Raw genomic sequence first — 271,811 nt, 5'->3', positions numbered from 1 at the left:
GAGACTGAAGTGTCTGGCGTCAAGGCGAGTAAAGGCCATTGTTCTTATGCTGAGATCTCCCCACATGGAGCTGGTAGGCTGGTGCCATATCTGAGACTCCATCAGCCTGGCTAACACTGTGAAGCCTACTTTAGAGACCACTAGAGTCTCTACCGCACCCAACTTATGGGCCCACTATAAACTGCCTTTCCATAAGAATGGCTGGTCTTGGCTCCTAAATCCTATCAAAAAAGCAGCAGCTGGCTTTTGTGAGCCCTAGCAGTAGCCAGATTAGATTCACAGCTTGGGCCTGGGAATCTCCAAGCCCAGTGCAAGTATCAGCCACCTCAGACTGCTTTACAGCTCAGGCAGGGTGGCCCTGGGCAAAATACAGGTGGGGGCTGACCTTGGTCTGCAACCACCCAGGAAACCCCAGGGCCAACCCACCCAGTGGACAGCTACAGACAACATAGGAGCACCACCATCCTGTCCCTGCACACCTGATCCTCCACAGGGGCAGAGAGTGGTGGTAAGTGGTCACAGCCAGTCCTTGCAGGTGACTGGCCTGGATAAATCCCTCCCATCGATATGTCAACAGCAACCAACTCAGCTACAGAGGAGGATGTACTGACTCCACACAAAGGGCACACCTTGTGTACACAGCTTGGGTGATAGGGGAGGCTGTGCCACTGGATCCTATAGGACACCTACTATATTAGGCCACACTACTGAGACAAGGAGTCAGAGCAGCTCTACCTAGTACATAGAAACAAACACAGGGAGGCTGCCAAAATGAGGACACAAACATGGCCCAAATAAAACAACAGATAAAAACTCCAGAAAAAGAACTAAATGAAATGGAGAGAAACAATCTATCAGATGCAGAGTTCAAAACACTGGTTATAAGGATGCTCAAGGAACTTAGTGAGGACCTCAGTAACATAAAAAAGACCCAGTCAAAAATAAAGGATATGCTAATAGAAATAAAGGACAATTTACAAGGAAACAAGAGTAGAGTGGATGAAGCTGAGAATCATATCAATGGTTTGGAACATAAGGAAGCAAAAAACAACCACGCAGAACAACAAGAAGAAAAAAGAATTAAAAAAATGAGAACAGTGTAAACAGCATGTGGGACAACTAAAAGCATTCCAACATTCACATCATGGGGTGCCAGAAGCAGAAGAGAGAGAGCAAGAAATTGGAACTCTATCTGAAAAAATAGTGAAAGAAAACTTCCCTAATCTGGTGAAGGAAATAGACATGCAAGTCCAGGAAGCAGAGAGAGTCCCATTTGTGCTGGATGCAAAGAGGCCCACTCCAAGACACATCATTATTAAAAGGCCAAAGATTAACAGTAAAGAGAGACTGTCAAAAGCAAGTTAATTACCGGAAGGTTGCCAGCTGAGAGGGATGAGGGGGAGAATGGGTGAAAAGGTGAGGGGATTAAGAAGGACAAATGGGTAGTTACAGAATAGCCATGGGGATGTACAGTATAGGAAATGGAGTAGCCAAAGAACTTATTTGCATGACCCAAGGACATGAACAATGGTGGGGGTATTGCCTGAGGGAGTAAGGGGAAAAAAATCAGGACAATGGTAATAGCATAATGAATAAAATATAATTAAAAAAAGAATTTTTACAATTCAACAAAACCCCACAAATAACCCAATGTAAAAATGACCAAATGATTTGAATAGACATGTCTCTAAGGAAAATAAAAGAATAGTCAGTAGCACTTGAAAACATGCTCAACATTATTACTTACTAGGGAAATGCAAATCACAAACACAATGAGATATTATTCATATCAACTTGTATGGCTGTAATCAATAAAAAATCAACAGATAATAAGTGTTGGTGAGGATGCGGAGAAACTGGAACTCATGCATTGCTGTGGGAATGTAAAATGTATAGCTGGACCTTTACAAAAAGCAAATGCAAGCAGCAGCTGCCCTCGGTTGAGGATGGCTAGTCGTTTGGCTTTCTATGTCACACAGTTGTGTGTCAGAAATCCCCAGCTATTCATTATGTGTTTGTAGCATCTTAGGCCAAAGTGCACTAATGCTGTCACCATTTCCTCTGTATTCTACACCGCCTGATCTGAAGACTTGACCATTCTGTGAGAGTTTTTTTTTTCCCCCAAGAAGGAAAAAAATCCCATGAAATAAAGACTTTTTATTGCACACACACAAAATAAAATAAAATGGTATAGCTGTTTTGCAAAACTGGTAGTTTCTCAAAAAGTGAAATATAAAGCTATTTTGTGAACAAACATTTCCACTCCTATGTATATATACCCAAGAAAAATATGTCCACATCACACTTCCACTCAAAATTTGTCCATGAATGTTCATAGCATCATTATTCATTAGTAGACAAAAAGTGGAAACAACACAAACGTCCATCAATTGATGAATGGATAAATAGAATGTGCCATATGCAAACAATGGAATTTTATTTGGCCATAAAATAGGATAAAGTACTGGTACACGCTACAATATGGGTGAACCTTGAAAATATTAATCCAAGTGAAAGAAGCCTGTCACAAAAGACTATATATATTGTGACAGACCTAGGTAGGCCTAGCAGGAATGGGAAATGACCAGGTGGGAAAACTGTACTGTGGGAAACTTTTTGTATAGCCTGGGAGAAATGTCTGCCTGGGAAACTGCCTGCCGACCCTACCCCAAACAAACAGATGCCTGGCTGAGACTGGGGTCTGGGTCGGCCTATCCGGCATAACAGGATGCAGCTTTAACTTGAGCCTGACAAGATGTATCAAGAACAATGGTTAGCAGAAATGGCACCCAGCAACCAGCTCTAGCCAATCAGACTCTGACACCCCAACCAGTTACCCTTTGCAGGTTTTTGAGCTTAAAAACCCTGCCCTAAGAACAACCGAGCGAGTCCTAACCTCACTTGGTTGGCTCTCCAACCCCCCTTGGTTGGCCTCACTTTCCCCCATGAGTCTTAACCTCTCTAGGCTGGCTCCACTTTCCCTCTTATTCCCCACTAATAAACCGTGCTCCTTAGCTCACTGGCGCGGTCAGTTTCTTGAGTGACTCCCATCTAACATATTGTATCGTTCCATTTATATGCAACGTCCAGAATAGTTCAATCTGCAGAGACAGAAAGTAGATTAGTAGTAGTTGCTTAGGGCTGTGGGGGTGGGGGTTGGAAATGTGGAACGACTGCTTTGGGGTGATGAAAATGTTCTAAAGTTGATTGTGGTGCTGGCTGCATAAATCTGACTACACTACTAATACAATGAATTGTACACTTTAAATGTATACATTTTAAATTGTAAGGGAAATGCAAATCAAATACAAATCGATCGATTGTATCTTAAAGTATTTTTTAAAATGCAGCTGAAGTTGTTAAAATTTAGTGTTTCCTGAAATTCAAGAAATCCTTTTGATTAAGCTAGAGAGTATGCAGAGAAAACGGAATCTTGACTGAAGACTCAAATAATTACAACTCAAATCTAGAAAGACTTCAGTATATTAAAATCCGAAGGGCTGGGTGAGAAGGGCTGTCTTTGTGATATGTATCGGTGATGTAGTCATTCTAAATTTACAACTGACAGAGTAAATTGTATTAGTCACAGAACCAGAAAATGTCTGTGCTAATTCAGATAAATCTGACTCGGCGCGGTGTTCTTTCTCCATCTCCAGAATGGTTGTAGAAAGTAAGGAATTAAGAAGGGCAAAGGAAGGCAATGAGTGTGAATCTAGTTGCTAGAATGTTTTCTGAGTGAACACTCGTAAAGAGAGAAGGGGACAAAACTTTCAAGTTATCAGCTCCGTACTTGGGCAGAAACACTATTTTTTTTTATGAAGAAATGATTCCATGTCATTTTAGGATGCTACTAAAACTAAAAAGAGAAAATATAACCAACTTTGGAAATTGGTACCCCACACCAGTAACTGATTTCAATCTTGGATCTCATTTTCTGCCTCTGTGTTCCCTGACCGGGCCGGAGACGTTCACAACCACCGGTTTTGACTACCTTCCCAAAGAAGAATTCTTGCGACACTTGGACGCGAAACAGAGTCTGCGCGCAAGCGAAACTCGAGCCACAGCCTCTGAGCGTGCGCACCCCCACACCGCTTCCGCCTCCACTTCCGCAAGTTTCCTCCCAGGCGGTCCTAGGAGGCCTTTCTTCGCCGGTGGTTGAGTCAGTTTTCCTCGCCACCTGTGACAGCTCTTCGCAGACGCCCGCGGCTTAGCGCCTGCGCGGACTGCGGGCGTCCGTCACCATGGCAACGACAGCTGGGGGCCCTGGTAAGCGACGATTTCTGCTCCGCAGAATTGGCTCCACGACCTGCACTTTCTCTGGCCTCGTGCGGGGTTGTTAGGGGCGCTTTAAGAGACTCCTCTGGCAGCACCCCTTCCTTTTTTAGATCCTCGCGATGCGTATTCTCAGCGCGCAGCCACAGTCCACTGGCCTGAACCTTGGTTTCCGCCGTGGATGTTAAGAGAATAAAGCGTCTGGGGCGACCTGAATGGCAAGAATATTACGCCCTTTTTAAAAAGATTTTTTTTTTAAAGAGAAGTTTTAGGTTCGCAGGAAAATTGAACGGGAGGAACCGATTCTCCGTATTTCTCCTAACTGGGTGCATGTGTAGCCTCCGCATTATCAACATTCCCTCGGGGAGTGACAATTGTGAACCTGCATTGACACATCATAATCACCTCATAATCACTTAAGTCCACAGTTGACCAGGGTTTTCTCTTGGTGCTGTACATTCTGTGGTTTTAAAGAAATGTATAATGACATGTATTCATCATTATGGTATCATACAAAATGGTTTCTCTGCACCCAAATACTCTGTGCTCCACCTACTCATCCCTTACTTCACCGCAATCCCTGACAGCCATTGATCTTTTTCCTGTCTCCATAGTTTTGCCTTTTCCAGAATGTCATACAGTTGGAATCATGTGTTATGTCACCTTTTCATATTGACTACTTTCACTTGTTAATATGCATTTAAGTTTCCTCCTGTCCTTTTTTTTTTTTTTTTTTTTTTTTTTGCTAGATAGCTCATTTCTTTTTAGCATCAAACGATATTTCATTGTTTGGATGTGCCACAGTTTATCTGTTCGCACACTGAAGGACATCTTGGTTGCCTCCAAGTTTTGGTAATTATGAAAAAAGCTGTTGTAAACATCCATGCACAGGTTTTTGTGTGGACAGAAGTTTTCAGCTCCTTTGGGTAAATAGCAGGGAGTTAACTGGATCATATGGTAAAAGTATGCTTAGTTTTATAAGAAACTGCCAAACTGTCTTCCAACGTGCCTGTGTCATTTTGCATCCCCACCCACAATACTGTTGCTTCGCATCCTCACCAGCATTTGGTGTTATTGGTGTTCTGGGTTTTGGCCACTCCAATAGGTATGTAGTTGTACTTGCTTGTTTTGTGTTTTTCTTAGGATACGTCCTGTGGAACACCAGGCATATGATTGCCATATGTTTTATGATTGCCATATGTTTATCTTCTTTGGTGAATTGTTTGTTCACCAAAGGTCTTTGGCCCATTTTTTAAATTGGATTGCTTTCTTATTGTTGAGTTTTAAGAGTTCTTTTTATATTTTTGGATAACAGTCCTTAACAGCTCTAGAGGAAAATCGGCCTTCTTGCCTTTCTCATCCTCCAGAGCAGGGGTGTCAAACTCATTTTCACCAGGGGGCCACATCAGTGTCTTTTGCAAATATTTTCTCCCAGTCTGTAGCTTGTCTTATTCTCTTGACATTGTCTTTCCCAGAGCAGAAGTTTTTCTTTTAATTAAGTCCAGCTAATCTGTTATTTCATGAACCGTGCCTTTGGTATATATGTAAAAAATCACTGACACACTCAAGGTTGTCTATATTTTCTCCTATATTCTAGTAGTGTTATAGTTTTGCATTCTACATTAGGTCTATGATCCATTTTGAGTTAATTTTTGTGAAAGGTGTAAGTTCTGTGTCTAGATTTATTTTTTGTATGTGGATGTCCAGTTCGAGAACCATGTATGGGAAAGACTTTCTTTTCTTCATTGTATAGCCTTCGTTCCTTTGTCAAAAATCATTTGATTCTATTATGGAGGTCTATTTGGGAGATCTCCAGTTGTTCCATTGATCTGTTTGTTCTTTCACTAATATTGCACTTCCCTGATTACTGTAATTTTATAGTAAGTCTTAATGTTGGGTAATATCATTACTTTGTTCTCCTTCAATATGGTGTTGGCTCTTCTGTGTTTTTTGGCCTCCATATAAACTTTGGAATCAGTTTGTCAGTAGCCAGAAAATAACTTGGGGGGATTTTGGTTAGGATTGCTTGAATCTCTAGATCAAGTTGGGAAGAACCGACATCTTGACAATATTGAGTCTTTCTATTCATGAACATGGAACATCTCTCTTTGTAGTTCTTTGATTTCATTCATCAGAGATTTGCAGTTTTTCTCATATAGATCTTGTACATATTTTGTTAGATTTATACTTAAATATTTCAAGTTTTGGGGATGCTAATGTAAATGGTGTTATTTTTCATTTTAAATTCCACTTGTTCATTACTCATGTATAGAAAGTCAATTGAGTTCAGAGTATTAACATTGTATCCTTCATCCTTTTCTCAGTTTAAATTTTTTCCTGACTGTAAACATAATGCATGCTTATTGCAGACCATGTGGGAAAGAAATCCATGTAAGGACAATACTCAGAGGCACCAGTAGTAAGTTTATGGTATGCTCCTATTTTATAACAATTCTAACTTTTAAGAAAATATAGTTAAGGTCATAGTATACTTGCCATCATATACTATATATCTCCTTTTAAAATTTCTCTTACTGTTTAAAAAACAAACTTTTTCACAGCATTAGTTTTTAGTGGCTTAGAACAACACAGATATATATTACAGTTCTGGAGGTCGGAAATTGAAATGGGTCTCACCGAGCTAAAACCTAAGTGTCAGTATGACCGAACTCCCTCTGGAGGGCTCTGGGGGAAAATTAGCCTTTTTGCTTTTCTCATCCTCTAGAGCGGGGATGTCAAACTCATTTTCACCAGGGGGCCACATCAGTTTTGTGGTTGCTTTCAAAAGGCCAAAATAATTTTAGAATTGTATAAATGTAACTACTTTTTAATTGTTAAGGAGTTGATATTACATTTGGCCCGTTGAAGGCAACCATGAGGCTGATGTGGGCCCCCAGTGAAAATGAGTTTGACACCCCTAATCTAGCGATTGCTTGGGTTCTTGCTTCACTGTCTCTTCCTGCATTTTCAAAGCCTGCAATGGCTGGTTGAGTCTTTTTCATATTGCATTACTCTGACACTGATTCTTGTGCCTCCCTCTTGCACTTGTAACGGCCTTGTGATTAAATTGGGCCCACCCGGGTGATTTATACTACTATCTTTGTTGACTGGAGAGACCTGGTTCTTCTTGCTGACACATGTAAAGAATTACATATCAGCAAATCTATTAGCATGTAATCAGTTTATTAGTGGCCCATTCCCATGGAAGAGAGCAGGATTGGGTAGAGTAGGGGGTGAAAGGCAAAGTTTCAGGGCAAAGCAGGGCAACAAAGAAAGAGCGGCTGAAGACCAGGGTGGCAAGCCCCCAGGCAGCCTGAGGTTGGGTGGCCAGAGGCCCTGTGGCCCCGGAGCCAAGAGCATCAAGAGCGCCCTGAGCCCCTGAGAGAAAGAGAGAGTCCTTTGTTCTGAGGACTTAAGTGGTTGGTGGGATAGGAGGAAAAAAGTTACATATTGATTAACAGGTAAATGTGGTGCCAGCTTTCCTGGGGGAATGTGACTACCCAAACTTAGGGATGTGTGGGGGTCTGTTAGCCTGAATCCTCATCTTGCTCCAGACCCCATTTGTTCATCTTGTAAAGCAAATACGTGACAGGAGGCACTTAATTAAAATTGGGGCACTTTCCGAAGTTATTTATGGGCTCTTTCTATAAGCATCAGGGACTCCCTCCTAAGACAGGTAGTGACCAGAGGTAGGCAATTAACCAAAGTTGTTTTATGGGCTCTTTCTTTGGGCACCGGGAACCCTCTCCCACATTCAGGCCCTGGGGTGAAAGCACAGTTTCAAGGCCTTCTTTCCCAGATAGTGGAAATGCTACATAGAATTTCAAGGACTTTCCTTCTTTCTTGCTAACATAGTGTTTCTTGTGATGTTGGAGCACCTGGTGATATTATCAGATCAGATAATTGGTAAAAGGCGTTTCCTGGCAACCAGGGTGCTAGGTGCTGGCCAGTAACAGTATTGCAGTCTCAGAGTTCCTCCTGTGCTATCTCCTGCCTCATCTTCACCTCAAAGTCAGCTGAATAGCAAACTTAATTCCACCTATAACCTTAATTCCTTCTTGCTATGTAATATAACATATTCACAGGTTCCAGGGATTAGGACATAGATATCTTTGGAGGTCAGGTATCATTATTCTTCCTATTAGAATGAATAAATAAATATATATATTAGTCTCTACCTTGCCTTTTTTTTGCTTAATGTGTCTTGAGGTTACACTATATCTGCACATATAGATTTGCTTCATTCTTTTCAATGGCTGAATAATGTTCTATTGCATAGATATACCATATTTATTTACTGAATTTACTGTTGGTGGATATTTAGGTTATTTTCTCTTTTTTGCCATTGTAAACAATGCTGCAATAAATATTTTGTATGAAATGTGTCATTTCCCACATGTGACCTTATCTGTTTATAGGATAAATTTATGAAAGTGGAATTTTTGGGCCAAAGTTGTATTTTTCTTTATTAAGAACTTTTTTCTTTTTTACTTCTTTTTGAGATAATTTGCATACCTTACAATTTATTCATTCAAAGCATGTAATTTATTGGCTTTTTTAGGGTATTCAGAGTTGTGTAACTGTCACTACAATCAATTTTTACAAATTTTCATCACCACAAAAAGATGTAAGAATAGGGGGAGGATCATATGTGAACTCGCTGTACCTTTCACTCAGTTTTTTTCTGTAGAGCTAAACCTGTTCGCCCAAAAGTCTTAATTTTAAAAGTTGCAGGACAACAGTGTGGTGATTACAGTGGGTGGGGTGGGAGGTATAAGGTGACTAAATGGTGATGGAAAGAAAAAAGAAACACACACACACAAAAATAAAAATAAAAATTGCAACTAATTTTGTCTTTCTCCTGGCCTAATTTTCAGAATTACAGCCTACTTAAATAGCACTAAATATCCTAGATCATAGATAATTGGAGTCTTCTTAAATTCTATGATATATACAGCTGTGACTAAGTATCAGGTGGCAGTTTTATCCATTAACAGGGCAAGGAGAACTTTTTACCTAAAATTTTTTAATTTTGGAGTCATAGTATTTTATCATTAATCTATAAGTTGCCCTTATAAAAATTTTGACTGTAATGTGTTTAGTTGAATGGTGCTGTGGAGACGTCTGATACCTACCATTAACTAATATTTAGTTGTTTCTGGTGACATGCATGATTACCCTTTTCGTGAATCTTCTGGTGTATCTCAAAAACTTCATTTTTAACATCTACATTAATCACATACTTTATCTTGAAATTATACTAAGATTTAATTATTTGTGCATTGTTATACATGTCTGTTGTAAATAATGTACCTTCTAAAAATGCACAACTTAAATATTTAATAAATGATGGCCTAGTATTTTCATCTTAAAATCTCAGACTCAGGCTACATAGGGCCACGTGTTTATGGTAGGAAGCTGCCTGGAGGGTAGTAGATGCTGCAGCTAATTTTCTCCTGCATTCTGTAGCCCAACATACAGAGTGGTTGTGAAGTCCATGCACGTTAGTTTGAAGTTATATGCTTCTCCATTCTCTAATCAAATTTTACTTTTTCTCAGTGCCTCAGCAGTTCATGATGGCCATTTTTAGTTTTTTAACTGTTGTTAGGCAGAGTTAATAAGCAAATAATTAACATAAGACAAAATCTCATGCATAGGGAATTTGCAGCCACTTGGTAGATACTTAAATGTTTAAATAAATGAACAAGAATTAGAAAGGTAAGATTTACAGATGACTGTTTTCATTGTTTTTTACCTTTTTAATTCTTTTTTACTTTTTTCTCACTGTTATAGGATATAGCATCATTTGGAGTAGATGTGGGTTCAAGTGTGTTAGTCTCAGTTAACTCATATTTTAATGTTTAATTAAGAGAAAATCTGTGTGCCAAAAAGTAGTTGATAAATAAGGGAATTATGTATATTTGTACAAGATAGATAAATCTGTGAATATTAACTCAAGAATTTACTTAGTCACTCAGATAAATGATGCTGAGACTCATACTCTGAAGGTAAAAATGCTTAAATATGTAATTTAAACTGATAAGAACAGATGTTACACCTGATCTTAGCCAAAAGGCCGAGAGTAATTCAATATGTAATTTAAGATTCTAAATTGTTAATATAAATATAGAGCAGGGCTTCAGATGGAGAAAACAATTAAATTGTACAAAATTTAGAAGTTTTTATTATAGCTATGGCTTTATATATATATTTTACTTATTCAGGATTGGAGATGACAAAATGTGAAAATTTCTGCTTTAAAATATGTGTTTCTTACCACTTTTTTTATGTTTCTTGCCAGTTTTTTCATGCTTCAAAGGTCCAGACTACCTTCTGTTTACTAATCATTACTTACCTCATATATAGCATGTTTATATATTTATATATGTTAACCTGCCACAGCATAATACTCTATCTTTTTTAACATCTCATGTTTTTCTCAGTTTAATTACTTTATTATTCTCTCTCATTATAGGCTGTGACCTTTTTATTAAAATTTTTTTACTTCATGTAAAACAATCTGTTCTTTTTTGTGTAAATGCTGTTGTTTTAGGATCTTGGAGTGAAAATATACTGCAGTATTTTCTGAGAAATAACCAGATCACTACAGAAGACGGTGCCCAGATCACTTGGTATCATGCAGCCAACCACAAGGCACAGCTGAAGGAGGCGCTGAAAAGTAAGTCAGTGTGATTGCTCATATTCACACTGGATAACAGATGAATTCAACTCCCTTTTTTTGACATCTGAGCATATTTACAGGTACCAGAGACTTAGATGATCCAAGTGTAAATTATAGGCTGATATAAACATTTTTCCCTTTAATCCTCACCTGAGGATGTGTTTATTGATTTTATTTGTGTTAGAGAGAGAGGAACAGAGAGAGAGAGAGAGAAACATCCATGTGAGAGAGAAACATCAATTGGTTGCCTCGCACACGCACTCTGACTGAAATCGAGCCCACAGCCTAGACATGTGCCCTGACCAGGAATGGAACCTACAACCTTTTGGTGTATGGGACAGTGCTCCAACCAGCTGAGCCGCCTGACCAGGGTGATAAAGTGACATGAACATTTTTATAAAAGATCTCATTTTGCCTGGCTGGCATAGCTCAGTGGATTGAGCTCGGGCTGTGAACCAAAGCATTGCAGGTTCAATTCCCAGTCAGGGCACATGCTTGGGCTGCAGACCATGGCCCCCAGCAACTGCACATTAATGTTTCTCTCTCTCTCTCTTTCTCCCTCCCTTCCCTCTCTAAAAATAAATAAATAAAATAAATAAAAATAAACAACTCCTTTTAAAAAAAAAAGGATCTCATTTTGTTTACAAAATGAACAAATTTCCATAGTGGAAGAATTTTTTTTATTTTCTAGAAGTGATTTGCCTCTTGTATGTCTTATGTGAAACTCTTCTGTATTATTGTACTTCCTTATATTATACTGTAGTGATTTGAGCAAAAACTTTAAGACCAGGATCATGTGTTTTACATATTTTTGTGTTTCATGGTGTACTAAGGAGAGGCTCAATAATTCTTTGTTGAATGGATGGATGAAGCCATTGCATACTAATTTATAATTCATTGCTGTGGACAGTATTTGTGCCTCAGCTAGAAACTAAGACTTCTGGCTTGCTAATTCCATCTATAATCATATCTATCTATATCTATATCTATCTATAGTCTATAATCTCTGTCTGTGTATATCTCCCTGTATTATATAGATGAACACTGTAACGTTCTCTTAGCCTTTTCCTATGAAGTACCCCCTTTGCCTGTAGCAGCAGAGGATAGTAAACATCTATCACTAGATGGCTTTTGAATAGCTTGAAGTGACCTGGTCCAGCAAGGAAAATTCCTTGGAATCTCATGTTTTATTGTAAAATGCATGCATTTTTTTTTTGCATTTTACTCTATCACGTATCTAGATAATGTATCTCAATATGCATTTCTTGCATTGTAAAGATATTGTTTTACGTTGTTTTTCTTTGTTTCTCAAAGGGAGGTGCTTTGTCTTAATATGAATCCCTAATACCCAAAAGAGTATCTGGCACATAATAATGGCAGAGTGATTATTAATAAATGGATTTTAGCAAAAGCAATGCTTTGGGAAAAATGTTGACTCATGGTTGCCAGGAGCTGGCAGGATAGGGAATAGGGCATGAATGCTAATGGGCACAGGGTTTCTTTTCAGGATGATGAAATTTTTTGGAATTACATAGTGGTGATGGTTGCGCAACCTTCTGAATATTCTGAAAACCACTGGATGGTATACTTTAAAAGAGTGATTTTTATAGTATGTGAATTATATGTCAATTTAAAAAATTGGAAAAAGGTAGAAAAAATAAAACTTATAGAAATAAATTTATTTCTTGTTATATGAAATATCAAAAATATTCTACAGATAAATTATTGTAATTCATAGGTAAATTTAGAAATGTCAAGACAAAGTCAAAATGGAAAATAAATTGTATTTCTATGTAACAGCATCTAAAAATTTGGGAAAAAATCTTAAAAATTTGTGCTTCATAATAGGGTATATAGACATTTCACACCTAGAAATAATCTAGTTAAATATGAATACTTTCCTTTTAACTTTGTTTTAAAAATTACTAACGGTAAGTTATCTCCAGTTGCTGGCAGTCTGGTGTTTATGTTGGAAGTTTTCATAGGTTACTTAATCTTCAGATAGTGTCCTCCTTTCTTCACGTTAGGCAACTGGAGCCCCAAGTTTTATAGTTTGGGGAATCCTTACAACCACATGGAAGCTGATTCCATTCCTAGGCCCAGGGTGAATGATGGATTAGAATAAATTAATCAGCGCTTGGAGTTCCCTTGATGATTCATATTGTTCGGAACAGAAAGAGTTAGTCCACCCGGTGCCAGCAGAACCAAGTACTGAACACTGAGAACTGCAGTAGAGAAATGAGGGTTGTTTTACTGCTAGCATTCCTCAAGATGAAGCAGAATGCTGTTGCTCAAAACTGTTCCTGATGGCTTAAAATTGGAGAGTTTGAAGGAGGTACTGGGAAGAGATATGCAGAAGCGCTGGCAGAGCAGTTTGGGGAGGTTTGGAACTTGGCCATTTATGGTAAGAGGCTTAGCATCAGAGCTTACTGGACAACAGACCTTTTGCTTCTGAAAGAGTTCCAATGTTCAAGTTCTGGTCAGATCCCAATCCTTTGGTTCTGGGGACACATGTGCAGTGCTGTCTCTGTAAAACAATTCAAGAATGTATTAATCATCGATCTGCTTTAAGGAAGTAGTACTGGTTTAAGCTGGCCAGTGTGGTTTGTGTGCTGTTTCAATATTGTTCCCGTGGTGGGCAAGTGATCTAACCTGGCTCAAAAGGAGATTTCCACCTTAACACTGAAGTACATGAACACTGAAGTATGTAGCCCCAGTGGTAGAGTCAGCCATCTTACCATCATAGGAGAAATCAGCCTGAAGACACACCAAGGATAGCAAAGAATTGAGACATGAAGACACTAGTAACATCATCCAGCTGCTGATTATACCACACCTGGAGCCTGCCCTACCTTTGGACTTCTATCTATGTGAGCTAATAAGTTACTTTATTAGCTCCAATCTGAATTTCTGTGACCTTGCCCCCAGAAACAACCAGTAGATAGATGAGTCAGCCCTAATTTGGTAAGTCATTTTCCTGCTGCCACTTTTGCTCTTGTTGCATTCGTTTTCTACCTAGCATCCTAAGTGGTGTTTTTCAACATGAATCAAGCCTTTTTAATTTAAAACTCTTTAATGATTTTCCATTAAAAATCCTTACTGTACCTGTGGGAAGGGGCTTCATTTAGTTCTACCATTCTGGTTACCAGGAGGAGAGCTGTTTCCCTAAGTGCTTTGGAGTCTGCCTTACTGATTATTCTCATAGAGGTAAAGGTAATTTTTCGGTGTGTGGTTTTTGACTGGATAGAGCTGATGTATCAAAGCTTCCAGACAAAGGAGTGTGCTTTTCTCCTCTTCCACCTGGACAATGGGAAGCAGCAGTGTACATATTTGTATTTGCTGGAACTTGTCTTGAAAGAGGCTGTTCCAAAGTTTGAACTGGGAGGTATAGAACTTAGGGGTTGTAAGGCTCATTTAGCTCTCAACTAAGCTGCGTCTTCTGACCTAGCTTTGTAGGTGATAAAGGTAATACCGTGAACCCCATCAAGCCAACTTGGCTGTTTTATTTCTCCATGAATCCATATGGAGAAGGGGTTGCTATTTATTGGAGTCTTCAAACCACTACAATAAACCTATAAAGCCCCGCATAAACTGGCCTGTTTCTCCAACTGCACCTGTTACAGGGTTCTTACATTCTAGCATGCCGTCCTTATAGTTCTTCACATGACTAAGCTCTCTTCCTCCTTAGGCTGTCATGAGTATGCTTTCCGGGAATGCTCTTTCCTCACCCTTTGCTTGGCTACTCTCTTATGCACCCTTGGGTATCAGTTATGAATTGCCACTTCCTCAGAGACTTCTGACCCCAGAATCAAAATTCAGGGTAGCAGCTTGTACTTCACTTTCATATGTGGCCTTTTATGACTGGCTGATTTCACTTAACATACTTTCAACATCCATCTATGTTGTAACATGTGTCAGTATTTCATTCCTTTTTGTGGCTGAATAATATTTAACTGTATATTATATCATGTCTTGCTGACCTATTTAGGTGTTTTTCCATTTCTTAGCTAATATAAATAATGCTACTATGAACAATTGTATACAAATTTATTTTTTATTTTTTTATTCTTTATTTTTTAAGATTTTATTTTATTTTATTTTTATTTTTTAGAGACAAAAGGGAGGGAGAAAGAGAGAGAGAGAGAAGCATCAGTGTGGGGTTGCTGGGGGTCATGGCCTGCAACCCAGGCATGTACCCTGACTGGGAATCGAACCTGCGTCACTTGTATACAAATTTTGAGTGGACATGTTTTTACTTCCCTTGTCTATGTGCCTGTGAGTACAATTGCTAGGTCACATGGTAACACTGTGTTTAAGTTTTTAAGAAAATACCAAACTGTTCTAAAGCAGCTGCACCTTTTTATATTCCTACCAGCAGAGTGAATGAGGATTCTGATTTCTCCACATCCTTGGCAACTTGTTACTGTCTTTTTCATTATAGCCATCCTGGTGTGTATGAATTACTATCTCATTATTGTTTATATTTGCATTTCTCTAAAGCCCAGTGCTGCTGATCACCTCTTATATGTTTATGGGAGAATAGCTTAGATTTGCAGCCCAGTAGCCTTTCAGCCTGTTTCCTGCTTGTGGAAGTTTGAGAGCCCACAGACCCTTCCCTTTCTGAACTACCTTTGCTCTTTGGGTCCAAGTGGGTATAGTACAATTAAAAGTGTAATGCGCTTTCTGTATATCAAGTTATAAACCATTCCTCTAATCAAAAACCTTAGCTCCAAACCTCTTGGAGGTAGACCTCTCTCTACCTCAGTCCGCTATTTAGGATGCTGTGAGACAACGCCCTTCAATTCTAGAATTTCTTTGTCCAGTTGTATGGGTGCATGAGGCACCATCTTTCTCTTAACAAATGGTCTTATAATTTCACCCTTCACTTCATCTTAACCCAGAGGTCATAGTTTACAGGCAGCATTCTGGATTTGACTTTTTCCTGAGGCTGTCTCTCACTTTGAGAATCTTTTGCCAACTGAAGAGAATAGATTTCATTTTCTAACTCAGCACAAGTCCTGAATTGGAAATATTTCCATATGCTAAAATCTGAGTGGCTAATTATTTAACTCACTCTCTCTTCCCATTCTTTATCTAGGCAGCTAAAAGAAGCCAGTGGCATGTTCAATATTCTGTGGGGAAAACTCATTAGCCAAATCTGCAAATTTGTTAGGTACCCTTTCTGTCTTTCACCAGTTGCTGCAAGTGGCAATGTTGCCAACAGTTAGTTCCATTCCTATATAAAACTGGTGGTCTGTTCTCAAGCCTCCAATAAGAATTTCCTCATTGCTCCTCTAACTCCCCGCCCTACTAGAATTCCACCAGGTCCCAACGCCAGTGCCATATTCAGGCTTTTATGGCAATGTTCCACTTCCAGATAACTGTTTTTTTTTGTCTACTGCTGTATAATAAACTAACCTCAAAATTAGTGGCTTAAAATAACAGTCATTTATAATTCCTCATGACTTTGTGGGTCAGCTGGTGGTTCTTCTGTTCTGTGTGGTGGAGGCTGGGGCCCCTGATGGTGCTGTCCTCAGTAGTCTTGCCTGAACGCTTTGCCTGGCAGCTGCCTTACAAGAGGATGAAAGTAGGAGCTGCCAGTCATTTTAAGGGCTAGGACTAGAGCTGACAGTTTTTCTTCCCTTATCTTCCATTGGGTTAAGCAAGTCACAAGGTCAGCCCACACTCGAGGGGAGAAAAACGAGAAGAGAGGTATATATATGTGTAGGAGGAATTGTCAGCCATCTATGGAGTCAGTCCACCACAGCATGCTAAACACATTCATGCTAAGTGACTGATGAAGCTTATCACCTATTCCAGGGATGTGTGCTTTGTCGATGGAAGAGATGTCCAAACCTGTACAGAAATTTTATGTGTTTATGTGAACCAAACTGACAACAATTGCTGGGAAGCAAATCCCAACAGACTGAGAAACTGCTCCAGAGAATGGCAGGTTTTTCTAATTGTATACATTAGATTCAAAGGAGATATAAGCGAGGTGAAATGCATTGATTAGGGAGGCAGGCGAAAGCAAAGTGGAGAAATCTCTGAGATTGGATAAAGAGTTAAATGGAGATACACATACGTTTTTTACATTTTTGGGTAAGGGAGAGTTAATAACATTTACGGCACAGAGAGATGGTATTCGAGGAACAAGATAACAATGAGGAGATCTGTGGTCTCGTGCTCTGAGGGGTCCAGAAAAAGGGACTTGCTCTAACATTTTAGGGTATGTTATCTTAGATGCAAAAAGATGGTTGACAGGCTCAGTTAAGGTAAAGACTGACCTGTGTTAAGGAAGCTAAAGGCCTAGCATGTGGCTACCTGCAGTGACTCACGTTTAGTTAGAAATTTTTATGTTCAGACTGTTATGGAAAAGACGATTCAGACCACCTTGGAGTTTGTGAAGTGGGGTTTATTCACGCATGCAGACCCAGAGGAGATAAAAAATCCAAATTCTGGGCATTGAGCTCAAGCTGGAGTTTCCTTATATGCTTGTTACACAGGCAGAAGGAGGAGGGGGAGGAGTGCAGCTGCTAAAATGGGGGTTAGTGTACGACCTGAGATAACTGTTTATCTGGGAAAGGCTGCTGTCTGGGAACGGCTGCTGGTCAGCTCCTACCTAAGAATGGCTACTGCTCAGCTATGTCCTGTCACAATCTTCCCTTTGATGCTATAAGGTGTTTTTATCCCTTTAGCATCACTATATAGCATGGCTATATGGCTGAGGTCCTTGGGAAGGTTGCAACTGCTGATATTGGTGTTGGTACCACTGGAGGGCTAACACTTTGGCGGCTGTCTTATGAGCCACTGTGGCCTCAGGTGCTGGACCAAGGTCCAGAGGATGCAGGATCCCATATGCCTGACATCTCCGGGTCTGGTATCCTATGGTCCTGGATATCACTCTAGTCCGGTATACTTTCCCTCCCCAAGTGTAGAGGGATTGTTGTGGCTGAACGTAACCCGATGACATGGCAGTGGAGGAGCTGAAAGCTGACCCTGGGAGATAGTAAGAGACCACTCTATCGCTGAGCATAATCCTATGCCCGGGGGTATTATATTTGCAGGCTGGGACTGAGACATGGGCCACATTTGTTAAGTGAAGCATACAATAAACCCAAATGCAGAGACCAAACAGAGATAAACTATTCCTAGGGTGATCTGCTCCTTGGGATTCCATTCTGCAGGGGTCACAGTCGCTAGTCCAATTTCCAATGCTTCTGCGAAGGTGTCAATTAGAGTCAGGTACCCTGCGGAACAATGGTCCATTCCTTGGTGTCTTCTTTACTGGTTGGCATCCTCTGGTGCCTCTGTGTGGGTATTCTAGGTACAGGCCTAGTTTTCAGGTCCTCAGGATCTGCCGCTGTTTTGGCCTGGCTGTAGTGGATCCAAGGGGTGATTCCTGCAACCTAGGCAATGCTAGTGGCAGCAAGCCTGTCCAGGGCAGTCTAGTTTCCTGGTAGAATTTAGCTAAGGTTCCATTTTCTGTCCGCGTCTCTGATCATACCGTGAGTACTTCTGACAAGCCTGGTTGCTGAGCACTGCGCTGGGTGATGCACCGGAACCCCGAGGGAGCTTGTAGGCCTCTGGGGCAGGTGAACCCGACAGAGCACTGTGAAGGGCCATGATAGAGGACTGCGAGGACGGCTGTGGGGGCACTTCAGATATACAGCACAGCACGTGCCCTCTGCAACTTGACGTGAAGGGTAGGAGTGTGTTCAGGATGTGCTTCTGGTGTTCTTTCTTTAATTTAGCCAGGCACTTCAGCAGCGTGTGGGTTCCCTCCCAGCACTGTTCCTGGGATGGGGCTGCCAGGAGGAGGTCGTCCATGTACTGCAGAATCGTCAGGTCTGGACGCCCTTAGCGAGGGGCTTCAGGTCTCCTGCTAGGGCTTTCCCAAATAAGGTTGGGGAGTTCTTAAACCCCTGGGGCAGTCTGGTCCAAGTTAATTGAGTCTTGACTGCTGTGTGCAGATTTTTCCATTCGAAGGCAAAAATGGGTTCTCTGGAAGGTGCCACAGGAATGCAGGAGAAGGCATCCTTCAGATCAAGGCAGGTAAACCACGTTGCTGTTGGGGGAAGCTGGCTTAGGAGGGTGTATGGGTTCGGGACGACTGGGTAGAGGGTGACGGCTGCTTCGGTGACAAGCCCGCAGATCCTGGATGGGCCGGTACCCACTCCCGTCCAGCTGCCATCATAGGTCTGGGCAGGTGTGGCCCCATGTTATGGAGCTAATTTTCTCTGAGCTCCCACGCAGGTGCTGTAACTCGGGGGACTTCCCTCCCAGTCACATCTTGGGCAGGGGGAATCTTTCTTTATTTCCTTGACCCAGAGTATGGCCACAGCTATTGAGCATATCTAAGTGACCAGCCAAAGGCTATAGGTATGTCAAATGACTATGCCATGGATTAGCTGTAAAGCTGTTGCTGTACAAAACAGCCCTGCATGTTCTTGCTCTGTGTGTCCCTCCCCCAACTCACACCTGTGGGGGAAGGGGTGAAGACATCTTAAAATCTGGATGCCTTGAGTTCTGGACCCCATTTTAAATGCCCATTTGGGGTCCCCTCTCTTGGCTGCACCCTGTAACAATCTCTCATTTCAGATATGCACTCACTTTAAATTCTTTTAAAGGACAATAGACGAAGGTCTTATCGTCTTGTAACTACTTCTGGCTGGAAATGGACGTTGTCCTACCTATCCGTGGGTCAGGGATGCCCTGAGGGGGGGGGGTGCAGCACAGAGGGAGTCTTTCCTGTAAGCAGAAGGACCTTACAGAATCCTGGTGAGTTGGCTGTCCCCAGAAAGTTGCAGGCTTGGTGTCCAAAGACTGGCATTACTGGACCGTTGACATCCTGGTGATATTCTGGAGATGACAGATTTGGAAAGAGTTGGAAGGCCCAATTAAATCATAACCACTAAATGACAAAGGCAGGAACTTAAGTAAAGAATGGCTTATCTGGAGGAAGGTGTACAAGGCATGCTACACCTATCCAAAACTCTTGTGGCCCATTATACTTTACTGGGGCTGAGGGGAATATATTAGGATTTCCCTCCTTCCAGATATCTGAACCCTTCCTGTCCAAGCCATCAAGACAGAAAAGGGAAAATCAGTTCTAAAGTGAAGTCCACAGATCTCCCAAACTGCTCACCAACCCAACCACTCAGTTCAGCCAAACCACTGAGTTTCAGGGGGCGATGATGAAGAATTGGCTCCTTAAGTGAGGCCTATATTGCAACCAATCACTCAAGTAATGAAGTCATAGGCATATGTCCTATGAAAACAGAAGAACACACAGGTTAATTTGCACAATAGTCCCCAAACCAGTCTCTGTGCCTGTGAGACTGTCTTTTGGGAAGACATTCAGTTACGAGGTCTTTCCTGCAATGACATTTAGCAATGGCAATTTGACAGGTCTTTCATACCTGTAAATTGTACATCTTTGATGATATTACAAAACCAGTTTCAACTTTCAAACGAAAAGACATTTTCAAGACAGCTGCGTCATTCTGATGTCCAATACTGAGCATTGTGGTTTTCCTTGAACCACAATTTTTCTCCTTAAGATCACCCTCACTGCTATTAAAGGGACTACTTTGAGTTCTGTTTTTTATTTTGACTGTTCGTTTGCATAAACACACCAAGAGCAGCCTGAATTACTTATGATTCTTGATTCTGCTTTGCTGGAATTCACACAGGGAACCTTCAGATTGACTTACCACTCTGCGCCTCGGGGCACAGAAGCAGGGCCACACATCCGCCATCTGGCTTCGTCTGTCCTAGTTGTTTCACTCAGATCCTTGAGGCTTCCATTGTGCCCACAGGTTTCTTTTTGGCCATCTTTCATGAAAGCAACCTCTGTTCCTTCCCTGGAAAGACTGCCATGAACTGCACAACCAACTGAAGTACCAGGCTTTTCTCGTGGGCTTACACTAGCTTTGCAAGTCAATCCCAGTTCCTCAGGGCTTTCTGGTGACAACCAGAGCCCACACATGCCTCCTTCAGACGTGACATTCCAGTCAAAGTCTTGGTTAACAAAACTACTATCAATGACTGGTCTTATTGGTTTTATGCAAAGAAACCTTATGCCTTTACTCACTCCTTCAGAATGTCAAATTCTGGAGGGATCAGGTAGGGAGAAAAATACAAAGCGTGAAGGAAAATCCTTTCCCTTCTGATATCTACTGGGCTTCTCAAAACCTTCACTTCCAGACATTCTGGAACACTCACAAACCCTCTATTCTTTCTTTCATACAGCTTCTGATATCCACCAAGATTGCATCTCCATGTCTTATACTTTCTATTATTAACTAACACAACATAACTCCTTCTTAAAACTTTTACTTTCCCATTTATTTTTGCAGTTTTCTACAGACCTTCTTCATTTATATATATTATATTTTTTATTTACTTTCCTACAGAGTGTGAAGTTTCAACCTTCCCTGGAATCTTCAATTTCCTTTTTAGAGCAGATACAGAGCAAAATCCAAAACACAGAGTTCCAGAACAATACACAGGTAGGGGCATTCTCTTGCACCAGTGTATCCATCGGTGCCTTGCAGAGACATGCTCCTTCAGGCCCGGTCTTTTGGCAGAGACATGCTGCTTTGCCTCTGGCTGAAGCACTCATCAGCCCCAAATGACCTTTCCTGGGTCCCGAATGGCAAAGGCATTCTCCCCAACCGGTTACAGGCGACCTTTCTTAGGTCTTACAGGTGACCTTAAACAGGTCTTCAAGTATAGAGGGTTTCTGATCAGAAACAATACCAATGTTAGAAATTTGCTCTTTTCCCACAGAACCAGAAAACAAATAGTTGAGGTTTCCTTTACTCCAGGTTTAAAACTTTACATTCTTTATACATAATTTTACTCATTCAGATTTAACCATCATTCTCTTTTAATCCTGGTTCCTTTCCCATTCTGGGAAGGACTATACTTAAATTCAGCATGTGGCAGCCCAAAGTCCCTGGCACTGCAGGTACCTTCCACTAAAATTCCCTAGATTTGCAGGGACATCCTGCAGTTTTCTGAAGCTCAGACCCTGCAAACACCCTATAGGTCAGATGTTCACCCTTGGACCTCAGTTCATGTCCTTCAGAACCAGAGCCATTCTTATCAGAACCAGTTACACAGAGAACCAGACTGATGCAATGCCAACACAGCAGCAGCATACAGCCCATAATCCGAAGAGAGCCCTTAGCCTGGCACCTTGCCCAGTTCTAAGATGGAGAGGCTCTCACGTGACTCATCATCCAAGATGACTACAACCATGCACGCTCCACCCTCCACGGTGGGGCAGTCACATGGTTCATCCTCCATTTTACCCAAAGTGGCGGCGTACTCACATGGCTTGCTGTCCGATCTCCAACATACATACAATATAGTACTGTGGCAGGACCCCCCGCCCCATGATGAATTCTCCCGATCAGCGCTGACAGACAAGGGAAGGGACTCTCAGGTCGCCCGCCTGGCCTCGCCCCTCTCGGGGCACTTAGGTTCCGTCTTAGCTAAGGCTGCCCGTATAGAATTCGGGTTAAACTCCCAGCCGTTATGCCGTATGACAGACCGAGGAACCGCGGGTTGGGCTCACTCACGCTCTGTAGGCTTCCACCCGTGGAGCAACCAACACAGTCCTTCACACAAACACACCGAGTTTATTACATTCCCACCTGCCCGAACTGTGGGAGCCCTGCCTGGGCCTTCCAGCCTGAGGGGTGATCGGTCCCTCCTTCCACTCCAAGAGTGGGCCTGGTTTTCGGGCTCCTGGTCCCTGTGGGGCACTTACCAGATTCCAGATTGGCGCCTTCCCAGATACCACCAGTTTGCACCCTGCCAGCCTGGGTCAAAGAGCATTCCGAGGGCTGAGCCTGCGAAGCCTGGGATGTTCAGGACCCGAAATCACCAGGGTGCTCATGCCTCCTTATCACCACTGGGCCCCACCAGCCGCCCCGCAGCCACCTTCACTGGCGGCAACAGCCTGCTCGTGTGAGTTGCTTCCCTGTCAGGGAACCAAAGTGTTATGGAAAAGACGACTCAGGTGGCCTCGGAGTTTGTGAAGTGGGGTTTATTCACGCATGCAGACCCAGAGGAGATAAAAAATCCAAATTCTGAGCATTGAGCTCAAGCTGAAGTTTCCTTATATGCTTGTTACACAGGCAGAAGGAGGAGGGGAAGGAGTGCAGCTGCTAAAATGGGGGTTAGTGTACGACCTGAGATAACTGTTTATCTGGGAAAGGCTGCTGTCTGGGAACAGCTGCTGGTCAGCTCCTACCTAAGAATGGCTACTGCTCAGCTATGTCCTGTCACAAGACCACCCTATGTGGTTACTTCTGGTCTCTAAGTTTGTAATACCTGCCTCGAGGGCCTTCCCTGACCTTGTCAGGTTTAGTAAGTAGCTCCTTTTTGTCCACAGCTTTTAAACAGTAGCTAAAGCTTTAAGTCAAAGAAAGGAATCTGAAACATAAGCAATAAATATTTCCAGTTTCTAATTTGAGTAAGAAGATAAAAGTAATACTTTTATTCTCAGAAACTGAAATAAATAGTTATTAAGCCTTCTTTTGTATACTCACTTTGGTATATACTGGGAAGAAATTAAATAATATGAAAACAGCTTAAACACTGTGTGGGAATGATATTTATCTCCTCACCAAATGGCTACTCATTTGTAAAAAAACAAAAGCAATGTGTAAAGACCTAGCACAGTACCTGGTACTTGGTAGTTACTCAGTAAATGGTAGTTTTCCATTATTCTTTTTATCTTCCTCAGAAGGATACCGGACATGGAATCTTCTGCAGTCCCTATTTTGTTAGCATTAACTTAAGTTCTTTTATTTGGACAGGTACTGCTCACATGATAGAGGCTGATGTCCTCCTTGCAAGTAATGGGTCAGACCATGGCCAGCCAATCATGGCTCATCCTCCTGAATCAAGCAGTGATAATACTCTACAGGAGTGGCTGACTGAAGTTGTGAAAAGCAATAAAGGTATCAAGCTGGATTTCAAGAGGTATTTGTACAAATATGTTCAATCTTCTGGTTGTTACAGAATAACTTTGGTGGTGGGACAAAGTTAATATCCTCTTATGTCTAAACTTAACTTTGCGCTTTTATCTAAACTGAAATGGGGCCCTGGCCAGGCAGCTTAGTTCGTTAGGGCATCATCTGAATGTGCCAAGGTTGTGGGTTCGATATCTGATATCTGGTTAGGGTTTATGGAGGCAACCAATGAATGCATAAACAAGTGGAACAACAAATCCGCGTCTCTCTCTCAAATCAATAAATTAAACAACAACAAAACTGTCTCTGATGATAATTATTTCTTTTAAATGTATTTTTAAATGGTTTATTACAATTTTGAGTATGTTTTTTATTGTTACGCCCATTTCTAAATGAAATTAATAGGAAAATAGGATGTGATACTCAGAAGTTTGACATACAAGTAACTATTTAGAAAAATAACCTATTCTATAAAAAGTAAGTTTGTGGTTCTTTCTAGGGATTTAGGAAAGTACTAAGCAAAGAGAAATTTTAGGCAGTATTCTGCTCAAGACTTCCCTCTTCGAATGATCAGCATGGCAAACCCTTCGGCAGTTCTTCACAGGAAACCTAATACTGATACAGGGAACGAGTGAGAATGTTGGCCACTGGTATTTTCAATCAGAGTTACATGGAATTTATAGATTATCTAGGAGTGATGGGTCATTCTGCAATATTTACAATGTTGATTCTTTCAGGCTTTTCCTCCATATTTACTCTTCTAGAATTATTTTGTCAAGTTCTAGAAAAACTAAGAAGTATAACAACAAAAGTTTAATTTTTTCTTAGTAAGGCTTTATGTTTTTCTTAATATAGGTTTTGTTTTTCTTATTTAAGTTTCTGGTAAGGGAAAGAATCATTACTTTTTGCATTTGTATTCTACATTAGTGGTAATTAAAATATTTACATATAAAATGGAATATGTGTATTAAATTCTTACTTCATCATGTTCTGTGTCATAGCTTCTTACAGCACAGTGCTTTACATTTGGTAGACACTTATGTATGCTGGTGGAATTTCAGGTTGGGGGAGAAAATGCTATTTGACACTAGATATTGTCAAATGGAAAAACCAATGTTAAATAGCCCCATGTCAGCTTATTGAATTGAGAAAGCCTAAAAAGTTCCCACAGCCTCTACGGACACCAGATTTCCTAAGAAATCAGAGTCTTTTCCGGAAGAGAGTTTCAGGGTTTCCCCCTACTGCACCCAGGAAGAGCATACCCCCGTTGGACTTGCAGACAGGTAAGCTTTGGAGTTACAAGTACAAGTTACTTGCTACTAAAAATGGGAAAATTTGTAGGAAGTACAATGTCAGATTCTTAGAATTGTGGTTTTTAACATGGTATGGATACCCTTCAAGGCAGAGAGCATTTGAGACAGAGAAATGACAGCATCTAAATTAGAGTCTGCAAGATCCGAGTTTATTACTCTACTAAAGTCTAGGGCATCTAATAAAAAAGAATGAAATCTTACCATTTGTGACAACAAGGACGGGCCTAGAGGGTATTATGCTAAGTGATATAAGTCAGTCAGAGAAACACAAATAAAATATGATTTCACTTATGTGTGGAACCTAAAGAACAATATAAATGGACAACAAAATGGAAACAGACTCATAGATGCGGAGAACAGGCTGATGGTTGCCAGAGGAGAGAAGGGTTGGGGGACTGGGTGAAAAAGGTGAAGGGATTGAGAAGTACAAATTGGTAGTTACAGAATAGTCATGGGGATGCAAAGTACAGCATAGGGAATATAGTCAATGATATTATAACAACATGTATGGTGCCAGTTGGGTACTGGAAATATCGGGGGGACACTGGGTAAAGTATATGATTGTCTGACCTCTATGCTGTATACCTAAAACCAATACCAACTAATATTGAAGGTAAACTGTAATTGAAAAAATTTTTTAAACACACACACACACACACACACCACACACACCTAGGGTCTCCATTCCAGGGGCAGAAGAAGGAGAAAAAAGAGCTTACTATATGGGAGCAGAGTGAAAGGCTGCAGGCTGGTTCCCTCTGGTTTTACTGCACAGTATCCTTGCTCACTAATAAACAAGACCCAAGAAATCATGGGATTATCAGTTTCTCTTCTTAAAGTAGAGGGCCCAACAGCAATGGAGTGAAAAGCAGTAGAAGCATAGGCCGAAGGATTTCAGTCCCTGAGGTAGAAAGAGGAATGTGAGAAGAGGGTGCTGAATGTTTTTCCCTCTAACACCCATCTCCAAAATTCTTCACTTCCCATTGCAGTTTTCATTAAAAGCTAATTTTCCTGGAACTCAACATAGGCCTTAAATGTTTAGAAGTAGTTCAGAATTATAACTATAAAGTTTTTGTATATATTTTTTAAAAGGAAAAATTATGTAAGCTGACTGAAATATTATTGTTGCCCTGGCCAGCGTGGCTCACTTCATTAAAGTGTAATCCTGTAACTGGAAGGTTGTGAGTTTGATTCCTGGTCTGAGCACATGCCTAGGTTGCAGATTCAATCCCAGATCTGGGCAGAAGGCAACCCATCCATGTTTCTCTCCTTTCCTCTCTCCTTCCCTTTCTCTCTAAAGGCAGTGAAAAAATGTCCTTGTATGAGTATAAATAAAATTAAAAAACAACTAAATCTTATTGTTTCCAAATCTCTATTTGTCAGAATCGATGTTGGGAAATAAAAAAAGTGAATTTGCTTTTTTATTTAAAAGTAACTAAAATATACTTGTCTCTACTTTCCAGAAAATGTATTTAAAATAAAGGGAAAAAATGAAGTTTATAAAAGCCTTAAGGAAATTTTATAATTTTGCACTTTGCAATCATTTTCAGAAATGTGTTTGTTGTCCAGATTCACACAAGAATACATGAAGGAAAAAAGGTTCCTTTCTCCAAGGTCACGAGCCACTACTAGGGATGTGGTGCCTGTGTGCACTTTGAGTATTTTCATCAGTGTGAATTTGTAGGTTATGAGTTTCTCTGATTTTAAAACCTTATTTATATATTCTCTGATGAGTGACTGTATCTTTTTTTAAATTGTTTTTATACTGGGTTATCCTAATATTCAGTTTTGAAACCTCCATCTGTCCACAATTGCCATTATTTATACATTTATAGAATCTTTAAGGTGCCTTCATGAATAATAAGTGGACATATTGCAAATGGCATATGTTAACTTTCCTCTCTGGTGCTATGTGATCTTTGATTTTATTTAATTCAGGTGCTGTTGTATTAAACTTTTTAAAAAGAAAATCCTCACCTGAGGATATATTTATTAATTTTTAGAGATGGGAAGGGGGAGAGAGGAAGGAAGGAAGGAAGGAAGGAAGGAAGGAAGGAAGGAAGGAGGGAAGGAAGGAAGGAGGGAAGGGAGGGAGGGAGGGAGGGGGGAAGGGAGGGAGGGGGGAAGGGAGGGAGGGAGGTCAGTTACCTCCTGTATGCACCCCAACTTGGGATCAAACCTGCAACCCAGGTTTGTGTCATGACAGGGAATTAAACCTGCAACCCTTTGGTGCATGGGATGATGTTTCAACCAACTGAGCCTTCTGGCCAGGACTGTTGTATTATACTTTTATTATGAATTTGAGAACATTAAAACCACCAGTCTAAAAGAACTTTTTTTTACTCTTTATGAATATCTCTCATTGACAACAAACTATTTTCAGTCTGGCAGCTGTAGAACTGTCCATGGTGCTCTTGGAAAATGTGAAGAGGCATCTGAGGCGTCCTGTGTGGATTAATGCTGATATTCTTCCTGGTCCGAATGGGAATAGCAGAGTAGTGGATGCAAAACCTTTTATAGACACTGTGACATCCTTCTTTCCAGACTTGACATTTTCCCTGGGTTGGACAACAGGATGGCATCCTGAGAAAGTCAATGAAGGTAATAATTTCAAAAATGTATTTCTTCTTGGTCAAATTAAAATATACTCCTAATATAAAAATACCTTTAATACAAAACAAAAAACACATTCCATAAAATATAAGAGTATAGTGGAGAGAAAGGTCTGGCCCTAAAGATGTGTGTATGGTTCTTCTTTCTATTATTTCAGATAGACACTGCATTCACTGGTGACATTCTGTCACCAAGCTCCCAAGAGAAATATTCATTTGCAAAGTCTAGAGTAATGAAAGCTGCCTCATTAAACAAATCCTGAGTTGGTTTCTTTGAACTTGTAAAATATTCTACAGTCTTTGTTATCTTTGGACTGTGGAGCAAACTCCCTGTGTCAGATGAAAGATAAAGAAGTGGTTAGAAGAGCTCTTCAGTGGTGTGAGGCCGGAGGTAGTGGGGGTGTGGTTGAAGAGCACTTACTCCCTAGACATTGGAGGGGGCTCCAGCTGAGGTGCTGGGACCTTGGTGCCATCACGCTCTCTCTGGCCGGACAGGGGAGTGGGAGGCCCCGTGACTCTCCTCTAGGCTCGATCTCTTCTTCACATAGACCTACAGATGCATCTGATACTTTCAGCTTCATTTTCCTGGCTGACACTTATCACACTAATTCATCTTCCTATTTCTTCATATGTCCCTAGGTAGTGATTTCCAGGTAAACAGCCAGTGAGCAATCAGACACTCTGGGACATCTGTCCATATGGTAAAAATTATAAACTAGGAAGGTATTCAGAACCTGTGGAGATGTTAGCCTTTATCCTGTGTTCAGGGCATTTTTAAAATTACTTATTTGCTATTATTGTTTTTAGATACAAAGTTTTTAAGTCTAACATAGTATTAGAATAACTGCTATCTAGTGAGTAGTGATGTTTAGTTTATAACCCCCTGGACAACAATTGATATGATTGAGAGAAAAAAAATAATGTTTTAACTTAATTCTAGTTTAATGTTCTAATCATTTAATTTTTTATTAGTTTCATTTAAAAATGTAGCATTAAAATTTAAGGCGTTTAAAGAAGGTAAACTAGAAGTGATTTAGTAACTTCCTTACTGATCCTGAATGCCTTTAGTCACTGTTGAACTCAGGCTTTACCCTCAGGCTTGGGCGGGGTTCAACCAGCTCTGTAAGTCACGTTGGCGGTGAGGGTTTTAAGGCTGCTTTTCCCCAGCAGCCACTTGTTACCAGCATGTGTTTTATCCTCTCTTACTTCTTAGGCTAGAAATTTGAGAAAAAACAGTTTATAAGTTTATAGTAATGTATCTATCTTCTGTTAGCAATTTTTTCTAATTATAATATATAATTTTTCAGATTTTAAAGGAAATCAGATATTCTTCTTTCATAAGAAATTTAGCTGCTAAACTAATATGTTCATGTAGGCTTTCTGTAAAATGTTCTCTCACTGACCAATACCTTTTACAACCTGCTTTTAGTAGAGTTTAGGGTTATTTTAAAAATACAATTTTTTTCTGAAATTGTTTATAAAACAGGTAAGTGTTTTCCACAATGTCCTAATATAATTCAAAACACACATATATAAAAGACAATTTCACCACTATTTCTATTTTAGGTAAAATGTATTTGAAATCTAGACTAGCCAGAAATTTAAAAATTGAAGTTAAATGTTACTTAATAAATTCAATAAAAAAGTATATGTAAATAAATTTTTTAAAATTGAAGTTAATTATTACTTAAACAGCTATTAAACACATAGTGCCCATCTTCTCTTGGTAAAGAAAGCTTAATTAACACAAATGGAAAATCTTAGCTTACTGAGAGTATTAATGATGAGCAAGTACCTAAGAATCTTACAATCTTTAAAGGGGCCACTGTGTCAAAATTTGCTTTCTTTACATTTGTCATATTAATCAATTCTTTTTAATATTTAATGTTTAATTAAATTTTCTGTAGATCACTTGTGGCACCATATTAAATTTAATTTTTATCTACATTTTCCACCCAAAATATTTTCTTGCATTAAGTGGTATTTTAATTCACTTTGAATTCAAATGGAAATTTATATGAATTACCTATGAATTTGCATATGTAATTTAGCTTTTATTTAATTGACTTTAGTATTACAAAAAAAGTTAAATTTCTTCCTTTTCATTTCAGGCTACACTTGGACAATGGTGAAGGAAATGGAATGCATCTGTAGTGAACTCAGTCAGCCTGTAACATTTCCTGTCAGAGCAGCATTAGTCAGGCAGTCTTGTTCTCAGTTACTCTGGCTGTTAAAGAAATCAAACAGGTGTGTATAAGTTTAACCATACTGTGTGTGTATGTGAGTGTGTATGTGAGTGTGTATGTGAGACGGAGGCAGAGGATGAAACTGATTATGTCAAGACAGTGTGTGTGAGAGAGAATGAACACTGACTCTGTAAGCGCACAGATGCCCCCATTCGAAGGAAGCTTCTTAATGAACCTTAACATCTATTTCTGTTTTTTCACACAGTAGGTGGCCAGTGAATGTTACTTTTTCATTGTTATACATTCACAAAAAGGTAAAAATGGATAAAATAGTTTCCCTCTGAATGATATATTATAATTTCAGAAGTCTGTTCCATAAAAACTTTTGTCATTTTACTATGTAATAAAAACTAGTTGGACCATCTATTAAATGTTAAAATATATTATAAAGGTACAGATATTGAAACAGTTTTGATACTATTATTTTCAATAGATTAGTCAGTAGAAGAGCAGGGAAAGTCCAGAAATAAACCCAAATTATTATGGAACTTAGTATAGAAAATAGCTGGCATTTTAAGGCATTGGTGCAAAAGTTTAATTAATATTTCATGTTGGGTCAAGAGGCCAACTATGTAGGAAAAACAAAGCACCTTTCCTTAATACTTCTTCCAAAATAATTTCCAGAAGAATTAAAGATTTAAACATCAAATATTAAATGCATAAAGAAAAAAATAGATAATTTTTATATAGTTTTAGAATAACGAAGACCTTTCTTAGTATGGCACAAACCCTAGTGCTATAAAAGGAAAGTTGGATATATTTGAATACATAAAAATGGAAAGATTCTGGTAAAACTATCCTCAATACATTTGTCAGATGTAAAGAATTTTAACAAATAATGAATTTGCACAAATCATCCAGTAAAAGACCCAGTTTGATAATTTACCATATTGGAGAGAGTAAGGGAAGCAGACACTCATACATTAAAGAAGTACCCATATTCCTGTGGACATTGAAATTTTACCAAATGCCTTGTCAATTTTTAATAAAATAACTATTTCCTCCCTATATCTATTAATAAAATAAATCTTATTAATCTCTATAGTACCATCCTCACATTCCCAGAACAAATCCCACTTGATCACAAATTATGACTTTTAAGGTGCTGCTTCATTTTTATTGCTAATATTTTACCTAGGATTTCTGCATTTGAAAATGAGATTGCCCGGCCCTGATTGGTGTAGCTCAGTTGGTTGGGCATTGTCCAGCAAAGCAAAAGATCACTGGTTCCATTAACTGTTAGGGCACATGCCTGGGTTGTCTGCCATCCCTGATTGGGGCACATGGGAGAGGCGGCTGATCCATGTTTTGATGTTTCTCTGCCTCTCTTTCTCCCTCCTTTCCCCCATCTCTAAGAACAAATAAATAAAATCCACTAAAAAGAAGAGAAAGAAAGGGAAGGAAGGAAGGAAGGAAAGAAGGAAGGGAGGGAGGGAGGGAGAGAGGGAGGGAGGGAGGGAGGGAGGGAGGGAGGAAGGAAGGAAGGAAGGAAGGGAGGGCGGGTGGAGAGAGATTTCCCTGGCCAGGTAGCTCAGTTAGTTAGAGTTTTGTCCTTAGTGCCAAGGTTGCAGGTTCAATCCCTGGTCAGGGCACTTACAAGAAACAATCAATGAATGCATTAAATAAGTAGAACAACGGATCCATATTCTCTCTCTCTCTTTCTCTCTAAAATCAAAAAAGAAAGAAAGAAAGTGACATCGATCTGTAGCTTTTGTTTCTTTTCAGTTTTTAGGTAGTGACATTTCATTCTTTTTATGTGTTCTGAAATGTTAAAAGTAACGTTGAAATGGCCTGTACTTGACTTGGTAAACCCAACTGTGAAGCCAAGGTTTCTGTTCCCCAAACCTTATGCTTTGGGGAAAGCCTAACTCATAAAAATCTTTCCTATTATTTATATGGTAAATGGTCTACTTGGATTTTCTGTTTCTTTGGGAGTGAGTTTTGATATATTTATTGTATTTTCCTAGAAAATTGTTCCTCTCATCCAGGTTTTAAAATTTATTTATACATAGACACTTAAAATGGTTTCTTATTCTTTTAGTTTCTTCTGTGTCATTAAAATAATTTTCTATGTTTTTTTTTTGAGCTTTTCTTCTTGCTTCTTGATTGAACTAGATAATGATTTCTCTCTCTTTTTTTTTTTAAGAGCTAGATCTTGGATTTATTTATTTTTCGGTTTATGACTTACTAATTTCTGCCTTTTATCTTTTAAAACCATGTTATGTAGTAGTTTATAATTTCTTGAGTTGGATACTGAAATTATTTATTTTCCATGTATATACATTAGTATATATGTTAATATAAGCATTTAAGACAATTACTTTTTTTCTGTGACCACTGCTTTAGCTGTATTTCATTGTTTCTTATGTGTAGGTTGTCATCACTGTTAAAAATATTCTGCAGCTGTGGCTTATTTCCTTTGCCTCAAAAGTTGTTTTAAGATAAATTTGTTTAGGCATTTAGGTTGTAGAATTATTTTTTATTTTGGCTTTGTTAATACTTTTTTAGGTTTATTGCAATCAGATAATTTCTATATTATTTTTACTTTGTAAACTTTATTAATGTTTTCTTAATGGCTTAATATATGGATATTTGTATGAATTAATGTATTTTATGAGGATATTATATGGCTGTTACAAACAGAAACCTAAATTAACAATAACTTAAATAAGTCTGTTTTACAGTGATAGGGCCCAGAATCCTCTTATCTTGGTGCTCCACTTTCCTTAGGTCGTTGATTTCATTTATACTTGGTCAGATTGATTATTGCCACATCTGAGGTTCAGTTGGTATGGAGGAGGGGAGAAAGAGAAGCTCAGGGCATGTTACTCTCCTTTAAGAACATGACTTAGAAATTGCACACACTCATTGGCCATAACTTAGTCGTGTGCCTATACCTAGCTGTAGGTGAAGCTGGGAGATGTAGCTGTTATTCTGTCAAGTCTTGTATCTAGATAGGACTCGGGACTGTTATGTAAGAAAGAAAGGAGTAAACTACAACTTTTGGTGACACATTAGCATACACTATTGGTTATGTTATATAAGTCTTTTATACCTTTTTGTTTGCTTTAAAAATATTTTTAATTTAGGCCTTTGAATAAGTAATACATTTATGAAGCTCAAAACCCAAAGAATGGAGTTACACTGTGGAAAGCCTCTTCCCATTCACCCAGCTCTGCCCAACCTCTCTAACCACATTTGTTAGTTTCTTATACAACCACAGTTAGTAGTTTTTTTATGCATATGAGTGAATGCAAAGAAGGAGTCTTACTTTCTCTTCCTTTTAAAAACAAAAGGTAGCATATTACACACCTTGCTTCAGTTTTGTTTTTTTTTTAACTTAGCAGTATGTCTTGGATCTCTTTAAATGTTCCTTGTTTTTCCTTTCTAGGTGCATCATGTTTATGTATTATGTACTAGAATTTAACCAGCCTCATGCTAATGGGCGAAAAGGATGTTTCTAATCTTAGATATTACAGATAATGCAATAATGCACAACCTTTTGAATGTGTCATTTTGCATATGTGCAAATATATGGCATCTTTAATATTTTGGCCACTTGCTCTCTTACCAACTAAGAGAGTTAAAGTTGACAACTAGTAAAATGTTTTTTCCTGTTTTCTCTTCTACCTTTATAGTTTTTTCTTATTAAATGATCATGATATGAACACTTGGTGCATATTCATATCAATTTTATCTTTTTCTGTGAAGAAAAGATTTAAATTCTACAGAAGGATACGAAAAAGACTTGAGTAAATATAAACATAAGCATTGTTCTTGGTTAGCAAGACTCTGCATCATTAAGATAAACATTTGATGAGATCACAATAAAAACACAAACAGGATTTTGTTTTGGAATCAGATGAACCATGTCTAAAATTCTTTTTTTTTTTTTTTTACTTTATTTCTCCACATAGCTTTTCATCTGTTTTTTCAGCTTAGAAGTAGAAATGCAACCTGATTTATTTATTTGTTTAGCCTCACCCTAGGACATGCTTATTGACTTTATTTTTTTCTTTTAATTATATGTTATTGATTATGCTATTACAGTTGTCCAAATTTTTCCTCCTATGCCCATCTCCACGTAGCAACCCCCACTCCCTCAGGCAATCCTCACACCATTGTTCATGTCCATGGATCACAGGTAGGTTCTTTGACTACTCCATTTCCTAAATTGTACTTTTATCCCCATGGCTATTCTGTAACTACCTATTTGTACTTCTTAATCCCCTCACCTCTTCATCCATTCCCCCAAAACCCCCTCCCATCTGGCAACCATCAAAATGTACTCCATATCCATAATTCTGTCTCTGTTCTTATTTGCTTAGTTTGTTTTTTTAGATTCAATTTTTGATAGATTTGTGTATTTTGCTGTTTTATTGGTCATAGCTTTCATTTTCTTTTTCTTAAATAAGTCCCTTTAACATTTCATATGATAACATATAATTGGTCTGGTGATGATAGAACTCCTTTAGTTTTTTCTTGTCTGGGAAGCTCTTTATCTGCCCTTCAATTCTAAATGATGTATTTCCTGGGTAGAGCAATCTTGACTGTAAGTCCCTGCTCTTCATGGCTTTGAATATTTCTTGCCAGTCCCTTCGAGCCTGCAAAGTTTCTTTTGAGAAATCAGCTGACAGTCTTATGAGAACTCCCTCATATGAGAACTCCCTCATAGGTAACTAATTGCTTTTCTCCTGCTGCTTTTAAGATTCTCCCTTTATCTTTTACCTTTGGCATTTTGATCATGATGTGTCTTGGGGTGGGCATCTTTGCATCCATCTTGTTTGGACTCTCTGTGCTTCCTGGACTTTCATGTCTATTTTTTTCATCAAATTAGGAAACTTTTCTTTCATTATTTTTTCAAATTGATTTCCAATTTCTTGCTCTTTCTCTCTTCTCTGGCACCCCTGTGATGGGAATGTTGGACCTCTTGAAGTTGTCCCAGAGGCTGCTTACACTGTTTTTGTTTTTCTGGATTCTTTTTTCTTGTTGTTGTTCTGAGTGGTTGTTTTTTGCTTCCTTATGTTCCAAATCATTGATTTCATGCTCTGCTTCATCTACTCTACTGTTGTTCCCCTACAGATTGTTCTTTATTTCAATTAGTGTATCCTTCGTTTCTGACTGCATCTTTATTACGCTGTTGAGGTTCTCACTAAGTTCCTTGAGCATCCTTGTAACCAGTGTTTTGAACTCTGCATCAAATAGATTGCTTCTGTCCATTTTGTTTAGCTCTTTTTCTGGAGTTTTGACCTTTCATTTTTCTGGAGTTCTTTCACTTGGGCTATGGTTCCTTGTCTCCTCATTTTGACAGCCTCCCTGTCTTTCTTTCTATGCATTAGGTAGAGCTGCTATGACTCCCTTTCTTGGTAGCTTGGCCTAATGTAGTAGGTGTCCTGTAGGGTCCAGTGGCATAGCCTTCCCTACCCCCCAAGCTGAATTCTCAATGTGTGCCCTCCATGTGAGCTGAGTACACCCTCTTCTTGTAGTTGAAACTTGATTGCTGTTGGCATATCAATGGGAGGGATTTACCCAGGCCAGTCAGCTGCAAGGACTGGCTATGACTACTGACCACCAATCTCCACCATCTATGGAGGATCAGCTGTGCAGAGATGGGTGGTGGTATTCTGAAGCTGGGTAGGACAGAGTCTCAAGGGATTTCCAGAGAAGGGCAAACAGTGTTATCCAGGTTAATAGAGACTCAGATATACCACCTGCCTGCTGGTTCTGTGGCTCTGTGTGGGGAGGGCTCAGAAAATGGTCAGTGGCTTTGCCCACCTTTATCTCTGGAAGAAAACTGTCCCTCAGCTCTAATCTTATTGCTGGAAAACTTCAGTCCCTCCCTGTATGCCACTGGTGCCCCTCAAGCTGCTACCCCAGTCTGAGTAAGTCCATGTGTGGGTTCTTTAAGGGGAACTGCTTGGGATTCCAGAAGTTTCTTCTACCGACTCAATCCCCACTTGATTTTGCAGCCAGAAGTTATGGTGACTTATCTTCTTGGCACTGGAACCCTAGGCTAAGGGAATGGTGTGGGTCTGGGACTCCTCACTCTCAAGTTATCCCTCCTGAATTTTTATCCTCCACACATAGATGTGGGACCAGCCCATTCCATGTCTCTGCCCTTCCTACCAGCCTGGATGGATATGGTTTCTTTAATTCCATGGTTGTCAGACCTCCATTCAAATCGATTTCTGAGTGATTTGTCTTCCATATTTTTGTGTAACTTTGATGTGGTTGTATGAGAGGCAAGCTATGATTACCTGTGCTGCCATCTTGACCGGTAGTCTCTCTTTAAACCTTCTCACCCCTTGTACACTCCAACGTTTCCATTGCTTTCTGAGCACCAAGACAATGACATTTCTTTGACCTGTTTTATCTTCATGAAGAATTATGCCTTTATCATTAAAAGGTCTCTTTCTTGGTCTTAATGATTTTTTAAAATCTAAATTTATATTGTCTTTTTTGTTCGTCTTGAATAACTTTGCTTTATCCTTTGTTTGAAAAATAAATTTATAGTTTTATTTTTATTGACTTTTTAAAGGATGTTTCAGTCATTAAAAATAGTTTTAGAAAAGTTGCAAAAAACTACATCTTCTTTCCCCAGAAAATTGTTAACATTTTCGTATATTTACCCATTCTCTCTTTCTTTCATTTCCTTCCCCTCTCCCTCTTTCTCATTTTATATTTTTTTCTGGCATGATCCCCATTAGCTGTTAGTACTCCAGTGGGTACCACCCAAAACAAGGACACTCTTCTATGTTACTATTATGAAACCCCCCCAATGAGGAAATCAGTGTTAAAGCAACACCGCCATATACTCTACAACCAGCCACTCCAACAATGCTTCTTACTTCTTTGTAGTCCAGGAAACTCTCCAAGGAAATGTATTGCACATTGTTGTCATGTCACATCAGTCATCTTCAATCTAGAATAGTCCTCAGCTTTCCCCTCTCTCATATACTTGACAGTCTTAAAGACTACAGGCTTTTTGTTATGAAAGATGTTCTCAATCTGGGTCAGTCTAATATTTCCTCATGATAGATCTCAGTTCTTGCATTCTTGGCCGTGTCATCATGTACTTTCCTTGCCCCAATTCTCAAATCATCCACTTCTTCAAGGATCCCTGATTATATATATATAATCTCCATTTCTTTACCCATCTGTGTGTGAATATGGTTTTGAACAACCCGTGAGTTCACAATGACAATTCCAATTTCAACCCAGCCCCTCAGGGTTCTTTCTAGCCTCCCTTTCTGTGTTGTTAAATTCCTTATCATATACTTAGCTACCTGGCTCCCATTCATCTAATCTTACTGTCGTCTTCTTTTAAATTAAGAATTTAACTTATTAGCCCTGGCTGGCGTAGCTCAGTGGATTGAGCGAGGGCTGTGAACCAAAGTGTTGCAGGTTCGATTCCCAGCCAGGGTACATACCTGGGTTGCAGGACATAACCCCCAGCAACCGCACATTGATGTTTCTCTCTCTCTCTCTATCTCCCTCCCTTCCCTCTCTAAAAATAAATAAATAAAATCTTTAAAAAAAATTTAACTTATTTATTTGTAATACAGATGTTTGGTCTTGCTTCTGTTATTTTTAAAACTAGTATACTTGCTATATGTATAGCTTTAAAAAAATTTCAGTATAGTTATTTTCTTTTTTGTTTTTAATTCTGATAATTTGGGAAGTTAGTTTTTTTCTATTGGCTATGTATCACTGCTACTTCATAAAATATACTTAGTCTACTTCTTTATAGATACCTGTTAATTTCTATGAGCAATAATAAAATTAGTGTATTTCTTCACTGCCTCTTGCCTAATTTTAGTTGACTGCACTCTTTTCCTTAATGTCCACCTTTGTACTTCATACTTAATGATAGATTGGCTGGCTACAGAATTCTTGGCTCACAGCGCTTTTCCTTGAGGACTTTGAAAGGATTGCTCCTCTGCTTTCCAGTGTGCAGGGAATAAGATTATTTCCACCTTGATGTGGAAAAGTGGAAGCCAGCCTGATTATTTTTTTGCCCTTATAAGTGACTTGATTTGGTGGGGAAGTATGGGAGGCTGAACGTAGAAAGGGTTCCTTAGACTGTGTCTTGATATGGACCATTCTGTACCAGTTTTTTCAGGATATGATCTCCTTTTCAATATGTAGATTCAAATGTTCTTTTCTGTAATATTTCTGTGAATTACATTTTTATATACTTGTTCTATTGCATTTGTAACACTATGATTTCTCTTTTAGGGACTTTAGTTATGAATATTTAGATCTCCTTTGTTTATCTTTGTCATCATTTTCTCTTTGGTCTCTCTTTTCATTTAACTTATTTGCATCTTTATTTTACTTGCTTTTATAATTTGTCTCTCTTTTCCTTACAGTATTTTCAACAATGTCTGTTCTCCTTGTATACCTTCAGATTTCACCTTGTTTCTGTAATATTAACTTTCCACTTCTTTCCTAAGTTCTGCCAATTAATATTCCATCTCTTGTCTGTTGTCTTGTAAACCTCTTCCATGTGCTAATATCTGTACTTTATGTTCTTTCTTCAAAGAGGCAATTGCACCATTTAAAAAATATTTGGTTGTGGTTTTCATCTGCTTTGTGGCATTCTTTTTGTTTGTTTTATATCTGTGTCAACTATTTGGTAATTGTTTAAAGATGAGGTTTCTATTACTCCATCTGCCATTTGTTTTTTTCTTGTATTTTTTTTATTCTCTTGTATTAAACTTCTGCCAAATTTATTTTGATTACTCTGCTTTAAATACAGTGACTTTTTCCTGGACCAGCAACTTGTTTGAAGTTCATATTCTAGGGGAACCAGGACTGTGGTTCTTATGACCCAGACAGTCTTACGTGTGAGTTTGTTTAACCTTTAACTTCTTTCTAGCCAGTGAAGATAGGCAGCTGTGGCATCTTTAAGTAAAATCTTTCATCTGTCTCTTAAATATAAAGTTTTGGATTGCTGCAGGGAGTAGTCTTATTCCCTTTGGCTTTCCTGTGTAAACTCTTTCCTTGTCTCCACTGCTTCATGGGACCAAATGTAATCCAGGGAAAGTCCCACTTGGAGCCCTGCAGAGTATTCAGGTGGAATATGCCCCTCATCTGTAAGCGTCTTTTGTGGGCTTCCTCTGTAAACTGTGTACTCGGGCAAACTCCGCCTCCTTCTATACCCACCTGGCCATCCGTAGTCTATTGCTACTGGCGACCTTTCACCTGTTTTGTGATTTTCAATCTCAACTCTTTCTTAATTTCATTGAATATCATGTTTCTATTTTAATTCTTTTGTTCTTTTTGCTGCTTTGGGATGATTCTCAGAAGAAAAGGAGGCAGTGCTGACATTAGCCTGCCATGTTCAAATAGGATGTTCCCACCATCCCATTTCTTTCTCTATATTCTGTCTCAGTTTTCTTATCTTCCATTTCTTATGTAGCCAGTCACTCTCTGAAATTTCTCATTTGAAGATCACACTTTGTGCAAGCCAAATGTTTAACCTCTGCAACATTTATTTAAGTACTGTGGTCATCCCCTTCATGTGAAACTTCCTTGTCTTTTCCCTCCGTGGAATTGCACTAAGTGGGTTCTTTTAGTCTCTCCCTGGTTCTTCTTCTTGGTTGTTGTTGTTGATTTGTTTTCCTCTATCCTTAACTTTGGGTTTCTCTTAACTTCACCTCTTTCAAAGTTTTTTTTTTTAATATGAAAAGTAAAACAACAAAGCTTTCATGGAATATATCACTAGAGAGTATCTTCATAACATTAGGGATGGGAAAGAATTCTTAACAAGATATAAAAATCACTAGCCATAAAGGGTATGCTTGAATAATTTGAATACATTACAATTCAGAAATTCTTTGCATCAGAATGAAGATACCATGAAGAGCATGAACAGGTTAGGCACAGATTCAGGAAGATTTTTGTAAGTCTGAAGGGCTCTAATATGACATTTATAAAGAACTATAATTCTGTTACTTGTATATAACAATTTATTTATTTCTTCTAATATTGAAGACCCATGGTTTGACTGTTACAGAGAGTGCTGCTAGGAACACTTACACACACACACACACACACTTGCGCCTGCATTTGGAAAGGTCCTACAGGAGGGAGTTCTAGGAATAGAATTCCTACGTCATAGAGTATTGATGTTTTCAGCTTTAGTAGATAATGCTAAACTGTTTGCCAAAGAAAGTGAATAAATTATAGCTACATGTTTCAACTTGGATAAATTTCACAAACAATATTCAACAAAAGAAGCAAGACCAACAACAATATTATATAACATGATTCCATTTATATTAAATCCATTAACAGGCAAAAATTAAACATATTGTTTAGGGATGGACATATAGCTGGTCAGTTAAAAAGAGCAAGGAGGTGGCTGTATAACAGCCACGGCTGTGAGGACCCCAGGGGAGAGGCAAGCTTGTGATGGGGCGGCTACAGAAAGACACCCCTCCAGGTATGGGTGATATTCTGGGTCTTGATTTGTTTTGGTTACACTGGAGTCCATTTTGTAATTGTTAAAATGTGCATTTACGTTTTATGCATTTTTCTATATATCTTACTGCATAATGCAAAGGGCTTTAAAAATAAAACCTGAGAATTAATTTGAAGAAATACAATTTAAGATACACTTAGGCAATTTTATTTTTCCTCTGTCAGTTTAAATACAGCAGAGGGAAGATTAAAAGGCACGAAATCACTTGGAAAGCTCTTCATTGAACCTCAGCTCATATCTGTGCCTTCTTACCAGCTTTGTCACCATGGTGCTCAAATAACAGTAGTAAAGATGTCATTTTAGCAAAAATACAGGTTTTCAGAGTAATTCTCATTTTTTCTTTTCTGTGTTCTCAGCCATGGTTTAAAAATTCTTTTTGATTTGTCATATAACACTGCTGTGGAAGAAAATCCAAAGTACTTTCCTCAGTTACATTTCCAGAGTGCTGTCACCATTAAGGACAGAGATGTGTCAATATAACAAGAATGTACACCTTGGTTAGACTATTTTTTATCATTACCAGAAAAAATGCTTTGGAGATTTCCCCTGGATTCTGACATGTTTATGGGGAAAATAAATATGAAACTACTTAACAGCTTTGCATTTCTCTAGACTCTGGTGCAATAAGGGTAATGTAATAGTAATGTCACTGGAAGAAATGAAAATATTACAATTTAAATAACATTAAAATTCTGAGCATAGTCTTATAGCCATAATAAATCTGCAGATATATAAATATGTATATATATGCATATATATATAGTTATTGTTTTTTAACTCCAGAAATGGATCTAAATATACTCCATTTGGCATTCTTAAAGACATCTCTTGGCATTCTGTGTCTCATACAAAACCCCCCAGAAGGAACAGTGGGGCCACTTATAAGTGAATGTGAATGTTGGGGTCATCAGTAACATTTGGGTCTCTTCACAGTCCCTTCCAGTGGTGCTTTTGACTCTGGTCAGGCTACTGAAGAAACCCAGGGTAGAGCTATGGTTTTTATGGAGACAACCGATTCCTTCATGCACAGTACAGCTTCCTCAGTTCTTTTGTCCAAAATGTGGCCCATTTTCAGTGCTATCAGTCTGGGTTTCTAAAGCCATTTAACATTCCTATAATTCAGATACAGCAGGTAGCTAATTTTGCAATAGTAAGGTGATTTTTTTTCTCTCTAGTTCCTTCAATATTGATGAAGGAATGAAAAGAAAGTATAATCCCACCATTGCTAACTGATTTTTTTCATATGTGCGCATTTGGATTAGAGATAGATGAGAGTAACTATTTTTAGACTTATTGGAATTCCTCATTAATGTTTTTTATCTTTTACTTTTAACTATATAATTCTGGTGTGTGTGTGTGTGTGTGTGTGTGTGTGTTTTAATGCAGGTACAGCCTGACTATTTGGACTGGAAAAAATGATAACTATTCCATTGAAGATTTGCTTTGTATAAGAGACCATTTTGATAAAAAACGAGTTTTCTATGATATCTTGGAACCACAAAATAATGAATTTAAACAAGCCATTGGAATCAATGTCTAAGAAGAAGATTCTTCTAAATTATTCATGGTTTGGTTTCATAATCCTTCTCTGCTTTGGTCTGAATTAATTACCAATAAATTATGATGATTGAGTTATGCTCCAATTCATCCAGTCAAGAAACACTTATTGAGTACTTACTATGATTTAGGTACATGCCCTTTTAATACTGTACTTAACTAAAAGATTGGGAAGAAGAGATTTCAGTGGGCCTAGTCTAATAGTAATTTAGGAAAATGATATTTTAAAACCCTTTATAAAAATAATTTTAATATACTGAAGATAACTGAAAGAATCCTTGTGCCGTAATATAGGTATGAGTCACATTTTGTTGGCATTTACATTCCAGAGATTCCAAAAATCTGTGGCACCCTCTTCCCATTTTCCTGGAGAACCAGCCTTTCAAAGACTACAAAAGAGTAAGAAGGCTTCAAAAATGTTTTTAACTATCACAGGGTTGAACAGCTTTTTCATAGCAAAATCAAATCTACTTACTGAAAACAATGTAAATTAAATGATATGGATCTAGAATTTCCATATTGTTGGGAGCATGCTGAGTGCTATGTATGTCTTTGTTTTCTTTGTTTCAGTCATTTTATTTTTTCGATAGTGAGAAGCATAGTTAGCAAAATACCACTGAAGAGCAGAATTTTAACCATGTAATATATCATAGGATTTTCAAGTTTCTCACCAATACCACCTTAGTTCAGGCCTGTGTTCTGCTCCTAGAATTTCAAAAACTGGCTCTTCATGACCTCATCCTTCACACTCAGAGATACCCTGAACATTTCTGCTGAAATAAAAATTTTAAAACACCTCTTTGTTTATGCCAAACCAAAAAACTCCAGAGGCTTCTTAAATTCAACTGTATGGACTTTACTCTTTCAAGGCCCTCCCTAATGTACTCTCACTGTAAGAGTCACACAGTGTCCTCCAGCCCAGTCCTTCACTTCAGAAGTGCCTACATCACTGGTCTCTAGATCTTCCTTTAACAGCTAACTTTAACTATTTAGTGTTGTTCACTAATCGTGTTGTACAAGTTGTCTCCTCAATTAGATTATAAAGTCCTGAATGGTAAGGGAGCACTCTTACCTGTCCTTCACAGTGCCTGGCATAGGCCTCAGCAAGGTATTTGGAGAAACCTTGCTTCTAACAGAATTTGACTTTTTGTTTATCAACCATTTTCTACCAGGGAATAAAGTAGTTCTATTTAGAGAAAAGAGCTTGGGTTTTGAATTCAGACAGACTTCCCTTATAGACAGCTGCCCTCTATCCCTTACTAGCCATAGATTTGGGAAAATATTTAACCTCATTGAGTCTTGGTTTCCATATTGATGAAATGGGGGTAGAGGGAAGGAGACTTCTCTTATAGGTTGTTGTGAAGTTCGAGGGAGACTCATGTGATGGAGGCGTCTAGATCAGTGCTTACCACACAGCAAGGCTTGGATCCATTGCAGGTGGGCAGCAGCAGTAAGACATATAATACGAAACACTGTAGATATATAAACACTTAAAAGTCATGTTTCCACTTTAAATTTTAGCTCCAACATTTAGTACTATTTGTAAAATAACACCTAAAACTTCACTTTCTATCATTTTTTGCCAAAAGCAAAGGGCACAATTTCATAATTATAAAATTTAACAACTGCAAGAGAGAATTGCTCTTAAAATGACAGTAAATATATTTAATTTATAATTTTTATTAAATGACCATGCTTTTATAAAGGGAGTTGAATTTATAAATGAACTGCATTTTGATAAAGATTGAAATAAAAGTCTTTTGTCCAGAGGATTTTTACTACTTGATTATTTTACCCTTGGTAATACTTTAAAAAATATTAGTCTTAAGTAAAATTCTTTTATATTGAGAAATATATCAATTGAGTGTCAGATTAAGATCTAAAGGTATGTTTTAAAGTGTTCTCAGGAACAAAAATATGTAAAAGAATTAGAAAACTACTCAGTTGAAAAGGATAATTTTAATGGCTATTCATGTGGAAAAATGTGATCCTGACTTCATACACAAATAATAATTCCAGTTGGATCCTGGGCCTAAATGTGAAAACTAAAACTACAAAGCATTTAGAAGAGAATAAGGGGGAATTTTTTCATTACTTTGGAGTAGGCAATGGTTTTTGTTTTAAATTTTATTTATTTATTTTTAGAGAGGGAAGGGAGGGAGAAAGAGAGAGAGAGAGAAACATCAGTGTGCGGTTGCTGGGGGCCGTGGCCTGCAACCCAGGCATGTGCCCTGACTGGGAATCGAACATGCGACACTTTGGTTCGCAGCCCGTGCTCAATCCACTGAGCTACGCCAGCCAGGGCTTAGGCAATGGTTTTTTATATCACAACAATAACCGTGAAAGAAAATGATTAATGCGCTTTATCAAAATCTAAAATTGCTCATCAAAAGACATCATTAACACATTCTGACAAAGGGCTCATACTCCAAATTTGCGAAGAACTCCTACTAATTGATTTTTAAAAAGAAGCTGCAAAATATGTATATTATACTACTTATGTAAAATTTTATGTCTTTATCAGCATTTATATATAGGAAATATTTGAGAAGTTTACAGGCACAAAGTAAGTAAAAGATTAAGTACCACCCATTTTCTCCCTTCAAGTTCTTGACTCTAATGTATTGATTTTGGGATCCCATAACATTTGAGCCTTATTTCTGAAGCCTGGCAGAGTAGTCCTATCCCCAAAGAGACTTTGGTTTGAGATCTAGTAGTTTAAAAAAAAAATCAGAGCTTTTAAAAGGACAGTAGTTTATGGTTCTGTAAGAGTGATATAATTGCTAATAACGAGATATATGCTCATCTATCCAGGGGAAATTGCTAAAAGTTATTTAGAACAGTTTATTTGCTTGTTTGTTGGAGCTAGGGTCTTCGATTTTTTTCCTTGTAATGAAAAAAATTAAGTACCTAATGAACATACAGAAAAACAATGCTCTTTCACCTTGAAATTTAAGATGTGAGCTTATCTTGGAGCATACCACGTGTTTACAATCTTACATTCATGAATCAATGCAAGGAAAATAGTTGAGTGTTAAGAACTTCTTTATCTAGAAAATGTTAGTATTATATAATGAATAAGTAAAACCAAGAAGAGCTGATAACCAGGTCTTGGAAGAAGCAGGGCAGGATCCAGGAGCTCTTGGGACCTCAGTAGCGGGAGCTTGGGCCTTTGCTGTAGTGTTCCACATCACTCTTTTACTCTTCACTGTGACTGCTTGTTTTCTTTGTATCCACCATCCTTTGGTGCAAAGACCATAATTTTGTTTAGTCATTGTGTCTTTTGTGACGGAGCACATGATTTTAGGACTCAATAGGAACTCTGTGGGGAAGGAGGGGGACAGGCCTCTATCTAACTGATGTTTTTGTGCTATAGCTGTGCCAATAATTTGGAAATGATTCCTGCCCCAAGGATCCACAGTCTAGTAGAGAAAGAGAGACCTGTAACAATAAGTTGGATATTTGCTATAACTCCTATGATAGAACTATACACCAGGCTTTGGTGTGGAGACAGCAGTCTGTTCTTGATAGAAACACCTAAGATGTGACTTGAATGATGAATATTCACCAGGTAGACTTAAGGAGGGAAGGGTCTTTCAGGCAGAGGCACAGAAGCAAAGGAACTCTACGTGGGAAAAAAACCTGATCTGACCTGTTAAAAAAATAAACAAAAAAAAGCCTGTAGCCTTGGACAGGTAGCTCAGTTGTCTGGAACATTGCATTGATAGATCAAGATTGCGGGTTCAATCCCTGGTCAGGGCACATACAAGAATCAACCAATGAATGCATAAATAAGTGGAACAACAAATCAATGTTTCTCTCTCTCCCCCTTCCTCTATCAATAAATAAAAATTTAAATAAATTTTTGGAGGCATCACACTGAGGCAGGACATTTAGGCCAGGGCCAGATTCATTTTCCATGTTAAGGAGTATGGTCCTTCTCTTAGGCCATGGGAGTCTTCACACCGTTTTGTTTTGTTTTTTTTTTTTAAGTGGGAAAGCGTGAGAAAGGTGGTTATCATGGCAAGAGAAGGCAACTTGGAATTATCGAAGTGCAAGGAGATGAAGCCCTGAGTTAAGGTGGTAGTAAAAGTGGATGGGAAGGCTGCAGAGATAGAGGGAAAGTTAAGAAGAAAGAACTTAAGAGTTTTTTTAACTACTTGGATGGAGAAGATGGGGGAGAGGGAAGAACCTAACATATGTATTTCTGGCTTGAGGAACAGGTCAGGTGGTGCCACTGACCCAAACAGCATAGGACAAAAGCCAGGTGTAGCTTCATTTCCCAGTGATGAGTTGATATTGCTAATTTATACCAACTTGGAAAGAAAAGGGAAAACCCCATCTGCCTGTCCCTGAACTCACTCACCTCCCATTCCAACTTTAGGAAGGATGTTCCTTTCATATTTAATTTTACATTTCTTAAAGGGCCCTCTCACATAATTGCTATTAATACTTTACTACATATTTTTAAATAATTTTAAATAATTAAATAATCCCCACAGTCCCACCAGCAGAGTAAACAGCCAGGTCTTGAAAGGTGCTCACCCAGCCTCCTGTCTGATGAGGAGGTTCTTTTGTTTCTATGCATCTGTGTGCTTGAGGGACCAGCCTGGCTAAATCTGGTGGCTGCGCTGTTCTGGGTTTGGTTGGTGCTGTTCATCCTCATCAAGACGGGTCATTGTCCCTTCTATATCCTTTCCTTGGGGTGAAAGAATGTAATAAGAGTTCAAAAAATGTAATTGAAACATTGGCTGTTGAAGCAGAGCCTGTTGCTACTTTGTGAATTAAGAGCTAAAAACAAAACAAAACAAAAAAACCTCTGGACCTGCGTACATATCTGATTCCTGTTGTAAACATCTGTGACTTAACATGGGGAGGCCAGTGATATATCCTACTTAACATAACCGGCTCAAGCCACCTCAGCCCCCAGTGTCCTTAGGATTAATAGATGACTGCAACCTCTCCTTCCAATAAAGTTTTAATCCTATTATATTTATTTTTTCATGTTAGGATGAGAATAGCAACAAAAGTTATTCTTAGTTTTCTGTTTGCTCCAAGTAACATATGTGGCACAAATTCTCTTGAGAGTATGTTGAAATATTTATCATTAGTATTTGAGATAAATAAAAGCCAGTGATAATCAAAATGGAAATTTTAAATCTTTATTGATACCATTTTATGAACTAATCTATTAACATATTCTTCCAACCTGTATCCTTACAACTTAAAGCCAAGCACTTTTCTCAATATTAGAGCTTGCAAAAAGGGTTTAATTACCTATAAACATCAGGTGCAATTCTAAGTTCTGAATCGAAAAATATTTTTAATATAATTAATATTCATGTTCTTCAAAACATTAAATGGAACACCTCCAGTTTTTTTCAAATAAAAGCCACAAGAAATTAAATAATTACTATCTACATTACAACTTGCTTATACCCAATTACTAAGAAAAGCATCATCCCAATTGCTAAGATCTCCGCTTACTGACAGAAGCAAAGAAGTTGTATATGATATCACATACACTCAGGTTTTGTACAGTTTGATTTATTCTTTATTGTAAACTGCTAGACTGAAATAAGGATTCTTTGCATGAACACTATATTTTGAAATTGTATAGCTAAGTAATTTTATAATATTTTATAATAGCAGCATAGTATTCTTTTATTTTGTTAAAAATTATTCACAGGTCCTAAAATACTACATGATTGGATTATCACACTAAGGAAATTATCCTTATATATCCTCATTATAGAAATGTCTAATAATTATGTATCAGAAATAAAAAGATATTGTTTAATATTGGCTGAATATTTGGTACATTTTGTAATTAAGTTTCTACTGGCTTTCTTAGTTTTAGCTAACCTAAGCTAATCTAATAATCAGTTTTTCTTTTCTAAAATGAAGCAGGCATTTAGTTTCTAGTTGTGAGTAAATCTCAAACTTTTGGTTGTCTTTAGAAAGACAAGGATAATTTGATGTAAGTAAAGAATGCTTTTTAACTTTAAAATGTCTTTCTATTGGGAACCTATGGATAGGCTTCAAAAAGAGTAACAGGAATTAAAGGATATGGAGAAAGAAGAACACCATAAGATAACATTTTTGTTTCAATGTTTAAAAAACAAAACAGAGCAAAAACAGCACACACTGGGCACAGAGCATCACTAGCGTGTATAACTCTAACTTGCCGTTGCACACAAATTAAGCTGACAACAGGAGTATTAGCTATTCCAGTCTACTATAATGGTTGACAATTGAAATTTTAATTATATTTTCATCTACCTGCAGTCAACATTTTAAAGAATTAGTTCATTCTTTCTTTGTAGCTTAAACTTGTAGATCATAGAACACTTTATAGCTGTTAGTGGTTTTTTTTAATGCTTTTGGCATGATGGAAAACTACAATCTTATTTACTGACTTGAAATGTTAAAAACAAGGGACTTGAAGATACTGTTTCCTACTAAAATATTTGGCAAATCTGAAAAAAGTTAGTCATCTCCAACACATGTGACCTTCTTTCTTTGTTGATTTTGTTTAAATTAAAAACTTGGACTTGGAGGTTTTGAGAAAAACAGCTTTAATTTTGAGAGAATTCCCTTACCAGAAACTATATATTACTAGTGTCCACAGTGCCTACTAGGAATCACAGTGCATGTCAATCCCCTTAACCATTGTCGTTTAGCCAATTACAAGATTTTAAAAAATGAACATTTGAGATTCCTTTTCTATTTCTATGTCTCTTTGATGTCAACATTTGAACAAAATGTGTTTTCTAGCTATATCTTAAAAATTTACTAATTGCTTAATTTGCTCTGTTTGCAATGACTGTCTCCTTAACAGCATTTTTTTACTTTTAGGGAAAATAGGAACTGTTGGCATAAGCACTTTCTGACCACAAGAAAGAAGGCTGGAAATCTTGTTAACACTGACATCTGAGATGGGAGGGTGAGGATTCACATTCAAGGGTGGCAGAAACCCTGGTCTGGTCTGGGTGGTGCTGTGATCCAAAGGGAAAGCTCCTGAGCCACGCCTTTCTAAAACTGCATGGTTTCTCCTGCTCAGGGGGCCTGGGGGGATATTCTCCACCAATTCTTTGGAACCTGATAACAGGGATGGAGACGGTGAGAGGATCTTTTTCTTTGCTGTAAGACCTTTGCCATCTTCTGAAGTTGTAGGGATCAGACCAGCCGAGAGCTGGGAGTCAGAGCTGTAGTGATTGGCCCCCGAGTTTCTTTTCTGAACTATACTTTTTAAGGTGGAAGCAAATATTGTCTGGTTAGAGTCTGGGTCCTGGTCAATGGGGATTTCAACACAGTGCTGACTTCCTTCTGAAGAAAATGACTGATAATTTATTTCTTCATATGATGTCTTCCTTGAGCTGGCCTGATCAAAGGCTCTTAGCAAATGTGCTGTGTCTTTTATGTCAATACTTTGATGCCTGGTAATGAATCGCTTGGAAAGTGCCAGCCCATTGGTTTTGTAGGATAATTCTTCCTCGGGAGTAATATCCTGGAGCTCCTCTTGCAAAGAGGCTACTCTCTTCTGGTGCATTAACAAAGGTGGGGGTTTGACCCAGGGTGGAGCCTGGGGTGGCTTGGGCCCATTAAGGGCCACAGCAGGCTTCCTTCCGGGGGAGCCTGGGTCCCAGGTATCATCACGGCTTCCTGAAGGCTCCAGATCTTTAAAGCCAAAAAGTGTCGTTTCAGTTTCAGAAGAATATGAAAGTGGCGATGAGGCTGTTTTTATATCTATTTCTGAAGGAGTGGCACAGGTAGATGGGGAATGATACCCATCTATATCAGAAGGAGGCATATTTAAGTACTGTTGGGTGGTATGCCTGCCAGAGGGCGATTTTGCTGTTGTTATGATAATGACCTCTTTTCCCTTTGCCTTGCAAGCACTGAGTAGAACTTTCAGGGTTTCCCTATCTTCCGAATTGAGAGCATAGACAAGGGCTGAGTAACTCGAATGGTCTTGCAGGCTGAGGTCGGCCCCACTCTCCAGGAGCAAAGAAACAACTTCAGGACCAGCTTTTTCTAAGCAAGCATGCATCAAGGCAGTTTTCCCAGATTTGTCCTGTATGTTGGGATCAGCATTGTTTTCTAACAGGTATTTAACCATTTTGGCTTTACTGACGCTCTGATGATCAACATGTTTAGTCTTACAAGCAATCATTAAAGGTGTTTCCCCACGGTCATTGCTCTCGTTGATGTAGGCGCCACCTTCTAGCAAAAGTCTTGTGAGGCGAAGCCGGCTCTGGTGGACTGCTTTGATCAGGGAATTCCCATCACTTGAAATTTCTGCACCTTCCTCCATCTTCAGAAGTCAGAAATCAATACCTGTTTATCAAAGAAGATGAAGACCAAAAGATTAGCCAGAATCAATAACCCGATTTACATTCATGCTGTTACTGGCAGTGTCTGAAATGTGTATAGAGAAAGAGGAAATAAATGAGACAGTTATTAATAAATACAGGGCAAAATAGTGAATTGAAGAATAAAAAATTTTAGAGTAGTAACAAGTTTTTGGAAATCATAAACTAAAATTTACTTTCAGAATCTTCACTGAATATTTATGCTTTAACACCAAGCTTGTACTTCCCTAAATGCCACAGTAATTAAACAGTAATCTACTTATTTTACAGTTGTGAAAAATGTTTTTAAAATAATACTAAAATGCAAATTGAAGCAAAAAGCCAAGATTCTGTGTCATTTCAACTGAGTCAAATAGAGTACAGCATGTTTATGGTAGCATACCATAAAAATGTCCTAGTTTTAAATTACTACTTAAACGTGCTCTTTAGTTAAATAATGCAACTATTTCTAGATTTTAAATTTGAGGGGCATTTCAATATTTTTAATTGATTTTTTAATTATTGTTTATTCTATTACAGTTGTCCCAATTTCTTTCAATGTTTCTTTCAAAGGATGAAAAATTACTTGGGCTACGAGATGTTGAAATAACTGACACAATGTCTGGAATTCACACTGAGAGAGAAACGGCGAGAATGTGACTCACTGTTTTTCTTGAATCCATTATTAAAATCAGACACTGACTATATTATGGGGTTAGCGACACACTGCTGAGTTAAATTTTGACAGCAGTACATTTGCTCTGAAAAAGGAGTTTTCTGGGCTGGACACATGAATGAAGACAGACTTTATAAACATTTTACTTTTTTAATAGGCAAACTGAAAAACATTTGTTTATTTAGATAATTTAGGTTCAAACCCCTTCAACAGATAATTCTATTAGTTGATAAAAATTATATCTTTATCTAGAGCTGAGGAAATGTGTGTCATTTAACAGTCCTTAGAACTAGGGAGAAAAATCAAATGGAATTTATATAATATTTAAATCTATTTCATTTAGGTAGTTTCTTAAATTGAGAAGTATTATTATTCTACTAACTTATACTTTTAAAATTGAGAATACGGGACATGAAATTCTACTGGATAACAGAACAGATAAAAAATACAAGGGCCTCTTGACAGACAGAAGAAGAGATGAAGAGAACAGAAAGAAAATGAAGACAAAGGAGAAAGACAGACATGACACAGAAATTAATTCACTTGTTAAACAGCTACGCATTTCTCATACACGCTGGGCACTGCGCTACAGAAGTGCAAGCCCAGCCCTGAAGACCTTACACAGTTGTTGGGAAGAGATCTTGTAAAAGCAGATGGTTATGAGTCAAAGCTGTGAGAACACACAGGCTGGGGTGGCTTGGGGAATCGAGGGACTGCACAGAGCCCAGTTATCTGAGATGGGTCATGAGGACTGTGTTAAGAGTTTGACAAGCAGACAAAGAAGTAAAAAAGAAGTAAAGAATACTCCTTGTTAAAAAAAAAAAAAACCCTAGAGGCTTAAAGTAGCACAGTTATTTATCATAAATCAGGCTCTATTTACCTTCATATAATTGAACTTTAGGAAAATATTTTAGCAGGTGGTTATAGTTAGGGTAAATATGGCAGAACACACACGTGTCTAATTTTGCCCCTTCATGAAACTCCCTAAAACTAAAGAATTTTTTAAAAAGACACAGGGATAGCAGGGAGAGGAAAGAAGAAGGAGGAGAGAAGACCACAACATTATGGAAGCCAGAAGCAGAGGGGCCAGTGGTAACTGACTCAGCCAACCCGAAAAGCTGCGCTTCAAGTCATCGGTGGTAGAGCTGTGAACTAGTAGGCCCCTGCACACTGCAGAATCCTTGAAAGAGGCAGTGCAGAAAGCTCTAGAACTGGGGTGGGAGGGTGGAGAGCACAGCTACAATAAGAAGGACTAGGTGAAAAGCTATTGAAACAGCAGTGAGATCCCTACGCCCTTGCTACCCCAAGAGTGATCCCATCCTGGACCAGCACCAGCAGCATCCCCTGAAGCTTGTTAGATGCTCAGCATCTCAGGCTCCACCCCACATCTGTTGGATCAGAGCCTACAGTATCCTGAGACCATTAAAATTTAAGAAGTACTGTCTCAAGTTGTTCCTCCACTCCAAACCACTGGGAGGTAAGGAGACTGCCCCTCCTACCTGAGGAGACGTCCAGAGGTTTATTTTCATCAGAAGTGGTGAAACAGAGGCTCTGCGGACTGGCAGACACCGGCTGTGTTGGAGGGCAAGAAAACAGGGAAGTAAGTCTGCTTTCTCACAACTGAATGAAGGGACTTCTATCCCAACATGGCTCCAAGAAAACTGGCAGCCATACACTTATCCTTCAGGCAAAAATTGCTATAGTCTCATCTCAAGAATCCGACCTGATGAAGAGCAGATGCTTAAGAGCACCGACTATGGGTTCTTCCCAACATGCCACCCGAGTCATCCTACAGTGAAGCTTCCAGGTGACAAGTCTCACCGATGGGCTTGAGACTTCTTATTGGCTTTTAATGCAAGCCTTTTAATCGTGAGCAAGTCAAAACAAAAAACAAACCAAAAAGCCTCTTACGTTAAAAACACAGAACACACAGAACAAATAGAAAGAAAAAGCAACCTCGGGGAGATAGATATTAGGAAAACGAAAATTGCCAAAGCTCATTATCTTCAAAGGGAGAAGATGTTGCAACCAAGAAAGAAGAATAAGATTCTATGAAACAAAAAAGACTATTCAGAGACTATAAAAAGAACTTCAAAAGATAAAAACATGATACAAACTATAAGACTAAATAGAATGGTTGGATGATAACATTGATAAAATCTCCAGCACAGTTCAGCAAAAGGAACAGAAGGGGAAAAAACAAGAGAATTAGAGGACTAGATCAGGACATCCAACATCCAACTAACAGAAGTCCCAGCAAGAGGAAATAGTGGGTGTGGGGAGGGCAGGAGAGCAGGAGAGGAAATGGTCAATGAGGTCAGGAAAATTTTCTAGGTTTGAGGGGCATGAGTCACCAAATTGAAAGGACCCAATTAGAACATAGCATACCGAATGGAAACAGACCCTGAGCATGACACATGGTTATACATTTCTAGAACAGCGAAAACAGAAAAGATTCCAGAAACTTGTGGGTGGGAGATGGGGAGTGATGAAAGACAATGGAGGACTGTTTTTTAAAATCTGAAGGAAAAATGATTCCCAGCTTAGAATTCTGTATCTACCCAAACCGTCAGGAATTAGAATCTACTGATGGAAGTAATCTACCAAGGTGAAATAGTAGAACAAGAAAGAAGAAATGAGATACCAGAGGCTAGAGATTGTTAGAGAGGAGAGACACTGAAAATCCCCGGGAAGCTGGTGAGAGTAGCTGTCAGGGTGACGGATACGCAGACGTCACCTCCAAGAGCACACTGCCACGTTACCATCTTGTTAATTGAGGACCACATGCCCAGGTGAGCCTGCCCTCAGCTCTTTCAGTTATTTGCTTTGTCCCAACCACATCTCTGCTCTCTCTTCGATGCCCTGCTTTCTGGGGCAACCCAAGGAACTCATCTCAGCCCTGCTCAATGGTTCTGCTTTTACCCGCTCTGAAACCTGGGGATAAGCCATGGTGAGTTTCGGAGGAGAAAGAGTAAACACCCATTCCCTTTGGATACCCAGCACTACACTAGAGCTCTGCCAGCAGCCCTGCAAGGGCGAGTCCCAGGTTTCCCAAGACTCGCTTTTGACCTTGCCCAGAATGGGCTGTTGTAAACCCTCAGGTATGCTGAGGTGAACTAAGATCCAGGGACTCTTCACCTTATCTTTTCCTGAGCTTTCATCATATACAGGGTGGAGCAGAAGTAGGTTTATAGTTGTTTGCATGGAAAATAATACAATGACGGATAATTAATAACACAAGAACAAACTGTGTTTTGCGTACTCACTGCTGTAAACCTACTTTTGCCCCACCCTGAATTAGCAACATTGACCTTCCTTTATTCATTCAATTTTGTGCTCACTACTCAGTTTTTCAAAAATAAACAATTTATTTACCTAAAAGTCATACATAAATGGGACACTAAAGAGGAAAAAAGCAAAGGGAATGATTAGTATGAAAATTATGAGAATGTCATCTCTTGGGGGCAGGTGTTGTAGAAAGAACAACACAATTTGGGAGGGAGACACCAGGGGCTTTTAAGGTTCAGGAAATGTTCTGTTTCTCAACTGTGTGGCATGGATATAGGTGTCCATTTTATTATAATTTTTTAAACAGTACATATTTCATATACTCTTTTGTATGATACTGCTCATCTATTTATTGTAAAGTGGAACATGTATACAGAAAAGAGCATAGCGTTTCTGTAGGATATGTTTCATAATTTAGTTTTATAAATGGTCATATTAGATCTTCGATTTTACAACTTAGCTCAGTTTTTGTGGTTTTATCAATAGTATGTATGCCTAGGCTTTCGAGGAGCTTCAGCTACTAAGCTCCTGAAAAGCGGTATTCAAAAGAATATCGTTACTCATTTCCATGTCAGTGTCATTCCTGATGCTAAGTAAAAATACCTCATATACACATACATAAATACGATGAAAGTGAATGCTGTGATTTTATGTTATGTAAAAGCTATTCCAGAGGCTGACATACCTGCAACTCTGGAACTTAGGAATTTTAGGGTTGGTTGGTGGATCCCAACTCAGAAGTCTGTTCTGAATGCAAAGCATCTGAAAAGAGCTTACGTGAGACAGTGGTTCAAAAGAAACCTTCTTTTAGCATTTTTCATACACAAATGTGTCTGGTAAAGCAACGGGGAATTAGAGAAATGAGCTGGAACACAACATCAAGTATAGAAACCACTTAGTAACTGCAGTTCATCAAGAGGACAGTATCAATGTAAAAACACCTTTGACCAAAAGTAGCATTTTAGAAACATATTCAAATGAGAGTAGGTTCTGAAATACCACATTTCAATATTGTACTCTCACTTAGTTTTTAATATTTGGGCCAATCTTGTTTAAAAAAATTTTTTTTGCTTACATCACATTCTAGTCTATAATTCTTCTCCCCTCACCCCCCGCCCCACCATCCCTTCCTTTCATAAAGTCTTACAAGAAACTTTAGGAGACTTTCAAACCTTTTCACCTATTCTCATTAAAAGCCTTTCTCTACAACTCTAAACCTGACTACTTTCTGTTGTAACTTTCCTCAAGTTTGGCAACAGGAGGTTCTGGGTGATGAAGGGGGGCTGGCCATGTGCTGCCCGCTGGGGTCCCTGCCTGAGGGGAGCAGCACCATGCCAGTCCTGTGGATGGGGGTGCTGTGGGCCCCGGGGCCTCAGAGAAGCTGAGCCGTGGCACCACTAGCTCCAGGCAACTAGTGAATCGCTGCCAGCGGCTGTAGGCAGACCCCCTGCCCCAAGAACTGGAGGATGCTCCAGCAAAAACAATTCCTTCAGGCTTACTCTTTGTTCATTATAAAGCCCCATGGACTGCTCACTTTTTAAGCTGTTCACATTCAGTAGAGCAATTCTAAATTCTTTTGTCTTTAATTTTTTTAATTGAATTTATTGATGTGACATTGGTTAATAAAATTATATAGGGTTCAAGTGTGCACTTCTGCATTATCTGTATATTGTACTGTGTGTTCACTGCCCCAAGTCAAGATTCCTTCCATCACCATTTATCTCCCTTTTTCCCTCCTCTGCCTCCCCGCACCCACCTTTCCCTCTGGTAATCACCATACTGTTGTCTTATGAGGTCTATTTTTTTGTTCTGTTTTTGCTTAATCCCTTCATTGAAATTCTTTAAACATTAAATTTTTTAGAGAAAAACGTTATCAGATACTTCATTCTCCACATGTGTACACGGTTGGTTTCCTAGTGTCTCGTCTGTAATCAGTACATTTTTGGAATAACCCCCTTGACTCATTTTTGCCTTCATCCTCTTTCACTTGGTTCTTTTGCCTCAGCCATTTGCACAGCAAAAACGCTGGCAATGAAGTTTGACCTGTTTATTCTGCCTCAAGGTAAGTCCTACCTGTGATGAGACCACTTCTCTCACCTACAACTATCTTAGTCTGGAAACATCTTTGCCTCCTGTCTCCTCCTGTGAAACCCTCGTGGGGCATCCAGCACTGACACCGTCTTCCCAGTCAGTCAGACCCTTTGTTGTAATTGAGCTTATAAATGATCCCAGAGTTGAGTCACAACTTCCAAATAGATTACAGTTCAACTGGAGAAAGTCTGGGGGTCAGACAGATCCAGATTTTTATCCCAACCTTCCTACTTACTAGCTGAATGCCCTTATCAAGTCTCTCAGCCTCTGAAGAATTCCTCATCTGTGGAAGGATGATCACGTGACATTCATGCCCTGGTCAGTGGTAATGAAATCAGACAAGTCTACAAAAAGTCTTTCTTCTGCCTTCTTGCTCACTACACTCTCCTTTTTAAAAATTTTATCTCAGAATTTAGCCTTCTTTCATTTTTATCACGTCCCTAATCCAAAGCCTATTTAAGTAACAGATAAAATATTTTAAATGTTTTTTATGATCTGCAAATGATGTTTTGTAAACATGAATGGTGCCTACTAAGTGAAATATGGAACAAAGATATCCTTTAGGTACAACTGCAGTAATTTCAATATTATCCTTATAAATTATCCTTATAATTTCCAACTGCAGTAATTTCAATATTATTATAAGATATCCATTATTAAGCAGCTGAAAATTTGTTTTTTATTTTAAAATTTGAATGTCTATAATGTCATTTGCAATTCATGACGTATTACTGTACTCATTTGGTTCCTCTCTCTACTCCCAAGATGCCGCTAAAATTACAATTTAGTTGCTTAAAAAATGAATAAGACATATATTCTGAAGAACAAAGAAAACTGGAGGAGAGATAGCAGAGGAGCAATTTCAAACAAGCTTTGGAGACAGAGCAGGGATGGTGGCGTGGCAAGCTGTCTTCACACAGTGGGGGCTGCAACAGGAGTCACCAGGGAGATGAGCAGGGTGCCAGCTTACCCACAGGGCCCATGAACTTTAGGATGAAGAGGTCCTCAGTGACACCACAAGTGGCCATGAGGCACAGGGCAGCAAGTGAGAGGATGGCTCAAAGTCTGTGGACAGAACAACTATACCCTCGGTACTTTACCCGACTCCAAGTGGTGGATAGCCACTCTTTTAGGCAAGAAAACAAAGATGTATTCTCTGAACAGATCGATCCAAAACGCTCCAAACCTAGAGGCAGCATGCTGAGGACAGGGGCATACAGTGAGAGTCTACAGGCTGAATGGTGCCCCCAGTCCCTCCAGCTCTCTGCCCTGCTGCCAGGATGCTGGAAGCCAGGGAAAAGCACTGGATCTTAGAATTATAAGCCCTATTAAAAATATCTGTAGATAAATGAAGCAATTCAAACCATAACTATATTCACCCCTCCAGACACCCACTCTAAATGGAAATAGAAAGTTACCTGAAAATATTACTCAAAATTTCATACTCCACTTATGTCTTTTCTCTCCCTGGATATGTTTTCTGTCAGCCAGCTGTCAGTTCCTATGCAGGAAATCAACACTATTCAGAGTTACATAAATACCAATAATTTGTTGCACACATCTCTCCCATTTGGAGTGGAGTTTTTTTCATTTCTTGTTAAGACATTTCCTACAATGTTTGTTCAGTTAATCATATTTCGCTGATTACGAGTCTGTAAAAGTGTCTGGTGTGGATCCCATGCGTGGATGCAGCCTGTAAGCACTGCTGGCATTGGAAGGCACTCTGCCCACAGACCAGGCCCCCAGTCTAGACAGATGAGGGGGCTGCTAAAGGAAAGGTGAAAGAACTCTCCCAAAGTCCCTCCTCTTATTTGCCTGTTCCCCAGGGCTTATTTAGAAGCTCCTGTGTCTTTTACCTTTCATCTCCTTGCTTCTTGGATGGCCAGCTTCCAGCACCGAGGGTTTTGTTGTATGTACCTGATTCGTGTGGTACCTAACTCTGTGGTGCAACATGGGCTGAAGTGCTTTGAAAGCCACCTTGGAAATGACAGGTTTGGCCTTTCCTATGGTGATTTCTCCCCATGCCACCTCCAGTTTTCCTTTCATTCTGAGAGAAATGTAATTTTCCTGTGAGCCTCTTACTGTACCTCCTAAAAGGATCCCTGCTCCTTCTCAGAATGTCAGCTGTCTGGCCATGGTGGAGGAGGGCATCAAGGGGGTGGAAATTAACAAATGGGTTTTAGGCTCTAAATTCAGCCCCTCCTGTTTATCTCATTCCCTGCTTTTGTGCTGCCCACAAAAGGACAAGCCTTGCTCAGAGGAGGCGGCAGGCTGTGTGTGTACCAGAGATCTGGACTTTGTCCTCTTCCAAGGTTACCAACCTTTGTGTAGCCATTCCTCTGAACTTCAGTGTCCTCATCCCTAAAGTGGGGCTAAAATCTACTTCACAGTTGACGATTGGGAGGGTGTAAAAAAAATCCTAAAATACTTGCCTCTTAAGGATTCAGTAAATGTCAATTTCTAAACAATCATCACTAATTGAGAATCTTCTGGGCTGGTGGAGTCTGACAAGGAGAGGCCAGGGTCCCTATACCAACGGGCTCTCACCTTCTGTGGACATAAACTTCATATGAAGAGTTTGTTAAAAATAAGATTCCAGGCTCTACGTCCCGATATTCAATACAAAGTGCTTCCTATGCACACTTGGAGAAAACCTGTGGCAAACTCTTCAATCCTCATTTAATACTCACTTCTTATTTGCTATCATCCCCTGGCTCAGGATGGCCCCAGGCTGTCTCTCTCATCATCTCCAGGTGGTCTGATGCTTAACTCCCCTGCAGGAGGAGTGTAGGGCAGAGATGGCTGCCACAGCCTAGAGAGGCGGAGAGGTAGCCCACAGGCCCAGAGGAGAGTACAGCCTTGAGTTAGATGGACCAGGGACTGGAGGTGTGCTGCCTTGCCCTTCCCAGGCAGAGCTGCAAAAAGCCTGGAGTCCCAGGATGCAGAGGCCAGCTGCACTTGGAATGAGGCAAGTCTGCCTGCCACCCGCAAAATATGTCTCCTCCCCAGGCAAGGCAAGCGTCAGTGCCAGAACAAAAAATGCATCGGAGACTGTCCCAGGAAATGTAGTGACTTGCCAGGAAAAGTGCTCTTCCCTGGAACGGGCTCGTTAAGAAATACTTAGAAATTGCTCAAGGGAAGGAGTAACGGATAAGGTTTGCCGTATTTCCCACACATACCCGAAATGGACTGGTGTCTTCTAGTAACTTCGCTGTCCCTGAAGCCTCTGGGGCAGCTCCACCTCCCCTCCTTCATAGACCCCCATCCCAAAACATACACATACACGCAAAACTATACCTCCAACTCTCAGGGAACCAAGGCGATGTCCAAGCTGTTGAGGGTTTTCGCGGCGTCTCCACAGTCCCCGCTGGCTCCGGGAACCAAGCTCGTTTCCTCAGTTTTTCCGGAGCGCGGAGGGAGCGAGCCCGAGGTGCTGTTGGAGAAGGGCAAAGGAAGGTGACTGGGGTGACAGCGCCGGGGCACGGATGGGGGCGGGGTGCGCGTTTTGTCGCCTCGTCTCTGAGCTAAGCAGGCAGGCTGAGGCCATCGCCATCCACAAAAAGGGGTTCAGCCCAGAGCCTCTGCAGTTTGGTCCCCACGGCGCCCTCCGGGAGGACGCGGCCCTCCCTTAGGAAATAGCACGCTCGAGGGGAGCAGCCATTGCCCCCATCCCGTGATAGGCGCATCTATGGACCCCAGCTGTCTGATGAGTTCCAGGGTTTTGGTGCCAAAGCTGTGCGCTCCTGAGAGGCGACGAGTCCCACCTACCCGCCCCTGTGGGGCTCCCATTTCGAGTCAGAGGCTGCAAACCGCTCCGTAGCCCCTAGCTGGCCCTTCGCACTCAGCCTACACCCCCCACCGCCCCGCCGCCCGAGGCACCTGGGGAGACGCGCCCCAGTCCGACCCTCGGACCCGCGCGCTCCTGCAGAGGAGCGCGCAACGCTCCAGCCGTGGCGCCGACCCTCGCCCGCAAGGCCCCTGCCCGCCTCCTCCCAGACTTCCCGCGGCCACGGGCGGCCTCATCCATTCCTCTGCGCGGCGAGGTGGAGGAGGTGAAACCCGCATCTCGGTGGAGTCCAAGCCGGAGCCGCCGCAAAGCCCAGGATGGCGGGGCTGAGTCTCTGGACAGGCCCCTGAAGCTCGCGGGTCCTCGATTGGAGCCGACTCCCGCTCGCCGCTCGAGGCACTGCAGTGTCAGGGTGCGCGGGTGGTGCGGGCTCCCAGGGCCTGAACGCACCCGGCGCCGTGCACAGAGGCCGCGGGGACCCGGAGCTGCGCCCTGGTTGCCCTCTTCTTGGCGGCCCGTACAGTAAAGCAAAGTTTCCCCAAGTGCAGCCTGCAGAGACAGCGCCGCACACTGACCTGGGACGCGCTGTCGAGACTGTGGCGGCGCCTCCTGCCTCCCAGGCTCCGCTAGGACCCTCCGCGCCAGTGACCCCAAGGCTCCGTCCCGGCTGGATTGTAGTCTCTGGAGGCTCTTCGGCGGCTCGAGTCGCAGATTCTGGTAGGTGCCACCGTGTCCCCGCCCCCGTTCGTCTGAGAGAGGCTGGCGGCGGGCTCGGAGCCGCGAAGCGTCGGAGCGGGGGCCGGGAGGCGCGCACCTCGCCAGACACCCGGCGGCGCGGCGCTTCCGTTGAGAGTGACGCGCGGGCTGCGCTGCAGGTGGGGGCCGCGTGGCCAAAGCTGGCTTGGGCCACTAGGGCCAAAGTCTAGGCTCCCAAGCTCCACCTCTGTCCCCAGAAGTACCCCTCTCCTCACCCAAGCCTGTCCCCGCACTTTGGCCTGTGGGATTTTGTCCGAAGCGGAGACTGCACGGTCTTTCCCCCTCCAAGGAGATGGCCACCCCTACATCCTAGCCCCTGATTCCTGGTGTTCTTCTGTGCGTCCCTCCTCCCAGTTCATATCCACCGGGCTGATCCACGTGTCTGTCCCCACCGCTCCCTCTTCCCACTTCCTGTCCTTGTACCCCTTTAGGTAAAGCCAAAAGCCTCGTTGCAGGTTGGGGTGTTGGTGGGAGCAAACGTTCTTGTTTTTATGAGTTTATTATAACTTTATTAAAGCATTAGTATAATACTTTCACAAAATTGCACAAAGTACATTCTATGTTAAACTTCACCGAGGGAAAAAAGAGAAGAAATCAAGTAGAAACAACACTTTTAAAATCCCATTTATCAGGGATAGGCTGGTGGATAAAAAAAAGATCATGGCCAGTTTTTGTTGTTCAGAAAATGCCAGTCAAAATTAGTTTGTAATTTGGAGTCCTCGAAGGGGGAAAGCAGCCTTGTCTCTGAGTAGGCTTCCTTTATTTAGGAAAATAGCTCCCTGAAATAGGCCCTTCGGTGAGTATACGTAAAGTTCATAGGACATTTTAACCCAGAGTTGGGCTCTTGGGAACTGGAATCCTGGATGTGTGCCCTGTGCCCACACACGTTTACTGGGGAGACTGGAGGTTCCGGAGGAGGGACTGGGCAGACCTGCCTGAGGGTACAGGTGTCCTTTCCCCCATTAAAACAAACAAAAAGAATTCTATTAATGTATAGCACATATTAAAAGATGCACACTTCACAAGGTCAATGATTTTGTGCAACTGAAACATCATTAAAATCAAGAGACGGAATGCTACCAGCTTCCCAGAAGACTCCCTCATATCCCTCCTTTGGGGGTTAGGGGGCAGAGTAGTGGCTCTAACCAGCCTATATTACTTTTACTTGAATTTGCACTTTATAGCAGTTGGATCATACAGAATTCCTCTGTTGCCTGGCTTTCACTAGACATGTTTAAGAGCTGCATACTGTCTGTGATCACAGTCGGTTCATTCTTGTTGCTGCACAGTACTCCACTGTGTGAATGTACCTCAGTTTATTCATTTTATTACTGATTGACGTTTACTAATCCTCAGGTTTGGGACATTACAAATAATGCTGTTTAGGGGCATTATAGTAGACATCTTTGATGAACATATGTACACACCTCAGTTGGGTAGTTGAACTGTGAGTCATGAAATAGGTGTATGTCCAGCTGCTGTAGATATTGCCACTTTTTCAAAGCGGATGATCTAATTGTCATTCCTATTTTATTAGTGTTCTATTGCTGATTGTACAAATTACCACAAACTCAGTGGCTTAAAACAACATAAGTTTGTTTTCATAATTCTGAAGGTCAGATGTCCACGTTGGGTTTTACGAGACTAAAATGTAAGTGTTGACAAGGCTGAGTGGCTTCTCGGGTCTCTTGGGGCTAATCCATTCCCTGGCCCTTTCCACTTCCCACAGGCTGCCTAAATTTTTGGACTCATGGCCTCTTACTCTGTCTTCAAATCTCAATTTCTCTCTCAACTGTGCTTCTGTTGTCGCATGTCTTTCTCTCCCTCTGACCCTCCTGTGTCACTCTTCCAGCAACCATTGTGATTATACTGCTCCCACTCAGATAATCCAGAATAATCTCCCATTTCAAGATTCTTAGTTTAATCACGCTTGCAAAGTTTCTTTTACTACGTAAGATAACATATTCATATGTCAGGAATTAGGTCATAAACCTCTTTGCAAGGTAGGGGAGGATGCCTATTTAGCCTACTATACCTGTTAGCAGGGTATTGGAACACGTTGGGTGGTTGGAGACAGGCGGGACTGAAAAAAAAAAGACAATGAAGCTCTGAGATCCAATTCACCTGGAGAATGGGGGCTGGTAGGCAGGAGAGGGAGACTAGTGCCTCTGCTAATCATCTCTGGCCACCACCATCCCTGCACCACGATGCATCTGGGGCCAGGGGCTTCCATTTAGAGGACAAAGTGAGGAAGGGGGCCTGGGGGTCAGAGTTGTGGGGTTGGGGGTTGCACTCTGCTACTGGTATATGGCCACACCACAGCGCTCTCTCCTTGTTGCCTTGACTGTCCATGTCCTTGATCTTCTCATCAATACGGGAAAACATTTAGTTTCAGCTCTTGAGATGCAAAATACATTTTTCAAGGCCTTTCTTATTTAAAAAAAGATTTAAATACACTGACTTATCTTTTGGAGGAGAGGTTCTCATTAGGAATGGAAAAGCTGTCAGAAGACATTGAACACTAAGCTTCTTGTCACACTGAGCAAAACAGGTGATTTGCTTCTTATATTCATAGTTTTCTTCTGTCTGGTTCCTTTCTACTCATTCTCATGTCTCCTCCTTTCTCCATGTTGTCCTGGTAAGGGGAAGCCCCCCGGCTGAGCCTGCCCCCAACATTTTCCAAACCTTCACTTCTTAGTGGGAGTGGGTTGCTCTTTCCAAGCAGCCGGCAGTTTTCTGATTCATCTTTGAGAGAAGCTTGTTTTCTTGTTCTGGGAAGAAAAAATATTCTCATGTGCTAGAAAGATTGGAAGTGAGGGCAAACACCTCCATTTAAGAGTATATGCTTAAAATCCATGAGTTTTAAAATCCATGGACGTGCCCAGTCTTTCCCACATCCCCACTGTCCACAGATAGGTACACCCTTCCTGATGGGAGGAATGAAAAGTTGAAAAGTTGCCATAAAAAGAAGAGCTTCAAAATAGCCTTTGAACATTACCAGATAACAATGGAATATGTTTTATGCCCAACGCTTGGTCCTTAGACTAAGACATCTGTTTCCTGAGGTGGGAGCTGGGCCTCTGTCTGCTCTGTGTTTGAGCAGGTGAACATGTCTTGTGGCTTTTTGGGTTCGAAGACTGAGTCCTCCAGAGTCGAGAGGCCCGTTTTGTTAGTCCCTCTACACACTGGATTCCCATGCGTTGTAAAAAGGCTGAGGTGTTCCAAAATTTAGAAAATGCCTATGATTCTTTTTTAGGACTTTTAAAAAAATTTATTTTTATTTTTTATTTGGGTAAATGGCTTAGCAAATATAACTCCAGGGGCCAGCAATGAAATGGGGTTACCCAGTTTCAGGAGTGCTTCCTCAGGACCTAAGTGGGTCCATTCAAAATCCTCTTCTGGAATCCGGAAATCTAAGACCATGAGATCTAGATAGCTGTGCATTTTGACAAGAAAGGGTGACTTCAGTGGGGATAGAGTTGGCGTTGGGGCCTGATGCAGAGAGAGTGAACATTAGACTCTGAGAAGAGGACCCAGGGCCTCATGAAGGAGAGGCCAGCAGGGGTGCCCCAAAGAGGGATGACTGACATGTGAACTCTGGGTGAGTCAGGACCAGGATCTAGATTTAAATATCAGTGATGGTGGCTTTGGGCCCAACTCTAGTGCATTAACCAAATGGGAATATATATGTATACGTATTTCAACCCCCCGCCACCACATACTAAAAGTCTAGGGTGGGTACAGCTGGGCTTTTCTGTCTTCCTGTTCAAACGTCTTCAGCTTTCATCTCATGATCACAGAATGTGTCAAAGGGCAAACGATATGTGCCATTGGTATCCTTTCCTTTTTTTTCAGTAAAACAATAGTCTTCCTTGGTACCTGACCCACTAGTTTCCACTTATATTCACTGGCCTAAACAGGGTCACATGGCTACCTCTACCTGTAAGGGAAACAAGAATGTTTTTACTGAGTTCACTGAAATTAAAATATAATCAGAGTTCTGTGGATAAAAAGGGGAGCTTACCGTAGGTTTCTTTCTGTGACCCTGGACAGACTGGGCACTGGACTACCATTGCTTTCCTCAGAGGGTTATTATGAAGATTGAGTGAGTTAATTTATGTGAAGCACACAGAACACAGCACTATAAAAGTGCTGTTAAATACATTAATAAAGGAGAGCGTAGTCACTGGGTGGGCAGTTAGCAGGTCCTATTATTAAGCATGGCTATCCTGTGTAGTAATTCTCTTCTGCAGTAACAGTCTGTTGAACATTACATCCTGATATTAGCTGTACTCAGGGCATTAATGGAAAGGCTGCTGCCCTCACTTGGCAAGGGCACTTGACTACTACCTGGAAAAGCATTATAAGGTGATCTGTAGAGAGTGAGTTGGGGGGAACTAAGCTCCTTAACATGATGAGGCCCAACCACAAGAGTGGCAGAAGAGCTGTAGCTGGGACATAGCAACGTTTCCTGGCTTCCCTTGCAGCTAATGTGACTTCTTCACAATGCTTTTGCCAACAGAGAGTCAGAGAAGTGAAGTGTGCATAAGGGAAAACCTCTGGCCTTTTTCCTTTTGCTCCTTCCCCATCCCATGGCAGGAATGAGAATGACTGGAGCTCCTTTGTGAAGATGGTACTGCTCCCAGGAAGCCTGGGTCCCTGAATGACTGCATGGTGCAGAGCCACCCATGGACCTGGGACTCTACTGTGGACTGTTTTATGAGAAAGAAAGACATTTCTACTTTGTTTGAGCCATTGCATCATGGGCCACAAGTCATTCCAGCCTTTTACCTCAACTAATATAATTACTTTCATAATCAGATAATTTTAAAATAGTATCTTTTCAAATTAAAACACATTTGCTCATAGTATGCATAAAATATTTTTGGAAAGATATTTAGGAAATTATAATAACATAGCTGTAGAGTGGTGGGAGGGTATTTTCTTTTGTTTTTACTTAATATCTGTTTATAATGGTTGAAATTTTGAGCTATGTATGTATACTTATTTGAAAATTTAAAACAGTTAATTTTTAAATTAGAAATGTTAATATTGCACCATTGTAGTTTGTGGAAATTCATTACTGATTGCTACTCAGCCTGCACTTGAGCCCCTTACCCACTAATCCCATGACCAGGGAAAAGAGGAAGGCGATGGGGAAAGCCGGCAGAAAATGCAGCGGGTGAAATCCTGGGTGGAAGACAGAGCTGCAGTGCCCTGCCTGACCCTCCGGCCAAGCCAGCTCACCCGGGCGCCAGCGGTTGGACCCCTCATCTCCCATCATGCTGTGTCAGCACGAAGGGGGTGATCAGTGCCCGCAGATTATTGTCACTTCCATTTCCCGAGCATGCTATGTCTCAAGATGATATCTTTTAATAGGACTTGTCCTGAATTTTTGGCTGGATGAACAACGTGACATTTTATAACCAACGGAAGTTTCTATCCAGTTTCTGTCCTTGTATACTGAGTTCAGTTTTCCTGCCGCCTATATTTTATGTTGGTGTGAAAGGGGGATTTATTGTTCTCTTATTCGTGGTTTCCAACAAGATTCTCATTTCAAAGCCAAAAGGAAAGTGGCGGTTTAATACTGAGTAATTTTCTCCTTAGGGACAAAATGGGGATTTCTTATTTAACATGGAGCCAGGGAGGGCATTGTGAGATTGATAGTTCAGTTTTCCCAAAATCTAATGACTATTTGAAATTATCATTTTATTTTTGCTTTATGTTTTCTTTTTCATCCAGTGACTCTTTTTATAAACTCCAGCCCCTGGGGAAGCACTAACCCTCTTTGCTGGAGTATGCTGATGGCATTTTCCCCTCTGGGCTTCCTGGAACTCCATGAGGTCTTCCCAGGAGAGTTTGTCAGGTGGAATACTTGGCAAATTAGTAAGAGAAAGAGGATTCAAAGAGCTTCAGAAACCACCTTTTAATAGTTTTAAAGTTAGAACATTAACAGACTGATGTATTGTTGGTACCAGTTTAATCATCCCCATTGGTTCTCACATGCCCACTAAACTAAGCTTTACGCTGGCCCCCCGAGGGTCCCACACACAGTCTGGTGCAGCCCTCTCCCCCTGGCCTTAATGCCCAGGACTCCTGGTGGGATTCATCCAGGGCCCCAGCCAGACCTAGTGCTGCTGGCTCCTGGGTACACATTGCCTGTGGCTCGCCTCTCAGATGCCACGTTGTCCTGAAGTACTTGCCCCCTCCACCAAAGGCTGCAACCTCAGTTTGTGGATTCTCTAGGACACAACACAGCCAGCCTGATTTTTTGGCGAGGGGTGTGGTCCATGTCACACGGCTTTGGAGACAGAGAGCATGTCTTAACTGTCTTTGCCTCTTGGCAGCCTCCGGCCCAATGCTGGGCTCGGAGCAGGTGCTTGTGAATGTGTATTGCCTGCGCATGCAGAGGCGCTGAAGGAACGAACCAAAGCTGGAGACTCTTCTCTGTCAAAAACATCTCTCTGACAGGGGCTGGTAAATTACAGCCTGTTGGCCAAGTTCAGCTGCTGCTTGTTTTGGCAAGCACCATGAGCTAAGAATTCTTTCACATTTTAAATGGTTGAGAACAAAAGAAGAAAAATATTTCATGACATAAAAAAGTGATACAAATTCAAACTTCGGCATTCAGAGAGTGTTGTTGGAGCCCAGCCACCCCCACTATTTACATACTGCGTGTACACGGTGCAGCTTCCTCACGCCCACGGCAGAGCTCAGTAGCCCCGACAATGATCACGTGGCCCCCCCAGATCTAAAATACTTACTGACACTTTGCAGAAAAAGTGTGCTGACCCATGCTGTATAAACTGAGGTCTTTCAAATGGATATATCTGTTCTTGCTCTTCTTGAAATCTGCAATTGTGCTAAGGGTAGAAATGGTTACTACTTCACTGATTTGTTTTTTTACACTATTTACTATTTTGAAATTTCTTGAGCAATGGCCCTATGTATGGTAAGCTAGAAGTATTCAATTTCTGCCATCCTCAAGAACATTCGACAAAGGTACTTTAAGTTCATGAGTACCTGTAATGGACAGGTGGGAGGAGTTCTCTGGAGACTTGGTGATGAGCGAGATCAACAGTCCCTACCCTTGTGTTGTTAATTCCAGTGTTTGGGAAAATTGAACAAGTTATGACACAAAGTATGATAATTGTTTTGATTGAGAAGTAAGAAGGTGCTCTGAGAATAGTGAGAATACCTTAGCTTATCTAGGTGGCATCAGGGAAGGCTACTCAGAGGAAGTGGCATTTCCAATGACAAAGGACAAATAGGTATATCAGTGAAGAATGGGGAGACTTCTACATGAGAAACATAAAGTTCTATCTTTTGTAAGCCATTGCTATTTGAACGTTTATGTAACATACACACAAACCTGTATCATAATGAATACATTCTTTTACCAGAGTAGCTACTTCCTTAAGCAGCTGGCATGACCTGCCTCTCCTGTGAGCTGGAAGTCAGAGCTACTGGACAGGCAAGTGTTGGGAGGAGCTTTGAGCTCCTGGATAAAGGGCTCTGGGTTGCTGGCTGTTTATTTCTCTGTAGGGAGGCTATTTTTGGGGGGGGGGTGGCCCCTGAAAATCTTAAAAACATATAAAAACAAAAGGCCTGTTATACGCTCATATCCCTGCAGTTTCTCAGACAGGTTCCTCTCCGTGAGCTTACTGTTAATTCTGGAAGGCAGTTTCGATCTTGGAGCTCCTTGACAGAACTCTCTTCTAGTGCCTCATCTTTGGGAGCGTTCCTCCTAACAGCAGCAATTGTGGGGGCCATCTTACCACTTTTGTTTTCAGGGTGAAGGATTATTTCTGAGGTTTAGTGAGTTTGTTCTGGAAAGAGGCTGAGGAGACTTAGCTTTCATGTCTCTTCTGACATCTGTCACCTAAATTCCAGGTAAGTCAGATAAAACCAGAACCATGCAACACCTTAGGGAAATTAACATCAGCTCTATGAAGAACTTAGACCAGGATGAATATCAGGCATATTTTCACTTTAAAAATCAATGACAGCCTGTGCTAACTATGATGTGTTTTTTTTCTTCTGGTGATAAATTCTTCCTTCCAAATACTCATTTTGTGCAGCGGAGCCATGTAAATATGAAACGCCAGCCCAGTAAATTAGTCAGTACGCTGATGAGTATGTGTTCATTAACTGGACCCACTATTGACTCAGGTACATCACTGAAGAGATTAAGAAATGCTGGAATAGTGGATACCTCTCCATAATGTGATTAACTTCTTACTCACGTCTCTAGGATGCATTAAATTTGTAATAAGTGAGAGAACTGTGTAGCTGTCATTGTTGGTTGTCTAGCATCCAAACACCATTTCTGTTTTGGTGAATCCAAGATGAGTGGAGGTCAAGATCTGGCTTTCCCCTCTAGAAGCTGAAGAGGAGGAGACAAGCCCCCTCTGGATTCCTCGGACCTGCCTGTGGACATTTCGCCAAGGCTCAGCCAGTCAGAGGCTCTTTGCGGAGAGTTTGGTTCTGCAGGGAGTGAAAACCAGGCCAGCGGTCGTTCAGAATGAATGGGCGGAATTGAGCCTCGAGCAGGTGGTGCTAAGTATCCGGGGCTGATGATGCCAGGGCCGGCACCTGCCCACTGAACCTCTGGTGCCATCTCGACTTGGCATGTGCCCCTGAGTTCCTGTATCCAAGGCTGTCTCTCCAGTCTTCCTGAAATTCTTTGAGACACCTGGTATCCTCCCAATAATTTTTTTCTGAAAAGTTAGCTGGTGTTGGTTTTATGACTTACGAAAACACTGGCTGTTTCATAGTCTATGTGAGAGAAAGATACATGATATTATTCTGTACCTGGCTCAATTCTAGACTAGAAAGAATTAATGTAAAAACCATAGTTTCCTCAAGGGTCCAATGGACAAGAAAGCATGTACTCTGTGCAGAGTGTTGTGCTGTGATGTGTTTGTTCAGTGCACCTGCCTGCTGCTCACCCTTTTGTGGACATAGGGCTGGTCAGGGACAGGCTGCAGCCTCCGAGAGCCCAGCGGAAAGGCAGTGGTGTGTTAGAATTCAAAGAGACCTTTGAAACCATCTCATCCATAGCCCTCATTCTACAAATGAGAAAATTTAAATGCAGGCTAGCTGAGTGGCTTACCCTAAATTGCACAGCCAATTAGAGGAAGAGAAGGGATTGTCCTCAGACATCACTCCTGGAGAATTGTGTTATTTGGCAGGAAAGACAGGTGGGGTGGGGAAAGGAGTGGCGCAGAGAGGTATCTGGTTTGCAGAACTGACATCAAAAAGTCTGTTTGGTTATGAGGCCCAGGCAGTCGCACAATCAGGTCATGAGGGCAAAGCATTGCCACAAAGAAGGTCTGAGCAGGTGTGGAGATGCTGCAGGAATGCAGGGTTGGCTAAGAATAGGGTAGTCTGAGAGCCAGGGCCAGACCTGAATTCCTCCTCTTGTCCTCAGCATCTGTGGACAAGGAGCTTGCATGTTTAAGCACCTTTAAAAAACCCTCTTCGTACTTGCCACCTTTTTAAAACTTACATGAATTCAAGCTTAACTTCTGGAATATTGGTTCTCCCTTCCTTTGCTGTAAATACTGACATGTCTGAAAGAATCTAATGGCAATTGGACTTCTTACCCATGAATGGCACTATCTGGTAATTAGGTAAAATTATTCCTTCAGTTTGAGGTGTTTGCTTTATACTTTGGGCAGGTATTAGTTATATGCCCCCTCACACCCAAAGAACTAGTAAGTCATTTGGAAAGATGGAATTTGACTCATTTAGGCTTGAAAGTAGGTATTTAAACTCAAATTGTTCTCTGGGCATCACCACTATGTAGTATGCTTTAAGGTTATGTTATTGACAGATGGAATGTGTCAAAAGCACTGATGTGCTTCAGGATAACTCCTCTCTCCTGCACGCCTTTGCCATTTAGAGTTGCCTTTTATCATTTGATTTATGCCCAATATAGATCTTCTTAGTATTTTTAAAGTTATGATGCTGGGTGGGCAAAAGGTCTACAGTAAAGAAAACAAGTAAACAAAAAACCCTCCAAAAAACTGTCTCCAAACTGGGCTGGTGACCATGCAGGTATGGGCAAGTGGGGTGCCAGCACAGAGAAGACTAGAAAATCCAGGCAAAACTGAGATAAGCCTTGATGAGAAAAGTCCAGCATATGTTACTCCAGGAAAAAGGAGCTTTTAAATAAGAACAAGGCTGAGGTTGTAGCTCCTACATAACAAATATGTAGAAAAAAGAAAGAAAACTAAGAAGTGATCACCTGGTTAAGATACAACATTAAAAATATATATTTTTTGCATTTTAACTTATTGATTAGAGGGGAGAGAGAGAGAGAGAGAGAGAGAGAAACATCACTTTGTTATTCCACTTATTTATACATTCAATGGTTGTTTCTTATATGTGCCCTGACTGGAGATCAAACCCACAACCTTGGTATATCGGGATAACATTCTAACCAACTGAGCAAGCTTGCCAGGGCAAAAATATTTTTAATACTTGAAAATATTTGGTGAGTGTTTTCACATAGCAGTATAATGAAAATAACTAATTATTATATTCTATATTAAAGTAATGTTTAGGTGATAACTAACCATTGTATAATAGGATAATATGGTTTATGGATTTAAGTTGAGGATGTTCTATTTCATAAAAAATGGGAAGGTTGAGAACTGGAAAACTAAGACTTAATGTCATTTTCAGTTTTGGTTCCAATACAAAGGAAATAATTTTAAGCATGAAATGTTAAAATGGATTATGAGGCCTTCATACTAAATATAATAAAATCCATATCTCTAAGTTCTGTGGAAAAATACCTATGTGTCAAGGCTTCTTGGAAAAGAAAACCACTTTTTGGGGAGTGTTGTTTAGAAACTCTTTCTTGTGGCTGAATTTTAAGTGTTCCTTGATGTCTGATAAGACCCATCATGCTTTTGACCATGTAAGAGAGTTCACCCAGGATATTACCAAAGCCACATTCTGTGCAGACAGTTTTCAAAATCTCAGGCAAGTTGGCAAAGGAAATGTGTGAAAAGAACAGGAAGACATTTTCAATGTCCTAATGGATTCTTCCTGGTTTGCCTTCCTGACCAGGATTCAGAGGGAGTTCATCTGAGTGGGTGGAGTCACTGCTGCCCCTGGCCAAGGCAGTTCTTGGAGGGAGACTGGGTACACTCCTTCCTCTGAACCCTTGCTCACTCATAACGTTCTTTCCTGCCCCATCCTCTCCTCTTTGCTTTTCTAAATCTTGCACCTCCGTGGAAACCCAGCTCATTTCTTCCACATGGAGCCTTTATGGACCATCCCAACTACTATGGTGTGGTCCTGTTGTGGGTTTCTATAAATGTATCCATGGAAGCAATAATTTGGTCCTTATTTGTATGTGGACTTTTAAAAATTATCCCCTGCCTTCTTAGCTCAATTCTAAACTCTTTAAGGTCCAGGTCTCTGATCTCTGAATTGCTGGCAGCGCCACCTCAGCACAGGCAGTGAACGCTGGATGACCAGTCACCAGTTCTACTCAGCACGATGGCTCTCTTTCAGCTCTGCAGCGGGAAGAAACCAGCATGTGGAGAATAAAGCCACCATCAGATTTCCAAGTCCAGACTCAGTCTGAGGCTCATGTTGGCATTTCTGAGGTAACCCCATAGCCTCATAATAAATACCCACTTAGTTTCAGCTAACACTAGAATGCTTCTGTTACTTGATGCAAAGACCTGTGGGCTTGGCAAAATGAAATGAGATCCTGGAATGTAGTTGTTAAAGGGAACATGCAACTTCTCAGATGATCTTGGACGATATCAACTAATTGAAGCAGGAAGCCTCAGGGGCCACCGGAATGGACTAAATGAGTCTGAAAGCTTTTACTGAGAGCTTTATGAGTGTGGGGCTTGATTTTAGGTGTGTGAACATGGCAGATGTTTTCGATGTCTCATATCCCATCCTCTTGGACCACCTCTAATTTCAGCCAGGCCCCCATTACCTGAGAGTGACTGTGAGAACATACCCTTTAACAACTTTTTCTCCGTTCTTCCTTTAATCTTCTAATTCTGCTTTCCAGGATCACATCGGAAATAAATTGTTTCTGTAACAGTGAGGAATTGTAACCCACCCCACCATTCTTTTGACATTGTTTCTGTCAGCACTGAGTCTGACTAAGATGTAGCTTGCAGATAAACAGTATGTTTGTATAAGAGTCCTAGAAACTGAAGAAGATGCAGACTCTGACCCTCAGTCTTCCCAGCTCTAGGAGATTTGCTGACCTTCAACAGTAAAACCAGGATGATGTAAAGTCAGGATGATGAAAACCAGGATGACACACACTGGACCATGACTTGACCAGTTTCCAGGTTCTTATCAGAATGGATTGTGCTGATTTTACACATACAGAACTTTCCAACCTCTTCCCCTATATCTCTTTAGTCTGCTTTCCCTCCCTCCCCATAAAAGCCTCTGCCTGCAATGAGATGTAGAGATGGCCTTTGAGACACTGAGTCCCCCATCTTCAAGGATTACTGGTGTCTAAATAAATCGCCTTTCTTGTTATCAGCACCTGTCACACAAGTTTGGCTTTCATGGTGGCAGGCAGCCAGACCTGCATTGGGTTACATTCCCAGACCTTGTCTAGGAACTTGAACTAAGACAGAGAGATACACAGGATATGGTATTTGCCCATAAGTGTCATATAAGTTTAGAGAGAATATTTGTACATGGCATTCTTTTTAAAAAATATTTTATTTATTTATTTTTTAGCAGTGGGGAAGGGAGAGAGAGAGGGAGAAAAATATCAATGTGTGGTTGCCTCTCATGCTTCTCCTTCTGGGGACCTGGCCTGCAACCCAGGCATGTGACCTAACTGGGAATCAAACCAGCGACCCTTTGGTTTGCAGGCTGGTGCTCAATCCACTGAGCCACACTAGCCAGGGCTGCACATGAATTCTTAAAACACAATAAAATGAAATTAAAAGACAGATTTTAATTAAATGACCCACAAGTATAAATAGTATAGATTCTAGTCCATTATGGTTAATATAGATTTTGTTAAACTTTAGTAATTATTCTCTGAGCTCTGATAGCTCCAACTGGATGATATGGTTCTTCTAAAATTATTTATTTTTTGATATTTTATTAATCTCATATCTCACTGAAGCATCATTCAGTTCTCAGCTAAGTATGAAGAGGTAAGATTGGTATATTTTGTAACCATATTCTTAGTGATCTGTAATTATATCTCGTTATTTAAATGATATTCTATTCAACTTTATAGAGCTTAAGCATCCCTTAACTTTTTACTTTTCCTAACACTAAATGAAACTCTTAGGTCTTGACAAAATTATTCTGAAACATGTCATGAGAGTAAACACAAATAATTAAAGTTATCATTTTGTACTGGGGGCCAATATTTTAAAGGAAAAAGTAAAGGAACTTAATATTTTAATTCCGAACTAATATTACAATATTAAGAAAATTATGAGTGAATAAAAATACCATTGATAGAAGCATACCATCAAAACTTCTTATTTTAATTTTTAATTTTTTTTCTGATGGGCCATATAGAAATATTTTAAAATAGTTGTAGCATTCATAAAATTTTGTATTCAATCCTTGATTGAGGGAATTTTGGAGAGCTTTGAGAAGTCATCTTGAGACATTAGCTACTCACGTGAGACATTCTGGGATCATAAGCAAGAGACCTTCCCCACCCACTGGACGGAGTTCTCAAGGAAGGCATTTCTTTTGGTTCCCCTTTCTCAAGTCAGCTACCTTGTCTTCTAGCCTTGTTCTGATTGGGAGATCTGGTCTGTGGCATAGTTACGAAAGAGGTCACTATAGAATTCCTTAAAATACCAAGTTTTTTTTTGTTTTTTTTAAGATTATATTTATTTATTTTTAGAGAGGGAAGGGAGGGAGATAGAGAGAGAGAGAGAGAGACATCAATGTGTGGTTGCTGGGGGTTATGGCCTGCAACCCAGGAATGTACCCTGGCTGGGAATTGAACCTGCGACACTTCGGTTCACAGCCCGCGCTCAATCCACTGAACTATGCCAGCCAGGGCTAAAATACCAAGTTTTAAATATATTTGTATGATTTTCAAAGCCTTTTAAAATATGTCTTATGATAACAGGGCATTGTTTGGGTTTGCACTTCAGAATCTGGGAAATACCTTTCTTTAATGCTACGCTACATTTTGGTTTGTGCTTTCTCTCAAGCCCTGTGCCAGCTATAGAGTTTGCCTTCGGAGACGATGATGGTGTGCCTCACGGTGGGTTTTTACGTTTGTTTTTTTGCCGGGCCTTTAGTGGTGGAACCTTCTACTCTGAACGCTCCCTTTCTTCAGTTCTAGGAACTTTTCTTTCATTATTTCTTTGATTATTTGTTTCTATTTCCTGTCTTCTGTTTTTCTGGGTCTTCTGTTTTTAGCATGTTAATTCTCTTGGATTAATTCTATAGGTAATTTCTCTCCTATTTTCATCTCTTTTGCCTTTTTGTTCTACCTTTGGTAATATTTTTTCAACTTTATCTCTCAACTTCGTGATTTTTTTCAATACTAACATCCTAGTTTAACAACTGAGACTTACGAGAAATATCACGGGGACTTCAGACACACAGCTGTCCGCAGAATCTAGGCGCGCCGGCAGTGTGCGAGACGGTGTGTTGGCAGCCTGCTGAGCGGAGCCCGCCGCTAAGGACGCCGAGCGTGGCCACTGTGCATCCAGAATTGATTTGTTTTTTAATGTTTTCGGTGAGAACCAGCATCATATTTTTTAATTTCCAAGAACTCCTTTTTTTGGCATCTAAACATTCTCTTTCTATAGCTGCCTTCTTTCATTACACAGACTTATTGTCTTCTTTATTCTCTCTGAGGTTATTATGAAGATCATTTTGAAGTTTTCTTCTTTTCATTGTCTCTGAGTTTATATTGTCACATCACATGCTTACAGTGTTAAATCTAGTGGAAGAGAGTCTTCAAAAATGTAAGCAGAAATTCCAGAGTTTAATCTCACCGGCTGTGACTGGCTGCACTCCAGTATTTGTTCATTCTTGAACCAGGCCTGTGTGGGGAGAGCACACTTCTCCAGTGGAATAGATTGGGAATAGATTGGTGTTCTTTCCCTAGAGCTAGAACTGAGGGTGGGAGAAGAGAGGACCTTCAAAACAAAACAAAACAAAACAAAACAAAACAAAACAAAAGAGACTGTCTCTAGGAAAAGAGCAAAGGGATATTGGGTGCCAAAAAATAACAAATACACTTAGCATAGCACCTGGGTCAGGAGTTTCCCCTGAAACAGCCTGGCCTGGGGTCACAAAGCAGATGGCTGAGTTTCTGCAGTGACCAGTTACTCACAATTTCCAGGCCACCCAGTCTGTCTCCAGACAGTACTGCTTTGTAAGAAAAGCAGTACTGTCTGCTTTTCTCCAGACACCAAAGTCTGGCTTCCTTTAGCCGTCATCCATGACCCCAGCTCTGCCCTTGAGTGTACCCTGGAGGTACGTGAAGGCAGCTCTCACGTTACCAGATCTTTCTTTTCAGACTCAGTATCACCTGTTGCTGCAGGTATTTCTAATCTAATAGAATTTTGAATCCTTTCTCCGTCTTAGACCCTCTCTTTTTCCATCTTGGTTTGTGCATTTTGGTATAGCACAAGCAGCCGAGATTACAGGGTACCATTGTTCAATACTTTCAAGTAGATTCACATTAATTTTGGAATAAGTAGTGTTCATTTATTCACTCGGTATGTATTGAGCTTCCACTACCATAGTTCCTAAACCTTTGTCACACATTAGAATCACAAGGAAAGCTTAAAGATTCTAATACCTGGCCATAGCCCAGATTAAAATTGGACCCTCTGGGATGAGGGGTTGAGAATTCTGGCACCAGTATTTTTTTTTAAGCTTCCCAGGTGATTTTGATGTGCAGCCAGAGTGGAGAATGACTGCTCTACTACGTGACAGATTTCCTTAAAATATGATTATAGGTTCCCTCAAGGTATGTTTTTTAAAAAATGAATTGGAGGCATATCTCCATCATTTGCCTCTGGCTAACCTTGTCCACTTTCTGTATGGGACAATTCATCAGGCCACAGCAGAGAGAGCAACCTGGGGTAAAACAGCTATGTGGCCATGTGTTATTATGGAGGTTTCTGATAAAAGTGATTATATTAATTCTAGGTAAAACCTTTTTATATAAATTCTTTTCCAGTTTGACTGATTACTCCTGGAGGTCAGTTAAGTAAACTGACCTCATGCAGAATCAAGAGAAGCATTATGTTCTTGTGGGAACTTAAGAAGAGCTTTTGAAATTATTTTCAACCAAAAATGTAGTCTAGGTTCAATTCCCGGTTGGGCCACAAGCCTGGGTTGCAGATTTAGTCCCTGGTTGGGGCACGTATGGAAGGCAAAGATCCATGTTTCTCTCTTGCATCAGTGTTTCTCTCTCTCCCTTCTCCTCTCTCTAGAATCTAAAATAAAATAAAATTAAAAAGAATTATCCATATTGAAAAAAAATGTAGCCTTATCTTTTATGACTATGAATTAAAGGCCATCTGTGAAGCTGCTGAGTTTTATAGAAAAGCTTTCATTTACATTGACATTTATCTTGTAACTAGGTGGTAGGAAAAATTCTGGAACATTTGCAGAACAAAGGTTAAGGCCAGACTTTCTCTGTGTAATGTTTGTATAGCATAAATCTGCACAAAAGATGGGTAGATTTATTATTTATGTTTAACTACAGTGTCTATTGTGTGTCATAAAATCTCATGCTAAGTAAAGTAGGTTCGCTGAGTAGCAAAGGGAAAGCAGAGAGGTTGAGAATAAGGGAGAGAGAAAGCTTGGTGACTCTTCATAGGAGCTTCTTTGAATTGTTTCCTGACACTTCATGACTTCAGAACATTTTCCCCAATTTTTACTTTGAATATTTTCAAACATGTAGAGGAGTTGAAAGAATATTGCAGTGACATCTGTCTATCCTTTTGTACCCTGATGGCCTAAGAACCAGGAGAACTGATGGTGTAGCTTTTGTTCAAAGGCTGGTAGGCTTGAGACCCAGGAAGAACTGATGTTTCAGTTCAAGTCTGAAGGTAGGGAATACAGTTGATGTCCCAGTTTGAAGACAGGCAGGGAGAATTTTTTCTTACTTTGGGAAAGGTCAGCCTTCTTTTTTTGTATTCAGGCCTTCAACTGATTAGATGAGGCCCACCCACATTAGGGAGGACAATCTGCTTTACTCAGGTCTACCTATTTGAACGTTAATCTCATCCAAAACACCCTTACTGAAGTATCCAGAATGATGTTTGAGCAAATATCTGAGCACCCTGTGGCCCAGTTAAGTTGACAAGTAAAATTAAACATTACACCTTCTATTAGTTTTCTATTGCACAAAAATATTATCACAAACTTAGCATCTTAAAACAACACATTTTTTTATTTCAGTTTCTGTGCGTGAGCATCCTGAGCATGGCTTAGCTGGGTTCTGTTCTGCAAGTCTCACAAGGCTGCACAATGTGTCAACCAGCACATGGTCTCACCTGGGGTGTGGTCTCCTCTGAGGAGTGACTGGGGAAGGATCTGCTTCTAAGCTCACTCAGGTTGTTGGCAGAATTCAGCTCTTTGAGGGCTTCTGTTTTTTTGCTGGCTGTCAGCTGAAAGCCATTCTCAGCTTCTAGAGGCCACGACAGTCCCTTGCCATGTACTTGCTTGCCTAAACCTCAATCCCTGTGTTTTCTGTTAGTATTCCCTATAAACTAGTTTGGGTATATCAAAGGAAATGTGATGACTTTTCCTGGGTCCTTTTGCACTAAAAAGCTGGAAAATATCAGATGTCTACTTTCATCTCCAAATACATAAAACTTTGACAGATACTATGTACAATATATTGTAAACACGTGTTGGCTCCTACTTTATACATCTCTGGTCCCTCACCAGCTCCATCATGCCTTGCTGCCTGTTCTGAAGCCCACATTGTGCGCGTACACGCTCCCTCTTCTCAAAAAGACTTGCTCCAAGTGTCTCCATGCTCTCAGGGATTTCAGCTCCATGTGTGAAATCCACCCCCCCTTTCACATGGGACTTCCTTCCTCTTCCTTTATCTGGTGAGCTGGGTCACTCTCCTGACTCCTTGCTTCTTCCTACCTCCTCTCCAAGGCCAGTCCAGTGCCTTTCCCCTCTGCTCTGTATCACTTGTGTCTCTGTATTTGTATCTGCATCTGTATCACTTGTGCCTCTCGATTCTGTTAATCTTCAGTCTCTGCTTCATTAACATTTTTCCTTTCAGCTAACCTAAAGGTACATGTTCTCTCCATCTAAATCTCCTCTAGAACCAATGTTTCCCACTGCAGTTTCTTGTATTCAGAATTGGGATAGAGAAACACAGCAGTAGGCAGAGCAGTAGGAGTTCTGGACTGGGCCCGAGCCTCAGGGGGCATAAGACAGACTGCCCATTTCTGAGCCTTTCAGAGAACATCAGCCCCTAAGACCCTGCCCCCTCCCCACGTACACCTTCCTGATATTACGGCTTATCCTTATCCTGGGCCAGATCAAATTCTTTGTTAAGGCAAGCACCACTAATCTTTGTCACGGAATAATGATTTATTCTTTGTCTGTCCAGAGCACACTCCTAAGTGGCAGGATGGACGTGAGCAGCTAGTTTTAGGGATGGTGGGTTTTTCTCCAGTGACCATGAGTCTCCCTTCACTGGCCTCAAGCCTGCAGACAAGTGTCCATCCACGCTCCCCACCATGGACCCCTTCACTCTCACACTGCACCCTGTCTTGACCCTTAGTCTCAGATGCTTCCACATTTTGATGCTGCCACATCTACACCTTCATCCCGGCCCCCTGCGTCTGGCAGCAGACCTGCAAACCCGGCTGCAGAGCCACTCAACATTTTCGCATGTTCCCAAGGCCCTTCCCATACCACCTGCCCACGTGGGAGTTAGCACCTCCCTGTCCGCTGCCTTCCTGAACTCCCTCTCCAGGTCCAGGGTCCCTCTCCTGCCTGATCTCCCTGGCTAGAAACCCGAGAGTCATCTTCTGGTCTTTCTCCTTCTCTACTTCCAAACAATCACCAAGTTACGTAAATTCTACCTTCTAAAGCTCTATGGAGATGTTCACCCCCTCTCCTACCCACTGCTGCTTTGTCAGTTCAGGTCCTCATCATCTCTCCTTGAGACTGTTACAGTTGTCTCTTTACTTCCTCTCTGCCTCTGGTCTTGCCTCGCTCCAATGTAGTCTTGCTCTATCCCCCAGAATGCTCGTTGTGAAAAATAAATCTGAGATGGTTCGTTCAGGTCAGTTACTGAGACTAATCCAGTAGTCAGAATTCTTTCACGACTTCCCTTGGAGCATGGGAAAAAACTGAAAATGCTTAGCAGAGCATTTAAGGTTCTACATGATAATTTGGCCTCTATCACTTTTATAGCCACATTTTTTTTTGGCCATACTTCTTTAATTTTAAGTTACAGCAATCGTAGAGTGCTTCTATATCTTGGAACTCCCCACAATATCTACAACTTCTATGCTTTGTATGTTATTTTCTTTGCTAGGAATGTCTATAGCTCTTTCCCTATGTCCCTCTTCTGCTTGAACACCTAACAAACTCCTCCCCATCCTTCAAATCTCAGCTCAGGTGTTGCCTCCTCCAGGAAGCCTTCTTTGACTTGTTTAGCTAAGCTGAGGTTTCCTTTTCCATATCTCATAGTCTACCTGCTAACTTGTGCTTTGGCATCATCACTGTTTGCTTGCATGTTTGTTTCTAAAATAGACAGTGAGCATGTTGAGATCAGGACCCATGTCTTATTTATCTTTGGATCCCTACTGCTGGTGTGACTTAGAGTAGATGCTCAAGAAATTCGTGAATGAAAGAATGAATGAAGGAGATGGGGGCTGTGTTTTCACAGCTGTGATCTTGTTTGTTACTGGGCAGTCAACTTGTTGAGGGTCAATATGCTTCAGTTTTGTTCACCCTGTGTCGCTGTGGCTGAGCACAGTGCCCAGAAAGCTCCCAAAGGAGGTGCTTTGCGTAGAAGCTCAATAAATGAATTTTGAGTGCATGAGTGATATAACTCTGTGGGCTGGGTCAAGTGCCACTGTCATCATACAGTTGAGGGAATGGGGTCTGAGAGAGATTAAAAACCTGCCCAAGTGTTTCGGACAAGCAAAGTTTCAGAATTTCTGGTCTGCCACACATCTTGGAGAGAAGGAAGTAGGCTGCTCAGGCTTCTTTGGATCAGGGAGTTGATCGACCTTGTTTTACAAGCAGCTAACCCTTACTGGGCTATTGTAGGGTCTGACTTTAAAAGATGAGCTGGGCCCTGGCTGGTGTGGCTCAGTGGACTGAGTACTGGCCTATGAACCAAGGGTTCACCAGTTCGATTTCCAGTCAGGACACATGCCTGGATTGCAGGCCAGGTCCCCAGCAGGGGGTGCACGAGAGGCAACCACACAATGATGTTTCTCTCCCTCTCTTTCTCCTTCCCTTCCCCTCTCTAAAAATAAATAAATAAATAAAATCTCTTTAAAAATCATATTAAGGTTGAGAATTTGAATTAAGAAACAGAAAAGAAGTTAGTAGTTGTTATCCCAAACAAGAATCTTGGTGGAGGTAGGCTGGAGTTAGAAGAGGTGCATGAAGTGAATCAGACACAGGAGGTGAATCAGACGCAGCGGAAAGAAACCATAGCTGACAGTCAGCCAAGCCCTCAGCTCCCAGTCCCATCCCATTCCTGTTTCTATGTGTGTGTATGTCTTTACAGTCAACACCCTGTCCCACCCCACTCCCTGTGAGGTGATCGTAGTGAGGGTTTGTTCCTTGCAACTGAGGTTTTTGAAGAACATTCCCAGGTGGACCCAGGATTGAAACCCAGGCCTTCTCTCCCCACGTCTAATGCTCTTTCCTGCAGTTCAGGGCTAGGCACAGTATCCTTGTGCAGATTTTGGCAGAGGAGCATATAAGCATGGTGCACATTACATGTGCTTTGTGGCAATGAACAAGGTTGTGATTGTGATGTGAGTGGGAGGAAGCAGCCAGTGAGGCAAACCAAATCCCCTCTCAATTTGAGGTAGGCCAGTAGGAGGTTCCCAAGAAACAGAAAATAGGCTGAAAATAGGCCCTTAACGGAGTGCTTATTGGTACATAGCATCCGCCTTCTCTGCTTTCTTTTGACCCAAATCCTGGGGAGTTCCGGCTGCCCCCTCCCACCCCCTCCACCTGCTGCCCCAGCTTGCCAGGTGGGCGAGGCTTGGAAAGGGGTACAGGCTGGTAACCTGGACATGTGGTCTTCTTGCTCTTCAGCTCTCAAGGCTGCAGAGTGCAAAGAATGCCAAGATCATGATTGCTTTCCATGTGTGGCCTTTTGATTCACAAGCTAGTGAATGTATTTCAGGTACAAATCATTCTTTTCCACCAGCTCTTTCTGCCGGTCTCCAACGAGACAATTACACGGTTCCACTTAACAGTGACTCAAGGATGGATCTGAGGGCCGACTCGTGTTGAAGCCTTGCTGTTTTTCTGCCCTTGTCCCTGGCTTTAGAATTTGTGTTGAAAAGTTAAAATACAAAATGCCAAAGCTCCCCAGATCACACCCCACGCAGCTGTCTGTGGGGGCAGCAAGCTCTCCGATGTACCTGGCGGGGGCTCAGCACTGTTTTTCAAGTGCTGAATGGTCAGGGACAATAGCTGCTCAGAGGGTTTTGCTCACCCCCTCATTTCTCTGAAAAGATGCCTCTACTTGACGATTACCTATCTGGGGGTCACCTTTTGAATCCGACTGAAAGAGCTTATCTTATAATCAACATTTCCCAGAAATTGCTCAAGAGCCACAGGCTATGAAAAGAAACAGATTTTAACAAATTGTGTCCCATGGATATTATTGTCTAAAGTTTGCAGAGCTGCAGGCCAGCCCTTTGAAAATATTTCAGATTTGATTTTCCAAAGGAATTCTTTTAGAAGCAGCAAATACCTGAAGGTAGTGATAAACAGCAAGAGTGAGGTGTCCTATCTGAACTGGATTTTCAGGGATGTAGGGGAGACAGTCTTAAAAGTTAGAGTTCACTTTTAATTTTTAATCTAAGCATGAAAAATTACTGAACTATGGTGGAGACAAAACAACTAAGATCCAACCATAAAGACCTCCAGTGTGGTCAACATTCTGTTTAGACCAAACCACAAGCTCTTGCCCTGGCTGGTGTGGCTCAGCGGATTGAGTGCCAGCCTGCAAACTGAAAGGTCGTTGGTTCGAGTCTCCGTCAGGGTACATGCCTGGATTGTGGGCTGGGTCCCTAGTTGGGGGCGTGTGAGAGGTAACCGATTGATGTATCTGTCACATAACTGATGTTTCTCTCTTTCCCTCCCCCTCTCTCTAAAAGTAAATAAATAAAATCTTTACCCCCCACCCCCGACACACACAAACTCTTTAGGAGAAAACATCCCAGGGAACCCACAAATGTGACATTAGTGGTTAAGAGAGTGTTGTCTTTTTTTCAAAAAGCTTTCTGACGTGAAAAGGAAATAACTCCAAGGAGGCATATAGCACAGTCACATTTTCAGCTGCTTTGATTAGTTTTCTGTTAACTTGGCCAGGTTGTAGTTCTTGGTGACTTAATCAAACATGAATATAGGTGGTTTTATGAAGGTATTTTGTAGATATAGTTAACACCTAGAGTTAGTTGGCCTTAAGTAAAAGAGATTATACTCAACAACCAGGGTGGTCCTGATCTAATCAGTTGAATGCCTTAAGAGCAAAAACAGGTTTTTCCAGAGAAGAAATTCTGTCTTAAGATTGCAGCATCAGCTCTTAGCTAAATTTCCAGCCTGCTGGTCTGCCCTGCAGATTGCAGACTGGCCACTCCTCATGATTGTATGAATCAATTCCTTAGCATAAATCAATATATCTACACAATAGGATATACATATATGTAAGGGTATGTATGTACATATGTAGGTGTGTACCCGTTGATTCTATTTCTATGGAAAACCCTGACCGATATCATCACATTTATGTACCCAAGTAATAGCTGAAGTTCTTAGATGGGAATTCAGAACCGTTCATCCTGGGTGAGCCTGCTGCTGACCCTCCAATTTGTACTAGGCGAATCGACGACTTTCTTAACTTCAACCCAAATGCCACACGGTGCTGTAAAGGTGGGGAGGGATAAGGTGTGTGGGTGTCAGGCTGCCTGGGGACGTTCACAGGAGAACTCTGGGTGGGGAGAGGACCAGAGGGGAGCATTCACTGCTCGAGGGGCTACAGGGTTCAGACCTGCTTCCCACGCGCAGCTTGAAACGAAGAGCTTCCAGGAGTAACTTCTGAGGACAGAATGTGGAGAAAAGTCTTTGTGCCAATGGCATACTGGGGAACGGCAGGGCTCCTGGTCTAGATGGAAAAGACAAGCAGGAACATATCTCACAACAGAAAAACACTCTTTAGCAATTATTATAACATAGACCATGAGAATATAAGTAATATAGAACTAAAATTAATGTGTAACTTTAATAAAGGCTCTAAATAATAAAATTACCACATGCAAAGAATGGTGTTACTTGTTACATTCTATACAGGAGAGATCTAGTCTCTGGCCGTCAGTGAGTCACTTTCCTAAAATAAGGAGCTGTTTTCTAAGACGTGAATTCTGCTTATATTTCCTCACAACCATTAAAGAACAATTGTTGTTAGTTCCTTTTAGTCTTCTGGTTTCAAATACCTCAAGTCCCCTCACCAGAAGCAAGGTGCATTTCCAAACCATCCATCCAAATCTCAATCCCAGAACAAAGATTCAGAAAATAGAAAAGTAAGGGTAGGGGGGAGCGTAGCAAAAGTCTAGTTACAAGCCCTTGATGGGTGAGGCAGAGCCTGGCTGGCTGTTCACACCCATTTCCTCTTCCTTCTGGCCCACAGCTAGACTGCATTTCCGTCTCCTGGCATTTGGGTGTGGTTTTCGACAAAATTTTGACCAGTAGGGAAAGGTAGGAAAAGTGGTGCATGCCGCTTCCCAGCCTGTTCTCCCCTCCCCACTCCACTCCCACACCTGATCCTCCACGCTCTTTCCCTTTGGCAGTACCCTTGGAAATCCCTGGTTGAGGATGGAAGCCACAAGGGGGGAGGAGCCTGGATTTCTGCATCACCACCTGGAGAGCTGCCTGCGGATTAGAATGACTTGTGTTGGACTTCATTCTAGCAGGAAGTAAACATCTATTGTGTTAAGTTATTGAGATTGGGGTTTATCTGCTAAGGCAGTGACTCTTCAACCAACACAGTATGTGAAGAGCATTGCTTTTCGCTTTTAATGTACTGCAGGGAAAACTCATATTAAATTTGTTTTAATCTATTGATTGGGAATGTAATTTATAGCAATGTGGTGAATGTAATAAAATGCCAAATGAAGCCCAAATGTGGATGCCGCATAAAATTTCATATGATGAGACTGAATATATGATAGAAATTAAATATGACATTTGAATTCTAGATTGCAGGATTTCTGTCTGACAACTTCTCCCCCAACACTGCGGTGTGTATTAGGAGCCTTCCTGGGTCACATGGTCTGAAACTTTTTATCAGCTGTAGAGAGTGGGGTCACTAGAAACCCGGGCAGGAAGTGCATGGAGGGTGCCTGGGGATCATGGGAAGCTAATCATTTCCTCTAGGTATTCTGCCTACCCAGGTTTTCATGTAGGGCACACAGCCACCAGAGACACACAGCAAATAAGAGATAAGTTAGCATGGTTTCTGTTCAGTTTTCATAGAATAAAACCAGCTAAGAACACTTCATTAAAAGAGCTGAATATTGATTGTCTCCTACTTGCATTTTTTTGGCTAATAGTTCATTTGTAAATTGGTTGTTAAAACTTGAAGCTCATTTTCCTGAAGAATGTTAAATTACACAGGTTTCAAGGTTCCAAAGATGATACATATGCAAAATTCTCTTTAACTCATTTTGTTATCTTTTTCTCAGTGTTGGGAAAGGTAGTCTCATATGTCCCTTTGATCCCAAACAGCTATAAGGCACATATTTCAACCCCAGCTCTGGCACAAAGAACGGGCGTTGGGTCTGGAACCCTTCCTTACCCAGAGGTAAAGGAGTCCACACAGCCTGTACTGGGCTCATTGCTGTCTGTGGAAATACCTTTCCATCTCAGGCTCAGCCTATGTGAGCTTCTTTGATCCGCTTGAACCTGTGCATCGGTGGTTTCAGGCATGCCCCAGCTTTCGGTATTTCAGACTCCACTGGAGAGAGGTTGGGGTCCTTCCACTGTGACACAAGAGGGGTGTGTGTAGGCCAATCATCCTTTGTCGGCTGCAGGGGGTGGGGACCCATTTGGAACTGATAGTGCTCTGTCCTCTATGTGGGCACAGTGTTGTTCTGCCCACTGTTTGTGTTGTGTATTCCCTGGCAACTCCGGTGCCAAGAAGCAGTGGGCAGGAGTGTTCAGACTTCCATTCTGGTGGTTGGCAGTGTGGTGATTTTTGCTCTCTCCTCCATGTCGTTGGAGTCCCCTTCTCCCCAGGTTTTGACAACTGGTGCATGGTGTTCGGCTCATTTATCACCCATCATCAAAATTCTTGAGATGCTACACATCTTGAGGAGAGGGAGACAAAGGAAAGTGCAACAGTTTTTCTGCCTTGAAACAGTTGGCAGTCCAGTGGTGTTCATGTAGCACACACTTACTTGTATTCTCATATCTGTCCTCCTTGCCAAGAGACCTCTGATTCTGTTGGGGAGGAATATATGAGCCCCAGAGAGTAAATCAAGATCAGTTAGTTTTAAGCCAGTGGTGGTAAATTCTGATGTGCATTAATTAGAATTAGACTCCGATGGTAGGAGTGTTTGGGACAAGCGTTGCTTTTCTGATGAAAGTGAAACTTGTGCCTGCCATTGCTCCCTTTGTTTCTTCTTCCTGCTGTGAACGTGAACTTGATTTCTGAAGCAGTAGTAGCCATCCTGCAGCCTTGAGGGAAAAACCTAGAGGTAGAGTCAGATAATCCCAATCTGCCACTGTCAATTGGATTTTCTGGCACTGGCAGCTGAAAACATTCCTGATAAAGGAGAGGAGACGAGAAGGTTGTGGGCAGACAGCATGTCCGAGCTGTAACAGGGGTAGGTGATGCTGGGCGATGCAGAGGAGGGTTCTTCGTGAAGGAGGGGACATTTTGGATTTGGGCAGGGCTCTGAGAAAAGGTGTGGTTTAGACTGTAGGATAGAGGGAGGGAGGAATTATAGTCAGAAGTGCTTATGAAGGGGCACATGTGTGGCAAAGCTTAGGGCCATTGGGGGATTTGTGAGGAGCTGAGGGTCGCTTGGACATATCATGTAGAGTGTAAAATTGTAGACAGTAACTCTGGAGAGGTCGGTCAATGCCATCTGTAGAGGACCTTAAAGACCAAGGTGGAATTTGGCCTCAGCCGGATGAGAGCATTAAGGAGGTGAGACAGTGACCTAATTGGGGGTGCAGTTCAGAAAGATTGTCTTGGTGGCCATGTTTATGATAGATTGTTGGGGAGGGAGATCAGAGATGGAAAAAGCACCCGTTTAGGTTACTCCAGTAGTCCAAGTGAGAGAAAATAAAGTTCTGACACAGATGTGGTTATGAAAAAAAGAGAGCTAACTGAGAGACACCTCAAAGGTGGAGTAGGGACTTGGCACTCAACAAGGTGGGGCCCGACAACACCCACCCTTCCTTGTCCTGAGTTTTGGCACCTGGAGAGGAAGTTTCTCCATGGCTTTTCCTTTTCCTGGAGCATATATATGTATGCTCCTCTCCGCCCTCAGCCAGCACCTCTCTGGATCCTTCACAACCAGGCTCAAATCCCACTTTAAATAGCCCACATAGGAGAATGGATGAAACGAGGTATGGCCGGCCATACAACACACCACTTATGGAAAAGAACAAAGCAGTGATACATGCAACAACATGGACGAATCACAAATAAATTATATTGAGTAAAATAAGCCAGGCTAAGAGTGCATCCTGTGATTCTAGTCATATGAAGTTTAGAAGTGGGCAAAACAAAAATCTCTAATGAAGAAAAAATCAGAATAGTGGTTGCCTTTGGGGGTTGGGGACTGACCAGGAAGCAGTATGAGGGAGTTTTCTGGAATGAGGGACAGAGGTTTGGGTCACAAAAGCATATACTTTCATTGAAACCTATAGAATGTTACAGTTATGACCTGCATTTCATTATGTAAGCTTTACTCAGAAAAGTAAACAAATATTGAACTATAGTTGATAATATGCAAGCAGAAAAGTCTAGGGATGAAGCATACTGATATTTACAATTTGGAAATGCATCAAAATATTAAGTATATGGCTGGCTGGCTGGCTAAATATGTGCTCGGTGGTGGGTAAATGAGTGTTTAGTGTATAATTCTTTTAACTTTTCTGTGTTTGAAATGGTTCATAATAAAATGTTTGGGGGCAGAATCTGAGTTTAAGCTTGCTGATTCACCGGTCAAAGAGAGCTGGCAGTGGAACACCCACCTGCTGGCAGACTCTGGCCCTTGGAAAGAGGCTATGACCAGGGGCCGGAAAAGGGGCCATCTCATTCAGGGTGCCGGGAAGGTGCAGAAAATCTCACTTCCTGAGTTCCAGAGTCATCAGGTCTCCTCCACCTGGCAGACTAGCCCTTTATTCCTTCAGGGTTTGGCTTGTCTGTGTCCCTATGGCCCAGGGGTGAAGAAGTAGAGATGACCTAAAATTTGTCTCCCCCCAAATAAGTTTCATATTTACTTTATTGACTGCAAAGTTATTTGAAATACCACACAACAATGTGATTTGTTCTTTTTTTCTCCAAGAACAAAGAGGTTTGACAGAAATGACATGTAATACAGAAACACTTTCTGGTCCATGCGCCACGTGTCTGCTGGTCCTGGGAAACAGAAGGGGCAGGAGCAGATGAGTAGAAGTGGCCACTGATGTGATTTCACCTTTTGTCACAGGAACAGCACAGCGTCAGGCTGATTTTTAGGGCTTCTTTTCTGTTTGGCCAGAGGTTCCATCCCCTTCACGAGTGGTATCTTTCATCGAGTCTCTAATTCTATTCTGGGCACTCATTTAATTATGGATTTCTTTTTATCTCCCAGATGGAACATCCTTTGATCACATGGTTCAGTCTTCCAAAAATCATTATTCTTCTGAACTCTTTCAGAAAAAGAGCTGGCCTGCCAACCTTTCCCTCATCAAGTTATGTTGCTTAATTAGGTCATTGCTGTATAGTTTTTAGTTTTATTAACTTAAAAAACAATCTTGTCATAGGACATGTGTTACCAAGTTTGCTTACTGTGTATTTCTTGAGCTACTGATAATTTCATATGTATTTTATTACATATTTAATAAGCCTTCAGTTCTTAAAATAGATCAACATGTAGATCTAATATTTGTAATTTTATTTTCTCCAGTTTCATACAGATTGACTTCTTATAATTTGCTGGTTTTTGTTTTGCTTTATTTAGATTCCCTAGAGCCCGCAAATAAAATTTCAATTGTTTTTCTTCCTTACAAGCACTCTAACTCAGTGATTTTCAACCCAGTCTTCAGGATCATCGGGGCTGTTTGTTACAAATGCCTTACACAGGTACCAGGGGTGACATTTTGAGAAATATGGCTGTTTGGATGTGGCCATTGTTACATAATTTCAATCCCACAAAACTGTGCTAACCTGAATGTTTAGCACATGTTCGTGTTTTACTTAGATTTTTGCCTCAAATTATCATCACCTTATTGTTTCATAAATCAGTCTGGAAAAAGTAAGACTTTGACTCTCTCTTGAAAGATGAATAAACCAGGCACCATGAGAGAAAGGCTGATGGTTTCCCAGTAACTGGTCTTTGGAATTTTGTGGGACCCTTAGCTGATTTAATGTTTTTCTTTCTACATTTTTAGGCTGACTGTGGAGATGAATTGCCATAAGTCTTTGAAATTTCATGTGAGGTCCAAAGAATAACAGGAGGCTACCACTTATGAACTAGTACCACTTAATAAGAAATAACTGTATTTACTAAATAAATATAAAAAAAAATGGTTCCAAAAGTCTAAGTAAAAACTAAAAAGTCCCCTGCTCTGTCTTGCCCTAACCTCAACTGTACTTGATTACTTGGCTAAGTATTGTTTTATCAGTTGGAAATAACTTTCTTCTCAGAATTTAAGGCATGACCTTATTGTTTTGTTTTTCTTTTATTCCCTCTCTCCTTCCTTCTAAGCATCTCAAATTTGGTGGGTCCAAAACCAAAATCAAACTCCATCAGAAAATTGTATTACCTCTAACTTCAAAATGTATCCTGAGTCAGTTTTTTACTATATTCAACCCTCAGATCCAAGTTACCATCATCCTGTACCTGAACTTCTAATTGGCCTTTCTGCTTCTGTACTTTTTTAAATTCTAAAATAATTTAACAAACCTTTTTACTTCTGGTTTTATCCTTTTTACTACAGAAGAATGAAGATCTTACACACATAATCATAAACATGGAATTGCTTTAAATGTTTAGCATTGACCAGCCCTCTGCAGTCCAGCGCCTTCTCAATGCAAACACCCGGGGAGCTCTAACAGCTGAAGTATGTTCAGCCCATACACAGGCCAGGGCGCTGGTGACCCTGGGAATAGCTTCCAAGGATCAGTAGGGGATAAATACTCGTTTTCTTCCCCTCCACTTCTCAGAAGGTATCTCAGTAGTATTGAGCTTGTTACCCAATGGGAACCTGCTCACGGACCTTGAACTGGCTTACCTTCCAAGTTTCCCTTTTCTACATACCAACTGGTGCTTTATTTAAATTTTAGTCCTGGGATCTGCTTTTGGGGAAACCCAATCTAAGACACTAATGTATGCATTTTCCTGTTGCTGGCCTTCCAGGTTGTTTTTAGTTTTTCAACTAAGACAAGACTGCAACGTATTTCTACAGTTCTCTTCATATATATATGTAGGTTTTCTCTTGGTATTTACCTGTGGGTGGAATTGCTGGCTCAAGAGGTGTGTGCGTCTTCATCCTTAATAGTCAACATTTAAAAAGGCTGAGTGTCAAGTATTGGTGAGAATGCCACACCTGGAATGGTACCTTACTGCAGTTTTAATTTGCATGTCCCAGTTACTAAAGGGAATGTATGTCTGTGCATGTATTTATGGCACTTGAGGTTCCTCTTCTCCAAACAGCTTACTTCTTTTTCTTATTAATATCTTGAGTTCTAAAAATTCTGGATACTAATAGTTTTCTGATTATGTTCTTTGCAGAGAGCGCATGTTTTTTTGTGGTTTGTAAATCTTATGCACTATTGATTTTTAATCTTCTGTGTGATACTTTTCCCCTCTATGAAAGGTATTTAGGAAATTCCTTTTTACTTCTGATGTTCTGTGTCTAATCTTACTGCTGAATGTAAAAGGCTCAACTTACCAGCTTAATTTTTCATGAAAATAAGCACATATTTCAAAGAATCTGATCACAATAGACGTACCTAATACATAAAATAACACATCCAACTGTGATACTCTCAGCAGTTTAGTGTATAATTTTTCCTACATTAAAAATTTTGGCTACTATTCCAAATCAAGAAAATGGTCCAACAAACACTCTTGGGCCCATCTCTTTGTTCAGGATTAATTTCTGGAAGTTCTGGGTCCAAGATTAGGTTGTTTTGAATTTTAATTGATATTGTCTAAAAAGGCTGTACCAATTTACAAGGCAGAAAATTCTATTTCTTTGGACACCTAAAAATCCAAGTATTTGCAAACATGATGGGTAAAACAGGTTTTATTATTCATTTTTTAATTATATGAAGTTTATTTTCTTACTAATTTTGGTTTCTAGGAATATCCATTCTCTTTAAATATTTAATTTTAGCCATATGCTTGTTATTGGATTACTTTTTTGCATGAAAAGCAGCCCATTCTTGTTTCATTGTGTCATCCCATGGAATCTCACTCAAGATCAGAAAAAGAGATTGTAAAGGTCTCAGACACCTCTTTTAATCGTCACAAAGGTAGTCTTCTACTTGCCTCTTTACTATCCCTACGAAATATACTGCAGTTCTCAACTTACTGATTCCCTGAGTGAATAGAACATTTTTTGGAAGTGTGATATGCACAGAGTAATTCATGGTCCCCATTTTGACCTAGTTTTCTTTTAATAGTTGAGTTGTAACTATTCTGTTTATAATTCATTTCTGATATTTGGACAAGGTCCTATCTCTATAGGCCAGGGTTTCAACTCACCCTACCGGCAGACTCTCCCACTGTGGTGCCTGGGTACTATGTTACCCTGGGCAGGTGCTAGGGACCTAATGCTGGCCCTCGATGGACATTCAGACAGTTACAGCAAGAAATGTTTCACAAATGGTATCTGATATAGAGCACAGTTAAGATTAATCTTAACCAAATCTAGTTAAGATGGACTAATAAAAACACATTGCTTATAAATAATTATCCATAGATCTAGAGTCAACAAAAGTCTGTTTTTCTATTTAAAAAAAAAAAAGATTTATTTATTTACTTATTTTTAGAGAGAGAGAGGAAGGGAGAGAGACAGGGAGGGAGAGAAACATCAACATACGGCTGAAAACCCTATTGGGGACCTGGCCCGCAACCCAGGCATGTGCCCCGACTGGGAATCGAACCGGCGATCCTTTGGTTCACAGGCTGGTGCTCTATCCATTCAGCCACACCAGCCAGGGCAGAACTGTCTTTTTCTAATGTTAAATACATTAATTGTTTGGAGGGGTTGGGAAACAACTTGAAATGAATCAGAGAACATCTTCATATTAATCATTCCTTTCATATACTTCAAATTTGAATTTAATGCCTTTCTCCTCTTGGACATCAGAAAGAACACCTGGGTATCTGTTAAAGAAATATATATATAATTAAATAATATATCAATCAAAAAGATAACTTCCCTGATTCTCAGCCAAAAGGCACAAAATCCACAGTTAAGCTTGGTGGTTATGCAAATATACTACATAAATAAACGGAAGACAAATTTCAAACTGTACAGAAAGTTGAAAAACAAAAAGTATAATTTCTCCTTTCCTTCTGATTCCTAATTCTTCTCCCAAACACTAACTGCTGTTAGCTGTTTCTCTTTTATCTTTCCGCTCTATAACCCAGTTAATATAACATTTCCTAATAACATTTTGTAAGTCTTTGACTTGGTATCAGCTTTCCTATGTGAGGAAAAGAAAAATAAAATACAACCACCAACAAAAAAACCCAAACCCAGGTCTCTCACTGAAGGCTGTTCTGACCCCTCTAGTCTCCAACACAAATCCTGCCGCACTTCCTTTGTGCTGTGTGGGCTCATCCCACTCCGGTCCAGGTCGGGCAGGAACCTGCTTTACTCTGTTTGTTTTACTCGGTTTGACTCTGGTTCTGCTGTGTGATACTTGGCTGTCAATAAAAAGTCTTCATCTTTATAAAGAGTTTAGTATTGTGAGCACATTACATTAAGTGCTCTACAAGTGATATCTATTAATATTAGGAGTTTGTTTTGTTCCCCTATTTCCTAAAGTCACTGCCAGCAGGGATAATACAGGAAAAAAATTTAAGTCTCTTATGACATCCAGCACAATACTGACTAATAAGCAATATTGAGAATTCCGGCAAGATGGAGGCATAGGTAGATGCACCGTACCTCCACGCACAACCAAGATTAGAACAACAACAATTTAGAGGCAGAATAACACCCAGAACTGACAGAGAATTTATCTGAATCGAAGTCAGACAGCCAAGAAGTTGAAGTAGACCCGTTCATCCAGACAGGTAGGAGGGACTGAGAGGAGGAGCGGGTGCGCGGAAATCGGGGAGAACTGGGTGCATAAGGCAACCGGGAGCGTGTAAGCCTTACAGGAAGCAGTAAGTGCCTTGCAACCAGGATGCAGCGGGTGGACCCTGAGTACGCAAGCGGTGGCTGGTGGACCCATTGAGGCAGCATTGTGGACCAGGGCAGAGCACGCAACCCAGGATCCCAGAGAAGGGACTGAGATCCCAGGAGAACGGAGCTACCACCATTGTTCCCTCCCGTCCCCACCCCCATATACAACATCACAATCTAGCGACTGGGGTGCCCAGCTCAGGTAACTACCTAAGGCTCCGCACCTCACTGTAACAAGGGTGACCAGACCGGAAGAGAGAGAAAGAGAGAGAGAGAGAAAAGAGAGACAGAGACATGTCTCCAACAGAAGAACAGATCAGTGTCCCAGGACTCATCCTTTTGAGCGACCAAGAAATAGCCAATCTATCAGATGCACAGTTCAAAACACTGGTGATCAGGAAGCTCACGGAATTGGTTGATTTTGGGCATAAATTACATGAAAAAAAATGCAGGTTACCATAAAAGAAATGAAGGAAGATGCACGGAGAGCCAATAGTGAAGGGAAGGAAACTGGGACTCAAAACAATAGAGTGGACCAGAAGGAACAAAAAAACAACCAAGCAGGAAAGAAGGAAGAAATAAGAATTCAAAAAAAACGAGGAGAAGCTTAGGAACCTCCAGGACATCTTTAAACGTTCCAACATCCGAATTATAGGGGTACCAGAAGGGGAAGAGGAAAAGCAACAGATTGAACACGTATTTGAACAAATAATAAAAGAGAACTTCCCCACTCTGGCAAAGGAAATAGACTTCCAAGAAATCCAGGAAGCTCAGAGAGCCCCAAAGAAGTTGGACCCAAGGAGAAACACACCAAAGCACATCATAATTACATTAGCCAAGGTAAAAATGAAGGAGAGAATCCTAGAAGCAGCAAGAGATAAGGGGACAGTAACCTACAAAGGAGTTCCTATCAGACTGTCAGCTGATTTCTCCAAAGAGACCTTACAGGCAAGAAGGGGCTGGAAAGAAATATTCCAAGTCATGAAAGACAAGGACCTACATCCCAGATTGCTCTATCCAGCAAAGCTCTCATTTAGAATGGAAGGGCAGATAAAGTGCTTCTCAGATAAGGTCAAGTTAAAGGAGTTCATCATCACCAAGCCCTTATTTTATGAAATGTTAAAGGGACTTATCTAAGAAAAGAAGATAAAGAAAAAACATGTATAGTAAAAGGACAGCAAACTCACAATTATTAACAACCACACCTAAAGCAAAATCAAAAGAAACTAAGCAAAAAAGAGATATCAAACTTTTGTTGACTAATTATGACATTCTAATAAAAACAATTATATACATGAAATAACAGCATAATAAGGAAAAGAAAGATTTTTTTCTTGAATAATTTATATTTCAGAGAAAGAGGCTATGTTTCTATTTACTAAGCATTTTCTGAGCTGTTTGTTTTAGTAACTGAATAGTTTTTCATTTTCTAAAGAAATGATTTTAGTAGGCCAAGTTTTAACCATAATTTTAACATATCTGGAATAAGTCACCAAAAACAACATGTATATTTTTGTGTGTATATCAAGACTGTCTAGATTGTCAGTTAATAAGATAAAAGTAAAGTATCAAAGTTATTTCTAAAACCACGAATAAGAATTTAGAAATAGCTACTGGCTGGAGAGGCTCACTACTCATAGTATTAATGATAATCTTCTCTGTAAAACTAAAATTTAATTCTGCTTAAGATTAATTTTACTTTCCATAATATTCACACATTCAGTCTGTTTTCATGATTATAACCACCTCATAACTATAATTCTTAATTTTTCTGAAGAGCAAATTGCCTAAGATCTACATTTGAACTGAGTTTAAGTCTAACAGGATTTGAAGGAAAAGCCTCCTATTTGTTATGAATCACCGAGATAGAGATTCCCCTCTAGAACCTTCAAGCATTTCAGAAGCCAGTGAATAAAAGAAACATAAGATCTGAACTGACAAAGCATTGTGAGAATAATACAGAGGTGATTTGATGGAAAGTCTAAGAAATAGGTGAATATAGCTCTTGCAACAGTTATCTATAGGAGACAAAGCACAACTAAAACAAAATGAAGATGCCATAGACACCATAGCCTCAGGAGGAGAGAAGTGTACAAACAAGTGGACAGATATGCCAGGGTCCTGTTGGACAGTCTCAGGAAGTAATGAGGACAGAAGAGGAAACATCAGTGCTGGCTGGTGTGGCTTAATGGATTGAGTGCCAGCCTGTGAACCAGAGTCATGGGTTCCATTCCCGGTCAAGGGCACATGCTGGGTTGTGGGCCAGGCACCAGTAGGGGGTGCTCGAGAGGCAACCACATGTTGATGTTTCTTTCCTTCTCTTTCTCCTTCCCTTCCCTTCTCTCCAAAAATAAATAAGTAAAAATCTTAAAAAAAAAAAAAAAGAGAATGTAAGAAGAGGAAACATCAGTCTGTCTGAAACCTACTTGAGGTTGTCCATAAGGGGCATCTGTCCCAACTCTGGAGCCAACTACTGCCTCCAAGGCCTAGGTCTTTTATCCTCTTTTATGGAATGGTCACACGAAAGGTGAGTAACTAGAAAAAGAAGCCTCTTTGAGACTCATTAAACAAAAAGCCGCTGGCATAAAATATTGGGGTCTGGTGGTTTGGTTGGAGCCTAGCGTGAAACAGTCTGAGATATATAGGCAGATTTCTTCTGGCAGGATGGATGAGGGCAGAGCTTAGAGGGCAGGCTGGCATGGTGCTGTCAAATGAACAACTACACAGACAATGGCCCCCAGTGGTGATGGTGGTGGGGAGGCAGATACAAGGTAAACACATGTTACTTTGTTAAAATTAACTTCTGCTCTGGCTGGTGTGGCTCAGTAGATTGAGTGCAGACCTGCAAACCAAAGGGTCACTGGTTCAATTCCCGGTCAGGACACATGCCTGGGTTGCAGGCCAGGTCTCCATAGGGGGCATGTGAGAGGAAACCACACATTGATGTTTCTGTTCCTCTCTGTTTCCCTCCCTTCCCTCCTCTCTAAAAATAAATAAAATCTTGCTTTTAGGTTTCCACCATTTGTGGCTTCATCTATACTCTAATTTTATTCTCTTCATTCTTTACAAATGTCCTGCTTCTTCATCTTGATTTCATTATACTAGTGCTTTCATTACCAGGAAGTATGGTGTTAATAAAAGACTGTTTGAACTGAAACCTATGAATCCACGAGAAGCCTACTGATTGGGAAAATGAGGGGATACATTAAGTGATTGCTATGGGGAACAAAAAAGAATGCAGAGTTCATTTCTGGACAGTATGGAGCAATTCTAAGTTCCCAAAGGTACAGATATTTGGAGAGAAAACATCTTAAGAATTGAGCAATGTTACAGACTTCCAGGGATAAAGTATATTCCCTTTGTCTTCAGAGATTTCCTCCTTCTCTACTTGGAGAAAGATGGCCTACTCCAGACCTCTGCTTAGGGGATTCTCTCCACCCCGAGTTAAAGAGGCTGTCGTTATCATGTTGGCACAGGCTTGAAAGCAAGAGGACAGTCAAACTGTGCAATGGAAACAAGGACTTTTTATTTTCTTTTAATAGTTCTGTTTAGAAGGTCCATTTTGAATGCATTTTTTTTGGATTTTGGATTTATACGGCAATCTCCTATCTGAATCTACACACCATTACATTTTTCTAAGACATCTAAAGAAGAATTAATACCAATTCTTCACCATTCCTTGAAAAAAAATAGGAGAGAGAGAGCATTTCTCAACTCACTCTATGAGGCCAGTATTATCCTGACACCAAAACCAGGTGAAGACATTACCAAAACCCAAAAACAACAACAAAAACTAAAGTGCAATATCCCTTATGAATATAAATGAAAAAATCCTCAACAACATACTAGCAAACTGAATCTACGAATACACAGAAAGGGCTACCACATATTACTTCCAGGTGGATTTATCCTAGAGACAAGATTATTTTAACACAAAACCAAGCAATGTAATAGTGTATTAAGTATTGGTGTATTTTGTCTTATTAAAAACAAAAACCAAATAATCTTAATAGACTCAGGAAAAAAGCATTTAATAAAGTCCAATGCCATTTCATGATTAAAAATCACTCAGTGAAGTATAAATAGAAGAGATCTACAATGCGATAAAGGGCATCAGTGAAGAACCCACAGCTAACATCATACTCAGTAGTAAAAGACTGAATGCTTTCCCTCTATGTCTTGCCCTTGCCATTTCTACTCAGCTTTGTGCTGGAGGTCCTAGCCACGGTAATTTGGCAAGAAAAAGAAATTAAAAACATCCAGATTGCAATGGAAGAAGTAAAACCATCTCTGTTTGCAAATGATATTAATATATCCTGTATATAGAAACTTAAGGAATCTACTAACAGTTCAAACTAATTAGTTGAGCAAGGTTGCAGGATATAAGACTAATCCTTCACAAAAACCAACTGTATTTCTATGTGAACAGTTTGAAAATAAAATATTTGTACACTGAAAGCTACAAAATGTTTCTGAAATAAATGAAAGAAGTCCTAAACAAGCAGAAAGACATGTGTTCATGGTTTGGCAGTACCCTCCAAAGCGATGCAAAGATACAGTACAATCCCTATCAAAATCCTAGCTTGCTTTTTGTAAGAAGTTGACAAGCTGGTCATACAATTCATACAGAAATGCAAAGGACCCAGAATAGCCAAAACAATTTTGAAAAAGAACAAACCTGGAGGACTGGCAGTTTCTGATTTCAGAAGTTATTACACAGTGGCATTAATCAAGACAGTGTGGTACTGGCATAAGGACAGACATTTAATGGAAGAGAACTGAGAGTTTAGATATGAACCCTCAGATTTACGGTCTACTGATTTTTGATGAGGGTGTCAAAACAATTCAGTGGGGGAGAGTATAGTTTTTTTCGGCAAATGGTGCTAGGGCAACTAGATAGCCCTTATAAAAGGACGAACTTAGATCCATTCCTTACACCATACATAAATTACCTATAACGGACCATAGATAGACTTAAAGTAAGAGTTAAAACTATAAAACTTTTAAGTAGAAAACATAGGCGTAAATCCCTGTGAGCTCAGATTAGGTCATGGTTTCTTGGGTGTAACACCAAAAGGACAAATGACCAAAGAAAAAATAGAAATAATGTACGTCAAAATTAAAAACCTTTGAGTTACAAATGGTATTATTAAGAAAGTGAAAAGAAAAAAAAGTACAAATTAAAAAAACGTTTTAAAAAAAGTGTAATGGGAGTATAAAGAAAGTATATAACAATTCATATAATGGGAGAAAATCTATGAGGCAAACATTGATATATACAGGGATGGGCAAAAGTAGGTTTACAGTTGTTCATATGGAAAATAACACAATAATAAAGAATAATACAGGAATAAACTGTGTTTCATATACTCACAACTGTAAACCTACTTTTGTCCACCCCTGTATTACAGCATGGATGAACTTAAAGGTGGTATGCAAGTGAAAGAAGCCCATTCCCCATGCGTCTCTATAGAGATGGAAAATGGACTAATAGTTTCTGGGGCTAGGAGGGTAGGGGATGGAGAATGACCACTAACTGGTACATGTTTTTTTATGGTGGATGATGAAAATGTTCTAAACTTAGATTGTGGTGATAATGGCACAATCCTGTGAGTATACTAAAACCACTGAATTATATACCTTCAATGGTGAATTTGTGATGTGTGAATCACTTTTCAGTAAACATGTTAAATATTTCATTTCTAAGAGTCAGAGAGCCAGAATGGTGTTTAAGTTATCAGGGATGTAAAGGGTCAGAGCTTTGGAAGAGGTCTGATTGAGAATAGGATTTGGGAGGGTATTTAGTATGATGCCGATTCACACAGTAATCTACTCTTTTGTTAGTTAGCAAAGAGAAAGGAAATATATACAGTGCGGCAAAGAAACACACACACACTTTTACATAAGTATATATGAAATTAGTAAGAGTGACTTTTCTAAGCAGTCACCTTTGGAAACTGTAAGCAAAAGCCTGAACTTGAGCTGTTCAGAGCTAGTTAAGAGCTCCAGAAAATCTGTCACATGTTTCATTTGATTCAAAACTACTACCTATTACTCTATAAACTGTTATTTTAAAGCTAAGCCATTCATTTATTCACACTTGGCTCTGAATGTTTTTAGGAGGTATTTATAAAAACACACTCAAAGAATAATGACTGAGTTCAACTGAAGATATTTAAAAGAATGTTAAAAGCTAGTTGAAAGTGTTGATACAATTAATCTTAAAGCTGAAAGTGTTTTTAGCAAAAATGCTATTTGTTTTCAAAATCAGGCAGTTTCATGCTAAAATCACAACTACATAGTAAAGCAAGTATTAAGTCTTCTTTCCATCTCTACCACTGCTACCTAAGTCCCTTCATCCTTCACTTGAACTACTGTACCTAACTGGTTTCCCAGCTTCACTCCTGTCCCCGCTGGCCCGTTCTCCATAAACAGCTACAACAACATCACTCAATTCAGGACCCTCTACACCTGCATTTGGTCTGATCCCTTTGGGCGTTCCCCTTGCTCACAATGCCCTCAGTGGCTTTCAAGCCTCGGGGAACATGCCAAGCTTGTTCTTGCCATTGGGTCTCTGCACTGGCTATTTCTGGTGTCTGGAATGTTCTTCCCCACTCTTTGCATGGCTGGCTTCTTGTCATTTAGATCCTAGTGGAGACGTCACTCTTCAGAAAGAACTTCTCAGACTATGGAGTTATTTATCGTATCACAGCATTTCAATTCTCCACACGGCAACTCTTTCGATGTTTATCTATTATTTGCCACTCTACCTGTCTGCTACAAAATATGACCTCCTGGAGAAGAGTGAACGGCATCTGTTTGGGTAAATACTCTCCCCAATGCCCAGCTCAGTGTTTGAGGCTAAGCACAGATCCCACAGGATGAACTAAGTACTACTTTAGATTTCAGTAAAATCATTAAAACTTGAACATTCCCAAGTCTGTTAAAGCAGATTTCCAAAAATTTCTATAGTATTTGTATATAAAATATATTGCTACCCCCAATTCAATGTGTAGACATACTCTTTCCTATAGTCTGTAAGCTGGAAATCTAAAAGTGCTTCAGATACTTACTCTGGGAGAAGTTTGTATCTCTCCAAATCAATTTCTGGCAAAAATGTGTCACTTTCAAATTCCTGCATGATCCTCGTCACAAACAGTCTAACATGGCCTGACTTGTTCATGGCTTCCTTTGAAATAAAACAAAAGTCATCAATTTCCTTATTTATCTGTATCAAGAAAAATAGAAATGCAAGATTTTTGTTTGTTTTAATAATGTAGTCAAGTTTGTAATGTAGTCAATACATGCTACATAACCTGTTACCCCCAAAGAATGCTATTTAAATACCCTCTTCTTTACTTTGGAGCGCTGCAAAGTATGCCCTAGTTGTGTTGAGAATGGCACTAATCGTTATTGATAACTATGAGAGTGAGTTAAACTATATTCTGGCCTCTGTTTGCTTACATGAACTCTTTTTTCATTTAAGCATTCAGTTTTGTCTTTCCTCACTGGTGGTTTAAGAAATAAGAACCCTGAATGATTAAGTTACTGGCTATAGAAAAATTTACATATGCATATATGGGTAAGATAGTATAATTTCATGAGACCTTGACTAATGAAAATCCCAAGGGCATACATAGTACATTTACACAAAATTTAATAATGCTTCCATTTCTCAGGAGATAGTTACAATGCTTGTAGGTAATTTATTCTGCCTCTTGTTGCTAATGATTGTGTTTTGCTTCATATTGTTAATGACTTTTCTAACTACTGCCTGCAGTACTGTCGACACAAAATCATGAGTCCTAAGTGCAGCTCCGAGGAAGCAGTAACTCTTGACTGAAAAAGCAACAATATATACACACATAGAAATATAATTTCAAATGTTGTTTGTTATCTTTAAATTTTCAAATAAGGGCATAAAATAAATGACTTTTTATTTTCAACTCTACGGCTTGTAGTATTATATCATTTATTCTCTTGCCCCAAACAAATAAATGTTCTACCAATTCTCAATGCACCCAAAATTAGGAAAATTGAATAGGACTAACCACAGCAGCATCTGAAAGTCTATGTCAAAGTTAGTGATGCAAAAGGTCAGATGGTACCCTTTGCATCACTATAGCACCCTATATTTTAGGCTTTGTGGGTCATATGGTTTCTTTTACCTTTTAGGCAAAAGCAGCCACAGACAATACTAAACCAATGGCCGTAGCTGTGTTCCAATGCAACTTTGTTTACAAAAACAGGCTAGTAGTCCCAGTTTGGCCCGTGAGAAGAGCAGCCTAAATGTTCTACAAGCTATTGTGATAGCTATTGTGATGTGAGGTGGGCGGATAATGCAAAATTATAACCTGGAGGTTCTACTTTCTTATCATTTACAACATATAGATATATCAAATTATATAAGTGAATTTCAGTATTTATATTGTTTAAAAGGTTGTAGAAACAGGAACCTAAAAAACAGTATTTTTGTAACCCCATCTAAGATCCTGGTATGCCTTTTTTCTCAAATGATTTCAGTGTACCTACCACAAGCCCACAAAGGGTAGGGACTGATTTTTCCCCTCCCTGTAAATGTTAATCTCTCATGAGTGTTTTAAAAGAGTAAGAAAATTCCTTTTATTATCCTCAAAATTTTTGAAAGCTACAGGTCAAGAATGAGGAACATTTTCTCCTTTATCTGTTTTCCCTTATGATATAAAATAATACTTTTCCCATCCCTTCACATTACGTGAAAATTGTCGAGGCACTATTGTCTGCTTTTAACAAACTCAGACACATCTGGCCAGTACGTATCAACCGAGAGCTCATCACTTTCTCAGGAAGAGACACACTAACCCTGAAGAGAAGGGATAACTCAGTGTATCAGGGCACATCGGGGGGAGAAGGCAGCACAGTCCAAGCACGATTCTAAGGGAAGGGTTTAGAATGTACCGGACACATAAATTACTTCGTATTGGAAATAAACTGGGAAAGACTTAAAAACTTATTTAAGTATTTTTATTTATAGTATCATAGTATCATTTCTGACAGTGTCAGAAAACAAATAATTCTAATTGACAATACGTTTGATTTAGAGTAGGGATAATATGCTTCCTCATGACTTACAATGTGCAGATGGCAGGGAAGCTGAAAGACCGGAGAGTAGAACACTGCTTTGTACAATGTTTACAGATAACTTGACTTACCTTATACACAGAACTGCCTCCTATTATCCAAACCATGTCCACTTTATTTTTTAATTCTGGTTCCTCAATAAGGTTTAAGGCATCATCCAGACTTCTGGCAAGAAAATGAGCTCCTTTTGGAAGTTCCCTGAGGTTAATCAAAAGAATTATACATAGTTTCTACAAAAGCCATTCATACTAGTCAGATAGTTTGTATATAGGATGCAATAGTTGTAAAACAAAAATCACCATAAATGTGAATTCTTTCAACAAAAAAGTTAACATCAGTATGGCCTATGGCAAATAAATAATTTAACCCACATCTGTATATGTATGGTCCACCATCAATCAAAAAACAAAACATTTCTGATATCTTGAGATACTTATGGTAGGAAGAAATTAGAATAGTAGTTACCACTGGAGGGATGGAGCAAAGAATCACTGGGAAGGGGCATACGGAAGCGTCCTAGGGGTTATGGGAATGTTTCATATCGTTGATACAGGGTTCTACAGGTGCAGACGTTTGTCATAACCTAGCAAACGTACACTGAATACTTGTATAGTTCATTGTATGTGATAATTATCTCAAAAGGAAAACACTAAAAAGAAATACTGGACTCTAGTTACTGATGTATATGCTGAAGTATTTAGGGGAAAACAGACTAATGACTGCAATTTACTTTGAAATGCATAACAAGAGCAAGTCTAACTGAAGGGATGGATGAATGACAAAATAAATGCAGTAAAATGTTAATGGTAGAATCTGTGAGGTGGCTACACAAGTGTTTACTGTCAAGGTTTTTACATTTGAAAGTTTCATGACAAAATATTGGAAAAAGTAGTATGATTGAATGACTACTTTCAAATGGTCAAACTTAATACAGCATGAGTGGGGAAAGAAATTTTGTTTCAAATAATACAGAAATGGTTGAAGTATTAAAAAATGAGCATGTCATTACTTTTGTAATTAAAAATCCAAAAAGGAAAAGGCTAATTAATTTCACGGTGTACACTGAGTAGCTCTATCTTTCCCAAACTCCACAACTATTTTTTTTGGGTAGACGATTGCAATTTGCTTTCTAAATGAGAGACATGCAGAATTAAGCTTTCATTCTTTTGGTTCCCTCACCTCCTTGATACATAGTGTACTTCCCTCTTTATCATCTCTAAAGGAGTTAAGATGGCACAAAGAGTACATTTTGAGTAAAGGTTGGAAAAAGACATGGACACCAGGGAGAGGTTAAATGAGCCACGGGATGCTCTAAGGTCCCAGGGCAGCTGCAGTGATGAGGTTGGAGCATGCTGCTCAGGGGGAGAACTGAATCCAGAAGAAACAGATCTGGAGTTGGGGGAGAAGAGAGTTCAGTTAATAAACAATGCCTAGAGTAACTGAAACAGAATCGGGGTGGTTTCAGTAACTGAGGGTGTTGAAGTCAGGACTAATGACAGGAGATAGAGTATAAAGAAAGATGGTGGACTGAGTTACAAGGTGGTATAAAAGGGTGTGGACTTTAAAGAAAGAGGACAATCATTTTGTGCAGAAGATGGAACAATGGCTTCAAAATGGTTAGGGGATTAAAGACTACTACTTTGCTCTTTTGTAGTGAGTCTGGAAAAGGAAAACAAAGAACAGGTTAAGGGATTTATTGAAGACTTTAGTTATAACAAAGGCATGGGAGGAGGACGAAATGCTGCAAATGTTGCTACTTAGGTATTTAGAAATAAGTTTCACAGGAAACATTGGACTCCCAGATGGAGAGAAAAGAAGAGGCAAAGCTGAGCTCACGAACTTCCTTACAGCCCAATTCCTAGGAACTAACACAGTAAATAACAGAGCAAGCACGTAATATTGTCACTTATTTCATTGCTAAATTTCCTTCAATTATTTCAAATCAATAGAGATTGGATTCCCTGACAATGGGGAGTTGGTATGTAGTAGCATACAAATTCTGTGTCAAGAAGCGTGTGGACACGCTTGGTACCGTTTCGAAAGTAGAGCCCTGAATTACCTCAGAGGGGTGGCATAAAAAGTTACAGCGCACATAGCAGGCACTCCCATCATACTATTCTTCATACCTTTCTTTAAAAGCACTATTTAGGGGAGGCTGCTTTTTACCTGATGGATAGTTGTATTAGGAAGAAAACATCTAGCATTTATTGAAGTGCCCATTTGCTCTCTCAAGTAGTGGGGTCAGGCAGCACTTTACACGCATACCATCTCATGTTACTAGTAGCCCTGTGTAGGTCCACAGGACACAGGCTTATTTTTACATAGGATGATACTGAGGCAGATGGGTTAGGTAATCAATGGCCACAGAGCTACGAAATGGTGATCCTGGCATTGGGATTCCAGCAGTCTGATGTTGGAGCCTGAGCTGCAACTTCTCACACTGACAATATGTTCTCAGCTGGTGGTCATAGGGGACAAGGATGCCAGTTTCTGGTTTCCTCAGATCTCAAGGACAGCATGGCCTCATTTAGGCAGAGCCCTCACACCTGTGTCTTATGGCCTTTCGCAGCTTCACCTGATTATCCCCCAGGTACCCTATAAACATTATTTTTTCCCACTGTGCCTGATGTCAAAGAAGATGACATGGCAGATGGAATCCTGGCCCAGTTTCCCTGGGGACTATTGGGAAAGCATTAAAAAAAAAAAAAAAGCCCTAGGCTAGAATCACATTTAATCAGAATGCAAACTCTGATTAAATGTTTAATTTAACATCTTTCATACCCAGTCTTTAGAAATGTGATATTCAACTATTTAAAATTCATTCAAGTACATTCTATCTCATAATTGAATACTATGGCCACTAAAAATATTTATAGAAATTAGCCCTGGCTCCTGTGGCTCAGTGGATTGAGTGCTGGCCTGTGAACCAAAGGGTCGCTGGTTCAATTCCCAGTTAAGGCACATGCCTGGGTGGTAGGCCAGGTCCCTAGGAAGGGGCATGCAAGAGGTGACCACACATTGGTTTTTCCCTCCCTGTGTTTTTCTCTCTCTAAAAATAATAAAATGTTTTTTTTAAAAAAAGCACTTCCTGTGCCAAAAAGGTGGCAACGGCAGGTGCAGAAATGTCTCAGCAGTGGCCATTAAGTGAAAAGAACATGTCATGGAGGTATGTGGAGGATGCTAGATGGGCGAAGAGATGGTGCAGCATCTGGGTGGCTTAATGAGGCAGAATACTCCTTGGAGTGTGATCCCTTAGCTGAGTCTCGAAGGAGATAAAAACATGAGCAAAATACAGAAGTGACAGACCACCAAAGACATTATTGAGGCTTATACTAAAGTTACTAAACTTATTTAACACAAGAAAGCTCCAAGGAAGTTGAGGGTAGAAGAAAAACAATCTGTGGTAAGATTTAAAATAGAAAAGGGTAAGATGAGAGAGCAAGGTCTGAAAGACAGAAAAAAATAGGATCTAGAATAAAGCAATGGGAGTGAGGAGAGGGCTGATTTTAATACAAGGGGATTTTTTTTGTCTGAAGATCAAGGGACATAAGAACAAAGTGGTATGGTAAGGTGAAAATGATGATGTCATGAGGCTGTTCACTGTGCTCTCATTAATATTTTCTATAAGCTATAAAGCAAGGCTATTTTGCTGAAACAGCAAAGGTCAGGGGAGTAGGACCTAACATCTGTAGGGTACCTTCTGTGTGCCAGAAATTTATAACATAAAATTTCAATCAGTCCTTAAAATTGCCCTAAGATGCTGTCATTATTAATCCCATTTAGCTGATAAGGAAAGTGAGGTTCAGCAAGGCTTGAAGTTAATAAAGCCTAAAACCAAAGTTAATAGTGCCAGGGCGGAAGCCAGCACAGGAAGTCTTTGCTGTATCAAGCACGTGAGCAGTGGAGAGGGAATTGCAGCTTTGAGAAGAGGGGAAAGTTTTAATCACTGGAAAATATGATAGTGAGACCACAAAAAAAAAGTTATCTAACATTTCATGTTAGGTAGTTTTTGGATTGAAGACAATTTATAACAACTTATTTCATGGAGACAATTTTGGATTTCCTAAAGATGCTGTCAAAGCTACAGCATTGCAGTAAAGTTTCTTAATTTAACTTTTGATTCCAAGGACCTTGAGAAATGCTTTATTGAGAAAGAAATCACATACTCTACAATTAACCTTGTAAGTGTACGATTCAGTTAACGTTTTTGTGTGTTCATGGAGCTGTGCAACCATCACCACGGTCCATTTTCAGAACATTGCCATCACTGTGGAAAGAAACCCTGTACCCACTATCAGTTACTCTCCTCTCCCACCCGCCGTCTCTATGGATTTGCCGATTCTGGATATTTCATAGGAATGGAATTACGTGGTCTGTTGTCTCTGGCTTTTTTAAATTAGCATATCGTTTTCAAGGTTCATCTGTGTTGTAGCAGATACCCTTTGTTATTGTTGAATAATAAATATTCCATTGTATGGATACAGCATATTTTGTTTGTTGTTCATCAGCTGATGAACATTTGGGATGTTTCCAATTTTTGGATGTTATTTATAATGCTACTATGAACATCTGTGTACAAGTTTTTGTGTGGTTATATTAATGTTTTCATTTCTCTACGACGGAGAATTGCTGGGACCTACAACTCTGTGCTTAACCTTTTGAGAAAGTGCCAATCTGTTTTCCAAACGTGGCTGTACAGCGTTTCTTTTAGAGCCATAACTTGATAGTGTAGAAAGGCATGGAAAAGCTTTTTTTTCCCTTAGAACTTATTAAGGAAATAGTTACCTAAAATAACTAGGATGGGGCAGCAAATTTTGGGATTCTCTTGAGGATTTAGTTTCTTCCTCCATGGGGGTGAGGGTGGTGGTGAGAGGTTGTCTCTAAAAACTTACAGGAACAATAATGATTTACATGTGCAAATCTCTCCTTTTGTTCCAGACCCAGTTGTGCCTGGGAGACAGCACGTGCTCGGGATATGTGTGGAGCTCACTGGCAACTGACCAGGGAAACAGACGGAAGGATAAAAAATAAACTAATTTTTCCCCAACTGATATCCCCTTTTCCTTGCCATGCTTGATAATAAAGACTTTAAAGTTTCTCTCTGCGTATAAATAAAAAGTGAAATACGCCAATAAATGTTATATAAAAATATACAGGGTCTGTCCGGAAACAGCCCAGCCATGGTTAATATGAGACTGGTTTGTACTACACTGGTATAACCTGGCAGCTACGAGAGTGGACTGGAATGTACATGTGTGAACAACAAGGACTTCACTGTACTAGTCAGTGGGGGTGGTAGATGCCAATGAGTAAGCAAGCATGTGTGCTGTGTGGCTGTCACATCTGCAATGACTGAGTGAGTAGAGCAACAAATCTGCATCAAATTTTGCATTAAGCTTAAACATTCCTCCATGGAAACTATTGGAATATTCAGAACTGGTGATTGGCAGCTTCATCACAACAACACACCTGCTCAAGCATCATGTGTCCAGCAGAGTTTTTTTGAAAAATATCAAATCACTCAGGTGACTCTGTCACCCTATAGCCCAGATCTGGTGCCCTGTGACTTCTGGCTTTTCCCCAAACTAAAATCACCTTTGAAAGGGAAGAGGTTTCAGACCATCAGTGAGATTCAGGACAACATGACGCGGCAGCCAATGGTGATTGGGAGAACTGTGTGAGGTCCCAAGGTGCCTATTTTGAAGGGGACCGAGGCGTTATTGTCCTATGTGCAATGTCTCTTGTATCTTCTTCAATAAATGTCTCAATTCTTCATATTACATGGCTGGATGCCTTCTGGATAGACCTTGTATAATAAACAACCAAACCCAATTACACATACCACAGAAGGGTCATAAAGAAGAAATGAGACTCATCATTTGAGGAGATTTGCTGGCTTAAGCGAACATCTCTCCCACTGAGATTTCTTTATGTTTGTTTCAGCTCAAGCTAGCCATAAATAAACTTGAGTAGTATTCAAGAATATGTTATTAAAGAATCTCTGAAAATGGCAATACAGTCTGTTATTTGGATTCTACAAAGTAAAAAGATAATCAGAATATCCTAGCAACCGGGAGAAAGAGAAGAGTATGAAGATTGAGGCAGATGGTAAGATGCACATCAACATATTGCTTATCCCTGAGAGACAATCAATGCAAGTATTCCGGCACACTTTCTTCCAGGTTTTTACCTATGCCATTCTCGGAGGGATCTGGGAGAAAAATCTATAGAAGCCTGAACTCCCTTAGCCTATAGTTATGCAATGTTATTTTCTTCCCATGGTGTGATGGTCTCTGATGTATTCGCTTGGCTAGGCTATAGTCCTCAGATATTCAGACACTATGAAGTTGCTATTTGGATGACCTTACTCTAGGTGAGCCAGATTCAATCCATTGAAAGGCCTTAAAAACATGCCTGAGGCTTCCCTGAAGAAATTTTACCTGTAGACATCAGCTCTAGCCTTTGAAGAGTTCTAGCCTCCCCTTCCCAGTGGCCTGCCCTACAAATTTTGGGCCTTCCTAGCCAGCCCCCACAACTATATAACTCAATTCCTTGTAAGATATTTCTTATGACTGCATTCTTTTTATTGATTACATTAGTAGTTTAAGAAACAATGATTACCATGCCAATTCTAAACTTTTCCTTAAGATCTAATTGAGGCCAACCACCCCCCAAACAAACAGACACATGAGGTTCAGAAAATTATTTTAGTGGGTTAGGATCAATATAAACAACAACAAAAAAATATAGAAAATCAGCATAAGTCACATGTGGAATAAATGACATGAAAGCCATGGTTAAGGTAAAAGGACTGGGGCTGACTTCATGGGTAGTTTTTTTTTTTCTTTTTAGATTTTATTTATTTTTAGAGAGAGGGGAAGGAGGAAGAGGGGGAGTGAAACATCAGTGTGTGGTTGCATCTAGCACACCCCCTACTGGGGACATGGCCTGCGACCCAGGCATGTGCCCTGACTGGGAATCAAACTGGTGACCCTTTTGTTTGCAGGCCCAAGCTCAGCCCACCTAGCTACACCAGCCAGAGCCTCATGGGTAGTTTCAATGTTATTGACTCCCCCCAACCCTCCAACTTTCCTGTTCATTTCCAGGTATCAGGAACTAACTAGGTCAGCTTGGAGGGCAGAAAAATTCCTAGTAGAGGCCAATGGACATACTCCCTTCTTCTAGGATCTCTAGGACCATTTCAATATGCTGAAATTTTTAATCTACAGGCACAAAGTAAAGAACAGAAGTACTAAATACTATTTGGGTATTTTGGTAAACTAGGAATAATATGGCACAAGATTATGACCAATTTTTTTGCCCATATTAAAATTTATATCTTATTGCATTTAGGGCTGGGTCCAGAGATAGCAACTAAATTTTGTGAAGTCCCCAAACAGATGTATTTTGATTTTATGTGCAACTAAAAAGAATTATTAATTTATATTATATAACTGATATTTGACCCTACTGAGAATTGATTAATGGTTCAAGGAAACCTGCGATTCTGTCACTACAATGAGATTTAAGGAGATAAAATCAGTGACTTAAATAGCAGAGTAAGTTATTATGTGGCATAGATATCTATTTATTCCTTTTCTGTAATCACCTACATGATATTAAGCAGCTTTATCAATAGTTACATTCATAGTATTTTATTTTGACATTTACTGACCTGTAACATAAGAAATGGAACACGATTTTTTGGGGGGTGAATTTATTTTATAGTACTTACTTGAGTTCTCTACTGAGGACTACATTAATCCTGTCCTGTAAAGGTCGATTCTTCTCAGGAATGGAGAACCAGGTCTTCCTACCCATAATCACCAAATTCTGTTTACCTATAAAGTCACATACACAGAATAGATATATTTTAGAAATAGAATTTCACATATTTGTATATATGCATACATATAATTGTCCTGTTGACATCTAGTGGATCGGCTTCAAAAAAATTAAAATTTTTAACAGCTTTACCAAAATTTACTATTTATTACCTAAACACAATAATTATTTCCCCTTTTGGCTTTATCTAACTTATATGCAATACAGTTTTAATCAACTGTAGTCATGTATAATATAGTAGTGAAAAGCAAAGACTCTGAGTCAGTGTTCAAATTGAACGTATTGTATTATCTACTGAGCAAGTCATGTTAATCTTCTGTGTGTTACCCATAGCTGTAAAATAGAGATAATATACAGAGTGGGGAAAAAGTAGGTTTACAATTGTTTACATATGGAAAATAATAATTAATAAATAATACAAGAATAAACTGTGTACTGCGTTCTGTGTACTCACAACTGTAAACCCACTTTTGCCCCACCCTGTAGTTTCTGTGTCTAGTATGGTGGGGACTGAAGACTTAGAGCAATGCCTGACATCTAAAAAGTACTATTTAACTGTTTGATATAATAGTATTCACATTTGTGTACTTTGTAGATTTATAGTCATACCTGCTTAATAGTCCACTCAATTTGCTTAAAATACTTTCAATTTGGGCTTCTTTACTTAAAAACTTTATACAGATGGCTTCCATTTTTGGTTTAATTATTTAGGAGAAAAAAGCTTGTGAGTCAGATATCTGGATCAAAGCAACACAGTTCTGATTCTTAGTATGTTGTGACAGACTACTACCAAAAGGAGTGCATTTTTCTGTTTTCTTAATGAATCATTATTAGCTTGATTTTTTAAAAACAGAAAACACTAGTATTTACAAACTACAAGTACTAAGACTAGGTATCTTTCCATACTTTGTTTCCTATTACCAGATTATTTAGGATACTAGAGGGTGGTTCATGACAATTCTTTAGCTTTGAGCTCTTGCCATCTCGTCTCTATCAGTGATCTAAGTGCCAAGTTTGCACCTGTTCTGTTAAACTTATGTTGCACCTGCTCCTTTCTGACTATTTCCCTGTTGTTCTGCTCCTCCTCCTCCTATGACCAAATATACATCTTAGGTTTTAAATGGGTATTCTCCAATCCCACATTCTTTTCCTTGGTTATCCTCTTCTTCTTAGTGTCTCAATTCACCCAGTACCGTATGCCTGAATTCCCTACAAGCACCTCAAAATCATCACGATTGCACACTACTCTCCATACCACCCATACTCTTAAACTGAGAATATGAGAGTTCATCCTTTATGCCTTCCTGGCATTACCTTTACCTTGTTGGTTTCCAAATCCGGTATCATGTAACCGTTCTTTGGACTTTTATCCTTTCCACTGCCTTCCTTTATGCTTCATCATCTCTTCTGGCTGCTATTCCAAAGGCCTCCTCTGGTGTCCAGAGCCAACTTACCTAGCTGCCAATTCTGCGCAATACCTCAATCGTACTCGTGCCCACAGAAAAGAACTTAAAAGTTTAATAAACACCGGGAACTTCATGAAGATAAATCTTAAGACAAAAGGTCCCAGTTTAACATGGAAAACTTTACAATTAAGTAAAATCTGCACTGGTAAGCTTATTTAAGCAAGACTCTTCGGAAATCTCAATCACTTAAAAACCCCCCATTACCTTTTGCTGAAGTGGTTGTGGTCATTCTTTGGAAATATTTGAGTTCATTCCTACAAGTTAGAGAAACTCACTGTTACTAAGAACGTTTACCCCGTGAACTCCATCCAGCTCTAACGCGCCCAACAAACGGGACGGTGGTGGTCTCCAGGACCGGGACTTTGCAAGGGGACAGGGCGCAGCGGAGAAAATGCCTCGCCGGGCAGCAGAAACGGGACGGTAATCAGTAACTTGGCCTCCCGGCTCCTGATGCAGAAGGAAGACCAGGCCCAGCTCCTGGCAGCTTAGTTCAACCCCATCTCCCGCGGCTTGTCCGCCCAGTGCCACCAGGCCGAGCTGCCTCAATCAAGGGCAGCTTGCGCCAGCCTTTGCCCTCTCACACCAACCCATCCGCGGTCTGCGAGGCACCTGATCCGAGGCCAAGGTAGGTCTCCGTTCTTCCCAATGCCCATGTTCTGGGATACAGCGACGATGCAGTTTAGGGAACGAACCATAACGGCGGCACAAAAACCCTCTGAGCTTGCGAGCTACAACGGTACGCTACAAAGTTTGGCGCGAAATTGTAGCCACCCCGCCCCGTCGGCTTCATTGGTGCACCCAAGACCCCGCCCCCGTCCCGCCCCCCGCCCCGGCGCAAGGCTGGGTCCTGACGTGCTCGTCCCCGCTGACGCCCGGGAACTGGGTCGCGCGCTCGCGCTCCTTCTCGGCCCAGTCCCCGGGCTCTTACTCCCTGACCCACGATGTCGCGCCGAAAGCCAGCCTCTGGCGGCGCGGCTGCCTCTGGCTCATCCCCTGCAAGCCAAGCGGTTTTGAGCAGATTCTTCCAGTCCACGGGAAGCCTGAAATCCACTTCCTCCTCTAGGTGTGCAGCGGTGAACGCTGAACCTGACTTTGACTCGGCAGCGCCTCCAGCGTCCACTTTCCAACCTCAGTTGCCGCACGTGGTGGGTTTGGTCCAGGACGGGGCGGGGTTTTCGGGGAGAGGGGGCCGGGCGGTGCTTTAAGTTAGAGCGGGAGGAAACGGGGCGCGTGCGCGAGAATTAGGGAGGGGGCGGTGCCGGAAGAGAAAGGGGCGGGATTCGGGCAGGTGAAAGCGTGGAAAGCTAGGCCATTCTCCATTCTAAGTGCACTCAAAAATTACAGTTTCCCCTTGGGGTGATAGGCTTGAGGCTGAGAATCACGCAGATTCTTAATGGCAGACCAGAGTCAGGAACTCAGGTCTAATGACTTCCATTCTGATGAGGGAAGGGGTGTGTGGGCAAAGGATACTTCTTTTACCCTCCAACCTCCCTCTTTTTTTTTTATACCTGGATTGAAGGTTGAAGAGAAGCTTTATTTATCTTATTTATATGGGTTTTGTTAGGTGCCACTCTTCAACTGAGTAAAATGAGTAGTTGTGTTTTTGTTATTTTTTTACTGGGCACTGCCACAGGGATGAACCCTCACTGGGTCCCTGGTACAGTATTTCTCAAACTGAGGATGTCAAAGGTGATTGCAGATTGGCTTTCCACCACTCTCTAAGTTTTAATGAGGGTGACAGCTTGGCTACTTTAAAATCTTGTTTTCTTAATTTATATATCTTTTCTATAGAGTGATTTGTTCTTTCCTGTTTTTGTTTTAATGATAGTTTACATTTTTATGAATTCATCAGGTTTTTATTGTATACTCACCATTTAGAGCAGGGGTGTCAAACTCATTTTCACGGGGGCAGGGGTGGGGAGCTACATCAGCCTCCTGGTTGCCTTCAAAGGGCTGAGAGTGATTTTAGGACTGTAGAAATGTAACCACTCTTTACTTAACAGTTAAACCAGAGCTCGGCGCTGCCACTGGGCAGAAACAAGGTGCTGGCCAGATTTAGCTCGTGGGCCTTGTGTTTGCCACCTGTGATTTGGAGGGCATTTGGTGAAGGATGTAAGTTTTTTTGACAGGCTGCCTACCAACAAATGTTCATGATCTTGTGGCATCTTCAGTGATGAACATAAAATGTAAATTACAGTTAATATTTTAGAAATGATACTGTTCTTTCATTGTCTATCTGATTTCACCTCTAAATAAATATTTTTCTTTTGAAGGTATTTTATTAATATGTGTAGGTACAGTAATCCAAGTTATGTAATTTGAGATAATGAACACTGACTGAGCAAAGTAAGGTGGCAGCTTGGTTCTAATATAATTGTAGCAGGGCTTGAGATGCTGAGACTCATGACCTGTCAGTGTTTACCTTGTCTTTGATGATGGTAAAAGCATTGACCGATAGGTCTTTTCTGAACTCAAAGTAGATAATTCTAGGAAAGAGGATGGCAAGGACCTTGCTGTCATTCAGAGGTAAGGCTTAAATTAGTTTGAATATATCATGTTTTGAGTTTAGAGATAACACATCGTTTTCTAATTCTCCTGTATAGGTTGCAGAAATTGACAGAAGTAAAAAGAGACCACTACAGAATGATGGGCCTGTTAAAAAGAAAGCAAAGAGAGTCAAAGAAAAGGAAGGACAAAGTGATTCAGTAATGTCTGGGAACCCTGGTGAGTTCTGTGGTAATAATTTTTCATTCTCACTGTCATACTCTGATATTTTTGCATTAGCCAGAGGGCAGAGGAGGCTATTTGCAGAGTTGTGCCATTTTCTTTTCTTTTGTGGAGAAAGGTCTCCATTGTGCCATGGAGTGGCTCCTTCATGAGCGGCAGTGGTGTGTGTAGGAAGTTGGGAAAGTGGAGGTAAGAGCTGGAGTTCTGCACTTTGGCTGTAGTTTCCTCTAGCTAATTTTTGTCCTAATTATGAAAGTAAAACATGTTTGTTTAAAAAAAGCAATGCAGAAATGTGAAAGGTAGACAGTGGAAGACCCTATAACCCCTCTCTTTCAGTGAGGCCTACTGCTAATTTTGGATTTTCAGGTTTTTCTACTTATACAGATGTACACACATAGGCCCACAAATTAATTAATAATATTTGTGAGTTGTTTTATACTATATGTGCTAATTTGCAACTATCTTTTTCCCCTTAGCAGAACATTTTGAATGATTTTCAATATCAAGACATGTAGATCTCCCCTGTTGTTATTTAGAGTAAAGCTACTTTTTTCTCTATGGGAAAAGGTTATGGATAAAACCACCATTCCTTAGGTCCCAGATTTCTATAGGTTGTGTTGGATATATAGGTGGTTGAGCAGATTTTCCTCTGGTTTTTGGCCTCAATTTGTGGTAGGGAAAGACGGCAAATGCTTCTATCTTCATTATCCCCATACCTGAACCAACATAAGCCTTTCTGAACTGACAACAGCTCAAGAATGAAGCTTTGTGGAGGAACCTTCCTTGTCAGTGGTGGGGGTAGTGTAGGATAGGATGGTAAGGAGGAGGGGATGAAATTAAGCCATTAAGGGGTTGCACAACACACAAAGTCTTTGTCCCTATGTCCACATTATCCAGATCCAGCCAAGTGAACTCTGAAAGTTGTGGAAATAAGGCCATAGACATGGAAGTTTTTGAAATATGAACTTGACAGTTTATTTAAAAAAAAATTATGGGCAGAAAAGAGAAGTGTCCACTAACCAGAGAGTTGCTGGCCAGTTCACCTCAAATTTTGTTTTTCTTTTTCAATCCCAGTTGACATTTAATGTTATTTTATATTAGTTTCATGTGTACAGTATAGTGGTTAGACAATTATATAATTTACAAAGTGATCACCTGATAAGTCTAGTACACACCTGGTACCATACATAATTATTACAATATTCTTGACTATGTTCTCTATTCTTTACTTTACATCCCCATCACCTCAAGTTTTTATAACAGGTTAGTTTTAGATATTCTTTCTTTTGCAAGATTTGCACCCCACCTCCATCCTGAGAAAGTTTTTTTGTATTCTTAGGAAGGAAGCCCTTGTATAATATACAAAGTTATACTTTTGAATAGTGATTCAAGTACATATTTTGAGAGTAATAGTAAATAGGATGAATATATAAAATTGAAGAGACTCAAATAGACATTTTTCTAGCTATGAGATTAGTAAGAGGTAAGATATACTTCTAAAAAGACGTTTATCTCTTTTTTAAGATTTCATTTATTTATTTTTAGAGACAAGGGAAGGTAGGGAGAAACAGGGAGAGAAACATCAATGTGCAAGAGATATATTGATCAGTTACCTCTCGTACACCCCCAAGTGGGGACCTGGCCTGCAACCCAGCCATGTGCCCTGACTGGGAATTGAACCAGCAACCTCCTGGTTTGCAGGCTAGCACCCAGTCTACTGAGCTATACCAGCCAGGGCTAAAAAGAGGTTTAAGTAGAAGTAAGAAAAGTTTTACCTTGGCTGGTATGGCTCCAGTGGATTGAATACCGGCCTGCAAATGGAAAGGTTGACAGTTCAATTCCCAGTCAGGGCACATGCCTAGGTTGTGGGCCTATGAGAGGCAACTGTTTCTCTCTCATACAACAATGTTTCTCTCCCTCTCTGTCTTCTTTCCTAACCCCTCTCTAAAAATAAATGAATAAAATCTTTAAAAAATGAGAAAAGTTTTAAACTTTTACAAATGAACAAAACATAGCTCTTGCCCTCAGGGTGTTTTTGCTTTAAAAGAGAAGGTAAGAGATGGGTGATGAGTGCAGTCCCAGTTCCCTTATATATAATAGTAGCTACCTAAATAGTATTGCTCTAAAGGGTAAAATAATCTTTTCTGGCATACAGCAGATAACCAGTGATCATTTCCCTTTTATGAATAGATTGCATATGAATAACTGCCAGTTGGCAGGCTGTGGTAAATGTTGTAGAGCATCAGTCCCCAACCTTTTTGGCACCAGGGACGGGTTGTTGGAAGACAATTTTTTTCATGGATGGAGGTGGGGAAGGGGGATGGTTTTGGGATGATTCAAGCTCATTATATTCAAACTCAATTCTTGCTGTGCGGCCTGATTCCTAATAGGCCTGGACTGACCCGTCCATAGCCTGCAGGTTGGGGAACCCTGCTGTAGAGAGAGATGATCTTGTCACAGGAACACAGAGAAAGAAAAGATGATTTTTAATTAAGTTGAGGATTTAGCAGAGCATTTCATGGGAAAGGTAGCTTCGTGATGGCTCTTGATGAATGAGTGTAATTTTGACATATGGAGGTTGCCGGCAAGGCCATATCATGGAGAAAGAACGGCACAAGCACAGCTGTGGATGCAGGACAGCAGGTGTGTCTGCAGTAGTGATTTCGTTGCCTCAGTGCACTCTTGGTGTCAGTATCTTTAGGTCTTTCCCCTTGAGCTGGTGAGATTTCCCAGTCCAGATTCTCCCCAGCTTCTACCTTAGTGGAGGGCTCTGTTCTGAGAAGAGACTCTCAGAAGAGGCTGTGTTTCTCAGCACACAGTGAAACTGTATTCCATTAATATTCTTTTGGTTTAAGCATAGTACTGGCATAGGCAAAAATGTTGCTTAATGCTCAAGAATTCAGTATCTCAGCTGTGCCTGTGTTTGCCTTTTCCAGAGAACTCTCCAGACCTCTGGTCATGTGAGAAAGGACAGCTGCCCTTGGACTTAGAGTATAATAGGACAGTCTAGAGATCAGATTACTTTGAACCAATCCTCTTTATTTTAGAACCTCCCTTTATTTCACTTTCAGTGCCACTGGTGCCCTAATTCCTGAGCCTTTTAAGCATTTTGTGTGGTAAATATAGGATTGGTTCTTGGTTTACTTCACTACTGATTTAGGATTTAGCTTTCAGTTATGCTAAATTGGTTGTTGCTTATTCATTTTTCCTTCTAGCTTCAGATATTACATTTGCAAGTCTCATCTCTCCTTTTCTTTCTGTACTTAGAAGCTTATGGCTTAAAAAAAAAGCAAAACCATGTAGTTTCTAATGGGGGTTTTAGGACCAAGTGATATTAGAAATTAGATGTGTGTTTCAAGTATGCCATCTTTACCTTGAACCCAAGTTTCTTCATTTTCTTATACTATAGCTTATATTACATTGCTTTAGTACAAAACTCCTTCCTTAAAAACCGTATGCTGGTTATGAATTGATATAATGAGACAAAATACTATTGTTCTATTTTCTTCTGATTTGCTAAGAGCCAAGGAAATGTCTGAAGACCAGGACTGTTTTAAAGTCTTTGGAAAAATTGAAAGAATTCTGCTGCGATTCCGCCCTTCCTCAAAGTAGAGTCCAGAGAGAAGCTCTTCAGGAGAGATTTGCAGTTCTGCCAAAATGTACTGATTTTGATGATATCGATCTTCTGCGTGCAAAGAATGCAGTTTCTTCCGAAGATTCCAAATCTCAAAGTAGTCAAAAGGTATGTAACAGTTATATGGATGGATACCCAACTACCATGAATAGTAGGTTCTGAAGTGCCGTTAGTTTTTGTGGGTCCACTCGGCATGGGTCCCTCACCTAGATGATCATCTGAATTAGTTAAGGGAGCTTTTACATTTCATTTCGTTTCATTTTAATTTTTATTTTATTGGCATTTCTGATTCATAGAAAATTAGAAGTAACCACTTAGAAGTAGTAGATGGATGTCATTACAGGTGATAGCTGAGTATTTGATGGCATAGAAGGACACAGACAAATGGCAAAAAGCTACTGAATAAACTTAAATGCCCAGTGCCTTGGACCATTAGTGTGGATTCAACAACCCTGTAAGTCTTGATAGATTCTGAAATTTCCATTTATTAATCTGATTACCCTGAGTTGTCAAGACAAAGTTAAATTGAGTGCAGAGTGCCATCTGTGGGAATATGAAAGAGTACAATATATCTAAGAAGTATTTTTCCCCAAGTGGTAAAAAAAAAAATGTTGCTTAATGCTCAAGTATTCAGGCTGAACTTGCATATATGCATAAAACTTTTTCCTGGGTGCCTACTCTTGTTCCAAATGTGAATAAGGACTTTATAGTAAGGACTTTTTTTTCCTCCTAGGAAACATATTTGTTGAAGTATTAAGTTTTTCAGTATGTAGTATTTCTGGAGTTTACATAAAAGTCATGGAAATGAAGAAGAAAATCCACATCAGTATTGAAAGCAAATACTTTGTCCAGTGTGATATGTTGACCCACTTTTCTCTTGCCACACCTCTCTATACCTAACTGTTGTGTTATTGCTCATCTTCAGAAGTTCGCTGGGCTACACTTTCAGATAAATTGCATCTATACCTGCTGTCCCAGCCAAGCTGAATTTCTAAAACATTCAGCAAATATAAAGCACATGTTTTCTGGGTTTTCTCTTGGATTAGAGTTCCCCTCTCTGGGTTATAGAGGACATTTCTCTTTCTCTTTTTTTCTTCCCCTGTTGGTCGCTAGTTTTTTAGGCTATATTTTTAATTCCAGGGGTAGTTGGTAAATTTTTTTACAGGCTAGCAGTGACACAGTGACAATTAATTAGAAATTAAGTTTATCCTACAAATTTGTCTCATTTTATCTTTTATATAAATAAATTATAAGTAAGGAATTTGCTCTAAGCTGTGAATTGGAATTAATTATGGTTTTCATACAGGAAAAATAAGGATAGCTGGAATACTAATGTTGAAAATGTAACCTTGTGGTTTATGCTTTCCAAAAGTTCTTTGTTTTATTTTTATTCCATGAAGTATACTAGTAATTAAATCAACTATAAGTCATTAAATTACACATGGACCTCTTTTGTTTTTTTAAAATATTTTATTTATTTATTTTTAGGGGGAGGGGAAAGGAGGGTGAGAAACCTGATTGGTTGCCTCTCAGATGCCCCCAACTGTGGACTGGCCTGCACCCTAGGCATGTGACTTGTTTGGCTGGGAACCAAACTGGTGACCCTTTGGTTCGCAGGCCACTGAGCCACACCAGCCAGGGCGGGCCTGTTTTTTATTAAAAATGTGGAGAAGAACTAAAATCTTTAAATTACTGTCACCTCAATAAATTTAGTAAAAAAAATAAAATCTGTAAATGACAACACTACTTTTCCAAAAGTTCTAATCATGGTTTTTCTTAGAGTATTTATGGAATACCATATTTTGCTGTGTATAATGCACACACTCTTTTGCCCAAATTTTTAAGGGAAAAATAAGGAGGTACATTACACATGGGTAGGACTAGTTCCTTATTTATATACATATTTTTATAAATTCTTTTATTTATGCTTATCTATTAAAAGTGTAACTCTAGAAAGCAATAACGATGTCTGCATGCAAAATAATACCCTAGAATACAATAATCTGTTTTTTCCCTAAATATAAATAAATACATAATTGAATTAAAGAATTAAAATGAAAGGTTTTCTTCCTGAAAGTTTGGGTAAAAAACATGGGTGCACATCATACGCTGGAGCGCATTATACATGGCAAAATATGGTTTACTATCTTTTAGACAGTGCTTGGAGATGTAAAACATTGCAGCTTTAGCTGTCCTCATGCTTGTGGAAAGTGGTTCTGCCTCACAACTAGCAAGAGAAGGTTCATGCCTGCTGACTGTGCCTTACACACCCAAAATGAATAATGAAAAGAAAAATGTTAATTACAATAGGTTTAATGAAATTAAATGAAGCCCTGGCTGGTGTAGCTCAGTGGATTGAGCGCAGGCTGCGAACCAAAGTGTCACAGGTTCGATTCCCAGTCAGGGTACATGCCTGGGTTGCAGGCCATGACCCCCACCAACCACACATTGATGTTTCTCTCTCTCTTTCTCCCTCCCTTCCCTCTCTAAAAAATAAATAAATAAAATCTTAAAAAAAAGAAATTAAATGTAAAAAGAAGTGCACAAAACATTAAAATGTTTAGACTTCTAAAATGTGCTTTAATAATTATACAGTAGTTTGGCCCATTTATTTTTGTCTTTCATTTTGAAAATATTGTAGACCTACAAAAAAATTTGCCTTGTACTCCTCAGATTCACTAATGGTTAGCTTTGTGTCAAATTTGCCTCTCTGTTTCTGGGAACTAATGTTATGGTTAGTACCTTTTCAACTATAAAAATCTCTTGGTTGTCAGGACACTACACTTTCTGATCTCAGTCCTTTTGGATCATCACATGGGAGTTATGAAAACTTACAGAAAATTTCTGATTCTAAACCGTCTAACAAAAGGACCAAAAGCATCTACACGCCGTTAGAATTACAGTACATAGAACTGAAGGAGCAGCAGAAAGATGCAATTTTGTGTGTGGAATGTGGATACAAGTACAGATTCTTTGGGGAAGATGCAGAGGTAAGTTGTTTTTTCAAACCTGTGTTCATGGTTTTCTTGTCCAGCCTTAAATATGTTCGAGTGTTTTTGTTTTGTTTTCTGACCTTTTGAAGAAGTGAATATAATCAATTTAAAAATGCTGGTTTAAAGTAAAAACTAAAAATAAATGCAAACTTGGTGAGCACCAGACTTGTCGGGAAGGAAGTGATGTTGGGAACCGCCCTGACTGGTATCAGAGGCTGAAACCCCTGCCTAGCTAAGGCTAAGGGAACGCTCTTAGAACCGTAAGCCAGCAAGGAGACAAAAGCTTATCTCCCTGGCAGGAATGCTGCTTCTGCTGCTTTATTCATGACTGAACCCCCAAAAGGCTTGGTCGGTTAGCCAAAGACGGGTAAGATTCCCCATGGGGGAACGACCCTAAGCCAGGCACGATCACTTTGGGAGGCCCCCCAAAAGAAGGACTTGGGGGGGCTGCAGCAAAAGGGGGGTGATGGACCCTCGCTCCTCGGCTTTGACATAGCCTGAGTTCTCAGCGTCTGGAAGAAAATCTCCTTATCTCTCGGTTGCCTTAGTTCCCTTGCTCCACCTAAGCCTGAAACAATGACAGGGTGGTACAGCTCGGTACTGAGAAGTGCGGATTTCCCGGGGGTGATCAGGCCTAAGAAAGAACATGTAAATTACTGTGAAACCTTCTTTGTTTAGAATGCTCTCAGTTGAATGAGAAGGGTCTTAGGAGGAAGTTAGTTTGTTCCTCAGTCTTACAGCTCTTTGACCCCCAACTCAATAGACCGGCAGAGTTCTTTGTTTTCTATAGTTCCTTACTTCCCCTAATGAGTACTGTACTTTACCTGAATTATTATGCAGCATGAGCCTAATAAAAGCAAGTATGGACGGTAAATCAGCGCGCTCCCCACTAGGGGGGGTGGCCATTTTGTCCCTAATTCCCCACAGAAACTAGTTTGTCTCTGTGCATGTGGTGTTTTTTCTCGCGTGTTTATCGTCGAGCCATCCACAGTGTTCCGTGGTCACTGCTGGCCGGTGACCCACGCGCAACAAAGTGAGGGGTTCCTACTGGTATGTTGGTGCTTATTCTCCATGGCGTTAGCTTGGTGCCGTTTATCCATCAGAAGTTGATTGGATGAATCAGTTAATGTGTGTACTGTAATCATGTATCTGTTTCCTAATGAAGACTCAAGCAAGAAAAAGTTTTTGAGATGTAAGTTCCTCTGTTTACCCTTAATTTATGAATTTTCACAGCCATTAACTGCCAGACACCAACAGATGATTGAAGTCATTCAGGTCTCTGTATATTAGTCATCTTGCTATATTTGTCTAAGCTGGGTTTGCATTTTATTTTGGATATTTGATGTAGGCTAAGTTAAGAAGGTTAGAAGTGAATTTGAGCATTTGAGGGCGAGCTTAGGGAAATGCTTTTGTTGCAGTCCTGGGCGATTTTGATGATTCCATAGTTTTAGGCTGGTTGGGTTGTCTACCCTCAGAGAATGACAAGGGGGCACTTCTGCTGCTGTATGGGTGGGAAGTAAAGACTTGGCCAACTTTTTTTTCTTCCAGTTTTCTAGTCCTGCCATGGCAGGAAAGTTCAGATGGCATTATGCCATGCTCTGCATTATGAAGTTAGACTTTGAAACAGAGTCAGCATATTTCCTGCAGACAAGAACAAATATGTACTTGGCATCCTGTACCTGAAGGGGTAAAAGAAAATGCTGTTCACTCCCCTTCTTTCTAGATCAGACGACATATCTAGCCTTAACTACAGTAAAGGCTGATGTTTCCCTGCCCTGTCCTGCAGTGATGAACTAATACACTTCAGAAATGGGTGGGTTAGGGGAGTGAGGATGTTGGAGTGAGAGTTCTGTGGCTCTTGTGGGCAGTCTCAGGGCCATGGTGCTGTCTGGAAGAGCAGGGAGGCAGGTGGTGGTGCCCGCTTCTGCATTTCTATCATGCATGCATCGTTAATTAGCTAACCAGACCAGGGGGTTCTCTCCTCACTTCCTCAAGATACCCTCTGTCCCAGTAGTTTACAATTTATGTATCCATACCCTTAATATCTCCTAATTTTTAATTATTCCCATGTGCTATGGTATTAAATTCTTATTCCATTACAGTTTCTTATTCTAACTCCATTACAGGGAAAGCCCAGCACATTAAAGTTTTGATAGAGCTAAGGACATAGAAGAAGACCTGTCATATTCTTCCGAGTCATTTGTAGATACAGATGTTGACCCTGAGGTTAGGCCATGGGAACTGCCGAAAATACCAGCTTAAATTGTAGGCTTCTACACAGGGAACGACTTTGAAACTTTTTATTGAAATGCCACACGGACAGAGAAGGGCACAAATCCTACGTTGTATACCTTGATGGGCTTTTAACAAAGTGAACGAATACCACGCAGGGGATCTTGAAATAGAAATTTATTGATATTCTCTTTTTCATTTTTTTAGATTGCAGCCCGGGAGCTCAATATTTATTGCCATTTAGATCACAACTTTATGACAGCGAGCATACCTACTCACAGACTGTTTGTTCACGTACGCCGCCTTGTGGCAAAGGGCTATAAGGTCAGCTTTGGCTTCACCTTGTGAGATTAGGGGATCTGACCCAGAGTGAAAACATATTTTGTAAGGTGGTAGCTTGGATTGGTTTTGGAGTTTGGCATTTTGGGGAAATGAAATTATGTCATAATTATTAGCATTATATCTTCATGAGTTTTAACATAATAGATATTTAGGTAAAATTTTTAAAAACTGTGGTGTTTCAGAATTGACCTTTTAATATCTCCAAACATATTTTGAAACAGTATTTATCGCATTTGATATTTAATATTTCTTGTTTGTGTCGAAGGTGGGAGTTGTGAAGCAAACTGAAACAGCAGCGTTAAAGGCCATTGGGGACAACAAAAGTTCACTCTTTTCCCGGAAATTGACTGCTCTGTATACAAAATCTACACTTATTGGAGAAGATATCCTTTTTGAATAGGAAATTTCCTCTTAAATTTCAGAAATCTTTGTTTTAAGTAGCATTTTTAAAAAAACTGTCCTTTGGGTATGTTTTTGATGAAATGAGTTACTTTGACCTTTTATTAGTGTGCTCCTGAAGGGCTGTGGGTTGGTAATGGCAGGAAACAAGCATTTTTTTCCCCAAATGCCATAGTAAAAGGAGAGTTTATCACACTTTAAGAGCAAGAGAAAGGACAGCCTGATAATAGATAAAGGCAGGTTAGCAACTGATTAGAAATCACGTCTTTCCTAGACCCGTGTGGGTGGGCAGTGGTGAGGAGCCGAGGCTTATAAGCTCCTCCACATCTTCCTGAGGCAAGACCGGAAAAATAGGTTACTGACTTCAAAATGAGAAAAGAAAACTAAAAAGTCAACACACAGTAAATTACCTATAAAACGTAGGCCATCTTCATTAATTGTTAGCTTTATAAAAACCATATTATTTTTTAGAATAGATTATAGGTGAAGCTTTCTCACTTTGTAAGAGCCCTTAGTTTGCAGAATGATCGCTCCCAAATTTATGGTCGTTTATAAATTCAATGAGATACTTGAAGCACAGTGATTTTCATAGCAGAGTCATAAATTTATTTTAATTTTTAAAAACCAAATGATTATGTATGACATGAGATAAGGGTGTATTTTAAAGTTTGTGCTGTGGGGTGGAGTCAGGTGTCTCAGAATAAAAGAATACGAGGGGGAGGATGGGGTGAAAGACGGAGAAGGGATCAACCAGAGAACATCGTGCACAACCCGTGGACACAGACAATGTGGGGACGGGCTTGGGGTGGGGAGAAGGCGGGGCTGGTGGAGGTGGGGAAAGGGAGGAAAAGCTGGAACAACTATAATAGCATAAACAATAAAAACCTTAAGGAATAGAAATACGGGGAAGGTCTTAATGATACTGTATGAAAGTAATATTTCTGTTTCAGTTTATCACATATCTGCTTATTTAGAGACCTGCTTAGGTCCTACCCAAATTAGGAAGACTGTTTTGTTCTATCAATATTATGAATAGGGAATGGCTGTCACTTAAAAATGGACCCTAAACCATCAATAGCTCTGCGTTATTCTAAGCTGATCAGTCTGTAAGACTCTGGTAATTTTATTGTTCCTTTTTCTTGAACTTGAGCCTCTTAATTGAAGCCTGCTCCTAAAACAGTACCCCTCCCTGCTTCTCTTTTGCTACTACCATAGCTTTTATCAGCTGGTGCCCAAATTGGATGTTCCCAAACTGACCTCCTCTAAAATCAGTATTTATCCCTGAGAATTTAATTAATGGACTCAACACACACATGCACACACACAAGTGTGTGTTTCTGTTTTCTGTTTTGGTTTTCTCCTGTCTTTAAAAATTGTCTTGCTATTTCTGAGAGTTATTAGGCACTTTAAAGGAGGAAGGTAATTTATGCTATTTTAGTGAGTTCATGCTTTGACTTACAGGACTAAACATTAGGGAACTGTTAAGGATTCAAGTCTAAAGAAGAGGGTTAACATTTGGAGTTCCACAAGGTCTGAGGGGCTCTCCTAGGCCCTTTGGAAGTCATAAGATAATAGTTGTCTGCCCTCATGACCCGTATGTCTTAGAGAACAGAAGGCCTAGAACTGCGATCAGAGTAGATCAGCAAAATGAATGCTGTGTGGAAGATTTTTTTGTTTATTTATTTTTTAATGTTATTTTTCCATCACCATTTATCCCCTCTATTCCCTTAAGATTTTTACAGAGTAAAAATGCCTGGAAAAATGAACTTATAATTTAAAGGAGAAAATAGTTAATATTAATGGAAAGTAGCATATATTTTTCTTTAATAATTATTACATGTGAATCCTTTAGTCCAGCTGGATGATGCTATAAATATTGATGAGATGATGACGGATACTTCAACCAGCTATCTTCTGTGCATCTGTGAAAATGAGGAAAATGCTAAGGTTAAAAAAAAGGGGAACGTTTTCATTGGAATCGTGGTAAGTACTTGGTAGGTGAAGAGTAAATGGTAGATGTTCATGGTATCTCGAAGTGAGTAGTCACGTATGGTTTATAATGAGGATGTCTGATGAAGTATTCTCTCAAGTAATTTTACTTTTAAAAAAGCTTTTCTCATAGTTTTATATGTTAAATCACTAGTTATAGTTTTCTCATATGGCTACTTGGCACTCTATGCCATGAGAGATCTAGATAGTTTCTGTCTGTATGCATTAGGAGTTTGGGGTTGAAGACAGACACAGTGGTGGGCATGAATAAGAACAATATACAGACGGCAGAAGGCAGCATAAAACACTAAACCAACACATACACGGAGAGCAAAGGGTTTTATAGATTTCCTCTAGAGCTGGGGTGTCAGACTTATTTTCACTGGGGGCCACATTGGCCTCAAGGTTGCCTTCAAAGGGAGGAATGTGATTTTATCTTCTTCTTAACAGTTAAGGAATAGTTACATTTATACAGTCCTAAAATTATTTCGGCCCTTCAAAGGCAACTGCAAGGCTGTTGTGGCCCCTGGTGGAAATGAGTTTGACACCCCTGCTCTACAGGTTTGAAATTTAACACATGATTATGGGATTGCTGTGTATAGATTTGGAGAGAAGGACAGAAGGAAGGGGAAATGATAGTTGGACAATATAAAACTTCATATTTAATTAGTATTATGAATATTTACAACCAGTCTTCCAGACAACTGTGACTTGTGAATAGTAGTTCTGTCGATCTTGTCTCCAGGCAGTTTGTGAGTGAGTTTGCCTGTTCACAGACCGACTGGACTCTGTGCAAAACTGTGGCCTTTGTAGGGCCCTCAGGACTGTTAGACTCCTTTGATCTGTGGAAGGTCAAGCAAAAGTAGGACTCCTTGCCCAAGTAATAACTAATTTTCTCTGTTTTTTTCTTTGAAATTAGCTGCAATATCAACAAAAATTCTTATAGCCCAAGTATCTCCAAAGGACCTTTTAATACTTTGTTTCTGGCTGTTTAACTCTGTTGACTTGATGTTTGCTTAACCAGTAAGCCTTTCTAACCAATAGCATTACTATTTGGTGGCTCTCAATGATTTTTTATCCTTAAGAAGCACTTTCTTCTAGCCACGGGCAGTTGGATTTATTTACGAATAGTAAGGTTATTTGCTTTTAGGAGTTAGCATTGGTAATGTGTTATTTTATATTTACCTGACACTGAAGAACAGAGTTGATAGTATATAACTGAGTGCTTTTAGAAACACTCTCTGGCCCACTGCCAAAGCTGACCTTAGTGTATGAACTGGGATGGGAGAAAAATGAGAATCGGTAGTTTGCATCTTAGGTGTTTTCTTGGGACTTGGTCTTGATCTCAGCAACCCCATTTGGGTTGATGAGATCCAGAGCTCTGGGCCCAGGCTGCACCTGTCTTCTGAGCTTCAGGCTCCTGCATCCAACTCTTTATTGGACAAGGCACTCAGAATTTGCCCCAGCTTCTGCAGCTCAGTGTGGCTGCTGTGGAACTCTCCTGCCTTTATTCTCAGTACTCTCATTGCTGGATTTGTTCTTGTAACGAGTGTCACATACTCCCCAGTCACCACCTAGGCATCATCTCGGTTGTTGACAATCTGAAGTCAAAGGCTTTACTGTGGTCGTGCCGCTGTGGTCAGTCCCTGTGCCGTCTGTCTGGGCAGTGCCGTTGCATACAGGCTGACTTTGGGTTTCTCAGGGTCACGCACACAGGGTGACAGATGTTGCAGGTGTTACAATAGAAACCATTTCTCTGATTTAAAAAAGCAAAGGGGTGTTTGTGTGATACATTGTGACTTGAAATTCTATAAATGGCTTTTGTAAATGTTTGGTTGGTAGATTGGGAGGTAAACTTACGTATGTATACTTATGTACTTTAGTCCAGCTACCTGGGCACTGGAGGAAGGCCTTTGGGCTAGAATTCAGGAGGTTGCTTAAACCAAAAATGAAGAATTTTTAAAAATTATAAAATATTCAAGAGGGGAAAATGCATGAAACAATGTATAATCACAGTGTAACGTGAGGTGAGCACCCAGGTCCGGAAGTACAACCCTGCCTGCAGGAGGGCCCCTCGCTGCAGAGGCAGCCGTGGTCCAGATCTGTGTGACGGTGATTTCCTTGCTTTTAGTTTCAGCGTTACTACCTTCAACTATCAGCAGATGTAAACATATGGCATGTATTTGGGGAGGGGTTTGCTGCTTTTGTTTACAAAGTACTAGTGGTATACAAGATTTATTTACATGTTTTACGGTAGTAGTTCTTCCATGATCAGTTACTATGTTGTGTTTCACTGTATGTTCTACAGTTTATTCATTATTTTGGTGATGTATATGTGGGTTCTTTGCAGTTTTGGTACAAAGAATGCTGCTATAAACCCTTTTTGTACATGTGTCTGAGTTTCTCAAGAGTACATGTCTAGGGCAGGAATTGCTGAGTGATGGAGTGTGGATGTTTTCAACTTTCCTAGAAAATGTCAGACTGTTTTCAGAAGAGGCTGCATCAGTTGACTTTCCTTCAGCCACATGTGAGTGTAGGGACTGGCTATATTTTTTGCTGTGAGCTAATGCAGTATGTAACTAGTTCCCTGCATTTTTTAAGTGTTCGTAGTGGATAAGAGTGTGGCCTTGGAGTCAGACTACATAACTCTTGGCTCTGCTATTTTATTGCCCTGTGACCTTGGGTAAATTGCTTAAGAATTTTTTTCACCTCTTTTAAACCATGATCTTTTCCAGTTTATCTTTGCTATTACTGGCTTGGGGTATTAAGGGGTGGCTTTTAGTTATCATGGTTATTCCCTGGATAGATAATCTACCTGGGGTGCTTTCAGAGTTGGTTATATTTGATTTTTTTTCAGAAGTTATACTTTTTAGGAAAGATTTTATTATTTATCTTTAGAGTGAGGGGAAGGGAGGGAGAAAGAGAGGGAGAGAAACATTGATGTGCAAGAGAAATATCAATTGGTTGCCTCTCGCATGCCCCCAACTTGGTACCTGGCCCGTAACCCAAGCACGTACCCTGGCTGGGAAATGAACCAGCGACCTTTTGGCTTGCAGGATGACATTCGACCCATTGAGCCACACAAGCCAGGGCCAAATGTTACACTGTTTATTTATTAATTTTATAGAATTGAATAGTAATTTACTACTACTACTTTGGCCAGGTTACTAGGAACATATTACTTCATTATTTTTAGTGATGACAACTACTGTTTGTACAGTGTTTTATAGTTTACAAATTGTTTATGTTTTCTGACTTGGACCTTTCAGTAACCGTAAGAGGGAAGTAGGCTGGTTTAGTCCCATTTAGAGGGGAGGAAACTGAGGGTTTGGTAACTTGTCACAGTGACTCTGTTGGGTTTGTTAGGTCAGGAGGACTTGGACTCGGTACTGCTATACAATCCCATCTAGCGTAGTTTGCGTATTGGTGAACCTGACTTCTCATTAAGAGTCTTGGAAAGCAGGCAGATTTCAAACTCTTTAAAAATGGAGTACATACTAGCAAGTGTGTCATTTTTGGTATTTCCATACTTATTTATGATGTGTCATAGTTATAATTGGGAAAAATATGTTTTCCATGACATTACATTTTATCGTTTTCAGGGAGTGCAGCCTGCCACGGGTGAGGTCGTGTTTGATAGTTTCCAGGACTCTGCTTCACGCTCGGAGCTAGAAACTCGGATACTGGGCCTGCAGCCGGTGGAGCTGCTGCTTCCGGCACGCCTGTCAGAGCAAACAGAGGCGCTCATCCATCACGCCACAGCTGTCAGGTATGTTGGCACAGCCCTGGAGAGTAATGCAGATTCTGAAACTCAGATTTAAAGTTGTTAAAAATTTTTTACTTCTAAAAATATTTCAACAGGAGTAGTAGTAGAAATGTCAAAAAAAGAAAAACAGAACTACCTATAATATCAATAGGACTTTAGAAACTGATTGTTAAGGGAGTTTAATGATATTATTTGGTCATTAATCTTCAGTTTCTGGAGATAACTTAGAGTTCATTTCTTAGAAAGTTTGTATAACTTTGAAAATACATTATCTGTGCTATAAGTTTCAATTTGTGGCTCTGTCCATGAGTTTTATTTATTAGCTCTAAGGCCACACCTTTTATTTGTAAGGCCACACCTTTTATTTGTAAGACAGCATGCTAGGCATTGTGGCTTGCAGAGGAAGAAGATGTGGTTGTGGCCTATGCCTGGCAGAGTTTATAATTAAACAGGAGAGGCAGATGTGTACCTGCCTAACTAGACTCACAAAACATGGCGTGTTCAGTGACCACCGTGAAGGTGCCCGCTTGGGAAGACTCTATACTGCCACCTGGAGGAGTGTGGTAGGAGAAGAGCCTGGAGCCGGCTGGGGCTTCAGTGCACAGGGCTTCATATATTGAGGAATTTGGACTTCAGACTAAGCAGGAGAGCCCATAAAGATTTTCAGTTAGTCAGTTGACAAGTCAGTCAGAAAATCAGACTAATTGATTAGGTAAAGTTCCATATGTTTCTTTGTTCTTAGAGGTAAAAATGTGCCTTTTTTATTTGGCTTGAATGTCTTTCAAAGATGTTTTATAATATATTTTTCTGATTATAACACTAATCCATGTTTACTTAGGAAAAGTTGGGAGTTAAAAAAAAGATAAAAATACTGTAGCCCATAGATAATTACTGTTAAATATTTTAATGTATTATTTCCATGTATGTACATTGCTTTTTTTGTTTATGAACTTGGGTTTATGTTTTGAATCAATTTTCTATCCTGTTATTTTTTTTCTTGAAAATTCCCATATATGGGAAATTTCAAACATATACAAAATTATGCAGAGTAGTGTAGTGAACCTCCATGAATCAAACTAGCAGCTTCAGTGTTTCTCAACTCAGCCAATCCCACTTCATCCCTACCCCTACTCCTTTCTTTCTTGGATGATTTATTTGAAGCAAATCCTAGAGAACATTGTTTTATCTGCCAGTATCTCAGTGGGTACTCATGAAAAACAACTCAGGGACTGGGGGCACTGATGCCCCCACCCCTGCTGTGCAGTCGAAAAATCTGTGTATTATTTTCGACTCCCCCCAAACTTAACAAGTCAGTTAAGTTTTTGTATCTGTAAATGGTTGGTTCCAGGACCCCATGCATTTACCAAGAACTGTACATGCTCAAGCCCCTTAAATAAAATGGTACAGAATAATGCATACAGTCGGCCCTCCTCATTCTTAGATTTCAGCCTTGGATCGAAAATACTCTTTTTGACCCTCAGTTGATTGAATCTGTGAATGTGGAACCTACAGATATGGAGGCTGACTCTATTTATTGAAAAAAAAAATTACGTATAAGGGGACCTGTGAAGTTCAAACCCCAGTTGTTTAGGGGTCAACTGTAATTGAGACTAAAGTCGATCACTTGAATCAGCACTTACATTTCTGGTTTCTGCTTATTTTTATAAACAATAATGTTAAAATTTAATAAAATATCTAAACATTGCACAAAGACATTGCCAAAACTGAATTATTTGGCTGGCAGACAGCATTGCCTGGTCGTATTCCTAAATGTTTATTCATTAGATGAGATGGAAAAGCCATTTGGCCTACCAAAGACAGCTTGGGTGTCCTGTGTAGGGTTTCCAGATTCCATGGCTGCCTCTGCCTTTGTCTTGTTTTAATTTGTGTTTCTCTGATTATCATTGAGAATATGTAATTTTTCCTGAGTTTAGTGTCCACATGTAATTTTTATTTTGTTTGCATATCAGACTAAGCGAAGTCAAAAGTCCCATTTCTGTGGAGTGTCTAAAACTAATCTGTTTATAGACAGAATGGAGTAGTGGAGATTCTGCAGTCCAGTGGTCCAGTAGGGGGCTCCTGTCACCTGGGCTTTGGGTTGGAGGTTTGGCTCTTCCCCTTAGTGATATTGGTTGAATTACTCAACTGTGTTGTCCTTCGATATCCTTTTCTTTAAAATAGGGGAAATAAGAGTGCTTACATTATAAGATTGTGTGAAGATTAAGTAAATTAATATAGTGTAGAAAGCTCTCTATAGTGGAAGCTATTCTTTTTTTGTTCCCCTTCCCTCCTCTCTCACTCCCCCTTCATTATTATTTCTTTTAATATTACTTCTCCCCAATTCTCTTCTGGAATTCTTATCAGAAGAAATCAAGTATGTTGGACCTTCTGTTCTCTCTGTGTATAGCCTTTATGGTGTCTTCTCCCATCTACAGCTGGTTCTCATATTGTTTGGCTTTTGGGGATTTCTTCTTCTTCTTCTTCTTTTTTTTTACTCTAAGAAAGATTTTTGATTCTATTTTAATTCACTATTTCTTTGTGTTTTTAGTAGACTGGACCAGTTAAGTCCTCCATGCTTATGGTAGCATTCTTTTATTTTTAAACTGAGACCTCTTGGCATTCTGAAAATAATGTCTATAATTAATAATTGTAATTAATTAATTATATTTTGCTTTAGTCAATTAATTTTAAAAAATTAATTTAATTTTAGCATTTAGCTTTTAATTCACTTTTTCTTTATTTTGCTTTACTCTACGAGATGTGGTCCTTTTTTAATTTCCCCCCTAAATGCTAGTGAGTCTATTTTGGCAGCCGTGAAATTTAGCTTTTATCAACCTGAGATAAAAATTGCAGCCATATTAAAAAAAGAAAAGAAAATCAGCAGCTGGGATAGGGTTGCTTTTAATTAGTAGGTATGAAAAACATCTCTTGCCAAAGTTGTGCTCCATTTTTACTATCAGTAAACAAGATAGCATTGAATTTTTGAGGAGAAAATTTGTTTCTGTTGGTATATTCTTGTCCATTTTAAATAGTGATAGGTAGATTCTTATGTCTCAGACTTAAAATCTTCTCTTTTTCTTTTACTGTAAACTTGAATGTAAAGATAGCACTTTTTATCAGTTATTGGTTGATATCTTACTAATACTGAAGAAATAATAAAGCTGTGTGGGAAAAGGCAGAAGAATGGCTTGGGATTATAGAATACACATTTTAAAGTACGTATTTGGTTTCTTTGGTATTCTTAACTTCAACCACAAGAGGTCTCTAAAGGATTTTGTATATTCTGTGAATTACAGTTTAAAGGCTACTGAAAGCTCTCACTTATTTTTATTTCTCAAAGTATAGACTTATTTACTTTGTGTCATATGGTAATTTAGAATGACTATTATTCAAAGATTGTACTAAGATAAATGCTTTATTTTTAAATAATGATAAGCTATCAATTTTTCTTAGGTTAATTATCTTCATTTATTTAAATATGTTTATAAGATTTCAGCTTAAATCATAGGAAATCAGTGTTATTATCCTGATTGTTACCCTTTCTGTTTGTCTTGAGAATATTTATAGAGAAACATTACAGAAAAAATGGTGCCCAGCCCCCCACCCATGCTAGCGAAGGCCCCCTTTAAAAAGACCATTAAGGTGATATTACAGGTAATTCTAGTTTTCTTTTTTGAAATATCCACTACTACTGTTGAAATATTTTTGTAAGTAAAAACTTTTTAACTACTTTAAGAAGTAGTTTTGGAATTTAATAAGTAGCTTTAGAATTTAGTAGTAAGTAGTTTTATAATTTATTAAAGTTTAATCAGAATGCTTTCATGTTGATTAAGTTATACCACCTTCTTATAAAGTTTCTCCTTTCCGACTTATTAAAAAAATTGTTTTAAAGTTAAAAGTCAAAATCACTTGAAGAAATACCAACAGCAAGTGAATTCAGAGAGCCCACAGAGGGCGTACATCACGTCGAGTCCCAGCTTGAGAGAGGAATGCCCTGGAGCAGGGTGGTTCGTCAGTGGGCCTTACCGCTAGAGCCGAGTCACACCTGTTTTACTTACCTGGCAGAATTCTAAGTAGTTCACAAATAAACATTTTTTACTTTCATATGTAAATAGTTACTTAAGGTGTACTAAAAACATGTAATTAGTGAATCAGATCTGTGATTTCGTGAATTTGTATGGTGTAGAAAGAATGAAGTTGATAAAATGTGGGTTGATTTAACAGAAACCAACAGGGTGTAGTAACAATGTGCTCATGGATGTGGCAGCATTTTGAAGGCGGGGGCAGTGACTTCAGTTGGGGAAATGGGTTGGAACACGCTGTAGGGGCAACGTATGTCACTTTTGTCTTGCCATTTCGATTCTGTGTGCGTGTTTGAGATAAATTCAGCATAAGTGGGACCATTGCTGTAGTGAAAAAATAAATCTAAACCAGAGTTTTAGAGAAATACAAACGAATTTGAGGCTGAGAAATGGCCTGAAGATGGGTCACTTTCCATTTTTTTCATAATAGCTCACCTTTCGAATTAAGGTATTTTATTCTTTCTTCAGATTTATTTTATTAATTTAAATAGCTAGTGGTAAATTTTGATTATTTTTTTATCCCTAAAAATATCTGTATTGATAGATGTTTCCAGCAGACTCTCAAGTTAGTGGTACATCTTCTGAGTTCCCCATCATTATACATTCATTCATTTATTCTTAAAAACATTTATGGGGTGTGTACTATACCCCAAGATCATTACTAGATGGTGAAGATATAAAAATGAATAAGATCCCTACCTTCCATATTCTTACAGAGGAGGGGGTGGTAGTCATGGCAATATATCATTACAATGAAAGTGCCAGTTATTAAGGTCTTCTGGAGTAACTGGTAGCATTTGAACATCAACCTTTGCCTGGAGGAGTCAGGCCAGACTTCCTAAAAGAGTATGTCAGAACCGAGACTTGAAGAATAAGAGCAAGGTGGATGGAGGTGCATGAGAGAGTGGTTTTCTTGGCCAGTAGAAACTAGTTTGGTTGGCTGCTCTGCCAGAGTGAGCGTGGTAGCCCGAGGCAGGGCAGATGTGGGGATTGGAGAGAAAGGTAATGTAACGTGAAAGTGAAGGGGAATCAAAGGTGAGACAGTGGAGAGAAAGCAATATTAAGGAAGGGTTGGGTAAAACGTTTCCTGTGAGAAAGACTGAGAAGGGGGTGGCTGGTGGTAGGAGGTGTATCAATGATCTTCTGTGTTCCCAGCACCTATCGTAGTAGCCTGCATATAGTAGGTACTTAATAACTACGTGGTAAAGAGTGATTAAACAAGTGACTTTTGGAATGGGGAGAATAATGGCTATTTTCTATTTGTTTTTCTTAGGAAAAATGATTTGGGTTTTATAAACATAGAAATTATTTTAGTAGCTGGAAGTTCATACATATAATATATACGATGATAAGTGTATATTTAAATGGTACGGACATAGCTAACTTAGCTAACCTGACTCACTTCTTTTGGGAAGACTATATTCGCTTTCATTTTCCTCATTGTTTTTATTCTTCAAAAATTAAAAAAACAATGCCACTTTAAATTAGTTTGTTTAAACATCCTAATGTATATATGAAAATTCAGATTTTAAAACATGATAAATTAATAGTTTATAGTTACTCTTCAAAAATATTTGCTACAGGGCTTATCTAAATAAGGAGCCTCCTTGTGCATTTCATTGAGTGTAACTCTGCAAGAAGATCTCTCCTTGAAAAGCGTAAATGGCTGATTGATAGTAGTGGAACAGGAAGAAACAGCATTTGAGGAGTCTGGAGGACTGATCTTACTGATTGTTACAGAGCACTCCCAAGGCAGGGCGAGCCTGAACAGAAAATTGGGAAGCAGTTGTGTAAGACGTGCAGAATTGTTTTCATTATTATTATTAAGTATATTTTATTGATTATGCTATTACAGTTGTCCCATTTTTTCTCCCCTTTATCCCTGTCTGCCCTGCACACCCCCTTCCTCCGCCATCCCCCTGGCCTTAGTTCATGTCCAGGGGTTGTACATATAAGTTCTTTGGTTTCTCCATTTCCTATACTATGCTTAACCTCCCTCTGTCTATTTTGTACCTACCAGTTATGCTTCTTATTCCCTGTACCTTTTCTCCCATTCTCCCCTCCATCCTCCCCTCTGACAATCCTCCATTTGATCTCCATTTCTGTGAATTTGTTCCTGTTCTAGTTGATTGCATAGCTTGTTTCTGTTTTTGTTTTTTTAGGTTCAGTTGTTGATAGTTGTGTTTGTTGTCATTTTACTCTTCATAGTTTTGATCATCTTCTATTTCTTAGATAAGTCCCTTTAACATTTCATATAATAAGGGCTTGGTGATGATTAACTCCTTTAGCTTGACCTTATCTGGGAAGTACTTTATCTGCCCTCCCATTCTAAATGGTAGCTCTGCTCCATAGAGTAATCTTGGATGTAGGTCCTTGCCTTTCATGACTTGGAATATTTCTTTCCAGCCCTTTCTTGCCTGCAAGGTTTCTTTTGAGAAACCAGGGGAGAGTCTTATGGGAACTCCTTTGTAGGTAACTGTCTCCTTTTTTCTTGCCCTTAAGATTCTCTCCTTATCTTTAATCTTGGGTAATATAATGATGATGTGCCTTGGTATGTGCTTCCTTGGGTCCATCTTCTTTAGGACTCTCTGAGCTTCCTGGACTTTCTGGAAGTCTATTTCCTTTGCCAGATTGGGGAAGTTCTCCTTCATTATGTTTTTAAATAAGTTTTCCATTTTTTGCTCTTCCTCTCCTTCTGGCACCCCTATGATTCGGATGTTGGAACATTTCAAGTTGTCCCTGAGGTTCAGAAGCCTCATCTCATTTTTTTGAAATCTTGTTTCTTCATTGTGTTCTGGTTGAGTGTTTATTTCTTCCTTCTGCTCCAAATTGTTGATTTAAGTCCCAGTTTCCTTCCCTTCACTCTTAGTTCCCTGTATATTTTTCTTTATTTCACTTTGCATAGCCTTCACTTTTTCCTGTGTTTTCTGACCATACTTAGCCATTTCTGTGAGCATCCTGATTACCAGTGTTTTTGAAGTCTGCATCTAATAGGTTGGCTATCTCTTCATTTCTTAGTTCTGTTTTTGGAATTTTAATGCTTTCTTCCGTTTGGGCCATAGTTTTTTTGTTTTGGTGTACTTCTTATATAGTAAGGTGTGGAGCCTTAGGTATTTGCCAGGGCGGGGCAACCCAGTCACTGTGTTGTGGCACTGTACGTGGGGGAGGGATCCCAGAGGGAGCAATGCTGCTTATGTGGTTCTTGGCCAGCTTTCAGTCACTTCCTCCACTATCCACAAGCAAATTGGGTCCTTCTGGTGCTGATTCCTGAGTGGGTGGGTTTGTATACATTCTAGGATCCGGTGGGTCTTTCCAGAGAACTCTCCTGTGAGGCTGAGAGTTTCTCCCACCACTGCAATCTCCACAGGTTTTTATAGCCAGAAGTTTTGAGGCTTTATTACCCCAAGCTGGAACCCTGGGTTGCGTGGTCTGTGTCACTCCCCAGTTGTTCCTCCTGGTTTATCCACACACAAATTGGGACCACCCGCTGCTGCCTCTCCCTACTGGTCTTCCAGATGCAGCCTTGCTGCTCATCATCCTCTCTACTCTGGCTGCCCATCTCTGCCCCTCCTACCGGTGTGGATGAATGTTTCTTCTTTAACTCCTTGGTTGTCAGACTTCCATACAGTTTGATTTTTCTGACAGTTCTGATTATTTTTGTTTTTAAATTTGTTGTCCTTTTAGTTGTACAAGGAGGCAAAGTGTATCTACCTATGCCTCCAACTTGGCCTGAAGTCCAGAATTGTTTTACTACTTCTACTTTTGTAAATATACCTGTTTATTTGGGGTTGAAAATTTAATTGTGTGAAATGTCCCATTAAAAAGCTTTTTATTCCAAAGTTAAAAGATCCCAAGGTAGTAAGTGCCAAAACCCACTAGTCCTTTCTGATGCTGGTATGTCTGCCTTCTATTATTAAGATATAAGCTAATAAAATAAAATACGAAAAATTTCCTCAATTGAAATCTTAATATAGGTAGCCTCTGTCCTTAGGATCTTGTCAATTATGTATTTTTTCCCTTTTCCTCTTCATAGTTCAAAGAGAGAATCCTTTCACTCTTCTTCCTTTCTAGTGAAGTTTCTTTCACTGTTCACCTTCTATCACAGACTTGAGGCTAGTTTGGTTCAGAACCCCTCTGAACTTGCTTATCTCTGAACATTTGTGGACTTAGGCTTATCCATTCATATTTTCTTTTCTTTTTTAATATATTTTTCATTTTTTAATTATAGTTATATTAGTTTCAGCTGTACAGCATAGTGATTAGACATTTATATAATTTATAAAATGATCACTCCAGGAAGCCTAGTCCCTGTCTGATACCATACTTTGTTATTACAGTGTTACTGCATTAGTTTTGTTCAACGACTTCTTCTTGTCAAATGTCCTGCTGAAGGGACATTTCTTACTAGTTTCTATTAGTTTTCTTGATTACTCTGATATTATTCTCTTACCTTTTGTTTTCTGGCTAAGAATTTCTCCTCTCTCCCATCCTCTTTTTGTGGGTTCTTTGTAGCCACTAGCCCCACTCTTCATCCATAGAGCAATAAGAGTGTGTGAAGTCCTGGCATGTTTTTTCCCCTCTGCCATTTCCCCCCCCACCTCTCATACTTCCTCTTTCCCTTATTTCTTCTCCCCTTGTTTTCTTTAAGAAAAATACCTGTCTAGTATGTGATTTAATATATTTTTTTGATTTAATACACATAGTACTGAGTTAACGACATTTCTCCACATTTGCTTCCCACATCTGAGCAATTCAAAACTTGGGCCAGTTCCTGGTACTCTTTCCCTCACTGCCTGGTACTCTTTCCTGTGCTTTGTGCCTTCAGCTCTGACCAGCTCTTCTTGGCCAGGCTGAGCTGGAGTCTTCACCTCAGGGGAATGGACCCTGAACACACCATTTGTTGCCCCCAGCACTAATAGGAAGGCTGGTAGAAGAAGTAATGGTAAGTGGAGCTGCGTGTCTTCCCTGCTGGCTGTGTGGGAGCATGGCCATGCCACAGGATTAACTCCTCACCTGGTGAAGCCATTGAGGTCAGGGGAGTGCTGTTGTGTGATGCCTTTAAGATGCTTTGTGTTTATCTAGGAGGGTCTGCACCTGACTCATCAAGGCAGTGCTTTTTGAAATGTGGTCACCAATCATTAGCGGATCGTGAAATAGTTTTATGGGTTGCAGGGACCACTTTTAAAACAATGAATAGAATAGTATGGAGTTGAGATAGATGAGTGTATTGCATGTAATAAGCTACGTATTATTTTATGAAACTTTGTTTTTCCATTTGCTCTACATCTTAATCCTATCTTTAACCCAAGAAAAACTTGTTTTAAAGAGTGGCAAATTGAATTCTGGGCATTCCTGCTAATAATAAATCAAGTGGTGTATACAAGTCACATATTAGTTGAATAATGTTTCCTTTTCCATTCAGCTTCACAAGCACTTATTGTGCAATTACCATGGATTTTGTTGAGATGAAAAGATCCGTGAGCTTTACCCATTAAGGGCTACCAATCTATTGGAGAGCCAGCACATATACAAATCACTTCAATGCAAGGCAGATTGATATAATGTGTGAAAGAAAAGTGAACTAAATACTGAAAGTACAGGAGAGGGAGAGATTAATATTCTGTCTAGAGCAGCCCTACTCAGTACAACTGCAATGTGACCCACAATTGTGAGTCAGGTATGTAATTTAACATTTTCTGGTGGCCACATTAAACAGGTAAAAAGGGCCCTGGTCATGTGGCTCAGTTTGTTGGAGCATCGTGTCTTACACCAAAAGGTTGTGGGTTTGATCCTTGGTCAGGGCACATACCTAGGTTGTGGTTTGATCCTTGGTTAGAAGCATACTGGAGGCAACCAATTGATGTTTCTCTCTCACATCAATGTTTTTCTCCCCCTCCCTTCCTCTCTCTCTCTCCCCCCTCTCCTTTCTTGTCTAAAATCAGTAAATATATCCTCAGGTGAGGATTAAAAAAGGTAAAAAGATAGGAAGTTAATTTTAATAATACTTTTTATATGTAAATTTTTTATATATATTTTTTTGTATACTGAGTTTTTGGCCCTGGCTGGGTAGCTCAGTTGGATAGAACATTGTCCCAGTACACCAAGGCAGCGGCTTCGATTCCCGGTCAGGGAACATACAAGAAGCAACCAATGAATGCATCAGTGAATGGAACAACAAATCAATGTCTGTCTGTCTGTCTGTCTCTCTCCCTCTCCCCCTCTCCCTCTCTCCACCCTCCTTCCCTCCCCCCTTTCTTGTCTAAAAATCAATAAATATAAATGAAAAAAATTTATATACTGAGTTTTTAAAATTCATTGTGTTTTTAACACCTGTAACATCTCTTAATTGTTTAAAAAAATCAGCACAGGACTTTAATAGGCATTTTACAGAAGAGGAATGACCAATAAACTTTTTTTTTAAAGCTCAACCTTAATTAGGGAAACATAAATTAAAACCAAAATGAGATTCCATTTCATATTCATCTACTAGATTGGCCTAAAGTTAAAATTCTGACAATTTCAAATGTTAATAAAGAGGATAAATAGGAAAACCTTTGGGAAATATTGCACATTGTCTAGTAAAGTTGAAGATGTTTGCATGCTCTCAATACCTTATATTCAGTGATACCGTAATCCTCATATGTAGCCTAAACAGAGGTGGGCACCCTGGCTAAATCCTGCCATTCCCTGCCTTTGTGAATAAAGTTGCACTGGAACTAGCCTCGCCCATTGTTTTACCAATTGTCCATAGTGGCTTTCATGCTATGGTGGCCGAGATGAGTAGTTGTGACAGAGATCATACGGCCTTCGGAGCTTGTTTCCTCTAGCCTTTGCCCTAGAGCAACCTGTGCATAACCATCAGTAAAAATATATAAGACTGTTTATAACAGTACTATGATACCAACTTTCAAACAATCTACACTCTGTCAGTAGAGAATGAATTAAAAACTGTGATGTAGTCATGCAGTGGAATAACACACAGAAGAGAAAATCAGTTATAACTGTATGGCTAAATCTCAGGATCATATGTAGACAAAAAGTCATAGAATATGTAAGATATTTATATAAAACTAAAATATGCATAGTTAAATAGTTGAAACCTTATAGAAAATCAACAGAATTATAAACACAAAATTCAGCATAATTGTTACATGTGGGTAGAAAGAAAGGGAAACAGAGTGGTTATAGATATCTAGGGATCTTTAAAATTAATAGTTATATTCTTTTCTTAAAATAGGTAGGTGGTACACAGGTTCTTGTTATATGATGAATTGTCATACATATGTTCATAAATTTTCTTTTGTATTTACTCACTATTTAATAGAAACTTTTTAAAAATCTTCACTGAAGGATATGCTTATTGGTTTTAGAGGGGGGGGTGGGGCAGAGAGAGAGAGAGAGAGAGAGAGAGATCAGTTGCCTCCCGTACACTCCCCAACTGGGGTTAAAACCTGCACCTAGGTATATGCCCTAACCAGGAATCAAGCCTGCAATTTTTGGTGTACGGATGGCACTCTGACCAATTGAGCCACCCAACCAGGACTAAAAACTATCTTTTAAAGTTATGAGTTAAAAGAGTAACTCAATATTTAAAAGAAGCTATCTCTGAAAGCAGTGATGTAAAAGGAAGAGGTAAACTCTTTTGGTTGGTCTTACGAAAGAGACTAGATTTTCCCATTGTGCTTGGAGCCTCTCAGGCAACTGCTCAAATAACATTGTGAAGTATGATTCCTGTTATTTGAAAAACTTGGCTTTATTAGGCAGTGGTTTCACACTGGATTTTCCTTACTCACCTACACTCTTGTCACTTGTCCTTCACCCATGTCTATTCATGATCCAATAAGAAAATCATAGGGAAAGATGAGGAATTGGTCATATTCTGGCTGTTAATAATTAAGGGCCATTTCCATGGTTATCAGGGAACCAAGGCCATCCCAGAAACGGCTAGAGAAAGGCATGAAATATGGAAAAATAAAGTTACCAGCAGAGTTGTCTCTATACAACCCTGCAGCACTCTAAGCATTTTCTGAGAACATGGAGCAAGGTTTCCCCGATTCACAAAGTAAGGAACGAGGTGTTCCAGATGGTAGATTTAAAATTTGGGGAAGAAGATGTCCTTCTCTAGTCAGATGAGATCCCTGTGGTTTCCAACATAAAATCTGTAGATAAATTCTTCCGAGTTCAGTGACCTCTGCTCCTGTTAGAAGTCCTAAAGGTCCCTGGTCCCAGTGTGGTTCACAGGCAGCCACTGCCACAGGGCTGAATCCCCCTGCTGGGCTGAAAAGGTAACTACTCCGAGGTCTGCAAGGTCAAAATGGGTCATAAGGACTTAAATCTGAAACTGCCAGTTGATAAACAAGGTGTCTGAGGCCTGTGAAAAGTTATCACCTGAATATTATTTTTTCTCTGCAGTCTTCGTAAGGGGTGTGTTTTTCTGGATTTTGTTTGCTTCTACAGAGTGTAGGTCCCTTGGCTCACTTTCTTGCGTCAGTAGTTTCAAGGTCTCCAGTTTCCTTTGAGTTTTTAAGATGTAAACTTAAATAAATGAGTAATATGTTATTTTCTGTCTGACAATCCCCCCCCCACCACACACACACACAGAATCACACACAGGTGGAAATACAACCGGCCACTGGGGGACTCAGTCCGCTTGACATCTTGTGTTCAACATGCTCAGTAGGCACACAAGATTTGTAGCCATTCTGTTAGACAATGCACTTTCATACCACTTAGGGACGCTTAGTTTAAGGGAGAGCCTAGAGGGATAGGTAACAGGTAACTGGACAGGTGTTGGGAAAACATTCCATAATGAGGGAAACATTTAAACAAAGATGAAATGAGAATTTGTAAAAAAAAATAGTTAATGAAACTCTTACTATATACCAGGTATAGTCTATGACTGTTACATGTATTAACTCAGGTAGTCTTCATATCAACTCTTTGAAGTGGTTACTATTATTATATAGGAACTACTATGTAATTTATAATGATAACTTTTTATAAATGAGGAAACAGGCACAGATGGTCAAGTAGCATGTATTTGTGCGTGTATCTATCAATCTATTATTTGTCTGTCTTTCTCTCTGTATCTCCCGTAGGCAGAGTGGTGGCCCTCCAAAGATATCCATGTCTCAGTCCCTGGAGCCAGTAAATAGGTTAAGTGGCAAAGGAATTACAGTTGCTACTCAGATGACTTTAAGATAGGGAGAGTACCCTGATTAATTCAGGTGGGTCTCATTAATCATAAGAGTCTTTTAGACATGAAAGATGAGAAGGAGGAAGAGGAGGTCATAATGATGCAATGATGTGGTGTCTGACCCACCAACACTGCCTCTGAAGGTGGAGGGAGGAGCCACGAGCCGAGGAGTATAGACTGCCTCTAGCAGCGGGAAAGGCAGGGAACCGGATTGTCCCCAAGGTCCTCTAGAAAGGAACACACCCCGGCTGACACCTGGAGTTAGCCTGGTGAGACCTGTGTTGGAGTTCTGACCTACAGAGCTGTAAGATAATACATGTGTGCTGTTTTTAAACCATTAAGTTTATAGTAATTTGTGATGTTAATGAAGAGTAGTGCACTATCAATATGTGTTGGTATGGGTGATGATGTAAAATCGTTTTCTTAAGGTGGATGGTGGCTTCAAAGAACTTTTTGTTAATCAATGACTATTTACTGGAATTAGGTCAGACACTGCCTCTCTTCCTTGGATGTTCAGTTTCTTCTGCCTTATTTTTTATACTAGCTGAAAACTGACAGGTGTTTAATACTATGTAAGTAGACATTACTTTTGTTGCAAATAGGAAATAAAATACTAGTTTTGGTTTTGACTGAAATGTTGGAGATTTGAAAGTAGTTCATGAAGTGGTTATTGCCCCTTTTAAGTCTGAGCAATTTCTAGTTGCTAAGTCAGGGTATCATTTATATATGAATTACCATCTAGGTAAGTATACTTTATAGTCTTTTATGTAACTCTTAACTGTCAGCCCCCACATATCGAGAAGTTTACTTGTGGGTGATAAAATTAAGACAAGAGATTGCCCACCCATGCAGAACAAAATCTATTTTTTGTACTTGCCAGAGAACAGTGGGAACAGCCTGGCCTGCAGGTTGATTGTCATATTCTGCCTCCTTCCCACCTACTTATTGCTACAAAGAGACACAGAGCTTAGCCTCATCACATGCTGTCACTTTCCCTGTGCTGCCGAGAAAAGGGCTTCCTTAGATTATTTCTAAGCCCCCGTGCTTCTAGGAGAGAAGCTGCTGTCTTGCTTCCGGGTTGCATATTTACTTCCACTTTATCTTTTCTTTTGTACTAACAATGCATAGATTTTCCTTCAGGGACATGCTTTATTCACTCCTGCCATCATCTTAGTAAAATACTACCTTTGTCAAAGTGCTGATATAATACAATGCTCTGCAAACACATAGATATAAAGAATGATTTTTAGAAAACTACAATTCCAAGTTAAATATTGGCTTAGTGTAGAAAACAGTGCTGAAATTCAGTGGTTCCCTGGGGCTGTGGTGATGTGAGGTGTTTATTGGGTGTCTTTCTTCTAACCTCAAAAGTGGAAAACTTAAAATTCGGTGCTGCCTGTTCTCCAGGTGCTTAGTGAGTGCATCTTCACCTTCCGGAATTCTCTTTGTGGCTTAGGGAATCTGTATGATCTTGCTGCTTTTGTTCTTAGAGGTTCATAGCAGTGCTATTTACAATAGCTAAGTGCTGGAAACAGCTTAAGTGCCTGTCAGCAAATGAATGGATCAAAAAATTGTGGTACATTTACACAGTGGAATACTACATTGTGTAAATAAAGGAATAAAGGAATTTCTACCTTTTGTCACAACATGGAACTGGAGAATATTATGCCAAGTTAAATAAGTCAGTTGGTGAAAGACAAATACCATATGATCTCACTTATAAGAGGAATCGAATGAACAAAGTAAACTAATGAGCAAAATAGAACCAGAGGCATGGAAACATGGAACAGACTGACAGTGATTAGAGGGGAGGGGTGAGGGGGATGATGGTGGGAAGAAGGGGAAGGGACTAGTCAGAGAACAAGTGTGAATGACCCATGGACATGTACATAGTGTGGGGATTGACTGTGGGAGTGGGGGGTGAGCTGGGCAGAGGAGGGCAAAACGAGGAAAGTTGAGACAACTGTAACAGAATAACAATAAACAAAAGACAAAAAATAAAATCAGCCATGATCAGAATGTTTACACTCTTGAAATTGGCAGATATTATCCTATCTCAGCATTTTCCCCAGTCCTCTTGGTATTCTAGTAATTTGTTTATAAACATCTCCAAATAGCTGTTGAGTGTTTTAGTACATGGTGCATTAGTTTGCTAGGATTGCTGTAACAAAGTACCATAGATAGAGTGGCTTAAAAACAGGTGTTTATTGTTTCATAGTTGTGGACACCAGAAGTCCAAAGTTAAGGTGTCAGCAGAGCTGGTTCCTTCTATGGGCTGTGTGGGAAGGGCCTTTCTCCTTGACTCATAGATAACCACCATCTTCTTTGTGTGTATGTGTCCAAATTCCACCTCAAGGGCACCAGTGAGCTTGGACTAGGGCTCACCCTAATCACCCCACTTTAACTTGATTACCTCTCTAAAGACCTTATCCTAATATACAGGGGGTTGGGACTTCCACATATGAATTTTAGGAGGACATAATTCAACCCTTTTCAACACCATTCAGTTTCCTTTTTTTTCATTCATCCTTATGCTACTTGAACAGTGAAGATTTGTTGACTTGAATTGTGGAGGAAACACCAGTTAGTTGGTGTATTATTTTTAATTTATTGTACTGTGAATTCAAGCTAGTCAATTTGTTGATTTTTTTTTTGAAGCAGCTCTTTCTTAGGATAATATTAGAGTTAGCATTCACAGAGAAAAACATTAGGAAGAGTAGTCTTTTTAAGGTTGTCTGAGGTGGGCCTGAGCTTGTTAATGAACTCAAAAGGCACATGATTTGAGTGAAATGGTCTTGATTTTGTGTCTATTGCCAAGAAAATGCTTTTAATCATGCATGAGAAAAATGTCTGAGGTGCATTTCCACTGACCTGAGAATATTTTAATGCTGATTGGGGTCTTCAGGATTATGTAAGTTTCTGGCATTCTCAGAAAACTAGGGTTTCTTTCTTTTTTTTTTTTTCCTCAAAGGCATATATAATGGTAGGTAATACTTTTGTGGTTGTACAATTGAAAAAAAATTATCTATAGGAAGCATAAATTATTTTTAAAAATTTACCTTGTATTAGGGTAACTGTATAAATTATATGGCAAATATCCAAAGCTTTATTTTTATTAACTTTAATCAAGTACGATTTATATGCAGTAAAATTTATACATTATCTGTGGATGAGTTAATTAATTTTGACAAATATATATGTTGATGAACCCTCCCCCCTGCAATTAAGAAGAACATGTCTGTCTTCCAAGAAAGTTCCTTGTGCCTCTTTGCAAATAGTGATTTGATTTTTCACTATAGGGTGACATACTATAGGGTATTTTTGACTATTTTAGAATTTTACATACATGGAATCATTATAGTAGGTACTGTTTGGGGACCAGCTCCTTTCAGCATAGTGCCTGTGAAGTTCATCCCTGTTGCTGAGTGTATCTGTACTTTATTCCTTTCTGTTGTTCAGCAAAATCTCATTCTATGAGTATACCAAAACTTGTTCATCCATTCACTTGCTGAACATTTGGGTTTTTGGCTATTCTCAGTATAGTTACTAAGAACATTTGTGTACTAGTCTTTTTATGGACATATGTTTTTATTTTGGGTAAACAAGAGTCAATTTTGGGGCTGTATGGATAAGTATATATTTAACTGGATAAGAATGGGCCAAACTAACTTTGTCAAAAGCAGTGCCTCAATTACAAGCTCCCACCAGCAGGCTAGGAGAGTTGCAGTTGCTCACATCTTTGCTGACTCTTGGTATTGCCAGTCTTTTAAATTTAGCCATTATAGTGTGAAGTGGTGTCTTGTTTTGGTTTTAACTTGGTTTTCCTGATAACCAGTGATATTTTCATGTGCTTATTGGTTATTCCTATATATTTTTTTGCCCATTTAAAAAAATTGGGTTGCTTATGTGATTATTAAACTGTAAGAATTCCTTCTAGATTCTAAATAAAAATCCACTGTCAGATATATGTATTGTGAATATTTTCCTCCATGCTGTGGCTTGACTTTTAATGTTCTTGATGACCTTGGAAGGACAGAAGGTTTTAGTTTTCATGGAAGTCAGATTTATTGGTTTCTTCTTTTTCTGTTAGTGCTTTTTTATGTTCTAAGAAATTTTTGCCTACCTCAAGGTCATGAAGATTTTCTTTCATGTTTTCTTCTGGAAGTTTATTAGTTTGAACTTTTAGTTTTAACTCTGTTAAATGTTTTGATTTCATTTTGGGGCAAAGTGTGAGAGTCGGGGTTGAAGTTCATTTTTTTCCTTTGTGTAGTATTAGCTTTTCTAAATATTTTCTCATCTTTGAAGACTACTATTTAAGTGATCATTGAGTAACTCCTTTTGTTTCTGCTCACGAAATGAAAATACTTTGTGTCTATTTAAAGTTATTTCAAGCATCAGAGGTAGGTGAGGTGGTATTTTGGGGAGGAACTGCGGTTTCTGAAATCACACATTAGATTTTCCCCATCTTCGTCCTGTTATCCTGGAGCGAAAAAGGTGCTGTTAGAGACGTGCCTTGGTGGCTGCTGAGACGATTCATCACTGCTGACATTTTATCTGTGCACGTCCCACCCAGCTACTTTCATTCTGAAGCTCTCTTCCCTTTGTCTCTTGCCCTGTGAGCACACAAATCCTCTCATCTCTCATTCTGCAGTAGCAGTAATAATAATAGTAATAATAACAGCAAAGCTAATGCTATATATATATATATATATATTAGGCACTGTTCTGAGGTTTTGGTAATTATTGACTAATTTAATCTTTACCAACGCCCTGTGAGGGATCTGCTATTCTTTTGACACAGATTTATAGATGAGGAAACTGAAGTACAGAGAAGCTGAGTCTAGGGTTAGACAGCGAGTAAGTGGCAGAATTGGGATTTGGCCCAAACTTCCTGGCTCCGAAGCACATGCTGTTAACCACTACGTTACACAGTCTGTCAGGAAAAACACACAGGAAGCAACCATTCCCTTCCCTCCCCTCACTTCTGCTTCTGGATATCAAAAGGAGTAATGTTTTACAGCATCATTAATGTTTGGTAAATATTTCATAAAATTTTCATTCCTTTATAATGCATATTACAGTTTGTGTTTCTGTCTCTGGCAGTAAGGTTTCTGACAAAAAAATGTGTGCTTAAAACAAAGTAGCTTTATTTCTGAAGGTATTACTTTACAAACCACAGTCCCACGTGTCCAGCAGAAAGCACAGGCTGTCCCAGCATGTGGTCATTCTTCTGGGAAAGTGTCTTAGAGGAGGTGAGTCGTGGCCCACTTGTTAAATAAGAATGTGCACACAGAGCTAGGGGTGTGTTATGTGCAGATGGGTGGTAATAAGAACCAGGATTGCGTTGGGCTGAAACATTAAAAAGGATGGAAGATGGAAGTTTTAAAATATTGTCACAAGGGAACTTTACCTTAGAGAAGATTTACAGGATTAAGGAAGAAGAGCCGGCAGGCCATGGCTGCAGACAGACATGATGTCCTGTTCAGGTCCTAGGGCTTTGTGCCCCCATTTCCTCCCCTCTGTGCTTTCCCTTTCGTTTCCCAAGTTTGAGTGCTCTCAGTATTCCTGACCTCCTTGCAGATGGAAGTATTTTTCTGTCCAATTTGCAAGACAGATTAGAAATTTTTTTGATTAGCTTAACCTTAAAAGGGTAACAACTACTGTAGAAAAAAAAAGTAAAATCAACATTTAGGAAAAGCTGGAGAAAGGTTTAGAAAGACATGAATTTACCTAGTACAGACTTTTTTTTCCCCCTCTAAGAGAGAGAGTAGAAAGGAGAGAGAACAAAGGAGAGAAAGAAACATTGACTTATTGTTCCACTTGCTGATGCTGTCATTGGTTGATTCTTGTATGTGCCCTGACCTGGGATTGAACCCACGACCTTGGCATATTGGGAAGACACTCTAACCAGTGGAGCTACCCAGCCAAGGCCAGACTTCTTATATTAAGATAATAGGTCCCATCTCTCATAGGCTTTTGAACAACACAATTGTCATGTATTCTTGATTACTTCCTGGGCTTTGGGGCCCTGCCCGAGGCCCCATGGAGTTCACACAGTGAAGGAATTGTTCACTGAGTGAAGAAAGTCTCAGTCTTTCCTGTTGCTCCCCAACAGGCCTGCCCTCTGGGGGTAGGTCCTGGTGTGTTTCTTTACCTCAGCTCATTTTAATTCTGCAGGGGCCTGGCCCTAAATTTGCTTTTAATTTCTCCTCCGCAGTGGTAACTTGACTAAGGTCCCCTTCCAGCTCTGCTTGGTGGCGAGGGCTGGAAGGGGCTTCCTCCTGGTCCCCAAAATCTCTGACTTGTATTTTTACTGCCTGTTGCTTTGGTTTGGAGCAGATTGACTCTCTGAAATCCGACTTTGGGTTTTCCTCACCTTAGTTCACTGTTGGCCACATGGACTTCCGTAGAGGTTACCATGTCTCTAAGTGATTATGTCCACTTCTTTCTTTGGGCATCAGAAGACTCCTTTTTCTTTTTTAAAACCCCATAGTTTCTAGTTGACTGTCTTAAAGGTGAAGATGAACATACTGGCTCAGCTAAGTGAAAAGCTAGAAGGTAGGTTAGTATCAGGCACAGCTGGATTTCGGGGCTCTTCTTTGTCTCTCCTCCTTGGGTTTGTCTTCCTCTTTTGCTCCACAAGGTGGCAGGATGACTCCAGTCATTCCCTCCCCAGACTTCAGTGTCTCCTGAGAACTCCTGCACAAGTCCTGTGATCCATTCTTCCTTTTTCTTTCTCTTGTTCTTTTTAATGAAAGATTTTAATTTTTGACTAAGTACTATATTCCAGTGGTTCAAAAATCTAAAAGTAGTTTAAAAGGACAGTGAAAGTTTCTCATCTATTGTGCCCTGTTTGTCATAAAAGGCCTTGTCTTGCCAGTGCTTTTTGTACTCAACTCTATCTTGCCTGATAATAAAATCTTTTCCTGTGTTTTCTTTTTATGTATTTGCCTTTTCCTATTGTATCCACCTGAGCAATTTTTTTTCAGCCAAACTTTTGTTGTATTTTTAACCTTTCGGAATTTAAGTAGTGCTACTATTTGCAGTATAGAGGTCCCCCCCTTTATAATCCAATCTGAGATTAATTTTCTTTTAATAGGCAAGTTTAGCAAATTTACATTTGTCAATATAGCAGATACATTTGATATTAGCATACCCATATCAGTTTATTTTATTTTCTATTTTCATATCTTTTGAAGAATCTGCCCTGGCTGGTGTGGCTCAGTGGATTAAGCACTCGACTGTGAACCAAACGGTCATGGTTTGATTCCTAGCCAGGGCACATGCCTGTGTTGCAGGCCAGGTCCCCAGTAGGGGGTGCATGAGAGACAACCCCACACTGATGTTTCTCTCCCTCTCCTTCTCCCTCCCTTCCCCTCTCTCTAAAAAAATACATAAATAAAATCTAAAAAAAGAAAAAAGAATCTTGTACTATGTGGCCTGTTTTCCTTGCTACTTTTATGGTGTTATTCTGATACTTTTGTTCTGGTGGTTGTCTTTGATAATTATAATTTCACATAAGGCCTTTAGTCTTCTAAGAAAGTAGTGAGAGTTCACTAATATAAGCAGTGATAAGACTAATTTCATACTGATTCTAAAATAGAGACACTGTAACTATGTTATATAGTTTCTTTTATTCAATCTAAACCTCTATTTAAGTCCATCCTCAAAGGAGAGAATTAATCGTTCATCCAGGAAGGTTGGATCTCAAACAGTATTATTATTATCAGTAAGTATACTGTCAGAAGAGGTCTTGTGAGTTTTCCTAGAGTAGATTGTCAGTCTTTAACAAGGCTCTTTTTGTCTATAAAAATTACAGTTTCTAAGGTCAACATAGATCATAAAATTGGTAAGTTGCCATTTGTTTGGTCACAGTTGAATGTTAGTTCACAATCTTTGTAGGTGGTCTGTTACTCAATGCCAGAGAGCCATCAAGTTGACATTAAAAGATATTATTGGGTCTGCAGTCCTTCCCCCAACCTTTATTTTTTTAGTGTGGGCTGCACATGTGTTGAGAGTTTTATCACCATTTCATTTTCAAAAACAATCTATTTGGCAACAGAGAGGCATGTTACATATAAAAATAATTTTTAAAAATTAGAAATCTTATTTTAAAACAGTCTGGCTTGGCATACTTCATGTAATGACTGAAACCCACATCCTGATGTTCGTCCCCCCGTCCCAGAAAGGGGTTCGCCGCCGTGGCACAGGGAGGAGCAGACAGCCTCTGTAGAGGGTGGGAAACGGAAGGTGTGTCCATAATATTGCAGACCAGGTCAAGTACAGGAGCATCCATAGATGACTTTAAAAAATCATCTTTTTTTGATGAGAACATATTTACTGCCTCTGTAATATAGCAGCCGAAACATACACTATTATCGGAGAGGATTTACATTTCTACTTTGTATTCTGTCCTCGGGTGGCTGCTAGTATTGTTGATGTAGACTAGTGTTTTCAGTCTGCAGTTCGCCTGGGAATCGCCCTGCAAGCCCCTGGCTTCCTGCTGAGTCCAGATTCAACACATTTGCAGTGTGGAACCTGCGCTTTTATTGTGTGTTGCACACGATTCTGATGTGGATATTTTATAGACTCCAGTTTGAAGAAATCAAATGGACAGTTCTGTGTTGTATTTTTTTTGTAATTGACTTTTGCTTTTTAGTTTTTTTAAGTATATTTTATTGATTGTGCTATTACAGATGTCCCAGTTTTTCCCTCCTCTTTATTCCCCTCCGCCATGTACCCCCTCCTCCTCCCACAATCCCCCCCTTTAGTACATGTCCGTGGGTCGTACATATAAGTTCTTTAGCTTCTCCATTTCCTATACTATTCTTAACCTCCCCCTGTCCATTTTTTACCTACCATTTATGCTTCTTATTCCCTGTACCTTTTACCCCATTCTCCCTCCTTGTCCCTGCTGTTAACTCTCCCTGTGATCTCCATTTCTGTGAATCTGTTCTAGTTGTTTGCTTAGTTTTTGTTTTTGTTTTTTAGGTCATTTGTTAATAGTTGTGAGTTTGTTGTCGTTTTACTGTTCATATTTTTGATCATTTTCTTATCTAAGAAAAAGAAGAAATGTCCCTTTAACGTTTCATATAATAAGGGCTTGGTGATGATGAACTCCTGTAACTTAACCTTATCTGGGAAGCATTTTATCTGCTCTTCCATTCTAAATGAAAGCTTTGCTGGATAGAGTCATCTTGGATGTAGGTCCTTGCCTTTCATGATTTTGAATACTTCTTTCCAGCACCTTCTTGCCTGCAAGGTTTCTTTTGAGAAATCAGCTGATAATCTTTGGGAACTCCTCTGTAGATAACTCTCCTTTTGTTACTTTTAAAACTTCTCTCCTTATCTTTAATCTTGGGTAGTATAATTAGGATGTGCTGTGGTGTGTGCTTCCTTGAGTCCAACTTCTTTGGGAATCTCTGAGCTTCCTGGACTTCCTGGAATTCTGTTTCCTTTGCCAGATTGGGGAAATTCTTCTTCATTTTTTCAAATAAATTTTCAATTTCTTGCTGTTGTTGTTCTCCTTCTGGCCCCCCTATGATTCGAATGTTGGAATGTTTAAGTTATCCTGGAGGTTCCTCAGCATCTCCTCATTTTTTTGAATTCTTGTTTCTTCATTTTGTTCTGATTGAATTTTTATTTCTTCCTTCTCCAAATTATTGATTTTAGTTCCAGTTTCCTTCCCTTCACTCTTGGTTTCCTATATATTATTCTTTATTTCACTTTGCATAGCCTTCACTTTGTCCTCTAGTTTGAGACCATACTCAGCCATTTCTGTGAGCATCCTGATTACCAGTGTTTTGAATTCTGCATCTGATAGGTTGGCTATCTCTTCTTTGCTTAGTTCTATTTTTGGGCTTTTGATGTGTTTTTTCCTTTGGGCTGTATTTCTTTGTCTCATCGTGCCTCTTACTTAGTAAGAAATGGAGCCTTAGGTATTTCCTGGGGTAGGGCAACCTACGTTGCAGTGTTGAGGTGCTGTCTGTGGGGGAGGGGCCCAAGAGGGAACAAGACTGCATGCTCAAGTCTCTGCTGGCTTTCAGTCACTTCCCCTGCTACCCACAAGCAAATTGGGCCCTTCTGGTGCTTATTCCTGGGTGGGTGGGTGGGTTTGTGTACATTCTAGGACCCTGTGGGTCTCTCCAATGAACTCCCTTGTAAGGCTGGGAATTTCTCTTGTCCCTGCAACCCCCACAGCTTTTTATAGCCAGAGGTTTTGAGGCTTTCTTTTCCTGAGCTGGAATCCTGTGTTGCATGGTCTGTTTGGGTCCCTGGCTCCCCAGTTGTTCCTCCCAGTTTGTCCGCATGCAAGTGTGGAACCACTGGTCCTCCAGCAGCTGCCTTGCTGTGTATCCTCTCCATCCCGGCTGCCTATCTCTGCCCCTCCTATTGGCCTTGATGAATGTTTCTTCTTTAACTCCTTGGTTGTCGGACTTCCATGCAGTTTGATTTTTTGGCAGTTCTGTTTGTATTTTGTTTTTAAATTTGTTGTTGTCTTTTTTTTGGTTATGTGAGGAGGCAAAGTGTATCTACCTAAGCCTCCATCTTGTCCGGAAGTCATGGACAGTCTGTGTTTAATGTAGAAATTTACTAAGATCTAGTTTGACAAAAATCTGGTTGGATATGACTCATTATGCATACAAGTATTTCAGCTTGACTGAATTTGAGAAATCCAGGAAAACACAGATCTGAGATTTTAACTACAGCTGGTTTGTGAAAAAAATTTTGCATGAGAATGTTTAATGTACAAATTGCAGAATGATGAATTTAACACTATTGTAATACTGCCATGAAAGCTTCAAGGATAACTGACAAATCCATTTTTATTTAATGGGTTTCTAAATCCTTATCTGCTTATCAAACAAAACGTTAATTAGAACAGTAATTGAGTTACCAGCTGCCTCTTATGTTCACTCTTGGAACTTGTACAAAAACACTGTAGAGCACATGTAAGGTCATTCATTGCTTCTTGGTTTGCTAAATAATAACTTTGCTGTAGGCTTCGTAAAATCCAGGTATTAAGGGAGTCTACAGGAAGATAAACATTGATAAGAGATTTGCAGTAGTTGGGCTCACACTCTCTCTCCAGTGGATTAAGGTGGAAAAATCCTTCCTCAGCACCACAGATGGGAGAAAATCCTCCCTCTTAGGTTTCTTCTTGAATCCACTTATGTCTGCTTAGTGTTGTAATAGAACAGAAAAAGCTTTTGGAGCTAAGTATGCTAGCACAGATTTCCTGGAAAAAAATTAAAACACAAAGAAATCAATTTATAACTTTATTTGAGCAACACAGAACATCATGACAAGGATATTATATCCTGGGAAAGCAAGCAAGAATTGTTCAGCATCAGAAAATATGAAGAATATGTTAAGAAATAAAGTGAGAGGAACCACATCATCATTTTAACACATGTAGACAGAACATTAGGTAAGATTCAGTAATCCTTTATGCTAAAATTTTATTTTTTGCCGAAACTGGGAAGCTTTACCAAACCTTAGACTAATAAGTCATTCCAAAACCTGCAGCAAACGTTATATTTAGGAGTTGAAACTTTAGAAGCATTCCTGTTAGTGTCAGTAAGAAGACAAAGGATTCCTGTTAGTGTTACGTTTGTCCAACACAGCCCTGAATGTCCGAGCCAGCAGTGTAATGAGGAAGGGAAAAGAAATGAAGAATAGAATTTGTAAAGGAGAGACAAAACAATTTTTTAAACAAATGATGCCAAAAAATCAATTAGTGTTGAGCACTGTTGCTACATATAAAAATTGATAGGCCCATGCACACCAATGGTAATACTTTAGTAACTATAAGTAAAAGTTTCCATTACAGTAGTATTAATCTTTGGTACAGGAATGGGAAAAAGCAGGTTTACAGCTGTGAGTACATGGAACAGTTTATTCTTATATTATTACTTATTTGTTAATTATTGTTCTATTTATTATTATCATTAACCTACTTTTGTCCACCCTTGTATATCTAAGAGTGAGTACAACCAGTTAAAAGTGATAGAACATTATTGCTAGATAGAAAAGACACTAATAAATAAGTCATGTTTTCTTTTTTTATTGTTAAGTACAATTTTCTGCCTTTTCCCTCCACCCCTCCCCAGCACCCCAGCCCTCCCTGCCTCCTTCCCCCATTTCCACCCCTCCTTGTTGTTGTCTATATGTCCTTTATAAATTATGCTTTCCTTAACAGTGGGGTGTTATACATCTGTAATGTTTTATTTTTATTTTTAGATGTTTTAAAGCAACATGTGACAGACTGTTAACACCAAGTGAATATCCGATAGTAAAGAAATGGTTGTAATAGCATGTAAAAGTTAGGGCTTTTACATACGAAGAGGTATTTTTCAGCTATTAAAAAATGAACTGTAGTTAGGTTACTTTATGTGGAGGAATTTCCAAGAGTTACTGCTTAGTGAAGGAAACAAGATGCAGAAAAGTTTGTAAAACGTGATCCTATTTTTATAAAACAATGACATGTATGAGAATGTTCATACATAAGAAAAAACACATTTTATATATATTTATGTAAAATTTTAAAAAGATGACTGAACCATTTTAAATAAAGAGTGAGAGCTGACCTAAGGGGAATTGGCTGTATTTGACTGGAGGCCACGGTGTGAGTGGAGTTAGCAAATGCACGCCGGACGTGGACTTCACCCCTGCTTCCGGGAAAGAATCACTGGTGGTGGATCCTGGAGCTGGAGTAGTTAAACAAATGATGCAATTAAATTGCACTGATGCTTCCCCATTTTTCTCTCTTTTGTATTTATTAAAATAATTGACCTTAATTTTAGTGACTTCTTGATGATAATATATGTAAAGTACTCACAATGTGCCAGGTGGTATAAAATACCAGTTGTAAAAGTAATAGTTATAATTTGTGAAATGGAACTTTTCAATAGGGAAACTTTAAATTTTTTTTTTTAACTTCAGAGGGAATAAAGAATGACTATTTTTTTTTCAGTTACACCAAGGCCTAAATACAGACAGTTCAAGAGTATGGAGAATTATTTTTGAAATTTTCATTTTTTTTCTTTCAGTGTGCGGGATGACAGAATTCGAGTGGAAAGGATGGATAACATGTATTTTGAATACAGCCATGCTTTCCAGGTGGTCACAGAGTTTTATGCAAAAGATGTTGACATCAAAGGTAAATATTATATATGTGTTAGCATAAGTCCTCAAATTTAACCAAATGGAGGTTTGGATAAAGGTGCAAGCTTGACTTTCAATTTAATAAAAATTAAATAGTTACCAATGCATAACTGGAAGAAATAGAGGGAAGAGTTTATTGTTCTTGCACTCATGAAAAACACCACTGTAGTTCTTCCTTTGTGGTTATGACCGCTTAGTAATTTGATATTTTTGACATATTCATTGGAGTGTAAGGAGATACTGACTGACCAGTTTTTCTTCTTGTTTATCCTGAAAGATGACCCATTATTTTCTTTGTAATTTTATAGGACATTTGGATATATCTCTTCATGAAGGGTAGCATTTCAAAAGGTTCATCACCAGAATTTAAATACCAGAACATTAAAGACAAGGTCTTAATATGTTAGGTAACCATTATTTGCCTAATTCTCATTTCTTCCATCAGGTATCAGTGCTTGCTTTGGTCTGTATCCCTCATGCCTGCCAACCCCACAGATGTTCAGGTCCATTTTTATCCCTTGTCACAGGCTGCAGAGCTTTCACCATTGGACCACAGGCAGAGCAGCTCCCTCCCAGGCATCAGTGTCTTGTTAGCATTTCTCTCCCCTTCCCTTTTAATCTCATGGTGAGTTGGCCAAATTGAATTGAGGGTCTGAGCATGTAACCTACTTACGACACCAGCCTGCGACACTATCAATGAGGGGTCATCATCGTCTTACGCTCCGTGAAAGACAAGAGTGAGTCATAAGACTACCATAAGCCGTGCTTGGCGTCAGGTCACTTAGGATAGCAGACAGACAACCTGGCTTGCCGTCAGGGCACATGTTCCCCTCTTAGTGCAAGTAGTCCTTAGCGGTCTTTGTGGCAGTTCACAGAGCCCTTGGTGCTCACATGTCCCCCTCTGCCAGTGACAGCTCAGCTGCAAAGAAAGGAGACTCTCAGTAGGTGGGTGCAGGGTCTGTCTGGCTCAGATGCCCCATGTTCCAGAGGAACCCATTTCCCTTGCTGGAATTTCTACAAAAGACATGACAAGTTCAAAGAGTGAGTGCACTATAAGGGAAGGCCAAATTTCTGGAATCAGGTATTTATGGTTTCTCCCAGTTCAGGTGCAACTTACTGGTTTCAGGCCATTTGTACCATGTGCTGTGCCACTTCATAACTCACTGACATTTCATCTTCGTCGGGTTTCCTGGGAAACGGGGCTGGAAAGTTAAAAGAAGATGAAATTCTCACAAGAGAAGAAGGGGTTTTAACTCTTTATTTACACCTTATTTTTATACAAAGTTATAGTTGAAATTAATAAGATATTTTACATTACTGATTTGTATAGGATATTTCATAATATTTTTTATTTCTAAAAGTAATAAATGCCTATTGCAAAAAAGTCAAAACATAGTTATGTATACAGAAAAAAGTAAAAGTCCCCCCTCAAATCTTTATGAATTTTTTATGTACAACTCCACATGTTTATATATGAACATGTTTATATGTACATAAACATACATAATTGTGTATATTTGTTGGATATAACTTGAATTTATTCTTTCAACTACTTTTTATTGAATGCCAATTATGTGAGGCATTGTGCATGCAATAAGGAATAAAACAGACAAAAATTCCTGCCCCTTTGGAGTTTACATTCTAATGTGGAGGAATGTATCGTACAATAAAATAAGTTAGTGTGTTTGAAGCTGATATGTGCTATGAAGAAAGTAAGGCAAGGAAGAGAGTATACAGCATAGTGATTAGACATTTATATAACTTATGACACGATCCTTCCAATAAGTCTAGTCTCCTCCTGACACTATGTGTAGTTATTGCAGTTTTATTGACTGTATTCTTTAAGCTGTACTTTACATCCCTGTGACTCTTTTGTAAGTGCCAATTTGTACTCCTTAGTCCCTGAGGTGGGCTTTTAAACAGGGTGGTGAAGGGACCTTCCCTGAGAAGGTGGCCCTAGAGCAGAGATGTGAGCAAAGATTGAGGAGTTGAAGGGGAAAGCCAGGTGGCCATGTGAAGGAGCAGGGCTGTGGGCAGAGACAGCAGGAAGCACTGCATTTCTTAAGTGCCTCGAATGTTTAAGGAACAGCAAGGAGCCTGGGTGCTGTGACTAAGGAGCCTTAGTTACACAGTAACTAAGGGGGAGGATGTTAAGAGGGGAGCTCAGGAAAGAGGAGATGGAAGGCAAGTCGTGTAGGGCCTTATAGACGCAAGGACTTGTGCTTTTTCTCTCAGTGAGTTGGAGAATGTTGAAGGACTTCTAAGCAGCATAGTCTAATGATTTGATGTACTTTTAAAAAAGGATTAAAGGATTCCTTGGGCTGTTCTGTTAAGAATACCCTATAGTGCACAGGGATGAAGCTGAGAGACCCAGTGGAAAGCTGTTGCAGTACCCCTGGTGAGAGCTGAGAATGATACAGCTTTCTTTTCCCTCACTTGGCAATATATTATGGATAATTTTTGTATCAGTACAGATAGCGAAAAGTCATTCTGTACATTCAAAGTATTAGTAGGTGAATAATAATCTGGACTTAACACAGTTTATTTAACTTATTTTATTGACCTTCAGTTAGGTTTTCTCCAGTGTTTTAGTATTACAAAAGGTTTTTCAACCCACTTCCTTATTTATACATCTTTGACATGCACTTTGAAGTATGACTGGGTCAAAGGAGATGAGCCTTTTACATTTTGAAAAAGTTGCTCTATCGCTTTATATGAAGGCTGATTCCGTCACCAGACAGTGTCCTTCTCCCCACGCCCTGGGTATTCACAGTCATCTGCATCTTTCCAGAGGGCAGTTTTAGGAGATACTGTCTAAACTGTTGTTTTAATAACCATAAACTAAATTTTATTTAACTTAACATTTGTTCTTAATAATGATGAATAATAATTCTAATGAGGGTATATATTCTGTTTTTTAGGTTCTCAAAGTTTTTCTGGCATCATTAACTTGGTGAAGCCTGTGATTTGCTCTTTGGCTGCCATAATAAAATACCTCAAAGAATTTAACTTGGAAAAGGTGCTTTCCAAACCCAAGTAAGTGATTCCTCAAAAATAAGAAAAGGGGTGGGCTTATTTATATTATCAACATCTCTTGGATTTAGTTAAGTAGTATAATCAGAGAGGTTTACTCGCTATTGATAGAATACTCTATTCGAGAGCAAGTATTGTATGAACTATGTGGTATTGTTGCTGTAGAATATTAAAAATATAAATTAATATAAAAATATTGTTAGAACCCTTAAAATTCTGTCACATTGTATTTATGACAGCTATTTAATATAGTATAATTTTGACTACAAAATGATGATTTACTCTAAAGCACAGTTAATTGGCAAGTAGTAATAAGAAGTAGAATTAAGAAGTGGTATTAAAACGCATTCATAAAATTTCACTGCCTTTCTGATTCTTGGTTTGAGTTCTTATTTCCTAGTCCATAACGTTGGACTGTTTCTAACATGGATAGATTTTCAAAAGAGTGATTAACTTTATGGACTTCAGAGAATTAAAAGCTAGCAAGTGACATTCTAGGAAAATACTAGTTTAAAAACCAGTGGAATAAAAAGAGGTAGGGAGATAATTTTTCTTGCCTTGCTATATATTCTACCTTCACCAACCCCTTGTCTTTGGCTCCGTAAAGAGTGAGCTCCCTCATATAGATCCTGGATAAGTAAGTGACTCCTGCTCTGCACAGGTGGGCAGACTGTCTCAGTAAAATGGCTGAGTGTGAACTGAGGAACGAAGAGGTGGTGCTGGTTGGAGGTTGTTGGAGAGAGTGGAAGAAAGGTCCACTGGGAATCTTTTTGTGATGTCTTTTTTTTTTTTGGATGTATGTTCTAGTATGTGGTATTAAGGATAAAACAGAATATCACTTCTCTGGAAGTAGTTTTGTCCCGGTTAAAAGCAGCCTACATGTCCATCAACATGAGAGTGGGTTCATTGTGTTACATTCATGTTATACAGCAGTGAAAATGAATGGACTAGGGTTACACTTGTCAATATTAAAAAATTTCATTAGCATTATATTGATCCAAAAATCAAATTGCACAAGGACACAGAGCACAGATCATTATGTGAAGGTAGCAACACGTGAGGCAGTAGTGTATATTACTAAGAATGCATCTGTATGTGGAGGAGGTATAGAGACATGCATGGTAATGAGCAACAACCAGTTAGAAGATGGGGGTGGAGGAGAAACCATAAAGGTGGGTTGGGCAGATGACACAGGGAAGTTCTGCTTGATGTTTATTTTTTAACCTGGGCACTATATTAATTTGCATCTGTTTTAGTATGGCTGAAATGTTTTATTAAACAAGGTAGCAGCCTGGCATTATACCGCAGAGATTCTACTTTAAGATCCAATGATTGAAAGCGTTGAGGGAGATGCCTCTGTATGGTCGATTGTGTTGGATCCCCATAGAAGGATGACCAGCTACCCACCATTTAACTTGTTCATGATAGTCCTGCCTCTGAGTGAGGTAGATCTAGTGGCTAGTAGCTTGCCCATTACCAGTTGGGTACTGAAAATATCATGGGGGGACACTTTGTAAAGTATATGATTATCTAAGTGCTATGCTGTACACCTGAAACTTACTAATAAAAAGTAATATTGAATGTGAACCGTAATTTAAAAAATTAAAAAAAAATAAAAGCAAAAAAAGAGATTTTGGGGGGGAGGGTGGGGGGAGATTTGCTTCTATTCCTACATCACCCAGGAATGAAGTACTCATATTGAAATAAGAAAACTGACTTTTTCTAAAATCAGGCTCTCAGGTGTTTAGAAGTAAATGAATTTGGATCTAAAAGCATTATTATGTCCTCATATGCAATTCAAAGTAAAAGTAATGCTAAACAGTAAAATATAAAATGTTTATTTGTACTGAAATTAAAATAGCTTATTTTAAAATTACCCGATTTGATACATTGAGTGCGGCTGCACTTATATTTGGTGGTATTGTTGGAGAATGATCAGGGAATGGGACCTGCTGGTGACTTAGCGTGTGTCTAATCTGCCTGATGGGCGACCCCCTCCTCTCGCTTCCATAGAGCCAGGCAGAAAGGTGTAAAGAAGTCCAGATTTTAGGCCCTCACATTGTGCATCACCCAGCACATGCCCAGCATCTAGTAGGCAGTCAGTACATGTAGGGTTAATGGCCGGGGGGACAGGAAGGAATTTATCCTGTGAGCATGAATTTGATTAGAAATTGCAAAAATGTCCTTGGGAGCCAAGACTAATGAGTGAACATTGTGATCAAACTGGTACTTTATTTATATTTATTTATTTATTTATTTATTGTGGGCTTAAAAATGAAATGTGAGGGATGATGTTTTATGGGTAGCATGTGATTTGACTCTGAATATAATTCCTAAAGTGCAACTCCACAGTTTTTGTATCTTGGGGAAAAAATGTAGCCTCTCAAAGTGATTACTTTGTGAAACATGAATGCTCTCCTTCTGTATTTAAAATTTGGTTGTATTACTTTAAAAGTTCAGCAAAGGTATGATTATATTTTATTCAGGAGCTGTGTGATTGGGAGAAAAATTAGTTGTGGTGTCTTGCAAGTGATTTCACAAAAGTTGCTGCATATTTCACAAAAATCTTGATATATATTTTTAAGGTCTTTGTGCTAATTTTTCTCCTACAAAGGTTGTTGCAGGAAAATATACCATTTCAGGAATTGTTCTTAAAGATGGATTACGTGAGGTTTCATTCGATAGGGCAGGTCCTGCCTCATATCCCTTCACCGTAATAACTCGGAGCTGCATGAACGTGTGCCGAGTTCTGCGTGTCCTCCTAGGGAGTCACCGAACCTGGGAGCTTTCTGGAACCGTTAAACATCTTTCTTTTTATTTTCCTCTGTAATATGCTTATTGGAAATGTTTAGGAATGCAAAGATATTCACCTTGTTTAATTATAACTCAAGTAAAAGTGAATCTATAATAAAGCTGGAATTTTATAATATAATTTATAATAATTAAAATTTATAATACTTATATAAAATTAAATTAATAATTAAATTAACCATCCAAAGATTAGGCAAATGGTAAATATAGGACCTCTGAAAACTGCATAGAGAGCTATTTTCCACTGTTGATTTCATGTGCAACATGATAGATTTTTTTGTCTTTGTTTCCATTTTTAAATAATTTAAATAGGGTCTTTGAAAGGGGTTGATCTTTCAGATAAGTTCTGTACCTTTACTGTCTCTGTCTAATTCAGAAAGATGGTTTTTCTTTCTCTCTTTTTTAAGTAGTTTAGGAATGATATAGTATTATAAATTTCTCTGGCAAGTTAGTAGCAAGTATATTTCCTCCCATTTTAAAACTTGAAACAAAAGCATCCTTTGTATTTTTGTTGTCTTGAATATTAGTGAAATGTTTCCTCATGTTACTTACAATATTTCTATTCAGGTTCACACAGCGTGAATTCCAGCCAGGCATTGTTTATGAGGTTCATTTTAAAGCACATGAATTTTGCTTCTTCCAAAAGGATAAATAATTTAGAATTGTGTGAGTATTTCAGATCAGTGATCATAATACCTAAGGATGCTGGCTGATTCAACCCTGATTTTAAAAATGTGTATGATTTCCAATGGACCTAGGACTGATAGAAGGAAATTTTTTTCTGTTTGGATGGAAGAGTCCCAACTTCAGAACATATCAACTAATCATTTAGGAAACCCAATGGCAAAATTGGTTCTTATAATTGCTTGGTAATTATTGTTCCATAGGGATCAGTATAATTTAATATGTCCAGTGGTTAATCTTTCATTAAAATCAATGCAGATGTCAGTTTAGAGAAATTCTTTGCTTCTCCCAGCATCTACTTTGAGGTTGTGATGATTTGTTCAGTAATGACAAAAACCAAAGTAAAACAAACCAAAAAATCATACACATATCTCATTGACGCTGCTAAATGGGTAAAGAGCCTATCCGGGCAGACCCCACATGTGTTGTGGGTCTGGTTCCAGACCACTGCCGCAGAGTGAGTGTCATCGTAAAGTGAGCCGTGATCGTTTTGCTGATACAGGAGTCTTGTTATCAGTGTGTGGTGCTGTATATGCACACCTGTGGAGCTCGGTAAAAAGAGCTAATTTAAGCCAGTTTGGTTGTTCACATTTACTGGGTTCTTTTTGATATTGTAGGTATTGGGAATCCCAGCAGTTTTATGTAGGTAAGAGCTCTAAGCCTCCTCCCCAACCCTCCCTCTACCAGGTTGTATGTTAGTCCAAACAAAATTCTCCAAGACAGACACCTTTTAGCAAGCAGGCACAAAAGCAGTCATGTAAAACTCTTCTATACGCATCTCGAAATTCTAATTCTGGGTCTTCTTGATCTTCTGACAGTGCCTTACGTCACAGGTTCATTGGAGGCATAGGAGCTGGATTTCACTTTTAGTGAAAGGGTGTTAGGTGACAAAACCCTCAGATAATTGGTGGAACGGAATGCTTTTGAATCCTAAACCTAAAACACTACTCTTCAGTGTATGGGCTGTTGGGTTTACAAGTTCTTGTGAGGGTGAAGACACCTGAGGAGTATTTCTGGACAGTCCAGGCATCTTAAATGACACTTACTTATTTTACACCTCTGATGTTCAGGAGCGGTAAAGGCAGCTTGCCAAGATGTTTTTTAGGAAGGGCTGCTGGATTATGGGTTCTGCATTAGTCTTTCTCTCATGCCAGCTAAGAATCCCTCCATTGTCCCTGTCTGATTAAGGTATTCAAGTGTTATTTGTGTAGGTTGAACCCAACTTTCAGAAACAGGGGAAGTCAATGACTTATATGCAAACACAGGGGAACTGGTTAGATACTAACTCTGAGTCTATACTCTCAGCTCTTCCAGTTTGGATTTTTGACCATGAGGCTGTGTGAACACCTGTCAGCTTCATAGCCAATCACTGCCTAATTGTTTCTTCCTGAATATAATGTGTCATGTTTTAGTATTGACTTGGGTGTTTAAAACAGACATCTCTAAGCAAAAAAAAAAAAAAAAAAAGCCCACACTGGGCTGCCTATAGGAAGATGACAGGCATTTGTTGAGCATCTACTTTCTGCTAGGCCCTGCAGGTGCTGCAGAATGTATGACATTAATAACCCTTGCCTCCACGGAGCGAAGGTTTATTAATGAGGGCAGTCCAAGGACATTAATTGCTGTCATGCAAGGCAAATTAAGTTAACTTCTATAAGCAGGAAAGAAAAGGCTGCATACACTTGGTATCCATCAGTGTTGGAGTTGCTTCCCTCTAAAAATCATTAACAAGTTATCATCCTTTGAAAGCTAGGTCAGATTTGTCATGGATAAATTACACTGCCAAAGGACAGCATTCAGTTACTAGGCAACATTCCTAGTGTGTAGTAAGATACTTCTTGTTCAGGGCTCTGGAGCTTCAGCTGGGGAGTCACCTGGAAGTGGAGGCTCTGACGTCGATTTTAGGCTCTCGATTCCTGGATGAGGGCTTGTTTCCATAACTGGTTTGGGAAACTGGGTTTTATTTAAATCTTAGTAGATGATTTAAATAAATCCATGATAAGTGTGGTTAGGTTCATAATGGAGACACTCATGCTTCCCTCCAAATAGTTTAGTGACCTCACTATTATGTTGCGTTTCTTGCCTTTGAGGCATCAAGCTTATAAGTGCTGTTGATAGAACAGTCAAAGGACTGACTGGCTTATAAAGGAAATTGAATTCCTGTATCAGTAATGCATTGATTAGTGTGCTTTTAACGTGAAAGACTAATAAGGACAAACATGGCATTGTGCATATATTTATTAATCATATTGCAACTCAATGCTCAAGTCTATTTGAAATTTACTGCACTTTCAGTCTACTTTGAGATAGTTATGGGGACTTAAGGAGAATGTGAATTCTTTGAACTTAAGGAAATAATTTCTGCTGCTTTTTCCATTTTACTCTACTAAAAAAGCCTCATTAATATGCATTGTTAATTATAGAGTAAGTAACATTTGTTGCACATGTCAGAATGTTGATTAAAATCTGTTAAAGGGTTTATCAAGATGATCTCATGCTAAAGAATAAGAAGGACGTTTTTAAGTATCTTGACATATTTTTTCTAACCAATTGCATCGTTGTTTCCTGAAGAGACCACACCACCACATGCTCTGTCAATGATAAAAGACTGTGTTTCGTGCTGTTTCTGGAAATATGTGTTAAAACATTGTTGGTAACACTTTCTTTCCTTGTTCTTGTGTTTGGTTTGAGAGCATCTGTCCTTGTTTTGCCATCAGTCTGTTTAATGACACCAGAATCAGTGGAAGACAATGTCCCAATGAATATTTTTTTTGCTCCTTTTCAGTTGAGTTTCTATCAAAGAGCTAACCGTTGTTACAGTGTTACTGGAATATTTCTAGTGCCTAAGTTAGGTTTTAAAAGTTCTAAAGCACCTACATCTTGGCTCATGTTTTGTTCTTTTACAGGAATTTTAAACCATTGTCAGGTGAAATGGAATTTATGACAATTAATGGGACAACGTTAAGGAATCTTGAAATCCTACAGAATCAGGTCAGGTAAACATAAGGGCTAGTTGATTCAAAATGGTTTTGAAAACAAAATTTGAAATAAGGTAGTGCTTTCTTCTTAGGAGTACAGTTGAAAACACCAATAGTGTCCTCAGCTGACCACTCTACCTATTGTCTTTTAGTTGATAATTGTAGTACCTGCTTTTTGGAGATTGAAGCATAACTTAAGAAATGCTTCTGTGGGGTTACTTGGGGAGCTGTAGAGCTGCCCTTCTTAATGATTGAAGTAACATGCTCATCCAGGTCATTTCTGTGTCAAAAATTTCTTTGGAAGAGCATCGTCTTTGAAAATTAATATGAAGTGGATTTTTTTGCCTGCTTGGTAATGTTTTTCTACATACTTTTTTCTTGAAATGTCTGCAGTCTTATTTCATTACGCAGCATATAAAACAAGTTACTGTGATATTCAATTAGACTGTAAGATGCATGTTATTTCCCTTTACAGACTTCCATCATTATTTATTTGCCCTTTATTGATGAATTAAGAAGATAATGGAGTCATTGAAATTATTGCTTTCACTTGTTAAATTGTCACTTGGTAATGTGTGATATTATATTATAAAATTCATGTTATCATAACAAAGTCATAGAAATAAAAAGCAGTTTCAAGCTGTTTGAGTAAGTAGTGGAGAAAATGAACCATCTGGGTCAAATGGTTTAAAGCTGTTCAGAAATATTTATTACTGTTGTGAACTGTATTAAATGCTGACATTATTTTCCTGACTCCTGGAATTAGTTTCTCTTAGTTTCTCCCTCTTTTAAGCTGTCCCTGTACACTAGAATCCGCCTTACTTTTATTCAGCGACATTATCCAGAAGTGAGAATCTTTCCCACAAGTCTTTCTCATCAGTTCCGTGCACACCTCCACGACAGGAAACAAGGGGCAGGAGGAAAGGGACATTTCTTGGGTGAAAAGGAGCTCAGTCAGAGCTTGCAGGCAGCCCCAGCATTCCAAGCTTTGCTGATTCCGCCACATCCTCCCTGTTCACACCCTCTACTGTGTGCAGTCAGTTCTGAAATCACACTCCTAAGGCAAAAATCATCTGTAATCAAAATACCCCTTAAAAATCTTTTTGTACCAAGACTTGGACCCTTGTCGAAACAGAAGCTAAGAATGAACATCTGTGTGTCTTTGCACCTCAGCTTTGGCCTCCCTTACAGATAAGCAGTGAAAAGAGGTAACGAGGTGTCAGGGAAAGCAGAGGTGTAACAGGACCTGCGTCTGCCTCCTCTCTCTCTCTGTCTCCGTCTCTATCTCATGTCTGTCTCTTTCCCTATCCCTGCCTTTCTCTGTATCTCTACCTATATCTCTCCCTTTCTCTCCCTTTCTCTCTCTCTCTCTCCCTCTCTCCCTCACTCCCTCTCTCCTGAGCCTGCTTCTCCAGTGATGCCAGATCATTGGAGCACGATTCCCCTCCACTGTCCCCTTTCTGGAAGACTTCACTGCAGGCAGGCCAGTTGGCTCTTGTCTCAGAAAGGGTGGTGCTGTTGCTGATCTGGACCCTCGTCAGTCGGCTCTGCCTGTCCAGCTCCATCCTTGGGAGCCTCCGTGACTGTAGTTGCTGTGTGTGCTACGCTTTAAACTCCTAAGGCTTGGGGAGCTTATGTCAGACCTTTTGTAGTTTATTTCTGCCAGGTGGCATTGTGTCCTAATTATGAGTCTCTTCTCCCAAACTTGGATATAAGTGCCCTCAGGGAGGGAACATGTCTTAATATACCTTTGCCAGTCATACAGCTGAGTACATGAGGAGGTATTCTGTAAGTACCTGTTTGATGATTTGAAAGAAAGGGAAAAAGTTTTTAAAAAATCGCTCAGTTGAAAACTGCAATTTTATGTTCCAAACAAGATTTAATCTATTCATAGACTTTTTGTAATACAGTGAAACCTTGGTTAAAATAAACCATCATCTCTAGTTGTAATTTTTTTTATGACTCAACTTTCAAATAGCAAAGTATAGACAGATAAACTTTTACTAAGGATTTAATATACTTTTACTAAGAATTTAATGAAGTAGACTAAAATAAGCCCCTCCCAGAGTAAATTCCCTGAGGGTGGTGCAAGTTCCCATCTGTTTCCAGTGCTTTCTGCTCGGTCAGTGTGGTCATGAGAGCACCGTCTTTAGATCAGCGATTCTGAGGCAGTGGGAGATATGGAATTGCCAAAGGAAAGTTAGATTGTCTTCACTGTATTTCCCAAGGCACAAAGCCTATATTTTTAAGATGCTAAGGACAAATGTATATTTCAAAAGAGATTTCTGAGTAATTTATTCTTAGTTAACCAAAAATGACATATAGACTATCTCTTTTTTGCAAAATATCAATACTTTATATGTTTGTGTGTGTGTGTATATGTATGTGAGGTCTGTCTAGAAGGTATTGAGCCATGTAATATGAAAAGTAGAGACATTTATTGAAGAAGATACAAGAAACATTGTACATAGGACAGTGATGGCTCTGTCCTCTTCAAAGTAGGCACCTTGGGACCTTGCATAGTTCTCCTAATTGCCATCAGCTGCCCCATTCTGTTTTCCTGAACCTCATCTACTGTTTGAAACCTCTTTGCCTTCAGAAGTGATCTTAGTTTTGAGAAAAGCCAGAAGTTTCAGGGTGCCAAATCTGGGCTGTAGCGGGGCTAAGTCACTGGGGTGATTTGATGTTTGGTTGAAAAACTCTGCATGGGACATGATGCATAAGCAGGTGCATTTTGGTGATGAAGCTGCCAATCACCAGTTGCCCATAACTGTCACCTTCTGAATCTTCTGGAGAGTTTCTGTTGAGGAATGTTCAAGCTTAACACAAAGTTTGATGCGGATTCATTGCTCTCCTTGCTCAGTAATTTTGAATATGACAGACATACATGCTCACTCAATGGTACCTGCCATCCCCAATGACTAGAACAAGTGAGGTCATCATTGTTCACCTGTGCATTCCAGGCCACTCTCCTTGGCTGCCAGGTTATATCGATGTAGCACAAACTGTTCTCATTCTATTAACAGTGGTTGGATTTTTTCTGGACAGACCTCGTGTGTGTGTGTGTGTGTGTGTGTGTGTGTGTGTGTGTATGTATCATGTTATATAAATATACATACATATTCATTTATCAGACATTAAATAAACACCTGTTATGAGCCATACTTTATGCTAGGTGTATATAAATAACATTGAAAATTATGATACATGGAATGATTGGGGCATATGATCAACTAGCAATTTTGGTACAAATATAATTGTTTAGTTACTAAAACTTGTTTTCTGGTCTTTCTTAGACTGATATGAAAACCAAAGGAAGTTTATTTTGGGTGTTAGACCATACTAAAACTTCATTTGGGAGACGGAAGTTAAAGAAATGGGTGACGCAGCCACTCCTTAAATTAAGGTAAAGGGAATGTGTGTGTGTGTGTGTGTGTTTAATCTGAAATTATGTGAAGGTATGAAATTAAAGGCATATGGCCTTCTTGAAACCAAGGTTACCATGATTTAAAAGAATATAATTTTAAATTGGGGAATATTTTATTTTTATCTGGCAATATTGTATCTGATATTGTGAGGATTTCTCCATTGTTCCCATGAGTGGGCAAGCTTGCAGATTGGAAGACATGGGGTGTGTTGGGGAAAGTGAGTTACACAGTTTGGGTCATCAATACTATACGGTGGTAGGGGGCTGGAGAGATGGGGTGCTGCCTTCGGTAGAGGGCTGTGAAGGCTCGGCTGAGGAGATGGCAGCAGAGGACAATAATTCAGTGATTCTGAGCATGGGAGTGATGGGGTCAGAGCTGGGCTTGTGTGTAGGAGGGGACAAAGTGGTGGTGGGGGGCAAGTTACCAAGTTTACAGAGAGGTTCTGAGGACCTGAGCTAAATCACTGTTGGTAGGGAGAGAGGTCAGGTGTAAGTAAGACATTTAGGACTGTAGAAAGAGTAAACTAGGAGTGACTTTACTACATACCAAGCACTATGCTAGGGGCTTTAGTGCATTTCTCTTTTAAACTGCACAATAGCCTCACTGTTGGCCACATTTTATGCTGCAACTTAGTAAATAGTCATCAAAAAAGGATAGCATGTATTCTTATTAATGTTAGTCATAAGATTTAAGAAATTATTTTGACGATGACGACTACCAGATCACTTCTGCTTTTAGTGGGTCATTTTGATTTTTCTTCTTGACCATAAAGACCTCCAAACAGGGGAAGCTGACTAGATAAAGACGAAATTCTGAAAATGGAAGTGTCTACTTTCGTTCAGTATTCAGATGAAATAAGGATACCTCGTGGAGCACGAGCAGACAAGAAGGCTTTCTACAGACAGTGTGGGCACAGCAGCCTATGGGGGGTTGCATTCTGGAGGATGGAAAGACACCCACCTAAGTGTCCACAGCAGTTCTTAGTATTTTATTTACTTGGTTAAAATAGTCATCAGAAACAGATGCATGAGCAGACATTCTCATGTAAATAAAGATTTTTATTTCTATTGTTAAATTTGTTTTCTGTAACCAAGATTAATTTGAGATAAATTCAGTAGACCATGTTATATGCTCTTGAGAGACTGAATCATGCCGGGGGTGTCCAATCTGCGGCCCTCAGGCGCATGCAGGCCACAATGGCTGTGAATGTGGCCCAACACAAAATCGTCAATTTACCTAAAACTTATGAGATTTTCTTGTGATTACATGTCACAATGTATTAATGTGTGGTGCAGAGACACCAAAAGGCTGGACACTCCTGATAGCCCTTGGACCCTGCCTTACCAGAAAGGCTGAGAGAAGGCATTGAACACTGATGCTTTCAAGTGTGAACTTCAAACTGGCCTAACACTTACGTAGCTAAAAGCAAACACAAAACCTTTCCCTTTGCCCTTTTCATTTTGGGTCATAGTTTTAAAACTTTTGTCTTCCTAATCCTTTAAAATTGACTTCAAAAGAATACCAGTTAAATCATAACGACACTTGCAACCTATTCCAAAGAAGTTGAGAAAATTCTCAGCTGATTAGTCAGTGGATCAGTTTTATATTTAATGTCTTTTTATTCTACTGAACTAACATAGGTGCCACGCAGATCACATCAGTGGTTTGATTCATGCAGGCTCATGTTCTGTCTCTGACTTCGGCGGCCAAATGTTCGCGTAGGGCCAGGTATTCTCCTGGAGTGACAATACAGAACGAATAATGGGTGACGAGGGAATTTAGCGATATAAAGCAGGCCTTCCACAGTCCTCCAGGAGCCCAGTTTTTGTCAGTCATCAGTGAATTCTCTTAAACCCTTAAGTTCTTAAGTTCTTTGTATTTTTAGCCTATTTTAGCTCCCAGGCAATCCCATTTGTAAATCCAGGACCAAATGTTTCAAGTTTCAGAGGATTTTTTCACTTCCACCACCTTTTATTCTATACAATGACCTCCCTGGTGCAGAATTTACTAGTGACTTTTAGAAAGTATAAATGGCTTTGCTCTATGCTTATTCACTGAGTCAAGAATTCACTTAGATTATTGAGACTGGATTTTACTTTACTGAAGCCACACAAATTTTTATAAATAGGTTACATTTTCTTATGTGTTGTGATGAACACTTTTGATCAGTTCTGTTAATTTTAGGCAAGAAGGTAAGAAGATTCTCCAGTGTAGTCCTCTGGTTGCTGCTGTTGCTTTTTTTAAAAAGGGACCCGAGAATATGTTGATTGATCTTAGAGAGAGAGGAAGGAAGAGAAAAAAAAGAGAAACATTGATGTGAGAGAGAAGTATCAATTGGTTGCTTCCTGTACACGCCTTGACCAGGGAATGAACCCATAATCTAGGTGTGCATCCTGACTGGGCATCGAACCTGCAGCCTTTTGGTGTACAGACTGTGCTCCGACCAACTGAGCCACCAGGCCAGGGCATCTCTAGCTTGTTCTCATAAATAACTGCCACACTGGCAAAGCCATTAGTCCTAAGGACTTTTACAATTAAATAAATTATATTGAATTCATTCTTTTGAGGTTCCATCTTTGAATTTCTTCTGCTTGTTTGAGTTGATATGGTCTTGTCAAGCCTTTATATACACACAATATGTATTTTATTAGTTTGGTAAAATCCTGAAAATACAAAAATTCTGCTTATAAATCTTGATTGGAAGGGGAAGAAACTTTGAAAAGTCTGGGATGAGTCTCTAAAATGATACTTTAGGCAAATATTAATTTCCAAGGCATATTTGGTCATCCTACAAATATTCAAGATGCAGTGACTTGCTCTGTGCAGGGTCTGGCAGAGGTAAGGCTCGCTTGAGTGTGGTTGGTGTGATAGGGTATAGGTGTGAACGTCTTGCACGAGGTGGACATCAATTTGAACATTTCACGTAAAGTGTCATGTGACGTGCTTGAGTGTGATAATGTTATGTTACAGAATTACATGTTGATGATTTTGTAATAAAAGATTTTGTAATAAAAAATGGGGATGTTATTTGTGCCAGACCCTGTATTTTAAATTATCAAAACAAAAGTAGTTGTATGTTTCTTTCATGGGTACCCCTTCTACTTGCACCTTAAATGTTGGCATTACCAGGGTTCTGTTCTGGGGCCATCTCTTTCTTTTAGCACTACTTAGAATCCTGCCTGTAGCCACAGCTTCCGCTATAGCTCACGTGCTGCTGATGACTTGGTCACCGTTATTTTCAGAAGCTTCAGACCTGTATTTGCTAGGGCATCTCTGCCTCGAGGAATGTTCGGTTTGAGTGGGCAGAACAGATGGACAGAAGCAGTTCCTTCCGAGAGAGCGGGGTTTCTGGGAAATGCAGCTGTCTGTGGGTGCGTGTGTACACACATGTTTGCAGGCACACACAGACTAGCGGAGTGTTCACCGTGAAGCAGACTCGGAGAGGTGTTTCTCCACTTCTTATGGATGAGTTCATTTGATTAACAGTGACAATTTTGAATCTTTGGCAAGCTATAGTAGTCTGTCATCTTGCCTTTTTGTAAAATCATTTTTATGAAAGGCAGTGTGATCCAAGTCTTTCCATGAAAAGGGTTTTGTAATTGAGGAAGCTAAGCATCTTCATGCCTCTGGTCTTGCCCCTCTCTGTTTCTACTCTGTACTATCCACAGATTATTTTTAAAGTGTGTATTTGATTGTATCGCTCCTTACTATTTACAGCTTTTACATCACACTGGGGTGTACTTTATTTCTGGACTTTTGTACAGTCTGTACTTTTTTGTTTTTGTTTTTCTAAAGTGGAACCTTCATTTTTGTTTCCTTCCTGGTTTGCTGGCTGCTGCTTCTAAGTTTCCTTTGCTAGCTTTTCATTCTCTATGTAGCCTTTCAGTGTTGGAGGTCTTGAGACCTGAGCCTTAGCAGCTCAGCTTTCTTCCTTACCTTATCCTCCTTTCTCTTCTTCTCACTGTCTCCTGTCCTACTCATGTGAACTTATCTGTTCCCCTGGCTATAAATATCAAAATGTCAGGGATTCCCAAATTTGTAGCTCTGGTCCTTACTCTCTTGTCTCTAGGCTTCTACATTCAAATTAGATTCAGAAGCACATAAGTGTATCACAGACATCTCAGACGTAATGTATTCAACCTTGTTCTTCCTCTTGGTTTCCCCGTTCTAGGAATGAGCAGCTCCACCTAATAATTTGCACAGGCCAGGAACCTAGTGTTTGTTCTGCACATTTCCTTTCTGACAACCACATCCAGGCTAATACCAGGTCCTATAGCTTTTACCTCCAAACTATATCCAGACTGTGTGCATATCTTGCCATCTCCATTGTACTTTCAGCATTAAAATATTAACATTTTGAAACTTCTGAACACACAGTATTATGTTCATATAATTCTAGATTTTAAAAATGTGAAAAGATACATAGTGAAATGTTTTCCTCTTTAGCCCTCTCCCACTTCTGCCGAGTTCCCACTGGACGATCATGGTTATTATTTTCTTGTGCAACCTTCCAGAGTCTTTTTGTTTTAAAAAGCAAATGAGCAAATGTCAACATAGGCCCCTCCTTCTTTTACATAGAGGGGACATAATATACATAGTGCTCTAGTTTGTTTCTTTCCCTTAATAGTATAAGATAGGTATTTTAAACTTTGTATCATTCAGCCTCATTGACAAGACAATGAATGTACCTTTTCTTAAGGAGTTTCTAATCTAATTGGGTTAAACCACAGTCTCCTAGTAAAGTGAAGTTGCAAATACAAAAGTGGGAAACTTTTGTATTGGAAATAAAATACTTAACCTGTTACTTTGTTACTCAAGACCAAAATTAGAGCAAATGAAAGATACTTTATAATTCAAATTAGATTTTTAGAAAACAGCTTAAGAGAATTAAGGATACTTAGTTTATTCTTGGCATTTAAATCACCTAAATAATTAAAATTAAGAAGCTGAAAATTGTTGGTGTTAGGATATCCGTCCTTGTCATTTGACTGTACTCTTGTGTAATTTTCTAAAGCACCAAGTACATTTTCATGATAGTTAATTGTCTTGAATAATTAAATAACTTTTATTTTGGTAAGCATCTGTTTGGAATACTATTAATGGTTGTATTTCTGATTCATAGCCCTGACCAGGATACAAAGAATGTCATGTATTTCCTCCATTATACATTTAATGTATAACAAGAAAACTAAATAGCATTTTTAACTCTCTGGAACTTCTTGAAATTAGCTAGGAGACCCTAATTATTCTCTGTGGTTTTCCATGCTCCATGAGCCGGTCAACACAGTGCTCACCTGTGGTGACTCTGAGTTTACTCCGTCCACTGAGACGCAGGGCTGCTCCTAAATGGGAAGTAAGAGTGGTAGGTGGTACATAGCTGAGAGCTGATTGCTTCGTGTTGACCCTGTGCCTTTGCTGTGTGAACGTGAGTGAGAACAGAAGGTGACGGCTGCCGCCAAGAAAAAGGTGCCCCTAAATGCCCCTCACCCCGATGTCTTCTCTGTTACTGTATGTGGGTGAACTAGCATCTCTTGGGTTGCAAGGTCCAGGAACTCGTAGCTGGTCTTCGCTTGTTCTGCAGTATCAGGGCCTTCAGTGAGATCTAGGCTGGCTTGAATGGCCAGCAGTAAATGACAACTTTTGTTTGGACTGAGGAGGAGAAATACAGGAGAAAAGGAGGAAGGTGTATATTCCTTCTTGGCTCTTCCAGCTTTGTCTTTCTCTTTTTATGTCCTGTGGGTAGGGATTTTCAGAATGTATCCACTCAAAATGCTGTCGGAGGACTTCATTTTCTGTGGCTTTAATGTCTTAAAAATGTTTCCATATATGAAATACTTAGGTATGTTCCATAAAGTATAACAAACATCCTTTTAGCATATAGCTGAACTTGTTTAAATAAATAAATAAATAAATGGATGGATGGATAGATAGAAAGACTCGGGGAACAGATTGAAAAAGGAGCTGTGAATGGAAGTGAGTTGACGCCGGTGTTGCAGTTACCTCTTAGGCCTTTGAAGATGTTGGTACTCAAACGGACTGTTTATTTTTAAAGATTTTATTTATTTATTTTTAGAGAGGGGAAGGGGAGAGAAAGAGAAGTAGAGAAACATCAGTGTGTGGTTGCCTCTGGCACACCTCCTTCTGGGACCTGGCCCACAACCCAAGGCATGTGCCCTGACTGGGAATCGAACCAATACCCTTTGGTATTGCAGGCAGCACTCAATTCACTGAGTCACACCAGCCAGGGCAAAAGGATTGGGTTTTAAAAGTCTTGTGGGAAACAGGAGTCAAGGTCTTGTGTCTGTTTAAGTTAGGGAGCCTATAGTAATGTGAGACACTCAAAGGATCATAATCTCAGTAAAGAGAGGGAACAAAGAGATATATGTCTGTCTTGGTCAGGTCTTGAAGGGGAAAAGTTTCCAAAAATTCTTAATCTCAGAACCACCCTCACTCAGGTTTGCTATTTCAATATGTATTATCTGTGTGGTCTTGCAAGGTCTAAGTTGTGAAGTTTACTTAAAATGGTCCCATTGTACCTAAGGGTTCAGGGTGGAAGCAAATGCAGATTTGCTCAGTCTAGGCCTCTGAGGAATCCTAAAGAAGAAGCTTCCATAAACTTGCAAACCTTAGCTGCGAAAGAGGAGGGGAAATGAGTGGCCAGGAGCGTGAGTCAGCAGAAATTGTGACCAGTAGAATCATTAGAATCGCAGGACCTTCAGATAGTAGAATTAAAAGATAAATATCAAACCACCATGTTAAAAGAAATGCAAAAGAAAATAAAAAAACATGAGCATAGAACAAAACTGGATCAAAAGAGGTCAGTTCAATTTTCAAAAAGAACCACATTCAGCTTTTAGCAGTAGTGGGTTAAACAGGAATAGATGCAATAACTGGAACGTGAGATAATATTCTAAGTTACCTGGAGTGTGGCACAGAGAGACACTGTGCTAAAAGATGAGATTGGAAGACAAGTGGAGAATTAGGTGGCCTAACATAATCCTCATCAGCTTTACAGTAAAAAAAAAAAAAATAGAATAGGAAGAAAGATAATATTCAAAGAATAATAAAAGATGATAATTTCTCATACTTCATGAGAGATATGAGTCCTTAGGTTTAGAAACATAGTGAACCCAAAATGCAATGGAAAACAAATTCACATTTTGCTAAATCATATGACACTAAATCAGAGATAAAAAATCTTACAAATAACCAGAGAGCAAAGAAAGATCACCTGTAAAGCAGTGAAAATTACATAACTGGTTTATTTCTAATTTCCCTACCTGTTCTGTGCTTTACTTGCTTCCTTTTGTTTTATTCTCTTTGATTTCTTGAGTAATTTTAATCATTCAGCACCCACCCCCATTACCAAAACTTGATAGTTTGTATGCCTGTTTTTATTACCCGTTTTCTATTGATTCTGTCTGGTTTCTTTTATTATGCTTAATGTTTTGTGTGTACTGATAATATTATGTGGGATATACCTATAGATATATATATATATATACCTATATATCTATACATTTAAGGATTTTACTTATTTATTTTTTTTAGAGAGAGGGGACGAGAGGGAGAAAAAGGGAGAGAAACATTGCTGTGTGAAAGAAACATCGATTGGCTGCCTCTTGCACGCCCCCAAGCGGGGGACCTGGCTTTCACGTGAGACATGTACCCTGTCTGGGAATTGAACTGGCAACCTTTTCGTTCGCAGGCTGGTGCTCAATCTGCTGAGCCACACCAGCGAGGACTGGGAATATACTTTTAAGGATAATATGAGGGCTAGAATGAAGATGCTTTCTCCTAGAGAGGATGATTATTTGCTTCTGCCATATTCTTGGTGGCACTACCCATCTGGGACCGTTCGAAATCAAGTTCAGTGTTTGACATGTTTCAATGCATTCAGATGATCTTGATTCACACTGTAGGTTCATCCTTATTATGAGGGCAGCTCATCACATAAGTTACTCCTCCCCCCCGCTTCCCTTATCTTACACCACTCCTCATAATCCTGTGTTCTCAGTAGCTCTTGACACTGTGAGCTATTTTCATTCCTATATTCTCTACCGAAGTTCAGATTATTAACATCACCCTCCTGGATTATAGAAACAGCTGTCTGACCAGTCTTCCTGCTGCTGCTTTGTCCTTTCAAACACTGCATTTTGTCCTTTCAAACGCTGGCCATTGGCTCCTGTGGCCCTCAGGATGAAGCCAGAGCTCCTGTGTGGTCTGCAGCACTCACCTGACCAGGTCCCTGCTCACCTTTCTAGCTCCTGCTGTCACACTTCATCCTCCGTCTTTAGCTGCTTCTGCAGTTGGTACTTTGTATGCACTTAGTGATTGTTCACTGAGTGAACCGTGCATGTGAAAGGTGAAGCTAGGTGGATCTGAGTAATGATGCTCTGGCTCTAGGAGAGGGCTCATGGTTCATATTTCTGCTAGAAATGTGTTTAGGTCATTAGTTTAGCCGTGTTGCATGACTGATGTGTTAATATCTGAGTTTAATTTATTCATTTTATTTAAGTTGTCTTATGAGAAAATCTTTCAGAAGAAATTAGAACAACAGAAAACAACCTTTCCTCAGCAGTTTGTATTTTAAGAGACAGGGGAAGAGAAGGAGAAAAAGAGGGGGAAAAATATCAATGTGTGGTTGTCTCTCACGTGGGCCCCACTGGGCACCTGGCCTGCAAACCAGGCATGTCTCCTACTGGGAGTTGAACTGGCGGCCCTTTGGTTTGCAGCCCACACTGAATCCACTGAGCTATACCACTCAGGGCAGCAGTTTGTATTTTAACTTTTTTCCCCTACATAACCTTATATAAAAATTATAAAGGCATCTTTATGAATAGCAACCAGCAGATACAGACTCCATCACATGTCTTGACAATGGCAATAGCTGTAGGTCACACCCTGAGTTTCTGAGTGATGGCCACACACAACAAATTCTAATGTCATCACCCAGTGCTTCTTCAAATGTGAAGGACTCCAGGGACGCCCACATTCAGTCCTTGGGGCTTTGGTTGTAAAAAACAATCCTCGTCATGCCCAGAACCTTAAGTTCATTGTCCTTGTCATGCGAAATGAAATGACTCAGGTGTCTTCTTTTCATTCGTTTATAATGTATGACATTCTCAAGATCCATCCATGTTGCAAATGGCAATATTTAATCTTTTCTTATGTCTGAGCCATATTCCACTGTAGGTATGTGCCATGTCTCCTTTCTCCAGTCATTCACTGGAGGACTCTTAGGTTGTTTCCATATCTTGGCCACCAGGAACAGTGCTGCAGTGCACATAGGGGTGCATATATCTTTACGAATACATGTTTTCAAATTTTTCTAGTCGATACTCAGAAGAGGGATTGCTGGGTCATATGGTAACTGTAGTCTTAATATTTTGAGGAACCTCCATACTGTTTTCCATACTGACTGTACCAGTTACATTTTCCCCAGCGGCGTACAAGTGTTCTTTTTTCTTCACAGCCTCTCCAACACTTATTTCTTGTCTTGTCGATAATAGCCATTCTAACAGGTGTGAGGTGGTAGTTTATTGAGGTTTTGATTTGCATTTCTTTTATAGCTAGTGCATTTGGGCATCTTTTAAAATATCTATTGGCCATTTGTATGTCTTATTGGGAAAAGTATCCTCTGCCCATTTTTAAATTGTATTGTTTATTTTTTGTTGACTTTTATGATTTCTTTATATTTTGGATATTAGCCCCTTATTGCAATATCATTTACAGGTATCTTCACCAGTTGGCTGGTTGACTCTTTGTTTTGTTGATGGTTTCTCTTGCTGCGCAAAGCTTTTTGGTATGATGCAGTCCTATTCACTTATTTTTCTTTTATTTCCCTGCCTTTGGGGTCAAATTAATAAAACCTGCTCTGAGACCAAAGCCTGTAAGTTGAGTACCTGTGTTTTCTTCTGTGTGTTTTATCGTTTTAGGTTCTTATATTTAAGTGTTTAATTCATTTGGAGTTATTTTTTTGTGTATGGTGTCAAATAGCAGTCCCATTTCATTCTTTTGCATGTGGCTGTCCAAGTTTTCCAACACCACTTACTAAGGAAGCTTTGGAATGTATCATTTTTGAGGATCAGCGGTAGAACAGGGCACCTCGGAATAGTATCTTGACTATCTCCTCACTTGCAGTGCTACTTCCTGTTATGCTGACTGTCACCAAATCTCTTTCACTGATGGCACCAAAGTGACCATTCTCTATTCTTGTGGTCTGACATACTGTTTTACAGCTCTGGAAAGTCTTCTCTGCAGAAGTCTTTCTCTCCTACTAATGCAGACTGTTTCATTTTAAAAACTTGATTAGAAGTCATTTTTATTTCTTTGCATTCTGGTCTGCTCATAGGAGAGAAAATGGAATTACGGCTGCCTCAGTGAGGGAAGATCTGTGGTGGTAAATAGAGCCGCACACCTTTCCACCTTCTCCCTGTCGAGTTTGACGCTTGTAACGGTCACGGCGCTCTCCCTCACTGCGGCCTACTCACCGGTCTCCGCGTGGTACTTCAGGTCCCACTCCCTGTCAGGTTTAGCACTTGAGATCCCAGCTCTAGCTTTCCTTGTACAGTCCTTCCTTGTTGTTCACTTCACACAAAATAACTTTCTGTATATCAGTGTCTTAAGTTTTGTCCACATGGACTTATTTCCAGGCTTATATTTTGGGTGCTATTTCTCCCCTCCCCCATGCTGTTTGTTGTGGAATCTACCAGACACATTTTGTATGCCAATAAAGATCACCTTAAAAATGGCAATGGTAACAGTTAACATGTTTCAAATAGTTACCAGTGCCTACTAGGCACTGTTCTAAGTGCTTAACATGTATTATTTCATTGAATTCTTGTAACAATTCTATGAGGGGACATTATTATTCTCATTTATAGATGGAGAAACTAGAGCAAGGCTAAACAACTGGTAAATGGTATAGCCTGGATTTGAACTGATGTCACTTGCCTTCTCAGCCTTAATTATTAACCTCGGAGCTGTTATCTCCCTGTAACAAATGAAGGCTGGGTAAAATCCAAAATAATTCATAGTGAACAAGCTTTTGCCTGTGGTGTCACTAGGCTAAAAGAAAAGCCACTACCTTTGTATTTTTCCAGATTGCAAACCAACTTAGCACAGCCTTTTCAGTCTCTTTCTAGAATATAGTTTTGTGCCCATTAAAAAAATGTTCTAGTGGACTTCATAAATATGATTTGGGTTTTTATTAACCTCTTTTGCTGTTATCTTTTCATATCCCAGACAACCCTTATCATTTCTGAGAGAGCAGCTATCTTTGGAGACTCTCCTATCCGTTCCCAGATGGCATTGTTTTACGGTCCTCATACCATCTGTAGCATCATCCCAGTCTTCTCCATTTGGTGTCGTCTTTCATTTATTCATGAGGGAGTTATTCAAATAAAACTTTATCTTTGTATAGCATTTTGCTTAAAAGTTAGGGTAAAACATTGATTTATTTTATCACAACAATCCTATGCAAAGAAAATTTAATTTTTTTTACTTCATTATGCTTTACTTTATATATAGTCTTTGGAATTGAATCAAATTGAATTGAATTCAGCCGCTTTTTATTGGGCACATGTTGTGATCCCAGAACTGTGGGGATGAAGATACGGTCCCTGTTCTTACCGACTTCCAGTCCGATGAAAAAGACAGTGAGGAAACAGACACAATTACGGTTTTCACTGTGGAAAGCAAATAGAGGGCGGTATGGAAAGGTATGGCCGAGGGTTAAACTTGGTCTAATGCAGTTGAAGGTCTTTTCAGAGGAAGGGTGACGAGCCAAAGTGGAGCTTGGAGGTTGCAGGAAAGAGGAAGAGTCTTCAAAGTCGAGTGAGCAGTAAACTTGAAAGCTGTGAGGTTAGAGAATTTGGAGTGACCAAAACATTGGAAGAAGCCCAGTTTGTCTGGAGCTTGGCATGAGAGGAAGAGAGTGACAGGTGCTCTGAAGTGAGACATGATAGGCAGGGATCGATTTTTCCTGTAGGTCAGTTAAGGATTTTGGGTTCGAACCTAAGATTACTGGCAAGTCATGGATGAGCTTAGAGCAGAAGTATGACATGAACAGAGCTGGATTGTAGGAAGGCCTCTCAGGGTGCAGTGTGGAGAATGGATTGGAAAAAGGGACAGTTGTGGATGGGGGGGAGGAAAGTTAGGAGGCTGTTTTAATCGTCTTTCTGAAAAGTGGTCTTTGACTGAGACTAGTGTGATAGCAGTAGAGATGGAGAGAGATGGATGGATTTAACCGAACACCCCAGTGAGAATGGAAGAGCCAGTCTGTGTGTCCACCAGCTGTGGCATGTTCTGCTGTGTCATGCTAACCAGATGCCTGCTTTACAGCCAGAGAAAAATGGAACAGACGTGAGACCCAATATTAGTTTCTGTATCATCAACAGGCATGGCCTCATGGGATAGTTATAAGATAAAGGTACTCAGTTATTGCAAAGTACTCAGTTTCATGGTCATCCAGGCAGGGTTCTGATGTAAGTATCAGAACTTTGTATCATATCAACAGAACTTTGAAAAACAAATGTGTATTTAGGAGCTGATGTCTCCCTCCCCCCCCACATGTCAAGCACGTGTTTTCATGTGCTTGCTTCTTCCTTTCTTCACTCATTCAAAACAACATTTCCTGACGGCCTGCTGTCCACTAGAGAGGTGTACTTGCCTCGATCTTTAATACCACATACGGCTGCCATACCTAGTATAGGCCTTTGGTGTCTGTAGGAACTAGGTGGGCTGCATTGCATATAGGACACAGTTAGCCAGTCAGGTTTCCATTTTAAGTTGGCAGAGCCTCACCATTTCTTCCCAGGTGACCCATCACTGAGCGTGTAGGCATCAATAAAATCCTGCACGCCAGGCGTCCCGTGTCTCCTGATGCATGTCCTCTGCACTTTCTGTTGTTGCTCCCAGCCTTTGCTCAGGCTCTGCATGCCTGATCCCGTTTCACAGGCGCAGTTGATCGGTTCACCCACCACCACCAAGTCTTCTATCGAAGCAGTTGATTAACTGAAGGAATTGTTTTTTGACTGAGATGGTCAGTCACTTCAGTCAGAGAGGAAAATCTAGTTGCCATCATAGACCTATCACAGTAGCCAAGGTGACACAAGCAGTTGTAGCACATAAATCCTCAATTGGGTTGAAATACAATAAACATTTACTTGTTTCTAATGTAAGTCCAGTGGGCAGTGGATGTGAGATTGGAGGGTTTTTTGCTCCATTCATGGGCCCAGGCTGATGGAGTCAACAAGATTGCCCTGGGCTCCACCTCCAGCTGGCAGATGGGGAGAGCGTGGACACACAGGTTTTCATAGGCCTCGACTAGCAGTGGCTTAATCATTCCTACCCACATTTTATTGGCTAGAACGTGGGTACCTGGCCATACCTAACTTCCAGGGAGACCGAGAAATGTAGTCTCTGTATCTGCCCAGGAGAAGAGGAAAACCCAATGAGCCAGTCTCTGCCCCACCTAATGACTCTCCTTGTGTGGTGCCTGCTTTTTTATTCCAGTGATGAGGGTCAGGAAAGGACCAGAGGTGTGGAGGAGAAGTTTTCTTTGTGCTTTTCTAAGTGGTTCATCACAGTGCTGGGCTTTAAAGTGGGAAGTGTCTACTTTCTGAATTGCTAACATATCTCATAATTGCTATTACCTGTTCCCATAGGGAAATAAATGCTCGGCTGGATGCTGTATCTGAAGTTCTGCATTCAGAATTCAGTGTGTTTGGTCAGATAGAAAATCATCTGCATAAATTGCCTGACATAGAGAGAGGACTCTGTAGCATTTATCACAAAAAGGTAAGTGTGATGGACAGAAATCAAATTTATTAAAACTGGTAATGTTCCTCAGCATGAAGACACCACACATTAAAGGAAAGCATCTCAGAGCTTTATTGTTGTTGTATTTTATAAAATGTTGCAGAGAGCATGAGAGAATCCTCAGAAATTTTAATTGCACAAATTAAGGTTATAACAATTTTTGCATTATTAAATGTAAAGCTTGCCCACTTCGGTTAACTATAGCAACACAAGAGGCCCTGCTGTCAGAATATTGTCATGTTTCAACCTTAACATTTGGACCGTTGTCCACAGAGGGAATTTACTTAGACTAGTCTCTTTGGACCAGAGATGACCAATTATTTTGACCTCAGAATAGCTTCTTATTTGACTTAAAAGAAAAATCTTCTTGTATAATATTTGTGGTAGATTTAATATGCAAGCAAGTTTAGATAGTGAAGGTAAGTTAAAAGAATTATTTTGATTTTCATCGTTTAAACTTTACAGTTTAAGTCATGAATATGACAGAGCAGGTTTTTCACACTTAGGGAAATAATTTACTTTATTTTAAAATATCCCCAAATTTAAAAGAATTACTAATTAGTTATATTTACATTATATTTGTTGAGAAACTTTTGTTATACCTATTGCAGAAGTCAGTTACCTACATTGGACCCTTTGTTCCTTATAAGAACTTGAAGAGATTGAGGAGATACCATGTTTATCACTTTCTTACTGATGAGAAATTATGTATATTGCTGCCTGTATATAAGTCATAACAGCTTGCATTACTTTGACCAAAGCACTGCAGCTGAGGGAAGCTTAGTAACTTGCTAGTGAGAGAATTAGTATCGTATTTTGCCGTGTGTAATGTGCCCCTGTGTATAGTGCACACCCATGTTTTTGGTCCATACTTTCAGGATAAAATCTTGTTTTAATTAAATTAATTAATTAATTAATATTTAGAGACCTTTTGCATTATAAAGGAATTTAAGCATTTGTTTTTGAACATACGAATATCATTATTGCCTTCTAGAGCGATACTCTTAACATATAAGCATAAATAAAAGAATTAAAAACATTTAGATAGATATGGAATTAGTACCACCCATGAATAATGCACGTCCTTATTTTGCCCTTAGAAATTTGGGCAGAAAAGTGCACATTATTGACAGCAAAATACGGTATTTAACCCAGGGTCTCTGAGGTTTTGTTCACTACACTTTTGGACACTGTCATTTTTTGATGTAGTAGTTTGATTGCCTTTACATTTTTTCCTGGTTGTCCCTATATCAGAAAATTTTATTTTTTGCCCCAGTGTAACCCCTTGCCAATTTAATAATGTCACTGTAGAGCGGTTTTTACATACTGGAATTTTAATTGCGACTGATTTCTCATTCATCTTTACTTTTTTTAAGCCTTTTTTCCCTGCAAAGTTTTACTAGAACCATAAGTAATGCTTCTGAGGATACTTGAATGTCCAAGAGGACTTATGTAACTGTTTCGTATGTTCCAGCTAAATTTGAAAACAAAGAACAAGGCAGAATCGGGGATACTAATCTTCAGGGAAAAAGTGCGTGAGTTGGTTGTGCAGTCAGTGGCATCTGTTGTACTATTACTTGGTGCACTAGGTTTTTGTTTTGCTGATAGTTTTATGATTGATTTTTTCGGCGTTACAGAGATGTCAAACCATTTGTTTTTTTGTATTCTTGGTCCAGTGCCTGACAATCAGTGCTTGTTATATTGCCCTTCACCAAGCCACAGATCTTTAAGCACCTTGTCTTCACTACTTGATGTCAGAGATGTCTGTTTTCCTCAAGAGAGAATAGGAGCCAAGCTGGAAAAATTATCAGTTGCAGATCAAAGAGCTAGTTAAAGTGTCTGTGGCATCAACATGGCAGCATCATTCCATGCTGCTGTGATCTGTTATGCTTTGTTGCCTCCCTTTCTTAAAAAATTATATTTTATTGTTTATGCTATTACAGTTGTTCAGATTTTCCCCTTTGTCCCCTCCATGCAGCCTGCGCCCCACTCCCTCAGGCCGTCCCCACACCATTGTCTGTGCCCATGCGCCATGCACATGTGTTCTTTGGCTGCTCTGTTTCCTGTGCTGCACTTTGCATCCTCAGGACTGTTTGGTAGCTACCAGTTTTTACTGCCTAATCCTTTCACCTCTTTTGCCCATCTCCCAAGCCCCCTCCCAGCTGCAACCATCAAAACATTCTGTATCTATGATTTTGTTTCTGTTCTGCTTTTTCATTTATTTTGTTTTTTAGATTTCATTGTTGATAGATACGTATTTATTGCCATTTTATTGTTTATATTTTTAATCTTCTCAAAGAAGGCCCTTTAACATTTCACATAAAACTGGTTTGGTGATGATGAACTCCATTAGCTTTTTCGTGTCTAGGGAACTCTTTATCTGTCCTTTGATTCTAAATGATAGCTTTGCTGGATAAAATAGCCTTGGTTGTAAGTCCTTGCTTTTCATCACATTGAATATTTCTTGCCAGTCCCTTCTACCCTGCAGAGTGTTTTGAATCAGTGGACAGTCTTATGGGAGCTCCCTTGTAGGTCACTAACTGCATGGCTTTGACTGCTTTTAAGATTTTCTTTTTTCCTCTAACCTTTGGCATTTTAATTATGATGTGCCTTGGTGCGGGCCTCTTTGGGTTCATCTTGTTTGGGACTTTCTGCACTTTCTGGACTTGTATGTCCATTTCCTTCACCAAGTTAGAAAAGTTTTCTGTCATTATTTTTTCAAATAGGTTTTCTTGTTCTCTCTCTTCTCTCTCTAGCACCCCCATGAGGCAAATGTTGGACATTGTGAACTTGTCCCAGAGCTCCTCACACTACCCTCAATTATTTGGATTCTTTTTTCTTCTTGCTGTTCTGATTGGCAGTTTTTGCTTCCTTATATTCCAAATTGCTGATTTGATTCTTGGCTTTACCCACTGTACTGTTGACTCCCTGTAAATTGTTCTTTATTTCAATTAGTGTATCCTTTGTTTCTGACTGGATCTTTTTTATGCTGTTGAGGTTGTCATAAAGTTCCTTGAGCATCCTTATAACCAGTGTTTTGAACTCTGCATCTGATAGATTGCTTATCTCCATTTTTAGTTCCTTTTCTGATGTTTTGTTCTGTTCTTTCATTTGGATTATGTTTCTTTTTCTCCTCTTTTGGCAACCTCTTTGTGTTTATTTTTGTGTTTTAGGTAGAGCAGGTACATATCCCAGGCTTGGTAGAGTGGCCAAATATAGTAGGTGTCCTGTAGGATCCAGTGGCACAGCCTTCTGTATCACCCAAGCTGGTTACTCAAGATGCGCCCACCATGTGGGCAGACCAAGGTCAGCCACCCCCTAAGTTTGGTTGAGGGTCACATAGCATAAGCTGCAAAGTGATCTGCAGATAGCCGCTACTTGTGCTTGACTTGGAGGTGCCCAGGTGAGACCAAGCTGCTGCTAGTACCAGGCCTGGGACGAGTTCATGAGAGATGCTGCTTATTTGAGAGAATTTAGGAAAGTCTGAAGCATGGGCCAAGACAAGCCACTGCTATGGAAAAGCCACTGGAAACAGCTTGGGTGGGCTTGAATGTTGGGTGGGGCCAGCCCTCAGGGAATCACCAGGAAGGGGCAAACAGTGATAGCCAGGTTGATAGAGTCTCAGAGCCCGCCTGCTGGCTCTGTTGGGAGAGGGCCCAGAAAAGGAAAATGGACTCTTCAGCACTTCTGTCTGGGAGAAAGCTGTACCCCAGCTCTTGCCATACAATTCAGTTCCTTCCTCTATGTCTTTGTTGCCTTTCAATCTGTTGCCCCTGCACTGGAGCTCAGAGGGAGTGATTCCAAGTAAGTTTGTGTGTGTGGGCCTTTTAAGAGGAATTGCCTGGGATTCCAGCAGTCTCTGTCTTCCACAGCCTCAATCCCCACTGGTTTGTATAGCCAGAAATTATGGAGACTTATCTTCCTGGCACTTGAAACCTGGGCTGGTGGGCCTGGTGTGGAGCTGGGATCCCTTTCATGCTCCTGAGATATCCCTCCTGGTTTTTATCTGTCACACATGGGTGTAAAACCAGCCCATTCCACATCTCTCCACCTCCTACCAGTCTTGATACGGTTTCTTCTTTAATTCCGTAGTTGTAGGACTTCCATTCAGCTTGATTTGTGATGGTTCTGAATGATGGTTGTTCTATGGTTTAGTTGTAATTTTGACGAGGTTGTGCAAGGAGGTGAGCTGTGTTTACCTATGCCGCCATCTTGACTGGAAGTGTTGTCTCTTTTTAAACTAAGTTAGATGTTTATATTTCATAAGGTTTATGTATTTATAAAGTTTAAAAACTCTGGTTAAAGGTCACAATCTAATTTTTAATTGACATATAACATTATTAATAGTTTAAGGTATACAGCATAATAATTTGATAAATATATACTGTGAAATGATTACCATAATAAATCTAGTTAACATCCATCATTACACAGTTACTAAGTTTTTTTCATTATGTGAGAACTTAAAATTGTATGGTTGACATGCAGTGGTATATAAGTGTCTGTATACAGTAGAGTGATTGGATATCTATATACCTTGCAATATGATCTGCACACTTAAGTCTAGTAACCATCTGCCATTCCATGTAGTTATTGCAGTATTATGGACTCTATTCCCTGTGCTGTGCTCTACATCTCCACGGCTTATTTATTTTATAACTGCAACTTTGTAACTCATTTTCCCCTTTCCCTTTTTTACCCATTTTCCCACATCTCTCTTCTGTGGCAGCTATCATTTTGCTCTCTTTTTCTGAGTCTGTTTTTATTTTGTTTTGTTGGGTTATTTGCTTTTTGTTTTGTTCCACCTATTAGTGAAATCATATAGTATTTGTTTTTCTCTGACTTACTTCATTTAGCCTAATAACCCTGTAGGTCCATCTGTTTTGTTGTAAATGCAAGATTTCATTCTTTTTTTATTGCTGAGTAATATTCTATTGTATATACATGTCACATCTATTTTATCCATTCATGTATCGATGGGCATCTAGGCTGCTTCCATATCTTGGCTGTTGTGAGTAATGCTGCAATGAACATAAGGGTGCAGGAATCTTTTTGAATTAGTGTTTTCATTTTCTAAAGATAAAGACCCAGAAGTAGAATTGCAGGGTCATAGGGTAGTTGTATTTTTAATTTTTTTGAGGAATCTTCATACTCTTTTCCATAGTGTCTCACCAATTTATAGCCCTACCAACAGTGCATGAGTTCCCTTTTATGATGATAACTTTTAAGATCTGCTCTCAGCAGCTTTTGAATGCACGATACAGTACTATTAACTGTTGTGCCATGCTGCACATTACACCCCATGACTTATTTACAAGTAGAAGTTTACCTTTGGCCCCCGCACCTATTTCACCCACTCCCACCACTGACAACCACCAGCCTCTTCTCTGTATCTGTGAGTTGTGTTTTATTGTTGTTTTTAGATTTCAAATACATGTGAGCTCATATGGTATAGAATCTAATTCGTTTTAAAAGTTTCCAATATATTGAGACAGACTGACTTTTGGAGTTTCAAAACACACTTTATTAAAGGAACTTAAGACTTGTTCAGAAGCTATTCCTTGTTGCTGTTTTAATGTTTACTGTTTTAATGTTTAGTGTGCCTAAAGATTGATTTGAAAAGTGAAGATGAGAGTTGATATGGCAACAGACTAAATCATTAGGAAGTCTAAAAGCTTTAAGCCAAATTTTTTAGATAGTTAACTGGTTCTTGGAACCCACCATCAAACACATGTCTGTTCTTTATCATTAGATTACTCTAAATAATCTTCTGCTGTATGCACCACATGGTGAGTGGTATCCTGGGTACAGGCTGTGCCAATTATGTGAAATTCATAAAGTGGTAAGGAACACGGCTTGGATGTTGTGGAAATGGAAAGCCTGGGCCATCTGGTTGTGTGGAAAGTGCCTTGGAATAGGCACAAACAGGTATTTTTACGATGATAATAATAGAGGATCCCAAGTGGGCTAACCCTGAAATAAAATAAACACTTATTTTAATAGCACTTAAAGTTCAAATCTTAGAAAATAGCATTAGTTGCAAGAACCAATTAACTTCACTCAAAAACTTTTTTGTAAGAAAGTGACACATAACTGCTAAGGTTGGCAAATACACTAAAAGGATAATAATAGCACTTAGTAAATGTTGAAAGGACAGTGATTCCAGATTTTTTTGTAGGTGAGAATGGTTTCTTAGCGAGACTGATGTAAGCCTGAAGTCAGGTTTTCAGTTTGGAGCTTGGGCTCTGCAGCGCTCTCCTTGTGCATTTGTGGGTCTATTCTGAGGCTCTTCCGTGGGTAAGTTTGCTGCTGGAAATGGGGCTGAACAGGAGAGCCTCCAGGAGCTGCCGCTTTACCTTTATGCTTGCCCTCCTTGCAGACCCATTGAAAGGAGCTTCAACACAACCTTCCATGGGCACTTAAGACTGGTTTGGAAAACACTGCTGGTTTTCAATCTGCTTCTGTTTCTAACTTCAACTTTACTTCATATCAGAGCGTGAAAAATCACCCCCTTCTTGCTTTAAGTTACAATAATCTCATGTAGATTATTATTCAAAAATAATTGTTTTTAGTTCTATTTTGTTAGAATGTATCATTAAGTGTGACTACTGACCAAAAAGCATCTGGGTTCAGCGTTTATGCCAACAGTCCAGCCTCCTGTATGCATCTTCCCCAGTACACAGCAGCCTTTCTGGAGAAGGTGTGCTTTGTGATGCACTTTAAACCCTTGTTTAGTTAAAGCCAGTCCAATTGATCCTAACTTTATTCTTCTCATTAATTACTTCATTCCTTATAGTTAATACTTGTCTTTCTAAGTATGTTCTTAGCATTAGAACATTTCATATATACTACTTATGTATACTTACCATTAACTCAACCCTAAATCTTTTTTACCTGGAGATACTTATTTTCATGAAATATTTTATTCATTTTACTTTCTTGAGCCTTCTGACCTGACCCGGCCTGGACCAGTGGCCCTTCCTATCTGTTATGCAACTACTTTCTTAGATTCCCTTTATTCCCCTTGAATCGAATCTTCAGTTTTCTGTATTTCAGGTCTTCTTCTTGGTTTCTTCCTTCTTTTTGGTGGAATACATTCTCTGGAAGCATTCTGAGAAAGGATATTGAAAGTAAATATTTTGAAACATTTATATCTGGAAATGTCTTTTATTTTCTATTTTCACATTTTTGGTAGTTTGATTAGGTACAATATTATAGACTACAAATTATTTTCCTTTGGAGTCAGAAACATAATGGGGTAAAGACAGTCTATTTAACAAATGGTGTTGGGAAAATTGGACAAATATATGCAAAAAAAAATGAAAATAGACTGCCTTCTTACACCACATACAAGAATAAACTCAAAATGTACTATAGACTTAAATGTAGACTCAAAACCTAGAAGAAAACATAGGCAGTAAATCTCACACATTTCTCATAGCAGTATTTGTTCTCTCATATCTCCTCTGGCAAGGGACACAACGTGACAAAATGAATGGGACTACATCAAACTAAAAAGGTCAAAGGATCATTAGTTCAATTCCCAGTCAGGGTACATACCTGGGTTGTGGGCCAGATCCCTGGTGGAGTGTGTGTGAGAGGCAACCACAAACTGATGTTTCTCTCCCTCTTTCTCCTTCCCTCCCCCTCTCTAAAAATAAATAAATAAAATTTTTTTAAAAAAAACCTTTTGCACAGCAAAGGAAACCATCAACAAAATGAAAAGACAGTCCAGTGAGTGGGAAAACGTAATTGCCAATGATATATCTGATAAGGGGTTAATATCCAAAACTTATAAAGAACTTATAAAATGCAACACAAAAAAATCCAATTAAAAAACAGGCAAAGGATCTGAATAGACACCACTGCAAGGAGGACATGTAGATGGCCAATAGACAAATGAAAAAATGCTCAGTGTTGCTAATCCTCAGAGATATGCAAATTAAAACCATAAGGAGATACCACCTCACACCTGTCAGAATGGTTATCATCAATAAATCAATAAACAAGTGTTGGCGAAGATGTGGAGAAAAGGGAACCCTTGTGCCCTGTTGGTGGGAATGCAGACTGGTGCAGCCAGTGTGGAAAACAGTATGGAGTTACCTCAAAAAGTTAAAAATGGATCTGCCTTAATGACCCAGCTATTTTGCTTATGGAGACATATCTGAAGAAATCCAAAACACTGATTTGAAAGAATATGAGCACCTCTGTTTATTGCAGTGTTATTTACAATAGCCAAGATTTGGAAGCAGCCCAAGTGCCCATCAGTAGATGAGTGGATAAAAAATTGTACTATGCCCTGGCTGGGTAGCTCATTTGGTCCCAATAGGTCAAGGTTGTAGGTTTGATTCCCTGGTCAGGGTACATACAAGAATGACCCAATGAATGTATAAATAAAGTGGAACAACAAATTGATGTGATTTTTTTTTAAGCTATGGTACATTTACACAATGAAATACTACTTGGCTGTAAAAAAGAAGGAAATCTTACCCTTTGTGACAGCGTGGTGGACCTGGAGAACATTATGCTAAGTGAGATAAGCCAGTCAGAGAAAGATAAATACCATATGATCTCACTTATATGTGGAATCTTATTAATAAAATAAACTAACAAACAAAATAGAAACAGACTTATAGATAGAGAACAGACGGCTAGTTGTCAGAGGGGAAAGCGGTTGTGGGGCTGAGTGAAAAAGGTGAAGTGATTAAGCAAAAACCAAAAACCCGTCATAGTCAACAGGTGATTAGCAGAGGAAAAGGGAGGTGGGGGAAGGTAGCAGAGGGTATGGGAGGGATAAATGCTGATGGGAGGAGACTTGACTTGGGATATGAACACACAATACAGTATACAGCTGATGTGTTATAAAATTGTACACCTGAAACCTATATAATTAACAATGTCACCCCAATAAATTAAATAAAAATTAAATAAATGTTTTCCTTTGAAGTTTGTTACTCCATTGTCTTCTAGTTTCTACTATCGTTACACAGCATGAAGTCATTCTGATTCTTGATTCTTTGTGTGCCTTTTTTTTCTGTTATTTTTTCCCACCCCTCTGGAAATTGGAAGATTTTTTCTTTGTTCCCAGTGTTCTAAAAGTTCATGATGATTTGTCTGTATTTTCATTCATTGTATTGGGCCATTTCAGTATGGCAACTTAAATCCTGATATTCTGGGAAATTTTTCTGAATTATTTTATTGATTATTTCTTTCTGGGTTCTATTATTTGAATTAATTAAATCTCCTGAACTGAATATTTACCTTTCTTCTGTATTTTCCCTCTCTTTATACTTTTATTTAACCTTTGGTTAAGGGGGATTTCGTCACCTTTATCTTCTGTCTCTTCTGTTGTTTTTCATTTCTACTATCACAGTTTAGTTTTTCAGAATCTTTTCTTGTTTTTCTCTTAATGTCTTTATTTCCCACAGCATCCTGTTTTTGTTTCATGCTTGAAATATTCTGTTTAATTGAATGTATTATTATCATCATTACTATTTAGAATCTTTTTTTTATCTACATAGGCTCTACTCCCATCAGGTTTATTGATTGATTGTTTTGGTCTTTGCATTTCATATTAGAATTTTTTCATCCGATGTCTGATCATTTTTAAGAGTGGGGGATGAAAATGCCTATAGGAAGGCCTTTGTAGTTTAATGTTACTTGCAAAATATTCGGTGGACTATAGAGTGAACTAGCTGGCTCATTTATTGGGAGAACTGTGATGGTATCTTTAGAATTTCCCTCTTAGGTTTGTGAGATTCCCCAGAGACTCTTTCAGCCTCCTGACTAGCTAACAGTTTTCTGGAGCTAGAGGGGGACAACCGGGAATCTCAGTATTCAGTTTGCAACCTTCCTTTTAACCCTCTGCTATTGGTCGTCCCTCATCCTTCATGGTACTGGAGGTTGATTCAGGATAGCCTGTGTTTTACCTTCTCCAGAAACAAAACGAGTCTTCTGTGGGGTGGGGGAGTTGTGGTTGCTCAGGGGCATGGAGGGAGATAGGAGATGGAGGGATTTCATTGCTTCTTAAATCATCTTTAACCAGTTCGTCTTTACCTGCCTCCCCCCAACTTTTACTTCCAAAGGTAATTTGTGCCACCAGTTACTGACTATTTTAGGATTCTTGGTGTGACTCAGGTTGGGTCCTAATTTCCCTTATGGCAAGGGTGTCAAACTCGTTTTCACTGGGGGCCACATCAGCCTCATGGTTGCCTTCAAAGGTCTGAAATAATTTTAGCACTGTATAAATGTAACTACTTCTTAACTGTTAAGAAGTTGAAATTATATTCGGCCCTTTGAAGGCAACTACAAAGCTGATGTGGCCCCCAGTGAAAATGAGTTTGACACCCCTGCCTTAGGGCCAGCTTAAGATTAAAATATGTTGCCTTCTCAGTCAGTTACCGCTTACCTTTTTGCTTTACAACTTGTCAGATGATGTTGCTGTTGTCTTTTCTCCTAGTTATTCTTGTAGTGCCATGCCTTTTTAAACAGTCTTTGACTGTAGTTTCAAGATAGGGTGAAAGGAGATGCACATGTTTAGCCCACTCTCTTGTTCAGCAGCTCCAGTGTAAAAAGTGCTCATGCTCACGTGGACGGTCACAGCAGTGCACACGGGTGTGAAGCAGGGCGAGCTCTTCCTGTGCTGTCCCTGCACACCCACCGCCCAGAGCAGTCATAGGTGTGGCCTTCCAGGAAGTTTTTATTTACTTTTTTAAAAAAAATATTTTATTTAAATAAAAGGCTTTATTTACATTTTTATAATAATGCATATTATTTAAAGATCACAATGAATTTTACTGTGTAAACATATATGGTATATATATACTATGTATATTTAATATATATTGAAATTATGGAGTTCCATATCAATTTGTACATCAGTTGTGTACATGTCTGAATTTTTAAAACTGTTTTACACATTGTATTTTTTCTAAAATCTCATGCTGGATACTGGCTTATTCATCTTTTTAATATAATGTTACTGTAAAATTACTGTATTACAATTTACTATAAATATTCAAATATACATATTTTCACTACTTGTTTTAGTATATTTTTAGTTTAATTCTTAAAAATATAATTGCTGCCCTGGCTGGCGTAGCTCAGTGGATTGAGCGCAGGCTGTGAACCAAAGTGTCGCAGGTTCGATTCCCAGCCAGGGTACATGCCTGGGTTTCAGGCCATAACCCCCAGCAACCGCACATTGATGTTTCTTTCTCCCTCTCTCTATCTCCCTCCCTTCCCTCTCTAAAAATAAATAAAATAAAATCTTTTAAAAAAAGAATCAGTGAAATGAAAAAAGTATAATTGCTTAGTCAAAGAATATGTGTACTTTTTTTATCATGATGATATGCCACGTTGTCTTTCAAAAAGGCTATCTCTGAATAGTATATAAAAGTGTCTTTTTTTTTCACCCTGTGTGACTTGGTTATTATCAAGCTTTAACACTTTTGGCATTTTGAAGAGTGAAAAATGCTATCCCCTATTTTTAATGTGCTTGTCCTAATTATGTGTGTGGTTAATCATGTGCTAGTTGGACATTCTTTTTTTATGAGATGCATATTCAATTCAGTTAGCCATTATTTTTTGGACTATTCATATTTTCCATGTAAGATTTGTAAGAACTCATTATACTTGGGGGAATTTTGTCATTTATCTCTCATACATCTTGCAGATCTTTCCTCACAATTATCCTTCATACTTTGACGTGTTTGCATTTTTGCTGTGTGGTCAATGTATTTAAAAATGAAAACATACTGAACAGGTATTGGCTTTGCTATCCCCATCTCAAATTATTTTCTTTATAGCTTCAAAATCTACTTTATGAAGTGTTAAACCATTGCTTTAACTTTTAGAAGGTATAAATAATACTTTATTTCAATTAACTAATGTATAGAGTAAATTAAAATTTTCTTTTATTCTGATTTTAACTTTAAATAGATCACTAATTAGATTTTTATTTTCATGTATTATATGCTATTTAGGTAAAATATATTTCTATTTTCAGTGTTCCACCAAAGAATTTTTCTTGATCGTCAAAACCCTTTCTCACCTGAAGTCAGAATTTCAAGCATTAATACCCGCTGTTAATTCCCACGTGCAGTCAGACTTGCTCCAGACACTCCTTTTAGAAATTCCTGAGCTCCTTAGTCCAGTGGAGCATTACTTTAAGATACTTAATGAACAAGCTGCCAAGTAAGTAGCAGACTCTTAGTTTTTTCTTTCTAGCAGTGAAAGTTTTAATTTGCTTGTCTAATGCATTTGCCATTGATGTGTGGATTCTTAAGCTTCCCTGAAAGTGGGAGGAGTTGCATGTGAACTAGAGTTGTGCCTGGGTACTAAAGGCTCCGTGTTACTGCTGGAAGTGATACTTCGCTGTCTAAAATCTAGGCAGTTCATCACCTAGGGCCAATGTAGTACTTGCTCAGGTATCAGATGATGAAAATACAAAGCCCAGAAAGAGCAAGCAGTAGCAGTACTCAGTTGCTAGAAATCCAGGGAGGGTCTGCCTTATATTTAGAAACTGCAAAAGCAAAGTTCTCCCTTAATAAGTAGTCAATTTACAATTCATCCCCCAAAAAACTCTCTATAAAAAAGAGGATTTGACAGTATTTATGTTTCAGTTTATTTTCTGAATAGGCAAACAACAAAAATTTAAATTTATCCCTTAGTTTTAATTTTACTGTTGGAATCATGAACTTGCAAAATGAAAACGTTAGAGTAATTATATCTGTCTTCAAAGAAATTAAGAAACTTATCTATAAATATTTAGTGGCAGTTTTCCATTTTGTAATTTCATTATGCTGTGAAAAATAACTGGTATAAGTTACATACTTCAATGTATATATTTTGTTTTTTTTTTTTCTTTTTAGAAATGGGGATAAAACTGAGTTATTTAAAGACCTTTCTGACTTCCCTTTAATAAAAAAGAGGAAGGATGAAATTCAAGGAGTTACTGACAAGATCCAAATACATCTGCAAGAAATACGAAAAATACTGAAAAATCCTTCTGCACAATATGTGACAGTATCAGGCCAGGAGGTGATGCTAAAATTTTTATTTGCACTAGTTTTTCTTGGTAAAAAAAAGCTGTTTTAGAATGTAAATAAAAATAGGATAGGATGAAAACATTTTTTTTCATATTTCAGTTTTATTCCTTAGAAATTTGTAATACCTTGTTTCGATAAGAATTATTTTAATAAGTATTTTGTTTATTTACTGTGGTAAATAAACTTTGTAAAGTCATGCAACTTAATATTACATGTTCTTTAATATTATCTGTTGACATTATACTTTAGATCCCTGGTTGGGTAGCTCAGTTGGTTAGAGCATTGTCCTAATGAGCCAAGGTTTGGTTGTGTTCATTTGTGGTCAGGGCACGTACAAGAATCAACCAATGAATGCACAAATAAGTGGAACAACAAATCAATTTCTCTCTCTCTCTCTCTCTCTTTCTACCTCTCTCTACTTCTCTACTCCCCCTTCTCTCTCTCTCAAATCAATTTAAAAAATTATATTATAGGAAAGCTTGATTATTGTCAATAGTAACTTATAGAATTAATTTACCCCAAATCTAGGAGAGGGAAGTTACTTTGGTCCCTTGATTGCAGATGATGAAATGATATCACACAGTGACTAAATGGCAGGGCATCCTCTCCAGTGAGGAGTTTAGGTGCCAAAAAACAGAAAGTAAAAAACAAAAACAAAAGCTATAGTGAAAACCTACATTAGTAAGTCTTCATGAGATTGTGGTGCTGTTTAGAATGTTTTTGTTATTTGTACCTCTGTTTAAAGTTTGGTATTAATTCTGGATGACAACCATGAAAAAACTATGCTTTTTAAGTGTGGTTGTTCCTTTTGGCCTTGTTCTAAGTCTTGAGGCAAGCCTCTTCCAGATCTTTGTGTAATAAAAGATAAAGGTGCTAGTGGAGGAATTTGAGAAAGTCTTCTTTGTTAAAATAGCAAATTAAGATATTTGTGAATAATTTCTATAAAGTGAACATTTTATTTGAGATTTTAAAAATAGATTTTTGTCTAGGGGGCAACAGCTTTCAAATCAAATTTTAGACATTTACATCACCTTGTATATTTAGCCAAAATATTATTGATTTATATGATTATTTGAAATAAGAAACTCTGTAGTAAATTATATTTATTAATATCATGCCATTTAATAGACCATAGATGAAGTCAGCCTGTCTTCTGGACTGGACTTATTAAGATGTTATGCTCAGGCACACATTTCACAGTGTGCTCCGCATGGAGCTCTGTGTAACAGAGAAGTTATTTGACAGTATTTATATTTCATTTTCCCCCTTAACAGGCAAATACCAAATATTTAATTGTAGGTTTGGTTGCACCATACAATCATGACCTTGCAGAGTGACAAGTGACCTTAGTGCCACTATTCTATTTATTGGAATGAGATGATCAAAACTGCTTAGTAACATTAATAAGAAGTATGTAGTAGAAAAGTAATAGCCTGATATTATGGTGGGGAAAGCTGAGGTTTGGCACCCACATTCTGTGTGGCCGTGGAAGGGCATCGTTGATGTGAGACTGCCATGAAAGCCAGTTGTGTCAACGTACATGGATGTGCTTTGTAATCGCAAAGCACTATACAAATGTTACTCATATAATAATGATAGTAATATAGTTACCATTTATCAACCACTTGTTAAAGTCTAGAACAGTGCTGGGTGCTTTGCATATATTACCTAATTTAATCATCATAACAACACAAGGAGGGGTTACTCCAATTTTGCTGGAAAGAAAACTGGGGTAGGTATGTTACTCTCTGGTCAGGAGCCCAGGCCACCCCAGTTCTGCCTGACTCCAGTGTTTCTACCACGTCATGACTTCTCTCTGCTCACAAATGTTACTTCAAGTGGTTATCAGTGTCATGGATTTTATTTGATAAAATACAAATATTTTAGAGCTCATACTATTCAAACTAAAATAAAGCTTAAGTCTCGAGAAGATAGGCCTTGATTCAGTTGATAGTTTTTAAGGAAAAATGATCAGGAATTCATAAAGGATACTGAATTAGTTATTGTTTATCAGCATAGCAGTGAAGTTTCAGAAAAGGCATGGAGATGAAGTGATTGGATTACAAAAATTTAGGGAGGGAGGTAAATTATCTTATAATTAACATTTACTAGGTTAAAGTGATGAATTTGAAGTAAGGAATTTTCTTAGTTATTAACAGTAGGATGGAGCCCCATTGATTTTCAAAAACCTTGAGAATTTTAATAGTACAAATTAATGTAGAAGCACTGTTATAACATTTTTGAGAATCAGTGATTCTGTTCATTTAAATGAATACCAAATGAATTCTAAATATTCAGCATTGTTATGATCAAATTCTGTTAAAAATTTGTACTAACAGTATCAGCAGATGATTTTGAAATACAAACTTCATCAAATATGTTTACCTCTGAGAAGTGAAGGGGGAAGGGAGGAAAGCCCTTATTTTATAGACATGTGTTTCTATTTTATACCTTTTTTTCTGTCTGAAATTTTACTTCTATATAGTAACTTCTCTAATAACTTTTATAAACCTATTTATAGCAGTCCCACATGGTACATGGATCTTATTATCACTTAAAATAGATAAGTAGACAAACTGTCAAGCCAGGATTACTTTTGACAACATTCATTTTTCACCGCTGTTCGCAGTTTTTATATACTCATTAGGATACCAAACCTTATTGACTATGGTGCCTTATTGTCTGACTCTGACAGTATTTGTTTATATGGAAATAATGAAAGCAGAAACTGACATAGCTTTACATAGTTCACTGCTTCTGTGATAGTCTTTGTCATATTTTATGTATATAGAGAATTCTCCCTTAATGATGAATTAAATATAGAATGGATATGGGGTGATATTTAGATTTGAGGCAGTATTGATAAGTATTATTCTTCAGGAAAAGGAAAGAAATTTGGGAGAAAATCTTTATAAAAATTGTGCTAATTCACAGCATGCAGCATATCCAAATATTTGCTTAGTGTTTTTAAGAGGTGGAAAGCATTCTGTTAAATCTTACTTCTACATTAAGAAAATAGTTGAAAGTTCTTAAGAGAGTAAGAAAGAAAAGGGGAGAGGGCTGGGGTAAGTGTGGTGCTGGGGATAACAGAAAGCAGTTTCGAAGGTAAGAATTGCAGCCGCCTCAGCAGAGACGCCAGCTCAGTGGTGCTGCAGGCCACAGTTGCAGTAGCAGTGTCTGATGTGTGACCAGAGCAGACCTACGTCCAGGAGAAGCATGTGAGAGATTGCTAGAACAAATCAGGGCAAACTTCTCACACCAGCACCTAAGAAGCAAAGTCAGGAACTGCAGAGCAGGGGAAGTTGCTGTGAGAACTCTCAGATTTCTGAAATATATGTTAATTTCCCACTTTAGTTGGTTTTCTTTTCTTTAGCGATAAAATCTTTAAACAAGAGGCCTCTATGCCCATTCTTAGAATGTTTGTAAAAGGTAATAGAGAATTTCCTCTTCCATAACCAGTATAGAAGGGGAAAAAAACCTGCTAGTTGATGACAATTCTGAGGAGAAACACAGGCTGAGAACCTAGGACCACTGAAGGAAAAAAAAGAGGAAATACAGGCCAGCACCCAAGGAAGCGACCCAGGGGTTAGCAAGCAGGAGGTCCATGCGGGCTTTCCTGACTCTCGCCCTGTCTTCCGTCTGTGTTGGTTCTGCTTGTGGCTTGCTTGAGGGCTCTGGTGCTTAGGGTGGATGCTGGATAACTTCGAGATTGAAGTGCTGTGCTCCGAAGTGTTTGTAAGCTGCTCCAGACGGTTGTGACCAGTAGCAGTTTGTAATGTGAATAAGGCACAGATTTGAATCCGTGCTAGCATAGCAAATTACTTAAAATTACTTATGCAAACCAGCTGAGCCTGCTGCCCAGGGACCTCACTGAGGCAGTTTGTGCTTTTTTCTATAATTTCCACCATCCATTAGTCACTCCGATGGAGCTCTATGTTAGTAATTTTGATCTAATGCATCTTTCCCAAATGTCAGTGGTCTAGTGTATCTCCAGATTTTTCAGTTTGCCTTTGGTGCAGATAGTTCTTCCCAGAATTATTTTATGAAAAGAACAGTATGTATTCTTGTAGAACATTTAAAAATAATATTTAAGCAGAATTTTTTAAAACATAAAGTGCTTTTATCTTTCTTTCCCATCTATCATGTTTATTTTGTGTTTTTTTACCCTTACTTTTTGTAGCCAAAGTGGACTTTTTTGGACTCTTCACTCTTAACAGCTTAACTGTTTGTAACAGATTTGATTGTTAATTCCTCTCTATACAAGAGGACATCATTATTACAAAATTTTTGCTAAGAATGTAAATTCTTAAAATTAACCGTTAATTCTTATGACAATGTAAAAGATACAGTGTTTCCTTTGAAAGAAAAGTCAACTCAAGAGCCAGGCTAACACTATTAATAATGAGCATATAGTAAATACTTGAAATGTTATACAGCTGATGAGTGTAAAGGGCATTTCAAAGTCAATGGTGGGCACAGAGCTTCTGAGTTCTATCTCGTACAAAATCAGTTCATTTATTTGAATACAACATTGAATTTCATTGCAGTAATATAGGAATGTGAGCAGGAAGACTAGATGATATATAACATGCTAAAAATGAAAGGTGTGAAAGAAGAGCTTGATTTCAGTGCTTCCTGGCTGGTTTCAGAGAAGCTGTTGTGTGGAGAGCACAGTTGGGTCTATGAAGATACGGTCCGTAGAAGTGAAGACCTAAAGCACTCATGGAAAGAAATGCCTTCCCTGGTGGTTGGGGAAGTCAGTGCTTCCTTCATGAGCACACTGTTAGAGGACTTGGGTCCTTTGGATACAAACTATGGGAGTAAATCCTCTTCTGTTCAGAGTAAGGGAGGGGCCATATCACAGGCTTGTATAATGTTCCTAATCATTGAAAAGCTAAAAATTTTATGTACTTAAGCATTCATTGTTATTGCTGAGTAACAGAATTCTTAAGGTAAGTGTATACTAATAAATGATACAGGTCATTAATGAAAAAATCACCATCCGTAGTATGCACAAAACAGTGTTATAAACATTAAAGTGCCAAAGTTGCTCCTTTATTACAAACTTATTGCTCAATACGAATTGTACTTCATCCCAAGTAGTGGAATCCTAATTAATAATATTTGATTGTATGGACATATATAAACTCTCCCAAGAGCAATACTGGATTTATTTGGATTCTTTAGCATAATAACTTACTATTTTTAATTAATATTTAGCATAACTTTGAGGAAGCTTTAAAATATAATGCTTACCATTTAAATACTTAATTTTTATTTATATGTATTTTAGTTTATGATTGAAATAAAGAATTCTGCTGTGTCTTGTATACCGACTGATTGGATTAAGGTTGGAAGGTAGGTTTAAAAATATATATTTTTAAATTTACATGAATGATAACGACATTTGTAATCTGTGTCCTACTGACTGATAACCACATCCTTGCTATACGAAGCCATTTTTACCCTTTAGGTTTTTTTAGTGGAACTTTAGCCAAAGAAAAAATTATTTTTCATTCTTTTTATCACTAATTTAAAACATTTTCCCAAAGGGTATTTCATTAGTAAACATTTGTTTTCGTGTTTTGTAAATTACCATTTTATTTTTTAGTTCAGAGTATACTTTAAACACATGGAAGAAAAAAGTTGAGGAACCTTCAATTCTAAGATTAATTTGGTTACTTGAATTTCTTGATGAATGCAGTATTTGACATTTCTTTTATGAAGCTGAAATTTCATTTTCTACTTCATTGAGCTCTGCATTTCTTTATTCTCAATGCTTTCCATGGCTCAGTTATACTAGTTCATTACATCTTTTTTTTTTTTGAGTTATATCATGAATTGATGAAAATAAATTAGAGAACTACGTTGAGACTCTGCTTTTTTACTTGGTTGGGCATTAATCCCCAAGAGGGGATTTAGAGAAGTGGTATTAAAGAAGAGTATCCTCCTGTGAGTAGTATCCTCTGTGGAATACTTATTGCTACTGTTATTAATATGTTTGCATGAATTTGAAATGAAAATGTTGCATTTGCCTTAGATAATAGAAGAGTGACTGTAGCTGGTGATAGTGTGAAAGAACTCTGTTAAGAATGGAAGAAAATCTCGACACAACATGTGAATGATTATTATTTTAATTAAAAAGTTATTATTATCCATTTCCACTATCAAAGGATGCTGAAGACACAACTGTGCATTTCTATAACTCTAAATACCATCCTTTTTTCCCCTTATGTTACCAGAAGCTGTAAATTGGCATTTCAGTATTATTCATTTTAGGAGATGCTGTTTTCTTTTTGCAGGCATTTTTCCCCTTTATTTACTTTTGTCCTATACTAAAGCTAATGAATGGAATTATGCTTTATGAAGAGAAATTACTAGAAATCTTGTTAGCCTATGTAGAACAGTAACTGAAATGTCTCACTAAATAGGTTTGTCAGAAGAGAAACAACTATGATAGATATGTTTGCATAGAAAGCTAGATGACATAATTTAAAAGCAACAGGCAAGGCATCAATCAGTGCCAGCATCTTTTGAACATTCAGTAATGTAAATTGAAAGAAGAAGATGGTTTGGGAAAGGTTCATTATAATTTTTAATCTGTTGTTTGGCCATTGGAGTCCTGACAGGGATAGGCTAGAATACCATTAGTTAGATTTTGAATGTGAAAGGGTTACCTGTAGTCCAGTAACTTGCCAGATTAAAGATGATTGTGACAGTGCATTGCAGGAGTGGGGAGCGAACAGAGGACATTCTGTCATCACCTGCTTATCGCTCAGCCCTGACCTCTCCTTCTTGAATGTCTCATCATAGTAACATCATTCATCGTAGTAACAACATCAACATCAGTAACCACCACCACAGAACGAGTCCTAATGTTGAGTACTAATGATGAGGTGCTCTGTTACCCACTATCTGTTTGGTCCTCTTAGCAGTACCTATGAGGTAGATACTATTATTATGCCCATTTTATGGATGAGGAAAGTGATGTGTAGAGGTCATTTATATTTGCCCAAAGTCAGTCATACAGCAAGCAAGTAAGTGGCAGAGTTGGGGCCTTGGCCCAGGTTCTGTGGCTGGGGAGCCATGGCATCCGCCACTGCACTCTGCAGCTTCTTGAGGAAGCAGAGATTCTGTGCCAGCTCAGAGAAGGAGCTCATGGTGTTCCTTTCTGACCAGGGCCACTGTGAATCTGTGGTTAGATCATGAGAACTCTTTGCCTCCTGAATTAATGCGTTACTATTCTTCATAATGCTTTATATTTTTCTTTTTTCACTGACATGCTTAAATGATAGGGAAAAGCATAAAATATAAAGAATTATATGGCCTTCACTAATGAATTCACCTCTGAGCTTTGTCAGGACTTTTCTTTGCTTCTGATCTTTTTTTTTAAACACTCATTTTCATTTAGTACAATTCAAAGAAAAAAGCTTTCTGCTTATGACATAAAAATTCTAAACTTTGACTTTGCCATATGGATGTAATTTGAAATGCATTTTAAAAGCTTCCTGAACAAAGTCCTATGAACTGCAAGTACTTTATTTACAACAAAGATCTTTGGAATCAGTAGGGTTCAGGGCCATAATTAAAGAATGTTCTCTATTTACAGCTATTTACTTTTAAGGTTCATCAGAGAATGATAAATAACTACTTTAATTTCTATGAAGAGATGGCATTATTAACTTCTTAGTAATCTTGATTTCCTATTTTTGTTTTCCCCTCTTCTAGCACAAAAGCTGTGAGCCGCTTTCACTCTCCTTTTATTGTAGAAAATTACAGACGTCTGAATCAGCTCCGGGAGCAACTAGTCCTTGACTGCAATGCTGAATGGCTTGATTTTCTAGAGTGAGTTTACAATGAAAAATATAATCTGACTTTTTGCAATGAGAAATAGACCGGAAAGTCTTTCCACCAAAAAGAAAAGTAGAGATTACTGCTCGTGACCTTCCATCAAATAGTTGAGTACATGTGTTCTCTGGTTTTATTTTTAATCCATTGAAATGAAAGCTCATCTTAAGTCTTTGGTGAGAGACCAAGTATACTGCATTGTTACTGTTCTAATACTTTGTTGCTAAGGATGTTTAATAGAATCATTTTTTATGAAATTCACCTTGGACTTTGTTTACTTTTCTTATAAAAGGCTTAACAGTTTCAGAATAGGGTAAGTATGGGTTAGTTGTTTTGTTTTCTTCCAAATTTTTTATTTTGAAAAAATTTAGATTAATGGGAAAGTTGAAATAAAGACCTGTGTACCGTTCATCTAGAGTTATCAAGTGCTAACATTTTGCCATATTTGTTTTATCTCTCTCTCATACACTGTTTTTCCTGAAACATTTGAAAGTAAGTTTTAGACATCATGAACACTTCACCCCTAAATACTTAAGTATACATTTTCTAAAAATAAGGACAGTCTGCCACAAATCTTAACACCATTATCACATCTACGACAAAATTGCTATTAATTTAAGAATATATTGAATTACCTCCCTCGTTTTTAAATGAAAGATCCAATGAACTTTAATATACTGCATTTGGTTATTCTGTCTCTTTAGTCTGTTGGAATCTAGAATAGTTCCCCACCTTTTTGTTTTTTATAATATGAGATTTTTTTGGAGAGTACTTGCCATTGTCTTAAAGCATGCCTCATATTCTGAATTATTAATAGCCGTGTCCATTGACAAGTTTAAGTCAGCAGTGTGCTGGTAAATGATTAGCAGCTGGCTTGCTGGAAGGGTAGTCGTGTGCGTGGTGTTTGCTGACTTCTGCAGTGACTGGTTTGATGCTACTGCCGGGCGGGCGCTGGGAAGAGATGTGCACAGTAGACTTCCACCAGTCTGTGGGCACCGGCTCCGAACCGCCTCTTGTCCAAGCACTTTAATGTGTACTGCCTCAGTATTCTCCCCAAGAGCCCTGTGCATTAAGTATTATCATCACTCCCACATTATGGCAGAATGAAATGATATGCAGACATAAGAAGTTTGCTCACAGGTGGAGGGTTGGCACCCAGAGTCCAGCCCAGGGTGTCTGACAGTAGGGTCTGGACCCTTTACTCTCAGGCTGTCAAGGCTGCCCATGATGAATCCATAGTCATCTCTTTAAGCAAAACCTCTCTGTTAGTCTTTCTCTTTAAAAACTCAAACAGGAAATATTCAGTGAGTTCCTTCATGGAGCTTTGTATGTATAAAATAACTGGTCTGACAAATGGAAAAAAATAAAGAACAAAAAAGGATACTGTGTGACAGTTGCTAAAATGTTGGTGCCATCTCCTTTTGCCCAGAGAGTGTTGAATTATAGGATCAGAAAGAGATTCTGATGTACTTATCCTGAGTCTGATGAGGTTATCTTGACTACGAGTCTTGAACCCAGGGATGGAAATTTGGTTTATTCAGTTCCTTTCTCAATTAACTTTCAATTTCCCATGTTAAGGCTTTTCAGGGCCCTCGAGTCTCTTAGATCTTTTGGGTTTTTCCCTTAGTAGCAACACTGAGAACATGAAAACTAGACTGAAATGACTTCTTTCAGGCTTCAAGGGCCAGGTTGTAGGGTTCTGGGATTTGGGGAGGTGGTTCATGTTCATTCTATTCATAGCATGCATGCCTTTATGAATCTGGATTATGTTCTCCCTGCTGTTGTTCTAAAGAAAGTCCAGGTCTTCCATGCCGAAGACTTAGGTATTCTCCTTGATTCTTTTTTCCTTGTTGTCCCTTTGTCTGTTATCAAATTCCTGTTTATCTTTTTTCCCTTTCAAGTATCTCTTTGATTTGCCCCTTCTTCCTCTGTTTCCTCTATTACCCATCATTTCCTCACACCTTTCTTACTGTATCAGCCCTCTGCCAGGGCCCTTATGCCAAAATAATCCAGAATTCTACTTCCATCATATCATCCATCCGATGTAGTTCAGAGGTGCAAAGAGCGAGCCAACATTAAATGTGACATAACAGGAGATTATGACACCAGTGATATGTTGTTAACTGAAGGATGTAAAACAGTATTAAAGTCTGATACAATTATGTGTGTGTAAATTCACATACATGCACAGCATGCAAATCTTTTTAAAAATAAAATACATATGCTTATTGTCCATTTGTTTATATTTTGGAGAAATGTTTATTCATATATTCATATGTGTGTACATATAGTCTCAAATATTAACTGATTATTTCTGAATGGAAAGCTTTCTGGAGATTTTAATTTACTTTGCAAATACATGATTTCAGACATTTTTATAATATCCATATATTACTTAAAAATATATTAAAGTTTTTATCTTAAAAAGAATACTGACTGAAATTTAGTTAGAACATCTGCAGCCAGAGCTCCCACTTGCAAGTAGCACTGATTGTTTTGTCAACTGTTAATCAAGGTGCCAGATGGTATGAATACACCGTAATTTAAAGATGTGAACCTCAGTGAACCTGACATCAGAGTATAGATTACCAGCTGTGCCAGGGTGTTTGTCTCTTCCTGAGATACTCATTGTGGTGCATTAGTCAGATTACTTTAGATCAGAATACTGAGAGAAATCAAGACTGGAAGAAATTTTATGACTGGAACACCTTCTCAAAAAAGTCTCTTCTTTTGTGTGCTAGAAGGTGGGCTATGGTTATTGAATAATCTTCTCAATCACAAATTTTTTAAAGATTGAATTATAATGTCTTTCATATAGTAACTCAAAAAATAGAAAATATTTTCCATTTTTTAAACTTCAGATGTCATTGAGCAACATCTGTCATAACAGCTTTAGAACCCAAGTGTCTTCATCTGCTTCCCATGGGCCCAGCAGTAGCTTCCGACCAGAGATTAAATTATAGTGCTTTTGCTTCATCCTTAAGTTGGCTGCTGGCTTAGTGATAGAGTTGCATGATCATACACCCAGTCTATCAGATTGTTAATCTGAATTTGCCCAATTTTCAGCTGGTAATTTTATGGTTTTTGAAATTTGGCAACGTTTAGAAAATAGGTAAGTACTAAGAAGTCAAAACAAAGCTTCATAAGAGTTATGATGATGATGTTTAAGGTCATCATTTTTTATTTTATTCATGACAATATAATTTATATAAGAAAGAACATTATTGCCCATATCAAAATCATTATCTTATTCTTCCCTGCTTTTTTTTTTTTAACTGAAATGGTCCCTACTGAGAACTATGTTACTCACTTCAATTCTGGAAATTTAGATATCATTAGGTGCAGTTACCCTCAACCTGGGTAGTGACAAATTAGGGTTGTGGTGGTAAGACCTGAGAAGGATGGAATTAGAGGAAGAAAAAATGGACTTTTTGTAAGTGCCAGAGGCCCTTTGACACTCATATCCAGAGACAAGGGCAGAAACATCGCATGTGGCCACTCTCTGGCAAAAGCATGCCAGGACAGGGAGGCCAGATGGGGTCAGTAGTTGGAGCAGGGGGACAGAGTAGGTGCAGTCCAAGAAGTTAGTGTGTCGTCAGCTCAAAAACTGACGCCAGCCAGGAGGGACCAGGCACAATGCCTGGGCAGCCATTCCGGGAGCGTCAGGTCCGTGCAGCATGTGGCATCTTCAGAACTAAGAGGCATTTTTAAGGTGGCAGCTGAGCTCCGCCTGTCTGATGCCCGGGGCCAGTCTCCTTTGTGTTGGGGGTTTCCGCACAGACTCTTCACACTGCTGGTGGGATTCATGTTACTTGTTTGACGAACTTCAATTCAATGAGAAATAGGTAAATTACATTCATTATGTTCTGTGTACTCAAAGAAGTATAAAGTATACTGTACATACACTTTTTAATTCACAAATAGTTAACATAGAAATAAAGCTGGATACTTAAAATGTTTTTACTATCTGAAAAATATTATTTACATAGAATATTTTATTCTAATATTATGAGAAAGATCAGAAACTACAGTTTAAAAAAATCAATACAGTGATAATATAGGAATAATTGGTCACATAATAGCTTAGTCTGGATATCCTTTTCAAGCTATGAAGCACTCTAAAAACTTTTTTTTTTTAAGAACCAAGCAGACTAAATTTGAAAGTCTCTGAAACCCACCATACAATTGAGAAATCTGTTTTAACAGAAGCAACAGCATAACACTCTCTTTAGGGAGGGGGCATTACTTAAAAGGATGTAAAGGATACCTGTGCTGTGAGACACCAGGGTGATGTGAGAGATATAGAGAGAGGGGGGTGGGGGGAACACCTGTATACATTCTTATATTTTTTTCTGAATAAGTCTTTCAGTAAAGGGTTCTCTAAGCTCTAGACCATTGGCTATTTAATTAGCCAAAGATTCGAGGCAATAATCACTATCTTTTAAAAACAAATCGGAAAAATAAATTTCTGTGTGCACTGTTAATAGGGTAACTGCAGATCACTGAGAAAAGTACTTTTCTTCTTACTTGCCTTCCAGGTTATGGGCTAGATGTTAGGGCTGTAATGATAAGTAAATCAGATGGACGTGGACTCCACCATGGAGAGCCTTCCAGTTCAGTGTGAGAGCAAGCCATTGAAACTGTTACTCCTAGTTTGGATGGTGCCATGAAGGAGAAGCACAAAGGGAAGTTGACCCATCCGGGTAGTTCATCATGTCAGTGAAGCTGAATGAAAATGATCATTGCATTTTGTTCATTGTATCTAAATTATAATGTCATGGAGAGATGAAATGTACAACATGGTATTAAATCGTAGACATTTTTGTATAAAAGCTGTTTTACATATATATAATTCTATCCAAATGAAACAAGAAGAAGCCTCAGTAATCAAATTATTATATTAAATAGGAAAGTAGTTCCATGTAATTTCTATCCTTCTTTTAACTGCTAGTTATGACCGGTTATTTTGTTTTAGCTTATCTTAGCTAATAAAACGCTTATTATACAGCTTTTGTAAGTCTAAGAAACCATTGTCACTCACCTTTTGTGGTTGCTTCTGTAGGCATTTCAGTGAACATTATCACTCCTTGTGTAAAGCAGTGCATCACCTAGCAACTGTGGACTGCATTTTCTCCCTGGCCAAGGTCGCTAAGCAAGGAGATTACTGCAGGTAATTATATTTTTTATTTCTCCCCTATTTCAATGCTTTAGGTCAGATGGCATTATTCAATCAGTTTTAGTGTTGTTATTATAAAATACTGAAATTACTCAAATATGTTGGATTCTTGGTAAAGCTGAATGTCATACACATAGCTTGATTCAAAATTAAATTCTTTTCTTGCTTGTTGTATTACTAAATACAAAGAAAGCAGATGTTCACTATAACTCTAGAGGTGGATATTATATATTTCAATTTTTAAGTTTATGTGGTAACATTTTATAAAGGTGCAATCCTTCCATCTGTTACCTTTCACTTAAACACTTTATAATGTGTTTAACTTGATAGAAGTCTCCTTAAATACTGAAATCAGATGTGTGTGACACTCAGGGTTTCAGTCATTCTGAGGCTGACTGCTCCCTATTGCTGTCAAATTACTGTTCCTTAAGTCCAAAGCCTTATTAAACTTGAGCCAGTTTTCTACTCAGTTCTTTATCCCTCAGTCCCACTGGGATTGGGGGTTGGGGGGGTGGTAGGAGGTGGGTCCTGCCATCCAGATCCTCTGGGTGGCCGTCCTGTTCCTGTAGCTTTACTGGGCAATGATCTAGGTTCCCAGGAGTCCAGGTGGCCCTGTTCCTATGGTGGCTCAGTGCCTGGGCCCGCCTCTGGGAGGGGCGGTCTCTGGGTGGCTCCACTTCTGTGCTTAGGCTAGCTACTAAGGGAACCCCTGGCTAGAGTTTCCTGCTGGTGGCTCTCTTGGCTCTCAAGGGCATTGCCCTGTCTGGGCTCTCTGGGTCTCTTTTGTAAGAGTACTAGCCCATTTGTGAGGGTTCTGCCCGTATGACCCAATCAGCTTCTAATATCTTCACGTTAGACATTAGGTTTCAACATACGCATTTTGAAGGGGGGCACAAACGTTCAGTTTGTGGCCCAAAGGCTCAGTTTTTTCATATCCCTAAGAAACATTACAAAGTATTTAATTTGCTGGCTTATTGTGAGGACTGAACAGAAAACACAGAGGAGATGTCTGTCAGTGCCTAACACAGAGTTTATTAGCAGAGATGCTCTGCTGTTCATACTTTCTTCATGTCTTGGTTTCCTCTCTAGTTTATACCAAATACCTTTTTTTAACATTTAAATGTCCTCTATGCCTAGCACGGTACCCGTAGTGGCTATCAGAAATTGTTTGCTTAATGTAAAGCATGTGTTTATTTGTGGAGGAGAGTGGAAAGAATTGGCTGTGCCATTTATAGGCTGAGAATGCACTCAGTTTGCTGTTCTGTTTCATTTTGTTTTGTTGTTCATTTGTGCGTCGAGTGTACCTACAGTGTCAGGCACCATAGTTTTGTTTAAAATAGGATCTTTGTATTTTCATTTTTGCCTAATTTGTCACCTCAGAGGAGTCAAACAGATTTGCCTAATCAGTTACCTGTAGGCATTTTAGAGCTCAAATGCTACATTGTAGTAAATGGAGGAAAACTATATTCTATTACTCGTCTATAAAAATAAGATACATGAATTTACTCTAGTTGAATCTAGTTCTGGAAAAAATAAGTCTCCGTTCAGTAGACTTGATTTCTTCCTTATGTATTGCAGTCTTAGTAGGAGTTCTTTCTCATTGCACACCATTTGTGAAACACACTTTCCCTAATGGATTCTGCTTGGAATTGAGCAGAGGATTGGCTACAGCCTGTGCACTTAATGTGTTCAGATGAAGCTCTTTCCATTGAAGAATATTCATGCCTGGCTTATGCCTTCTTATATTGCGTCAGGTGGCCCTTTGCAATTTGCTGCTGCTGATGCTATGGGTCGTGGAGAAAGAGGGGCATGTATGTGGTCTGCCATAGCACACCAAATTGAACACTTCATATCTATGTGTTTGTGTGTATTTATATGTACACCCAAATGTACATATTGCACATGGTGTATAATTTTCAGTGTGACATGATCATCAGAATCTAGATCTATTGTCACAGGCTTGGTCCTAGCCCGCCCTCTGTCACTGGCTAGCTATGCACTCTTATTTAAGTCTTATAGATCCATATGTAAAGTCGTAAGAAGTAACATCATGAATTAGCAAATAGAGTAAATCTCAAAGTTGTAGAGATTCTTTATTTAGATGTAGTTTTCGCAAAAACTCTGAGGAGTAAAAAATGTATTTCTTATTATATCTCTGTAAAAATATATGATTCATTCGTAGATTCATTAGAAAATTAACAAACAGTTTTAGAGAATCTGCTGTATGAAAGTTTGGCCCCAGATTTTTCAATTGAGTGTAAATAGCCATGGAATAGGAAACTTTTATTTAAAATGTATTTTAAGCTAGTATTTAAGTATCTGAAGTTTATACTTTTTTCCCTTAGATTTCCAGCTTGTTTAAAAATTTTAGTGCATTTGAGCTAATTGATCATGTTCTGTTTCTTGGAGCAGTTAAAAGAGAAAGATGCAATTTTAAAAATATAAAGTAAAATAAATAAATTCATTCAAGTTTAATGTTTTCATCTTTCCATGCAGCATCCAGGTTTCCTCAGATCTTCAGCACCATAGATTCCATCCGCGTGACTTTCCTACCTTTTTGCTGTAACTGTGCTGTCATCTCAGCTCTGTGCATTATCATTTGCTTCTTATGCTTATCAGGAAGTGTTTTGTCATTATGTAATTTTGATAACAGAATAAGTCAGTGTAGATTTTAGAGCAGAACAAATCACTCAGAATTTTATTTTAAAGTGAAAGCCTTCCTGGGAAATCATGTTGGTGTCATGAATATGATGTATTGATTTCACTTGGCAGGGCACCTTGGATTTTGTTTTTAAACTGGTATCATTTACAGATGGTTTCATTTTTTTTCTCTTACAGTAAATTTATAATCCATCTAGGTAAAAATTCTATTCTTAGAATTATACTTTAAAATTCAAAAACTGTCCTTTTCCTGTTGTCATAAATGTCTCTTTCCAAAGGATGGTTTCAAATTGTTTATTCAGAAAGACAGTTTAGTCATTTTCTTTGGGAAATGCGAGTGTCTATTCTTAATGTTTTGTCAGCCAGATATTTTTGAAGAAGAATTTCAGTCTTTAGGAAAGTAGTATTTTTTGGTGGTACAAGTAAGTTCAAAAAGGTACTTTTCTGTGAAAGTTCAGTGTCAAAGAACTCAAGAAGGGCACTGACAGGGTATTATGATGAAAATGACCAACAGATGGCCAAGAAATAGATGAAAAGATGTTCAACCTTAGTAGTCAATGAGGGCAGATGCAAACAAGGAGATAACACAATGCACTACCACATTATTAAAAATTAGAAATCGATAATACCAACTTTAGATGGAGATATGAAAAACAAGTCAACTTTCCTATCCTGCTGGTGGGAAGGTAAATTAATATAGCTACCCTTCTCTATTCAAATGAAAGAAATGCATTCATCATGGCTGGAAATTCCACTTCAGGAATTCCCTTTAACTTAGAGAAAGACTTGGACATAGGCACATGGCCACACGTGTAGGGTTGTTTATTGCAGCATTGCTTCAAACAGTGAAAAATCCAAACAGTCTAGATATTCAACAACGGAGAACAGCTAACTCATCTACAGTGCAGAAGCTTGCAAAGAATGCTGAGGATCTGATAGATAAAGCTATAGGTGAAAACAAATATTAAAGCTTACAAAACAAGACTAGAAAAAGCAAAAAAAGTTTTTAGTATCAAAAAAGCACCAAAAGGCACCAAAGACCATAGAAAGATCTTTTAAGTAAATGGAATATGAAAATTTTAAGGCATTCTCTCTGCAAGTCCAACACATAATTATTGTTAATGTAATAATCTAGAAATTTTGAAAAAGATTTTATTTATTATCTTTAGAGAGAGAGGAAGGGAAAGAAAAAGAGAGGGAGAGAAACATCAATGTACAGTTGCCTCTCACGTGCCCCTAACTGGCGACCTGGCCTGCAACCCAGGCATGTGCCTTGACTGGGAATTGAATCAGCGGTCCTTTGGTTTACAGGCCAGTGCTCAATCCACTGAGCTATACCAACCAGGACAAATCTAGAAATGATTTTACATGATTTTACATGATATTCTTTACTATGCTTATTACTGAAAGTGATTTAAATATCATTGATCTAAACTATAATTTTTATTAATGAAAATATCTTAGAGAATATAGAAATATAACAAAATAAAAGGATCTTGTAAATGTAGATCTCTGTAGTAGAGCTATCACAAGACTCTGCTAAAGCTTGTGCTTCAGAGACCTATTTTTAGAGTAATGTTCTTCCCAATTTCTTTGTAATAGCGAAAATTTAACTTTTATACTTGAAGACTTAATCCGGACATAGGTTCCTAAAGTCAGTGTTTAAGGTTTTGGTGTCTAACACACTAACCACAGAATATTTCCCTGTTATCCTAGAGATTTTTTTAAAGGCTATTTTTCATGCCTGTTAAATTAAAACATGCTTCTTCTTACAGACCAACTCTACAGGAAGAAAGGAAAATCATAATAAAAAACGGCCGACACCCTGTGATAGACGTGTTGCTGGGAGAACAGGATCAGTATGTTCCCAATAGTACAAATTTATCAGTAAGTACTACATTATGCATAAAACATGTAAAAGGTGGTAGCATTGATCACAAAGTTTTATATACCAAATAATGTTTTTTCAAATTTACCCAAGTTTTAACATTGGCTTTAAATGTAGTAATCCTTGGCTATAGTTATTTTTTTTTTAAGATTTTTATTTATTTATTTTTAGAGATAGGGGAAGGGAGGGAGGAAAAGGGGGAGAGAAGCATCAGTGTGGGGTTGCCTCTCTCATGCCCCCTACTGAGGACCTGGGCCACAACCTAGGCATGTGCCCTGACTGGGAATTGAACCTGGGACCCTTTGGTTCGCAGGCCAGCACTCAATCCACTGAGTCATACCAGCCAGGGCTATAGTTATTTTTTAAATTATATTTTATTGATTATGCTATTATAGTTGTCCCAGTTTTCCCCCTTCTACCTACCTCCAACCATCATCCCCCACTCTCTCAGGCAATCTCCCCACCATTTGTTCATGACCATGGGTCATGTGTGTAAATTCTTTGGCTACTCCATTTCCTATACTGTACTTTATATCCCCATGGATATTGTGTAACTACCAATTTGTAACTCCCAGCCCCCTCACCTCTTCATCCATTCCCCCACACCTCCCTCCCTTCTGGCAACTATCAGAACTCTCTTCATATCCATGAATCTGTCTCCGTTCTTCTTGTTTGCTTAGTTTTTTTTTTGATTCAGTTGTTGATAAGTATTTATTAACATTTTATTGTTCCTAGTTTTGATCTTCTTTTTCTTGAATAAGCCCCTTTAAGTTTCATATAATTATGGTTGGTGTTGATGAACTCTTTTAGTTTTTTCTTCTCTGCGCTTTGATTCTAAATGATAGCTTTGCTGGGTAGAGCAGTCTTAGCAGTAGGTCCCTGCTTTTCATGACTTTGAATATTTCTTGCCAGTCCCTTCTAGCCTACAGGGTTTCTTTTGAGAAATCAGCTGACAGTCTTGTGGGAATTCTCCTGTACATAACTAACTGCTTTTCTCTTGTTGCATTTAAGATTCTGCCCTTATCTTTCAACCCCTGGTGTTTTAATTATGATGTGTCTTGAAGCAGGCCTCTTTGTATCCATCTTGTTTGGGACTCTGTACTTCCTGGACTTGCAAGTCTATTTCCTTCACCAAATTAGGAAAGTTTTCTTTCATTATTTTTTCAAACAGATTTCCAATTTCTTGCTCTTTCTCTTCTCCTTCTGGCACTCCTATGATGTAAATGTTGGAGTGCTTGAAGTTGTCCTAGAGACTGCTTACACTATCCTTGTTTTTGGATTCTTTTTTCTTCTTATTGTTCTGATTGGTTGATTTTTACTTCCTTATGTTCAAAATCATTGATTTGATTCTTGGCTTTATCCACTTTACTGTTGTTTCCCTAGAAATTTTTCTTTATTTCAATTAGCAATCCTTTGTTTCTGACTGGATCTTTTTTATGCTGTTGAGGTCCTAAGTTCCTTGAGCATCCTTATAACCAGTGTTTTGAACTTTACATCTGATAGATTGCTTATTCCCCTTTTGTTTAGTTGTTTTTCTGGAGTTGTGATCTGTTTTTTCATTTGGGCCATGTTTCTTTGTCTCCTCATTTTGGCAGCCTCCCTGTGTTTGTTTCTATGTATTAGGTAGAGCTGCTATGACTCCCTCTCTTGGTAGCATGGCCTAATGAAGTAGGTGTCCTGAAGGGTCCAGTGGCACAGCCTCCCCTATCACCCAACCTGGGTACTTGATGTGTATACCCTTCATGTGGGCTGAGTACACCATCCTCTTGTAGTTCAGCCTTGATTGCAGTTGGCAGATCAATGGCAGGGATTTACCCAGGCCAGTCAGCTGCAAGGACTGGCTCTGACCACTGACCATCAACTTACACTTTCCATGTAGGATCAGCTGTGCAGGAGCAGAGTGGTGGTGCTCTGTATGGTCTGTAATAGGGCAAAGACTCCAACATGAACTGAACTCATCTTCAATTTGTGCAGAGTGACTGGGCATTTTAAAGGTAGAATGAGAGAACAAGAATGGGGATTGGGGGTGTTGGGGGACAATAAGCAGATCTAGGGAAGGAGAAACTTATAAAAAGCAGAAAGGGGATTGGTTGATGTGAAACCTGTCTGGGTTTACTAACTGGCAGCTGGTGCTTACACCCTCCCACAGGGACTGGAAAGGAAATGTTTGTATTTCAGAGAGATAGTTCTCCTGCCCTTGAGAACTCACTTCTAGGTTGGAGAAGATTTACATTTCAAATGGGCAGAGAAAGATTTATAGCAGCAAGCCTTCTGAAGTAGTGGCTCCAAGGGAGGGTTCAGGGGCCTCTCTGCCTATCACTGCGTTTTGGCTGGGACAAGCAGTAACTTCTGGCAGTGTGGTGTTTGCTCAGGCAGGCACTTTAAGGGTAGCTGGAGTCATCTGAAGGACGTGGCTTTGAGCCGTTAGTTTGGTCTCTCAGCAGGGAGAGTAAATGAAATGATTTGTTCCGAGCAGGTGCAGTTTTTATAGGTCAAATTTGAGACCCGGCTAGAGTTTGGTCAAGGAGAGAGTCTTTTTCCACATAGAGTAAATTAATCTAGTGATGAGGTCAAAGAATTAATATGTAGGGCATAACTGAGTGAGAGAAGCCTTATCAGAGAATGAGATTCATGGCTTTAAGATTTCAGAGGTTATGTTCTGGGTGATGGCAAGATCCTAGGTAGGGCCATGGAGAGTAGGAGATCGAGGAAGGAGCTTAGGAAAGGTCCATGTGCATGTGGAAATTATCTAAGATAACTGTAGGGTTTGTAGTGGAAGATGAAGGTTGTCAGGTGTAAGATTTCAAGGCATGGAGACTGGTGAGCGGGAGGCTTGTGGATGCCTGTGCTGAGACAAGTAGAAATGGTAAAGCCCTAAAGAAACAGATTTGGGAGAACCTCTGAACCCTGAGATTCTGACAGTAGGATGTGGCACAAAGCTCAGCCTCCACGTGAGAGGGGAGGAACAGCTGGGTTTCATTTTAAGCCAGTGTATGAAGGAGATGTTAAACATGGGTGTTAGCAGTGTAGAAGTATTTGGGAATTTTCCAGAGGATAGTGGAAGAATTGAAATGTAGAGGAGCAGTTGGAAATTAGATCAAAGAGAGGAAGCCAGGAATATCGGGGGGGAGGGGGCGGGGGGGTTGGGAATGTAACAGTCATCCTGGGCTGTGAGCAAGGATGACCACGATGTGTGCTTGGTGAGTCTGACAAGCCACAAGGGTGGTAAGTGGCAGGAAATGCTTTGAATCACATCTAGTTTAATGTTATGTTTTGATATACAGTTAGTAACAGTTAGTACCTTGGTTTATATTTTACTTATAAATCGCTTAAATATCATTTTCTGTTACTGTTTCCATCCCCCAGCACACCAGCCAACTTGACTCCAGTGCTATCCTTGACATTGATTTTTTTTGTTTCTTTTTTTCCTTTTTTATTTTTTCCTCTTTTCTTCTTTTTTAAAATAATCTATTATACTATCTAATAAAGCCAGATTTTAGAAATTGAAATAGCTTTCTGTCTAATGACAAGAATGTTTTAAGGGAACATTGAACTCTTATATTAAAATTTTTACAAAGTAAATGCAGTGATTTATTTCAGCATGCACTTCAGAATATTCCAGAATATTCGATTCTTTTACATATGCTTTTTCTAACTTGAGTAGGAGTTGATATAGAACTGTTGCTATGGTGAAGTGCATTCTATTTTGCAGGGTATAAAGGGATAGTGTTAAAAAGAACTTACTATGTAAAACTCAATTTAAAATATTTTTTAGGTGTTAATTATAAAATATACCATGAAAATAATTTTCTGAAAGTCAAATGACATTGTTGCTTTTGATAATCATGTAATTTTAAGCAGTGGTCTTTCTTACGTGTAATTATAAGTATACTTTTCTGGATTTTATATTACATGAACTTATTATAGTGCTTCTGAGTAAGCCAACTTTCTGCCCACTTCTCCTGGTTTTAAGAATACTTCTTTTTCACATTACACAATCTTGTATTTATATATAAGTTTTTTGTCAGCATTATTTTATGAATATTTTGTTCTTATGGATTTTGACACTTGTTTTGTGTCAGTACTGTGTTTGATGTCAGGCTTACCAAGAAGAAAGGGATAAGCAGGCTCATAGCTGTGGGGGTAGGGGGGAAGTCCTGAGTTGGGGGTGAGTGGGTAGAGGGATTGAGCAAAAAGGAAAAAAAAGGAGAGAGAAAACCTCATGGACACGGACAGCAGTGTGGTGGTTGCGGGGGGGTGTGGGCTGGGGGAGGTGGAGGAGGGCACCGGGGAGATGAGTGATGGTAGACGGAGGGCTGACTTGGGGCGGTGAGCACACAGCACCGCACAGATGGTGTGCTGTGGAACTGTGCACCTGATGCCTTATGCATTGCTAACTGGTGTCATCCCAGTAAGTTCAGTAGAGTAAAAAAAAAAAGAAAGAGTTATGATATACCTCCTTAATCTGGTAAAAAGTGAAAATAAAAATACAGTGGTTAACAAGATGCTATTGTGTATTCCTTCCTCTCCTTTAAGACGCAGCCCTGCCTCATCTAGGAAGCCTTGTTTGATTTCTTGAGGATGCACCCAGTTAAATGAACACCAATAGAATGCTTTAAAAGACTATGAGGGAGCTAAGAGTAGAAAAATTGGCAACGGCCTTCATAGGAATTTCAAAGTAGAGGATATTTAAATGGTCAATAAAAAAAGCTAACATTGTTTTGGGCCTGCTTCAGTAGGTTTCCTGGCAGGAATATAGCAAAGAGCCAAATAGAAAGGCACCGTGACTTTGAGGTGCTTATGGGACATTAGGTGGAAACCCTAATGTGAAGATGGAGGGAATGGAGGGAAGAGGGGTCTGAGCTGGAGTCCCAAGGTTCCGAGGGGCCACAGTGCGCGTGCAGGGCCTTTAGGTTCTGGATCCGTCGCTAAGGCAGACTGTACAAAAAGGTGAACAAGGCTGTTGAAAAGCTCTCAGGCACCAGCACTGAAGGAATAGTTTCAATGAAAGGAGGTAAATGAAGAGACCTTTTCAAGAATCTCTTAAACCTTTTCCCTGTCTTATTTTTAGAATTTAGAGTTCCAGTTTAATCTGAACATGAAGAAAGTGAAAATAAAAATACAATGGTTAACAAGATGCTATTGTGTATTCCTTCCTCTCCTTTAAGATGCAGCCCTGCCTCATCTAGGAAGCCTTGTTGGATTTCTCCAAAAAGACTTGAAAGGAATGCTCTTTTAAACCCTTTTTTTTTACTCCTTCCCCTTCTTCTCCCCATATAATCTGAGTATTTGTAGACTTAGCAACCACTAGCTCCTTCCACCTCCACCCTGCACCCCTCTAGTTCCTTCTCCACTGTGCATCCACAGGGCTTTTCCTGATGTTTCCCACCATTCTCTCACTTGAATTAATGCTTTGAATTCCATCCGCACAGTCCCAAGCTGCTGTGCCTCTGGGTCTTGGCAGATGCCATTCCCTCACACACCCCCACCCTCCACCTCACTCTCCTGCTTGTTCTGTCAGTCTCGTCTTGGGCATCACCCCTTGCACAAGCCTTCTCTAACCAGAGCTGTTAGTGGTACCCCTGTCACGTACCTACGCCACCTGTGTTTTTCCTCATTTGAGTACTTCTCCTACTAAATTTAAATGACTTTTTTTTCTGCTTGTAGTTCTCAGGGAACTGTGGCCTTGAAGAGAACAGGGAATCCATTTCCCTGGTTTAGTGATAATCCCAGCATCAGTCAGAGTTCTCTGACACAAGGTGGGCACCCAGTCAGGTTTGTTAGATAAACAAGGATTAGCTGGAAGCCTTGAACTATCTCCAAGTCTCATTGTAAACTTTTTGTCCTTTTTTTCTTTACAAAATGTTATTTTTCTGGATGTTATATAGGTATTTTACAATTTACAGAATAGTTATACTGTACAGCCTGAAGGGACATTAGGGATCATGTAGTATAACCACCTCTTCATACTCGTGAGTAAACCAGGAACAAGAAGGGGGAGTTGACCTGCCAGGGGCTACCCTTGTTGGGTATCCTGAACTGCTCCCCAAACACAAAGTACTCCGAGGTGAGTCAGTGCTGGCCAACCTTTTACATTTCAGCACACCGGGGAAGTGGTCATATTTCCATGGTGCACTAGAATAGAAGGAGAAGAAAAAGGTTGCTCAGAACAGAAGGAGGGTGCCCCACCTGCCACCTGGAGGGTTAGGAGGTCAGCATCCTGGCACACCTGTACCCTGTGCTACTGCTTGGGAGATGCCACCGTAACCCACTGCAACCTCAGGATTGTTTGTTTATTCAACCAAATGACTCTAATGGGTGGATTTGGTTTCTATAGCAATGGAAGTTGGGATTTTTAGTTTGTGTTTTTTAAAATATAAATAATACAATTGGGGGGGGGAAAGGGAAAAGTGTGGTTAACAGTTTCTCAGTTTGCGGAAGGGAAGGAAATGAGTCAAGTGTGCAAAGCTGGAAGACTCCCAGGAGGCGCTGCAACACTTGGGTCTCTGTGGCCCAAGGCAAAGGCAGAGCCCGGGTGTTCCGGAGTGGGGCAGGGTGGGCCCTGGGTGGACCTCAGGTGCCTCCATCCTGGCACCATGTGAGGCACATTATAGGTAAAGATGAGGGAGCACAGGGGGACCAAGGGCCACAGCCTTCCTATTTCCACCCCTTTCCCAGGATACTTTTAGCCTCATCAGGAATGCTTGCTTTGGCTATATAAAAGTTAAGACTCATTACAATAATATTCATAAGCTCTTGACCCTTGGTACCTAATTACCAAGGAGAACAACAATAGTGCATGCTATAAAATATGTCTGAGTTTTAAGCTTAATTTAACTCCATGGCTGAGTTATTCTCATAGATTCTGTTAGAAATGCATTAGCATGCTCTTTACATAGCATGATCATTACATCATATTGTTAAAAGTTAGAGGAAATATTAATGGCATTTGAACATTGTATTCTGTTTTCTGTTACTTCCCTTCTCAGGTACCCCTTTCTTCCTGCTTCTGAAACAGTGAGGGGAAAAAAAGGGCATTTCGTGTGACACTTTTTAAAGTGCTGTGACCTGCGCTGCTGTCTCTGCCCAGAAGGTTCCTCTCCTCCCTACCCGCCCCTCATCCATCTCCACTGACTGAACTCGTGCTCATCCTTCAGGGCCCCACATCCACTGCTGCGCCTTCAGAGCCTTCACCATCACTCTGGCCAGATGCTGTCTTTCTATTCTCGCTCCTTCCTGTTCTGGTTTTTAAATTTTTGACACATACCACTTTTTGGTACCCAGGTGTAGTAGTGGGACAGCGCCTAATGGTGATAGGCGATGTAAATCCAAACCCTGGTCTGCCGTCACTCTGCTGTCGTCTTGGGTGGGCCCCGTACTTGCAGGCCCTCAGTTTTCTCATCCATAAAATGAGGGGGTTGGACTGAGCGACAAGCGGCGCTTAGTGGAGCGTAGTAAATTGGGCAGCACCCAGGCACAGAAGGGCGTGGACCCTTACCTCAGCATCTCAGCGTATGGCCTGTACCCACCAGCCTCACTCCCCGCCTTAGTGTTTGTAGTTCCCCTTAGGTTAAAAGTGTAAGGATTTGGCTGAGGGTTTGTCTGGCAGAGGCTTTCGCTAGAGTGTCTCTTACTGTAACCTGTCATTGATTGACATTTCAGGGAATAAAACACTTTGAAACTGCCAAACTTTTCAGTAGTCTGCAGCTACTATAAAAATAGTTCTACCATGATGCCTTTTTAAAGATAGATGTAAAGATCTCTACCTGTCAAGGGAGAAAGCTTTTTTTTTGCAGAAAATTAGCTGATGCCCAAGTCTTGGAAACTAATATGTAACTTTTTTTATTTTCTCTCCGCTGTGCATGTCTTGACTTCAGGGATCTTCTGACTGACTGTCATTCTAGTGTGCTCAGTGGTGGACCCGGGGAGGGGCCTGGGCTAGGGTGGCTCTTCCCTTATTTAGTGGTGACTATAATTCCATGTCACTGAGCAGGGCTCTCCCCTACCTTCCCGCTCCTGCTGTCCTCCACCCCCGCCACTTTGAAACATCTGTTAGAGGATGATCTTCACTTAACATCCCAGTTCTGCTCTTGAGTAGCTCTGCATTACTAGGCAAGGTACTTAGCTTCTCCAAGCTCTGCTTCATACCTGTGATAGGGCAATACAGTAATACTAGTAATAGAGTAATGCTGAACTTTTATACCAAAAGATGTTGCAAAATTCATTTACTGATCCTAGTAGATTTCTTTAGATCTTCCGGGAACACAATCATGACGTATAGGAATAAGGATAATTTCATTATTTTCTTTCCAGTCCTTATACCTTCCATTTTCTTTTCCTACATTTTTTAATCAATGGAAATGAAATATTATCAAATGGTTTCTCTGTACCATTGGAGATCATCATGTTATTTATCTTCTTTATTCTATTAATGTGGTGAATTATTGATTGGCTATTGAAGTTTTATGGAATCGCTTGTAAATACTACATAAGGGCACCTCTGGCCCAACGGTGACACTGCTCTTTGACTCTCCAGGGGGACTCAGAGAGAGTGATGATAATCACGGGACCGAACATGGGTGGAAAGAGCTCCTACATAAAGCAAGTCGCACTGATCACTATCATGGCTCAGACCGGCTCCTATGTTCCTGCAGAGGAGGCGACGATTGGGATCGTGGATGGCATTTTCACGAGGTAGAACGATTACTTCTATTTGAATATATTTCTGAAATAAATCAAGTCCACATTGTCACATGAATTTTCTTTTTATGTACATATTTAAATCGACAGATATGCTCTTAAAATATTTAGAATTTAGGAGCTTAAAGAAATCATTCTATCATGTATATCAATACTAGGACAGACATAGGATATCATTTTGTCCACTAGTTTTCAAGTTATTTTTAGTTACTGAATTCTTCCTCTAAAGAAAATCATGTTTCCTTCAGCAGGTTAGTGTTTAAACAGAGAAAAGCAGAGGCGGAAGGCTCGGAGGGCTGGCTGCGAGGCCCTGTAGGGCACAGTCTGGGAACTGCTGTGTTCCCCCGGTTTTGTAGGTGGGAACTGAGAACAGGCGGAAAAGGCACTGGCCCAAGACAGTTTCTCCTCCTCTTTTTACTCTAAGATCATGGTGTGCCACTGACCAGTTCTTATCCCTCAAGGTAGAAACCTAAATTTCATGTCTTATTAGGAATAGGGGTGAAATACCTTGGTCTCACTGACTAGAATTCATAGTTTAATCTATTGATGTAGATTTATCAATTTAAAAAATTATTTTAAATACAAGTATGTTAGTATACAATATTATATTAGTCATATTAGTTTTGGGTGTACAAAATAGTGATTTGACATTTTTATTCTTTACAATGTGAGGATCCCACTAATTCTAGTACTCTTTTGCTGCAAACTTATCTCAATATTTTTTTTTCAAAGAATTTTCTTCAATTACTGTTGGCATTCAATACTGTAGTAGTTTCAGTTGTACAACATAGTGGTTAGACATTAGATTTGTTCTTAAAAGTATTATTTATAATTCTTACATTACATTTTTAGAAATAAGTGAATATAATTTATAGTATATAGTCCAGCTAGGTATATAGAGTGTTCAGTTTACTGTCTACCTTCATATTTATTTAATATTTGACTCTGGAATCACATCAGAACATATCACATGCTAATGTTGATGTACTTGAATAGACCTCAACATGCTTTAAAGCTGGGTTTCTAATCTGAGAGTGAACCAAGTGAAGCAACCCAAGTTCTCTTTGATGCCATCTCGCCCAAGAGATGTTATTTTGATCTCCACATGTTTGTAAATTAATTCTACATAGGAAATTTAAAAACTCTTTCTTTAGTTTTAAAAATTGTAATGAATCTCCTATTTTGTAAGCAAAGTGCACTAGGTATTTTATTTTGGTTACATTATTAGGGGAAATGACAGATTTAGTAAAGAGAAAAAGATAAGGGAAAAATAGGAAAATGAAACACATTGTGGGTGATGTAAGGTGTCTGAAAGAGAATCTTCTTAGTGAGGAGAACACCAGTTAGGAAGGTTTTTAGGTACTAGTAATAGAAAACAAAATAAAGGTAAATTTTTCTGGTAAAAGAAGGCTGGAGATCAGTGGCTGCTTCTGCTATTTCAGCGACTCTGCCTTTCCCTCACTGACATGCCTGTCCTGCTGGGGATTCTTCCCCTGTTCAACTGTCACCTGTTGTTCAAGATCTCACTCAGATGCCTCCTCCTTCAGGAAGTCTTCCTTGAGTTCCATAACCAGAATTAATTTCTCTCATCTCTGTACTTCCACCTTCCATGTGTTTTCCCTCTTTTAAAGCTCTTACTAACTTCAGTTTTATAGTCATTTGTGTACATGGTTACCCCTACTGCTGTGTTGTCTCTTCCCAGAAGATGAGTTTCCTATTTTGTACATTTCTCTACCTCTCTTAACCTAGAACTTTGCATTGTCCATGCATAACAGACACTCCATGCATAAAAGACTGTTACATTTCCACGTCATAATAGAAACTACAGTGCTATTAGGACACTTTGGCAGTGGCAGTACCCTTCCTTCTTTCACTCAGGAAGTGGCTGATAGGGAATGTGCTGACATAGAACATGGGCTTTTTCTCCATGCTGATGGTATGATGACATGCCTTTATCCCATGTTACAGAAGCAGCCTTAAGGTGCTAGAGTGATTACTAGTCACTGTGGAAAAGAAGAACTAAGCTTATTTAAACCCTGCCAGCACCAAGTTCATTATTTCAGTATAGTGGTATTCATTCTGAATTAACTCCTTCAACACATCTGTTTATTCAGCTCCTTGGGGATACATTTCAGTTACCCAGCCCTGGTGGTCCATCCAGAGATAGTGAAAGAATATTCTGGTTGCAATGCATGAAAAAGGGCTGGTTACAAAGCCTGGCAATCCTGTATGAGTCCACTTTTGTTTGAGAAATTACATATGTAAATATATGTGGAGAAAACTATCTAGATCAAAGCTATATTCCAGACATCATGAGGAATATGGATTATGGTGGCTTTTCTTTTGCTTATAAATATTTTTAAAATCTGAAATAAACGGTAACAAAAAAAACAACTCCCCCTCCACCGCACCCCCAAATTAATTAACCAAGGGCACTATCAATCAAAATGAGAGGCTTCACAGGATCCTGGTGAGGTGCTCACGTGGTCCCTGTCCGGGAGCACTCTTTTCCAGGACAGATTTCTTTTCTCTGCACAGTGGCACAGGATCTGGGTTCTAGGATTTAAACTTTCCCAGGCATTTCAGTTTACCAGACTTTACTTTTCCAAAAAGTTTTTAATTCATTCTCAAAATAACCTCATTCTTTCTCCTCCAGGAATTGATGGCTTTCTTTCCAGACCATTATAAAGTTATATTTACTTTTCATAACAGAAACACTGTCATTTGCACATCTAAGACAAGGACTGTTTTTTGTATTTTTTTCCAAATTTGAGTAGTTTGGTGTGCTTTATATTATTTCCTCTCTTTTTTCTTTTTTCAGATTTTGTTTTATTGTTGTTCAAGTACAGTTGTCTCCATTTCCCCCCCACCACTCCCCGACCCCAGCCATCCCCACTTCCCACCCTTGATCCCGCCCCTCTTTGCTTTTGTCCATGTGTCCTTTATAGATGTTCCTGAACACCCTTCCCCCTTTACTCCCCATAATCCTCTCTCACCTCCCCTGTCAGTTTGATCTTAATTTCAATGTAAGATAATGACTTTTAACCTTTGAATTTTTATGGAATTTTTTTTTTTTCTTTTGTGGACGGGAACTTGAATGTGTGGTTGCCTCTCATGCATCCGCTACTGGGGATCTGGCCTGCAACCCAGGCATGTGCCCTGTCTGGGAATTAAACCGGTGATCCCCTGCTTCACAGTCCGGCGCTCAGTCCACTGAACCACACCAGCCAGGGATTTATGGTGTTTTTTTAAAAATAATGATACTTGAATCCCCTCAGTCAACCTGGGGTGGGGTCTAGAGGTTGAATTTTACAAGTTTCCAGAGGGTTTTGAGGTGTAGCCAAGGTTCAGAAGCATTTCCCTGACCCTTTGCTGGAGAGCTCAGTTGTTTAATTATGAAAGTAATAGATGCTTATTTTGAAAATGATATAATAGTACGATAGGGTATTAGGTAAAATGTTCACTTTCTCCTCAGGTCAACAACTTTTAATGATTCTTTGTATAACTTTTTACAAATTTGCAGGTATATGTAAATCATCTTTTTAAAATGGTATTATATTAAGCATGATTATTATGTATCTTGGTTTTATTTCCTAATATGTGGGGGATTACTTCTCAGCCTTTTGGCTAAGATCAAGTGTAGTACCTGATACTTGGGGGACATTTCTCTGTTCATACAGGTTAGTCTTGCACCTTTCAGTGGCTACAGTGCATCTGCTGTGAGGAGACTCCTGGTCTCTCTAACCTCAGAGAGCTCCACCTGGGATGTACCGCTGTGGTCCAGGGCCCTGTTCCCTCCTCCTCACCCCCTCTTTCGGGTATCTTTGGAAAGGAGTTTCTGTGGATCACATGCAGTTATATCTCTAGGATCTTTACTAGGATGTGGTTTAATAGTATGCTGTCATATTTTCATCTATTTATTATGAAATATTTCAGACATAACAATTTCCCACATAGCTACCAGATTACTAAAGAAGTAAAGTGTTGCCAATACGAGCGAACCCTTGATCCCCCCAATCCTCTTCCCCTTGACCCTCTTCTTGATTCTGGTTGTCATTTCATTAATTTGTCTGTATTTTTACTATGTAGGTATAATTTTTGAAACAGTGCATAGAACCATGTGGTATGCTTTTAAACTTTATATGTGCCATATCACACTATGTATTCTGCAAGTGACTTTTTTCATCTCAGTATTATATTTATGAAATTTATCTGTATGGATACATGTAATTCTAGTCCACTCATTTTTTTCTGTAATGATGATATTCACTGTAAACATGTATTATAATTTATATATTTTCCCTGATTGATATTTAACATGATTCAAATTTTTTGCAAGTATGGTCTTGATACTAGCCTTCCACACGTCTCCTAGTACACAGAAATGGGTTTCCTGGATCTAGGCTTTCTGTAGGCACAGGACTCTGAACTGTAAGGAAGGTGCACCTTTCTTGTTCTCCAAAAAGGCCAGATGAATTTAGAAGCCCACCAGCAGTGTGTGAAAGTTTGTCCTTATGCTTTAAAATTAAATTAGAGTAAGAAATACCCATTTGATGACGTTTCTGTATTTTCTACAAAATTTCTCTTAAGAATATTTTCATTTCTGTTACTTGATATGTTTTACATGAAGTGCCACCTTATAAATCACTTTTTGTTAATGCTAAGCAATGTTTTCCTCTGCATGTGCATGCTGTGCCTGTTTACAGAGATTTAAAATGGTTTATTGGCCTTCCCTGTCAAACCGCCAGGGCCTCTCATTATCACCAAGGGCTGCTTCCTCTTCAGTTCCTCTTGGTCTTGACTGCCAAGAAGGCAGGAGCTAAATTCAAGGCTCAGGTGTGGAAGCACATTTGTGTTAGTTTTTCCCTTCTCTTCTTGCATGGGAATGTGTCTCTAGTGTGAGTCTGAGAACAGCTACATCAGAATCAGAGATGCTTGTTAAAAATGCTACTTTCTAAGGCCTATCAGAGACCCATTAAATTGGAATCTTGAGTATGAGACCAAAAAATAGAATTTTAAAAGCTCATGCTAAATTTGTTGTCATAAATTTAAGAACCTACTATACTATAATCCTAGTTTCATAGACATTACAGGTTTTCCATTATAAGTATATTATTATTCTAAATAATTTCAAATCCTTTTTGTGCCCCATGGGGGGGGAATATTAAAAACATTTTGTATGCATAAAATTTGGCTCAAACTTTATCTTTAGATTGGTTATTTTTGTATTATTAATTGGACATTTACAATGCTAGGTTTAAATTCATGTATTCATAAATAATCATTGAGTGTCTACTATGTGCTGTGTATTATGCTATAAGAAGTATAAATAAATGTGTGAAAAGCTATAAACAGAAAACTTTAGGAATATTTTTTTCCGGAATGTTGTAACCCCATGTGATCCTTTTCCTGAATAAGAAGCACTTTTTTTAAAAGTAGAATTTTGGCAAACATGCACATTTGCCTCTAACCTGGTATATTTATATTAGTATATTGTGATGTATATACTCATCCGTGAACTATTTCTAGACACATATTTCTAAGGATCATTACCATCTTTGAGTACATCACTGAAAAAAGATGTGTTGTGTATTATCCTGAAGAATGCAAACTTAAACCTCATTCCCCTTTTTAGACAGTAATTAAGTGTTAGAAAAGCAGTGAGTTATTAAGTCTGCTTTTAAAAAAACCAAAACAATTGGCCTCTCTCAGCATAATTTATTTCTATTTATGTCAATTAAATGTTGGTAGAAAAGAGTTTTTATATTAAGTGGTCCCTTGTTAATAATTTTCATACCGTGCTATGCATGTAAACTCTCTTACTGCACCCAGCTTCAGGAATGCTATGTAATCAGAATGGCACCAGTGTGTTTATTTTGAGAGCAAATTGGAAGCTAATAGGCATGCAAAAGCTTATATTATTTCAAATGTTTGCCTTTGTGTGGATAACTAATTTGTTTGCCCAATTTAGTTTAATTCAGCAAATATTGATCGAGCACCTACAGTGGGGTATTTGTACTCTATTAAAAAACACATATCCTTCTGGACAGAAAGGAAACATATGGAATCAGTGCATATCTTTTACTTGGTAGTAAATACCAGCACTAAAAGGCACATGGTAAGTGATGCTTTACCACATGAGTAGGCTGTTATGAGTTTTATTGGCATCAGAAATGTTACCTTATGAACATCTCTGTGGTTTATTTAGCTCCCATAGCTGTATCCTAGCCAACAGGAAATATCTCACTTCATCTTTTTGATGGGAAGTGGTTGTATGAATGTAATGCCTCATAGTTGGAGTTTCTGAATGTAATGCCTCCTGGCTGGATTTTAAGTGCAGATTTCAGGCTGGTCCCCTCAGTGGAGATCCCCTGGAGATACTGTTTTAGTTCTCGTGATGAAGGGAACCTTTGGATTCTGTATTCAAAAGAAATCTGAAAGATGTCAAGACTTAGTAGCCATTGTTCGATTTTAATTCTTGACATTTTACAGAAGGAAAACAGAATTAGAGAGATTGTGATTTCCTTGAGCTCATAATGTGAGTTCAATTATAAGGTTGCATCCTCAGGTTGGGTCATGTTCCCTCTATTGATCTTATTAATTACCTTCATTAATCTTACCCTCCTTTGATGGCCTTGATTATTTGTGATTTTCACAGATAGAGTTGGTGAAGAGCATTTGCTCTGTTGCTTATTTTCTTTTGAAATCCCTGGGGCTTTCCCATAGAGCGGACTAGGAGATGCGTTAGAGTGGTCTGCCCCATCAGAGCATTGCGGGTTTCCTCTGATAGGAGAACGCCTGTGTCCCTCTCGTAAATGGTCTGCATGTGCTTTGTAGATGGTTTCAGTGAGCATTGTTTCTTGTGAACCAGTACAAGTTCAGCATTTTCCTGGATTGCTCTCTTGATTCTCAGTAATGTTTCAATTAAAATTGAAAGATTACTGCAGTAGTTTTTGCTTGGCTCTATTTGCTGTTCAGTGTTACAGCTTTGGTAAGTTGACTTTAATACTGTTAGTGGGATCTGATTGCAGCTTTTACTAGGAACAGTTATGCTAGAGAAGCAAAAACTTTTTCTTTCTATTATAATAATTTCATTGTTGCTAATAAAGCATTTTTGATATTGCTGAAAGAAACCTAATTATTTAACCTGGTAACTATTTTGTCTTAATGTAAGCATACAGTAGTTTATAAAGTATTCTTAAATGTATCATTTGTGATTTTTTTTAAAAAGGACTTGTTTTTCTAATATACTGTAATGCTTGTTCATTGTGCAGAATTTAAAACCACTGAGAAGCTCAAAAGGAAAAAAATTAAGTCCTTCTAGGCTTTTAAAAAATGTGCACATATAGTGATAAATTATTTGTGATTTCATTCCATTTCTGGGTTAATGGTTATGTTTCATTATATACAGTACAGGTCTGCTTCACATTTTTATGCCTTTTAAATACCATGCGATATCTACACATCTTTTAAAAATTGGTATTTCTTTGCAGCTTTTTCTCTTCTAGGACTTTAAAATTTATTTTTTTTCTTCCACACTTACACTGTCCTTCTCAAAAGTTAGAGTACATCGTTAATCAGGAGATTATTTTTCTTTTGTAAAATTTACTTCATATACTAAAAACAATCCCAAGAAATGTAGATACCCATATTGGACAGAACTCTGCAAAGTTGTTTTAGCAAAGTGGAATGAATAGAAGATCTTCAATTTCAAAAAGAAGACAAAATAAGCTAACATAAAAACCCTTCTAAACAAAGCACTTAGAAGACAAATAGGGTATGATTCCACTTATATGAGGAACCTAGAATACACAAACTCATAGAGACAGGAAGTAGAATCGAGGTTACCGGGGGTTGGGGGGTAGGGAGAGTGGGGAGTTACTTTTTTAATGGGCATAGAGTTTCTGCTTTGGGGTGATGAAGAAGTTCTGGTAATGGATAGTGGTGATGGCTGTACAATGTTGTGAGTGTGCTTAATACCACTGAATTATACACCTAAAAATGGGAAATTTTATTTATTTATATTAAAAAACCACAGTTATTTTAAAAACAATTAAAGTATGTCAAAACTGATGCAATACAGATCATCATTGCCTCTATTTAACAATTTTGATATTTAAGTTCCAATTACTTATTATTCAACATGAAACCCCCCACCATTAATTGCAGTATTTCTCCTTCATGTTAGCGTTTTTCTTGCACGAGGCCCAGAGATTGTGATTTGGAAGGTCGGAGGCCCACACCATTTGCTATAATTGAGCAATATCTAGAATGTTATCTCAAAATATCAAGATCTTATAAAAACAGGCCCTTATTCAATTTTTCATGAAAATAATCTTGAATTTAGAAAACTAATTTAAAAAATTATTTCCTCCAGTAATGCTTTATTAAGCTTTGTTGACCTATATAAGGTTATAGGCAAGGAGGGAATAGAGGGATTAGAAGGATTAGTCAGCCGCCACTCCTAAAAATATCAGTGATTTTTTTTCTTAATCACATAACTGTAACCTGTCTACCCAGAGCAAACTAACTCTAAGAATGCAGCTTTCATTATATTTGAATACAAATCCAAGACAGAATGCTAATAATGACATATGTTCCTGACTTCTTTAAATCTCTAAAATACTTTAACATTTGAAAAATGTCAGACTGCAGTGTCCAGTATTATGTCTCACAAATGCTTGTTGAGTTAATAAAAAATTACAAACTTTAATTAATTAATGTTAATTAATTTATATCCTACCTTGCTCCAGAAACTTATTTTAGGCAGTTTGCTGGGATGTAGACAATAGAGCAAGATAATGAAAGAGTAACATGGTATTCAGAAATGCTGGGTCAAAGAGAAATAAGGATAGAAACCTGAGATAAGTCAAGGTTGCTATTCGGTATTACAAAATGTTATATAGTTGTGTCCTAGTAGCAAAGATGAAAAGGATTCTTTCTTCTTCTTCTTTCTTCTTCTTTCTTCTTCTTCTTCTTCGTTGTTTTTTGCTTCCTTATGTTCCAAATCACTGATTTGATTCTCGGGTTTATTCACTCTATTGTTGTTTCCCTGTAAATTGGTCTTTATTTCAATTAGTGTATCCTTTGTTTCTGACTGTATCTTTTTTATGCTGTTGAGGTCCTCACTAAGTTCCTTGAGCATCCTTATAACCAGTATTTTGAACTCTGCATCTGAAAGATTGCTTATTTCTATTTTGTTTAGCTCTTTTCTGGAGTTATGATCTGTTCTTTCATTTGGGCCATGTTTCTTTGTCTCCTCATTTTGGCAGCCTCCCTGTGTTTGTTTCTGTGTATTAGATAGAGTTGCTATGACTTCCTGTCTTGGTATCATGGCCTAATGTAGTAGGTGTCCTATAGGGTCCAGTGGTACAGCCTCTCCCAACACCCCAAATGAGGTTAGTATAAGCAGCCTCTGGGACAACTTCAGACATCAAACATTTGCATCATAGGGGTGCCAGAAGGAGAAGAGAAAGAGCAAGAAATTGGAAATCTACTTGAAAAATAATGAAAGAAAACTTGCCTAATTTGGTGAAGGAAATAGACAAGCAGGTCCAGGAAGCACAGAGAGTCCCAAACAAGGTGGATGCAAAGAGGTCCACTCCAAGACACATTATAATTAAAACGCAAAAGGTTAAAGATGAAGAGAGAATCTTAAAAGCAGCAAGAGAAAAGCAGATAATTATCTACAAAGGAGTTCCCATAAGATTGTCAGCTGATTTCTCAAAAGAAACTTTGCAGGCTAGAAAGGACTGGCAAGAAATATTCAAAGTCATGAAAAGCAGGGACCCACAGCCAAGAATGCCTACCTAGCAAATATATTATTTAGAATGGAAGGGCAGATAAAGAGCTTCCCAGACAAGAAAAAGTTAAAGGAGTTCATCATCACCAAACCAGTATTATATGAAATGTTAAAGGGACTTATTAAGAAAAGAAGATAAAAACTATGAATAATAAAATGGGAATAAATACACTCCTGTCAACAAATGAATCTGAAAAGCAAACTAAGCAAGGAAGAAGAACAGAGATAGATTCATGGATATGGAGAGCATTTTGATAGTTGCTAGATGGGAGGGGGTTTTGGGGAAATGGGTGAAGAGGTGAGGGGATTAAGAAGTACAAATAGGTAGTTACATAATAGCCATGGGGATGTAAAGTAGAGTATAGGAAATGGAGTAGCCAGAGAATTTATACGCCTGACCTGTGGACATGAACAATGGTGTGGGGATTACCTGAAAGAGTGGGGGGTTTTGGCTCAAGGGGGGCAGAGGGGAAAAATTGGAACAACTGTAATAGCATAATTAATAAAATATAATTAAAAAAGTGAAAAGGAAAATGGGTTCAGTGCTAAAATTCTGTGTCCATCAGAGTCATATTAAGTCATTATATTACTGAAATTTATCAGAACGATAAACATGCTAAATATTTCTTAAGAGAAGTTATCTGAAAATATTTTTATCAGTTCCACCAATTATAAACACATGCCTCCCGAGTGGCCTTGGTGACTGGATAATGAGCCAGTATTTCTTCAGCATCTCCTGGGCAGCATTTCTCCTTTCTCATCAGGTGCTATGGAAAGTAGAATTGCAATAGAAATTGTGTTGGCTCCGAATGCAGACTGTTCTACAGGGTTTTAAGAGTTCCAAAGAGCCCCCTTGGGATGGGAAAAAGGGCCTAATAGTGCTGTTTTTTTAACCAAATCAGCTTTTTTTTTATCTCATTTGCAGAATGAATTCCTTTGCAAAATTTCATTTGAACAAAGAATTTAGTAGTTAAAAAGATATTTGAAAACCACTGGCCTAACCGTAGAATTGGGACTGAAATCTGGCCTGGCCTCCTCAAGGACAGCAACCCTGTAACAGTGCACCGCGCTGTGGGGTCATGGGGCGTTGCTGTCACGTGTTTTCGCACCATGTGCCTAAGTCACCCCCCACCTGTCTAGAGATGAAATTTCATCTTACTGCTTGGTATGTTTATGGTTTCTGTTTTTACATTAAACTTTTAAGTCAACGTAAGTTTATTTTGGAATGTGATTTGAGTAGGGGCACATCTTTTTTTTCCCTGAAGTAACCAATCAGCTAACATCTTTTTTATTGATTCATCATTCATCCTTTCTCCCTGATTTGAAATCTCACCTTTGAATATCTTTCTCAAGAGCATTCTCCAATTCCTGAAATGGCCAATGAGACCACTCTGTTACTGTAGGATTTCTAATAGTTTAGTACTTAAACTATTGCGTTGAAATCTCACTGAGTGTTTGCTTGTTATTCTAATTCCTGAGAATCATAGACACCCCCCTCCAAATATTTGCCTGCCAGAGCTATGTTATTATCAGCCAAAGATTAACAAGGAAAAACTGTTGCAGATATAAGGGAACAATAAGAGTAATTGGTCTGGTTGTACTTCAGTCCTTGGGAGAATTAGCACAGACTTTAGGAAGTTAAAGATATGCAGTGTTATTAAGGGCACATGGACAAAAACTAGGGGCAGGTGGAAATGGGAGGGAGATGGGGAGGGTTGGTAAGTGGGCTGGGATGGGAGTAAAAATTGTACTTGAACAACAATTAAAATAATTTTTTTTAAAAAAGATATGCAGTGAGCATTTGCTGCCTGAACTCAGGGTGAGAGAGTTTTAGCAAGAGCAAGTCTCAAAGCAGCCTCGGTACAACGCAGGCCTGGTCTCCCACGGGAGAGCTGATCCGTGGGTTTGGTGTCCTGTGTGCCGCCACGTACCTGTGGGCTTTCCAATAGGGCTGGGCTACATTTGCCATTGCCAGGCAGATCGGTTCTCTGTATGTTTTCTTTAGTTTAATGTAATTTCAGCTCTTACTGACTCAAGGTGTTTAGAACCGTAAGTATCTTTATAATTAGTGTTCAGAAAATAATGCCTAGTTTCCTAATAATAAAGTTCAGAGGAAAATCTGCCTTCATTTTATTTGTAGGATGGGTGCTGCAGATAATATATGTAAAGGACGGAGTACATTTATGGAGGAACTGACTGACACAGCAGAAATAATAAGGAAAGCAACACCACAGTCCTTGGTTATCATGGATGAGTTGGGAAGAGGGACGAGCACTCATGATGGAATTGCCATTGCTTATGCTACCCTTGAGCATTTTATTAGAGATGTAAGTATCTTGCATATTTTTTTGTACATGAATGATACATACTGTGCAAATTGTTTTCCTGACTTCAGTTTCTGAATATTCAAAAGTACCTTCAATTGTTACAACTGACCCTACTACTGCCATTGATTGCTAGGTGGTATATATTGAGCTCAGAGAGATTGGCCCTAAATAATGTTCGTAATTTTCTGATGTGCCTCTATGGCAGTGTTTTCACCCAGAACTGTATCTTGTTGTTTGCGGCCAGCACTATATCAAGAGCAGGGTCCATCCACCTGCAAGCCAATCCTTGAGGAAAGAACAAACAGAAGATAGTGCCATTTTTATCCTGTGACATACATACTTTTTGCAACAGTATTCTCTTTTTAAATATATTTTATTGATTACGCTATTACAGTTGTCCCATTTTCCCCCTTCATTCCCCTCCACCCTGCACACCCTCTCCCACCTGCATTCCCCCCCTTTAGTTCATGTCCATGTGTCATAAGTTCTTTAGCTTCTACATTTCCCATACTATTCTTGCCCTCTCCCTGTCTATTTTCTACCTACCATCTATGCTAGTTATTCTCTGTACCTTTTCCCCCTCTCTCCTCCTCCCACTCCGCTATTGTTAACCCTCCATGTGATCTCCATTTCTGTGGTTCTGTTCCTGTTCTAGTTGTTTGTTAAGTTTCTTTTTGTTTTTGTTTTAGGTGTGGTTGTTAATAATTGTGAGTTTGCTGTCATTTTACTATGCATGATTTTTTATCTTCTTTTTCTTAGATAAGTCCCTTTAACATTTCATATAATAAGGGCTTGGTGATGATGAACTCCTTTAACTTGACCTTATCTGAAAAGCACTTAATCTGCCCTTCCACTATAAATGAAAGCTTTGCTGGATAGAGTCATCTTGGGTGTAGGTCCTTGTCTTTCATGACTTGGAATACTTCTTTCCAGCCCCTTCTTGCCTGTAAGGTCTCTTTGGAGAAATCAGCTGACAGTCTTATGGGAACTCCTTTGTAAGTTACTGTCTCTTTGTTTCTTGCTGCTTCTAGAATTCTCTCCTTCATTTTTACCTTGGCTAATGTAATTATGATGTGCCTTGGTGTGTTTCTTCTTGGTTCCAACTTCTTTGGGATTCTCTGAGCTTCCTGGACTTCCTGGAAGTCTATTTCCTTTACCAGAATAAGGAAGTTCTCCTTTATCATTTGTTCAAATAAGTTTTCCACTGGTTGCTGTTCCTCTCTCCTTCTGGTACCCCTATAATTCGGATGTTGGATCGTTTCAAGATGTCCTGGAGGTTCCTAAGCCTCTCATTTTTTTAAATTCTTATTTCTTCATTCTTTTCTGGTTGTTTGTTTTTTTCTTCCTTCTGGTCCACTCCATTGATGTGAGACCCAGCTTTCATTCCATCACTATTGTTTCCCTGCGCATTTTTCTTCATTTCACTTATTGTAGCCTTCATTTGTTCATCTAATTTGTGACCAAAATCAACCAATTCTGTGAGCATCCTGATCACTAGTGCTTTGAACTGTGCATCTGATAGGTTGGCTATCTCTCAGTCGCTTAAAAAAACTGGCTCTGGGGCTTTCAGGTCTGTTTGAGCCATCTTTTTTTTTCCCCCTTTTGTCTGGTTGCACCTGTTATGTATGAGGGACGGAGCCTTAGGTGTTCACCGGGGCGGGGGGGGCACCCCAGTCTCTGGGTTGTGACATTGTGTGTGGGGGCGGGGTCCTAGAGGGAACAGTGGAGCTTGCTCCGCTCTCCAGGGGACTTCAGTGCCTTCCACTGCTTCCCAAGAGCAAACTGGGCCCCTTTGGTGCCAATTCTCATATGGGTGGGCTTGTGCACACTGTGGGACCCTCCAAGGATCTCTTCTGAGAGGCTGGGAGTCCCTCCCTGCTCCTCAGTCCCCACAGGTGTCCTCAATCAGTGCCCCAAGGCTCTATTTCCCAGCGCTGGGATCCTGGGTTGTGCACAGTGCCTTGCTTCACAATCACCGTCTCGCTGGGTCTGCTGATTGCCACCCCTCGGCCGGGGTCTGCCAGCTCCCGCTTGCACGCTCAGGGTCCACCTTCTGCCATCTTGCACGCCCCCGATGCTTCATGCACCCGGTCCCAACGCTCTCTGCTCTCCTCGCTGCGACCTGCGCCCGGCTGCCCGACTCCGCCCCTCCTACTGGTCTAGATGAATACGTCTATTTTCTTGGTTGTCTGACTCCCATTCAGATCAATTTTCTGTCAGTTCTGGTTGTTATTCTGTTTCTAAATTGTTGTTGTCTCAATCTTGGTTGTGCAAGGAGGCACAGTGTGTCTACCTATGCCTCCATCTTGGCCCGAAGTCACTTTTTGCAACAATATTATAAAAGATCTTAATATAAGGTCTTATGATCTCATCTCTTTGTGTCTTTTTGTGTTTTAGTCACATCCACCCGCACTGCCCCCCACACTGCATATCTGTTTTCAAAGTGTATTTCTAAGCATCGCAGTGTGAAATTTTGATAGTATCGAACTTTCAGTCCCTGTCTTCTCTATCAAACTCTTACCTTTTATTTATTCTGTCTTCGTTCATTTGAGTCTCGCTTTCTCTGCCTGTCCCCTGCCCCTGAGCCTTACCTCCTCTTCGGTTTTTCTTTTTCTCTCTTGTTCACTTTCTTACTTTTTTGTTTGTGTCTTTCCCTCATTTTCTTGTTTTTTAATTATATTTTATTGATTATGCTATTATAGTTGTCCCAATTTTTCCCCCTTTGCCCCCCTCCACCCAGCACCCCCCACTCCCTCAGGTACCGCCCCCCATATTTGTTCATGTCTATGGGTCATGCATGTAAGTTCTTTGGCTGCTCCATTCCCTATACTGTACTTGACATCCCCACCGCTATTCTCTGACTACCCACTTGTACTGCTTAACCCCCTCACCTCTTCACCTGTTCCCTCACACCCCCTCCCATCTGGCAACCATCAACATGCTCTCTGTATCCATGAATCTGTCTCTGTTTTTCTTGTCTGCTTAGTTTGTTCCTTAGATTGTTTGTTACAGATAATTGTTAATAGTTCATAGTTTTGATCATCTTCTTTTTCTTAAATAAGCCCCTTTAACATGGACTCCAAAATCTTTACCTCTCCAATTTGGTAATATTTCAAAGATTCATTTAAGAACCTTCAGGAATAAATTATGACAGCTGAATTTGTCACTTCAATTTTCATTGCTTCTCTAGCAGTTTTTGGGTATTTTAAATATTAATAAGGAAAGTGTTATTTTTAGCTAAAATTTATCTTAGAGGGAAGTCCTTGAAGAACATTCTTCTGGAACAAGAGTCTCTAACTTTTTTACAGATGAAAATACTTATTTTCGTGGTGTGTTTTGGTTGCTAAGAAGGGGGAAGGGAGCAGAGAGGAGTGATGGGGGAGGCCGTGTTTTGCTGCTGTGAGTTCACACAGCCTCGAGGGGAGCAGCGCTGCAGCACAAACCCTCAGGTCTCCTGGCTGGAAATGCCTGTCACTCAGGGGAGGGCACCTTGCAGAGGCAGAGACCCCTTGGGCAAGACTTGAGGAGCAGCTTGTCAAGGAAACGCTGCCTTAGTAGCTTTATTTGTAATTGTTGTAAGAGAGAAGGCCCACTGACTTTTCATAAAGTGAATAGCCAATGAACCAAAACTGGAGTTCTTCAATTTAATGATCCTCTTCTACTAACTTTTAGACCATAATTTGGTGTTAACTTTCCGTAAGATAGAGATTTCTATGATATATAATGTGTACTTTAAGCTAATGCTTATTAAAGAATCCATTGAATCCATACTGATACCAACAAAATAAAATTTAAAATTAAAATGGTGGAGTTAAGGTGGGGAGAAGGGAAAACACTATAGAATGCCAACTAATAATTTACTAACCACCATAATAATAACCGACTCAGCCACTGATAATCATTAGGTGGTAAAACCATTGAATGAAAGATTCTTAGAGACTCAAAATACAATATTCCCCCCCCCCAACATATTTGTTAATTTCAAAGGAGAAAAGTGTCAGGACAATGGGGGGATTTGGTCGTTGCTTAAACCAAATTCACATTTAGCACCCCCAGTAAGGAGTCATATTGATATGTGCCGCCCAGTGTGATGTACTGAAAAGGGTACGTCATCTCCATAGATATGTGATATTCGTGGCAATGAGGTGTAATCTGAATCTAATCAGGAGGAAACCATCAGTCAAATCTAAATTGAGGGACATTATGTGAAACAGGTCTTGGATACTTCAAAAATGTTCATGTCATAAGAGATAAAAAAGAAGAGGCTGGGGAACTCTTCTAGATTAAAGGAAATTAAAGAGACGTGACTAAGTGCACTGCACGATCCTTGATTAAAAAAGGAACATTTATAAAGAACTCTGATGGAACAGTTTAGGGAAACTTACAGACTATATGTTGGATGTAATAGCAATGTATCGATGTTAAATTTCTTGAGTGTAATAATGTTATTCTGATTATATAGGAGAATTTTTTTGTTCTTAGAAGGTAGGATGCAGTGTCACAATGTTCAGATGCTTCAGGGGATTGAGAGAGAATGAGGTAGAGAGAGAAGGGTGGGGAGGGAGGAAGGAAAGGGAAATATAGCAAAACATTAATGGTTGTTTAGATAAAGAACATGTGGGTGTTCATTTTACTTTTCTTGCAACTTTAATGAAGATTTAAAATTCTTCAAAATAGAAAATTGGGGAAGAGTTTCAATTAAATACAATCTAAAAATAACACTTATTCTATGTCTTACTATTTTAGGTGAAATCCTTAACCCTGTTTGTCACCCATTACCCACCAGTGTGTGAATTAGAGAAAAATTACCCACAGCAGGTGGGGAATTACCACATGGGATTCTTGGTCAGTGAGGATGAAAGCAAACAGGACCCAGGTATGGAGCATTCCTGTAATAGGTACAACTAGAATGTTGCTGTTATTCGTGTTTGATAACTTAAAGTTCATAGGAACATGAACTTATTGCTTGTTAATAATAAAAGCTGTGAATATTGATTGTAAATGACATGTGTCCAAATTAACTTGCCCTCAGCTTTGGATCAAAAAGAATTCACATTTATCCTTGCCATCTCTGAGTCTTTCCCTGGTATTCCTTATCTCATTTTTCACAAGAAGAGGGTGGGGTTGTGGGGGATGTTAGGTTTTCCTCTTAGATTGATCTCAGGAAAGCTGTCCTAACAGTTAAGTGTAGAGTATAATTAGTCATCTTTTAAAATGCCTGTTATTTTCTCCAAAACATTATTCAGTATTAATTGCTTACTAAGCACCATGTTCTATACTGGACATGTTTCATGTTAATTTGACAAGGAAACTGAATGTCAGGTGAAGTATATAGCTTGCCCATGTCAGCCCCCTGGATGGGGGCCAAACTGAGCCTAGAATCCATGTCCACTGCTGGCAGGCTCTTTTTGCTCTGCTAGAACCGCTGTGTGGGATCTGCAGCGTTTTCCCTAGTCTTTCCTCTTACTGTTAGTGTCACAGAAATGAGACATTTCATGAGAAAGAACACTATTAGCCAATAGAAGCAAATCAAGTGCTGTATGTAATGTAGTAGATTTTAGCATAATTTTTTTCCTATGGTAGTAATTTTTTAAAGCCACCAGTCTGTTGGCCAGTGATGGTTTACACAGTTGATGTGCTATTATGGAAAATCCATGATCCAAGACACTCCGGAGTCCAAATTTTATTTTGGAAGAGCTATAAGAATGGACCTGAAAAAGAAATCAGGCAACTAACCAAAATAAAACAAAGCATTGGACCTAAGATAAAGTAATGTTAGGCAATTCTTGCCTTTTACTACCATGCAGTCTTCAAAGACACCTCATAAATTATCTCATGGAAGCATTTTCATATCTACTAATCTGCTTCCAAAGTGACAGGAGGAGCTTACAAGCTAAAACCTAGTGGGATAAAGAAAATGGAATTCACCAATAGGGAAGGGCCAGGGGTAAGCATTCAGTGCAAACTGACTGCTAACCCAGAGCCTTACATCTTGTGTTGTGGCATTTTTTTTTTACTGATTTGACATTGTATTCATGAACATAATTTAAAAAATTAAGTGATGCTTAAAGGCTCAAGCTACCAGTGAGCAGTCCCCTGCTTCCGCCCCTTCATTCCATGCCTTCTCCCCATCCCAGTCTGAAAGCAACTGCTTTTAACTCTTTCCTCCATTTCTTCTAGTTTCTTCTCTCCTGGTTCATCAACTTGGCTTAACACTGATTGACTTCTCATTGTGTTAGGTGGAGGTCATCAGCTTTCCCTTCCTCTGTCATCCCGGTGTAGTTGTTTCACTTTTCTTTTGTTTTATTCATATTCATTGTTTCCACTGTCATTGCCAGTAAGTATTGCTCACTCATGAACCAGTACATTTTCTTTCTTGTACAGCTCTTTCTGTTTTCTTGAAGGTAATAATGTTTTTATTTTTTCATTTCATTGTTTTATTTGCATCTATGGTTGAATCTCCCTCTATCCTCCACTAGCTTTATAAAACACCTCTAGACACTTTTCCACATGATTGAATCTGCTGGTTCCACTTTTCCCCACTGGGGTCACTTCTCCTGCAGTCTTTGTTCTCTTCACCTGACTGGATTACACCCCAGGCCGCCTGACTGTTTTCCTGTGACCTGCCATTACCACCATCCTAGGAATTCTCTCACCCTTTCCACTGTGCATTTGATTTCAAGTAACAAACACTTGGAGTCACTCTGGCTCAAACAGTGAGGGTGTATCTAATCTCCCGTTACAGCTCTCTTCTCTGTGGTTCTCCAGGCTCTGACTTCCTGCCCTGCTGGCTTCATCCTCAGGCTAGTGGCAAGAAGGCTGGAGCCCATTCCGCATTACATCAGACTTGACAATGTCTAAAGGAAGGGAAGGGATCTGTGTTTCCTGTGACTCTGTCTCAGGAGCAAGGGCGCTTTTCTCAGAGGCTCACTAGCATCTCATCGTTGTCCTCTCTCATGTTCAGAACTGAATCACATACTCATTCTTAAACCACTTCTTGGAAGTGAGAATGGCAGGGGTGGCTTTGATCTGCCTACACTGTACTCAGGATCAACTTTTAGAGCTGGATATGAGAACACTGTTTCCCAAATTAAATGGTCGGGGAGTTAACTCCTTTGTAAACGAGGGTTTTCTTTATGGGTGGAATAGATACTAGCAATATCAACTAAAGGAGATAAAATTTTTGATATTTTGCCTGAATGGCATGTCTCCATTATGCCTTCATACTTGATTTATAATTTAGCAAGGGCTAGAACTTTAGGTTGAAAATCATTTTCACTCAAGTAATTTGAAGCATTGCTCCATTGTCTGCTCACTTCCTTTATTATTCCTGGCTATGTCTGTGCTTCATCTCTTACCTCCAGCCTAACTCCTCTTCTGTCTAAACTAGAGGCCATTACATAGCTCACCAGTAAAACGCTCCAAATACCTGTTTGGCTGGTTTCCAAGATACTGCATCTACCTATTTCCCATGATATATGGTAGATAAAGCAGTGGGCCTGCAAGAAACCTGTGTTTCTGGCTATTCCAGTCTATAAAATGTTGGACAAGTCACCTAACCTCATAATTTTAGGAACTGGTCCTTAAAAGTGATTTCAGAGTCTTTTTGATCAGGACATATCTCTTTAGTAACTGCCTGTAGAAGTTTGGCTTCAAAACAGATTTTGCTGTTTCCTTCTAACAAGCAGAAACGTGAATTACTACTTTTACTTACTCTTAAGCAGTGTCAAATAAGCTTTTCAATAATACCCATTTAAAAAATGGTCACAGCTTATAAGTAAATTTCTTACCAAGAATTTTTATTGTGAGGCAGTAAAGAAATGAGTTGTTTCTACCGTCCGTCCACTGTGCTCTCTCTGCCTCCACATTTCTACCGCACGTGTTCTCTCCCTCCTCTCCGTCCGCCATGCCCCATCAAAGGGAGGTGGGGGACTCAGCAAGAGACAGTCGAGGTAGAACGTAATTGTAAAAAGAGTTCCCCCAAGTGATTATGGGAGAGTGGTCCTTGATTTACTTGGATGGTGTGAAAACTACCATAATTAATACTAAGGTATATTAATAAAATATTTAGAACAATGTATTATTTTATATGGTTTGGCTCTATTTGATAGCTATATTAAATATAAAAAGCATTTTATAGCTATTTATACGATATATTATATATTAAGTGAAATAAAAAAGGAAAATGCTTAAGAAAAAGGGGTTTGTGGCATTTAGTAGGCTTTCAAGAGATGGATGGATGGATGGATGGATGGATTATAAACAGACAGACAGACAGATGAATGAATCTTTTTTTAGGAAGGCCAGCATGAGGGAGATCAGTTAGGACCAACCCTGTTGAAGTGATAAAGAAAATATTTGTCTTAAAGATGAGAAGAGTTTGCTGTTTTGATTGCCTGCTGCTGTTCACTTTACTTTTTGTTTTGTGAGCATTGCATGTAACCAAACGCGACCCAGGTTAGCAGGTACTGGTTTCTCCATCTTTTCCTTGTCGGTTCCCACCCACTTCTTCACCTGCTCTTTGTGTTCCTTAAGTTTTATTTGGAGGCACAAGGTATTCTTAGAGCTTTGTAATGTAAGTCCTAGTCTGTGTATTCCCGAGAGCGTCCCCATTCTTTCACCTCCTGCTTCCCGCACCTGCCCTGCAAAAGGCATTATGTGCCTGTTGCTGAATTCTTAAAGGAGGTTAAGAAAAACTCCTTTATTCTGTTTTTCTGTTGTGTTCACTCTTGATGTTTTAGTTGTTAGCTGGTAAAAGAACAATGCATACATGTTTGTCAAATGAAAAAATGTATGAGAAAATTCTCTTGATAAACTTACAGTAAGTATACTAGGGTATCAGAAATCATTGTAAATCTTGTTCATCATGGACATTTTTACAACACACTACAGTTAAATTGAATTTTATAATAAAAGCTGTATAACCCCCAAGGTGCTTTAGAATGATCAAAGATTAAACTATAAGCAGCATTGTGTTTGTATTATTGTGTTTCATTATAGCCTCATTCATTAAAAGTCTTTAATTCATGTGTGTGTGCATGTGAGGTAAACTGGATTCCCCAGGAAGCCGAACCTGAGATTTGCGTGCTGCAGGGTACTGAGGAGTGCAGTACGGTCAGCGCTGAGGGTAGGGCTGGGCAGGACTGGGCTGTGACGCAGCCATAAGGCCCCAGCCAGCCCCATGGAAAGCTCTGAGGCTGGACTGGTCCTTCACAGTTACCTCAGCTTGGGGCGAGGGAATCAGGCCTTACGCCCTTTATTAGTTACCTTTTACAACATAACAAATTACCCCCAAACAGAATAGCTTAAAATAGCAAACACTCTCCTAATTTCTGTGGGTCAGGAATCCATGGATGGCTGAGCTGACACCTCTGCCTCCCACTTCCAGCACCCACCTTCTCTCCCAAGGATACAAGCAAGGTGTTGTCGGGGGCAGAGGCCTGACGAGTGAAATCCACTTCCCAGCCCACTCACAGGGCTGTTGGCAGGCCTCCGGGCCCTCGCCGGCTGTTGCCAGGAGACACCAGTTTCTTTCCATATGTGCCTCTCCTTAGAGCAGCCCGCATGTCAACTGGCTTCCCTCGGAGCAAGCAGCAAGCGAGAGTGCCCAAGACAGGGGCCACTTTTTTGTAATCTAATCTCAGAAGTGACATCCCATCATTTGTGCCATATTCTATCACAGGAAGTAAGTCACTAGGTCCAGCCTGCACTCAAGGAGGGGAACTGACAGGACTTGAACACAGGAGGCAGGCATCTTCGGTGGCCATCTCCGAGGCTGCCTCCCCACCTGCATGGCAGCCAGCCACTGGGTGCAGGCTGCTCCAGACAGTCAGTCGTGCCCTTGGGGGAGGCAGCTCTCTTCAGCTCAGGGAATTTCTAAAGAGGGCACGTAGCTCAGCGGGCAGGCTAACAACCTTTCTGGCAGGTGGGGCAATAAACCCGTCAGTCCTAAGTAGGATCTCACGGTACTGAACGGCATCCACTTCTGTATATAGTACTCTTGGTTACTAGGATATTTAATAAACCAGAATTTCTCCGTCTCATTTAAACTGTGCAACGTGTAATATTTCCTTATCTGTTTTTGTTGTTGTTTTGTTTCTAGCACTTTTAGAAACAGCTTTTATATATGTTACTTTACAGAGTACATACATACAAGACTGTGTGAACACACTCTCTGACTGGAGTAACACTATTTAAAAACCTGTTTTTAAAGGGAGATTATGGTGCAGCGTGTATCAGATCACTCTCTTTCGATGTAGATGTTCACTTCAAAATTTTCAGTGAGCTGCGTAAAACTTGAGTGTTTCTTAGCTTGCAATGAATCGTTTTTAAAAACTATTCTAAGTAAGCCATAAGGCCCTCAATGCAAAAGCATTTTCCAACAGTATTTTCCTTTTTCTGGATATGTAAAATTGATCAGAGGCGCTAACAGGTGATAAGGAACAATGGATTTCTTTTTTGGGATTGTAATTTTTATTAAAGTTATAAAAACTTGTATGTCTTATTTAATCCTCTAATCTTTCAACTTTCAGGCATGGTTTTTTTTTTTCATTTCCTTTTTTGTTTTTAATTTTTTATAGGTGAAGAATCCCCTGAGTTTGTCACTTTTCTCTATCAAATAACCAGAGGAATCGCAGCAAGGAGTTATGGACTAAATGTGGCTAAACTAGCAGATGTTCCTGGCGAAATTTTAAAGAAAGCAGCCAGCAAGTCAAAAGAGCTGGAAGGATTAATAAATGTGAAAAGGTCAGAATGATGGTATTGCATTTTCTCGTTTATAATGAAACCTTCCACGTTGTCCAAGGAAGCGGATTGTCCTTTAAGCACCTCTTCAGATATTCTGAAGCATTTAATTACAGTGAAATGAAAACAGCTCTCCCAAAGCTTATGTGAATTCAGTCTGCTTTCCTAGCCAGATCTCTCTGTTAAGTTGCTAAATTGGTTTTTCTGTCATTTTTTCTAAAGAATTAAGTTAACTCCTTAATGTGTGCCACCACATTAGTTGCTTAAAATATTCATTTGTACAAAAAATTACTAAAAGAAACCTGAATATATAAAACCTTTGAGGTACCTCTTTTTTTTTTCCTTTATTGTATTGAGATATGTAATGGTTGCATTCAGAAATTGAGAATTCTGTCAGGACATGAATGAAAATAATAGTATTAATTAATGAGGTAATTGTAGTCAGTGTCTACATGTAACTTTGTGGATTTTTTAAATAAATGTTTTATTGATTATGCTATTGATTCAGTTGTCCAAGGTTTTCCCCCTTACCCTCCTCCACCCAGAATCCCCATTCTCTCTAACATTGCACCCCCTCCTTAGTTCCTGTCTGTGGGTCATTCGTGTAAGTTCTCTGGCTACTCCATTTCCTGTACTGTTCTTAACACCCCCTGTCTATTCTGTACTACCAATTGTGCTTCTTAATTCCTGCACTTTCCCCCATTCTCCTCCTTTCCCCTCCCAGCTCGTAACCCTCCAAGTGATCTCCATATCTATGATTCTGTTCCTGTTCTACTTGTTTGCTTAATTTGTTTCTCAGATTCAGTTGTTGATAGTTGTGAATTTATTGCCATTTTAATGTTCATAGTTTTTATCTTTTTCTTATATAATTCCCTTTAACATTTCATATAACAGTGGCTTAGTGTAGTGATGAACTCCTTTAGCTTTACCTTGTCTGGGAAGCTCCCATTCTAAATGATAGCTTTGCTGGATAGAATAATCTTGATTGTAGGTCCTTGCTTTTCATCACTTTGAATACTTCTTGCCAGTCCCTTCTAGCCTGCAAAGTTTCTTTTGAGAAATCAGCTGACAGTCTTATGGGACCTCCTTTGTAGGTAACCATCTGCTTTTCTTTTGCTGCTTTTAAGATTCTTTCTTTATGTTTAACCTTTGGCAGTTTAATTATGATGTGTATTGGTGTGTTCCTCTTTGGGTCCAACTTGTGTGGGACTCTCTGTGCTTCTTGGACTTGTATGTCTATTTCCTTCACCAAATTCGGGAAGTTTTCTTTCGTTATTTTTTTCAAATAACTTTTTGATTTCTTGTTCTCTCTCTTTTTCTAATACCCCGATAATTCAGATTTTGGTATGTTTGAAGATGCTCTAGAGAACCCCTTAGACTTCTAGTCCTCATTGTTTTTAAATTCTTTTTTGTTTTTGCTGTTGATTGAATTTTCTTTGTTTATGTTACAAATCGTTGATTTGATTCACAGCTTCATATCCCCTCCACTGTTGGTTCCTTGTACATTTTTATTTATTTCACTTAATGTAACCTTTATTTCTGCCTGGGTCTTTCTTATGCTGTTGGAGTAGCCAATGAGTTCCTTGAGCATCCTGATAACCAGTGTTTTGAACTCTGCATCTGATAGATTGCTTATTTCTGTCTTGTTTGGTTGTTTTTCTAAAGTTTTGTTCTGTTCTTTCATTTGGGCCATATTTCTTTGTTCTCAGTTTGTCAGCCTCTCTGTTTGTTTCTGTATATTAGGGAGAGCTGCTGCCTCTATATCTTAGTAGAGTGACCTATTGTAGAAAAGCACACCTGTAAGTTGTATGGGGTGGGGCCCTAGGTAAGGCCAACATGAGTTGCCAGTGCAGAGCAACCCATGTCACCACTCTGTGGCTCTGTGTGGGTGAGGGCTCAGAGAGGGAACAATGCTGCTGCCTAGCCTATGTTTGCCTGGGAGGAAGCTGTCTCCTGGCCCTCACCTTGTTGCCAATCACTTCGATTTCTCCCCATATGCCACTGGTACCCTTCCAGCTGTTTCCCTGGTGCCAAATCTCAGGGGGTGGTTCGTGTGAGTCCTAAGTCTGTTGTGGGTGGGCCCTTTAAGAGGTGACTCCTGAGAATCCTGCAGTTTCTTCTGCTGCCTCAATTCCCACTTGTTTTTGTAGCCAGAGGTTATGGGGTCTTATTTTCCTGGTACTGGAACCCTGGGCTGGGTGGTCTGGTCTGGAGCTGGAATCCCTTGCTCCTGAGGTACCCCTCCTAATATTTATTCACCACATGGGGATGTGGGACTGCCTGTTTCACATTTCTGTGCCTCTCCGCTTCTCTCTGCATCTCTGCCCCTCCTATCCAACTAGATGAATGTGGCTTCTTTAATTCCTTGGTTGTCAGACTTCCATGCAGCTTGATTTTCTGATGATTCTGGGTGTTTCTTGTTTTGTCGTCTAGTTGTAATTTTTGCTGTAGTTGTATGAGGAGGCAAGGTGTGACTACATATGCTTCCATCTTAGACCAGAAGTCTAGTCCCAGTGGATTTGTTTTTGACAAATATTTCATTCTAAACTTGACTTCTGTCTGTGTCCTAGAATACTTATATGAATGCATTCCACCCTTTACCCTTGATATCCAGCCTGTATGTAGTCAGTATATAAACTAATCTTAATATAAACCTGAGATGTACTTTGGAAGGAAGATATTCCTAGGAAGATGTTGCATTCATAAATAATAAATTATAGCCTTTAGTTGCTTAAATATAAGACTATTACCAAACAGTATAAGCTTTTTATCTTCCTTCTGCCTGACTCCTGCTCTGCCTGGAAGGATACTGTGATTTTCCCGGAGGTGGGGGCAGGACATTACTGCTTTGGTCAGTAACGATGACCATGAATGAGTAGACAGCTGGTAGGCCAAACAGAAAATCTGGCCTGGCCACCATATTAGAATAATATTTTTTTGTTATGGAAATCATGACCAAATTTAAATATTGATACTTGGTATTAAACAATTGCCAACTTGTATACTCAAGTATAGTGTGCAACCAACTTCTCTTTTCTTTCTCCTTCCCCTCATGGTCCAGCCTTGGACTCGCACTGTGCCATGGGAAGTGGTGGTTGACCAGCACCCAAGTGTTTGGGTACAAATGACCTGTAGCTTTCTCTGTTGACAGTGTCTTCTGGATCATTTCTGCAGTGCCAAATTAAAGCACATGATGTACTCAGTGACATCCTATTTCTAATCATTTGTTAAAAGTAGATTAACGTAAAATTCATCCAGAGAGAAAAGTAATCATCTGTGAGAGTTTAAAGATAAACTTAGCCATAGTTCTTTGCCAAGTCCAAAGACAATGTTTACTCCTCTTTTGTTGGCTTGCTGTGATTTTTCTTTTTCCCTAAAGAAACTAGAATAAATTTCACTACAAAAGGTATATGCAAGGTGTTGCTGCCATATAGCCTAAAAAGCAAGAGCAATAAAATTCCCAGATAATTTATAAATATTTTAACCCTTCCAACTACTGTGTGACATTCTGAAATATAGAAAGTTGTCTTCCAAAGACAGAGAATTGTAAGAAGAGGTTGCATCAGGATGGAGTCACATAATTTGTCAGAACCCTATATTCAGAAGTCCTTATCTTATCAATTCCATTGGCTAGATCAAGGAATCCAAACCAAGTCTTGTGCATCAGTGTGGGTTTGTTGTAACAGCTAATATTTACTGAATACTTACTGTGCACAGAAACAAGTCTGGGCAGTACTTAATAACCCAGTTATTTTTCCTCTATTGCCCTGTGTACATGAACTCACTTAAGCCACATAACAACCTTGTGAGGTAGGTGCTGTCATAGTCCCCGTGGTAGAGCTGGGGAAGATGAGGCCAAGCCAGAGCAGGAAACTGACCAAGAAAGCAGGGCCACACAGGCAGACAGTGATGGAGCAGTAATGGGAACTCAGATACTCTGGCTTCAGATCCTGAACACGTAACTGGGTTGCTTTTTACAGAAAAAAGCAGGTCTGTCTTATGTTGGCATTTCACTCGTTCATTAGCTAGCTTTATTTTATTCGGTCAATTTTACTTTTTATCCTGTGAGTATACACAGCCCCCGCTGGGTCAGAAAAGGGTGGAAGCTGGGTTCTCCCCTCCTGTGGAGGCAACAGTGCTGGTTGATGACCTCCATCCCTTGATTATAGCGGCGGTCCTGCAAAACCCCTTCCCAGCCGGCCTACGCCGACACAGCGTGCTACCCATGGGGCCCTGCCGGGGGTCCTGATGTCACAGAATCTCATAGCCTGCAGTGAGATGTGTTGTTTCCCAACAATTTCGTATATAAAATAAATAGTATTTTACTTTCTCTCCAGGAAAAGGCTAAAGTGTTTTACAAAATTATGGACGATACATGATGCAAAAGACCTGCAGAAATGGACAGACGAGTTTGAAATGGAAGAAATTACAGACTTCTCTTCCTGATTAAAATGAAGAATATGTTTTGAACAAAAATGAGAGAATGAAAAACACCAACTGTGCAAAATAGCCCTCCAGTAGCAGCCGTCTTTGTGTGAGCATAAAACACGGCCCCGGGGTTTCCTGTTAGAAACTGAGCTTTTGTGCGGAGAGTCCAGTTCATCCTGACTTAAAATATATCAACACTGGAGTATGAAGACTTGTGCTATGTAATTAGAAAACTTCAGGGATGCTAAGCTCCACACAAAATCAAAACCTCAGAAAGCCTAAAGTGGTAGAATATAGTTTTTGAGTCTTTAGAGAGTGATATAAAATTCTAATTTATATTTGCATTTGTTTCAGTTTAGATAATTTGTCACTGGGTGAAATGTCTGACAAGAATTCCCTTTTCACTTGAACTAAAATAATTTTATAACACTACCACTTTATTTGCTCTGAGCATAAGAATTTTTGATAAGAACTGGAGTTATCAAGCTTTTAGAAACTAGGGCACAGAAGGAATAAGATCATATGAAATTTGAAAAGTTGAATATTATCAGTTTTAAGCAATTTAAAGACTATTAGATGAAATTATTTGTCATTCAAGTAATAAACATTTAATGAATACTTGTTAGAGATTATATATTTTTTGTTGAATTTTGGGGTTTCCAGCTTTCTGGCAGTTGTTACTTTTAAGGTTTAATTATGGAACCAAGATTGCTGCTTCTTCAAAATATGTGAAATTGAGCTTACCCTTCAGGTTCGGACCTTCCTACTAACCAGTGTGCAAATGTGTGGTCTCTAGTATTGAACGTGCAGCTTAGTGGATTGGTGACAGCACTCCTGCCCTGCATGGTTGGTGTGGCACCTGCTCAGCTGTGTCCCTGAGGTTTTTACAGCGCTTGCCAGTCTAGCTTCTCCTCTCCCTGTACTTTTTGTTTCCAAGTATATGATCTAGCAGGAAAGTTCCCCATCCTGTTCCCCACAGTTTTTCCCAGCAGATTTATTACTGCTGCTCAGTTAAATGCCTCCCACATGTTGGACGCACGTATCTCTCATTTCTTCCTTAGATTATTTCCTTAGCGACCCTAACAGCGACCCCTCCATGTGGGAGTCACTACAGACTCCCCGAGTGGATGGGGAGTAATTGGTTGTTACACTTTCGAGTCACTCGCACTTGAGCCTCTGTTTCTCCCCCTTTTTGGAGTTTGAGTGTGATGTAGTTTGAATGATTCTACCATCCCTCCAGAAATAGGAACTTACAGTGAAATTCTCAAAAATGTTTTAAAATAGAATTAGTTAGATTTGACTTTTTAAATTTTAAAAAAGGACAATACTTGTTAAACAATGTTTCAATACTTTATATGACTGTAAATGTTTTATATTCTTTCTAACAAGATTTCTAAGGTCACCTTCCTGGCAGGCCAGCAAGAAAAGGAGGTGAATCCAGGAGTGTCACTCCCATGCCTGCGGGGGCCACAGGGAGTAGCAGTCACTGCTGATGTCCCAGTGGACATTCTGGGACACGTCTGGCTTGCACAGGCCAGTGTCGACATTCACGCAGGTGAGGGTGCCAGGAGCATGGTCTCTGGCCAGTGGCAGTGCACGGTGTCTGGCAAGTGACAACGTATAACCTTGTAGGTTAGACTGTCCAATGCGAAGCAGGCATCAGCCAGCCAGGCAGTTTTCAGGAGGTCAGGCCTACTCCAAGATCGGGAGAAGACCAGCTCGGTGACTGTGGTCCTGAGTGAGGCTTGTTTCCAGCCACCTCCCGAGTCGTGGAAGGGAAGGTTGCGGCAGAGTCCCAGTCACGGTGACAGCACAGGTGCTGCGGAGACTGCAGGAAAGACACCAGATTTAGGGCTACCGTTCTGAAGTTAACCCTAACTAGTTAGACTGGACGGATTGACAGTCGTTTGATCTGTCCTCGGCTTTATCTACCACCTACAACAAAGCACCAGTACCAGAGACCCCTTAACAAATACTTGTTAAAAGAGAAAAGAAAAACCAAACCCTTTAAGATTAGAAACCCAATGAAAAGACTCATCTTTTCATAATCAAGAGACCATTTTACTAAGGATTAGAAGTCCATACAGAAGTATACCATATCTTAAAACAATAATACAGCATTTTCAAGATACCGGTTTTGTTTCCTTTGGAGATAAACCCAGAGTGGGCTTGCTGGATCGTATGGTGGTTCTGTTTTTAATTTTCTGAGGAACCTCCACACTGTTTTTCATACAGGAGGTATCAATTTACATTCCCACCAACCCTTTTCTTCACACCTTTGCCATGTTGTTGTCACTTGTGTTTTAGATAATAGCTGTCCTAACAGGTGTGAGGTGACATCTCATGGCAGTTTTGATTTGCATTCTTGGATGATTATAGTCAATTTTAGAACATTAACAGTCACTCTCCACTCCTCCCCCACATCTCCAGTTCTAGACAGCCACTGATCTGCTTTCTGTCTGTGTAGGTTTGTCCGTACTGGGCATTTTCTGTGAATGGAATCACACAATGTCTGTGTATCATTTAGCATATTCTTTCTAAGACTCGTCATGTTGCAGCATGGAACAGCCCTTCATCTTTTTTTATTACTGAAAATGATTCCATTTTATGTATATGCCACATTTTTTTATCCATTCATCAGCGTATGCACATTTGGGTGGTTTGTATTTTTGGCCGTTATGAATAATTCTGCCGTGAACATTGATGTGTACAGGTTTTTATGTGGTGAGGCACAGGATTCTTTTTTTAAAGCCTCTCCAAGCAATTCTAATGTGCAGTTGGGTTTGTGAACCACTAGTCTCAGTGATTACAAATGCCAGCACTTCTCACTGGATTGACAGTTATTTGATCTGTCCTCGGCTTTATCTACCTACCTACAACAAAGCACCAGTACCAGAAACCCCTTAACAAATACTTGTTAAAAGAGAAAAGAAAAACCAAACCCTTTAAGATTAGAAACCCAATGAAAAGACTCATCTTTTCATAATCAAGAGACCATTTTACTAAGGATTAGAAGTCCATACAGAAGTATACCATATCTTAAAACAATAAAAAAATAAAAGTTTCTTCTGACCACTTGTCTGCGTTTGAGCCTGTGGTCGTGGTTGTTCCTGGTCACGTGGCTGGTGAAACAGTGCCCACTGCGTAAACTCCAGAGGGAAGGTTCGATTGAATCCACTGTGGGCTACAAATGAATGTTGACCTTTACCAAGTTCCAAGATCAATATTAATTACTGCTGTGCTATGTAATTATAAAAGTGCTATTGAATGTTCCACACCAAGGATATAGGTGGAGAGAGAAATGAACTTGAATTAATACCATCTGTGGTTTCTCACGTTATAATTATGGTCAATTCCCCTTTGGAACACTGTAGTTAGTGTATAGTCATTCCTCCTTATCCACGGTTTCTCTTTCTACAGCTTCAGTTACCTGCAGTTACCTGTGGTCTAAAAACATTAAATGCAATATTCCAGAAATAAACAATAAGTTTTAAGTTGTGTGCCTTTCTGAGTAGCGAGATGAAATTCTTGCTTTTTTGCTCCGTCCCACCTGGGCTGTGAACACACCACCAGTGTGTTCACTCTGCGTGTGCTGCCTGTCCTGCAGCCCCTTCGCAGCCGTCTCAGTGGGCCATGGACGTACTGCTGCGCTTGTGCTCAAGTAACCCTTACTTTGCGTAATAAGGGCCCAAAACGCAAGAGTGATGATGCTGGAAATTTGATATCTCAAAAAAGAAAAGCTATAAAGTGCTTCCTTTCGGTGAAAAGATATGTATGGGAAAAACATATGTCTATATGTATAGGGTTCGGTGCTCTCTGCAGTTTCAGGCATCCACTGGGGGTCTTGGAACACACCCCGTTAAAGGAAGGGTGACTGCTGTCTGTGATTATTGTTAGGTTTATTACTACCCAGAGAAGCAGACCATCAGGGGATGCCCATTCTGGTTTGCCTGGAATGGTCCTGGCCTATACCTGTTTTCCTGGTGTATTTATTAAAAGCCTTTTTCACTCCAGAGTATCCTGTTCTGAGTAATAAATGACCAGTTAAGGTGCTCTGTTCATGGGCACACTCACTAACTTGATAGAATTTGAATGTCATCTTAGAAAATATATTTTTTTCTTAACCTATTATGTGAACTGATTTTTATCCCCAAACCTGCCCATTGTTTTTGCTGGTTCATAACGAATGCTTTATATTGTGGCATTTAAAAATCACAACTCTCTACTGCTGGGCATGGTAGAGCTCTACTATGTAGTCTGCTTTTTAAGGCTTAATCCCTGAAGGTACCCTGTCATCTGCCTTGTTCCCGTGAAATCACAGTGAAGAATGTGCACCTGTGCGACTTCATGAGACACGTCGCACGGCTGCCTTCCTGCAGAAATGATTATTATACCTGGGAGGAAGAATCCACTCCTCACCTCCTCTCTCCATTGTCTCTGACCATATCCTCTTTTTTTTTTTTTTGACATCAGTACAGACTCATTTCTACATCAGAAATATTGTGTGCCATTTTAACCTGCCTATCAGCTTCAAGCTCCTATTTTTAAAAACCCCTCTTCCATGAAGTTCCCTCCATGGATGTAGGGATGCCCCTCCTTCTATCGGAGTCACATAAGGAGGTTTTACACATGTGTTTCTGGGCCCCGCTCTAGCTCTACGGAATCAGACTCTCTGAGGCAGGGACCCGACAGGAATACCAGCCAGTGTTAATTTCTGTCTTCATTACTTCTTTCCCATTTTCTCTCCCCTTTCCCTTTCTCATTGCTCCCTACATTGTTGGTAGTCTTGTCTTCAAGGAAATTTGCTAAAATTCTTATCCCTTGTATTATAACGCCTCCCCAAGATTCTGTCTGATTCAGTAGGTCTGGTGTGGGGCCCAGGAAATTTTATTATTTTTTTAAGTTTATATTTTTTAAAGAGTAGTTTAGGTTCAAAGCAAAATTGAGCAGAAATTGGAGAGACTGCCCATATACTCCTGCCCACACAAGTACAGCCTCCCCTGTTACCAGTGTCCCCAGCTGAAGTAGCACATTTCTTACAATTGACACCCTGTATTGCCACATCATCATCACTCAAAGCCCGCAGTATATGCATTAGGCTTATGCATTCTTCTTGGTTTTGTACATGCCAGGGGTTTGGACAAATGTATAATGGCATGTGTCCATAGTATCATACTGAGTAGTTTCACCGCCCTAAAAATCAGCTCTTTCTCTTCGCTAACCTCTGACGACTAGTGATCTTTTAATTGTCTTCATAGTTTTGCTCTTTCCAGAGTGTCATATAGCTGGGATCATACAGTATGTATCTTTTTCAGATTGGCTTCTCTCACTTAGCAATATGCATTTAACTGTCCTCCATGTCTTTTCATGGTGTAGTAGCTCATTTATTTTTATCTCTGAATACTATTCCATTCCCCAGATGAATAAAGCTACTGTACCTGTGAGGGTTTTTGTGTGGACATAGTTTTCAATTCATTTGAGTAAATACTAAGGACTGTGCTTGCTGACTTATATGGTAAGTATAAATTTAGTTTTTAGGAAACTGCCAAAGTGTCCTTCAAAGTAGCCGTGCCATTTTGCATTTACAGTAACAATGGATGAGTGTTTCTGTTGCTCCACATTTTTGTCAACATTTAGTATGCTCGGTATTTTGGATTTTGGCCATTCTAACAGGTGTGTAATGGTATCTCATTTTAATTTCAAATATCCTAATGACATGATGCTGAGCATCTTCCATATGCTTTTTTGGATATATGTATGTCTTTGGTAAGATGTCTGTTTGGGCTGCCTGCCCTTATTTTTTAAATTGAGCTCTTCATTTTCTTATTGTTGAATTTTAAGAGTTCTGTTCATATGTTGGATAACAGACATTTATCAGATACGTCCTTTGCAAACATTTTCTCCCACTCTGTGGCTTTTCTTCTCATTCTCTTGACAGTGACTTTTGCAGAAAAGTTATTAATTTTAACAAAGGCCAGCTTACCAATTATTTCTTTCATGGATTTTGCCTTTGCTGTTGTATCTAAAAAGACATTGTCTTACCCAAGGTTATCTAGATTTTCTCTGTTAGCCTTTAGGAGATTTATAGTTTTGCATTTTAAATTTAGATCTACGATCCACTCTGAGTTAACATTTATGAAGGGTGTAAGGTCTATATCTAGATTCATTTTTTGAATACACTTTTATTTTTAGAGTGGTTTCTGGTTCACAGCAAAAATGAGCAGAAAGTACAGAGAGAAAACTTTCTTTTTAAAAAGAGTATCATAAATGATCTTGATACAGATAAAGAATCGAGTTTTGAGAAGCATGACCCTAATGCCTTAGTATTCATCAGAAGAAGCAGTTCTGCGAAATAACAGTGGGCCTGTAATTTCTCCAAACTTGTTGGATTTCTTTTTAAAAGGAAATCAGGCATGTGAGGTGCCTCAAACTGTCCACAGGTCCGTCCTATCATGAGAAAAAGAAGAAACCCGCAAAGATATGTAAAAAAAGAAAAACAGTAAGATGCCAGAAGATCCAATGTATCAGTTAATGTATGGAGTAAACTCACCTGTTAATCAAAAAAAAGGACTATAAAAACAACAACTATATGTTGTTTTCAAGGGACATACCTAAAGCACTAGGACTCACTAAATAAAAAGAGTGGCACAGGTATACCAGCAAATGCAAACTAAATTGATATGTATGAACTGACAACTGCAATAATTGCAATTAAAAATTAACTAGGTGGATACCGTTACAGAATGGACATGACAGAGAAAAGAATGAACTTTAATAAGATCGATATATATATATATTGTATAACAGAGAAAGTGACTGATAAAAATTATCAGAAGTATAATGTACATGTCTTTGTAGCCCCAGAAAGAGGAGAGATTGGTGTAGCTAACTATTCAAAGAAATAAGGGGTGAATTTGCAAAAGACTAGAAGGATTCAAGAAGCTCAGGAGATCCCAAATAAGATAAACTAAAAGAAGCAAACAAAAAAAGTGTCCAAATACATCATAACCAAACTGCTGAAAATTAAAACTTTTTGAAAGACAGGAATATGTTACATTATATGTAGAGGCAAAATGATTCAAGTGATGATGAATTTCTTATCAGAAATCATAGAGGTCAGAAAGCAATGGGACAAAATTTTCTAATGCTGAAAGAAAAGGAACATTAACCTGTAATGCTATTTCCTCTTAAAATATCCTTTGGGAATGAAGACAAAGTAAAAGCATTCTCAGATGATGGGAAATAAGAGAATTTGTTGCCAATAATCCTGCTTTTTAAAAAACATGCTAAAACAACTTCTTCATGTAGAAGGGAAATGGTATCAGAAGGAAACTTGAAACTTCTGGAATAAAGAAAGGGCAAATGAAGTAACAAATAATGGTAAAATACTACTTTTTACTTCTCTTGAGTTCTTTAAAATATATGTAGTGGTTGCAAGCAAACAACATGGCAATATGAATGGCAGGATTTTTAGTGTATATGGATGTGATACATGTGATAGCTACAACATAGAGTGTGGAAAGTAAAGGAACCTATATAGTTGAAAGCTTCCTGAATTTTATTTGGAGTAATAAAATATTAGTAAACAGACTACAAAAGTTAAGTGTGTAGCCCTGACTGGTATGGCTCAGTAGATTGAGCATCAGCCTGCAAACTGAAGGGTTGCCATTTGATGCCTGGTCAGGGCACATGCCTGGGTGGTGGGCGAGCTCCCCGATTGGGGGCATGCATGAGGTGACCAATCAGTGTTTCTCTCACACATCAATGTTTCCCTCTATTTCTCCTTCCCTTCCTTTCTAATAGTAAATAAATTTTTAAAAAATTAAGTGTGTACATCTTAATCCTTAGAACAATCATAAAAATATTATACAAAGTGTGTACTTTTAAAAGCCAAGAGATAGGGTTAAAATAAAAAACTAGGAGATACTTAAATAATTGAAAAGAAACCAGAAAAGAAGACACAGAGGAAATTAAAAAAGGAGGGGGCAGACTCAAAACAATAAAACGATTCAGCCAACCATACAAGGTCTGTCCAGAAAGTATCCAGCCATGTAATATGAAAAATAGAGACATTTACTGAAGAAGATACAAGAAACAGTGTACACAGGACAATGATGCCTTAGTCCCGCCCTCACACAGTTTTCCCAATCACCAGCAGCTGCCCTGTTGTATTTTCCTGAATCTCATTGATGGTCTGAAATCTCTTCCCTTTCAAAGGTGATTTTAGTTTTGGGCAAAGCCAGAAGTCCCAGGGAATGAAATCTGGGCTATAGTGGGGCCAAGTCACTGGGGTGATTTGATGTTTCACCAAAAGACTCTGCACGGGAAGTGATGTGTGAGTGGGTACATTGTCGTGATGAAGCTGCCGATCACCAGTTGCCCATAGTGTGGCCTTCTGAATCATCCCAATAGGTTCTGTGGAGGAATGTACAAGCTTAATGCCAAATTTGATGCATATTTGTTGCTGTATTTGCTCAGTTTTGAATGTAACAGCTGCAAGGTACACATGCTCACTCAATGGTGTCTACCACACCCACTGATTAGTACAGTGAAGTCATCATTGTTCATGCATGTTCATTCCAGTCCACTCTCTTTGGGTGTCAGATTATATCGATGTTGCACAAACCATTCTCATATTAACAATGGTTGGACTTTTTCTGGACAGACCTTGTATACATTAAATGTAAATGGTCTAAAAATAGCAATTAAAAGAGTTTGTCACTTTGATTAAAGACACAACACCCAATTATATGCTATCTATAAGAAGTCCACTTTAAATGATACAAATAAAAATAGAAAAAGATATATCGTGCAAAGGCTGCATTAATCAGACAAAGTAGGACAGAACAAGGACAACTAACATGTACTAAGAAGTGTTACATATAATAATATGGTCAAGTCACAGAAGACAAAACAATCCTGAATATGTATGCAGCTAAGACAACTTTATAATACATAAGGCAGGAACTAATGGAACTGAAGGGAATAAAATACATAAACTCACAGTTATACATGGAAACTTCAACATTCCTCTCAGTAATCAATTGAACAAGTAGACCGAAAACCAGCAAGAATATAGAAGTCCTGAATGATACTGTCAACCTACTGCTCTAACTTTATAGAACATTTTACTCTGAAGTAGCAGGATGCACATTCTGCTCAAGTGCACATGTAATATTGACCATGACAGACCATACCCTTGGTCAAAAAACAAACCTTAACAAATTTAAAATAATTGGAATAATACAAAATACATTCTTTCGCTAAAATGGAATTGTGCTAGAAAATCAATAACAAAGATATCTGGGAATCCCCACAAATGCAGAAGTTAATAGACTTAAGTGAAGAAAATTCTGAGATATGCTACAACATTGGTGATTCTTGAAGACATTTTGCTAAGGGAAATAAACCACTTAAAAGAAGACAGATGCTGTATGATTCACTTATAAAAAGTACCTACAGTAGTCAAATTCATAATAGAATGGTGGTTTGGGGACTGAAGTGATGTCGAGTTACAGTTTAATAGGCACAGAGCTTCTGTTTGGAGTGATGACAAAGTTCTAGAGATGGGTAGTGGTGATGGTTGTGTAACAATATGAATGTACCAATACTACCAAACTATACATTTACAGAGCTTAAAATGGTAAATTTTATGTATATTTCACACAATAAAAAATTAATAGATTGCATAATGTTGCTTTACATACATCTTGATTTAGAAATACTGGGGAAAATGTCTTATGTATGCCCTATTTAAGTTCACCTTAAGTTCTTTAAAGAACAAAGAACTTAATCTATTACTCATCAAGAAAGTCATTAAGATTTCTTTATAATACGTTGCCATAGAACTTGGTTAATCAGAAAATAAGTTAAAATAAGCTCTAAGTGCAAAAAGCTTGATTTAAATGCTTCTGTCAAGCCTTAGGCAACAAGAAAAGCAATGTTTCCTCCCATAATTAATTACAGGAAAATCACAGTTACATATAACTACTACAGTTCTCCTCCTGAAGATGCAGGATGTAAAGGAAAGAATGCTCTAGGAGAGAGTTGCTTTGCAAGGACTCTACCAGGTTGTGTCTTGGGGGGACTAGAATAGGGGGTTAGAAGGTGTGAGATTTGTTCCCAGTGTAAACAAGCTTCTCAATAATAAAATATTATGCTTTTTCCAGTAGGCCATATCTGAACTGTGAAACATTAGGCTGCTGTGGTTGTGTAGAATTATCCTTTGAGCCATCCAATTCTGGATAAAAAGAAGGACCCAAGGTGTTAGGAGGACAGTTAAAAATCCCTTCTGCATTCAGAAAGACTTAAAGCTGAGGAGGGAAAAGGGGAGACTGAGCTCAGGAAATGCAAATTTTTATGGCTGTTTTATGTTGCTTTTAATATGGTTGTATTATTTGTTCTATTGGAAAAAATTTAAGAAGAAAACAAATGCCATTATTTGTTTACTTGGTCCTTTGGGTGGCTTACATAGGATAAATGGTAAGGTCTGGCTGCTCTATTTTTAATGGCACTAGAAAAAAACTCAAGCAAGGCTGCAGTTCTACAAAAGTTTAATGCTGAACCACAACTCTATGTGAACACGTTCAAGTTAATAATGCCTAAGTGACACAGTCCATCTTTTTGGTAGATTGCATGATAATTCAAAATATTTGTTACCCCTCCTAGAGTTTACCTTTCTGCAGGAGGATGCGTTTCCCTAGCTGTTGAACTCAGGTGCAGCCCAGTGATTGGCTTTGGGCAATAAATTGTGAGCAGAAGTGACATGCATCACTTTGGAACAGAGACATGAAGAACCAGAATTTGTTTTGCCATGTGTTTTATTCTTTTGATATAAGACCAGCAACATCCCTCAGCTGCTCTATGAGCCTGGGTCTCTGAGGAGAGCAGAATTGCAAAGAACCCAAGATAAGCGTGTTACATGAGCAGGGTAAACTGCTGTTTGCTTGGGGCTCTTTGTTTCTGCAACATTACTTAGCTTATCCTCACTGCTGCATGTTTCCATCCACATAACAACAACATCATAAATGTTTATGTAGTTTGTGTAACATTTTGCTTAGACTTCTTTTTTACCTGTTTAGCCTTTCCCAAAGGCCATATTTACACAACTTCCTGTCACTTCTTCATAACATAATTTCAGCTTCATTCTAGTTGCAATGTGCTCAACTCCAAGTGTCCAACTAATAGTCTGATTTGTCTAAGCCGGTGATGTTCAGCGGATGTGCTGTGGCACACTGGTGTCCCACAAGAATTTTTTAAATGTCCAGTGCCTGACTTTAGTCAGGGGTTTTCCCTTAGATTTTCAAATTAAAAAAATTGCAATGGCCAATACAACAATAATTGTTCAGTCTGAATGAATCAAAATTATACCTAGGTTTTTTAAAGATTTTTTTTTATTATTTTTTAGAGAGGGGGAGGGAGCGGGAAAGAGGGAGAGAAACATCTGTGTCTGGTTGCCTCTGGTATGCCCCCCACTTGGGTCCTGGTTGGCAACCTGGGCATGTGCCCTGACTGGGAATTGAACCAGAGACCCTTTGATTCACAGGGCAGCGCTCAACCACAGCCACACCAGCTAGGGCTATACCCAGTTTTTTGTTTTTGTTTTTAGGTCAGTACAAAATATATTTTTGGTGTTGCAGAATTTTAGTAATTAGTTTATTTGTGCCATGAGATGAAAAGGGTTGAAAATCGCTGGTCTGAACCAATCGTAGCAACTCAGCTCCTTGAGAGGAGCTGGTCCAAGGGTGAGTGTGCAACTCAGTTTGGAGCCATGAGGCTTAAGGGGAGCCTGCTGGAGAATTCATGGGAAAGTTTTCCTTTCTGATCGGAGCAGCTTGCAAAGAGAAAGTTGTTTTTGTCCACTTTCTTCCACTTTCAGCTTTGAAAACTAAAACAACAATGTGAAGCTTGAAGCTGTCACCATGAGGGTTCACACCAATGTGCTGAGAGCAGTGAAGTTGGAGGCAGAAAGAGCTGGGGTGTTTGACGACGTTACTGAACCACCAAACAAGGCTGGGGCCTGCCCATCTGGACTTGCAAGTCTGGTTTTGCCTATTGCTTGCTGCCCACAGCATGCTGATACAACGTGTGGACAACACATTGTTCGCTTGGCCTGTTTCGCAAGGGTTTCATCTTTATGACTGCCCTAGGCTTGGATTTTTCAAAAACTATAATGGCAGTCAAAAGAATTTGGAAGTTTTCCTTAATTTGGCCACCCTAGTGCCACTCTAACCTTAATGAAGTCCTCTTTGGTGTAGGACGTACGGAGAGCTCCTCTCACTCCCTGTGGCCATTTGGAAAGGGGTCCTGTATCTCTAGGTAGCCCTAGAAACTTCCTGGGCCCAGTTTTTCCCCCCAATGGGGAATATTTTTCTTGACTGCCAAACCCCAACATGAGATTTTTCCAGCAAAGGATAGTCAAGCCAGAGGAGCCACCAACACCACTGTCTTGAGTGCTCTCATGTCCTAACACTGCCTGAGACATCGCTGAAGGCAAAAATGACAAAACTGAAGCTCAGCTACTTCAGGCACATCATGAGAAGGCAGCGTTCTTTGGAAAACACAGTAATGTGGGGGAGAACAGAAGGCAACAGGAAAAGAGAAGGGGCCAATATGACATAGATGGACTCCAGGTAAGAAGCCACAGGCATGAGTCTATAGGAGCTGATCAGGGCTGTTGAGGACAGGACATTGAGGCATCACTCATCCGCAGGGTCGCCAGGAGTCGGAGCCTACTCAGCAGTGCGCAACACACGCAGCTGCAACTTAATGAGTGCACGGGACCTCGGAGCTTAAGCCTCAAGGATATTCTGGGTGTCACTCCTCTGAAGCAAGGAGGAGTGACCTTGCACATCCACCTATTCCTCCACTCCCAGTCACTGTCATGAGTGGCAGCAACCTCCACAGGGTTGATGGTGGATTTAGGCAAGAAGGCATCTAAATGCTCAGTGTAAGTTTGCTCTTTTCATAGTTTCTTTGAGCAGCCTTCATTTTGGCATTCTGTTATCATCCATTATTTCCAGATGTTCCTTGTTTTTATTCCAGTTTTCTATTTCACAAACCTTGTTTTGCTATTTTTAATCTTTTTCTTCTGCCCGTGTTTGTAGATCCTAGAAAAGGTCTCAGAAATGTGATCATTCTATAATTTCTCTAAGTACCTTTTATGTTGTTGTCATAGTGGAGTATGACTTCTAGACAGATAGGAATGTTACTTTAATCTCAGGCTTCTGGAAATGTAACAAATATCTCAAGTGTTTCAACACTAGTTTCTTTTATCTCCATTTTACATATATTTCATTTTTGCTAAAAAATGCTGTTTTGATACTTGGTCTCCCTTTTTTATTGTCTGTGCTACCATATACTTATTTTCACCTTCTGAATAAGAGAAATCTACAAAATTTGTACACTTATTTAAATCAATTCTGGCAGCTGTTTTGAAAAATTCCACTTAGAATAGTTAAGTTGCTGTTACACTCATATAGATTTTTCCTGAATGGTCCGACTTTTTATTTTTAATTTGTATTATCCAATTTTAAATTGCTTAGTATAAGTTGGGGAGTAATTGACTATATTTATAGTTTTTCTCCACTTTTTATATTCTCTTTTTCAGTTAGACTGCTTGTAGGTCAAACTTTGTTGCTACTCAGCACCTGCCAGTTCTTAGCTTTGTTTCTTAGATTTATGCTTTGAATAAGGAAAGTTTTACAAAAAATATGTTTTTGCACATTTTCCCATAAAATTTTCTTTGGATGTGCTAATACACTGAGCTCTTAAGAATTTTAATGGTTGTTTTACTTTGTTGATTTATTGTGATTTTTTCTTTCTTTCTTTTTTGTTATTGGAGCATTTCCATTCTTCCATCAGCTCACTGAAACCTTGAAACATCTGTGCTTGGGAGAAGGGTGGTCACATGGAAATGAAAAGCACATTTAACTGCTTTGTTGATGCAGATTGTGTGACAAAAACCATAGGCCCTTGGAGTTCCAGACAGCCAATGGTGCACATCCAGCGTGGTTTCTAACAGTCTGTATATCACCTGAGTGAATGCATTTCCCCATGGAAACAAGGTTAAGAGGGGCATTTTGGTTTCTAGGTTAGTTCATAAAAGCCCTTTTCACCCAGGATATAACTAAAATTCTGTACATCACAATGAATGAGAACAGACTGTCGTTATTCTGAACTAGCAGAAAAGCAATATAATTGAATAAGAAATTTTTTAAAAAGAGATGTTGAAATCTGATTGTCAAGGAAAAACAAATTTAACTCGATAGAGATGTAGAAAAATACTCCTGCGATATTGCCAGCAGGGACAATGGAAGGACAAATGGCACTAGTTTTCTTTATTATATCTGTTTCCCTCTATAATAAAGAGTTTGACATAGTTTCAAAATATTCTTCAATATGCGTTATTTTTAGTGATTATGTCAAAGGTTCTGTTGATTTAATAAAGTTTTAAGAAGTGAAAAACTTGATGGCTTTCTTCTGGCTCAGGGTAGTTGTCTCACGGCCACTTTTCATTTAATCGAGCAGTCACGACACACGTCTCCTTTGGTCCTGTCGTCAGGTGAACAGGTGAGTATCGTTGGTCCACTAGGTGACAGGTGCTGTTCCAGGCTCGGAGGATACAGCAGCGGTCTGTGTGGGTGGCTTACAGAGAGAGTGAGGGACCTCTGTGGAGGGGTTTCCTGTGGAAATGGCAGGAAATAACTGAACATGTGAACAGGAGACCGGGACTTCCTGAGAAGGAATGGGTCACCAGGGAAGAGGCAAGGACGAGAGGGAGAAGGTAACCCCAGAATGCTGGACTCAGTGGAGAGAAGAAAAGGAAGTAGGGGGAGAGAACTTGGATCAAACCGTGATCAGCCCACCCCAAAACAACTTGTGTGACCTAAGGGCAGAAGGGTGAGAAGGAGCAGGCAGCCAGTTTCAGCACTCGTAAGGGGGAGGGGCCACTTTGCAAGGTGGATTTTACACACTGTAGGAAGTGAAGCACAGGGAAAGAAGGGGTAGGCTGACCTGGCAGGAATTTTGCTCATATAATCCATGGTTTCAAAGAGCAAATCATAAGGGATAATTTGGGATATGTCCAGAAGTTTCGATTCAGATCTATTTTTTCCCAGTAAAGTGCTATTTTATATTTGTGATAACGTGTGATTACAAATTGTCAAATATATTTGGAGGGACAGAGTTGGAGAGAGCTAGCTAAGTAACTGGAACCCCAGGAACATTAAATGAAAAAAGAAGTGGCTCCCCATGCAGAGTGGGTTGGAACCAGCTTGCAAACTGACAACTTGCTCACCTCGTTTGCAGCTTCATGTAATGGCATTTATTTTTACTGAAATACACTCATTTTCATTTGAAGGAGTTCCTGACATTTAAAAAAATGTATTAAAGTAATGCAGGTTCCCCCAGTTCCTGCACCTGCAGAAAGATGGCCCCACCACACGCAGTTCCCTCGAGGGGTCAGAGGAACACGGGGGTTAAGAGCATAGACTCTGGAGTCAGGACATCTGGGTCCTGACTCAAAGGACACCGTCATTTTTCAGCTGTGTTGTGTGACTTAGGGCAAGTCACTCACCTTCGCTGGGTCCCAATTCTTTGTATGTAAAATGGGTTAATAACAGGACCCAGATCATTGGGTTACTTTGGACATTGAATGGGTTCATGCATGTGAAGAAGCTCTTGGAAAAATGCAAAGCCTCAAGCAGGGTCAGTTTTTAAAAGCAAAATAAAACTTGAAAACATTCCCACCCCAATTACTTACATTAATGGAAACAATAGCGAATGTCGCTGCATGCATGTTAATCTGCCTTCAGAAACATTCTAGTAAATGCTTGTAATCATGGACATGATGAGGAGCTGGCTCAGCTCCTGGGGCTCAGCCCACCGCAGCACCAGCAGTCAGAAGAGCTCCCATCTGTCACATCTGAGCCTGGTTCGCTTTGGGTCCTTGACTAGAACATGCTGCTGATCACAGTTCGCTATAGCAGCATTAGGAACTACATGCATAAGGGCTCTTTGTCTTCCTACTAAGAGACGGTGAAGATTTTTGTGTGTGTGGATGTAGCTGAATTTCTTTTAAGTTGGTCCATGGAAGAAAAATAAAAAACTACTCAGAACTCTCCCATTCTTTGGATCCTTTCCTTCTAACAGAGTTTATCTGGAACAGAAAACTGTCTCTCTAGTCAGATACAGCCCCACCCAAGCCAGCGATGTGACCGAGTTCATCCTTGGGGCATTTCTGCTTGGGCATTAACCCCCAGTCAGAGCCCTGTTGCCACGCATGCCCTATCACCACCCTCATCCTCAGCTTTATCTTCAGGAAAATCTGAATTGGCACTTATTTTAAACAGGCAAATGGTAGAGGAAAAACATGCAGCCCCCTACCTCTGAAGGGTGTGGATGTCTCTTGCTCTTCTATGGAAGGGCTCCCCTACTTTCTCTCTTTCCATTTAGATAAAGTATGCCACCAATCCCAGAGGGATTTGGTGGGGCAGGGGGAGGTCACCAATAATGAAGTGGATACCAAGTGAAATTTTTTCATTATAGTTGGCGAAGGAGGAAAAGGTAGAAAAAACAAGAGCAACAAAGTAGTGGGGGAGCCAAAGCAGAAAAGGCATTAGAGAAAGAAAGGGAGTGATTGGGAGTAGAGAAGGAAGTTATGTGCTTTTCTGGTTGGTGTCATGAGGTGCAAGCCAAACACAATAGGATTTAGTAAAGAAGGTTCAAGTGGCCAATTTAGGATGTCCGCATGGCGGGTTACTAAAAAGCCTGGTCAGCAGCACACTGAAGAGACAGCATGCTCAATCAGACTGGGGGTGCAGTAGAGATACTAAGTCAGTAGAGGCTGTGGCCCAGTTGTTGGGGCAGGCTCTCACTACTTAAGCCAACTGGGCAAAGGTCAGCACCATGGATAGTCCCCCAATGAAGACTGGACTCTGGAGAAATGCCAGGTGAACCCTGGGTGTTGGGAGATAGACTGAAGTTTGTTTTTGGCTTTGCCCTTGAAATATAGCCGCCTTGTTCTGTCTATATTCAAAACCAACAAGACATTTGTTAAGCACCTACTGTGTGCCAGGCACACTTACTGTGCTGGAGAATGACAAAGGAGTAAGATAAAATTCTCTGTCCTCAAGATGCTACCCCTGGATAAATGAGAATTAAAAAAAAATAATGATAGCTAGTATTTTTTGATCAATTACCATGCCAAACAATGGCACATACTAATTGCTATAGATAAATTATTTTATGTAGTTCTTTCAACAGCCTTGTGCAATAGGTATTATTGTCATTATATTATAGATGAGGAAGCTGATGCACATGGAATTTAAGAAACTTTCTTTAAGTCATACAGCTTATAAGGAATGAAGGCAATTTAAACCCAAACATTTTGACTGGTGCCCATACTGTTAATTACCACACCATATTGTCTCTATGTCATAATAGTACCCTGTAATAAGTGCCACCTCCGGCAGAGATACACATCAAGTACAGGAAGAACATGTGGGAGATGTACTTGAATCAAACTGGGTTGGGAAGTGGGGAGAAATGCAGGATGATCATCCAGCAGAGGTGCTGTCTGCTTGGTGTTGAAGACCAAGGACAGTCAGTTCTGGAGAGGGAACAGCGGAAGGCCCAGCGTGCATGACCGCATGGTGCCAGGCCTGGCGAGGGCAGCCACCGGCCATCCCCTCGTTTCCTCAAGGAATTAAACGAGGACCCAAGTGTGAGGTTTAGTTAACTCCTCCCAGAGCCCAGGACAGCCTGGTGGGGGTTTGGGAAATAGAACAGGACGGAGAGAATGGAAGATGGCCATGTTGCCTTTGCATTCCTCTACCTCCGTCAGAAAAGGGTTGAGATTTCAGTGTAGTTTCTGACTATAAGGTCAATATTCAATAACAAATACCTTTTATTCTAAAGAACCCCCCAACAAACAATTAACAAAACTAATAGTATTTAAGGACGAAAACTCATCATGACCAAGGAAGGTGACGAAGCAATGAAGCCGAGCTTCTCTTCATGTACATACTGGCCGTCTGTATAACTTCTTGGGGAAAATGCATATTCAGATCCTTTCCTCACTTTTTAATTGGGTTGTCCTTTTATTGTTCAGTTGTACGTGCTTTTTATATATTCTGAACACTAGACCTTACCAGATATATAATTCTCTAGAATAAAGTAACTGCACTGGCCTTTGTCTGTAGTGCCTGGGATGTCACCTCTAACCCCTTAGAATTCCCCAATGTTAGCAGTGTCTTCACTCTTCATGGTGGGCCTCTCGGGTCACACATGACAGTTTGTGCTGAGGGGGTGACCCATAATGGGCTCCTTGAATAAAGTACATGGAAGCACTTTGATAGGAACCATTGGATCAGACATATCCATTACTAGTTTAGTGGGTTGTCTTCCTTTTCCAGTTACACATTCAAGTTTAGAGATACCATAAATTCCATTTAACGATGGTTTGCAATTGATATATATGGTAAGTTCACCACAGTTCCTCAAAGTACTGTTGATTAAACAAGGAGGCCAGTAGACTGAGGTGGTGCTAACACCTTAGCAGCCTATGTAAGCAAACCAAAACCTAAGCCGGTAAGTGCTTCAAGATTAAGAAATTAAAACCCGAGGACAACCAATCACATGCAGCTGACCAGGCCCTCTTTTCCACAGAAGGGGATGCTTAAGCTGTAGCCCGCCAAGTAGTCCCCTTGTGCCGCCTCCATCACTTCCCTGCAGACATCTCCCCCGTAGTGTCTGCTGGGGCAGGGCGGGTGCTCCTGACCACTTACAGTTTGGCACTGCCAATTAAAGTAGGACTTCTGCTAAAAATTTTTAACTTGCCTCAGCTTATCTTTTAACAGTTCCTTTTTATATCTCAAAGGCAGCTTTGATCACCACTTAGCCTTCTCAATCCAGGCAAAATAACTCAAGCTCTAAAAGCTCTTTCAATTTCCTTAGTAATTCTGGTGTGTGTTTTTTGTAGTGCCTAGGTAATGTCATCCTGCTCAATGATGAAGACGGGCTCTAAATTCACAAAGGATTGTTGTGTAGCAATTCTTTAATGTTATGTTAAGAGAGGTAAAATACGCCTTTTTATATAAGTAATATGTATGTTGGGGTGTAGGTTGGTTATAGGTGCAGTTAGCCAGTAGTATAAGGAAAAAGCATGTATACTTGGCCTTCGGGTTTTTTGTTGTTGTTGTTCTTAGACTTAATATTCAACAGCGGTCAGTTGTCTGCACACAAAAAATAAAGCCTCTGTTTAAATGGAGAACAGACCTCACTGAGGTTGGGAGGCCACTCTTTCCACCTTACTCTGACACTGCGAGGCATCCTCCTTGCCCTGGTGTCCTGTTTCTTTGGCTACCTGGCCAACACAATGGTGTTGTTCTAAACAGCAAGTCTTGTGAGTGTAAAGGGAGAAGCTGTCCAGGTGCACATGACAGTTCAGACTGAAGATTACAATAGAATTGTGTGAATTTGCCAAAACCTTGACTTTAACCCTTCCCTCTCAAAGATCAATGAAACTAAAATAAAAATAGAGCCACAAATTGGCCAAAAGGTAAGCATGGCATTCACAGTTAACATTTCTGAGAGATTACTGTAGATTTGTAATAAAGCAGAGGAATTTACACTTGTTGAAGAACTTCATTAATGGACCCAGACCCTGCTGCGGCTCTCCTGCTTTCAGAGGGCGGGGAAGATCACAGACATTCAGATTGCGTGCCTGCGGAAGCAACGGGCCATCTTTCAGAATGAGAAGGCCCTGCTGGAGGACCTGGCAAGGAGAGGGTGAGAAGACTACTCACCCTCTTGGAAAGAGGTATAGGAAGCACGTGTGAGAGGAAGGTGACTAACAACAGAGCAATGGGTTAACCCACACACATTAATTGTGTGTAAGGTACTGGTGCTAGCTGCTTTGGGATCTACAAAAGAAAAACAAAGTTCCACTCTTCAAGAACTTAGCCAAGATGGGCCTCAAGGATCAGGTGCACGAGATTAAATAGAGACCAGAATTACATGCCAATACTGAAGATCCCAGTAGACAGCCTATGGAGGCAGTCGATTGGTGGAGACACTGCTGGGTGAGGCAGAGGGGGGAGAGGATTATGGGGTTGGAGGAGTCTGCAAAAGCTTCACAGAGGGAAGACCTGGACAGAGGGTAGAATTCAGACAGAGGACTGTGATGGTGTGAGAGCAGGGAGACCAGGGCATGTTTCGGTAAAGATGTCACAGCTTTGGGATAGGGAGCAGTGGGCTATGAGGCTGTAGAGGTGTTAGGGTCCCATGGCTGGTTGTGTAAGTCATGGGACCTCAGTGTCCCTGTTTCCCAGAGAGGATAGAGCACATGCTCTTCATATTCCTTACAGTTCTGACCTTCTGTGATCCCAACACCGACTGGAGAACAACCACTATCTCCCAAAAAGGGGGTCTATTGGCTGGAGTAGCAGAGAAGGATGAGAGTGGATCTAGGGAGGCTTTGTTAGGGCTTGTTTCCTCCCACCCCTTCACCTTGCAAGGCAGGTGTGAAGCAGTGACTAACTGTGGACTTCTTCCAGGCAACCAGGGTCCACTGTTAGTTCTTACTCTTACTAGCTGTGCCTCAGTTTTATCTGCTGGCAAATGAGGATGGCAATAACAGCGTCTGCCTCTCAGGGTTCTTGTGTGGAAGTGCTTAGAACAGTGCCTGGTGCATAGAGAGGACTTAATAAATGTTAGCACGTTCTCTTATCTCTGCTCAGCTGACTCCTTAAGGTTCTGACTGCATAGAGGCTTCTGCTCTGCAGAGGAGAAAGTGGCTGCTGGCCCTTCACCTCTTCTCTGTGACCCAGCCGCACAGCTGGGAGGTGGGGATACCGTGATTGGCTGCCCCTGAATCAGGGTAGGAGGCAGAGAGGAGTCTGTGGTGGATCAAAATAGAGTGTTTGGCAGTCAGAGTGGTCCACTAAAAAAAGTACTTCTGATCTCACAGGCAGTCCATGGGGAAGCAAAGCACATGCTATAGTTAACATTGTGGGGTGAGTATATCTGTATACAGAAACTTAAGAGGTTCATGGGAAATTGACAGCAGCAGGAATTCATTCACATCTGTTGCCCCACATCCCTTTCCACTCTATTTCACTGTTGTAACCAAATCTCAAAGGCTGCCTTCTATTTCCCCTGGTGATGTTTTCACAATGAATGGAGGTTGCTTCATCGTCAGCACAGCAGACATTCATTGAGCACCTGCTGCATGTAAAGTGCCAAAGGAAATCAAAGCACAGTCCAAGACATGTGGAGCACAGCTCCTGTACATGCAAGGTTCTGAAGCACAGTGGAGGAGACGGCACACTCAAATTTACTTCGATGCAATGTGGCTAATGAAAATCACAGATCAGTGGATCCAAAGATTATTTTTTAATGGAGGTTACAGAGTAGAAGAGGACTTGTGTTGTCAATAATTTTTCTAAGGATATTTTTGGAAAAACATGCTATCTAGAATAACTATCAAAATATTAAAAATATTATTTTAATTCCTAAAATAGGA

At 39.5% G+C, this 271,811-nt stretch overlaps 4 protein-coding genes, 1 non-coding gene and 1 pseudogene across 11 annotated transcripts; 3 read left to right on the top strand and 3 right to left on the bottom strand.

Moving 5' to 3' along the window:
- Window positions 1–4,113: 4,113 nt before the first annotated feature.
- FAM151B (family with sequence similarity 151 member B) lies at window positions 4,114–42,237 on the top strand. The gene is made up of 6 exons (XM_045848065.1): window positions 4,114–4,266; window positions 10,826–10,951; window positions 23,791–23,956; window positions 27,643–27,860; window positions 29,983–30,118; window positions 41,993–42,237. The coding sequence occupies exons 1-6, from the start codon at window positions 4,242–4,244 to the stop codon at window positions 42,144–42,146; spliced, it is 825 nt and encodes a 274-aa protein (XP_045704021.1). The 5' UTR covers window positions 4,114–4,241; the 3' UTR covers window positions 42,147–42,237.
- On the bottom strand, window positions 10,175–10,360 carry LOC123825056. Its single transcript, XR_006786832.1, has one exon. It is a non-coding gene; the product is annotated as a U2 spliceosomal RNA (small nuclear RNA).
- Window positions 42,238–44,379: 2,142 nt separating the features above from the next.
- ANKRD34B (ankyrin repeat domain 34B) lies at window positions 44,380–61,140 on the bottom strand. Of its 4 annotated transcripts, XM_045848061.1 has the most exons (6): window positions 60,935–61,140; window positions 59,870–60,005; window positions 59,263–59,384; window positions 57,991–58,073; window positions 52,693–52,765; window positions 44,380–50,503 (listed from the first exon to the last, which is right to left on the bottom strand). In XM_045848061.1, exon 6 carries the CDS (start codon window positions 50,478–50,480, stop codon window positions 48,948–48,950), a length of 1,533 nt encoding a protein of 510 aa, XP_045704017.1. In that variant the 5' UTR covers window positions 50,481–50,503; window positions 52,693–52,765; window positions 57,991–58,073; window positions 59,263–59,384; window positions 59,870–60,005; window positions 60,935–61,140; the 3' UTR covers window positions 44,380–48,947. The 4 variants fall into 4 exon arrangements, with proteins under 4 accessions (XP_045704017.1, XP_045704019.1, XP_045704018.1 ...); XM_045848063.1 differs by lacking the exon at window positions 59,263–59,384; XM_045848062.1 differs by lacking the exons at window positions 52,693–52,765; window positions 57,991–58,073; window positions 59,263–59,384.
- A 31,497-nt stretch (window positions 61,141–92,637) lies between these two features.
- On the bottom strand, window positions 92,638–113,430 carry DHFR (dihydrofolate reductase). Of its 2 annotated transcripts, none has more exons than XM_045848099.1 (7): window positions 113,307–113,430; window positions 112,988–113,106; window positions 112,583–112,632; window positions 110,803–110,908; window positions 103,139–103,265; window positions 101,021–101,136; window positions 92,638–92,917 (listed from the first exon to the last, which is right to left on the bottom strand). In XM_045848099.1, exons 2-7 carry the CDS (start codon window positions 113,071–113,073, stop codon window positions 92,839–92,841), a joined length of 564 nt encoding a protein of 187 aa, XP_045704055.1. In that variant the 5' UTR covers window positions 113,074–113,106; window positions 113,307–113,430; the 3' UTR covers window positions 92,638–92,838. The 2 variants fall into 2 exon arrangements, with proteins under 2 accessions (XP_045704055.1, XP_045704054.1); XM_045848098.1 differs by having other exon boundaries at window positions 112,988–113,119; window positions 113,307–113,429.
- MSH3 (mutS homolog 3) lies at window positions 113,320–250,910 on the top strand. 3 transcript variants are annotated; one of them, XM_045848096.1, is made up of 24 exons: window positions 113,320–113,520; window positions 114,982–115,102; window positions 118,627–118,847; window positions 121,514–121,729; window positions 124,172–124,288; window positions 124,572–124,689; window positions 126,543–126,688; window positions 130,297–130,463; window positions 156,791–156,900; window positions 159,827–159,941; window positions 166,340–166,424; window positions 169,708–169,817; window positions 183,510–183,642; window positions 195,671–195,858; window positions 196,536–196,704; window positions 202,006–202,070; window positions 204,441–204,557; window positions 209,623–209,730; window positions 214,173–214,284; window positions 222,822–222,979; window positions 234,928–235,114; window positions 239,861–239,990; window positions 245,695–245,860; window positions 250,195–250,910. In XM_045848096.1, exons 1-24 carry the CDS (start codon window positions 113,320–113,322, stop codon window positions 250,301–250,303), a joined length of 3,369 nt encoding a protein of 1,122 aa, XP_045704052.1. In that variant the 3' UTR covers window positions 250,304–250,910. The 3 variants fall into 3 exon arrangements, with proteins under 3 accessions (XP_045704052.1, XP_045704051.1, XP_045704053.1); XM_045848095.1 differs by having other exon boundaries at window positions 113,320–113,523; XM_045848097.1 differs by lacking the exon at window positions 113,320–113,520 and adding an exon at window positions 114,386–114,490.
- LOC123825057 lies at window positions 226,593–226,683 on the top strand (annotated as a pseudogene).
- Window positions 250,911–271,811: the final 20,901 nt, after the last annotated feature.

The sequence above is a fragment of the Phyllostomus hastatus genome, unplaced genomic scaffold, assembly GCF_019186645.2.
Source record: "Phyllostomus hastatus isolate PE091 unplaced genomic scaffold, TTU_PhHast_1.1 phas_contig_58, whole genome shotgun sequence".
In the NCBI taxonomy this organism is placed as follows: domain Eukaryota; kingdom Metazoa; phylum Chordata; class Mammalia; order Chiroptera; family Phyllostomidae; genus Phyllostomus; species Phyllostomus hastatus.
This window is presented reverse-complemented; position numbering and strand designations above follow the sequence as displayed.

Bases quoted from the DNA above. Each gene is read 5' to 3' on its own strand.
- MSH3 (XM_045848095.1), top strand. From the start codon at position 113,320: ATGTCGCGCCGAAAGCCAGCCTCTGGCGGCGCGGCTGCCTCTGGCTCA. The intron at 113,524-114,981 runs GTGGGTTTGGTC...TCTCCTGTATAG, and splicing joins AACCTCAGTTGCCGCACGTG to GTTGCAGAAATTGACAGAAG. The intron at 196,705-202,005 runs GTGATGCTAAAA...TATGTATTTTAG, and splicing joins TGACAGTATCAGGCCAGGAG to TTTATGATTGAAATAAAGAA.
- FAM151B (XM_045848065.1), top strand. From the start codon at position 4,242: ATGGCAACGACAGCTGGGGGCCCTG. The intron at 23,957-27,642 runs GTATTTGTACAA...AACTATTTTCAG, and splicing joins ATCAAGCTGGATTTCAAGAG to TCTGGCAGCTGTAGAACTGT. The intron at 27,861-29,982 runs GTAATAATTTCA...TTTTCATTTCAG, and splicing joins TCCTGAGAAAGTCAATGAAG to GCTACACTTGGACAATGGTG.
- DHFR (XM_045848099.1), bottom strand. From the start codon at position 113,073: ATGGTTCGTTCCCTAAACTGCATCGTCGCTGTATCCCAGAACATGGGC. The intron at 112,633-112,987 runs GTGCCTCGCAGA...TCTAACTTGTAG, and splicing joins CTACCTTGGCCTCGGATCAG to GAATGAACTCAAATATTTCC. The intron at 92,918-101,020 runs GTAAGTATCTGA...TTTCTTTAACAG, and splicing joins AGATACAAACTTCTCCCAGA to ATACCCAGGTGTTCTTTCTG.
- ANKRD34B (XM_045848061.1), bottom strand. From the start codon at position 50,480: ATGGAGGAAGGTGCAGAAATTTCAAGTGATGGGAATTCCCTGATCAAA.